Genomic DNA, 234,334 nt, shown 5'->3' on the forward strand with positions numbered 1-234,334 from the left:
TGTTTTGGCAGGTTGTGAACTATGCGGTTCCAATAAACTGTTCCTTTCTTTCCTGCGATCGTGGCTCAAGAGTTGGGAGTTTGCCTTGTAATCGGAAGGTTGCCGGTTCGAGCCCCGGCTCGGACAATCTCTGTCGTTGTGTCCTTGGGCAAGACACTTCACCCGTTGTCTACTGGTGGTGGTCAGAGGGCCCAGTGGCGCCAGTGTCCGGCAGCCTCGCCTCTGTCAGTGCGCCCCAGGGTGGCTGTGGTTACAATGTAGCTTGCCATCACCAGTGTGTGAATGTGTGCGTGAATGGGTGAATGACTGTAAAGCGCTTTGGGGTCCTTAGGGACTAGTAAAGCGCTATATAAATACAGGCCATTTACCATTTCCTGCATACGGTCATATCTTTTACCCTGATTGAACTGATCTTGAATGAGCTTCTGTTCAAAACATAGCAAAGCACAGCTCAGACCTCATTAATTGGTTTTATTTCAGAAAATTCTGAATAATGAAAGTGAGTTTACAGTGTGACAAAAAGAATACATGAATGATCATATGTTCTTCAATTAGAAAAATAAACCAAGGCAGTGTTTTAAACAAAGCACACACTGTATACGAGAAATCCCAAAAATGAATTGCAGCATGTCAACATGTTTAATTTTCCAAAAACTCAAGTGGTGCATAGTCCATGTCTTGTTTTCCAAGTACAGCCTTGAGGAAATCGACAACTTTGAAGAGATTAATGTGAAAGTCTCTGGAATTTGACTTTGATTCTTTAACACCACCGTCCCTGCACACTTGCTGGCTTCCCCAGCTGACCAATGCAACCTGTTAAAAATAAACAATTGGTTATTTGAAACATTCAACAAGAACTTATTTTCGTAGTGGATTTATTTCCCAAGATGATACTTTGTTGTGATGTACAAAACAAAGGACCTGATTTAGATTTCACAGATTTTCCCTCCCTTTTAAGATAGCCTCATGGAGCACTCATACACGGCTTATTGCTTTACTATTTCTGCTTTCTCCCCAACATTCATGGGGTCGTGTACTGCAAATTTGTCTCCCAGAAAGTGTGACCACTCACACACCACACCAAGGAAATCTTTGCTCACTACCTGCTCTTCTTGCTAAAATTGCTGTTTGGATGTCTGTCTGTTCAGAACAGGACTTTGGCACAGAATGTCAGCCAAATTTAAAATGTGTGTTTTTTCTGTTTGTAATGGCTCTGCAGCAGAACCTTTTGAGTGCAGTGGTTGCACCGTGTATATTGCAGCCTACCTGTATTGTGCGATGTTCAAAGTTTTTATACACAGCACCTCCAGAGTCACCTGTACCAATAAATAGAAACACACAGAGATACATACAAAAACAAAACACAAAGTCTGAGTCACTCATCTGCACCACTGTCACTGTGTTGGAGTATATAATTTGATATAAAATTAGGAACTTACCGGTGCATGCAATATGATCTCTGAAAGGTTGTAGACCACCAGTGCATATGAAGTTATCCGTCACAGCGTCTCTCAGTGTATCGGCCGTTATGCCCTCTACACCTACTGCATGTTTGATGCATTCGTATCTCTACATTGGAGAGGTTTTAGGAGAAGAATAAGGAACCCGTGCTTACATACACAATGACACATGGACAACACAGCTCACCATTGTAAAACTTACATTATCACCAAGCTTAGCATGGACATCTTTCTGCTCTACTATAGTGTTCTTTGTCCTTGTCAGGAAATTCAGTCTTTCGAGGTGATTCTTTAACAGAAGTCTCTCTGTAGATGATAGAAAGACAGAAGAATACAGGTGAGCCACTCTGCAACCTGTATTGCCCTTGCAGTGGAGAGGCTTTGGTGATGCCATGCTACCTTTTTTTTTTCTTTCAGTTTTTATCTTTTATTTTAAACAAAGCACACCCTTATTAACAAATTCCTATTCACAGTGTATACCCAACAAAAGACAAGGCTTTCTGATGAAACAGGGGAAAAGCTAAAAGGCAACAAAGAACCATGAGACAGGGAGCCAATGCACACCAGAAACATAACTAGCAATGAGGGGAAAAACCAAAAGCAGCAGCACGAAGAAAAATAATAATGGAAATGTGTAGCAAACATCTGTGTGTGTCAGTGAAAATTTGTGAGTCAGTGAGAAAGTGAGTCCCTAAACACTGGATCACTAAGACTGGACCAGGTTTGCAACCACTTGCAGTCCAGTCCTCCACTTTTCCTGTTAGGGTTTTGCTTATTTCAGCAAGACAATGACAAAACTAATTCTGCAAATATATAAGGACAGTGTGGCTCTGAGCTCAATAGCTCACAGTCTGTTTAGGCAACATCACCCAGCTCTACATAAAATTCTATATCTTTTGTTGTTTTTACAGACCTAGCTCTATGATGGAGCTGTACAGCATACAGGCAAAGTTTTCACACCTTGTGACTGGCAGCTCTGGTCCACCAAATGTAGAGCAGCATTGGTCTCCAGGGTGCAAGGTATGCAAATGGGCCTGAAAAAATGTATTATTTCAAACATTCCAAACATTAAAAAGTGTTTTATCAATAATCAGTAAATCAGTGCAGTACAAACAGAATAATTTGCATAGCCTGTTTCCTTACCTCACATCAGTGGATATGTCAACATATTTTTCCAGCTGGATGAGAGCCACATCATAGTCATAAAACTCGTTAATGCCTTTATCCTTTTGGGCAGTAACATTGTAGAGTGGGTGATAAAATAAAGTTTTCGCTTTTTTAACTGAAAAAAAAAATCACTTGTATTATTGTTAATGTGATCAATCGAAAAGATTAGACATATTTATCTATAGCAAATTTATAAAACAGGCTATCATGCTATGTTTAGATAAAGTTTTAATTACTTTTGTGTTGTCCATCATCAATTTCAACAGTGACTTTTTCAGGCAAAAAACCATACACGCAGTGAGCAGCAGTCAAGATGAACTCAGGGGTCACCAGAGAGCCCATACATTTCTTCGAGTGACCGTCAGCCTTAAATTTGAAATAAAAAACAAAAATATACTTCAGACTGCTGCATGCACTGAAGCAAGACACGCTTAATTTAGATAATTTATCAACTATGTAAAACATCTGGTAGGGAGAACATAGCAACATGGTAGATGATTCTGATGTCTGTTCACCTAAAAATAAAAATTTATTAAATGAATGAGTTTTTGCAGGGGCATAATTTCCACGGGGGTTAGGAGGGTTATAAGCTGTTGATCTTTACTCATTTCAGTTATTACCAGCAGAATAGTTGCATGTTTAATCATCTGGGAATTTACCCAGATTTATTTATTCATTTAGACAGAGATCTTGACCCCCAATGTTCAGCACAAAGTTACGCCCATGAGTTTTTGAATGGTTCACTAGCAAACATGTAAAGATAGAGATTTATACATTCAGTCGCATTACTCTACTGGTTTAAATGAAACAGCGAAACTTTCACCTGAGTAGAAATAAACGCCATCCATGGATACATTTTCCTCTTCTGCTCATTGCGGTGATCCTCATACTCTTTGTGCAGTCCACAGAGACCCTTGACTTCATCTTCATCTGCATGAAAACAATAAATGAATGATAATTAAAAATAGAAAATCCAATGCTGTTCATGTAGATAGCAGAAGAAGGATCCTTTTTTCCCCGTTATGTGTTCATATAATTAAATTTCATTGGCAGCTTTCAGAACAGAAGAGAAGAGGCACTTAGCTCACCATTTAAAATAATCGGTAATCGCTAAGGCAGGAAACAGCTGATCTTTTTGGTACAGGTACAACAATAGAGGACGTGAGGCAGACAGGGACTGTGGCATGCTGCACAGACAGGTTGCATAAGCATACAACATGGATGTAGCCTCCAGATCGGAAAAATGAATTTCAAAGGGCCAATTCAGAAGTGCTTAAAGCCTAAATTCTATCAGAGGGCCACCAGATTGCAGTAGTTGTGGTGCTATAGAAATTTATTGGGAAAAATAAATTTCTAGATCAAACATTCAAATGTTCTTGATCTCTGTAAACACAGACCAAGCCTGGTCAAAAAGATTGGAATATTAAGTCTGTTTTTAAAAAACAAAAAAAAACAACAATGCTTGTATGAAAGGGAATGGGAGAAATTCCCCAAGCTTTGTATTTTTTAATTAGGTTTTTTTTTAATTTAATTTTTACTTTTTGTTTGTAATTCAGTTTAATTTCTAAGTCCTTAACTCCTTAATTTCAGTTTAATTTCTGTTCACGGAGTGGGTTTGCTTTCATTTTAGTTTTTATGTTGTGGAGAGCATATTTCAACTATAATAACTGTGCTTGCATATCTCAGTAAGCCCATTCCTATTGAGTTTATCATCACAGGTCCTCATTTTAAAGTCTTATTGAATACAACATCATGTGTATTTTGTAAAATACAGTGCACAATAACGTCAGGAAGGCAAATAAAACATGGACTTGCATTATGACTGATTATGACTGATGACATTATGACTGAGACGTTGCTGGTCCGTGAGTGTGCAGTATCACAGTAAGATGTTTGTTTTCATGGTTACTATCATTATTTTCTTATTGAAGTTTTTAAAATTTCATTTTTATCTGTTCTGTGAAACACTTTGCAATTTTGTTCAAATCTAAATTGGTTTTATAAATTATTATCATCAGTACTGCTGTTGTTAGTAGTAGTTGGTAGCAGGAGCAGTGAAGACTGAAGTTGAACAGTGAACATTAGGCTGCATTCAGTTTGGATTTCAGAATCTCAAACCCTTTACATTACATTAAACTGCATTACACAGGTCCAGCGGGATACATGATCATATTTCTATCACGGCTACATCACTGGTGTCAGGCTAGATAAAGAGTAATCGTCCTGATCTCAGGTACTTTAGGAAACGAGAGAACCAAGCAGGCCTCCAGTTATGATCATTTGTCTCCCTTGTGTTTATTAGTGCTGGATGATGAATGCTAGAGTGAATGCAAACACACAAATACACACACAGCTGAACTACAAACAGACGGACGTTCATGCTTCACTTCAAACACAACTTACCGATCATTTCATCAAAAGTCTCTTGTAGTTTTTCTAAGTCCTTAACTCTGAAATAATGGTTCCCTCCAGTTCCTGCTGTGAGGGGCATTAGGTCATCATCAAAGATGTCATCTCCAATGGCAAAGATATAAATGTCTGTAGCAGAATGAAGCATAACATGTTTATATTTATATACAATATATACAGAATGCTAATGAGCACGCTATGCATTAAAGCGAGCATCGAACAAGAAACTGTTGTGTATCAATAAAATGTTACTGTAAAGAAGGATCAAGGTTGAATGATGAGACACTGTGTAAAAATAGAAACGTGCACAAATCGGATGGAAAACTCACCAAGATAGTCGTCTCTGGATCCATCTGCCAGGTTCAAATACGCTGAGTTTTTTATTTTTGCTACAGTGGGTGCTGGTGAACCGCCCATGTTATAAGCCCCTGTTGTGAAAAACAATGAGAAAAACCTTTTAAAAACAATGTGGTAACTATTTTTGATTAAGTGAATAAGAACTTTTGTCTTTTGTTCTGTGATTGATGAAACATGTGAGAACATCTTTCCAATGGCAAAACCGATATTTTAAGACATTATAAAAGCCAAAAAACCCATATTGTGATAACATGAAGTTAGACGAGCATTTCTTATTGTTGATGGCAGAGTTAATCAAGAGGCTGGAAATACCATCTGTAAAAACGATGATGACGTGACGATGCTCCTTAAAATTCTCCTCTCCAGCTCGAATCTTTATAAGAGCCATTTTCTCCAAGAATTGCTCGAAAACAAGGTTCAGATTTGTTCCCGTGTTTCTGTCTGTGGGCCAGAAGAAGCACAAAACGCACATTACATAACTTATTATTAGAAACAAACTAACAGAGTACAATAGCAATTCGCGCTTTACTCACCACCAACATCAAATTCTTCTAATTTAGTTTTGACATCTGATAGTTTGGCCTTGCCTTCCATAAAGTCAATAATGTTGACAATTTCATAGAGTTCAGAGGAGAAAAAGGTGATTTCATAGTTTGGGGTCACGCTAAAGGAGGCAATCTGTTGATACATAAAGGAAATCGGTTACATAAAAGGTTGATGATCTCATATGAACTTCTGTCACGCCATTGTGAACACGTGTAAACTTAATGCAACACCTCCTTACATTTGAGATTGCTTATGTTTGTTATTTTGTTTAGTAATTGTTCCATAAATCAGCAGCTAGCGTATCCTGTGCTGAGCATTGACAACCAGCCAAAGGACTCATGCCAAGAAGCATCAGTCACGGTTATGAATTGTAATACATAATGAAATTTACTTCTAATGGGCCGTTGCGGTGGCAGCCAGATTGGATGAGATTTAGTGTGTACGTTATGTGTACATCATGGAAGATGTGCTCCTTAAAGTGTGTCAGAGTAAAAAGCTTCACACTCACGTACCCCTGTGGGTCCACGTGCCACATTCAAAGGCAGAAATAAACCAGTAACACATGAATAATTAAACTACAGCCTGTCATTTTATCAAATATCTGATCGAATGTTCTAAAGACTCAGCGAATATGTTGCCAGCATCCTTCACCAGTAGCTTCACCCCATGCACACCGTTAGACCTCCACACTGAGCCTGCAATTTGCAAAGCAATCCTAATATAACTCTAGTCCAAGCCCAATGTTGCTGACTGTTTGCAAAATCAGCACGCTATAGCACAAAGAGAGTTTTGTAGCAGCATAAAAAACAAAAAGCTTCCAGTAAAATAAGCTTTCATATCATTTTGGAAAACTCTACTTTGACTTTTTTTTCTCTATTTTTGAAAGAAAAGCTGTTTGTTTCTCACCGTTGTGATGAGTTTCACGACAGCGTCTCTGGATTTATTGACATAATCCTCGCTGATGCTGTCAGAAATATCCACACCAATGTAAATGTCGAGTGTGCCATTTTTTGAAATCCTGATTTTTCTCTCCCCCTGTATGTCATCTGAATGACAAAAGATACTGTCAGCTTACACATCACAAGCAACAATCTGAATAAACACTGTTGTTGTTAGATTATTATACAGATAGCAACTCTGTTACACTATATGTTTGCATATCTTTGCATATTTTGTTGGACTGAATTAACAACAAAGAAGCATGCATTATTATGGTATGATTAATTCTCTCATAACACCCCCAGTCATTGCCATAGTAGTAGTTTTATTGATATTTAAATATGCCTAAACAGCAAAACGCACCCATCACTTTATTAGATACACTTGTTCAACTACTCATTAAAGCAAAAATCGAATCTAATGCAGATGTGGTCAAGACGACCCGATGAAGTTCAAACCGAGCATCAGACTGAAGAAAGGTGACTGAGTAGTTCAGAAACTGCTGACCAACCGGGATTTTCTCGCACAACCATTCCTAGGATACGCATAGAAAAAACTACATATCCAGAGGTCAGAGGTCATAGAGGAATGGCCAGACTTCGTTGAGCTGATAGGAAGCCAACAGTAACTCAAATAGCCACTTGTCACAACCAGAGGTGACATAAGTACGCATATTTTATACTTAAGTTGAAGAACAGATATTTGTGTTAAAAATACTCTGGTAAAAGTTGAAGTACTGAATCAACTTCTTTACGCAAGTAAAAGTGAAAAACTAAAGCTTGAATCAGATATGTAAAACATGAGCAGAGAAAAGTAGAATTTTTTTAAAAAGCTCTATTTTTTTGTTACCTGTGTGTTAGAGGCTGACTTTGCCTTCACACCTAAACTGGAAAATTTGTACAGCCAGGGGTGAAAGTGGGATTCAGTGGATTTGGTAACCCTAAGATCGGTTGTATTGACTCAGCATGGGGAAAAAATAAACTCAGCATAATTTTTATTGTGAGTTGTAGATTTTCTTGGTGTACAAGCTGCGATCAGCTGACTTGCTGCTTCTTCTCTGAGGTTTACTGCTCTTGGTGGATTTACAAAACTGAGTTCAATGAGATGTAAGCAGATGTTTCACAAAAATGGCTGATTTCCAATATAAAGTTGATATAAAGGCTGAATTCAGGGAATGAAACTCAGCATCAAATTCGGCTTTGCTACTCTTGATGTAACCTGACTCTGACACTAGTATCTGTGACACCAGGGAGTAAAAGTAAGAAGTTGCCAGAAAAATAAATACTTGAGTAAAGTACAGAAATCTGAAATTCTACTTTAGTACATCTCCCACCTCTGGTTACAACAAAAGTATGTAGGAGAGCATCTCTGAATGCCTGACACATGAAACCAGATGGGCCACACCAGCAGAAGACCACTCTGGCTGTCACTGCTGTCAGGTAAGAGCAGGAGTCCGAGACTACAATTCATACAGGCTAACAAAAAATGGACAACAGAAGATTTGAAAAATGTTGCCCGGTTCGATGAGTCTTGACTTCTGCTGCAACATTCGGGTTGTAGTGCAAAGACATTCATGATGTGTAAAAAAACTCAATGAAAGCATGAGCAATTCACGCTGCTGGTGGTCGTCCAATTAAGTGGGATGGTTTTCTTGACAAATTTTGGGCTAAACAGAACACATTTTAATGCCACTGCCCAAGTATTGTTATTTACCATGTCTGCTGCTTCGCAATCACAGCGTAGCCATCTACTGAGGGCTGCTTCCAGCAGGAAACCCACCATGTCTCAAAGCCCAAATCATCTCAAACTGGTTTCTCAAAGATTTCAGTAAATTAACTCAAATGGTCTCCAGCCACCAGATATCAACCCAACAGAGCACATTTGGGATGTGGCGATGATTTACATCTGAAGCCAACAAATGTGCGTTTTGCTGTCATGTGAATATAGACCAAAATCTCCGCTGAACGTTTTTCAAGATATCCTGTACCTGGGCTCCAACATAGTACTAGCACGATGTAGCTAATATAGTGTCCAGCGAGAGTATATACTTGTTGATCAATAACTTACCAGTGGACTCTAAAGTGGTCAGGCTCTCTTTAATTGAATTGCCAAATGCCTTTGAAACCTCCAGTGGTGTGTCGAAGGTGTGTTTATCTGCAAGGAATACATATGTGATATATAACTATTATACTAAAGAAAGACCTTATAACAAGGTGACTCTCAGGAGTTTCAGGAAACATTTATAGATGAGAAGCTGGTGAGGGATCATATGCTTGTCACTTCACACGTGATTCTTAGATGCTCAGCACACATCTGCAGATCCTATTTGCTTAACCATTGACTAAGTCACAGCAGGACATGATCCCACACTGGCTTCCCACCATTAAGGCCTCCAAAAGGGAAACAGTATATGTCATACAACCAGAACATTTAAAAGAGCAAAGAGTGGCTAAGATGATGGCACAGAGTGTAAACAGTATGTGTTTGTGTCATTCTTACAGTAGCATGCAGGCTCATTGCCAGACCACTGGCCGTTCTCCCGACACACTCGTTCGCTGGAGCCCACCAAAAACAGGTTTCCATTGCAGGTGTATCTCACCGTGTCATCAATTCCAAACATATTCCCCACTCTTGAGGCACCAGGTGGGATACCAGGATTAGCACAATGATCCCCAGCTTTGGTAAGAAATTAAAAAAAAACAAAAAAACCACCCACAAAAGTCATTTAAAAAACCCTAAAATGTGGGTTTCTGTAATAGCTGGAAACAAAGGAAGAGAAGGAGTCTGCAAACACAATGGAAGGCCTGAATGCAAGCATCTACTCAAGAAAAGACCGCCATGAGGTTACAACAAAAAACCTACATTCATCTTACTGTGTGTTTTAATGTAAATTCTTAATGTACAACAGCTGTCAAATCTAAAGGTATAAAATGTCAATTTCAGTCTGTCTAAAAATACATAATACATTTTTTTTTAAAATACAAGAATGAAATCTAGAAAGCTGGAACAGCAATGATCAAGACTCACAGTCACGGCTGCAGATTGGAGTGGAGCCGCTCCACTTCCCATTTTTTAAGCACACGCGTGTGGCTGAGCCTCGCATTGTGTATCCAGAGTAGCACTCATACGTGGTCTCGTTGTCCACATAGTACTTCTCCTGAGGGGGGGAGACATTTCCGTACTCCAGCACATTGGGGTCTGGGCATTCAATCACTGTGAAACAAAACGAAAGGACCCTGAGTTACTATGCTGTTATCAGGCCGTATGAGGCAAGGGAGAAACATCTTTGCCACTCACGCCTGCATCTCTGAGGTGGAAATCTTTTGGGTCGTGGTCTCCAGGAGTCATTAGCCTGACATAAGCGGGTTATTGCTGGGTATGGATAGTAGCCCTCAGGACAGTGGTATACCAACATGCTGCCTCTCTCCAGGTTGTTACTCAGTGTGTAATTCCCTCCTTGCATTTGCAAATTACTCTCAGGGCAATCACATCGAACACCAGCTCCTGAAAAAAAAATGTCCACAGTTCTCAGAGGCAAGAATTTAAGTTTATCACACACTTACATTCGTACCATTACACAATTACTAAAGTAGTGTAAAATTCATGATTTGCCTTTTTTTAAAGTACACAGTATGCAATGGATAAACGTTCTTTTACTAAAATCACCAGGTTAGTGATTAAGGGTTTATACATTGTTTTACTTACCTTTGTGAAGTATTATTTGTATTACAAGAATTTAAATTGTTATGTTTTAATGTGTAAAAATACAAAAAGTCTGATATTTTATATTTAAGACAACATTATTTCTTTGAGCCTGCACTAATTTCCATAAATAGATGATGAACAAAATTTAGTACAGACTTACATTTTCTGAAAAATTCACTATAATGTTCACATTTGATGATGTTGCTAAGTCTCTAAAAACCTGATGGATAGAAGGACGTTTGTCAAATATTCAGAATATATTCAGAATGTACAATATAAAGCGCCTTGAGGCGACTTTTGTTGTGATTTGGCACTATATAAATAAATATAAATAAAATTGAATTGAATTGAAGTTATATATTAGTTAATAAATATTTATTTGAACATTGATCAGTTTTTATACCTATGTTATGAATACTAAACCTTATAAGGTGCATAAACCTAAGTAAACAACAAACGCATTACTAGAAATTCAAAATTGTATATAACTTTTTATCTAAAATAAAAGTATCTTACTCATCCAAAGTGCACATAAAAGCGCTGCAAGCCAACTCCAGTGGATAGAAAATCCCATCTTGAAGCTTAAACTGGGGGACAGTTTAAAAATGAGAGTATATTGCAGAAGTGGTTGATTTATTTCAGAATAGAGAGTGATGTTTAAACTGGGAGTGGACAAAGACCATCCTGGTACTTATTAACTTTATGACCTGTAAAAGAGGATCAATACATGTTTATCACAGAAAACACTCAAACAATTTCCACATTTACATAAATCCTTCTCAACTGCTAACTTATTTAGAATTAAGCAAAGATCTCTTATCTAATTTATCACTTACAGTGTAAGCTGGGACGCTATTTACAGTAGTTATTATTTGGAAACTGCTTTATATTTATTACGTGCTGATGCCAACAACATGAAAAAATTGAGGTCAAAAACAGGGAGCCTTTTGGTTTAATTCTCAATTAAATACATAAATAAATAAAACCACTAGTAGAACATTTACCAAACTGATCAGGTTCATTAGTAAAAAGATTTGCTATACAAAGAGTCTATGCAGCTTTCAGCAATAAGGATGAAGATCACTTCATCACTTTGCGAAAGACTACGTGGAAAACTGACAAATTCAGAGTACACAAGGCACGAGGCCAAGAACTGATCCCGAATGGCCCCAATCTCTGGATCTCCAGCTGGTCCTCCATTAAAGACACACTCGACACTCTACTAGGAATATTTTGCAGTCTTTTTTCTTGATACCTTTTTTTCAGGGAAGACTTTACTCATGTTATGAAAAAGATGCCAAACTATGTGTTATAACGCCTGGTTGGTGCAGTTTGAGGTGACAAACAGAAAGCAGCTGAGCAGCTGTATTAAGCAATTATCTTTCACTTAAAACAAAAGGTGAAGCAAAACGGTACCAAAAGTGCTCATGACTCAGATTTTTTGATTTTTTGATGTACTATTTTCATTTATTCAATTGTTTATATATGAAATAGTTAAATGCATCAACTACAAATGTAGGTTGCATGGTTTGTGTTGTGTGTCCTGACCTCAACTAAGTTTTATTTGGATCCAGGATTTCCCGTTATGTGTACACATGCTGTCACATGTTACACGAAAAACAAAGTCATTGTGAAACCAAGACAAAGTACAAATATTCACTTCATCATTTCCCAAAAGCACCAGGCTTGCTTGTTGACACATTGATTCAAGTATTGATTAAACACTCCATCGTGCCTCGAGCTCTCTCTGCCTTTGAGCTTGTTTTCTGAAAAACAGTTAAGAGATTATGTTTTGAAAATGTGATTTTTTTTGTCTTCTTTTTAATTTACATGCCACACAGACTAACTGGGCAGTTTTACAGTGTGAATACTGGACACATCAGTTCCTTCAGGGAATAAACCCCGTGGCACTATTATTTCCACTTTAGTGCCCTCAATTTGAAAAGCCTTAGTTCTGTGAGGACCTTCTGAAATGACAGTATCTGCAGGAGCTTCCAGCTGAAGCTTCACACTTTCAGACACCTGGAAGTGGTTTAAATAAAAGCTTTGTAACATCCATTAACTAGAAAATGTTTTCTTACATGGGAAGAAAGGCTTTTGAACATTAATTTGCAATAAACTCACAGCTGCATTGCATTTCCCTTATTTTTGACCCACGTGTATTGTAGCATTTTTTGTTACTAAAATTGGATCTTGTGGATTCCACGTGCAGCTAACATGTTATTGTCAATGTCATAATCTATATTTCTTACGTAGTTTTTTACACTGCACAATGAGTTGCATTAGATTATTAACATATAATTACATTAAGTGAGTACACAAATATAGGTAAATATATTGTAGAAGGGAATAGATATTAGGACATCATTTTTAATGTCAGGGTAGTGGTAGAGCTTGGTGTCATTCTTTCTGTGTTGGTGCTGACCTGAGTTAGGGCGACTCTAAATGAGGATGAGTGGGTGGGCGGGTGGGTTTTTGTTTGTTTCTTATGTTATTGTTTGTTTTCTATCTTTTATTACACTTCTTAAAATAGCAAAGTGGCAATGATTACCGTGAAACACCTGCATCAGTAAGTTCAAAGAAAGATTTAAAATGTTTTTCAGCTCATTACAAACCCAATACAAAAAAAATTGCGAAGCTGTCCAAAGCGCTGAAGACAGAATGCAATGACTGGCATATCTCACAAACCCATATCTTATTCACAATAGAAAATGAAAGAAAACATACAACTTGTTTAACTTTATAGGCTCCAAGCCCGTGAGACCCTAATAAGGATAAACAGAAGAGAATGGATGGATGTTTAACCCTTTCACGCCTAGTGTATCGCAAATTATAAGTAGTATAAGGGGGAAAACATCTAAATAACTCTATAAACAAATTTGTCAGCTGGTTCAATGAACTCTCCATTAAAAAAAATAAAAATTAGAATTTTGTGACAATTATTCAGGCTTTAAATAATGTTGAATAATGAATTGTAAATCTGGCATGTTTAATCCGAATAAGACTTGGATAATAATGAACAGTAGGTGGCAGCAATATGCGTCTGACGGGCTAAACTCAAAGAAAAAGAAGAAGAAGAAGAAGAGAGGCGTAGAAGAAGAGAAGGCGGAAATGACGTCCAAGCGGAAGTTATCGCCAATGAGACAACAACGAGCCAAATTTGTGAAAAATCTTCAGAAGTCAGTGCAGCAGGATGAAGATGTGCGTCTGAGCTTTAAGGATAGCTACATGTGGCAGTCGCTGCTGCGTGAAAAGGCTGAGCAGGTAGGTTATTTTCTCATATTTTCGTATTTTAGTTTTCTTAGCGGTTTTCTTTTGAGCATCATGACATTTGACAGCACTCTGTTAAAGGGCTGTCAAAGTTAAGTTTTGTAAGCTGGTAAATGCTTAACAGACACTTGTTAGAAGAAATATGACCAATGTTATGAAAATAATGAATACATAAGTAAATATTAGAAAGCGAAAGTGATGAATGCGTGTGTTTCTGTCTCTAGCATGGCGGTGCCTTTTGTGCAGGACTGGGACGTTGTTCAGACTCTGGGAGAAGGAGCCTACGGAGAGTATGAAAGCTTCCTTATCATTATTTATCATTAGCTTATCGCCTTTAATAGCCGTCCTTTTCCAGCCATCGCACAAGGATTTTTCTTTCCTTGTTTCATGGGATCATGACAGGCATGTATATGAACTAGAAATGTTCATCTTATAATCCAAAAACATCACTCACAGGAGACACCTGACTCCATCCCAGTCACAGTTAGCCTTGAAAAAAGGAAGATGAACTAGGTATCAAAATGTAGGTAAAAATGAGACCTTACACATGCGAAAACATGTTTAATGTAGTGTTATGAGACTTGAAAGTTTAACCATTTTTACAATAACAATTCCATGGTTTTTGCCATGGAATTGTTGGACAAAACAAACAAATCAAACAATCAGGGTAGCAATGACTGCTTCTATCATTCTTAAATTATGGTATTATGCCACCATTAAATGAGGCGTCTAGAGATACCGATGCTCAAAGTTTGTTATAGAAGAAAACTACTGCACAAAAAGAACCTTGTAACTTTAGATTGACTATTTTAGTGGATTTAAAATTATATTAGGTAGCTTTGGTTTGTTTTTTTTGTTCTCTAGAGGTCAAAGTCAAGTTTTCTTATATAGCACGTTCCCAATAGTGCATGCTGCACAAAGTACTTAACAATCTAAAATGCAACTAAAATAAATAAATGAACAACAGTGATGCAGTAAAATATAAAAGGGGGGAAAAATAAATAAAATAAAAACAACTAAAACAGACGGACTTTGACATTTGACCTTCTGATTTAATTGAAAAGTTTTACAAAGTTTAAAGTACTTGAAAATTATATCTAGAAACACTTTAGGAAGACTTTAGGTCTTTGTGCATCCTGTTTCCATTCAGACTTCCTCTCAGTTCTCTTCACCTCCGTGTTCTCTTTTCTCTTTATGATCTAACCGTTTTTTCCTCTTTGTGTTCTTGGTCTCAGAGGATAGTAGGCGGGCCCAGGTACGTACGGACTTAGCAACATCCCCCAAGAACCCGAAAAGGAGAGTCCTGGCCCCTAGCCCTGCCAGTGTAGCAGAAATGATGACGGATGATGATGGCAGCAGCAGCCGTTCTTCTCTGCGTGAGTAGCTTAATGTTGTTCGTGTGTAATTTACGTTGAGTAGGCTAACCACGTTATTACATTAATGGTGAACTAGCAAACACCGTAGTAGTTTGATGGCAGAAACTCCCTTCACCCTGGCCAAAAAGGATAAAATGACCAAAGAAAAAATGGAAAACAGTTAAACATGAGAGGTTTTTGGACAAAGTTTGTGTTTTTTTCATTGATTAAGCACTGCTTCCAGCCAAGAGTAATACCATATATGCCCTATAGCTGAAGAAAAGGCTCACATTGTTATCTTTTTACAAAAAACAGCTAAACATGAAAGGTTTTTGGACCAATTTTGTGTTCTCCATTCTTTAAGCACCGGTTCGAGCACCATTTAAGCACCGGCACCGTTTCAAAAGTACCGGTTTGGCACCGGTATCGGATAAAACCTAAACGATACCCATCCCTAATTATTGCTGTGAACTATTTAACATGTCCTCATTTCTTCTTTCTGTGCACAGTCGCCGTGGCAGAGGTTGGTGCGGAGAATGACCCGTTTTTTCACTACTGTCAGTGCTGATGACTCCTTAACTGCCCTGAAAGACATCTGTGAAGGCCTGGCACTTGGTTTCAAACTCACTAGCACCAAACAGGTATATCTATACTCAAATATACAAGATTTTTACATTTCCTGATAACACAGCCTTCCCTTCTGCATCTCATCATAACACAATTTTATTTTTTATAACACACCTTTTAGTTGACCGTGAGCTAGGGCTGTGCGATATGACCAAAATCTCATATCCCGATATTAAGACATCTATCGTCCGATAACGATATAAATTACAAAAATGTAACATTTCCTGTAAATTCTGTGAATGTCGGGCAGCTCGACTTGCGTGAAGTGTTTCTAGCTGGGCATTTTAACTGATGCATGAAACGATACATTTTTAGATATAAGTTGTAAGGGCCGCCGTTTTCTTTGTAAGTATTTATTACACAGCGTGCTGCGGAGAAAAGCCTGTTCTAACGTTTGAGTCTAAGGTTTATTTTTTAGCACCTGACGGCTCTTTTTTGCTTCTCATCCGTAAATACTCTGCATCTTTCACGTAATTCAGTTTATTTTGAAAAGTCTCAACAGGATCTTGAGCTTTATTGTGAAAGGTTTATGTGGAAAATAAACAAGCGGACACGCCGTGGTTTTACCGTCGTTGTTGCTAACGACAACGCATAAAAACAAGCGCTTGTCCGTCCATAGTGTGGTTATATTAAATATAAGAGAAAGAGAAAACTTTAAGAAATTAATATAGCCATTACTGTGGCCATCAAAATGATGAAAAAATATTGCCGTAAACAGTTTATTTTGCGACACCACGAAACATACGATAGCGTAAAATGAAACGATAGACGTTTTTATATCGTTATCCGATATATATCGTTATATCGAACAGCCCTACCGTGAGCACACTTGACAAATGCAATAATAAGCTCATCTTTAAAAATTCATTTGTTGGATATGAGTCAGAGAGTGCTGCTGGACTTCAGACTGTCTAAGGTAGGTTTTACCATTTTAAAAATGAATTGTATATTATTTCTAACACGACTTATCCCCTGCCTTCTGCACGTTCAGACATCTTAACCACTAAAGCTTGCAGTCCATGCAGTCTTGTGAAAAACGAAATTCAGATTCAGTAGCTACATGACTTTATCAGTGTCTCACATCATTGTGGAGGAATTTTGGCCCACTCTTCTTTACAGTACTGCTTCACTTTATTGAGGTTTGTTTATGCACAGTTCTCTTAAGGTCCCACCACAGCAATTCAGTCACGTTGAGGTCTGGACTTTGAGTGGAGCATTGCAAAACCTCTGTTGTAAATGTGCTGCTGTGCTTGGGATCGTTGTTCTGTTGCATGACCCAGTTTTGGCCAAGCTTAAGCTGTTGGCCAGATGGCCTCAGATCTGTCTCTAGAATACTTTGGTATACACAGAAAATCAGTGACCACAAGGTGCCCGGGTCCTGTGGCTGCAGAACAAGCCTGAATCTTTACAGCGCCACCACTGTGCTTGACATGTGGTCCTGTGTATTATAGTTAAACATAATTACCATTGTCTCATCTGTCCAAAGATTTCTTCCATTAGTCTTGTGGTGTATTTAGATGCAACTTTGAAAACCTAAGCTGTGCTGCCCGTTCTTTTTTTTTTTTATGTTAGGAAAAAGAAGGCAGCCCTTTCAAACAAGCCCTACTTGTAGAGCAGGGCGATATGACCAAAAATATTTATCACGATTGTGAGGGACCAAGCAGCCAAAGCATAGAGGACACAGGCAAAAAAGTATCTTCAAAAAGGGTTTTCTTTATTTTAACCCTCAAAAAATCCAAAATTAACAAAATTCAAAAACATACTTAGCAGGCCCGTAAAAGAGGTCAACTAAATATAACTCTACAAAAAGTATTTTCCAGAAACTCAAACAAAACAAAGTGAGACACAACTTAACTCACAAACTGACCTAATTACAAAGACACATGAGGGTAGCTTTTATAATGATTTGGCCAAACCATTTACACACAATGGGGGGAAAACAAACGCACACTAATATTAACTAAGCACAGAATAACCTGACTAAACCTAAAACACCCCTGTTCCTGGTAAGCCCATGGTTGGTCCTGCTGAGCAGGCATTTTGTCCCCAGAGTCCTCAGCCACGCCTTTTGCCCAGACAGGAAACAGCCACCGCCCAAACCCAGGTAACTCAAAGAGAGAAACATAATTAATATAACAAAACATTTTAGAAAAACCACACAATGTTACTATGTGCACGCCTCATAATACCAGTGTTAGGTTTAACAAAATGATTAATGAATTAACTTAATGAAGAAAAATGAACTGATTTACCCCTGTGTGGCTGATGCCATCACACACCCCCCCTCTTCAGGACTCTCGCTGGTACAGCGAGAGAGGAAGTCGGCGGTAACGTTGTTCTTCCCAGGAATGTGCTTGATGACGAACCGAAAAGGTTGCAGAGCAAGGTACCATCTTGTGATTCTTCCGTTCTTATCTTTCATCTTTTCCATCCACTGAAGTGCACTGTGATCCGTCTCCAGGGTGAATTCTCTTCCAAGAAGGTAGTACCTGAAGGAATCAAGGGCCTCCTTTTCCACTGTTGAATACCGAACCTCTCTTGGGAACAGCTTTCGGCTGATATAAGCAACAGGATGACGTTCTCCTTCCAAACCTTGAAGTAGCACTGCTCCCAGACCCCTATGAGATGCATCAGTTTGAAGGAAAAAGGGCTCATTAAAGTCTGGACTGTACAAAACTGGTTCACTACTCAGTGATTGACTGATGTCCTTGAAAGCTACTATAGCCTCCTCTGTCCAGTTAATCTGATTAGGACACTTGATGCCTATCAAGTCAGTTAGTGGAGCTGCCCTGGTGGAGAATTGTGGTATGAACCGACGTTAAAAGCCTGCCATGCCCAAAAAGGATCTTAGTTGCTTCCTTGTCTGTGGGAGAGGACAAGACTCAATGGCTTGGATCTTACTGACCTGAGGCTTGATCACCCCATTCCCAATCACATGGCCCAGGTATGCAGTCTCAGCAGAGGCAAAACACACTTAGAGGGGTTCACCGTCAACCCAGCAGCACCAAGACGGTCGAAGACAGCATGCAGATGTTCCAAGTGTTCCTCCCATGTGGTGCTGTAGATGACAATATCATCAAGATATGCAGATGCAAAGTCTGAGAGACCACATAGTACCTGATCCATTAACCTCTGAAAGGTTGCTGGAGCCCCATGCAGCCCGAATGGCATCACTGTAAATTGGAAGAGACCCCAAGGTGTTCGAAAGGCAGTCAACTTCTTTGATCGCTCCGTGAGTGGCACCTGCCAATATCCCTTGCACAGGTCAAGTGTGGTCAAGTACTTTTTGCCTTCCCCAGCCGTTCCAGCAAATCATCAATGCGTGGCGTGGGGTATGAGTCAAACAGTGATATTGAGTTTAGGTACCTGAAGTCTATACAGAACCTCATGCTTTCATCCTTCTTTGGCACCAGGACCACCGGATTACACCACTCACTCTTTGATGGCTCGATGATCCCCAAGGACAACATGAGGTCAATTTCCTTCTTCAGGGATGTCAGCAGACGTTCAGGGATCCTGTAGCTCAAACGCTTTACTGAGACACCCTCTTTAATGACAATGTCATGCTCAACAATATCTGTTCGGCCAGGATTCACTTTAAACACTTCAGGGTTGCATGCAGCTCTCACCTGAAGCTGTTTATCATCTGGCAGATGACTAAGGTCGAAATTTACCACATCAGCAGAAGGCAAGTATTGCTCACCAACCTCTTCTTCCTCTGGCACACCCCTTATGAGCATCACTTCTGCTGTCTTTTCAGGGCGCTGCACCCATTCCTTCAAAAGATTTATGTGCAGAACCCTACCGGAGCGTGGCTTCCCAGGGATGAACACTTGGTAAGTAGTGGACCCCAATTTCTTCTGAACCTCAAAGGGCCCTTGCCACTTAGCCAATAGCTTGTTGTTGTCAGTGGGGAGAAGCACCAACACCTTTTGTCCAGGACTAAAAGACCTCTGACGAGCTGCTCGGTCATACCAAAACTTCTGCTTCTGCTGGATTTTGGTCATATTTGACTGAGCAAGCTCACTCATTTTCTGCAGTCGCTCCCTCATCTGTACAACATAGGAAACAATGTTAACAGAGTCTGTCTTTTCCTTGCCTCCCTCCCAGATGTTTCTTAACAGGGCTAGAGGTCCTTGTACCTCATACCCATACAAAAGTTCGAACGGAGAGAAACCAGTGGAGGCTTGTGGCACTTCCCTGTAGGCAAAGAGAAGATAAGGAAGCCACTGATCCCAATCAGCACCATTCTCATCCACCACCTTTCGGAGCATCTGCTTCAGAGTCTGATTGAACCGTTCTGTTAGCCCATCAGTCTGAGGATGGTATGGGGTGGTCCTCAGGCTTCTAATGCCCAGCAGCTTGTACACCTGTTTTAATAAGTTGGACATGAAGTTACTCCCCTGATCAGTCAGTATTTCCTGTGGGAACCCTACTCTTGCGAAGAGCTGTACAAGGCAGATGGCTACTGATTTTGCCTTGATGGATTTCAGTGGGAAGACCTCTGGATATTTAGTTGCATAATCAGTGATTACAAGCATATAGCGATTCCCTGACTTACTCTTCTCAACGGGTCCAACAATATCCATTCCGAGGCGCTCAAATGGGGTACCAATAATAGGCAGTGGTTGGAGTGGAGCTTTGGAAGGAACTTTGGAGGATGTCATTTGGCACTGAGGACAGCTCTTACAAAAGTAGGCTACATCTCTGTGGAGGCCAGGCCAGAAAAAATGTTGTTTAATGCGAGCTGTGGTTTTGTGCTTACCCAGGTGGCCAGCCCAGGGAATAGAGTGTCCCAAATTAAGCACCGTTTCTCTAACTTCTTGGGGAACCACTAGCTTCAGAAGTGAGCCCACCTGATGGTAAAGTATGCCATTTTGCAAGACATAGTCACTTTTGTTAATGTCTACCTCCTCTACTTGGTCCTTGTCTACCGCTCGCTGAAAACAGGAAGCTAAACTAGGATCAGTTTTTTGCAATTCTATTATATTGCCAGGAATTTGAAGTCCCAAAGGCAAGTCTGGGTCAGTATGCACTTCTGGGTGTACTATAGTATGCTGGAACTTCTCCTGTCTCCTCTGTCTGCGACTTTTCCGAGGCTTCCCAGGTGCAGCTTCCCATTCCTCATTAAAAAATGGCAAGGCACTGAAAACTTCCGAGGTTTCATTTGATTTTTGAGCTTGGGCTCTAGTAACAGCCACATTGCATTGATGATTCTGGTCTGACTCCAATAAATCAAAAAGCACTGGAAAATCCCGTCCCAGAATAGCTGAATAAGGCAGGTTATCAACCACCCCAACATTTAAAAGGTAAGTCTGTCCATTCACCTTAATGTACATGTCAGCTGTTGAGTACATCTTCTCATCTCCATGCACACAACAAATGGGGATGGTATCACTAACACGGACAATATTGGGGGGCACAAAATCTCTGTGTATCAGTGTATGAGAACTGCCAGAATCAAGTAAAGTTGTTCCATTAGCTTCAATTTGTATCATTTTAACAGTCTGGTCACACTGGAGCCCATGTTCAACATGTAGACGTGGCATGAAACACATTTGAACCATCTTAGCTGAAGTTTTTGGGCACATTGGCTTTGTGTGGCCCTCTAACCCACAGAGGTAACAAAAGATCTTTTTGAATTTTTAATGGTCTGCCAGCAAACTGGTTCTCACCCACAGGAGTTTTATCAGCTGACACTGGCCTCTGATGGTACATCCGGTCTGATTTTGGGCCCTCCTTTGGCATTTTATTTGCATTACAGGTCCAAGGTTGTCCTTTCCTCCTGGCAGCTACAAACACTTCTGCCAGCTCAGCTGCCTTCGCTGCAGAAGACGGATTGTGCTCTCGAATCCAAACCTGTAGCTCAGGGGACAACATTCTCAAATATTGTTCAAGGATGATTATTTCACCAATTTCTTGGTTCGTTTTACCTTTTGGCTGAATCCATTTCCGTAAAGATCTTTAAGTCGAGCATACAACTCCTTAGGGTTCTCATCAAGCCTGACTTCCAGTGAACGGAATCGCTGCCTGTAGGTCTCAGGGTTAACATCATACTTGGACAAAATTGCAGCTTTCACTTTGTCATAGCTGAGAGAGTCATCAATATCCATATGAATGTATGCCCTCTTGCCTTGCCCGTTAGCAGTGGTATTAAACGAAAAACCCAGTCTGTTTTTTCCCAACGATATGCTAAGGCAATGCGTTCAAATGTGGTCAAAAATGCTCAATATCATCACTATCAGTCAACTTTTCCAGTCTGGGTTCATGCAATGAAAACTGACCTGATAATGACTGACTGGATTCAGCTTGAGCTTGAGGAGAACTAGAAATGTTAGGTAGCTCCCTTGACTCTGATGACTCTGTGGTAGGTAATGGTAGCTCAGGTACTGGTGATGTCCGAGACTGCACCTCTAACTGTAAAAGCTGGAACTGATGTTGCAATGCTTTGAATTTTTGTTCTTGTCGTGCAGTTACCTCTTCCTGCCTTGCTTCCCGAGCCTCCTGTTGACCCATATGAGCTTGCAATATTGACATCAGATCCGACAGAGATGGCTCCCTTTCTTCAACCTCAGTGCTCTCCACCATTTCAGAGACTCCAATTTCCTCCTCAGCATCAGCTTCCTTCTGAACAGTTACTCCTTTCTTCTTTTCCACTTTTCCTCCCGATGCATTTTCCTTTTTTCTGGGGTGAAAAACCTCAAAAATAAAAAAAAAAAACTGTGTCCTCAACTGGCTAATCCCACTGCTGCCACCAATTGTGAGGGACCAAGCAGCCAAAGCATAGAGGACACAGGCAAAAAAGTATCTTCAAAAGGGTTTTCTTTATTTTAACCCTCAAAAATCCAAAATTAACAAAATTCAAAAACATACTTAGCAGGCCCGTAAAGAGGTCAACTAAATATAACTCTACAAAAGTATTTTCCAGAAACTCAAACAAAACAAAGTGAGACACAACTTAACTCACAAACTGACCTAATTACAAAGACACATGAGGGTAGCTTTTATAATGATTTGGCCAAACCATTTACACACAATGGGGGGAAAACAAACGCACACTAATATTAACTAAGCACAGAATAACCTGACTAAACCTAAAACACCCCTGTTCCTGGTAAGCCCATGGTTGGTCCTGCTGAGCAGGCATTTTGTCCCCAGAGTCCTCAGCCACGCCTTTTGCCCAGACAGGAAACAGCCACCGCCCAAACCCAGGTAACTCAAAGAGAGAAACATAATTAATATAACAAAACATTTTAGAAAAACCACACAATGTTACTATGTGCGCGCCTCATAATACCAGTGTTAGGTTTAACAAAATGATTAATGAATTAACTTAATGAAGAAAACTGCAAAGCAAACTAATAAAGCGAAAAATGAACTGATTTACCCCTGTGTGGCTGATGCCATCACAACGATATACATTTGAAAATTTGCGATAACGATATAACTGACGATATAGTTGACACTAGACAAAATACTCCTCAGCTTTATTAGTGCAAAAAACCCCATCAATGTATTTTCACTTAAACAAGCAGCTGTTTTTTATGTGCATTAAAGTTACATAAAAATGTAACAGTGCAAATTCCTTGCTGACCGTTTAACCAAAAGGCATTTCCAGTGGAAATTGGCGACATATCCTCAGCATAACCATGTATAATATCCACAGAACTTAAAAAGAGGTTATACACACACAACACGGTAATATTATGTTGAAGCACAGTAGGTATCACTCTGCGAGGCTCCTGCCTACGATAGCCGTAATGCTCCGATGATCCATCAAGCGGTGCTTGTTCGTAGATTAGCAAAGTCGTACTGAAACATTTGACAGATTTTCGAGTGCCGTGTACCACATAAAATCGTTTCGAGGTCAGTAAATACAACCAGAATTCATACATAAGGCACACGATTATATGATGATGATTATAAGGGGCACTGTCCATTTTTTAGAAAAGTCAAAGGATTGATTTTAAGTATTTTCCAAAATTTTCCTCTCGTTGCCCAAAATTACACCGGTATTACCGTGAACGGTATGATATGGCCCAGCCCTACCTACTTGTTCAGTCTTTTTCAACTAGAACTTTTTCTAAATGATTGTTTAACATTTAGCATGCAACCTGAGTCCTGTAGAGTCTGAGATATAGCTCTTACTTGCAGTAAAGATGCAGTTTGTGTTTTGCAGGACTGCATGGAGTCCTTTTGAAAGCTTTCTATTCCATATGACTTTACAACAAACATTGTGACTTGTGCTTTTGAACTTGGACAATGGAAGACATGAAGATCATTTTCTTTTCCCCAGACTGGTGGAAATTTGGTTTCAGCTGTCTACCCACCACATCACCCCTATCCTGAAGCAGCTTCACTGGCTCCCGGTTAAACTTCGCATTAATTTTAAAATACTTGTTTATACATTTAAGGCTATTCATTCTCTCTCCCCACCATATCGTTCTGGTTTGGTACAGATCTCCATCCCATCCCAGTGCCTCAGATCCTCCTCTTCTCTTTTTCTTTCTGTTCCTTCCTTTTGTCTTATTACCATTGGGAGCAGGGCTTTTAGGCTACGTTCACACTGCAGGCGAAAGTGCATCAAATCCGATTTTTTTGACCCTATGCGACCCATATTCGATCATGGTATGACAGTGTGAACGGGACAAATCCGATCTGGGTCACTTTCGTATGTGGTACTGAATCCAATACATATCCGATGTTTTAGAAAGCGACTGCTGTTTGAACGGTCATGTTGCATTAAATCCGTCTTTTACGTCACTGACACAAGACAGACGCCAATTATCAGCGCCGGAGAAGACATCGCGAATGCTTCCTGGACATCCAGTGTAGATGGTAGTGAAACTGTTGGGAAGACAACGTTGGAGAAATGTGAACATTTTATTTGTAGTATAATCTGCAGGTTCTGACAACTATCCTTTGAAGCACCGCTCCTCTAAAACAGCAATAAGGATAATTATCAGGTTATTTACATTATTATGTAAATAACAAAATAACTTAAAGCAAAAATTGGAAAACGTAAAGTCCGAAGTCTTTATATTAAGGGCCATCAGTCAAACAATGTTGTTCGTGTGACATCTTCTTTTGCGCATGCGGGCCGCTTTTAGCGTTCACACTAGAGCGCGTTTGCTGTCGCATTTTATTTGTAGTGTGAACAAGCAGACCAGAAAATCGGATTTGATCAAAAAATCGGAATTGGGCATTAAGACCTGCCGTGTGAACGTAGCTTAGTCGCTCTGCCCCTCGACTTTGAAATTCCCTACCCTCTAACCTCAGAAACATCACTTCATTCCCTCTTTAAGTCCACCCTCAAAACCCACCTGTACAAGATAACCTACTCTATATAACTTCCCATGCTCTTAAACTTGTATAGTGTCCTTGGGTGATTTGAAAGGCGCTTTTAAATAAAATGTATTCATTATTATTATTATTATTATTATTATTATTATCAGAGCACTTAGACACACTGCTTATATTGTTTGTCTGAGTGGAACTTGTTAGTGTATATTACCCCTAATATTCATCCCTTTGTGTCTGTAAAACAATACTGTTTTTAATGATACCCATAGGTAAACAGACGTGGGCATATAGGGCTTAGATTGTAGCCTATATTCATGTAAAATATCTGTAAAACTTAACTCTGTCTGTATATCTATATAGATGTAGGGATGCAGTCATCCTTCTTGGTCAGTTGGTTTCACTCATGTTTGTTTAAAACATGCTTACTGAAAAGACGAACTGTAGCAGAGAAACCCATTGGTCTGAGTCACCTAATGAACAGGTCTAAGAGTACAATGTCCTCAGTGTATGAGTGCACTTTCATCAAATCAAGACGGTTGTGTGTGTTGTGTGTGTTTCCAGGGTGATGGTTTGGAGTTCAAGCGTCTCTTTGTGAAGATCAAACACAAGCTCGGTGACATAATCAGCACTCAGAAGATTTTGGTCCCCATCTAGTGAGCAGATCTACACACTCTCTACTGTGGACTGTAGAGAGGCAAACCTGTGTATATATTTACTTGTTTTGTTGCTGTTTTTCATGTGTTCTGCTGTTTTGTTTTTTTGCTTTTCTATCATTGTGTTAGAGTTGAGGTGAAGTCTGACTCTTCTTAGTAAATAGGTGTGTGTGTGTGTGTGTGTGTGTGTGTGTGTGTGTGTTAGAGTATGTCTACATTGTCATTTGTGTTTCTGCTATTAAAGACTGATGAGTTCTGATTATGTTTAAACAGTCCAAAGTCTTGAATAAATTATTAAAAGACCAAAGTTGTGCGCTGAGTATTTTGATAAATTCACAGTTGCTTTGCTGTTATCCATGAAAATCAAGTACACAGTACTGGAGTTACACCTCATTGCTTTACACTTTGTTAGGTGCTAGTTTGCTAGTCTTACCTTAAGGCTACCACGGCCTAGAATAACTGAGGATCTACACAGACGTAAGTGTTATTTATTGAAACCTATGCAAACATAAATAGAAATATAGAGTATAAGGCAATGTTTTCGGGCGAGAATGCAACTGTGTAAATTACAAATATCTGCTCAGTTTATCAAGACACAACATATTTTCAAAAGCGTTCTGACGTTTTCGGAGATGTCTGTTGCCCACCAGCTCGATAGCTAGCCGGGGTGCTAGGCTCACTAGAGCCCGTGAGAACACCGGACTACCGGCAAATCATTTTCAAACCCACCGCCGTCTTTCACTACTCAGGTTAAACATGATATACAAGTCACTTAGATAACTTAAAAATGTTATTGTTCGGCTTTTTTCAGTATTTTATTTCTTCCTGAGTAAATCGGTTTGGCTGAGATTAAAGTTCTAGTTTTTATACAGCTGAATAAACGTCAAGCAGACAACTGATTATCAGAACTGTGAGATGCTCCAGAATATACTCCGGTGTCCTGTTATATTTTAGATAGCAAGGCGCAGACAGCTGAGTTTATTAAACTTAACTGAAACAATCTGCAAATTTCATTAAAATTTAATAAACTATAATTTTGTCTTTATTTTTAGTTAGCACATACCTTAAACACTTAAAGCTGTAAGTTAATGATAGTTATATAAGAGCAGATGCATGCTGGTGCAATAAACTGTACGTTTTACGTCCAATGGATGCATGATCTGATTAGCCGACTAATTGCAAAAATAATCGGTCACTGGTCGACTATCAAAATAATCGTTTGTGGCAGCCCTAATTCTAACAAGTCAATATTTGGTATGACCACCTTTATTCTCCAACACAGCCTGAACTCTCAAGGCTTTCGTGTAATTTCGTGTAATTAGTCTTTAGGAATGTTTCTCCAGGCTTCTTGAAGGAAATTCAAACCTCTTCGTTATATGTTGACTGTGTTTTATTCGGATCTCTGTCAACATGATTCCACACTGCTTCAATAATATAAAGATACAGGTCTGGGGAAGCCAATTCGTGACTGATAGTGTTCCACTGTGTGTTTTTTCTGTTTATGTAAGCTTTTATTATACTGGCAGTGTGTTTGGGATCATTGTCCTTCTGAAAAGTTGTTGCCAATGAGATGCTTTATAGATCATGTTGCATGTTGGATCTAAACAGTAGTACTTTGCTCATCATAATTTCATCGGTTTAGAAAAGCTCCGACACCACAGGCTGAAATGCTGCTCAGACCACGACTGAGCTTCCATGGTGTTTTACAGATGGCTGTAGACCCTCACTGTTGTACCTCTCTCCTGACCTCCTCTGTATGTATTGATGACAATTTCAGTAAAACATGACAAATTTGGATTCGTGACTCCATAAGAACTGTTACCACTGATTTTCAGTCCAGTTCTTGTGTATTTTGGCATACCTCAGTCTATTCTCCCAGTTTTCCTTCTTTAAGAATGGCTTTTTGACAGCCACGCTTCAGATGACACATTTCTGATCAAGTCTGATCTCTTGGTCCTGTTTCAGGTCTTTGCTGGATTTGTTCATGGACACGACTTTCAGATACATTTGCTATAAATGGCCTTTAGGCCTGCCACTTCTCTTGTCCATTTTTTCACAGTTTGAAATAAAGAAATTTGAACAAATGTTTTCGTGAAAATCTGATATTAACAAGGTGCCCAAAGACATGATTTCAAACTGACTCTTTGCTGTGTTTGATGTCACATGTGACACAACAGTGAGCTTTCTTATCAGTGTTAAAAACATTTATGTGAAAATGCTCAGGTACAAGGACTGGACTGAAAATGAGTGAAAAAGTAGCCAATGTCCAAAGAAAAACCCATCAGAAAGCCTGAAGATGTATTGCTGTCTCCTTGGAAGCAAAATATGAAGAAATGGGAGATGGCTCAAGACCTTTGCGCTTTTCCAGCTGGATGGGTCGGATATATGACTATGAGCCTGTCGCCTTGACAGTGATGATGACGCTGACTGGCTCATTGTCGTCTCCAGGGGGAGGGGCTTGGCTGGTGGGTGTTAGGGTGGCACTCATAGGTGAAGAAGTGAGGGGTGAAGATGCCCGGGGTAAAGCCATGGCTGGACCTGCAAAACAAAGTTCAGCAGATAAGACAGATGTGCATTACGATTTTTAGTTGGTAGGGTTTTGATAATCGATTTATTAATTAAAATCGATTCTGGCTTGGATAATGTGATATTGATTCATTAAAATCCTGAATCGATTTTTCAATATAAATTTATTTTGCCCAAAACGCCAGCATCTGAGGTTAAACCTCACAAAATTTCAACAACCACCAAACAGCTAAAACAGTAAATGAGAGCAGGAACACGGATTCTGCACAAAGACATAAACACAAAGTGCGGACCTGCCGACGGATCAGAATCAGTGAGATGTCGCCTTTCTCACCAAACGGCAGACGGTCGGGGCTTAAAGCCGACAGCTCGCTGATTCTGATGTTTCGACGGGTCCGCGCTTTATGTTTAAGCCCTTTTTGCGCTGATTCTAAGGCTGTTAGTTTTATCTCTCTCCACACAATATTGACCGAACCAGCAGCAAAAGAAGATCCAAACTACGCTTCACTTAAACATCGTCATGAATTCCCTCTGTCTTTTACTGTTTTGCTTGGACCACAATAAAAACAACGTCATGCGCAGCTCTCTCTCTGTACTTCAAGAACAGTTTCCCCATCTAAAAATCTGTTTTCTGCATTATTCGCTTGCTTGTTACGCACAAGTCTACCGTTGTTTACAGCGCTGTCAGCCGCTGTTTTTTTCTTCTTTTACTTACTTCCGAAAAGAAAACCTAATTTCTGCCGTTCAATACGGAACAAATTTAAACTTTTTAAAATTCTACAAAATGCAAAACGTTTAGCCGTGTCTCTAATAAAACGTCTGTAACTTTAGAGGTAATGTTCATATGTTGATTAATGGTTTTCTTTCGTTTTTGATGTACTGCAGAATTTTCTTTATAAAATCCCAGGCCAGGAAAATCACCTTCATGTTTTTCTGTGTTTTATCTTCAGCTACTTTGACACAAAGGCATCTGGTGTGACGCTTACACCTTTGATAAAGTCTTGCGAGTGTCAGCTTCCTTTTTATAGATACAAAAATATATAAATGTACTGATCTGAATTATAATATTTCTGACTGTCTGAGGCAAAATTTCCCAGATTCAAATCGAATCGATTCGGGACCTTGTGAATCGGAATCAAATCGATTCTAGAAATCAGTGACGATACCCAGCCCTAATTTTTAGGCCTGCTGACGGTTGAAACATCTGCTTAGAGATATTCCGTCACTTCCATGTGGGCCATCAGCAACGTTCTATATGGGTCTATGTGTATTTATAGGTGTATGGTCACTTAGGGTAGCTCATCTTGCCTAGGCTGGATGATCCACCAATCTCCTCTATTCTTCCCTCTGACCTGTTGACCACTTCATCCTCTGGGAAGTTGATGTTTTCCCTTGACTGGCTGTGCTGCCTGGAAGCAGGAAATGATAAAACGCCATGTCTGTAGCAATAACTGCAAACAGGAAATCATTAATTCTTGGTTTTATAGACATATATCTAGATACTCACCTGCCAAATAACAAGTCATGTAGTCCTGGTGGAAAGAAGACAACATTAACATCACAGTGATTTTTAACAGATCAGCAGGATATTGGTACTCATGTGCGGTGGACTCACTAGGGTTGTTGTTGCGGTTGCGGATTATGTACATGAGCAGCAGAACCGTAAGAATGGCTGCAAAGAGCATCCCACCAATAGCTGCTCCAATCACAGCAGGGTACACGTTGTAGCGTGGTTCAGCTGCAACACATCACAGTTACAGATCGCAAAACAGTTCAAATCTGTCAGAACCAGTGTTGGTCAAGTTACTTGAAAAAAGTAATCAGTTACTAATTACTGATTACGTCCCCCCAAAAGTAATCCCATTACTTTACTAATTACTTATTTTCAAAAGTATTAATTACTTAGTTGCTTAGTTACTTTTTAAAAACACGATTTACAACCTGAATAGGTGATAAAGCAATAGATCTTTTAAGCAAAAACTTAATTATATGCAACATTCTCTGACTGGAAGAAATTTGTTTAACATTTAAACATATTTTCTGCACTTTCCAGCATATAAAATAAAATATTTTTTTGTGTTTACACTCACTCTTTCAAATAGATGAAAGTAAAACAGCAGAAAATAAATAAAATCAAAGACTAGCGGTCCTGTTGCTCTATTTTCACCTGTAAAGCAGGAGTGGATTAGGCAGAGGTTTACCCTGGTGCAGGTGTGCCGCAGCGGTCAGTGGAAGAATCCGCGAGTTTCTCTGTGAATTTCCCATTGCAGTCGTAGCGCACTCGGCGCTTGCTTGGAAGTTTACGGGGGTTTTTTCGCTGTAAAAAGAAGTTTTCTTCCCACGCACACCGGACACTAATGTTTTTGTCACTTTTTATGGAATCAAACTCAAAATAAGGTCAGTACTTCCACGCTTTAAACGCTGCACGCTCATACTCTCTCCCGCACTGTCCATTGTTGATCTGAACACAGCTGTTGTCACCAACGTCGCACTCACTTAAGTCACTGTCATGAGACATTCTCACAAAAAATCACGGTTTTAGTAACGCAGTAACGCAGCGTTCCTACGTGAAAGTAACGGTAAGCTAATTACCGTTACTGCAATAGTAATCCCTTACATTACTTGTTACTTGAAAAAAGTAATCAGATTACAGTAACGCGTTACAAGTAACTGCCCATCTGTGGTCAGAACACCACTGCTACATCCAGGAGGTCAAGTGGTTCTCAACCCAGGTCAGTGTATGTCATGACTTGAAAACATCACTTTACTATTATTCTGTAAATAAATGTTGCTTAGGTTCTTCTTTAAAATGAGCTCTGTTGAACTGAACAACGTGGATTCATTCATTTATTCATACAAGGGTTGAAAACCACTGAACCATCCTACCATGTTACAGTTCTAGTCAGATGTTTACATCTACTCATCAGGGGCATGAATCTCATGATAAATTAAGAGTTTTAATGATTTATTTGAACTGTTCTTTTTTTCAGGGTGGAATGATTGTACAGCATACATCTTTAATGACTAAAATAAAACCAAGAATTGGGTGCACAATTTTCTTTTTTTTGTAATCAACAGAGAATAGAAATTAGCCTTTGTTAGCCTGCTTCATCTGCATTTTCAACCATGTAGCTGCTGATTAATGATGAAAATAAAGAATTTGGAGGTAGTCCTCCTTCTTCATTATTCCACCCACTTCATGCACTTTATGTGCCAGTGCCATCGGCAACAACACAGCCCCACAATATGATGCTACCACCACCATGCTTGACGCCTGGCCAAACATACCTCTTAGTCATTGTGGTCAAATAGTTCACTTTAGTGTGGACAGTGATACTGGTGTTCCAGCAGTTTCTAGTTAATGGGAGGCTTGACCCTTGTTGGTTCCTAGGTTGTTCCTAAACATCATAACAAATTTCCTCTGGTCTGAGGGTGACCGTTTGGGTTTTCTTTGCGTCTGTTACCGGCACCAGACCTAGGGGAATCTGGACCGGCAGCAAGCGGCACACAGGTTAGAGAGCACTGCATAGCCAAGTATGAGCAAACTGTGGATTAATAGAGAGGACACCGAAGTTAGTGTCTTGCTCAGGCCGGAGCTGATTTATTTCTGAGCTGTGCATGCGCAGAGCCTATAGCTAGAGTCTCTCTGGTAGTTCCAGAGCAGTGCAAGAGCACCATCCACTGGCATAATGAGATATAACTTTGGTCTGGCAACGCATAACAATGTCAAAATAAGTCACAATAATAAACAAAAAATAAGGGGTTAATTGGTTTTCTTACCAAAATAATCATTTAGCTTTTTCCAACCTGCTACACGTCTTTGGCAAAGTGGAGGCACATCAGAATAACTTGTACTTATGCACTCTTGTTTGAACCAATGATCTTAGAATCTGTTTTAGAAATGGCTCTAAGAGACTTTCCCATCTGCAAATCTCTTCACTGTCCAACCTTCTGCTTCCTGGTTGTCCACCACCCACTCCAACTCCACCTCATTACGCTGTCGACTGGTGTACATCACTCTGACCAGGGTTGGGTGGCATGGGGTTCTCTACAGAGATAACACAAACAGAAATATCCCCATCTGTATGACTTCTGTGTGATGACCACTTGTAACATTTTATATAGCTCATCAACTTTCATGCTGACTGTAACTTTATTGGCAGTAATTGTACAAACATCAGAGGTGTTATAGTGTTCTGATCTTACACTCAGCAAGAAAGTAATTTAGAATTAAATATAGATTGTGTGGATTTAGAGAAAATCCCAAATAAATTCCACTTTTTGCTCCCAGTTACCATGAGATTCATGCCCCCTGTGTGTTTATGTCTCCATAACCGTGTGACATTGCTGTCTTTAGTATTCTTGCATTTAGTATTTGCCTTTATTTTGGATCCTCACCGTCGGACAATCAGCTTGAAGCAGCAGACGCCTGTCACTGTCAGCAGCAGCAGAATGAGGGGAATGGTGGGAATGATGATGTAAACCAAATTCAGAACTAAATAAAAGACAACAAAGATACAGATTTAGTAATTGTCGTGTAGGTCTAAATTTGTCCCATTTTTTCACAAATGATTGAAATGTTTATCATCGTGACCTGTTTGGTTGTGGTTGTGATCATTTGGATTCCACGGCACCACGGGTGAAGGGAAGACATCTGTAATGAAAGCTATCAGTCTCTAAACATTCAAAATGTCAACATCAGCCTAAAAGCCAATACCAAATTTTTTTTACCTGTTTGAGTGGAGTTAGGTGAAGGAGAAGGATCCAGTGGCTCCTCTGGGGAGAAAAAAAATGAATTCAGCAGTAACAACAATTTCAAACAAAAATTAAATGACCTCTGAGTAATACCTGCAGTGTATTTGCAGATGAAGTTGTTCTTGGTTTCACAATTGCTGTCGTTCCACTGGAACATGTAGAGCGCACACCTCATAACCACACGATGGCTCATCCCAGTGCCAGTTCCTATACAGACGCACACAAAGCAACCACTGTCTCAAAGATGCTTTAAAGCCGAGGTAGGCAACATATTTTTGGCATCACTGGAGAAAAAAAAATCTATAATGACTTTTCAGGGTATTGTAAAGTAACGTGAGAGGTAACTAGTGTCCCTTCGACCTCGTTCAGCTCTGCTGGCCCGCTGCTGATTTTTAATAATAAAAGGTAGCATTGACACTAACACATTGTAAGTCTTTGAGCAGATCAGACAAACCTGTCTTCTCACACAGACTGTATAAAGAGATGGACGCAGCCACTCAATCAGCTGATTAGTGAGTCGTGTTAAGAAGCTATGAGTGTTTGCACCACCACAAATTTGGTCATTTAAATTCAAATGTGCAGGGGAGGTGCACACACTTATTCTCTAACTACGCAAACAACAAACGTAGCTTCATGTTTGTCATAACTTCATGTTTTATTTAACACTACCTAAAACTGCCGATTTAGTCATGCATAAAGTATTTTCTGAGGACACAAAGCCAGCTAGAGGCTGTTTTCTCATAGATTTCTACGCAAGTATTAATAAGATGGTTCAACCCCTACAGGCCGTTAAAAAGAATTCAGCTAAAATCTCTACAAGCTACATCCATCTTTTTTCTTTTCTCATCTGGTGGAAATGAACCAGGGGCAGTTTTTTTTTTTTTTACATCACTGCTTTAAAATTCACTTTTCACTCACTGACTCTCCGTTCCCACCTAAATGTGGACTTGCTACCATCCAGCCAGTAATACTGGGAAGAGCAGTCCAAGTTGCTATCCTCGCCTCCATGGTTTCGGCGGAGACCTATCCAGAAGTCTCCATCAGTTGGGCGGAGCTCTGTGATGAGCTGCTCTATGATCTTCTGCTCGGACTCAGACTCCACGCTCAGGAGCTGACCCCCGTCCCGTCTGCAGGCGCGTTCTGCCTCCATGTAGTTCAGCTTACGGCGGAGCTCGGAGAAGTAGGCCAGCTTATAGCATGGCTTCCCTTTTCCTGCCTTGCACACGCGCTGGCCTATAACACACACACACACACACACACACACACACCATTGTTCATGCTGGATATAAACTGAATTGGCTTCACATTTGCATTTACTAAATAGTCTGTATTACACTAACAAATAAATTACTTTGTAATAGTAAATATGGGGAAACTGCAAAAATACACTTAGTTATACATTATTATAAAGTGTTTCAGTTTCAGTAGAAGTACAGTGCTTACCTCTGGCTTCAAATATATCTGCTTCAGGAGCCAAAAGTTCAGCACACAATCAGATATTCAGCACATGAGGAAGCAAAAATAGATCCACACTTAAATCAAGCAGACGTATCTTTGCAGCATTTTTGTGTGTGAGTGCGTCTTACCTGTTATGAGGCTTGTGGCTGTTGATGGATCAAAGCAGAAAAGCAGCAGGTGATAAAGGATTGTCTGCAGGTCCATCTTTGTTGTCTTTTCTCTAACCACAAAATCTTGTATTACAGTTTAGTCTTTTTCATTCTGCTGTCCATTCATGTGCCGGGTCAACAGAGGGGTTCACGTGAAAGCAGATAACGGCCGCCTATACCAAAAGAGGTGAGCTTCAGCTTTAGGTGTATGAAAATGCTATAAAAAGAGGCTAAAATTAAAAAAATAAAGCTTAAGAAGTACGAGAGCGTCTCGGCTCCAGTTCTTTCTGTTGAAAACAGGGCATGCGTGAGACAGGAGGAGGAGGAGGAGCAGGGAGAAGAGGAGGAAGGGCTGCATGTTTGGGAGGGGGCTGTAATCTGTTAAGAGCAGTCTTAATGATTGGGAGAAGAGGCTGCATCGATCGCAAGACATCTAATCATGCAAGTGCTTCTCATCGTAAATGCTGACAAGAGGCAGATTTCACTCCTTCCTTTATTACTTAAGCTTCGGATATTATCATTACAAAAGTGTTACATGAAAATGATCCTCTCTAACTCAATCAGGGATATTTTAAGATATTCTCTCAAGTCCACTTTGCAGCATTCTTGCGGATTGTTTCTCGTTACAAAGCAAGACGGAGCCAAACACAGCAGACACGTACAACCAGCAGGCAAGCCCTACAACACATTTAGGCCTTTATTATTAAAATCTCTTTTATTAGGTCTTGTCTGTGCATTGGTGAGACTGAAGTGTACAGCTCAGGGAATATCAACAACTTCACGACTGTTTTCAAGATTTAACGAGGCATGGTAAGCAAAGTCAACCCCACCCCCCAAATAACCCCTGTAATCATGAAGGAGTGCATCTTTCATGATAATAAAGACCATTTAATGTCTTTAAGTAGTTAACACTTTAACTCCTTTAAAGTCACATGCAACATGCTGTCCAGTGTGAAAACTAGCATCCTGTAACCACCACTGCTGTTATCTGCAACCAAAGTGAGAGACAGAAGCCAACAAGGGGCTGTAGGTGTCTATTACAATCAAGCACTGACTGGGCAGTGACTCGGTTTAATCAGAAAAAGCACTACGGGAGTCAAAGACCTTTGCCTGTCTGCTATTATGGAAGCTTTTCCCTAAAAGAATTTGGGTTATGATTTCAAAATTTTGCCTTAATAATTTGATCTATTGTTTTGGTCATTTTCATGTGTGTCATCTTCACCGTTTTTAAGACATATAACTTTTGGGGGGTCTGTGATATCTTTTCTTCCTCCTCCATCTGTCTTTAATGTTCTTGAATTTAGTGATTAAAAGGCTTCATGCTGCCTCATTATAAGTAGCTTGCTGCCAGAGGCGTAGCTTTGTAAATGTTTTAGTGTTAAAAATATTTTTGTATAACAAAATCGTTGTGTGTTTTGATGATTTCCCTGCTAAAGATAGTGCCGATTATAAACTGCTGAGTTATATGAATTGTTCATGCACTCTTTAGTGGTTAAGAACATTTGTGTAATTAACCGAGGGTCCCCATGTCAAATACTCAGTGCAGCACTCAATTTGAACACTTATATATATTTTACACACTAAGGAACTAAGGGATTGTAGCTTCTTTCAGTGCCAGCTCTCTGTACACACTGTTATGTAGATCTACAACACTATGCGTGCATATTTTCCTTGGTGTACTATGGATATTAGCTCATATCTCACCACTCCTCCCTTTTCAAAGTGGAATAACTTTGCTTTGAAAAAAACAAAACAAGTTCATAATCTTAAACTTCAGATTAGTTTCAATTAGTCCAAAACCAGTGGGTGATGTTACAGTGATTATGTCCATCTTTTGAATACAGGTTGTGGTTTCTAGCCCAAGAATGTTAACGGTGGTAGTTAGTGGCAAAGCAGTTCAGCCACTAACCAGAAGGTCAGTCACTAACCAGAACATCAGTGGTTCGATCCCAGACTGCTCCAAGCTGCATGCCAAATATCCTTGGGCAAGATACTAACCCCATGTTTGCCTACTGGTGGTGGTCAGAGGGCCCGGTGGCGCCAGTGTCCGGCAGCCTCGCCTCTGTCAGTGCGCCCCAGGGCAGCTGTGGCCACAATGTAGCTTGCCATCACCAGTGTGTGAATATGTGTGTGAATGGGTGAATGACTGAATGTAGTGTAAAGCGCTTTGGGGTCCTTAGGGACTGAGTAAAGCGCTATACAAATGCAGGGCATTTACCATTTGTGTGCTAGCTTTGAATAAGGAGCCAGGGCGGGGGCAGCGAGGCCGAATACTGTCCTCATGCATGCTGCGCTATCTAAACACAGCTAATCAGTTTAGTTGTAGACTGATTTCAGTCAGGGGCTCAGCTTTGTTTAAACTGAAGGAGGAGTACGAGACGTTTGCATTACCCTGACGGTCTGAACGATAAAAGAGAAGACAGAGGGGTTATAGGGTCCTCAAGAGGGATTCAATAAGGAATGGGCCTTGGTTTAAATTTCCTTCTTGTTTATAGCATCTGAGACCAGAAGAGGGTTTCATTAAATTAAGCCTCTCTTCCTCAATCTTCCTCTCACATATTCCCTCTTTCTCTGCCTCCACCCTCTCCACCATTTAGTTAAAGGGAAACCAGATGAACGAGGATGGCTCTATCAGCAGAGCTGAGTGTCCATAAAAGAGTTTTGATGAAACTTTTTTAATAGCTGAAGTAATTCTTTTAGTCACTCATTTTGTTAGTCTAGTTTTGGAAATCGGTTTGAGGGAAGGAAAGCGCTACCATTAACCAAACTGTGTGCTAGCCGTGTGATAGATCTCTGTCCATATCTACAAAGAAACAAAAAGCATCCTGCTTATTAAAAAAAGAGCTCTCTCTTATTTTATTACCAAGCAGCATCACTGTGTATATGCTATCCTTCTTATTATTGTGGCTTCATAGACAGAGCGTTACAGTTCAGGCGAGATTTAAAGGCTTGTCTGAAATAATTTTATTATTATGCTAATTTATACAGAGGGCCCTGTGATCTGTATCACACATAATGTTAGAGTTTTGGGGAAATGTTGAGATTTGGAGGTGCAAAAATGTTTTTGCAGATATGTCTGTAAATATAAAGATCAAGCCAATCACTAATAATGCAAGAACTTAAGTGTTTGAAATTAGAAATGAAACCATAAAAAAACATTTCTTCACTTTTCAATGGAGTTACCTTCTACTGCAGTTAGTGTCCATATAAAAACTATCTATACACAGTGACATTACACAGCAGCTCCCATTCCTCATTAATTCCATCCACTCCCCCGGTATCCATACTGCAATGCCCATCTGCTGTATTAGTGAAGATTCTCATATTGACTATTTTGTACACAGGCACCTGTTCATGAACTGTGATTGGATCTGTAACGTTTACAGAAGCTAAAGTCTGTTTGTTAGTTTGTTTTGGCAGGTTGTGAACTATGTGCATCCAATAAACTGTTCATTTCTTTCCTGCATACGGTCATATCTTTTACCCTGACTGAACTGATCTTGAATGAGCTTCTGTTCAAAACATAGCAAAGCACAGCTCAAACCTCATTTATTGGTTTTATTTCAGAAAATTCTGAATAATGAAAGTGAAAACAGACTTTGTGGAAGTCTGTTTTCACTGTGAGTTTACAGTGTGACAAAAAGAATACATGAATGATCATATGTGCTTCAATTAGAAAAATAAACCAAGGCATTGTTTTAAACAGAGCACACATCGTATTAGAGAAATCCCAAAATGAATTGCAGCATGTCAACATGTTTAATTTTCCAAAAACTTAAGTGGTGCATAGTCCATGTTTTGTCTTCCAAGTATACCCTTGAGGAAATCGACAACTTTGAAGAGATTAATGTGAAAGTCTCTGGAATCTGAATTTGATTCTTCAATACCACCGTCTTGCACACTGCACACTTGGTGGCTTCCCCAACTGACCAATGCGATCTGTCAAAAAAAAAATTAAAAAAAATTGGTTATTTGAAATGTTCAACAATAACTTATTTTCTTAGTGGATTTATTCCCCAAGATGATACTTACTTGTGATGTACAAAACAAAGGACCTGATTTAGATTTCACAGATTTCCCCTCCCTTTCAAGATTGCCTTATGGAGCAGTCGTACAAGACTTATCACTTTACTATTTCTGCTTGCTCCCCGACATTCATGGGGTTGTGTACTGCAAATTTGTCTGTCTCCCAGAATGTGCAACCACTCACACACCACACCAAGGAAATCTTTGCTCACTACCTGCTCTTCTTGCTAAAATTGCTGTTTGGATGTCTGTCTGTTCAGAATAGGACTTTGGCACGGAATGTCAGCCAAATTTAAAATGTGTGTTTTTTCTGTAATGGCTCTGCAGCAGAACCTTTTGAGTGCAGTGGTTGCAGCGTGTATATTGCTGCCTACCTGTATTGTGCGATGTTCAAAGTTTTTATACACAGCACCTCCAGAGTCACCTGTACCAATGAACAGAAACACACAGAGATACAGAAAAAAAAAAAAAAAAAAAAAACAGAAAACAAAGTCACTCATCTGCACCACTGTCACTGTGTTGGAGCATAGAATTTGATATCAAAATTAGGAACATACCAGTACATGCAATATGATCTCTGTATGGTTGTAGACCACCAGTGCATATGAAATTATCCGTCACAGCGTCTCTCAGTGTATCAGCCGTTATGCCCTCTACACCTACTGCATTTTTGATGCATTCGTATCTCTACATTGGAGAGGTTTTAGGAGAAGAATAAGGAACCCGTACTTACATACACAGCGACACATGCACAACACAGCTCACCATTGTAAAACTTACATTATCACCAAGCTTAGCATGGACATCTTTCTGCTTTACTACAGTTCTTTTTTCCTTGTCCTTTGTCCTTGTCAGGAAATTCAGGCTTTCGAGGTGACTCTTTAACAGAAGTCTCTCTGTAGATAATAGAGACACAGCAGAATACAGGTGAGCAACTCTGCAACCTGTATTGCCCTTGCAGTGGAGAGGTTTTGGTGATGCAGGGCTCTAGACTAACTTTTTGACATTGGCGCACCGGTACGCCTAACTTTAAAAATTTAGGCATACTGGCACAAAAGTTAGGCGCACTCAAATTTTTCAACCGCATCGCTTAACACCGCAGTTTTACATTTGCACTTTCTTTGGGGGGGGAAGTCCATACAGACAATATTAATTTCTAAATTATTAACGGACACTCTTGTGCTTAAAGTTCTTTGTCAATATTGTAGAAAATGTTAAACTTAATCATCATCTTGGCTCCTCTGACGACCTGTTTGCTGCTGCCTGCTGCTGAAAGGCAGTGGGGAGAGGGGACACTTGTGCAGTGCATTTATTGCAGCATATAATGTGTTTCTGGATACACTATGCTTTTTCCGCATTCAAAGATTGATGGCACCGTGTCAGAGCTGGCTATAAATTTCAGACGGATCAGGCCTTAACTTAACAAAAAAGTTATCAATAGTTATTTTTCATCTTTTCTTATTACCCACAGCTACATCCACTTCTGTCGGGCCTAGGCTGCTCACTAGGGCTGGGTATCATCACTGATTTCTATAATCCATTCAATTCCGATTCTCAAAGTCCTGATTCAATTCAATTTAGCCCCAGACAGTCAGAAATATTATAATTCTGATCATTTATCAGTACTGACACATGTGAGACTTCATGAGAATTGTGAACATCACAGCAGATGCCTTTGTGTCAAAGTAACTGAGAATAAAACACAGAAAAACATGAAGGAGATTTTTCTGGCCTGACTTTTTATAGCAGATAACTTTAAAAATATTCTGCAATATTCTGCAATTTTGCATAATTTTAAGAAGTTTAAATTTCTTCAGTATTGAACAGCAGAAATTAGGCTTTCTTGTCCGAGGTCATTTAAGTGAAAAAAGAAAAAGACAGCGCTGTAAACAACGGTAGACTGGTGGGTAATAAGCGAATGAATAATGCAGAAAACAGATTTGAGACGGGAAACTGTTCTTGAAGTACACACAGAGAGCTGTGTATGAAGTGTAATTTTATCGTGGTGGAAGCAAAACAGCAAAAGTCAGAGGGAATTCATGACGACATTGATCAAATGTGAAGCGCAGTTTGCTGCTGGCTCGGCGAATTTTGGTTGGAGAGCAACAAAACCTGACGTAAACACAGCGCGGATGGTGGGCTCGGTGAGCTCCGACAGCGCATCCGTCTACGGGCCGTCGGGTGAGAAAGCCGAGACAGACAAAGCTGATTCTGATGCGTCGGGTCGCTCTGTGTTAACGTTTTTGTGTGGAATCCGTTAATGAATTGATATCGCCTTATTCAAGCTACTCACCTCTCTCTTCCACCTGCACTTTCAACTGGACCAAGGCCAACCAGAGAGGTCCCGCCCCTGACTATCTCTGATTGGTTTAGTCCACGATAGGGGTGTAATGTGTGGCTGTTGTTGACCACACGGAGAGTTGCGGAGATTTTTTTTTTTTTTTTTTTTTTGTTGTTACCGAACAATATTTTTTTTAGTCGCATCACTGAAAAATTTGCGACCAAATTGGTCGCATTCTAGAGCCCCTGTGATGCCATGCTACCTTTTCTTTCTTTCAGTTACCTTTTTTTTTTTTTTTTTTAAACAAGCACACCCTTATTAACAAATTCTTGTTCATAGTGTCTACCCAACAAAGGACAAAGCTTTCTGATGAAACAGGGGGAAAAGCTAAAAAGCAACAAAGAACCATGAGAAAGGGAGCCAATGCACACCACAAACATAAAAAGCAATGGGAGGAGAGAACAAGACAAGAAGCAGCACAAGGAAAAAGAATAATGGAAATGTGTAGCAAACATCTGTGTCACTGAAAAAAATTGCAAATGAACCTTTGGTGCAAGGGAATGACACAAATCCAGAGACAAACGATCTTCTTATGGCCTCTGACAGTGGACTCATCTCTGTGCTTGTCCTGCTAGACCTTAGTGCTGCGTTTGATACTGTTGATCATAATATCCTATTAGAGCGATTAGAACATGCTGTAGGTATTACAGGTACTGCACTGCAGTGGTTTGTATCATATCTATCTAATAGACTCCAATTTGTACATGTAAATGGAGAGTCCTCTTCACACACTAAGGTCAATTATGGAGTTCCACAGGGTTCAGTGCTAGGACCAATTCTATTTACATTATACATGCTTCCCTTAGGCAGCATCATTAGAAGACATAGCATAAATTTTCACTGCTATGCAGATGACACGCAGCTCTATCTATCCATGAAGCCAGGTATCACAGACCAATTAGTTAAACTGCAGGAATGTCTTAAAGACATAAAGACCTGGATGGCCGCTAACTTTCTGCTTCTTAATTCAGATAAAACTGAGGTTATTGTACTCGGCCCTGAAAATCTTAGAAATATGGTATCTAAGCAGATTCTTACTCTGGATGGCATTACCTTGGCCTCCAGTGATGCTGTGAGGAACCTTGAGTCATTTTTTGACCAGGACATGTCCTTCAACGCACATATTAAACAAATATGTAAGACTGCTTTCTTCCATTTTGCGCAACATCTCTAAAATTAGAAATATCCTGTCTCAGAGTGATGCTGAAAAACTAGTTCATGCATTTATTACTTCCAGGCTGGACTACTGTAATTCTTTATTATCAGGATGTCCTAAAAACTCGCTGAAAAGCCTTCAGCTAATCCAAAATGCTGCAGCAAGAGTACTGACAGGGACTAGAAAGAGAGAGCATATTTCTCCTGTTTTGGCTTCCCTTCATTGGCTTCCTGTTAAATCCAGAATTGAATTCAAAATCCTGCTCCTCACATACAAGGTCTTAAATAATCAGGCCCCATCTTATCTTAATGACCTTGTAGTACCATATCACCCTATTAGAGCACTTCGCTCTTGCACTGCAGGCCTACTTGTTGTTCCTAGAGTATTTAAAAGTAGAATGGGAGGCAGAGCCTTCAGTTTTCAGGCCCCTCTTCTGTGGAACAAACTTCCAGTTTGGATTCGGGAGACAGACACTATCTCTACTTTCAAGATTAGGCTTAAAACTTTCCTTTTGCTAAAGCATATAGTTAGGGCTGGACCAGGTGACCCTGAATCCTCCCTTAGTTATGCTGCAATAGACGAGGCTGCCGGGATTCCCATGATGCATTGAGTTTTTCCCTTCCAGTCACCTTTCTCACTCACTATGTGCTAATAGACCTCTCTGCATCGAATCATATCTGTTATTAATCTCTGTCTCTCTTCCACAGCATGTCTTTCATCCTGTTTTCCTTCTTTCACCCCAACCGGTCGCAGCAGATGGCCGCCCCTCCCTGAGCCTGGTTCTGCCGGAGGTTTCTTCCTGTTAAAAGGGAGTTTTTCCTTCCCACTGTCGCCAAAGTGCTTGCTCATAGGGGGTCATATGATTGTTGGGTTTTTCTCTGTATTTATTATTGTGCTATCTACTGTACAATATAAAGCGCCTTGAGGCGACTTTTGTTGTGATTTGGCGCTATATAAATAAAATTGAATTGAATTGAATTGAAAATTTGCAAAGTCAGTCTCTAAACACTCGGTCACTTTGTCTGCTGCATCCTGCTAGCGGCCAAAACGAACACAAGGAGCAACAACCAGCAAATCATGTAAACTCTGGTCAGGGGATACATAATTTTTTCCTTGTGGGGAAACACAAGAAAAACAGTGGATGGACACTGCAGCACAACCGTGTAATAAACTTGCGAGGAAGAGAGAAATGCAAGAATCTTAGAAGCAACCACTGCCTTTGCAATGGTTACTTCTAAGACTGGACCAGGTCTGCAACCACTTGCAGTCCAGTTATCCACTTTTCCTGTTAGGGTTTTGCTTATTTCAGCAAGACAATGACAAAACTAATTCTGCAAATATATAAGGATAGTGTGGCTCTGAGCTCAATAGCTCACAGTCTGTTTAGTCTTTTTCTCACCCAGCTCTAAATAAAATTCTATATCTTTTGTTGTTCTTACAGACCTAGCTCTATGATAGTGCTATATAGCATAGAGCTAAAGTTATCACACCTTGTGACTGGCAACTCTGGTTCCCCAAACGTAGAGCAGCATTGGTCTCCACGGTGCAAGGTATGCAAATGGGCCTGAAAAAATTAATTATTTCAAACAGGGCATTAAAAAGTGTTTTATCAATAAATCAGTACAGTACAAACAGAATAATTTGCATAGCCTGTTTCCTTACCTCACTTTAGTGGATATGTCAACATAATTCTCCAGTTGGATCAGAGCCACATCATAATCATAAAACTCCTTAATGCCTTTATCCATTTTGGCAGTAACATTGTACTTTGGGTGACAAAATACATCTTTTGCTTTTTTAACTGAAAAAGAAAAGTTGTATTATTATTAATGTCATCAATCAAAAAGATTAGACATATTTATCTATAGCAAATTTATAAAACAGGCTATCATGCTATGTTTAGATAAAGTTTTATTTACATCCATGTTGTCCTTCACCCATTTGAACAGAGACTTTTTCAGGCAAAAAACAATGCACGCAGTGAGCAGCAGTCAAGACAAACTCAGGGGTCACCAGAGAGCCCATACATTTCTTCGAGTGACCGTCAGCCTTAAATTTGAAATAAAAAACAAAAATATACTTCAGACTGCTGCATGCATTTAAGCAAGACACGCTTCATATTTAGATAAATAATTTACTATGTAAAACATCTGGTAGGGAGAACATGTATTTATTCTTATTTTATTTTATTCTAATTGTCCCTCATAACTTTTGCACTGTCCACTTCCTGCTGTGACAAAACAAATTTCCCACGTGTGGGACTAATAAAGGTTATCTTATCTTATCTTATTATCTTAACATAGCTACATGGTAGATGATTCTGATGTCTGGGCACCTAAATATATAAATTAATTAAATGAATGAGTTTTTGGATGGTTCACTAGCAAACATGTAAAGATGGAGATTTATATATTCAGTCACATTACTCTACTGGTTTAAATGAAATAGTGAAACTTTCACCAGAGAAGAAACAAATGCCATCCATGGATACTTTTTCCTCATGAGCTCATAGGTGGAATTCGTATCCTCATACTGGTGAAGTCCACAGAGACCCTTTACTTCATCTTCATCTGCATGAAAACAATAAGTGCATGATAATTAAAAATAGAAAATCCAATGTTGTTTGTATAGACAGCAGAAGAAGAAGAATCCTTTTTTTCTGTTATGTGTTCATACAATGAAATTTTGTTTGGCAGCTTTCTAAGGGCTCAAAATGTGGTCATAAATATTTTGTACTTGTAAATCAGTTTTGTACTTGTAAATCAGGATTTGTATGTGTAAAAAAGATTTGTGTGTGCGTAAAAAAGATTTGTATGTGTAAAAAATATTTGTGTGTGTGTAAAAAAGATTTGGATGTGTAAAAAAGATTTGTGTGTGCATAAAAAAAGTTTTGTATGTGTAAAAAGAATTTGTGTGTGCGTAAAAAAGATTTGTGTGTGGACTTAGACAAAAAAACCCTGCAAGTTACAAGTACGAATTTTGACCCAGTTTTTCTTCCTTTCATCTGATTGGTCAATGTCATGTCAATCACAAATGTAACAATCCAATCAGAGAACAGATGGGTTTGGCTGTCGGAGGGTCACTTTTTTGAACTGCAGGTCCTTGAAGGGTGATACAGTTTGAAGCTGGAGGATCTCTATAAAAATATCCGATAGCAGCTAGGTCCCCTAACTTTCAGCAGCTGTTGAAAGGCTAAAGTTGTGGTATGTCAGTGGTTAGAAATACCATTATTACTTTAGGATTAGTTTAACACAAAGTCAGGGCTGACCCGGGACCATTGCTGTGAGTCACAGTGCGCAGCATAAAAGTCCTTTCACATCGGACGCAGGATGTGCTGCTAATGCTAACTAAAAGCTAAGGATCCAGAGTTTGTTGCGCTGGCTGCTGAGTTCTGTGGGTTTTTGCAGCAGCACTACCTGTACTAGATGCACCTGCTCCTTGTCGTTTCTATCTCTGACTTTATGTCCTTTACAAGAGTTTCTGTTTATTTTGCTAGTTCTTCAAATGTTCAATAAAAACATGTATGCTAATTCATAACAAAGAAAGCTTTGTAGTGAAGACTGTCATTTCCAAAACACTGCCCCCCCCCCCGGTTCGCAGCTTTGTTGAAAAGCCTGTGGAAGTCCCTGTTACAAACACGTAGACCTGTGACACAAAAATCTAAAATCACCAAACTTGGATGACCACAGACTGTTTTCCTTCGTGATGATGAAGGAAAACGCTGGGTTGGCATGTAAAAGGGCATTTATTCCCTTCAAGGACCCGTGCATCGTGTAGTGTACGTGGGGTAACGAGAAGCGATTAACACCTCACGACCAGCTCCTGATCATCAATCGCTTGGTCGGGAGGATTTCAAACCTGTTTGAAATCCTCACGACCGTCGTGAGGGTGTCACCGCAGCTTCTCACACTGCGCACGCGCAAACACAAATGTCAGCGAAAAAGACGGCGCAGCACAGCAGTGCAGCGTGTGATCTGGACACAAGCAATGGAGGCACAACTTGTAGAACTTTGGAAAGCTCACCCGAGCCTTTTCGATGTGGCCTCACAAAATCATCACGACCACAACAACCGTGAAAATAGTTGGATTTACACTGCTGCTCAATCACAGCTGCCTGATCAATGTTTTTCATAAAGTTGATGTTTTTCATAAAGCAGTTTTTCATAAAGCACTTTGCCACAAACTTTGTCCCAAGCCACAATCTCTGTAATACTCAAAAAGGACAAGGATCCTCAAAACTGTGGTTCCTATCGCCCCATTAGTCTACTGAATGTGGATTATAAGATTCTAACAAAAGCTCTTGCACGTCGTATTGAGAAAGTAGTACCTTCTATTATTCATGAAGACCAAACGGGCTTTATAGTAAACCGCCAGTCATATTTCAATATCAGACGGCTGTTAAATATCCTATATTCTGACCATTCGGTTGATCGCCCAGAGGTAATAGTCTCCATAGATGCCGAGAAGGCTTTTGAGTGTGGATTGGCAATATCTGTTCTCCGTTTTGAAAAAATTTGGCTTTGGTTCTAATTTTGTTTCATGGATCAGGACTCTGTATTCAGCGCCCCTGTCTTCAGTCTGCACCAATAACACTATTTCATAATACTTTTCCTTACATAGAGGCACCCGCCAGGGATGCCCCTTAAGCCCCCTGCTATTCAATCTGTCAATAGAGCCGCTGGCGGCAGCATTGAGAGCGGACCCCAGAATAAGGGGGATTACTAGGGGAAACACCATTCATAAGTGCTCCTTGTATGCAGACGATCTCCTTCTGTATATTACAGATCCGGAGGCATCAATTTCTTCAGCTCTGGACCTCATTGGATCCTTTGGCCGCCTGTCTGGTTACAGATTGAACCTGGCTAAAAGCACACTGTTCCCTATTAACGGTCTGGCGAAGGAGGCTGACTATTCAGCCTTTCAGTTTAGACTGGAACACTCCTCATTCACCTATTTGGGTATTCAAATCACAGACACTTATCAGGATCTTTTTAAACAAAATTTTACCCCTTTATTAGAGAAAACAAAATCAGATTTGGCACGCTGGTCGGTATTACCCATCTCTCTTGCTGGGCGTGTCAACGCGATTAAAATGGTGGTCCTGCCTCGATTCATGTACCTCTTTCAGATGATACCCCTTTTTCTTCCTAAAACCTTTTTCACCCAGTTAGACGGACTTATATCATCTTTTATTTGGGACAAAAAAGTTCCAAGAATCAGTAAATCCCTGTTACAGTGTTCTAAGTCAGAAGGTGGCCTGGCCCTACCAGACTTTATGTATTATTATTGGGCGGCCAATATTGTGAAATTATCCACCTGGATGCGGGCTTTTAGGGAGGGCAGAGGGCCGCCTTGGTCCACTATGGAGCTGGACAGTGATCTCACCATATCCCCTGTTGCAATAATGTGTTCAGGTCAGTCGCAATGTTAGTTTTAAAAATCCTGTGGTTAAGAACTCTCTCAATGTCTGGTTTCAGTGTCGACGACATTTTGGGCTGAGGCGGTCACTTGTCTGCTCCCCTATTGCATCAAACCATCTTTTTTTACCAGCTCTGAGCGATGCAGGGTTCAAGATTTGGTACAGCAGAGGAATTATCTGCTTTTCTGATCTGTTTGTTAAAGGGTCATTTTTATCCTTTGAAACATTATCTAAAGATTTTGGAATCCCAAAGACCCACTTCTTTAGATACTTACAGGCTCGTAGCTATGCAGTCAAACACTTCACTTCTTATCCAAGTCTACCTACTGACTGTCCACTTGAGGATTGTTTGCAATTTCGATCTATTGCTAGAGGCCATATCTCTCAAATATATAGCACATTGCAACATATAAAGGCAGACTCTATGTCCAAAGCCAGGAATGCCTGGGAGCTGGACTTAAACCTCCAGATCCCAGATGACCTATGGGATCTTAGTGTTAGCAAGATCCATGAATCCTCAATCTGTATACGGCATTGTATAATACAGCTTAAAATTCTTCACCGGGCGTACCTAACCAAAGCTAAACTAGCTAAAATATATAACACCTCTGATGACAGATGTCCGAGGTGCAAGCAATGACCCGCCGATATTAGCCATATGTTCTGGACCTGCTCTGACTTGAACCGGTTCTGGGAATTAGTTTTTAAAGCTCTTTCATATGTGTGTGGAAAAACAATTGCTCCTAATCCAATGACAGCAGTCTTTGGTGTACTCCCAAACCAACACAGTATAACTTCTTATCAAATGAATGCAGTAGCTTTCTCATCTCTACTGGCACGCAGGCTAATTCTTCTTAAATGGAAGGATTCAGGTCCGCCAGTGTTTATTCAGTGGGTGAGAGAGGTGATGAGGTGCTTGCAGATAGAGCATTTGAGATACAGCTTGAGAGGGTCTCTAAGTAAATACTACAAAACCTGGTCATCCTTTGTTGAATATGTGGAGAAGTTGTCATTTACTGAAGTATGATGTATTACTGCTTTTATCTGTGTTTGGGGGTTGTTTTTTTTTTCTATTTCTTTCTTTAAAGCCACCTACTATCTGTAGCAAGCCAAAAAAGAACTGCGCACAATGCAGCCCCCCCTTTTATTTATGTATTTATTTTATTTTATTTTAGTTTGTTTTGTTTTTTGGTGGGCTTTGTTTTTTTTTTGTTTGTTTGTTTTTTGGGTTTTTTTTGGTTTTTTGCCTTGTTCACATGGTAGTTTTTTTTTTGTTTTTTCTTTGTTTGTGCCCATAGATTATACATTTTTCTGCATCCAACTGGTTTGCCACCGCGTGGCGCAACCGGTTTCACAATGGCAGTGTTTGTAATCGCAGTTCAAGTTATATTTTTCTGTACTTTTGCTGTATTAGAAAATCATAAATAAAGGTGTCAAAAAAAAATAAAGTTGATGGTGGTGGTGTGCGTGTCTGTGTGAGTGAAAGACAGAGAGGGAGAGCGAGCGACAGAATTTCTGTTATAACCTTCATTTTATGAACGCAGTTTGAGCACTCAGGTCGCATCAGAGCATCGGGCCGTATAGTGTGAGACCCTGCATTGTGACCTATGAACTTCTAACCCCTGCGAGTCAATCGTACAGTTTGAGCAGGAGCTGAATCGCGCGACTGAAAAAAATCACACAGTGTGAGCCCGGCATAAGTCCACACATAAATCTTTTTTACGCACACACAAATTCTTTTTACACATACAAACCTTTTTTACGCACACACAAATATTTTTTACACATACAAATCCTGATTTACAAGTACAAAACTGATTTACAAGTACAAAATATTTATGACCACATTTTGAGCCCATAGCTTTCAGCACAGAAGAGACACTTCTGGCACTTAGCTCACCATTTAAAATAATCAGGGAGATGGGGCGGTAATCACTGAGGCAGGAAACAGCTGATCTTTTTGGTACAGGTACAACGATAGAGGACGTGAGGCAGACAGGGACTGTGGCCTGCTGCACAGACAGGTTGCATACAGCATACAACATGGATGTAGCCTCCAGATTGGAAAAATGAATTTCAAAGTGCCAATTCAGAAGTACTTTAAGCCTAAATTCTATCAGAGGGCCACCAGATTGCGGTACTTGTGGTGTTTTTTTCAAGGTTTTTATAATTATTTTCTTATTGAAGTTTTTCAATTTTCATTTTCATTTGTTCTGTGAAACACTTTGCAATTTTACTCAATTCTAAATTGGTTTTATAAATTATTATCATAATTACTGCTGTTGTTAGTAGTAGTTGGTAGCAGTAGCAGTGAAGACTCAGCGCTGAACAGTGAGCATTAGGCTGCATTCAGTTTGGATTTCAGTATCTCAAACCCTTTACATTACATTAAACTGCATTACACAGGTCCAGCAGGATACATGATCATATTTCTATCACGGCTACATCACTGGTGTCAGGCTAGATAAAGAGTAATCGCTCTGATCTCAGGTACTTTAGGAAACGAGAGAACTAAGCAGGCCTCCAGTTATGATCATTTGTCTCCCTTGTGTTTATTAGTGCTGGATGATGAATGCTGGAGTGAATCCAAACACACAAATACACACAGTTCATGCTTCACTTCAAACACAACTTACCGATCATTTTATCAAAAGTCTCTTGTAGTTTTTCTAAGTCCTTAACTCTGAAATAATGTTTCCCTCCAGTTCCTGCTGTGAGGGCCATTAGGTCATCATCAAAGATGTCATCTCCAATGCCAAAGATATAAATGTCTGTAGCAGAATGAAGCATAACATGTTTATATTTATATACAATATATACAGAATGCTAATGAGCACGCTATGCATTGAAGCGAGCATCGAACAAGAAACTGTTGTGTATCAATAAAATGTTACTGTAAAGAAGGATCACGGTTGAACGATTACACTGTATAAAAATAGAAACGTGCACAACCCGGATGGAAAACTCACCAAGATAGTCGTCTCTGGATCCATCTGCTTGGTTCATATACACTTTGTTTTTTATTTGCATTACAGTGGGTGCTGGTGAACCGCCCTCGTTGTAAGCCCCTGTTGTGAAAAACAATGACAAAACCTTTTAAAAACAATGTGATAACTTTTTTTTTTTAGAAATGAATAAAAAAGTTTGTCTTTTGTTCTGTGATTGATGAAATGTGAGAACATCTTTCCAGTGGCAAACCCCCACCCCCCCATATTGTGATAACATGAAGTTAACGAGCATTTCTTATTGTTGACGGCAGAGTTAATCAAGAGGCTGGAAATACCATCTGTAAAAACGATGAGGGCATGACGATGCTCCTTAAAATTCTTTCCAGCTCGAATCTCTATAAGAGACATTTTCTCCAAGAATTTCTTAAAGACAATGTTCAGATTTGTTCCCGTGTTTCTGTCTTTGAGGAAGAAGCACAAAACGCACATTACATAACTTATTGTTAGAAACAAACTAACAGAGTACAACAGCAATAAGCACTTTACTCACCACCAACAGCAAATTCTTCTAATTTAGTTTTGACATCTGGCAGTTTGACCTTGCCGTCCAAAATGTCAAGAATGTTGACAATTTCATAGAGTTCAGAGGAGAAAAAGATGATTTCGTAGTTTGGCGTCACGGTAAAGGAGGAAATCTGTTGATACATAAAGGAAAACGGTTACATAAAAGGTTGATGATCTCATATGAACTTCTGTCACGCCATTGTGAACACGTGTAAACTTAATGCAACACCTCCTTACATTTGAGATTGCTTCTGTTTGTTATTTTGTTTAGTAATTGGTCCATAAATCAGCAGCTAGCGTATCCTGTGCTGAACATTGACAACCAGCCAAAGGACTCATGCCAAGAAGCATCAGTCACGGTTATGAATTGTAATACATAATGAAATTTACTTCTAATTTTCAAGATCAGAGAGGCTAAGGACAATTACAGGAGGAAGCTGGAGTGGAAACTCCAGCAGAACAGCATGAGAGAGGTGTGGAGGGGCATGAAGACCATCACTGGATTCAGGCCAACCAACAGCAGGGGAGCTGAGGGAGGTGAGAATAGAGCTAACGAGTTGAATCTGTTTTTCAATAGATTCGACACCACAGTGTCTGCTCAGACCCCCACAACCCCACCTGTAGTCAGCCTGGAACCCAGAGCCACACCACTGTGCCAGCCTCTCTCTTCCCATAGCACTGTTGCCTCCTGTGAGATTCCTGACACCCCTCCCCCACCCATCACCTTCACTCAATACCAGGTGGAGATTCAAATGAGGAGACTTCACTCAGGTAAGTCTGCTGGACCAGACGGAGTGAGTCCCCGCGTCCTCAAGGTCTGTGCCCCCCAGCTGTGTGGAGTCTTTCATAAACTGTTTATGCTGAGTTTGAGCCTGCAAAGGGTCCCAGTGATGTGGAAGACATCATGCCTCGTCCCTATTCCTAAGACGCCACGTCCCAGTGGCCCCCAGGATTACAGGCCCGTGGCACTGACCTCCCACATCATGAAGACTTTGGAAAGGCTCATCCTGGACCAGCTGCGACCCATTGTCAGACCACATCTGGATCCCCTGCAATTTGCCTATCAGCCTCGTCTCGGAACAGAGGACGCCATCATCTACCTGCTCAATCGTGTCTACACCCATCTGGACCAGCCGGCGAGCACTGTGAGGGTCATGTTTTTTGACTTTTCCAGTGCTTTCAATACCATCAGGCCGACCCTCCTGGGTGATAAGTTAGCAGCGATGCAGGTGGATGCTTCACTGGTGTCCTGGATTGTTGATTACCTGACAGGAAGACCACAATATGTACGTCTCCCACAGTGTGTGTCTGACAAGGTGATCAGCAACACAGGGGCACCACAGGGGACTGTCCTCTCCCCCTTCCTCTTCACCCTCTACACCACAGACTTCAGCCACTGCATAGAGACCTGCCATCTTCAGAAGTTTTCTGATGACTCAGCGGTGGTTGGATGCATCAGCAGGGATGATGAGACAGAGTACCGGTCTGTGGTCGACTCCTTTGTCACGTGGTGTGAGCAGAATCATCTGCAGCTCAACGTGGCAAAGACCAAGGAATTAATAGTGGACTTCAGGAAGACCAGGAAACACTTGACCCCTGTTTCAATCCAGGGGGTCAGTGTTGACATTGTGGAGGACTATAAATACCTTGGAGTCTACATTGACAATAAACTGAACTGGACAAAAAACACCACAGCACTTTACAGAAAGGGCCAGAGTCGTCTCTATTTTTTGAGGCGACTGAGGTCCTTCAACATCTGCCAGAAAATGCTGAGGATTTTCTATGAGTCTGTTGTGGCCAGTGCGATCCTCTATGCTGTTGCATACTGGGGGAGCAGGCTGAGGGTCGCTGATGCCAACAGACTCGATAAACTGATCCGTAAGGCCAGTAATGTTGTGGGGATGGAGCTGGACTCCCTCAAGGTGGTGTCGGAGAGGCGGATGTTGTCCAAAATAAAGACAATGTTGGATAACACCTCCCACCCACTCCATGACATGCTGGTCAGTCACAGGAGCGCGTTCAGTGAGAGACTGAGAGTACCGAAAAGCACCACTGAACGACACAGGAAATCATTCCTGCCTGTGGCCATCTCACTGTACAACGCATCCACTTAACACACACACGTTTCTTTTTTCTTTTTCTTTCTTTTTCTTTTTTAGCTATTTATTAATAAACGACTTATGTATATATATGCCTGTATATATTGTACTATTCTTAGCTAGTGTATTGTCTGTCTTGTTAATGTCTGTTTATTATGGAGCACTGTAACAAAAAAAAATAATTTCCCCTAGGGATCAATAAAGTATTCTGATTCTGATTCTGATTCTGATTCTAATGGGCTGTTGCGGTGGCAGCCAGATTGGATGAGATTTAGTATGTACATTATGTGTACATCATGGAAGATGCACTCCTTAAAGTGTGTCAGAGTAAAAAGCTTCACACCCAAGTACACCTGTGGGTCCACGTGCCACATTTAAAGACAGAAATAAACCAGTAACACATGAATAATTAAACTGCAGCCTGTCATTTTTATCAAATATCTGATTGAATGTTCTAAAGACTCAGCAAATATGTTGCCAGCATCCTTCAACAGCAGCCTGTAGCTTCACCCCATGCACACCGTTAGACCTCCAAACTGAGCCTGCAATTTGCAAAGCAATCCTAATATAACTCCAGTCCAAGCCCAATGTTGCTGACTGTTTGCAAAATCAGCACGCTATAGCACAAAGAGAGTTTTGTAGCAGCATAAAAAACAAAAAGCTTCCAGTAAAATATGCTTTCATATCATTTTGGAAAACTCTACTTTTGACTTTTTTTTCTCTATTTTGAAAGAAAAGCTGTTTGTTTCTCACCGTTGTGATGAGTTTCACGACAGCGTCTCTGGATTTATTGACATAATCCTCGCTGATGCTGTCAGAAATATCCACACCAATGTAAATGTTAAGTGTGCCATTTTTCGAAATCCTGATTTTTCTCCCCTCCTGTGTGTCATCTGAATGACAAAAGATACTGTCAGCTTACACATCACAAACAAAAGTCTGAATAAAGACCGTCATTGTTAAATTATTATACAGATAGCTGTCACGGCCCTGGGTCATGCGACCCAGTATGTTGAGTTTTTTGGTGTTTTGTTATTCTTTTTAGTCTAGTTTTCATTTCAGCTTATTTAGTTTCATTCTGCCATGTTTTGTGTCTAAGTTTTCCTTGGTTGTAAGATTCAAGTCATGGCCGTGTCTTCTTATGTTTCCTGTTTTATTTTGAAAGAGCTTGGTGTGTTGTGTTTATTGTATTTAGTTTCACGTGTCCTGTCATTATGTTAATTGTTGTCAGCCGTGTTTCCCATGTGATGCGACTCCCCTTGATTATTCCTCATGTGTATTTAGTCTGTGTGTTCCCCTCAGTCAGTGTCGGATTGTCTGTTAACCCCACCACAGTTTTCATAGGTTTACTCCGTTGTTTCTCTGTGTTTTCTAGTTTACTCAGTGTTCATAGTTTGTCATAGTTTTTCACTGAGTGTCTCAGCCCTTTTGTAACCCAGTGTTCATAGCCTCCTTAGTTTCCCTAGTTGCTTGTTTTTCTTCTGCATCAGCCAATAAAGGCTCGCTTTATTTTTGAAACTACATTTTGTCTCCACCGTGTCTGCACCTGGGTCTACCTCTTTCCTCGCACCGGCGCACCCCGCCATGACAGATAGCAACTCTGTTACACTATATGTTTGCATATTTTGTTGGACTGAATTAACAATAAAGAAGTATGCATTATTATGCTATGATTAATTCTCTCATAACACCCCCAGTCATTGCGATAGTAGTAGTTTTATTGATATTTAAATATGCCCAAACAGCAAAACGCACCCATCACTTTATTAGATACACTTGTTCAACTACTCATTAAAACAAAAATCGAATCTAATGCAGATGTGGTCAAGACGACCCGATGAAGTTCAAACCGAGCATCAGACTGAAGAAAGGTGACTGAGTAGTTCAGAAACTGCTGACCAACTGGGATTTTCTCGCACAACCATTCCTAGGATGCGCATAGAAAAAACTACATATCCAGAGGTCAGAGGTCATAGAGGAATGGACAGACTTCTTTGAGCTGATAGGAAGCCAACAGTAACTCAAATAACCACTTGTCACAACCAGAGGTGGCATAAGTACGCATATTTTATACTTAAGTTGAAGAACAGATATTTGTGTTAAAAATACTCTGTTAAAGGTTGAAGTACTGAATCAACTTCTTTACGCAAGTAAAAATGAAAAACTAAAGCTTGAATCAGATATGTAAACCACGAGTAGAGAAAAAGTAGATTTTTAAAAAAAAAAAAAAAAGCTCTATTTTTTGTTACCTGTGTGTTAGAGGCTGACTTTGCCTTCACACCTAAACTGGAAAATTTGTACAGGGTGTGGTAACACTAAGATCCGTTGTACTGACTCAGCATGGGGAAAAAATAACCTCAGCATAATTTATATTGTGAGTTGTAGATTTTCTTTGTGTACAAGCTGCGATCAGCTGACTTGTTGCTGTTCCTCTGAGGTTTACTGCTGTTCGTGGATTTACAAAACTGAGTTCAATGAGATGTAAGCAGATGTTTCACAAACATGGCTGAGTTCCAATATAAAGTTGATATAAAGGCCGGATTCAGGCAATGAATCTCAGCATCAAATTCGGCTTTGCTACTCTTGATGTAACCTGACTCTGACACTAGTATCTGTGACACCAGGGAGTAAAAGTAAGAAGTTGCCAGAAAATAAATACTTAAGTAAAGAACAGAAACCTGAAATTCTACTTTAGTACATCTCCCACCTCTGGTTGCAACATAAGTATGCAGGAGAGCATCTCTGAATGCCTGACACATCAAACCTTGAAGCAGATGGGCCGCACCAGCAGAAAACCACTCTGGCTGTCACTGCTGTCAGCTAAGAGCAGCAGTGCGAGACTACAATTCATACAGGCTAACAAAAAATGGACAACAGAAGATTTGAAAAATGTTGCCCGGTTCGATGAGTCTTAACTTCTGCTGCAATATTCGGATTGTAGTGTAAAGACATTCATGATGGGTAAAAAACTCCATGAAAGCATGAGCAATTCACCCTGCTGGTGGTTGTTCAGTGATGTGGGATGGTTTTCTTGACAAATTATGGGCTAAACAGAACACATTTTCATTCCACTGCCTAAGTATTGTTGCTTACCATGTCTGCTGCTTCGCAATCACAGCGTACCCATCTTCTGATGGCTGCTTCCAGCAGGAAACCCACCATGTCTCAAAGCCCAAATCATCTCAAACTGGTTTCTCAAAGATTTCAGTAAATCTATCAACCCAACAGAGCACATTTGGGATGTGGCGATGATTCACATCTGAAGCCAACAAATGTGCGTTTTGCTATCATGTGAATATAGACCAAAATCTCTGCTGAATTCTTTTCAAGATACCCTATACCTGGGCTCCAGAATGGTACTAGCAAGATGTAGCTAATATAGTGTCCAGTGAGAGTATATACTTGTTGATCAATAACTTACCAGTGGATTCTAATATGGTCAGGCTCTCTTTGATTGAACTGCCAAATGCCTTTGAAACCTCCTGTGGTGTGTCGAAGGTGTGTTTATCTGCAAGGAATACATATGTGATATATAATATATAGTATAATATATACTAAAGAAAGACCTTATAACAAGGTGACTCTCAGGAGTTTCAGGAAACATTTATAGATGGGAAGCTGGTGAGGGATCATATCATCACTGGACACGTGATTCTTAGATGCTCAGCACACATCTGCAGATCCTATGTGCCTAACCAGTGACCAAGTCACAACAGGACGGGATCCCACACTGGCTTCCCACCAATAAGGCCTCCTCTCTCCACTCTGTGGCACAGAGTGTAAACTGTATGTGTTTGTGTCATTCTTACAGTAGCATGCAGGCTCATTGCCAGACCACTCGCCGCTCTCCTGACACACTCGTTCGCTGGAGCCCACCAAAAACGTGTCTTCATTGCAGGTGTATCTCACCGTGTCATCAATTTCAAACATAGTCCCCACTCTTGAGGCACCAGGTGGGATACCAGGATTAGCACAATGATCCCCAGCTTTGGTAAGAAAAACAAAACAAAACACAAAGGTCATTAAAAAACCCTAAAATGTGGGTTTCTGTAATAGCTAGAAATAAAGGAAGAGAAGGAGTCTACAAACACAATGGAAGGCCTGAATGCAAGCATCTACTCAAGAAAAGACCACCATGGGGTTACAATAAAAACTTTAGATTCATCATACTGTGTGTTTTAATGTAAATTCTTAATGTACAACAGCTGCCAAATCTAAAGGTATAAAATGTCAATTTCAGTCTGTCTAAAAATACACTGTAATTTTATTTTTTAAAAATACAAGAAATCTAGAAAGCTGGAACAGCAATGATCAAGCTTTGATCACTGCTGTTCGGGACTCACAGTCACGGCTGCAGATTGGAGTGGAGCCGCTCCACTTCCCATTGTTTAAGCACACGCGAGTGGCTGAGCCTCGCATTGTGTATCCAGAGTAGCACTCATACGTGGTCTCGTTGCCCACATAGTACTTCTCCTGAGGGGGGGAGACACTTCCGTTCTCCAGGACATTGGGGTCTGGGCATTCAATCACTGTGAAACAAAACAAAAGGACCCCCAGTTACTATGTTGTTATCAGGCAGTGTGAGGCAAGGGAGAAACATCTTTGCCACTCACGCCTGCATTTCTGAGCTGGAAATCTTTTGGGTTGTGGTCTCCAGGAGTTATTAGCCTGACATAAGCGGGTTATTGCTGGGTATGGATAGTAGCCCTCAGGACAGTGGTATACCAACATGCTGCCTCTCTCCAGGTTGTTACTCAGTGTGTAATTCCCTCCTTGCATTTCCAATTTACTCTCAGGGCAATCACATCGAACACCAGCTCCTGAAAATAAATGTCCACAGTTCTCAGAGGCTACAATTTAAGTTTATCATACACTTACATACGTACCATTACACAATTACTAAAGTAGTGCAAAATTCAAGATTTGACTTTTTAAAAGTACACAGTAAGCAATGCATAAACGTTCTTTTACTAAAATCACCAGGTTAGTGATCCTATCATCACAAAGGGTTTATACATTGTTTTACTTACCATTGCAAAGTATTGTTTGTATTACAAGAATTTAAATTGTTATGTTTTAATGTGTAAAAATGCAAAAAGTCTGATATTTTATATTTAACACAACATTATTTCTTTATTTCCATAAATAGATGATGAACAAAATTTAGAACAGACTTACATTTACTGAAAAAAAAATCTGTAAAATTCACTATAATGTTCACATTCGATAATGTTGCTACTTGGTAATGATTTTATTTTATTTATTTTATTCTTGGCAATATAACTATCTCAAATTAAGAACGTAATATAGTTTTAAGAACATAAAACTATTGTACCTCAAGAAAAATAAGCAGACAGAAAGTCTGCATAGAAGTCTTTAAAACCTGATGGATCGAAGGAGGTTTGTGAAATATTCAGTTATATATTAGTTAATAAATAAATATATTTGAACATTGATCAGCTTTTATATCTATGTTATGAATACTAAACCTTATACAATGCATAAACCTAAATAAACAAACACATTACTGGAAATTCAAAATTGTATATAACTTTTTATCTAAAATAAAAGTATCTTACCCATCCAAAGTGCACATGAAAGCGCTGCAAGCCAACTCCAGTGGATAGAAAATCCCATCTTGTATTTTAAACTGGGGGACAGTTTAAAAATGAGAGTATATTGCAGAAGTGGCTGATTTATTTCAGAATAGAGAGTGATGTTTAAACTGGGAGTGGACAAAGACCATCATGGTACTTATTAACTTACTGACCCGTAAAAGAGGATCAATTCATGTTTATCACAGAAAACACTCAAAGCAATTTCCACATTTACATGAATCCTGCTCAACTGATAACTTATTTAGAATTAAGCAAAGATCTCTTATCTAATATATCACTTACAATGTGAGCCGGGACGCTATTTACAGTAGTTATTATTTGTAAACTTCGCTTTACTTTTATTATGTGCTGATGCCAGCATCTCAATGTAGCGCCCCAGACTGTGTACTCCACTATAGCCGGGTACGCCCCGAGTTCTAGTTACCTTGAACTTACTTAGTTGCCCTCAGTGCAAGCTCCCCTGATTTACACACGTATAACACACAGATACACTTTTACCTTACTCTGAACTATAGATAAGAAACAGTACCAGACACACAATATCTTCTGTTTAAACCAAGCAGGTTTACTGACTGAACTGGTAAACACCCAATGAATCAATAAAGTAAGAAGTCTCTTGCAATGATAAAATATAACAATAATAACAGTTACACAGTTCTTTACCGTAATGGGCCCCACACACACACACACACACTCTCACACCCCAATTTCCCAAGTCCCCTCGGTGCAGGCCTGGATCGATGCTTGTGTGCGTAGGAACCAACGGTCCTAAAAGAAAACAAAATGGTGCTCCTACCTGGAACTCTCAGTCTCTTTCCACAAAGTCACAGCAAGCCGAGAGGCCCGTCCCTTAGTCCCTGCAGCTGCACACTTACTCCTTGCGAGCAGCAAACCTGATCGGTCAGCCTCTCGCTCTGTACAGGTCCGGTGATCGTTAGCGAAGTCCGCCTTTAGGGCTAACTCCGGTTAGCCAAGTTAGCACGCCGCTAACTAGGTGATTCCGAGGCAACAGTGCGAACCAGTCCGGGCCGCACCACCTCACAGTCACGCTCTCTTACTCAGCCGTCGACGTGGGATGATTTATCCTTGTCGTCCATGGGAAAAAAGTCTCTGCAGACGCTAGCCGCATCTCGCGCACGCTTTTCTCTCCTCCCACCTCTCTTGGCTGCTGCCTTCTCCCTCGTTTCTTTTCCTCTCGCGGCCCCTTTCACAATAAAAGCACCTAAACAATAACTAAGTTATGAATAATACAAATGTAGGAAAATGAACAAGATAACTGTTCATATACATATATATATATATATAACTAGAAATAAAACTTAGCCCCATAAAATATACCCGGGCTACATCCTCCCCCTTCTAATCGTCTGGATGTCCTCATCAGACTTCACCCAAGGCTGCTGAAAACAAATAAAACTCCACACATACTGAATGTATAACAGACACTCTTGGAACTTCACCCCTTTTTTTTTCGTTTACACATTCCCCAACTTTATCACAACCCCTCTGTGAACAATAGTAATAGGTTGGTCACTAGCCTTCCCTGGTTCATCGTAGGACAGTCTCAAAACTGGCTTTATTCTTCCCTTCCCAGTCGTTCCTGACCTAAGGCATCTGCTGCCCTCTTCCCCAATACTCCGTCTTCTCCTAGACCTCTTTGAGAGAGTTCTTTCCTTCTCCACCTCGGACTCTGTATCGGTGTCCTTTACATCACCAATGTCATCTGCTTCATCCTGAGACTCATCGGCATTGCCCTCAGATAGAAACATAGCTTGAGCGTCATCCTCCGATGCCAATGGAGAATCGTCACTAAATGACTCCTCCCTCAATACTTTCTCCACACAGTCTCTGTACCAGGCATGCGACCTCTCGTATTCCACATCTGACGATCCAGTCGACTCCCCTATGTCTTGACTCACGTCTCTCCTTTCTACCCTCTCTTTTCCTTTTCCCCTCCTGCGAGTCTGTGGTCTCACTGGCACTTCATCTCTAGCCATGCCTTCTGCCAGTCTCACTTCTGTCCCAATCGGTAACAAATGATCTCGGTGTAGGGTTCTCACACTACCTTGACCCGTTTGTGGCTTCACCCTATACACTGGTAGGTTGGGCAGTTTTCCCACAATCACATGTGGTACCGCGTTCCATTTGCCTTCCAACTTATGTTTCCCCTTCAACCCCAGATTCTTAAGGAGTACCCTGTCTCCGACTTCCAAGGCTTAGAAACTGACTCGTCGATCAAAAGCTCTTTTGTTCCTCTTGTGTACCTTATCTGCAGCCTCATTGGCTAATTGATAAGCTCTCTGCAAATCCTGTTTCAGGTTTGTCACGCACTGTGAATGAGTCTTCTCCTCAGCTCCATCAGGAGATGCTCCAAAACAAATATCCACGGGAAGCCTAGCCTCCCTCCCAAACATCAAGAAATAGGGAGAATACCCTGTGGCATCGCTCTTTGTGCTATTATAGGCATGAACTAAGGACCCTACATGCTGACTCCAAGTTCGCTTCTTCTCATCCCCTAGTGTCGCTAACATTGACAACAAGGTTCGATTGAATCTCTCGGGTTGCGGATCCCCTGGGGTGATAGGGAGTCGTCCGAGACTTCCAGATACCCAACAGCCGCAAGAGCTCACGGATTAATCGGCTCTCAAGTCTCGTCCTTGGTCAGAATGTATTCTGGCAGGCAATCCATAGTGCACAAAATATTTGTCCACCAAAACTTTGGCAACCGTGGTAGCTTTTTGGTTTTTGGTGGGGAAAGCCTGTGCGCATCGGGTAAATGGTCAGTTACCACCAAAACATTACCTATCCCCTTAGAGTCTGGCTCCATAGACAGAAAATCCATGCAAACCAAGTCCATGGGACCCTTGCTGCTGATCTGGTGCAAAAAGGCTGCTCTCTTGTAGGGTGTTTTATGGTGACACATACCCCACAGTTTTTGACATACTGCTCCACGTCATTTGCCATTTTGGCCAATAAAACCTATCTCTCAGAAGGTCAGTGGTTCTTTCTATTCCTAAATGTCCCATATCATCATGAGCAGACCGCAATACCTGTTCTCTGTATTGAGAAGGCAACACAAGCTGGTACAGCTCATCCCGGACTGCTTCGGGTTGTCCTGTAAAGTAACCCATCTCTCATGACAAGTTTGCTGGCCTCCCGCCTCATTAACACAAACTCTGGGTCAGATTGGGTACCTTTTGGCCAAGTACCAGTGTTCAGCGCATCTAGCACTCTGCCTAGGGCATGGTCTGTTCTTTGAGCTTGTCGCAACTCTGGCCTTGACACCTGCCCTACTGCTGGCAGACTTAACTGAGTAGCATACACGGCTGGAACACACTCGGGAGGTGCCCCCAACTGATCGACATATCTTGCATTGCTCTCAGTTGCATCATCAAGGCATATTCTCTTACAAATAGACTTTACGCCACTTTGAGAGATCTGATCCCATTCAGTCTCCTTCAAGTCATCAACCATGTTTCTCGATAGCAAATCAGCATCTATATTAGTCTTGCCAGACCGATACTGAAGATCAAAGTCATAACTAGCTAGAGCTTCAAGCCATCGGTGCCCTGTTGCATTTAGCTTTGCGGTGGTAAGGACATAGGTCAGCGGGTTGTTATCAGTGCGCACTGTAAACTTTGCGCCATACAAATAGTCATGGAATTTGTCCACGACAGCCCACTTCAAGGCCAGGAACTCTAACTGGTGCACTGGGTACCGCTGTTCGGAGCAGCTCAATTTCCGGCTGGCAAAAGCCACGGGCCGCAGCCCCTGGGGGTGCTCTTGGTACAACACGGCCCCAAGACCTTTCAGACTGGCATCCACATGAAGAGTGTATGGCTTGTTTACATCGGCAAAGGCTAGCACAGGGGCAGTGGTCAGACACTGAATGATGTGGTGAAAAGCATCAACACACGACTGATCCCATCTACTCCCAAAGGGCTCTGATTCCTTCAAGTAGGTCTTTCCCTGTCCTGCCTGGCCTTTCTTACTGCGCTGCGTAGGGGCATAGCCTTTGGTGAGTTCGGTGAGTGGCCTTACGATGGAAGCATAGTTAGCTATGAAGCGGCGATAGTAGCCGCAGAACCCCAGGAAAGATCGCAAGGATTTCAAATCTGTGGGCACCGGCCATTTAGTAACCGCTTCTACTTTACTCGGATCAGGGGCAACACCCTCCGCCGACACAATGTGTCCCACGTACTTCACCTTCGGCTGACAGAACTGGCACTTATCCAATGAGAGTTTTAATCCCACTTCTTCCAGTCTGTCTAGCACCTTCAAAAGTCGCTCCTCATGTTCCTCCAGTGACCTGCCAAAGACTATTAGGTCATCGAGGTACACTAGTACCTGCAGGAGGTTCATGTCCCCCACCGCCTTCTCCATCAATCTCTGGAAAGTGGCGGGTGCCCCTGTGATACCTTGGGGCATTCTCTCGAACTGATAGAAACCCAACGGACAGATGAATGCGGTCTTTTCTTTATCCTCCTCCGCCATGGGTATCTGGTAATAGCCACTGCGAAGGTCCAGGACAGAGAACCACTTACTCCCTGACAAACAATCAAGTGCATCATCGATGCGGGGAGTGGTGTACTGATCAGGAATGGTACGGCGGTTTAGTGTCCGATAGTCAATGCACATCCTGATACTGCCATTTTTCTTTCTGGCAATGACAATGGGAGGGGCATAAGGACTGCGAGATTCCTTAATAATGCCAGCTTGTAATAGGTCTTGTATGTGTCTACGCACATCGTCAATGTCAGCTGGTGCAAGACGCCGTGACCGTTCGCGGAAAGGTCTGGAGTCTGACATCCGAATGTGATGCTCTACCCCCTTTGCCAGACCGACATCCCACTCACTGAGGGAAAACACATTAGCCCTCTTGGACAACTTCTGTCGGAGCCGCTCTTTCCATTCATTTGGCAAAGGTGAGTCACCAAAATTTATGAGAAGGGGATCTAGCTCTCTCTGATCTTTCCCCTGTTTTGGACAAACTTCAACTGTTGCAGTTACAGTATCAACAGTCCACAACTGTCCCATAACGGTCCCTTCTGGGAGAACAATATCCCGGGAGGACTGATTCTGCACTGCCACAACAAAATGGTCTACCTCTAAAGCAGAGCTAGGCAACACCATGGGCTGCAGCAGCACGCCAGCTGGCAACGGAATGGTTGGGGATGCTTCCACCATTAATATGCCTTTGGTGAGTGGTTCTTCTAGCTCCACCCGGCATATAGCATGGCAGCATCGCCCTGCCGGTAGTGACAAGGAGCTGGGCCCAACCCACTTCACCCAGCCTACTCCACCCTCATCCTCTACAGGGATCTCCACAGGGGCTGGTGGGGTTAAAACTCCAGCTGTTTGGCTTACAGTCTGCACGCTACTCACCCCTACGGTTTCCTGGCACAAGGTGGCCAATCTCTGAAAAAGGGAGGCATTGGTGCCTATGATCATAGGGGTCTGGTCCGGACCTCTGTAGTCGGGACAGATCAAAGCTAAGACCGAAATGGTCTCGTGACCTCCTTTGACTTGCTCAGGAAATTCCACATCCACAACCACATAGCCGAGATAGGGGTAACTAGAATCGCTCAAACCCCAGATGGCCAAACCTGAAACTGGGTAAATTGGGACACCTGATAAGTGCTCCTTATACCAGTTCTCAAAAATGATGGTTACTCTTGACCCACTGTCTAACAAAGCATTGCACGGTTCACCGTTCACTCTGACTTGCTCTACATTAGATGGACCTATCAAACCTTTAGGGATCCCTCTGTCCTCTAGCATGACTACTTCACTCCTCTTAACTGAACACACAGTATCACCTCCATCAGTGGGTTTGGGATATGACTCCCGTCGTTTGGGCTTTTTCCGTGACTGAATGAACCTCTGGATAACCTTGGCCTGGTTTGCGGCATTTCCACACTTACTAGCAAAATGCCCATTTTCTCCATAGCGGTAACAAAAGTTGCTTTCTTTATCACTGGTGCTATATGTCCGTGCAGAGTTCTGATCAGACCTGGACGGCTCCACTCTCAAAACTGGAGAGGACACAACAGACCTTTGCTCTCTAGCATCCAGCTTCTGCTGCAACCTTTAACCCGTTTTCTCAGCGCCACCACTTCACCATCTGCTGAAGTCTCTACCCCGTCAGTCTTGCTTGTGTGAACAGGCTCGGCAACTTCTCTTGTGGCGGGCATGACTGGTTTACCACAGATGAAACCATAGACTTCAGTTCTCTAATCTCAGTTTTCAGATTCTGAATTTCAATCTGTCTGTTTTCCTGTTCTGATTGTGCTTGGACTTTATGTGCTACCAGATGCAATTTAGCCCGGGAGGCTTCATACTCCTCCTCACTTCTGATCTCACTTAAGAGCTCTACAAAACTGGGTGGGGTTTCTTTCCTGTCTCTTAGCTTGAGTTGCACTAACATCATGTCGGAGTACACGGCACCCCTGAGGAGCTGTTCTACTCTGGCTCTATCAACACGGTGGGCTTCAATACCGCCATGACTCACTACCCTACTCAGCGACTGCTCTAATCGCCTCAGAAAGTCGGATAGTTTTCCTGCGATTGCTGTTGTAGTAACCGAAAAGCAAAGTACAAATCCTCACCCGTCTCAGCACTGCCAAAAGCTTTTGCAACAGCTTCTAGACATTGTTCTGGGCTAATATCAGGGTCAGCTGTCCTCACAGCTTTCACCACAGCTAGTGCTGGACCTTTAAGACTCTCAATAATTCTGCGCCTCTTTTCTTTAGCAGAACTGTCACTCTCCTCCACCATTAGGTGTGCTTGTTCAACCCACTGTTCGAATGTCTCTTCTCCAACCGGGGTTGGTACTGTGCCTGAGAACATTCTGAGTCTCACGATAACTACTGGCTTCACTGGAGGGTCTCTCCATCTTTGCCAACAAATCGCCCACAGCACGGATTATCGACTCCGCAGAGTTACCATTCTCCTGTGCCTCAGCCCCGTGTTTCGATTTACTCTGGGAAAAACCCTCACGAGGCGAAGCTTCAGCTATCACTATGATGGACCAAGGCTCTCCAGCCCCCATAGGATACACTTCAGGTGGGATTCTTGTGGCATCTACTTTCTCTTTGGTTTCACACAGGACAGTTAGCCTATCAAGCGCTTTGTTGTATCTCCGGCCTCTCACCCGGACTCGACCCAAAGCTTTAACACTCTCTAGGGTCTGTTCTATTTGGTCTATCTCCACTCCTTCGGGAGTAAGCACCATCAATGTGTGAGCCTCATCCAAGGTCTCCCCACGACTCCATTCCTGAAGCTCCTCGGCCAACTCAGAGTGCATAGCTTGAACATCCATGACCAAACGATATCAAAGTTACTGCTTTTATCTCAAAATACACGCGTGCTTGGGAACTTCAGACTGAAACAACAAAATATCCCAGCGGTGCCTCCATTTTATGTAGCGCCCCAGACTGTGTACTCCACTATAGCCGGGTACGCCCCGAGTTCTAGTTACCTTGAACTTACTTAGTTGCCCTCAGTGCAAGCTCCCCTGATTTACACACGTATAACACACAGATACACTTTTACCTTACTCTGAACTATAGATAAGAAACAGTACCAGACACACAATATCTTCTGTTTAAACCAAGCAGGTTTACTGACTGAACTGGTAAACACCCAATGAATCAATAAAGTAAGAAGTCTCTTGCAATGATAAAATATAACAATAATAACAGTTACACAGTTCTTTACCGTAATGGGCCCCACACACACACACACACACACACACACACACACACACACACACACACACACACACCCCAATTTCCCAAGTCCCCTCGGTGCAGGCCTGGTGCAGGCCTGGATCGATGCTTGTGTGCGTAGGAACCAACGGTCCTAAAAGAAAACAAAATGGTGCTCCTACCTGGAACTCTCAGTCTCTTTCCACAAAGTCACAGCAAGCCGAGAGGCCCGTCCCTTAGTCCCTGCAGCTGCACACTTACTCCTTGCGAGCAGCAAACCTGATCGGTCAGCCTCTCGCTCTGTACAGGTCCGGTGATCGTTAGCGAAGTCCGCCTTTAGGGCTAACTCCGGTTAGCCAAGTTAGCACGCCGCTAACTAGGTGATTCCGAGGCAACAGTGCGAACCAGTCCGGGCCGCACCACCTCACAGTCACGCTCTCTTACTCAGCCGTCGACGTGGGATGATTTATCCTTGTCGTCCATGGGAAAAAAGTCTCTGCAGACGCTAGCCGCATCTCGCGCACGCTTTTCTCTCCTCCCACCTCTCGTGGCTGCTGCCTTCTCCCTCGTTTCTTTTCCTCTCGCGGCCCCTTTCACAATAAAAGCACCTAAACAATAACTAAGTTATGAATAATACAAATGTAGGAAAATGAACAAGATAACTGTTCATATACATATATATATATATATAACTAGAAATAAAACTTAGCCCCATAAAATATACCCGGGCTACATCAATTAAATACATAAATAAATAAAACCACTAGTAGAAGATTTACCAAACTAATCAGGTTCATTAGTAAAAAGATTTGCCATACAAAGAGTCTGCATCTTTCAGCAATAAAAATGAAGATCACTTCATCACTTTGCGAAAGACTACGTGGAAAACCGACAAATTCAGAGTACACAAGGCACGAGGCCAAGAACCGATCCCGAATGGCCCCAATCTCTGGATCTCCAGCTGGTCCTCCATTAAAGACACACTCGACACTTAACTAGAAATATTTTGGAGTCTTTTTTCTTGATATCTTTTTTTCAGGGAAGACTTTGCTCATGTTATAAAAAAGACGCCAAACTATGTGATGTTGTTGCTAGAACATTATGTTGTGTTATAACACCTGTTTGGTGCAGTGTGAGGTGACAAACAGAAAGCAGCTGAGCAGCTGAACCGCTGTATTAAGTAATTATCTTTCAGTTAAAACAAAAGGTGAAGCACTACGGTAACAAAAGTGCTCTTGTCTCAGATTTTTAGATTTTTTGATGTACTGTTTTTATTTATTCAATTGTTTATATATGAAATAGTTAAATGCATCAACTACAAATGTAGGTTGCATGGTTTGTGTTGTGTGTCCTGACCTCAACTAAGTTTTATTTGGATCCAGGATTTCCCGTTATGTGTACACATGCTGTCACATGTTACACGAAAAACAAAGTCATTGTGAAACCAAGACAAAGTACAAATATTCACTTCATCATTTCCCAAAAGCACCAGGCTTGCTTGTTGACACATTGATTCAAGTATTGATTAAACACTCCATCGTGCCTCGAGCTCTCTCTGCCTTTGAGCTTGTTTTCTGAAAAACAGTTAAGAGATTATGTTTTGAAAATGTGATTTTTTTTGTCTTCTTTTTAATTTACATGCCACACAGACTAACTGGGCAGTTTTACAGTGTGAATACTGGACACATCAGTTCCTCCAGGGAATAAACCCTGTGCCACTATTATTTCCACTTTAGTGCCCTCAATTTGAAAAGCCTTAGTTCTGTGAGGACCTTCTGAAATGACACTATCTGCAGGAGCTTCCAGCTGAAGCTTCACACTTTCAGACACCTAAAAGTGGTTTAAATAAAAGCTTTGTAACATCCATTAACTAGAAAATGTTTTCTTACATGGGAAGAAAGGCTTTTTGAACATTAATTTGCATGAAACTCACAGCTGCATTGCATTTCCCTTATTTTTGACCCACGTGTATTGTAGCATTGTTTGTTACTAAAATTGGATCTTGTGGATTCTACGTGCAGCTAGCATGTTATTGTAAATGTCATAATCTATATTTCTTATGTAGTTTTTTACACTGCACAATGAGTTGCATTAGATTATTAACATATAATTACATTAAGTGAGTGTATAAATATTGGTAAATATATTGTAGAAGGGAATAGATATTAGGACATCATTTTTAATGTCAGGGTAGTGGTAGAGTTTGGTGTCATTCTTTCTGTGTTGGTGCTGACCTGAGTTAGGACGACTCTAAATGAGGATGGGTGGGTGGGCGGGTGGGTTTTTGTTTGTTTCTTATGTTATTGTTTGTTTTCTATCTTTTATTAAACTTTTTAAAATAGCAAAGTGGCAATGATTACCATGAAACACCTGCATCAGTAAGTTCAAAGAAAGATTTAAAATGTTTTTCAGCTCATTACAAAACCAATTCAAAAAGAATTGTGAAGCTGTCCAAAGCGCTGAAGACAGAATGCAATGACTGGCATATCTCACAAACCCATATCTTATTCACAATAGAAAATAAAAGAAAACATACAACTTGTTTAACTTTATAGGCTCCAAGCCCGTGAGACCCTAATAAGAATAAACAGAAGAGAATGGATGGATGTTTAACCCTTTCACGCCTAGTGTATTGTATTTAATACATGCAGTTTTTTGTGAGTTTTTGAGACTTCTACATCATCAGTGTGATTTTTTTTCCCATTTTAAAGCATAAATAAATTTTGCAATACTTTTTTAAGATTGTTTTTTTTTTTTAAGGCCAGATGTAGCAAGTATGATACAAATTATAACTAGTATAAGGGGGAAAATATCTAAAGAACTTTATAAACAAATTTGTCAGCTGGTTCAATGAACTCTCCATTAAAAAAAAAATAGAATTTTGTGACAATTATTCAGGCTTTAAATAATGTTGAATAATGAATTGTAAATCTGCCATGTTTAATCCGAATAAGACTTGGATAATAATGAACAGTAGGTGGCAGCAATATGCGTCTGACCCGCTAAACTCAGAAGAAGAAGAAGAAGAAGAGAGGCGTAGAAGAAGACAAGGAGGAAATGACGTCCGAGCGGAAGTTATCGCCAATGAGACAACAACGCGCCAAATTTGTGAAAAATCTTCAGAAGTCAGTGCAGCAGGATGAAGACGTGCGTCTGAGTTTTAAGGATAGCTACATGTGGCAGTCGCTGCTGTGTGAAAAGGCTGAGCAGGTAGGTTATTTTCTCATATTTTCGTATTTTAGTTTTCTTAGCGGTTTTCTTTTGAGCATCATGACATTTGACAGCACTCTGTCAAAGTGCTGTCAACGTTAACAGTTTTGTAAACTGGTAAATGCTTAACAGACACTTGTTAGAAGAAATATGACCAATGTTATGAAAATAACGAATACATAAGTAAATATTAGAAAGCGAAAGTGATGAATGCGTGTGTTTCTGTCTCTAGCATGGCGGTGCCTTTTGTGCAGGACTGGGACGTTGTTCAGACTCTGGGAGAAGGAGCCTACGGAGAGTATGAAAGCTTCCTTATCATTATTTATCATTAGCTTATCGCCTTTAATAGCCGTCCTTTTCCAGCCATCGCACAAGGATTTTTCTTTCCTTGTTTCATGGGATCATGACATGCATGTGTATGCGCTATAAATGTTCATCTGATACTCCAAAAACATCACTCACAGGAGACACCTGACTCCATCACAGTCACAGTTAGCCTTGAAAAAAAGGAAGATGAACCAGGTATCAAAATGTAGGTAAAAATGAGACCATATATATGCTAAAACATGTTTAATGTAGTGTTATGAGACTTGAAAGTTTAACCATTTTTACAATAACAATTCCATGGTTTTTGCCATGGAATTGTTAGAAAACAAAACAAACAGTCAGTCAGGGTAGCAATGACTGCTTCTATCATTCTTAAATTATGGCATTATGAGGTGTCTAGAGATACCAATGCTCAAAGTGTTGTTATAGAAAAAAACTACTGCACAAAAAGAACCTTTTAACTTTAGATTGACTCTTTAAGTGGGTTTAAAATGATCTTAAATATCTTTGTTTGTTTGTTTGTTTGTTTGTTTTTTCTTGTTTTCTAGAGGTCAAAGTCAAGTTTATTTATATAGCACATTTCCAACAGTGCATGCTGCAGTAAGTGCTTAACAATCCAAAATGCCACTAAAATAAAAAAAAATGCACAACAGTGATGCAGTAAAATATAGAAGGGGAAAAAATATATGAAATAAAAACAACTAAAACAGACAGAATTTAACACCTGACCTTCTGATTTTATTGAAAAGTTTAATAAAGTTTAAAGTACTTGAAAATTATCTCTAGAAACACTTTAGGAAGACTTTAGCTCTTTGTGCATCCTGATGACTTCCACTCAGACTTCCTCTCACTTCTCTTCACCTCCGTGCTCTCTTTTCTCTTTATGATCTAACCGGTTTGTCCTCTTTGTGTTCTTGGTCTCAGAGTGAGGCTGCTGGTGAACAGGCAGACCGAAGAGGCGGTAGCAGTGAAGGTCATCGATACCTCGCAGGCAAAAGAGTGTGCTGAAAATGTCAAGAAGGAGGTCTGCATCCACAAGGTACATCCATCACCTTCACCTGCACAGTTAGTATGAATGAAAGCAGCAGCTCACCAGTGGTGTGTTGTAAAACAAGTCCAGCTGTTCTTAAATCCATATATTAATACAGTAAACAGCTGTATGAAATAAATTGTTAATTAACTGAATCACAGCTTTGTATGATCTCATTTTTCTTTTCCTTGCATCAGTAAAAAACCACAGCCTGTTTATGCCAGTCCCAGACTGGGAGAATTGGATAAAAACTGTTACTGTTGTGAAAACCAACTCTAGCCTCAGCTAATCTGGGGACGTTGGTAGCCCCCAGCTCGAGGGTGTCATTTGTTGGGAAAAGTTGGGTAAAGCTAATGCTATTCCAGGCAAGCTGAAAGCAAATATGCAGATAAGAATACAGATGTACAGATGTGTCTGCTTGTTTTGGCTCACCTAAAATGATGTGACATGATTACAGAAGATCCAACACACACACACACACATACAGACACCGAAGAGGCAAACTGAAAGCAAACATGTCTGAAGTCTTACTTCATACTGGCTAAAATATAAAGAACTGGCATTTGTTATTAATGTTGGTTAGATTCATAAAGATAAACTGGCTGAGACATTAAAAGCGTTAAGCTCTTAGCTAAGTAGAATGATAGCTGAGAGCACTGTTTTGAGGATCTTTGTGTGTGCACTTAACTCATAGATGCTCAAACACACCAACATTGTACGCTTCTTTGGCCATCGGAAGGAAGGACCGACTGTGTACCTCTTCCTGGAGTACTGCACTGGGGGAGAGCTGTTTGACCGAATCGGTGAGCCGCAAACACACATTTGACGAGGAAACTGTCATACAAGAAAAACCTTTTGTTTGCTGATTTATTCTTCCAACTGTAACTTTCCTGACTCAGAAATGATTACCATGAATAAATGAGTTCAACTTAGCTGAAATGCGTCTGGAGTCCAGTAATTATTCATTGCAAATATTTGATTTCAGTCTTACTCTCTTTCTTCTTTTACCCTCTCTTTAGAGCCCGATGTAGGGATGGCTGAAAAGGATGCCCATAAATTTTTCCAGCAGCTAATAGCAGCTGTGGTGAGTGAAGAACATCTTTGTGTTGATGTGACTTCCTCCATATTTTCCTGCTGTTATTCTCTTTTTAAGTTTTTTTTTTTTTAATTTGACCTTTTCTAGGAGTACCTCCATGATTTTGGCATCACACATAGAGACATAAAGCCAGAGAACATTTTGCTGGATGACAAAGGTGAGGAAATGCAATCTTTATCAAAGGTTTCTCTTTTATTTCTTATAACCACCGCCCTCTGGGGTTGATTTTTTGTAATTTTTTTTTTGTATCTTTTTTTACCTTCAGATAACCTGAAGCTGACAGATTTTGGCCTGGCAACCATGTTTCGCTTTAAAGGCCGAGAGCGCCTTCTGAATCGATTGTGTGGGACTCTTCCCTACGTGGCTCCGGAGCTTCTGAGCCAAACAGAGTACAGAGCTCAGCCTGCAGATATCTGGGCTTGTGGCATAGTCCTCACTGCCATGCTGGCTGGTGGTAAGATCCAAAATTTGAAGATCATACACACATCTGTAGTCCAATACCATATGACAGCATTGGCAACGAGAAGTTGACATATCACAAAGCTGTTAGGTCAGCAGAGGCCAGTGTCAAAGCTGCAAGTGGTTGTTGTGCTTTGTGAATTTGCATTTGATTGAATTACTGATTTTACTAAATTAAAATTCATCATTTTTTACTGTCTTGTAACTTGCTGTGATATTTCTGCCTGATGTCGGACAGGACCATCCTCAGTCTTTGTCTCCATCTTCTTTTTTCTTGTCTGAACTTTACAGTCGATCAGATTCAGTTTCCAATCTTTAGAGCCTGACCTGTTTACCTGAATATCATCTTATTTTAAGTCAACAGTGAAGTACAAACAAGCTAGGAGAACACATGGTAATAGAAATAAAAGAAGAAATACTTTATTTATCCCTTATATGGGAAATTCTTTGGTTATAGCAGCTGGAATTTTTATAATAGAAGTATAAACAGTTAGTGTATATATTTAAAAAAGCAAACAAACATTAAAGCGTTGATCCGTTTCGTTTGACAGATTTCCTGACTGTGCCCTTCTGGTGATGTTGAGAGTACGTACAGGTCCACATGGTTCTCACTGTTGTACAGGGTGCCATTTAAGTTCTTTTACTCTGCCCATAAAAATCTAAAAGCTTACTGGATTTAAGTTTGGACTTTTTTTTTTATTTTGTAAGTTCCATCAAAGCTCTGACCCGTCTCTGATTTCACCATGAATGTCAAACTTGTGTAAAGATTAACTTCTATGTTTAACTGCCCCAACCTCCACATTGCAAATCAGCACTGCTACTGAGGTTGGCTACAATCCAGTGATTAACTAGATGCTTCCACTGTAATAGTTTTCTGTGTCAAAGTCTGAAGGCAGCACTCCAGGTCAGAAGTGCGATGGCCATGAGAGTCTTCCTTCTCACCCGTGTTTTGAAACATGGGTGAGAAACATGTTTTGTTTTTTGTTTTTGTTGTTGAACATGACAAACATTGTGGTAAAAATTCAAGTTGCCTTTTAGAACCAATGGAAGAGACTGAGATGCTTGAGTTTTGCACTGTGAGAGGGCACATTACTTTAGCGGTGACATTCAGCAGGAGGGACGTGAAGGGGAAAATGACTAAATTTAACATAAGTATTTCTAAGGAGAAAGCTGTGTACATTGTCTTGAAACTTTGTCATCACATGTCTGTTATCCACTGCTTACTTTTTTTGCCCCATCGCTGCTGAAATCAGTCAGGTTGATGGACGCTGGCAAGTTACAGTTTTATAGATATATTTATATCACATACAGATACAGATATCTGTGTCTATACGCTTAAGAATTGGTTGTAAACTTAACTGAATCACCTTGTGTCTATAATTTGGTTATCTTGAAATACAGTCACATCACTGTAATGGTAAAAGAAAACAACACTACAAGCTTATTTTAGATTGAGGTCTTTTTAAATATTCAGTTTATTTATTGTATATAGTTCTGAAAGATCAGACAGCACGTCTTACATCATTAGAAAAAATGCAAACGCTACTTCCCTGAGGTCGTGCATCATTGAAGGCTGTGCAGTTAATGTGAGGAAACCTTTTTGTTGCTTCCTTGTTAGAGTTGCCGTGGGACCAGCCAACTGAGAGCTGTCAGGAGTACGCAGACTGGCTTCAGAAGAAAACATATCTACCTCCTTGGAAGAAAATACAACCGCTGCCTCTTAGTGAGTCGCAGGCTGTAAGTTTAGTTACTGCATGTTTTACATGTTGTTCTTTAGTTCATGTGTAACTTTTTTTAAATTCAGGTTTGTTATCCAAATTGCTGCTGGCCAGTCCAGATGCACGCATCACCATCACAGACATCCAGAAGGACCGCTGGTTTACTGAAGGCAAGTCCCAGCAACAGGTTTAGTGTAGCTTCAGTGTTCACTGTACTCATACTTGTCTGTCTCTGTAGGAGTGAAGCAGCCAACAAGTTCTCTGCACTCAGGAGGGAACAACAGTCTTCGATCTGATGGGTCACTCATATCTCGGGCCAACAGGTCAGAACTTTGCGCTTTTCTCATTTTAGCTCAGTTTCTTTTTGCGTCTGATAATCTTAAGAATGTCTTTCTCTTTCTGTAGTGATGACAGGATGCAGTTTTCCAGCTCGCAGCCCGACTTTGCAGCCGGTGGCTGGGAAGCCATGTTGTTAATTAGTCAAAATGACGGTCAGGTCAGCTTCTCCCAGCCGACCAAGCCTGAGCACATGTTACTGGGTAGTCAGTTACTAGGTACACCAGGAGCCAGTCAGGTAATTCACATACTCAGTGCTTTCACTACATAAATGTTTATATGTGTATTTATTTTCAATGAAGCACACGAAGACAGAGATTGTTCTTTTTTTTAACCTTTTATCAAAGTTTCTTTTGATTTAAAGGCATCTGAATATCAACAAAACTCTGATGCATTATTGCTGTGAACTATTTAACATGTCCCCATTTCTTCTTTCTGTGCACAGTCGCCGTGGCAGAGGTTAGTGCGGAGAATGACGCGTTTCTTCACTACGGTCAGTGCTGATGACTCCTTAACTGCCCTGAAAGACATCTGTGAAAGCCTGGCACTTGGTTTCAAAGTCACTAGCACCAAACAGGTATATCTATACTCAAATATACAAGATTTTTATATTTCCTGATAACACAGCCTTCCCTTCTGCGTCTCATCATAACACAATTTTATTTTTTATAACACACATTTTAGGTGACCGTGAGCACGCTTGACAAACGCAATAATAAGCTCATCTTTAAAATTCATTTGTTGGATATGAATCAGAGAGTGCTGCTGGACTTCAGACTGTCTAAGGTAGGTTTTACCATTTTAAAAATGAATTGTATATTATTTCTAACACGACTTATCCCCTGCCTTCTGCACGTTCTGACATCTTAACCACTAAAGCTTGCAGTCCATGCAGTCTTGTGAAAAATGAAATTCAGATTCAGTAGCTACAGGACTTTATCAGTGTCTCACATCATTGTGGAGGAATTTTGGCCCACTCTTCTTTACAGTACTGCTTCACTTTATTGAGGTTTGTTTATGCACAGTTCTCTTAAGGTCCCACCACAGCAATTCAGTCACGTTGAGGTCTGGACTTTGAGTGGAGCATTGCAAAACCTCTGTTGTAAATGTGCTGCAGTACTTGGGATCGTTGTCCTGTTGCATGACCCAGTTTTGGCCAAGCTTAAGCTGTTGGCCAGATGAGTCAAACTGAGTCCTGTAGAGTCTGAGATGTAGCTCTTTGGTTTCAGCTGTCTGTATCATAAATAAGGATTTTTCAAACTGGCTGAACCAATAAACTCACTTGAAAACCTCTACATAGATAAGCAGGGCAAATCACTCCTATTTGGCCTTACACAAAAATCCATCATTAAGCTTCAACGTGTCCAGAACTCTGCTGCCCGTATTATTACTAGGACTCCCTCTACCCACCACATCATCCCTATCCTGAAGCAGCTTCACTGGCTCCCGGTTAAACTTCGCATTAATTTTAATATACTCCTTTGTACATTTAAGGCTATTCATTCTCTCTCCCCATCATACCGTTCTGATTTGGTACAGATCCTCCTCTTTTTCTTTCTGTTCCTTCCTTTCATCTTATCACAATAGGGGGCAGGGCTTTTAGTCGCTCTGCTCCTCGACTTTGGAATTCCCTACCCTCTGACCTCAGAAACATCACTTCATTCCCTCTTTTTAAGTCCACCCTCAAAACCCACCTGTTCAAGATAGCCTACTCTATATAACTTCTCCATGCTCTTAAACTTTCTTTTATTATTGTGTTTATTTCCTGTTTTTATGCCTGTCTTATTTGCCTCTGTACAGTGTCCTTGGGTGTTTTGAAAGGCGCTTTTAAATAAAATGTATTTATCATTATTATTATCATTATTATCAGAGCACTTAGACACGCTGTTTATATTGTTGGACCGAGTGGAACTTGTTAGTGTATATTACCTCTAGTATTCATCCAGTTTATTCATTTTCTGGATTGTGTGTCTGTAAAACAATACTGTTTTTAATGATACCCATAGGTAAACAGATGTGGGCATATAGGGCTTAGACTGTAGCCTATATTCATGTAAAATATCTGTAACACTTAACTCTGTCTGTATATCTATATAGATGTAGGAATGCAGTCATCCTTCTTGGTCAGTTGGTTTCACTCATGTTTGTTTAAAACATGCTTACTGAAAAGACGAACTGTAGCAGAGAAACCCATTGGTCTGAGTCACCTAATGAACAGGTCTAAGAGTACAATGTCCTCAGTGTATGAGTGCACTTTCATCAAATCAAGATGGTTGTGTGTGTTGTGTGTGTTTCCAGGGTGATGGTTTGGAGTTCAAGCGTCTCTTTGTGAAGATCAAACACAAGCTCGGTGACATAATCAGCACTCAAAAGATTTTGGTCCCCATCTAGTGAGCAGATCTACACACTCTCTACTGTGGACTGTAGAGAGGCAAACCTGTGTATATATTTACTTGTTTTGTTGCTGTTTTTCATGTATTCTGCTGTTTTGTTTTTTTGCTTTTCTATCATTGTGTTAGAGTTGAGGTGAAGTCTGACTCTTCTTAGTAAATAGGTGTGTGTGTGTGTGTGTGTGTGTGTGTGTGTGTGTGTGTGTGTGTTAGAGTATGTCTACATTGTCATTTGTGTTTCTGCTATTAAAGACTGATGTGTTCTGATTATGTTTAAACAGTCCAAAGTCTTGAATAAATTAAAAGACCAAAGTTGTGCGCTGAGTATTTTGATAAATTCACAGTTGCTTTGCTGTTATCCATGAAAATCAAGTACACAGTACTGGAGTTACACCTCATTGCTTTACACTTTGTTAGGTGCTAGCTTGCTACTCTTACCTTAAGGCTACCACGGCCTAGAATAACTGAGGATCTACACAGACATAAGTGTTATTTATTGAAACCTATGCAAACATAAATCGAAATATCGAGTATAAGCCAATTCTAACAAGTCAATATTTGGTATGACCACCTTTATTCTCCAACACAGCCTGAACTCTCAAGGCTTTCGTGTAATTTCTTTAAGTAGTCTTCAGGAATGGTTCTCCAGGCTTCTTGAAGGGCATTCAAACTTCTTCCTTATATGTTGGCTGCGTTTTATTCGGATCTCTGTCAACATGATCCCACACTGCTTCAATAATATAAAGATACAGGTCTGGGGAAGCCAATTCGTGACTGATAGTGTTCCACTGTGTGTTTTTTCTGTTTATGTAAGCTTTTATTATACTGGCAGTGTGTTTGGGATCATTGTCCTTCTGAAAAGTTGTTGCCAATGAGATGCTTTATAGATCATGTTGCATGTTGGATCTAAACAGTAGTACTTTGCTCATCATAATTTCATCGGTTTAGAAAAGCTCCGACACCACAGGCTGAAATGCTGCTCAGACCACGACTGAGCTTCCATGGTGTTTTACAGATGGCTGTAGACCCTCACTGTTGTACCTCTCTCCTGACCTCCTCTGTATGTATTGATGACAATTTCAGTAAAACATGACAAATTTGGATTCGTGACTCCATAAGAACTGTTACCACACATTTTCAGTCCAGTTCTTGTGTATTTTGGCATACCTCAGTCTATTCTCCCAGTTTTCCTTCTTTAAGAATGGCTTTTTGACAGCCACGCTTCAGATGACACATTTCTGATCAAGTCTGATCTCTTGGTCCTGTTTCAGGTCTTTGCTGGATTTGTTCATGGACATGACTTTCAGATACTGTTCATTTGCTGTAAATAACCTTTAGGCCTGCCACTTCTTTTGTCCATTTTTTTCACAGATTGAAACAAAGAAATATGAACAAATAATGTTTTCATGAAAACCTGATATTAACAGGGTTCCCAAAGACATGATTTCAAACTGACTCTGCTGTGTTTAATGTCACATGTGACACAACAGTGAGCTTTCTTATCAGTGTTAAAAACATTAATGTGAAAATGCTCAGGTACAAGGACTGGACTGAAAATGAGTGAAAAAGAGGCCAATGTCCAAAGAAAAACCCATCAGAAAGCCTGAAGATGTATTGCTGTCTCCTTGGAAGCAAAATATGAAGAAATGGGAGATGGCTCAAGACTTTTGTGCTTTTCCAGCTGGATGGGTCGGATATATGACTATGAGCCTGTTGCCTTGACGGTGATGGTGACGCTGACTGGCTCATTATCGTCTCCAGGGGGAGGGGCTTGGCTGGTGGGTGTTAGGGTGGCACTCATAGGTGAAGAAGTGAGGGGTGAAGATGCCCGGGGTAAAGCCATGACTGGACCTGCAAAACATCAAAGTTCAGCAGATAAGACAGATGTGCATTACGATTTTTAGGCCTGCTGACGGTTGAAACATCTGCTTAGAGATATTTCCGTCACTTCCATGTGGGCCATCAGCAACATCCTATATGGGTCTATATGTGTGTTTATAGGTGTATGGTCACTTAGGGTAGCTCATCTTGCCTAGGCTGGATGATCCACCAATCTCCTCTATTCCTCCCTCTGACCTGCTGACCACTTCATCTTCTGGGAAGTTGATGTTTTCCCTTGACTGGCTGTGCTGCCTGGAAGCAGGAAATGATAAAACGCCATTTCTGTAGCAATAACTGCAAACAGGAAATCATTAATTCTTGGTTTTATAGACATATATCCAGATACTCACCTGCCAAATAACAAGTCATGTAGTCCTGGTGGAAAGAAGACAACATTAACATCACAGTGATTTTAAACAGATCAGCAGGATATTGGTGATCATGTGCGGTGGACTCACGAGGGTTGTTGTTGCGGTTGCGGATTATGTACATGAGCAGCAGAACCGTGAGAATAGCTGCAAAGAGCATCCCACCGATAGCTGCTCCAATCACAGCAGGGTACACGTTGTAGCGTGGTTCAGCTGCAACACATCATAGTTACAGATTGCAAAAAAGTTCAAATCTGTCAGAACACCGCTGCTACATCCAGGAGCTCGAGTGGTTCTCAACCCAGGTCAGTGTATGTCATGATTTGAAAACATTACTTTACTATTATCCTGTAATAATAAATGTTGCTTAGGTTCTTCTTTAAAGGGAGCTCTGTTGAACTGAACAACGTGGATTCATTCATTCATTCATACAAGGGTTGAAAACCACTGAACCATCCTACCATGTTTCAGTTCTAGTCAGATGTTTACATCTACTAATCAGGGGCATGAATCTCATGATAAATTAAGGGTTTTGATGATTTATTTGAACTGTTCTTTTTTTCAGGGTGGAAGGATTGTACAGCATACATCTTTAATGACTAAAAAAAAACAAGGATTGGGTACACAATTTTCTTTTTTTTTTCTGTAATCAACAGAGAATAGAAATTAGCCTGTGTTAGCCTGCTTCATCTGCATTTTCAACGATGTAGCTGCTGATTAATGATGAAAATAAAGAATTTGGAGGTAGTCCTCCTTCTTCATTATTCCACCCACTTTATGCACTTTATGTGCCAGTGCCATCGGCAGCAACACAGCCCCACAATATAATGCTACCACCACCATGCTTGACGCCTGGCACAGTGCTCTTAGCTTTGAAAGTCTCGCCTTTACTCCACCAAACATACCTCTTAGTCATTGTGGTCACTTTAGTGTGGACAGTAATACTGGTGTTCCAGCAGTTTCTAGTTAATGGGAGGCTTGAGCCTTGTTGGTTCCTGGGTTGTTCCTGAACATCATAACCAATTTCCTCTGATCCGAGGGTGACTGTTTGGGTTTTCTTTGCGTATTTGGCAAAGTGGAGGCACATCAGAATAACTTGTACTTATGCACTCTTGTTTGAACCAGTGATCTTAGAATCTGTTTTAGAAATGGCTCTAAGAGACTTTCCGAACTGCAAATCTCTTCACTGAATTTCTTGGACTTTCCTGTTGTTGTGAGTATTGGTCAATCCAGTAAGTGCCCTCAAACAAGTTCCTTTTTATGTTGGCAAAGAGAAAGTACCAGCTGTAGTCACTAATGAGAAGTTAATCCACCTTGGCCCTGTTAAGATAAAAGACCTTGTAGAACCGTCAGCACCACTTGTTAAAAGATCTGAGTGTATGTCTTTATTACATAAAGATGAAATAAAGACATATGCTGCACCAATTTAGACCTCTCTGCATCGAATCATATCTGTTATTAATCTCTGTCTCTCTTCCACAGCATGTCTTTATCCTGTTTTCCTTCTTTCACCCCAACCGGTCGCAGCAGATGGCCGCCCCTCCCTGAGCCTGGTTCTGCCAGAGGTTTCTTCCTGTTAAAAGGGAGTTTTTCCTTCCCACCGGGGCCATATGATTGTTGGGTTTTTCTCTGTATTTATTATTGTGCGATCTACTGTACAATATAAAGCGCCTTGAGGCGACTTTTGTTGTGATTTGGCGCTATATAAATAAAATTGAATTGAATTGAATTGAATTGAATCATACAAACCTATAAAAATAAAAATTCAAAGAAATTGCTGAAAGCCCGAAATTACATTCATGCCAATGATGAGTGTATGAAAATCTGACCATAACTGCACAGGTTTCTCTGCAACCTAAATAAAACAAATGGCTTATTCAGAACAGTTTCCTGCAATAATATAATACAAAGTGGCACATTTATCACACAGGATGAATTCGAGGGAAGATCAGGAGGACAGAAAAGAAGAAAGTAGCAAGGAAGTGAGGAAAAGGTGTGTAAGCATGAGGTATGTGTCATTGTTTGCATGTGTTTTTGTTTGAGTCTTTCACCTGAGTGGATAACAAAAAACAAACAAAAAAAACACCATAGTTAGACACATCAATCATAACACAACATTAAAGATTGTATCTCATAATTAGCAATGGTGCTTGAAAGAATTTTTTATATTCCTGTATAAAAATAACCCAAAGCATCATCTGATTTTAACACGAGTGTAAAAAAAGACAACACAGTTAAGCAAATGACACAAAAATATTATCTACCACCTAGGTAGATCTTTTTTAATAAGTCTTTGTTATCCTCCATCGAAGTGGTTGAACATCAAAGCAAGGTGTGTAATAAAGCCCTCTTTCACATTCATGAGTAAATAAGCAATCATGGTGTGCTTGGCTGTTCAAAAAGAACTCTGTCCACAGCACATAGGAGTCCTGTTGGTGTAATATTTGGCCCACTGTGTCAGAACAAAATAGATGCTTGGTTTAACTGTATTTTAATTGTAAATTGCGTGTTTGGAGAAAAGAGATCACTTCGTTCCCGCCTGTCAGGAGAAAGTTGGGTGTTGCAGCAAGATGAGGATCCTGTTCGATCACAAATTGATTTCATGCTTCTTCTTTTTTTTAACGGGTAAAGACAAAGTCCCAACTTTAAGCCAATTTCTTGTATGCCAGACCGATGTTTAAGCTACAGTTACTTCTGCATAATGTTAGGTCTGTACAGAAAGCAATGTTTCACATACCTTTGTCAGTCACATTTGGATTGGATCGTCTTCCTCAGCAAAGAACTGATCACTAATATGTTTTTTATCATTTGTTTAATTGGGGTATTATCTACTTTTAGAGCTCAAATCTGATCATGTTTTATGTCATGTTAATGGAGAAGTTTGAAACTGAACACACCTTTCAGAACAGTAAAGTTATTATTACATCTATATATGCATCATCTATATTACATATAATTACATATTATATATTACATGTTATATTACATCATCTTTGTGATTTTGCCTCTTTTTATTTAAGCTTAACAAGCCGAAAATGCCCATCTCTTTGCTAAAAGTCTCATATGTCTCACATTTCCTTTACCTGGAGTCTGTGCAGCAGAAGGATGTCCCACAGTGCGGTGGTTCACCGGTATGATGCGAAACTGGTAGGTAACCGTTGGCGTCAGGCTCCCCACTGTATAAATCCTGACAGCTGGATCCTGGAGGATGTTACGGTACCAGACTACGGGACCAACTTTCTCCTCATTCCCACTTCCTTTCCTTTGTGGTCGCTCAGACATCCATCGGTGCTCCAGGAAGAAACCTGTCCAACCTCCTGCTTCCTGGTTCTCCACCACCCACTCCAGCTCCACCTCATTACGCTGTCGACTGGTGTACATCACTCTGACCAGGGTTGCATTGGGTGGCATGGGGTACTCTACAGAGATAACACAAACAGAAATATCCCCATCTGTATGACTTCTGTGTGATGACCACTTGTAACATTTTATATAGCTCATCAATTTTCATGCTGACTGTAACTTTATGGACAGTATATGTACAAACATCTGAGGTGTTATAGTATTCTGATCTTACGCTCAGCAAGAAAGTAATTTAGAATTAAATATAGATTCATAATTCTTACTCTTGATGACTAAAGTGATATTGATTTCGGTTCCTCCCACTGCGTTGGAAGTGGAGCACCTGTACTCGCCGCTGTCTTGAGTTTCATCTGTGTCTCTCACAGTCAGATTGGCCCATGCAGGCGTTCTCAGAAGCATGTACTTTGAGGTGTCTTGGACACCGACACCCTGATTATTAAACCAGGTGATTTCATTGACAGGAAGGTAGTTGGCTCTCAGACTGCAGGTAAGCTGAACGTCGCTCCCCTCGTACACAGACACGACTCTGCGCTGTGTCTGCAGCACTGGTGCCTCTACGTGTGACAATGTACAGATTATTATTTAACAATTTATATCTGCTATTTGTTGTACAGTGAGAATGTGCACTGACCCAGTGTGAGTCTGCAGGTCTTGGTTTCCACCAGAAGCGGGTGTTTAGCGTGGCAGGTGTAAGGTTTCCCACTGCGAGCTGTGCCATAGCGGAGAATCAGGATGTTGGAGGTTTGTTCCCCACCTTTGCTCTGACCTTCGGGGCCCTCCCACCACACCAAGGCTTTCGGGGCCCCTCCCTCCCACGAGCAGGATAGCATCAAGTACTGTTTGTCAATAATCACATAAGCAAAACACAGTGGCTCTGCAGGGGGAATATCTGACGGAGGAGAAGTGAGATATAAACATGTTCAGATACATGATCACAAAACTGTCACTAACTTATCTTTTACTGTTTGTTGACATTGCTGCACTCACATGTGCGTGTGCTGCACTGTGTCGACTGTTTCAGGGCAGCATGGGAGCCCAGGCAAGTGAACAAGCTGTTATTAGAAGTTAGGCCTCCAGAGGGCAGCATGATGGCAGTGCTGGAGGCTGAACTTGTTTGCTGGGCTGTGTTGGACTGATCTTGTATCAGGTCTCCAGTCCAGTGGAGGGAAGGTGAGGGGAATCCACCAGGCCAGGAGCACAGCAGCCTCAGAGAGGTGTGATTCAGAGCCGGCTCCACAGAACAGGACGGGGAGCCATCAGGGGGGTCTGTGGGGGATATGATAGAGGTAACAAGGTAATGATGTGCAGAGTGGAATTAACTGATGTCATCAGGGCCCGAAAACCTTTTTTTTTTTTTTTTTTTCGATTATTGCTACATTGTTCAGGATGTTTGGTTAAAATAACTACACAAAAATTATCGAAGAAGAAATATGTTGTTATGATTTTGCAGTTTTTTTTCTTCTGTTGGTGGTGGAGTTCTTCTGAAAATGTAATCTTAGCAAACAGCAAAAACACAAGACGTGTGCAAAACCAAAAAAGGGAGAGTGAATGACGTGCTTGCCATGATTGTGACATCACAGTGAGATACCTGCCAGAGAGTCCCATCAACTTCCAAGATGGTCCAAACAGGAGAACAGGTCAGCAAGTCTTCCATTATCTGCTGTGTGTGTGTGTGTGTGTGTGTGTGTGTGTGTGTGTGTGTGTGTGTGTGTGTGTGTGTGTGTGTGTGTGTGTGAGTTTGAAGGTGTTTAAGCTTTTGAAATAAGTATATCAGATGAATGTGCTGAATGGAGTCAGAAGACATTCAGAAAAAGAAACTGAAAAAGTGAAATGATCAGGGAGATGTTTCTAGGTCAGAGATCCTGGGTGAAAATCAAAGATGTTTAAGCTGTTGATAGTATTGTACTGAAAATGTCAAATCTGAACAGTTTAATCACATTTGACTCTTTTACACTCTTTGCAGTAACAAGAGAGAACAATAGGCGTTAGGGTAGAGTGCAGGGATTGACAGAGGAGTAAGATGGTTAATAGCATGATCAGAGGTCACACTCACAGTAGACGGTCAGGCTGATGGTTTTTTTGGAGAGGGTGTTAAGGTAGGTATTCTGAGCCAAGCAGGCGTAGTCGCCAGTGTGCATGCGGAGGATCTTGGTGATGGTGTACTGCGGCCCGCTGTAGACCTGCGAGTTGTTGTAGTACCAGACATACTGACTGGCTGGATTGGACTGGGCCTGACACACCAAAGAAACAGTTTCTCTCTCCAGAGCCGAGTAACCCCGCTCTGTTATACTGTACGGAGTCACGTTTATCTGAGGAATGTCCGGGCCAACTGAGGAGAAAAAACATTGCTGTGAAACTTAATGTGATGGACCTTCTGCTTCATTTAAAAAGTGTCCACAAAAGCTGACTCATAACAAAATGTTTCATCAAAGTTAGTTTAGTTTCACAAGATGACATTTTCTCTGAGAGTGACAAACACTGATGATGCAGAGTGTCCCTGTAATTTACTGATTACTCACACAGAAAATGCCAAAGACAAGTTTAAATTAGACAGAAAATATCAAAGTCATACCAGTCATATCATACTGACAAAAATCTCCACATTGATCCAACTTCCTCAACTTACAGATGGTGTCCAGCCACAAGCGGTTGGAGCTTTCACTGTTAACTGCGTTGCTGGCCACACAGCGGTACCAGCCGGTGTGGTTGCGGTTGACGTCGGTCACGTTGATAACACTGCTGTCGCCTTGTGCGATGATCGTGATGTTACCACTGCGGGTTTCATGTTGCCACACGTACTGGATCGGTCCAGTCCCATTTTCCAAATTGCAGCGCATCCACATTGTAGATCCTTCCACTGGAGATACGTCACTCAGCAAGAGGTAAGGCTTAGTGATGGGGACTGCATTAACGGCAAAGAAACACAGTGTTTAGTAACTGGAAAGATCATTTTACAAATAGAACAAAGCTGCAAGTTCCCGCGAGCAGCAACATTGGAGACTGAACATGAGACAAGTGTCAATGCTAGAAAAAAGGGGCCCTACAAAGGCTAGATATAATTTGTTTGCTATGGCTAATTTTTTACTTGTATAAACTGTTTCATGAAGTCTTTTTTTCCTTACATATAACCTTCCTGCTGTATTAAGTTCTATAATATTAGTAGCTTTATTTTATGACAGTATTAAGATTGAAGATTGAAGATTTAACTGTGTCCTGCCTTTACCTATGCTAATTTTGATGACAAAACAGGAGCTCACCACTGTTAGCATTTAGCATGTTCACTGCTGTCATTTTTAAAAATAATAATGCTTCCTTTTCGGTATTTAATCTAACAGCTTTTCCAGAGTCTGTGTTCCAGTTGAAGTGAATGAATTTTTAGCATTAGTTCGTTCCTGTCTGCCATATTGGACTTGATAATGAACTAGTCAAATGTATTTCTTGGCTGGTTGGCGATGTTTCCTGGAGGTTGCTGACTCTCACTTGTTGAATCTGGTTGCCAAGAAAGTGCTACACTAAAACCCTCTGTGTGATTGCATTGGTTGCTATCAGAGTGCCACAGTTGCTTGTAGTTTTTTGTGTTTGTCTGCAAATATCCACTAGCTACAAAAACGGAGAAGGTTTGCGGTCAAAATCAAAGTTGTTCGACAGAGCTACAGCCAACATGTTCAAAGGTGCAACTTTTACTTTGTAGTTAGACAGTCTTCATTTCTAGTTTGTGTCACACTCATCACAGCTTTACTACAGCTCAGAGAATAGCTGGACACCACCCATCACTTTCATTCAAACTATGCCCCATCAAGATGCTAGTGCCCAAAGAAATCACAATCGTTTTGCCAACCGATTGGAAAAAAATGGACTATACATTTTTCACTAGTGACAGATGGTTGCCAGTGGGTCAGCCTGTGAAACTGAGACTTTAGCAATCATTTTCCCAGGAACTGCTGTCAACTTTCAGCAGCCACTCACAATCCGTCAGGGAATCAATATTTTTTTCCTTGCGACCATTAGTTGCCAGTTGGTCAAGGCCTATGTGACTTAGGCCTTCTTCACGTGATCCTGCATTTTAACCTTAATTGTTAAACATTTAAAATGGCCGACAAGATAATGGTGTGGTTAGTGGTCACCTGTCTGCAAAACCTAAATACGGTTTATGGAGGCACTTGCCAAACAAGCTAGTTTGCATAAGCTGGGCCTCAACCCCCTTATCCTAAAAATCCTATTTTGGGGGCTTGAAAAAACAAGCTCACCCTTTGAAAAGGGTGAGAAATAATCTGTAGTGCCTGAATCCATCTTTTGTATGCAGTCTGTGGTCCCTCTATGGCCAACCTTAATACAAAGCTATAATCTCCTGATTATAGGAAATTGTGTTTTAGACTTTTATAATCTAAATCGTCTTTGCCAAATAAAGTAAAGAAGCTTTTTTTTTCTTAAAGTTTTAAAATGCTCTGTTCAAAAGACCAACAAGTACCATAACAGATGAGCTTTGAGGACAATATTTATTCAGCCCAGTGGTTTTTATCTACATAAAATTCTCTGCAGTGAGTGAATTGCAGCTTTTTAAACCACCACAGTGTCCTTTAGCGCATCAGTAATATAACCGTGTCTGCTTTGCTCACAGACAAAGCAACATATGTTGAACAGTAGTGTTTCTGAGATGATAAAGGACAAAAAAAGAGAGAAATATCTACAGATTTTTATTTTCAGTTTTTCTGCAGTGTTCCATCTCTTCCTCTTTCTCTCCAATGCACATGGCGGCAGGGATAGTAATGACTCACTACAGTAATTTGGATACACTGTATAATAATTTAGGATAATACACCCAAGTACACATCAAGTCTACTGTCCTATTTTGGAATATATAATACAAATTTCTCCATGTTGGAGAAATTGGGCAACAAGACTGAATGTCAGTCTCTTGCAGCGCCACTGTTTCAGCTGTGAACTGACTAAAAATTTGTAGCATTCGTGACAGCAGAAAGCCTTACCTCTGACAATGAGATGCACGTAGTAGTAGTAGACTTTGGGCTCGTTGTCTATGTCATAGAAAGCCTGGCAGGTAAATAAGCCTTGTGCAGCCAGAGGCAGCTTCTCAATGCTTATAGCTGCACTGTTTGAGATGACAGTCAGCTGTCCCAGCGTATCAGCCAGCTTCTGAATCCTCGGTCCTCGTCCCACATTATACACCACAGCTTTTATGCCTTCAGTACCAGGCTTGGTGAAGCTCCATATGTACATGTCAGGTACAGAGGGACCACACTCCAGGATCACGGCTTTGCCCACTACCCCATACACACTGGCGTCCTGGTACACCACCTCATACATCTGGGTGTCCTTGTACACAACCTCTCCATTGGGGTTGATCTGCAGGGCTGGAGGAGAGAGAGGATACAAAGATATGCATGCAAATATGGGCGTAAAGGAACAGGAGACGCTGGTGTCGTTTGCCTCGTCGGTGTTCGGTCGCAGGATTGATTACACAGTGAGTCTCAGAGGCAGTGTAACATTGTTACAAGTGATTCCAGGCATTTCTTTATCTTAATTTCCACATTCAGGTTCTAAAACAGCTTTTGTTAGCATAGCCTTTCTGTTTGTTATCTACAGTGCCCTGTGACCCATCATTTAGATCAGTAAGAACCAGATAACTGTAGATGCATCAGTGTATTTGATGCTCACCCCAAATTTGATTGGAGAAATGCCAAATATATGTTCTTGATGAATTTTGAATCTTTATATTGAATATTTTGCATTATTTACACAGTCTACATACTGATATGTGCTTTCAGAAAATGACATGCAACTGTTCAAATCCTACATTTTTGCAACAGCATTCCAGATCATGAAGAATTCACTTCTCTTAATTTGCTCTTTTAAAGGATGTTTAAAAAGTAGGGGTTTAAATGAATCCACAGACACTGGAAAACTCTTACCATTTTCCCCCAAAGTGACCAGACTGGTAGTTAGATATAGAATGGCCAGTCCTAGCAGTGGAGCCACCATGGTATCATGATGATCCCGAGTCCAACAACCTCTTTATCCAAAAAAATGTGGAAAAGATCAAAAGGTGAAGCCTAACTGACCATTATAGCCCTCCTTCAGATGCCTGAGGTTGCGTCTTTCGTACTCTCTGATCTGCAAGTCTTCTTGGAGATTCCAGTGCATTCGACTGAGAGTAGGAAGGGACGGAGGGTCAGTAAACTGATTTAGGCTCAATTATTAATGTGTTTTCCTTTCTCTCTATCCCTCTATCCTCCTTTCTTTCTCCTGCTGGGTTAGAATAACACACTGACACCGAGACCATCTATTATACAAGAAAGACACGTAAGTGGATGGGCTGGCCTTTCACACACACACACACACACACACACCTGCACATTAACTAATGCAGTCACAGTTGCAGCTGAATCTGTCATTTGCGGATTTAACACCACAATCCTCTACACAGGAATTTCATACAAATTTCAGATCTCCAGAATGTCATAAACATATATCTATATCTATATATAAAAATTGTATAAAATTTCTCTCTCTATATATGTAAATGTATAAATATATACAAGACAAAAATAGAGAGGTGGAGAGCTCTGCAAAAACATTTATGCAGCCCGAGTACGATTAAACTGCATTTGTAATGTGCAGTCATCTTGGGTGACTTGTGAGATTAAAGGCTTCAGATTTCAAAGGTTTTATGAGGATCCAAGGAGCAGAGTAAACTCTACCAGTGGGATTAAAATTATTCAGTAAAAGTATTCAGTATTTCACCGTCGTGTTTCCTCACAGCATGCTCTCATTGCATGTCAACATTTAAAAATGTAATCTCCACTTTACAGTGGACTGCAAGAATGCATAGTCTGTCCATCAAACACTTTTATTCAGTAATTTTAACAATTATCAACGTGTTTATATTTATACAAGAGCAGAATAGACTGCTTGGTGGAGCCATGAGTATGTAATGTGAGACGTTTGTCATGAATGAATGCAGGGCGCAGATCAGTTTCCCTCACTTGGCAGACAAACAGAAGGCTGGAATACAGCAGATTACTAAACAGACAGTAAGGTACATACTTTTCCTTATTTAGGGGAAACTAATCAAATGTTAAAATGCAGCTTTATCAGCTTTATCCCAGCATGAGAATTATTGAGGGAAATTAAGGGGTCTATAGTCCCGAGCAATAAATTCCTCAAATATCATTATTATTTGATATTATTATATATAGTTTTGGTGAGAACTGATGAGATTGAATTTTAGCTCTAATACTGACTGACTGGTTGTCGGGCACAGAAATGTGCCGTTCAGAATCATAATTTCTCAAATTAGATGCAGACTTTCACTACATCAATTTGGCTAGGAGCTCTTTTCTATTTGTTGGCTTGTTTTGTTTTTGTATTATATTTAGCATATAGACAAAAAAAAGTTGGGACAGTGTCATGTTTACCACTGTGTAGCATCCCCTCTTCTTCTAACAACAGTCTGTAAACACCTGGGAGCTGAGGAGAGCAGCTGCTGGAGTTTTGTGGATATAGCTGCTTGATGATGCTCCAAATGTTTTCACATCTAGACGTTTCTACTTACAAAGACATGTTGCTGCAGTAGATGCAGTATGTGGTTTGTCATTGTTTTATTGAAATATTCAGGCCTTCCCTGAGAAAGATGTCACCTGGATGGGAACATATGTTGCTCTAAAACCTGTATACACCTCTCAGCATTGATGGCGCTTTTTCAGCAGCCAAATCCGTAGGCACCATCCCATCAGAGACGCAGACTTTTAAGCTGAGTCAATGGTCAGTGACTTTATTGTCCCCAGTGGGAAATTGATTTGCAGCATGTCCACACATCAAACAACAAATACTTTTTTTTAACAAAAAAAAAAAAAGAAGAAGAAAAGAAAAGAAGATAAGCACTGTAAAAAGATGGTTCCTTTTCTCTTTGGTCTAAGAACAAGGTGCCCATGTTTTCCCAAAAAGAATTTCAATTTTGATGCACATACATGTTCATAAACTAATTATACAGTGTCTAATTGGTTGTAATCTTTCTGTTACCTATATATTTCTGGTGGCTTCCAATCAGTTTGCTTTGTCTTTTTTTAGCACTCTAAACACAGAATTCAGCATTTTGAAAGCTGTTACAACTGAAACTAGACACCTACTGTATATTTCACTTTGCTGATTTATGTATAGAGCCGTTCAAGATGTTCTTGCCTCCATGTTGTCCAGCCATTCCCAGTAATGGACACCAGGTGTTAAAAAGATTATTTTTAGATCAATCATTTTACTTTAAGGGAAATCATCGAAATCATCTAAAATTGGCCTAAATTTCAAACTACTGTCAGTGAGTCCAGCACTGGCCACCCTATCCAAATCACCCTAACATCAGTTGATGCAGAAAACATCTACAAGAACTCCAAAGATGAATCACAGTATTTTCAGGTAATTAGAAGCTATTGGTGTAAAAATGCACATGTCCACTGATCTGAATGAGAGATGTGCCTTATAAAGTGACATTTTCTAGTGTCTGAAACTAGGATTTCTTTCACAAATACACATTCACACTTGAATGGACACACTGGGGGAAACTCAAGGATGCTTCAACATGCAGACTGGAGGAGTTGTTTCTAATTCGTCAGTGAACCACACTATGTCCTGAGTGGGGACACTGAATTGGATAAGCAGAAGATGGATGAGTGGATGGATGGATGGAGGGACTCACCCTGTGGTTCACTGGAGTTTTGATCAATTCTGAATATATGAATTTAAAAATATATTTTTTTGCCCCAACTACAGTATTGTTGCTGTCAGTCACATTTCACACCTTGTTTCTTTACTGTGGATTGATTGATTTCACCTTATTAGAAAAAAAAGGATCTGACACTAAATAGTTCATCCTTATGTAAGTATACAGGATATTTCCAGTGTAATATTTTAAGGTAAAAAAACCCCCAAACAAACTATTTCCCTCATCTAACTCTTTCTGTCACACTCTCACACACACAGAAGGTTAACACAAGCTTTCACTAGCTCCATTTTTAGATGAAATGTAGGCCCAGTTACAAATTCAAGCCTCTGACTGTGAATGAAGAAGCTGCAGGGGCTTCTCAAAGCCTGTGGCTAAGATGCTAAAACAAAATATTTCTCCTATTTTATAAATGAAAACTACAGTAGGCTGGTCAGAGTTTTCTGTATAACATTTAATTTACTGTATCGAACATGCTTTAAACGACTGTGAGCTTTGCAGTGAAAAGTCGATGTGGGGAACTCCTAACTTTTACTGTATTTTAAAAGAGCTAAAAAGCAAACTGTCAACAAAAATAGTCACATGTGAATTACAGCTGAAAGAGAGGGGGGTATGACTATGAGCCCGTCGTCTTGACGGTGATGGTGATGCTGACTGGCTCGTTATCGTCTCCAGAGGGAGGGGCTTGGCTGGTGGTGGCGGGGATGGGGGTGGCACTCATGGGTGAGGAGGTGAGGAATGAAGCTCCTCGGGGTAAAGCCGTTGCTGGACCTGGAAAAAGACAAACATCAAAGACAGTTTTTTTCAACAAAGCTCACAATGAGGGAAAAATGAGCACATATCTGTCAAAAAATGAAGTTCACTCCAATTTATCATTTGCATCGTTGCAGATGGATAACTAAGAGTACTGGCGCTGATTATTGCTAAAAACATAAAGTCATAAAACAATCAAATAAACAACAACAACAACAAAACCCATAAAATAGAACCTATTGAATTGGATTTTTTTAAATTGATTAAAAATAGAAAATAATTTAATCTGGACTTGAAACTATGAATCTATAAATGTGTCTATTCAACTTTCCTGGACTGGATGATCCACCAGTTGCTCCCTTTGACCCACCAAACACTTCATCCTCTGGGAGGTTGATGGTTTCCTGCGACTGGCTGTGCTGCCTGCAGTCATCAAAAGATGAAACGCCATTACTAATAGATAATTAGTTACCATCAGAACTGCAAACTGGAAATGTTTCATTACCAGTCACAAGACACTTCATTAGGTACACATGTTCACCTTATTTTTGAAGGGGTCATTACCTGTGCATACACATGTTTTTGCCATACCTGCCAAAGCCCTGCTGCATTTGTGGCTATAAGTGTGAGTTAGAGCTGACCCGCTTAAAGCTTATGTTTTCATTTTAGTAGAAGCAGCTTAGAAACAGTAGGATACAATGTCAAGCTCATGATTAAAGGAGTAGATGTCTAAAAGGGGAAAATATATGAACGTTGCTTCTGTGTCTAAAGGCCTTTACAAACCTAACTAGTAACATTTATGCTAATATTTCCTGTGTTAGTCCAAATAGTTTTTGGACTCGCCTGTCTTACTAAAGTCGTTCACAGCCATTAATTTCACATGATGAATATTCTGCATTTGTTTTTTTGGATCAAGCTGGATTTTTCTAATTTTTCAGTATAGAATAAACAGATCTCACCAGTCAGATTAATGCTTTTGGCAACAAGTGCGCTTTTAAGCTCAAAACTTACTGAACAGACACACAGCTAGACGCTGCTTCGGGTCAATCATCTCTAAAATGATTTCTCTGCCTCCTCAGATGTGGTCCCAACTCTGCCAACTAGAACTCAAACTGCCCCACTGACATCCTGAAATATGTACAAAAGTGTCCATGCTGCAGTTTTAACTCCTGCATCAAACCATGAAATTTTCCCTGCTGCTCCCTTCTCTTGAGAACTGCATGAACCCTGAGTCTCAGTTCCCCTTTCAGAAGCAGCTCATCGTCTCTTGATGTCGACCTCTTTTTTTTCAAAGTGCCTCTTTTTGTTAGACTTATACTTCGTATATATACATTACAAAAACAAGTTCACATGTGAAAAATACTGAATTTTAAGTTGTTTTTTCACATGCTAAAGGCCTTAAATGTGTGTGTTTGAATGTGCAGGAATCTGAGGTGAGTCGTACTATGCAAGTAACTGGGAATAAATGCTAGAATGAACAATCTCAAGTTCAGAGGGTCCATTACCAAGTTTACTTATTTAAAAATAAGTAATACTGTGAATACTATGAGACCTTTAGTAAATAGCCACATGGGACCACCCACCAGTGGGCCTGCCGTTTACAGGAATTGACATCAATTGTCTTGTTGAACTTTATATTGCAAACCCTCAATAGTTGGGAGCAAGAACTTTCTTTTACCAGGAAGAAAGCTTTGACAGAAGCAGGCTTAGGGAAGAGCAGCCATCTGTCTTGAGTGGTTGTAGGGGGGGAGGGGAAAGAGAAAACAAACATTCCTGCTATCCAAGGGCGGCACATAAACACAGCCTGTAGCAGCATAACTAAGAGCTGCTTGAGGATTGCTTTATTTACTGCAATCTTAATCAAAAGGGAGGTAGAGCAGGTGTCTGCCTTCTGATTCTAGAAATTCTTAGAATCAGAAATAAGCCTTGAAACTGAGCTTGAAGCCCTCTATTGGGATGATATAGTACAATAACAGGGCCTGATTATTCAGGCTCATTCTTTCCAGTCCTTGTTATTACTCTTGCTGCAGTGTTTTGAATCAGCTGACAGCTAAAAGTATAAGCAGAAACGACTCAATCATATTTAGAAATGCAGGATGAAGAGCTCCATTCGGGCATCTCTTGACGGTGGCATTTTGTACAGTTTGGAAGAAAATGATGCCACAGAACTAGGAAAAACTGAAGAAATTATATATCTGCTGAGTACAGAATGCCTTGTTTTTCCCCTGGAGGGCTTGGAGCCGGAGACATGATGGGGCAGGTGACCTCTATAAGCTGTAGAAACATCCCCAACCTGAGTCAATTTCTTTTGGATGTTTCTTGCAGTTAGGAATTTTTTTCTTGCCATTGTAGCCAAGTGATTGCTCATAGGGGGTCATTTGATTGTTGGGTTTTCTCTCTATTATTGTAAGTTCTTTACTTTACAAAGTATAAAGCTACTCGAGGCAACTGTTGTTGTTATTTGGTGCTGTATAAATAAAATAAAATTGGACTGAATTGAACTAAAAAGCACTGGATGATGTTTTCAAGACCTTCCTTAACTTGTTACCCATTGAACATCTCTCCAGTACCTTTAATAACAGGTTTTGACAGCTCAGTATTGATCAATAAAGACATGGTTTGATGATCATTAGAATACATTCTGTTTTCCCGCGGTTATCCCTTGTAAGCTGTACAAGCAGAGGTTACCCACACTAACTTGTGAACATGTAGCCATTTTGTTCAGGACTGAAACATAACAGAAACTATTCAGGTCAGAAAATATCACAGAGAATTCAGACGGATTGGAAAGCAAAAGATGGTCCAACCCAATACTACCAGTGTGTACCTAATAAAGTGCCAGGTGAGGGTTGCAACAGATACACATATACTTACAAGCCAAACAGCAAGTCATGGAGTCCTGGGGGAAGATACAGAGTATTAAAGCTACACAATGTTGCTTTATGCACAGGTCAGCAGGATGCTGGTGGTGGTCATGTGTGTGGAGGACTCACGAGGATTGGTGCTGCGGTTACGGAGGATGAACATGAGCAGCAGAGCAGTGAGAACGGCTGCAATGAGCATCCCACCGATAGCTGCTCCAATCACAGCGGGGTACAAATTGTTGCGTGGCTCCACTAAAACATATCAGAGTTAAACATTGCAAAGGAGTTGAGTTCTGTGAAAACACATCTGCAAAGTGATAAGCGTTCACCGTACCATCATCCCATGATAGGAATGACTACTAGGTTCCACGTTAATGTAAACTCTGTTGAATTGAGTATTGTGGGTTAATTTTTCAGATAAATTTTAATACATTTTTATTGAAGCCCCCAAATTTGCTCGGCTCTTTGCCAGAAGTCTCATATGGCTCACATTTCCTGTACCTGGTGTCTTTGCAGCAGAAGGATGTCCCACAGTGCGGTGGTTCACCGGTATGACGCGAAACTGGTAGGTAACTGTTGGCGTCAGGCTCCGCACTGTATAAATCCTGACAGCTGGATCCTGGAGGATGTTACGGTACCAGACTATGGGAGTAACGTTCTCCTCCACCCGCTCACTTGAAGAATCATTCCCACTTCCTTTCCTTCGTGGACGCTCAGACATCCATCGGTGCTCCAAGAAGAAACCTGTCCAACCTCCTGCTTCCTCCTTCTCCACCACCCACTCCAGCTCCACCTCATTACGCTGTTGGCTGGTGTACATCACTCTGACCAGGGTTGCATTGGGTGGCATGGGGTACTCTTATACACACATAAAACAAACATAAATAAATATGACTTCGATATGACATCAATCCAGTTTGTATATCTAATCAATTAAGGTCCTTACTCTTGATGACTAAAGTGATATTGATTTCGGTTCCTCCCACTGCGTTGGAAGTGGAGCACCTGTACTCGCCGCTGTCTTGAGTTTCATCTGTGTCTCTCACAGTCAGATTGGCCCATGCAGGCGTTCTCAGAAGCATGTACTTTGAGGTGTCTTGGACACCGACACCCTGATTATTAAACCAGGTGATTTCATTGACAGGAAGGTAGTTGGCTCTCAGATTGCAGGTAAGCTGAACGTCGCTCCCCTCGTACACAGACACGACTCTGCGCTGTGTCTGCAGCACTGGTGCCTCTACGTGTGACAATGTACAGATTATTATTTAACAATTTACATCTGCTATTTGTTGTACAGTGAGAATGTGCACTGACCCAGTGTGAGTCTGCAGGTCTTGGTTTCCACCAGAAGTGGGTGTTTAGCGTGGCAGGTGTAAGGTTTCCCACTGCGAGCTGTGCCATAGCGGAGGATCAGGATGTTGGAGGTTTGTTCCCCACCTTTGCTCTGACCTTCGGGGCCCTCCCACCACACCAAGGCGTTTGGGGCCCCTCCCTCCCACGAGCAGGATAGCATCAAGTACTGTTTGTCATTAATCACATAAGCAAAACACAGTGGCTCTGCAGGGGGAATATCTGACGGAGGAGAAGTGAGATATAAACATGTTCAGATACATGATCACAAAACTGCCACTAACTTATCTTTTACTGTTTGTTGACATTGCTGCACTCACATGTGCGTGTGCTGCACTGTGTCGACTGTTTCAGGGCAGCATGGGAGCCCACGCAAGTGAACAAGCTGTTATTAGAAGTCAGGCCTCCAGAGGGCAGCATGATGGCAGTGCTGGAGGCTGAACTTGTTTGCTGGGCTGTGTTGGACTGATCTTGTATCAGGTCTCCAGTCCAGTGGAGGGAAGGTGAGGGGAATCCACCAGGCCAGGAGCACAGCAGCCTCAGAGAGGTGTGATTCAGAGCCGGCTCCACAGAACAGGACGGGGAGCCATCAGGGGGGTCTGTGGGGATATGATAGAGGTAACAAGGTAATGATGTGCAAAGTGTGGTGAAATCAAGGCCCAAGAAAGATGTCGTGTATTTACAATGTTGGGCATGAGTAAGTTATAAAATTATATGATTATTTACACATATTTTGGCAAGCTGAGTTCAGGTTCATGAGCAACACCCAGGCCTGATTACTGACAGAACCGGAAGCTGCTTTACTGGAACCTGTCTGACAAATTGAAGTAGGCTAAAAAATCTCAGAAAGCAACACGTCAAAGTTCTAAAGAAACTCAAGAACAGATGAGAAACAAAGTCACTGACATCTATCTGTCTGGAAAGGGTTACAAAGCTACTTCTAAGTCATTCGGATTCCAGCAAGTTATCCACAAATAACAAATAAAAACTTGGAACAGTGATGAAACTTTCCAGATGTAGCAGGCCTACCAAAATTACTCCAGGAGTTCATCAACAACTCATCAAGAAAATCACAAAAGAACCCAGAAAAACATCTATAGAATTCGAGGCTTCACTTTCCTCAGTCAAGGTCAGATTTCCTGATTTAACAACAACAAAGAGACAATATTCAAAAATGGCATCCAATGGAGAGCTCCAAGGAGAAAACCACTCCTGAGGAAAAAAGATCACAAAGGCTTGTCTCACATTTGACCAACACAAAACACGTTAAAATGGGTTAGGAGTCGCCTTGGAGTGGGCTATAGCAATGAAGTGGCCATTATATTTCTCTACCATATTTGTCCAGTAAACATGGAGCATGGTCTGTGTTTGTAGAAACTGAGGTGTGGCACTTCTGCTTCTTGTTATTTCTTATTGACGTCTTTAATTAGTATCAGAGTCAGAGGTCATCCCCAGACTGTGTTCATCCCCACAGCCAAGGATGAATTAAAACAAAGGAACCAATGAGGATTTCTGCATTACAGGAGAGGTTTAATTGAAAGTGAAATGATCATAATGGTTAGAGGTCAGAGGTCACACTCACAGTAGACTGTCAGGCTGATGGTTTTTTTGGTGCGCGTGTTGAGGTAGGTGTTCTGTGCCAAACAGGTGTAGTCGCCAGCATCTGCACGGAGGATCTTGGTGATGGTGAACTTCTGCCCGGTGTAGATCTGCGAGTTGTTGTAGAACCAGACGTACTGACTGGCTGGATTGGACTGGGCCTGACACAGCAAGGAAACAGCCTCCGTCTCCAGAGCTGTGTAGCCCTGCTTTACTGTACGAGGTGGAGTCACATCTATTTGAGGAACATCTGGGCCATCTGATGAGAAAACGTAGCAGCAGTGCATGTAAATGATACAAGAAACAAACAATTTATGCTGAAAGCTACAATTCAAACCAGGGTACAATGAAAAGTTTTATCATGTGATCCATGTAGGATCACACACAAAATTACTGCATCCTGTTGCCATTAGGTCACCAAGTGGCGGTCATTTGTTGTAAAGCAGCTATAATGCCAAAAATTATTCACTCAGTCTGATCAGAAAAGATAAGCGATTGACCAAAATATCATGTTTTTGGTCGTTTTTTCTTTTGTCCAGTGATTTCATAGCTCAGCTTCAATACATACAGATGACGTCCAGCCATACGCGATCTGATGTCTGGCTGTTGATGGTGTTGCTGGCTACACAGCGGTACCAGCCGGTGTGGTTGCGGTTGACGTTGGTGACGTTGATAATGCTGTTGTTGCCCTGTGCAAATGTTGTGATGTCTTCACTGCTGGTTTCACGTTGCCACGCATACCGGATCGGTTCGGTCCCATTTTCCACATTGCAGCGCATCCACATTGAAGATCCTTCCACTGGAGAAGTATCACTCATCAGGAGGTAAGGCTTAGTGACGGGGACTACAATGAAGTTAAATACACAGATGTGTTTGGATGTTAACAGTCAGTAGTAGAACTGAAGGGCAGGAAACAAACACTAAAAAGATGCTCTTATAATTTCATTTCCAGTGTGTGTGAAGTTTTGGCCAACACAGGACACCAAACTGAGAGAGAGCCTCAAAGTTTCTCGAATAGTATAGTTTTAATCTGATGTTAACCCCCGAGTGGGCATGTTAAATACAAAACGACTAATAAATGCTGATGCAGTGATACTGTTTTATGAAGACAAAGGGAAATGTGTATACCATTTGGGAAATTTGTCATTATGCTCACACTTAACCAGTCATGTTTTGCAGAGTTAAAAGCACAAATTATTGTCGCTGAGATTTTTTTTTTTTTTTAATAGATCAAGCAAAGGCAACCCTTAAATGGTCAATTTTAGAGGAATGATGAACCTTAAAAATAAAATAAAAAATACCCCAGCTTATGAACACTGATAAGATCATTTGGAATATATTTGTACTGGTGTATAATTTTGGGTAGTAAGACATCAGATATTGATTTTTTAGCTTGTGGTCAGTTATTGCATGTGTTGTATCAAAGGACCTCAGATGTTGATTTAAAATCATGTTAGTTTACTGAAAGGTAGATAATTTGTTCTCAGGTGGAAAGAACACTCCAAATAATTTCCCATGTATATAAATATGACTCTGCACTGCATCAGCATCGATCAAAAAGAATGACTAAATCTCATCACACCATGAAACTGTGCACTGACCGAGCGTGAGTCTGCAGATCTTGGTTTGGACCAGAAGTGGATGTCTAGCGTGGCAGGTGTAAGGTCTCCCAAAGTGTACAGTGCTATAGTGAAGGGTAAAGTTGTTGGAGGTTTCTTCTCCACCTTTCCTCTGACCTTCGGGGCCCTCCCACCATACCAAAGCTTTCGGGGCCCCTCCCTCCCAGGAGCAGGACAGCGTCAGATACTGTTTGTCATTAGTCACATAAGCAAAGCACAGAGGCTCTGCAGGGGGAATATCTGATGGAGGAGAGGGGAATTATAAACATGCTTAGATACATGATCACAGAACTGTCACTAACTTATCTTTTACTGTTTGTTGACATTGCTGCACTCACATGTGCGTGTGCGGCACTGTGTCGACTGTTTCAGGGCAGGATGGGAGCCCAGGCATGTAAACAAGCTGTTATTAGAAGTTAGGCCTCCAGAGGGCAGCATGATGGCAGTGCTGGATGCTGAACTTGTCTGCTGGGCTGTGTTGGACTGATCTTGTATCAGGTCTCCAGTCCAGTGGAGGGAAGGTGAGGGGAATCCACCAGGCCAGGAGCACAGCAGCCTCAGAGAGGTGTGATTCAGAGCCGGCTCCACAGAACAGGACGGGGAGCCATCAGGGGGGTCTGTGGGGAATATGACACAGAAAAAGGTTATTGTTTGGCAGCGATACTAAAGATGTTAGGTAGAAATTATTATACCAGAATAAAAGAAGTGTTTTCGTCATTCGATATTTCCACTTCCCAAGAGAAATTGTTTGTGTGTCTGTGAGTACATAAGTAAGAAGAACACATGGTAGTGGTACAGGGCCGACAAAGGAGTTGAAATCATGGTCAAGAGGTCAGAGGTCACACTCACAGTAGACTGTCAGGTTGATGGTGTTATTGGAGCTGGTGTTAAGGTAGGTGTTCTGTGCCAAACAGGTGTAGTCGCCAGTGTGCATACGGAGGATCTTGGTGATGGTGAACTTCTGCCCGGTGCAGACTTGGGAACTGTTGTAGAACCAGACGTACTGACTGGCTGGATTGGACTGGGCCTGACACAGCAAGGAAACAGCCTCCGTCTCCAGAGCCGTGTAACCCCGCCTGGTCATAGAGTACGGAGTCACATCTATCTGAGGAATGTCTGGTCCAACTGAGGAGAAAGAATATGAATTCTTTCCCTTAATCAAGAAATAAGGGACACGGGCGTGTTATGTGCAAAACTCATATTAGTCTGATAAGAAATCTTTGTTTTATGCTACAGTAAGAAAACTAACTCTAACTTGATCCAGCCATAACTACAAGCTTTATCAACAAAGAAAGCTTCAAGCTCAATCTTAAAAGTAGAGTAGCTCTCTGTCTCCCAAACCCAAAGAGGGAGCTGCACAGGAGAGCGCCTGATAGCTAAAGGCTCTGCTTCTCAGTGTATTTTAGGAAAATCTAGGAACAACAAGTAAGCCTGCACTCTGAGAGCACTCTCTTTTGGGATAAAATGTTGCTGTTAGGTTTTGAGGATGTTATGTAAATGTGTAATTAAGGGCTATATGTGAGTAGAGGGACTTTTGATTCTGTTCCTGATATTACAGAAAGAAAGAAGAAGACAGTACAGACAATGATGTGGTTTTCTTGGTCCCTGTGCTACTTTCAGGATTCTTGCCAACTGTTATGGTTAACGAGAGCAGACAGCATCAGCAGGCTTCTGCTGTTGGCTTTGGCCTGTTTCAGCAGGATAGAAGCACCCTGCCACAAAGTAAAAATGTTTCAGGAATAGTTTAAGGAGCACCACAGCAAGTCTGAGGTGTTTTCGAGCATCTGTGGGATTTGTCGGCCATATAAGTCAGATCTACGGAGGCCCTATCTTGCAACGTACAGGAATTAAAGGATCTGTTGCTAAAATCTTGGTGCCAGATACCTGCACATTCTCTTTAAATTTAATCAGACGTAAAATATCAACAAAAAAACTGAATCATGCTGGGTCCTAAAAAAATCCAAGTATAGAAAACAAAACATTTCGCTACTTGTGGTCTGTAACAGTTGTGTGCTTTTAATTGCTTGTAGTTTTAAATGTATTTACCTGAAAACTTGTTTTAAAAATGTTTATATATTGAAACTCACACAGAGTGTTCAGCCATAGGCGGTCAGATTTCTCGCTGTTGACAGCGTTGCTGGCAACACAGCGGTACCAGCCGGTGTGGTTGCGGTTGACATTGGTGATGTTGATGATGCTGCTGTTGCCCAGTGTGAAGGTTGTGGCGTTACCATTGTAGGTTTCATAGTGCCAGGTGTACTGAATCGGTTCAGTTCCATTTTCCACACTGCAGCGCATCCACACTGAAGATCCTTCCACTGGAGAAGCATTACTCATCAGGATGTAAGGCTTACTGATAGGCACTGTGTTTAAGACAAAATCATACATGCAGGTCTGTTGAAGAAGAATATTGTCACATTTTTGACTAAAAATATAGATTACATGTTAACCTCTGGTATGTAAGCTTTAGTCAAATCCAGGTTCAAACCTAGAAAGGACCCAAAGGCTTAATAATATTTGTCCCAAAGTTTTTCTCAACCAGTATAATTTTGTTCTTGGTTTGACCAGACAACATCTGTAATGGCCTGCTCATATATTAAAATGCAGATTTAATAGGCGATATAAAGGATGTTTACAGACTGGTAAAAGAAATTCTTTTGGTCTCTATGAATACAGTAGTTTCTCTATTCATAACAGCTGTCCTGTTTTCCTGTCTTCCTCTCTTCACCCCAAACTGTCGAGGCAGATGCCCGACCCTTAGTAACCCTGGTTCTGCTTGAGGCTTCTTCCTGTTAAATGGGAGTTTTCCCTTCCCACTGTCGCCAAAGCGCTCGCTCATAGGGGGTCATATGATTGTTGGAGTTTTCTCTGCTTTCTTTGTATTATTGTAGTGTCTATCTTACAATATAAAGCACTTTCAGGCAACTCTTGTTGTGATATGGTGCTTTATAAATAAAACTAAATTGAATTCATGTGGTTGAGCAAATTCGTATGATGAGCATTTGTTATAATGAAGCATCACTTAGATAAACGTGACATATTTTAACTTATTCTATGTAACACCCTGAATTAGAAAATTGAATTTCAGATAAATTAATAATGACATTTATACTTTTTTTCCTTCCATTAAAAAGCTCTAAAAAGTGTCTGGATTTGTACATAAAGTAGTCACAATTCAAAGGATCCATTAAGCATTTTGTGAAATGTTCATGTACAAATGTTTATGTAGAAATAATAATAATAATAATGTATACTTTATTGATCCCCGTGGGGAAATTCCTCTCTGCATTTAACCCATTCACTCAGTGAAGCAATGATAACATGGTTCTCAGATTGTAAGTAAGCTGAACATCATTTGCACTGACCCAGTGTGAGGCTGCAGGTCTTGGATTGGACCAGAAGTGGGTGCCTGGCATAGCAGGTGTAAGGTTTCCCGCTGTGAGCTGTCCCGTATGGAAGGATCAGGATGTTGGAGTTTTCTTTTCCACCCCTGCTCTGGCCCGCAGGTCCCTCCCACCACACCAAGGCTTTAGGGAACCCTCCTTCCCAGGAGCAGGACAGCATCAAGTACTGTTTGTCATTAGTCACGTCAACAAAACACACTGGCTCTGCAGGGGGAATATCTGATGGAGGAGAAATCAAACGAGTGATGTTGAAAGTGTATAATCTTCACATTTACACTCTCATTTGTTTTACTTTCTGTTGTTCTTTGTTGACATTTCTGCACCCACATGTGCGTGTGCTGCACTGTGTCGACTGTTTCAGGGCAGGATGGGAGCCCACGCACGTAAACAAGCTGTTATTAGAAGTCAGGCCTCCAGAGGGCAGCGAGATTGCAGTGCTGATGAGGATGGTAGTGCTGGAGGCTGAACTTGTTTGCTGGGTTGTGTTGGACTGATTTTGTATCAGGTCTCCAGTCCAGTGGAGTGAAGGTGAGGGGAATCCACCAGGCCAGGAGCACAGCAACCGTAGAGAGGTGTGATTCAGAGCCGGCTCCACAGAACAGGACGGGGAGCCATCAGGGGGGTCTGTGGGGGATAACATATGAAGTTAGAAGTTGGTAAGATATTCATGAACAAGAAAATAAAAGTTGTTTGTAGTGTTTTATTAAAAATGTGAAATTGTGATTTTAATGACATTGTAGTGTTTTATAATCCTGGTGAAATGCAGTACAGCGATGGAACAGCTCAGGTCAGTGCAGCATATGAGGGTTGACAAAGGAGTAAGAAGATTAATAGCATGGTCAAGAGGTCAGAGGTCACACTCACAGTAGACAGTCAGGCTGATGGTGTTATTGGAGCTGGTGTTGAGGTAGGTGTTCTGTGCCAAACAGGTGTAGTCGCCAGTGTGCATACGGAGGATCTTGGTGATGGTGAACTTCTGCGCAGTGTAGACCTGGGAGCTGTTGTAGAACCAGACGTACTGACTGGCTGGATTGGACTGGGCCTGACACAGCAAGGAAACAGCCTCCGTCTCCAGAGCCGAGTAACCCCGCCTGGTCATAGAGTACGGAGTCACGTCTATCTGAGGAATGTCTGGTCCAACTGAGGAGAAAGAATATGAACGCATATCAAGAAATAAGGGACACGGGCGTGTTATGTGCAAAACTCATATTAGTCTGATAAGAAATCTTTGTTTTATGCGACAGAAAGAAAACTAACCCTAACTTCATCCATCACTAACTACAAGCTTTATCAACAAGGAAAGTTTCAAGCCCAAGCCCACATAACACAGGTGTGTTATGTGCAAATTACAGAAAGCCAATAAGAAATCCAGTTTAAAGTAGGACTCTTACTTGGTTTTACATTCGCAGTTGAGACATACAGCAGCTAAATTAACCCTAACTTGAATCGGCTCTAATAAGAACCTAAAATACAAGTGCAGAATCTTTTGTTTTTTTGATTTTTGACAACTCATGATACCTGGATACCTAAAAAAAATATGTGTAATTCCCTAAAAATTCAGATAATTACATCATTTTTGTACTGTGATCAGCATTTTTTGAATTTGGGGATAAAAGCCAAATTCTTAACAGGACATTACATTTTTTTAGTGGAAACAATACAGAAGTAAATGAATTTAATTAAAAAGTTCTCAAAACAGTGAACTACAGTGCATTAAGTTTTTACATAGTGATATTTTCTTTTGATTTTTAAATGAAGAAGTGAAAAACAAATGAAGAAATAGGTTTCCCTGATCTAATTATGCTCACAGAGGATGTCCAGCCATAGACGTTTGGAGCTCTCGCTGTTAACGTTGTTGCTGGCCACACAGCGGTACCAGCCAGTGTGGTTGCGGTTGACATGGGTCATGTTAATTATGCTGTTGTTGCCCATTTCAAAGGTTGTGGCGTTACCGTTGTAGGTTTCATATTGCCACACATACTGGATCGGTTCAGTCCCGTTTTCCACACTGCAGTTCATCCACACTGAAGATCCTTCCACTGGAGGAGCATCACTCATGAGGAGGTAAGGCTTGCTGACAGGCACTGTTTAAGATAAAGTTACACATGTGAAGGTATGTTTACTGTCTTCACTGAAAATGAGTCACAGTGTTCAATAAATAACACAATCTTCAGCTTCAAAGAGGCTTCGATATCAGTTAATCTTCCCAAGGCTCCTCCCCCTCAGTACTGTGGACCTCATTTTTGTTCTTACAGCCTACACCCTCCATTATATACTTTATCACACCATTTTTTATTGTTAATGCACTCTGGCTGTTGTCTTTCTTCTGTCAGTCAGGAATGCTTGATGGCATGTACAAGAGAACGTGTCAGATTCTGACATATTTCAGTGTCTCCATCTGCACCTCACTGCCTGGGACCTGGGCCTGTTTTTGTGTCTTCCGATGTAGTCACAAGGCCAACAGCAGCTCCTTCTCTGTCTGTTTAATCTTTGCTTGTAGTAGTAGAGACCTGAGACAAGTACCACAAACAAGATAACTGCTGCATGCACAAGGAGGAGGATCTGGTCTTTGCCTGCAAAGACAAACAGCCTGGCTCACAGTTATCTACTTGGTAATTTTCTGAGCAACCAAATACATAAGCTCTCCTCTTGTGTCGCTCTAGTGGAAACTACGTTTCCACTGCAAGTCTCTTTGGAAACTTCTTTGAAACACATCTTTCACTACATTGAGCAGCGAAGCGAAGTACTGCCATTGATGGCTAGTAGTTTGAATCAAGAATCACTGATCACAGCAGGTGACACTGATAAGCATCTTGGAATTTATGGCAGGCTGTCTTGACAAACTGAGCTTCAAAACTGTGTGTAGGCTGATATGAAAAAAACTTAAGGGCCCACACCTGTGTGGACATCAAGGTGACACTTTATGCCTTCACTTTCTTGGCTTCCACATTTGGTGTGCTATTTTCTCTTTCGTGACTCTTGGTTAATGCTGTCCTTATATTTACATATTTATAAAATTAAAATTATGTCCATTAACTATTGTTTTTAAAGTTTGGTCAACACATAAGGCACCAAGATGAAAGATGGCCCAAAGGTTTTTAGTTTCTCCAAGATTATTTCGCAACTGCTTCAAATATTAGCTTCTATAACACCGAGGAAGTTTTTCATCTTGTGCAGACTAGCTCTTTTTTGCCATGATCTGAGAGTGTTTAGGAAGAACATTGTTTCTGAGGGGAGTTCTTACCTCGAACAGTCAGATGGACATAGTAGTAGTAGACTTTGGCCTCCTGTGCTATGTCATAGAAGGCCTGGCAGGTGAATAAGCCATGTGCAGCCAGAGGCAGCTTCTCAATCCTCAAAGCTGAGCTGTTTGAGATGACTGTTGGTTGGCCGAGTGTGTCAGCCAACTTCTGGGTCTTTATTCCTTGACCCACATTATACACCACAGCCTTTATTGCTTCAGTGCCGGGTTTGGTGAAGCTCCATATATACATGTCAGGCACAGTGGTACCACACTCCAGGGTCACAGCGTTGTCCACCACCCCATACACACTGGTGTCCCGGTACACGACCTCCCCTTTATGATTGATCTGCACATCTGGAGGAGGCAGAGGATACAATGGCCAATGTGTGTGGGTACAATGTGTGTGGGTCCATTATTTTATGGACCCACACACAAACATGCAAGTGTTTGTGGGTGTCTGTTAAGCAACAGGAGACGGTGGTGTCATATGCTCGTTCAGTGTTCGGTTGCAGGATTGATTACACAGTCAGTTTCAGAGGCTGTGTAATGTTATAAAAAGCAATTCTAATACTTTTTAAAAATGGCAGATTCAGTTTTTCAAACTGAATATTTTCCTTCTTCTTTGTTTTTAATTTCATCTGCAAGGTTCTGTTTATCATCATTTGATCCACGTGAGACAAATACAAACAGATTTATCAGTTTTTCTGTTTAAATAAACAGTACAAAAATCTCAATTTTTTTTTTGTTTTTCAATTTCAATGAATTTTGAAATGTGACACAGAGTGAAAAAAATACCATAGAAATTGTAATAAGCCTTTACTAGTTTGTCTGTTATGCAATAATTCCAACAGAATTGCAGGTACTGAATAAGCCACTTAGATGATGTTATAATAATCAGTGTCTGATGTTATGTAGGCAATAACAATAAAAAGTGTAAAAGAATCCACAGACACCGGAAAACTCTTACCATTTGCCCCCAAAGTGACCAGACTGGTAGTTAGAAACAGAACAGCCAGTCCTAGCAGTGGAGCCACCATGATATCATGATGATCCCGAGTCCGACAACTTCTTTACTCCAAAAAAATGTGTTTGAGATCGAAAGGTGAATATTTCATGGCCCTGAAAATAGCGCGTTATTGCCTGCCCTCAGGTGCCTGAGGTTTTCATCGTTCTGTCTTTCTGATGCACGAGTTTCTCGGGGAATCCAGTTGCAGAGACTGACTTCACAAGACTGAGAGCAGGAAGGGACGGAGGATCGGTAAACTGATTTAGACCGAAGTATTAATGAGTTTTTCCTTTCTCTCTATCCTTCTTTGTTTCTCCTGCTGGTTTAGAATATCAGTTATACCAAAATCATCTATTATGCAAGACATATGCATGAGTGGATGGGTTAGCCTTTCACGCAACTACTCATACAGCCAAGGCTGCACTGGGTGAAGCTGACATTCCTCCACACGTCTTTCACATGTGAAAATCTCACAGAGGTTTTACTGTAATTAAATCCTTTTTTTTTTTCATATTCATAGAGTGCAGTTTTTCTTTTATGTTTTTACATCATCCTCTTCAAGCTGTGACCAAAGTGGGAATGCTGATCAATGTTATCAACAGTCATTTTCATATAGCCTCGCAGAGGATGCACTCAAAACTCAGGGATAAAAAAGGGGGATTAAAAGAGATTAATATCTTCTTATATTTTCTTTGCCTTTTGTTTTTCTTTTAGTGCCAGCTTAAATACAAAAATATCTTACGTAAAAAACAAGAGGTTTTAATGATTTAGTAGGCGTGGATCTCAGCAAAAATATTCATTTATGTAGTCAAAGTAAGATCAAACAATGTTTTTTTTTAATTGTATCTATGTTTTGTTAGGTAAAGAGTGAAATCAAAGGCTTCAGGTTTCTTCATCGGATCATGTGAGGACCAAATGGGAAGCTTAACCTCTACTGATGGGATTAGTGTTGAAATTGATTTAGATATGTGGCATCTTGCAGTCATTCGCCGTGTTTCCTCGTAGCATGGTCCTTATCATTGCACATACCAAGATGTATATTTCCAGTTAATAAAAAACTGATCCTGCATGTATGCACGGTCTCGGGGTCCATTTTTCCTAATCATTCTTTTTAAAGAAAGTTTTTATCTTTATAGAGGAGCAGGAGGGACTTTTAGGTAGCATGTAATGTGAGATGAATGAATGCAAGAGATCAGTTTTAGCTTCAGTTCAGCAAATCCCAACAAGATATTAAGGTTCATAATAAATCAGAAAATGAAATAATAAAAAACCCCAAAAGAAAAGAAAATTAATCATGATTTAGTCAAAGATTTTTCTCTTCAGGCGTATCTCCTACATGTAATTCACTTCAAGTGATTCATACTGCAAAACAATGTTGATTAAATTTTCTTCCTGGAAAGCTGCATTAAATGCATTTCAGTCTGAATCTCTGAGCCTGGTGCAAAATGACACTCGGAGCAGTTTTATTTTATGGAAGTATAACGCATGCATTTATATACTAATTGTCTGAGAGCTTAATAGTAAATCTGATCAGATTTATGCGGAGGAACAAGGCGATCCCTTAGTACAATCAGAAACTGATTACAATATCCAGCAACTTTAAAGCCCAGTGGCAGCAGCAGCAGACTGAAGAGAGTGAGTCAATGCACTCGCTTTCACTATAAAAACTGCACAGTTGAAAGTAGCAGCTGACAAGGAGAGAGAGGAAGCTATGAGACAGACACTGAATCTTAAGCTGAACATCGAGGCTGAAAAGTCCGTGAACTCCCCACGAGAGCTGGATACAGTGGATTTGTAGCAACTAGTTTCGTCAGTGAGCAGGAAATTGTCAGGGATTTCATCAGCAGTTTTTGACACAAAGGGCAGGCAGAGGTCTGGCAGATACTGGCAAATGGTAGTAGTATGTATGTAAGATATTACTGTATTCTGCATTTCTATTTGTGGGCTCAGTGGATGGTGAAGCACAATCCATAACAGATATGTTTTAAACATCCTGGTTGTAAATATAATGGCCATTAAAATCTTCTGGGAAATAACATTAAATCAAAACACACAAATTAAGCATTGACATTTTTTTTAATTAACATGCTTTAGGTAGTCAGTTAGTTAATGATAGTTAATGATATTAGAGATATTAGAGATATAAGTCATTTAAGTGTTCATGTTTTAAGCTGTAACATTGATGTTATTACTAAGCTAATATCCTGTTCCTTTCAGTGCTAAGCCTTGTTGGTCCAAATCCGCATTTTAAATAAACAGGACTTCAGCATTAGTAAGCTAAAGTGTCATTTCTGGTTGTTCTTACAATTAGTGAGGCTGACACTTCTTGATCCTGCTGTTAATCTGCTTCTTTTGCACGTTGAAATAATTAGCTAAATCCCTGAGGGATTTAAATCGCCGAGTAAGTGCATAGTTGTGTACATGGGAGAGTTTGTTTGTGTGTGAGACTATCACACACAAACAAATTCAGTTACCCTTTCAGCATTGACAGGTTTAATTTTAATAACTTGTTATTCAGTCTCAGTAGATAAAAAGTTAATTGGTCACTAATGTTAGAGAGATTTTGTTTTATCCAAAATGAAAGAAAGTCATTGCAGACTTCAGTGTTTGCAACACAATTATTTAAATGGGCTGCCTACTTATAGAAACTTGATTAGGTGGATGTATTCTATTGGTTAACTCAAAGATCTAATCAGCCAATCACATGGCAGCAACTCACTGAATTTGGGCATGTAGACACTGTCGAGATGACCTGCATTACAATGGGGTTGCAAGGTGAATAAAGTGACTTTGAACGTGGCACGGTTATTGGCTAAATATTTTAAGAAACTGTTGATCTTCCCACACAACCATCTTTCTGTTTTCCAGAGAGCAGCTGTTCTCTGAATGAAAATATCTTATTGATGCCAGAGATCAGAGGAGAAAGGCCTGACTGGTTTGAGCTGATAGGAAGGCAACAGTAGCATAAATAACCACTCGTTACAGCCAACGTATGCAGAAGAGCATCTCAGACTCACCAAACTGGACATCTGAAGATCTGAAAAATGTTGCCCGGTCAGAAGAGTCTCAGATGGTACGGTCAGAATTTAGTGTAGATAACGTAAAAGCATGAATCCATCCTAGATTTTATTAATGATTCAGACTGGTGGTGTGATGATGGGGGATTTTACTTTTTGGGCCCTTAAGTGCCAACTAAGCATCATTGAAACACCACAGCCTGTCTTTATAACCACAGTGTACCCATCGTCTTGAGGTTCCTGATTCCAGCAGGATAACACACCATTATTTTTATTATTATCTCAAACATGACAATTAATTAGTTGAAAATAGAGCAGCTTTGGGATGCATTGGAACCAGAGCCTTGGGTCCATCCTGGACCTGCAGCAAATCTGCAGCAACTGTGTGATGCTGCCATGTCGGTATGAACCAAAATCTCTGAGGAGTGTTTCCAGCACCTTGTTGAATCTGTGCCACGAAGATCTCAAACAGATCTGAATGTCAAAAGGGGGTCCAACCATCACAGCCATGCCGCGGTGAGCTTGTTTTACCCAGCTAATAGACTGTTGATGCACGTTTATGTGATCATTTTTATTTAAATGCTACAAATTCAAGTTCATCAAACAACCAGTGTCAATGAATGCTAAAACCCACAGATACCACAAATAAAAACATCAACTTTACAAATGATCACATAATCTCCTCAGTAAATAAAAACATTTTTCTTTACATAGAAAAAAAGGTAGATTATACAAAATACAAGCACAGCAGTAGTATTACATTAAACCAAGAGGTAAAATCAAAAGGTAACATCTGTTGTTCCACAGGATGAAGACAATGGGAATCAAATATCAAGTAGGAAACTGTATTTTCTTTTTTCTTTTTGTTTCCATTTTCTTTTTCCCCTTTTCTTTTCTTTCTTTTTTTTTTTTTTTTTTTTTTTACAAAATGATGCTATAGAGGATAAAGTAAGTAATCAACCACATCAAGAGATAATCCCATCCATTCAGTTTGATATAATCAAATCTAATACAACCATGAAATAGACATTTTTCAAAAGAAATTCAATTCACCTTTAAGGGTCACAGCCTTCCTTTTTTCATTGAACAAATAGAGCACAATAAATCAGGACAAAGAGAGAAAATGTTTCCAAACTGGCCTTAACTCAAAGTCCAACAGCCAAACCTTTATTGTCCTTGTCCTCAGTGGTGCAGAGACACTGCCCGATAGTCCAGTCAGGTTAAATATGTTCGGGTTGTTTTTTCATTCATGTCGTTTCGCTGATGTCGTTTCAGACATACTGCTCTTTGGGAAAAGTGTACGCTGCTACTCCTGGGGGAGGAGAGGACAGACCTGGTACAGAGGGGTATTTAAAGATGGCAGTGGTGTGTGAAGGAGGAGAGAAGGTGTTTCTTGATGCGGCGGTGCTGCTGATGGTCGTTGCAGGGTTTGGAGGAGTAGATTGGTAGGGGTGCTGGGGAAGAAATGTAAGAGGAGGGTTGATTGGAGGGGAGTAGGGCTCTGGGTAATCCTCTTTGTTACAGGCCAGTCTGTAGCTCACATAGTCAGCTGTGCTTGGAAGCTCTTCGTAAAACCGTCCTGAATGCTGTGAAGAAAGGAGGCGTGTTTATTAAAGATCTACAGTATTGTGAGTAAGTCTCGAATCATCTGTGATTTTTTTTTTAAATTTCACTAGGAAGATGGGAAACAGGTGCAAACTTACATGAAAATACATAACGCATATAAGGCGAAAAAAAGAGTTTGTACAATTCTAATAAGATTTACAGTCAGTATTTTGTATGACTGCATTTATTCTTCAACATAGCCTGAACACTCTCAGTCAAGCTTTATTGTAATTTCTTTAATTAGTCTTCAGGAATAATTCTTCAAGCTTCTTGAAGGATATTCAAAGCTCTTCTTTGGATGTTGGCTGGCTTTTCCTCCATTCTCTGTCACGATGACCCCACGCGGCTAATACTGATGTCCAGGGTCTGGGGAGGACAATCCATGACTGATAGTGCTCCGCTGTGTGTTTTTCTATCCACGTATGCTTTGGATAGAATTGGAAGTGTGTTTGTGGTCATTTGCTATGTTCATGTTTTTCTATCTACTATAATCGATGTTCACCACTGGCTGAAATGCAGCCTTGAACCATGACAGAACCTCCACAGTGTTTTACAGATGGCTGAAGACAGTAACTGTGCCTGAACTGATATCTAATGACATTTGTAAATTTGACACTGATTTTCAGGCCAGTTCTTGTGTGATGTGGCATACCTCCACCCTTTTCTCCCTGTTTCCCTTCATTAAGAATAGCTTCTTAACACCCACTCGTCCACTGTGACCAATCCTGATGAGACATCAGTGAACAGCAGACTATTCAGGAGAGGGGTCAGATGCATCTCTCAGCTCCTGTGTCATGTTTTTGCTGGGGTTTTTTTTTTCCTGTTTCTTAAGAAAGTGGCTTCAGATACTGTTTATCTGCTGTAAATAGTTTTCAGGTCTTCTGTTGTCTTCCACTTGTCCAGTTACTCGAAATTTCCTAAGAGCACACTGCACACCAGTAAAAGTTTTTGGCTGAAACCTATTTGGGGATCATCTAGATGCCAAATTACTATTTTGTGCCTGTGTTAAGGTTGACATTCAAATAACTAAATGGGGGGAAAAACAGGCTGCCGGTAATAAAGTGTCTAACAGTACAATTTAAAATTGGTTCTTTCTTTTGAACCAGTGTGTACACTCCACACTGGTTTATCCCTTGAGTTAGGTGATTTTTTTTAAGCTTGAATGACTCAGTCAGTGTTAAGTGGTTTAACAAACAAACTAATAATTTATCTAAAAATGGTCATGAACAGTGGAAAAAGCACTTAATGGCCAAAGAAAAGCTTTAAAAGACCTTCATGAACCTGAAAAAGTATAACTCAAGCCCACGTAAAAAAACCCAAGTCTGTCTTCTTGGAAGCAACACATGAAGAAACGAGGGGTAATTGTAGCCAAGCTCATACAAATCCTGAACTATAGGTACATACTTTACGACATAAAAGTCCTCACTGAAATTTCTGTCCTCTCAGTAGTGGCCCGGAACAATGTTATTTTTATTTTTATTTTATTTTATTAGCCAATAAATTGATCAAATCATTTTACAAAATTTTACAAAATTTTTAAATATATGATATCTAAATTCCACTCAGTGCAAACGTTACCTGAACATCATCTGCTGGTCTTTTTCTTATTGGCTGGGACAATTTTCTCGACGGAGAGTCACTGATCAAGCAGAAAACAAAACAAGTGATGTATTAAAGGCTTTAAACCGTGTTGTGAAAAACAGGCATGTGTGAAGTAAAAAGATGGAGAGCTGTTTACGTACGAGGCGTCGTACTTTCTACTTCTTATTTTAAGCACCAGGACTGTGATAGTAATGCCCAGGAGCACTCCAGCAGCCAATAATAAGGCGATTACGCTGATGACGTCACTCGTTGCGATCTGCGGTAATGGTTTTTCTGCAGACAAAAAACAACAACACACTTTTAAGGAAAAGCTGCAAAAAATGTCCTGCACGGAAAATGTGAGTGTAAAGCAGAACCTTCCTTGTTTCTCAAGGAGTGTTATATATTACTATTATTAATAGTAAAGCATTAGCAATATCAGAAGCAGTAATGTTGAATTTCAGACAAATTCAGGTAATCTTACCTAAAACGCTGACCTCCACAGAGCCTGATCGTGTCCCGATGCTGTTTGTTGCATCGCACACGTAGATTCCCTGCAGGTCATATGTGACCGGCCCTTTAAAGGTAAGGACATTGTCTCGGATCTCAGCGTTGCTCGGGATGGTGCCATTAATCCTGCAAAGTACGCAGTGGTATGAAATCAGAGTTTACAAACCCAGGAGTACACCACAAAACAGAAGCTACAAAAATATATAAAGCCGTTAGGAATAATAGACTCCTGTGTAACTGATAAAGTACGACCACGTATTACAATGTTTCTTAGACACTAAGCAGCAGCTGTTAGGCTTTAACTTTTTAATTATGAAGCAGATACTGATCTCCCAATGTGGAAGCTAAATTATAAAAACACCTTCTGTTCTTATAAGCCTCACTACCACTATTTGCCACTAGATATGAAATCTCCCAGGAAAATGAAGAACTGTTGAATGAAAACAGGTTTCTCCTGGAGCTATCTGGAGCTAAAACGGTGACTAGTAGGACAACAGAGACCATTGTGTAAACTCTCCCCGGAAAAAGAAGAGAGAATGCTTTTATCATAGGAAGCTAAAAGGGAAAGAAATAAAACCAAGAGTGAACCTCACTTCAGGGCTCGCAAGAGTTTAAAAGTGACATTCAGTCTATATTATTTGAACTGGTTCTTTATATAAAAGCCAGCTTACGTCGCTGTGGGACAGGGTTTCTGTGACAACTAAAAATAGAGCTCTTGAATAAGCTGTTAGGTCAGCCATTGCACCCAAGGTGGCATAAAAATGAGTTAAACTGAATTAAATTGACACTATTGTGATTTGGTCAATAGTATAAATGGTTTACATGGTGTTTGTGACCATTAATCAGTCAAATGGCAATTTAATATAATGCATAAGCAGAAGCTGGAATCACACTCAGACACCACGCTGGTGAAGCCAGTGAAAATGGTCTGCTCTCTGCTACATGAGTGCTGAAAGTAAGAAAATAAATGTTAGAGCTATACTCACACTCTCCACTGATACAGAGAGACGGCCGGGTTGGCATCAGCTATGCAGCTCAGCTGAACATTCTCTCGGTTCAGGTACCAGTTTCCATCAAACCCGTCCACTAAAACATCTGGCTCATCTGGTGCACACATGCACAAACATTTAGCTGGCAATACTATCACAACAAAAGCTCTCAGTGCCTGTACTGTCATGCGGTTGTTAGGTTTAAAAGAGGCCTACACTGAATATCGAGGGTGACGCTGTCGGTGTAGACTTCCTCGTTGTAGGTGGTGACGCAGGTGAGCGTCTCTTTGTGTGTTTCTTTGCTGGGCACCAAAATGTAGTCGCTCTGAACCGTGAATGTCCCGTCTGAGTTCCTGTACTCTCGGGTGGTCACTTCTCCTGGTACCCTGGTCTCCCACCTGCTCACATCAGTGAGGACTTAATGGAGATGCACAGATACATGTGTATGCAGTAAATGTAGCCTAAATGTTTATTTTAGTGGACAAAAAGTTTTTAAAAAGAGGAAAGCATGGAGATGAGACAGATTTAGCAGTAACACTCTCATTATCTGAAGATGACAAAGGCAAACCTTTATCAGAGGACAGCACGCTGTGAAAAGGAAAAGTGAATTCCCACACACCTGATTGTACCGGGTGGCTTTCCGTTGGAAGAGACGCAGGTAGCCACTGGAGTTTTTAGGTTGGATGAACGAGCCACCAGTGTTGGTGTGGACAGACTCATCTGAGTTGTTGGGCGAACTGTGAAAATGTAATACAACACAATGTTTGACGGAAGTGCTGACAAGTAAAACTATGGCTTTGACCTTATATAAACTGTATAGACAAAAGTTCCGGGCCACACGTTACATCTACAGGAGCCAGGAAGCTCCCAGCACAGTTTTTGTGCTGATGTTAATGTAAGAGGAGGTTTGGAGCTCTGCAGTTACTGAGTCAGCAACTTGTACGCACTATGGAGCTCAGTACTCAGCGACTTGTGATTCTTTACGTGGTCTGGCTCTTTTTTTCCAGAGTTGCTGTGTTTCCTAAACACCTTAAGAACAACTGATTCTTTCACAAATGTTTGTGGAGGCTGAGTGTATGGATGAAAACACCTGAATTCAACGATTAAGCAAAAGCTTTCGTTCAGGTCTCTCTTGGAAATGAGATTTTAAATCTCAATGAGATTTTTACCTGAATAAATAAAGGACTAATAAATATAGTGTATGAACAGCAGTCACCTGAAAGCTGCTTTACACTGTATATTTAGGAAAGTAACAAAATGAATCAAGAAAACTTCTGTTATATGAATGAAGAAATTAGTGCGACAGTGCATTCTCGACCTTGGAAAAACACAAAACTTGTTACAAATGAATAAAGAACTGCCTAACAAAACAGGATTTTTGTTTTTAAACGGTGCACTGATGATACTTTTTTTTTTTATTTAGGCCAAAAAAAATTCGAAATAGTTGGGTTGTTTCTTGATTTGAATATGATGTCTTCAAATGTCCTGGCATGTCTGACTGTGAGTGTTCAGATGATCAAAAAACTCTGTAATAAGCAGCTTAAAGGACGGTGGGACTGTTGATATTTTTAGGAGACCAATGCACTGGCATTCTAAATATTCAAATAACCAAATCCGTCATCTCTGACATTCATATTGGTTTTCCTGCTGGCAGAGACATGATGACGGCGATTGATGTTGTCTGTTAAAATTAGAGAAACATGAAGAGTAGATGCATTTGAATATGGACCTCACGTTACAGGTTTTTGTTCATGAATCCACAGTTTCTAAAGGCATGAACCTTTTATGCTTATCATAACTCTAACAATTTTACGTCCAGCATCTCCAGTTGAGGATGGAGGAAGGCATACAAATCTCTGCCTTACCATAGACAGTCAGGTTCACTGTGTTCTCTCGGTTTCCTGCTGGGAAGGTGGTGTATTCACAGATGTAGGTGGCCTCATCAGAGAGGCGAAGCGAAGAGAAGGTGACGGTGGTGTCTTCAAGGGTGGGAGTTCGTCGTCTTACTGCTGCGTTCTTGAAGGTAACGCGGTCCCTGTAGGGCGGGGCCACAGACACACCCAGGGACGGATTTGCTATTGCCACGTTCTGCTTTGTGCCGTTCACCAGTTTCTGCCATGTTACCTAAAGAAAGAAGGATGATTCACGATGGAGAAAAGATGCCCGACATGATGGAGAACATCATACTGCTCAAGTTTGGAAGATCTTAGATGAGCCACAGATGTCACACAGCAAATATGATTTGAGGCAACATTGCTATTGTGGGAAATGAGTTTATCCCATTTCAGTCAGGCCCATCATTTTTTAGACAGTGGCACAAGTTTTGTAATTGCATCCCTGTACATCATAATGTATTTAAAATTAAATCAGATAAGATAGATTAAAAAAATCTTTATTTGCCACTTGTACACATACACTGGGTCTGAGTACCTAGAGACATTGAGCAGCGATTACAGTCAAAGCCAAATAAAACAAAGATAAATTAAAGGACAATATTTCAAGTTATTCCAAGTTTAAGGAACAGCAAGTCACTGTAAATTACTATAAGCACTTAAATAACTATAGTATGAAAACATATTGCATGCTATGGAAATATTTATTACACTTGTGTGTATTTTAGTCAGTCCTTATTTTGTTTCTTGCCATCATTCTGACTGTGGCAGGAGAGAAGCTGTAGTGGAAGTGTGCTGTGTCCGCTGTGCTGCGTCTCAGGCTGTGTGCTGATTGTTTTTTTATTGTTATTAAGGATGGTGATGTCTTTGATGATATGATGTGCTCTTATCTTGCAGTGGTTTGTTTCATTGATGAAAGATGAAGCCTTATAATCCCACTGCAGTCTTTAAGACTCTCTGGAGAACCTTCCTCTCAGCTTGGGTGGTGTTTCTATACCAGACAGTAATGCCAGGAGTCAGGATGCTGTCCATCAGTTCTCTGTAAGCTTGAGTGAGGGCATGACTGCTCACTTCTGCCGTCCTGAGCAGCATGATGAAATAATGCTGCTGCTGCTGGAGCTTTTTTGCTGTTGCTGTGATGTTTACAGTCATAGTCAATGTCACATGAAGGCCAAAGAACTTGTGGCCGTCGGCTCTCTTTACCTCAGTCCTATTGATGGCTATAGAAGCGGGGGGTCTTTTCTTAAGTCTGCAATTATTTCATATGTTTTTCTTATGTTGAGGAGGAGGAGGTCATTCTCCTCTCTGTAGGCATTGTTTTTAACCAAGTCCCTATATGCAGACTCATCCCCCACCTTTTATGAGGCCCAGGATGGTGACGTCATTAGCGTACTTGATGATGACAGTGTTTTGAAGAGTTTAGTGCTGAGACAACAGCCCTGTGGTGATCCTGTGCTGAGTGTTAGCTCAGACCATCCTCACCACATGGTCAGTCTGTTAGGAGGTCCAAAATCCAGTTAATAATCTGGATCCAAATAATCAGGATGTGATCAAAACATTAAATAATATTACATTAACTGTTAACTACGCCCATTTTACATAGTGCCCCATTTTTCCAGGAACAAAACCCACTGAACAACTTAGTGATAAGAAGTACTAATAAATTCAGGAGACTAAAGGTCTGGAGTTAATTTCAATATTCTCTCAATATGAGGTCCAAAGAGAAGCTAATGGGGTGAAATTAGGCAGGAAAGACAAAAGACATCCACCAGAGACGGGAGAAACTTAAGGAGTGTCTAAAATCAGCTATTTGAAAGACACTGGCCAATTCAGCAACACCAAACAGGAACACAAGTGACCTAGATGACTGTAGAGTTGTTTTCCTGTTTATTACGAAGCCAAGTAAAGAACAAGCTCAAGGTGGTATGCTTATTCCAGTCAAACTCTATGAACTAGAGACACCTTTCAGGATGTCTGGAACACTCATTGCACAGATTAAACTACGACTGGCTTTAACCAGAGTGATTGGAAAACAAAAGCAGGGAGAAGGAAAGAAAGAGCTCATTATCCGAAGCAAACCAGATTCTCACACACCTGCTAAGTCAGTGTGTGAGGTTGTGGGCAGGTATGGCTGCCAAAAGGATTTATTTATAATATGACTGCTGGCAGAAGTAGCAGGATGAATTTCGAAATGACACTTTCTGATTTAATCGAATGCAGTGCAAAAAAATAATAACCCCAAAATGACTGAGCCAGTTAGTCGACCACGCTCCACTAAGCATGTCTGTCGCTTACTAGCAACAAAACTGAATTTAGAAATACACATAAACAAGCAGCAACCTGATAAAGCATCTCAGAGGAAGAAAATCAGCATTTGGTTTCAGTCATAGGCTGCAAATGATTTGCCTTCATGTGATTACAAAAATCCATGAGCGTAATTATGACAGTTTGATCAGTTAACTTTGAACGTGGGGTTAAAAAAATGTCTGTAATTCTTAACTGCACTTCAAATGCATCTTGACTGATTCATTTGGATGTAACAATAACGGGGAAGAGACGGAAAGTTGTGAAAACTACTTTCCAAATACTTATGGACCAGACTGCATTTAGCAGTGTTTATTTATTTATTTATCTGTTTTATTCAACCAAATCCAGATTTCAAATATAGATTTAGATTGACTTCTTACCACAGGGACAATCCATATGTTGTAGGGATAAAAAGCAGCTTACAAGACTGGCAGTGCTATCTTATTTTTAAATGTTAGTGCATTTCTACTATTTGTGAAAATCACCAGTGAGAAATCCATCTAAAAACCTGTTCTGTGTTGTAATATATACTTATACTATAAACATCATGGTTTCAGTGGCAAAACTGCTGGTTCAGTTCTTCAAATTTGATTCTATGTATTCCTGTTTTTGCTCTCTATGGTGGATTTAATTTGAAAAGCAGAAGAAACAGAAGAAACAGTTTCCTCACGTCCCACCATACTGCTGTCACATGCAGCATGGATTCATGTCCCTACTTGTCTGTCATAAGTTATGAAGTGCATAAAAGAACAAACACAGACATGAAAACAGGGGGTGTATTCAAGAACGATATTTGACAAAAACAATTTTAAAAAACCTCTGAATGTTGTTTCTGAAGTGCTATTCACGATGTTTCTGAGAGGCAACATCAATAAGAAACAAAGACAACTGCTAAGCAGAGAAAAGCGGCAAAAAGAATCCACTGTTGCAGCCGCCATTGAAATTAGTGAAATTAGTGCATGAGGATTTTCAACAAGACCCTTGTGGCTTGTTGATGAATAGAAAACATGTTTTTAAAACATTATAGCTTTTCAACATCGTGTTGCCGTGGTTACCACCTGCGCCTCACAGCCTGATGACTCTGGGATCAAACCTGATGGTCAGTTTGGGGATTTTTTATGAGGGGTGTGCCTGTTTTTCTTTGCTTGCATGGAGGTTCTCAGGTCTCCTCCCAAAGACCCAAGTCATATATTAGCTTAACTGGTGAGTTTAAATTAGCTATAGGTGAGGATGCGAGAGTAAGTGGCTGACGAGGGTGTTACCTTGGTGCTTGCTTAATGTCAGCTGGAATAGACTCCAGCCTCTCATGACCCCGGTTGGATAACCGGTTTAGAAAATAGATGGAGGTTTACTATTATCTATGTCCACCACGCTTGCATGCAAAGGTGAATTACTGCAGGATTTACTGGATTTGTGTCCCATTTACTAAAATGTTTAAGAGGCTGTCTCTAAAAACCTTATTTTAAGAGTTTATCATACCTCAGCTAACTCTACTTTTAGTCTTAGTTTTGGAAATATAGTTGTGGTTTTTTTCATCTCAGTGATAATTATTATTTGTCTATTATATCCATCCATCCATTTATCAATCCATTTTTAGGGTCACCGGGGGGACTGGAGCCAATCCCACCTGTCAAAGTCTTCGATTCAGTTCAATTTTACTTACAGTATATAACACAAAATGAAAATAATAGTAATTTAAAGGTGCTCTATTTGGAAGGTAAAGACCCTCCAATAATAGAAGGAAAACGCCAACAATCAGACGATCAACACTGAGCAAGCATTTAGTGACAGCTGGAAGGAAAAAGTACCTTTTCACCAGAAGAAACCTGCAGCAGAACCAGGCCCACGGAGGGGCAGCCATCTGCCATCCTTGATGGGAGGGTGACAAATGAGGCACCCCCTGGACCGGATATACTGTGTTTTTCTGATTTAGTACAATTTGGACCGTATACACTTGGCATAGTACATTCATTCAGGTGAGCAATTAATACCTGGGAGATTTTGACAGGCGGAGAGCTGTTAATGAACCGGCACAGCAGATCCACCCTTGAGCCAACATACCCCGACTTCCCATCATCCATTTCCACAGTCTGTCCATTTATTCCTGGAGTAGAAGCAGAAGAGGTTAAAGACACACAAACACTCTCATGAACAAACACACAAACACATGCGCTGACAGCGTCAGATTGGTGTGCTTTAAGTTGTTCACACTCAGCAAACATGTTGAGCTCATAAAGTGAGCTGAGCTGTGAGAGGTGATTTCAGCAGCGTGACGGGTCAGCTGAGGTCGAAGGTTGTGGATTAGAGAGAGATAAAAATAAGCGTGATTTGTTACTTTTCCCACTGACTTACTGATCCCCTTCAACAAATCCAACACAGAGCCACACCCACCACACACAAGTACAAGTTAGTTAGTGGAACTAACTAACTAAACAAACCATGATTCTACATTAGACACCGTAGACATAATCTGCACACAGAGGGGCTTCCGTGGTTGAAATAATAAAAAAAAGAAGAAAACAAGTAAGATCACAAGGTGCCATATTTCATTCTGCAGGCCAATATTTTCATGTTATGAATAGAGTCCATTAGACCATAATCCAGTCCATAATTTACTTTTTATCACAGAGAATAAATTAGAGCACGAAATACACTCCAGGCTGACAGCACAGTCCTCGTCACAAAAATTAAATAAAGACAAATGTGCAGTAATTTATAGTCAAAGTGTTTTCTGGCTTAAGTTTATAATGAACACAATAATTTCCTAACTTTATGCAGGTATTGATTAGGACCTGATCCTTGATCTTTTTCCGCAACTAAGTTGTTTTATGGACCCAATCCAGCTCTTATGGCTTTAAATGTTAGCTGGCACAGAAATGGTTAAAACAGGATAGAAATGTTCTTTAGTATTTATTTTTTAATTGTTTCCTGTGCTAAAAAAAACTGCACATAATCACCAATAACATTTAAAAATGTTGCTTTTAAGTTATTTTGTTTTACCATTCTTGAACCACCGGTTTGACCACTGTGAGTGAATACTGACCCACTTCAAAAAAAGATGTTTTTATCAAAATGTAATTGGGGTTTTTTTTTTCATGTGGAAAACAGAATGAATGAACAGCCATCATCATTTTGTCTGTTTGCATATTTCTTCTTAAGTTGTAGTTCTTTGAGCTCTAAAGGTTCCCCGCAGGCATCCAATGAAAAAAGGCTTTCATGCTTTGTTCCTTATATCAGGTTGCACCTGTTTATTCCATATAAAGCGTCACCTGTGTCATCCACTGTATAACACAGCAGGAGTCGCCTAGTGGTAAACTGTTGCCTCACATTAAGAAGGGTCCTGGTTTGAGCCCCGGCTGGGGCTTTCTGTGTGGAGTTTACATGTTTTCCCTGTAACGCAATCTCTCCATGTATTCTGGGTTTAGTAGCAGAACAGTACAAAGACACGCATGTTAGGTTAATTGATTCTAAACTGACCATAGCTGTTAGGTAGATAAAGTGCTTGGAGTGTATACAGTATTGTATGAATATATGGTTATGTCTAAAGCACTTTGAGTAGTATCATTAGAAAAATCATTTGAAATTTAAATAAATGTGAGCACATAACATCACAGTCTAGTGTTTCTCCCTCCATCTTCATCAGTTCCCTGCCTTTGGTTAATTTGGTCTAGTTAGTTTTGGTTTCCTTATTTACTTTGGACGTATTATCAGCTTAGCTTAGCAACTCCTTAAGAATAACCGTTTACACATTCACCTAACAAGTGAAACATCCCCAGGCATGCAAAAATAGGCATGCGGTGTAAAAATCTGCCAAATTAAATATGCAGTGCTACCAGCTGTGGGGTCCACTTTTGAATAAGGGAGCAGCTCAGAATAGGATCTAATAACTTTCGACTTTGCTTGTAAGTTCCCATCATTGTTTTATGGAAGCTTACTTTCTGTTTGCTCTATTCTTGCCAGTCTCAGATTGTGTGCATTTGGATCTATTGAATTAGTATTGAGCTTTAATTTCAACTGTCTGTTTATGATAAAAGAGGTGGCTGTGGATTAGGAAGTAGAGTGGGTTTATGATAAAGATACTAACTGATAGGACTGAACACAGCTTTGTGGTTCTCCCGAGGGCTCGTATAGTGCTCCAGTGATATTTGCTGCGTTACTACTCCTGGAGTGCACTGTCTTGTTACACACTTTATCATTGCTGTGCTAACAATACACAGCTGCATCTCTAATTTAATTCCACAGATCTTGCTGATCTAGACACAGTTCATTACCAACATAAAGTGAACTCCAGAGCATTGTTCAAAACTCAATTGCCTCAATCAGGACTGTTAAGAATCTTTTCAAATCGTATGACCACTCTCTGAACTTTAAGCATCATGGGAAATCACTCACTTAGCACTGAAAATCTCCAGCAAAGCAACATTGCAAGGGCTCAGATTTAAGGCCTAGCACCTAGGTAACCAGAAAACTGATTAGCAAATCTTTTAACCCCTATAATTTGTTGGACATATCATCATGAATATGTATTCAAATGCTTCAACTGAAACTGTTGGGTTTTTGAAAAGCACATGCAAATTTTGACTTTGATACTAAGGACTGATGTTTTTTTTTTTAATGGGATCAGTGGAAAAAGTTGCCTGGTAAAAACCTCACAGGTTTTTTTTTATAGGCTGTTACATTAATGGATGTAAAATAAATAAATAAGAATAAAAAATCTTAAAAGTATCAGAGCTGAACGAAGCTGAGACTTTCTGAAGTAAAGATGGGGAGGCCTCTCTGGGTAAGAGTTTGTATTTTACTGTGCATGAAATCATCAAAAGATCCAGAAAATCCAGAGATGTGTGTACTGGAAATCACTGCTCGAACTCTTAAATGCCTCACAGTTCAAAAGCCAGCAAACGCGATGGTATGGAGGAACATTAGCAAAGCATGGCATGTGTAACTGGCATGTCTGACGTCTTTCTCTGTGACACCATGCTTAATGCCGCCAAACTATATCTGACCACATTGTGCAATATATACAACAGAGTGGTTGCTTGTTGGCTCATTGTCATCCAGTGAAAACATTTGGCACATCATGAATAAGAAAATACAACCAGGGAGACAAACTGAGCAGCTACAATCCCATAGGCACTCACTGGATTTTGCTAGGCACACCTGTTCATCTAACAGATGATTATGCAGTACAAAGGGGAAAATTTAAAATTAAAGAATGGATAGTAGCATCTCTAATACATCTGGTTTCTGGCAAATCAAATGGTACCATTAAGGGCAATAATTCAATAATTCTATTCTATTTATATAATGCTAATTCACAACAACTGTCACCTAGTGGCACACAAAAGCCACTTTATTATGTGCTGCTTGGTAACTCAAATATCTAAACAGCCAATCAAATAGCAGAAGTTAAATACACTGAGGTATGATTAAGACCACCTGAAGTTCAAATCAAGCATCAGAATGGGAATTAAATTTGATTGGTATAAGTATTTCAAAAATTTCCTGGGATTTTCCCACGCCACCACCTCTAAGGCTTACAGAGAATGGTCTAGAAAAGAAAAAATATCTAGTGGGGAAAGGCGTTGTTGATGTCAGAGGTCAGAGGGGTCAGGAGAATAGCCAGACTGACTTGAAGTGATAGAAAGGCAACAGTAACTCAAAAAACCACTTGTTGCAACTAAAGTATGCAGAAGATGTGAAATGCACGAAAATGAGGCCATAATTCTTGCGTGCTCACCAAAACTTGGATAATAAAAGAAAAACGTTGTCTGGTCTCATGAATCCAAATCTCTTCTGTAACATTTGGATATTAGCATCAAAGACTTTGCATAAATGAGCACCAAGTGAGTCATTTAAACACCCCAGCCTGCTTGAGTAATGTTGCTGACCATGTCATCCCTTTATGACCACAGTGTAACCATCTTCCAACACCTTGCTGAATCAGTGCGATCAAGAACTAAGACAGTTGATAAAGCAAAGGTAATTTGCTGTCTAATTTCACTGTCTTATCTTAGCTATTTAATCAGTACCTCATTCAAATGTTCAATTTCAGCCGCTGCCAGACTGAATTGTGATTGTGAGCACAGATTTGTGGGGCACAAAATCACACAGATTTACAGAGAAAAGACATAACATGTCACTGTTGTCATTTTCCTGTCACGTTACAGAAACCAATCATGAAAAAGTGTATAAACTCAGTACTTGAATAGATTTGTTTGGTCTCGTCATATACATCTGCAGAGAATTTAATAGGCTTTTGTGCATTTGCATGCAAACATGCACTCAAGAGCTTGGACAGATCTCTTAGGAGGACCCAGCTGCACAATATGAACAAAATCTTTCCATGGTCAAACACAGCTGTGTGTTTTATGATATTAGCAAGTTTTGTATTAATGCCGGGGTTCACTGTGCTTTGCAAGCTCATTTTCATTAATGCATTGTGTGCTTTTGTGGGGGGTCTGTAGGAGAGGGGAAGGCCAGCAATGTCAGATTAAAGCATTCAGGATATTAAAGTGCCTTTGCATTACAGAATTTATGATCCATTTACTGCTGTACATATAGACAGCTCATCATTATATCCTGCTTTGGTTGAAGTAATGAATAGTTGTTTTCAGAGTCTGCTCTAAACCAACCATTTAGTCAAGACAAGAGTTATGTGGATGTTTTTGCAGTAACTGGAGTCTCACTTTTTTTTAAATAATTAGTAATCTGAAGCATTCTTCTTGTTCTAAATATGGAAATATGTAATATTTCAGCCATCACCTCCTATTCAAATTTAACAAAAGTGTTGCCAGTGAACTCAAGCTATTTCCCCGAAAACATATTGAATCAAGGTAAACACAGCTGGTGGAAGATGAACATCAGAAATAAAGAAGCTGTTTGGTTGCAGAATGAAATATCTGTATCACTATGATACGCTGGCTGTCCGGTTTTTAGGTAAATGAAAAAATTCATTATTAGAGCTGCAGTTTCTTTGATTTACTGTTGACAAGAATTTGATCATGACAACATTAAGAATGTGTCAACGACAGCCCTTCATTTTTATTTTATTTTTTGTGGCCTGACAGCACGACAAGAATAAATACAGGCTATGGAGTACATTTACTTCATGTAATACTGTGATATAGCACCTCAGAAAGGCAACAATGGAGCATTTGTCTTCAACTTCAAGTCAAAGCTTTTTAAAAGTAACAAATAACAGCTTGTCTCAAAAAAATTCCACTAATGGCTAAAAGATTATAAACAAATATGTAAATGGCATTTAAAAGGATCCTAAAGTGACTCACTAATGCCACAGCATTTATCTTTTGGTGTGCTCAATCATATGTTAGCTCTTTAAATTCGCACTTAAAACTTTGACAAAGCCTGCAAAATCATGATGAATGAAATGTGTGGTGACATTTATGTGGGCCAGACAGTTCGGGAAATATACTGTACCATAATTAGCAGAGGGGCTGGGAAGTCAGCTGAATGAGCCAGGCAAACTCTTACACCCTGTTTCCAGTCATTATGGTAAGGTATGCTAAATACATTTAGGACACGGGCCACAAATGTGGCAGCGGAAACACATTTCAAGTGGCTGTGACAAGAATTAGATGATAAAGTTATTCAGGCCAAAGATAACGAGGAGTCTTTGCCTTAACTATACACTGCTTAACACATTTATTAGACCAACTGTCAAACAAACAAACAAACAAATATTTTAGAAATCTGTCACAAACTTGAATTTTAAGAAGGCCAAATTATGAATTAAGCACTTGCTAATACCTTAATAACACTTAATAGTGTGACATTATTATAAAGTGTTACCCAGTAATTATATTTTAGCATTAAAAATATAATTTTGATTAAAGAGGTGGCACATACTGGTAGGTTAACCTGTGGCATATACACTTGTTGGTGCCTGGAAAAAAAAAAAAAAAGCCTGGAATTGTTCCACTTTGTTAATTTAAAAAAAAGATCACTATTTAAGTACCAGATAATCATAAATGGTTGACTGCAGAGGAGTCACATGTTCCAAAAGATTGACATTTTTTTACACCAATTTGTGACAATGATGCAAATTTCTGCTGAACAGGCTGTCACCTTCATTGTAAGGCTCACATATAGTTTCCAGCTACATGCATGAAAATGTCTCCTTTTACAGTAAAGGTTCCTGACCCCACAGATCTGCTTAGCGTACCTATTTTTCCTGCTTCTAACCCCAAAGATGTCAAGCAGTGACTTTTAACTTGCTGCTTATCCCACCGCTTAAGATTTGCTCTTGCAGTTCACTTTACCGGGCAGCAATTTTCTGTCACTGTTAGTCAGATCTGGTTAATATGAGACAGCAGGGCGAGTAATACTGAAAAGTGTAATTGTAACTTCATCCACGGCGTGACACACTTTCACTTATGTGCGATTTTTTTTTAACACACACACACCTCCCATTGAGAGCACCCCCTACTGAGCTCAGCAGCTGAGCTCATTATGGGCTTAAGGTAAGAACCAATAGACCAACTTGACACACACACACGCACGCACGCACACACACACACACACACACACACACACACACACCACATTCATATCTCATTTGCCCTACATCTCTCCCACGTTCCTCTTTCCTATTGCGTCCACTCACATTCTTCCATTGTTTAGAGTATGGGAAATGACCTCACAGCTCCACATGGCAATAATCCATAAACAGCACTGCATGGGCAACAGAAGAGCATGGGAAAAACACAAAACAATAGCAATATTGTTTCACAGTTGAATGTGCAACGTGCAGCCAGAACAGCCAGAGGACCATGCTGGACCTTTCCCTCGCATCCTGAGTGGATATCCCCATCTTTCTGCGCCATTATGTGAGAGGCTAACTGTAACATTTGTGTGACAATTCAAAGTAGAGGTGGCTGCAGGTGTTGTAGAAGGCTTTTAAAAAATAAGGAAGAAAGGCCTCTTAAAATGTGACTGTTTACTCATACTGTCTAATCCTAACTGAAAAGTATACTGTAGTCAACATTTAATACTGCTGAGAATAAAATATGAAAGAGTAAAACACTCACAGATCAACAAGAGAAGACTCTCTGAGTTACATAAAATGAAACAGAAGTCAAATTTAAGACACTACAGACTCACAGAACTAGAGTCAGAACTTATGAGTATTATCACGATCGATTTACTAATCCCCAAATTCATCTCTTAATTAACAGTTCAAGCATGAGTTTTATTATTGTACAAGTTGTCGCTGTAATTACTTTAAGTTCCTATAAAAATGCTGATCTCTGTTTTCTTTAGAGCTGCCTTTTTTTTCCGTTGTTCCCTCGTCGCAAGGGGTCGCCACAACAGGTCGCTCTCCATGTTTGATCTGACAGCGGTTTACACCGGATGTCCTTCCTGACACAACCCCAAAGGGGATTTGTGTCTCTGGCTGGAAGTGACCCACCAACCTTTTGCTTGCTAAGCAAAGGTAAGCACCCAGTAAAATACAGCCCTAAAGAGATTACTAATTATTGAAACTCTAATTAAAACAACTCTGTCTGAAACCATAAAACCAATGATAAACTATGACCTAATGTGACAATACATTAAATTTAAAGTACCTCTGCAGCAACCAGTAGCCATAAATCTGCAGCTATGGTAGCAGTAAATTATTTCACAATTTTGGTCAAGTTAAACATTCAATTGCAGTTAAACAACTTTCTAACTTATGGTTAACTCATGAAATGAACAAAGTTTGGACTGGTTCACAGAGATCACACTCAATACCAAAGAGATAAAGTAACTACAAACATGTGTCTGAGAGTTTAAAAAAAACTCAGACTGATCTCATCACCTGCCGTGGTTCTGTTAATAAAGATTTCTGCAATGAACTGCAGTGTTTTGCTACCCAGAAGAAAAAACTGACCTGATGTGACAGAGGAACAGGACAGATTAGCAGTTTAATCTTTAGGCCATCAAATCTGTGATTGATCGGGGATTATACACTCTATTTGTATCTCTTTTTTATTATTTTATATTCACATTGTAAAATCATTTGAGTGATTAAACTGGCAAAAGAGGAAAACAAAACTATTTCCCTCTCTCTTTTTGGGGGGGCTTGACTGACACACAGTCCATTTTTTATGCGAGAAATTTACTATAAAAAGTTCAAAACTTCAAGTCAATCAGATATTAAAAAACTAATATAGTAAGGCATTTAAAGAGGCCCTCTTTAAAAGGTAGAGTACTCATGCACAAAAACACACAACACTCACACTGAAGCCTGCCTTGTGCATACTACAGGTGGCCTGACAGTGACATATATGATATGATATATGCCACTATGTAAATTCAGACAGCAGCACCAACAAAAAGGTTGCACAGCATCAAACTGACTTGTAGACCTCCATTTACTAAACTGTGTGAGCTCCAGCCCATTTATGTCTAATATGAAATGAAAAAAAAAACTTCTCCTCTTTAATTTCCCCCCAGATCGATTATAAGCTCTCATTGTGTTTGTTTGGAATCTGTGTGCACGTGTGTTTGTGCGCGTGTAATACACACCCACACATGTTTGTGTCTATGCGAGTGTGTAATCCCTGTGGCGGCGCAGGAACGTGGAGAGTACGCTTGGCCGGTGTTCAGCGGGCAGTTCATGAAGGATTATGATGGCTGCTGCATCTGTGTTTGAGACATGAAAGGAGAACACAGAGCCAAGAGGGGGAGGTAGATGCAGAGAAATGAGGAAAATATCTGTGAAGGAAGAGCAAATGTTTGAGAGACAATGGAGGACGGCGGGGGGGGAGCCGTATTATTTGCAGACTCTAATGAGAAAGGGGTACACAGAAGAGAAAGAAAAAAAAACTGGAGGGAACAGACGGGCTGTGTGTTTGTGATGGATTATTTTTGTGGGGTAGCGTCTGTGTGTTCCAGCTGTGGACAGTGGATTATGCTAGAATTCATGAGGATGTCTATTTGTTGGTCTCAGTCAGCCTTTTTTTGTGTCAGTCCGCAGACACGGATTTCAAACTTTTATATTCCAAAAGTGGGGGGACAGTGCAGTGACAGCACTCACATCAGCCTGGTGACACCCTACACCATCTGACAGACCTGCAGAGGTGCTCTGAGTCTGCATGAGCCCAGAGAAAAGACAGATACACTGCAGCAACAGTCAGCCGGCTGGGACTTGGCAGCAATCAACTTGTTACACCCTTCTGCTCCCTGCTCTAATCCACAGCTCTGTCCTTCAGCATGACAATCCTGCACACATGCACCAGCCTCATACTCACTAATAACACATGTATGCACTCAGGCAAACTACTGCTCAGCTCACACAGGAGTCGGAGGGTTTATCACTGAACGAGCGAAAAAAGCAATCACAGCAGATGTCAGAGCAGCTCAGCGTCTGTATGCTGCCACAATAGCTTTTGCCATTACGCAATATGTATACCTCGGTCCCACCCACCCACCCTGTGCTTCAATATTACAAGACCACAACTCTGATGACAGCTGTATGTTTGGCCCTGGCTTAGTGTGATTACACCGCTGCACCTGTTACAGTACAGCAAGAGTTACTCCATTCATCCAAACACATACACACACATTTATACGTGGCACACTTTCTCCGCTGGCACCTGTGTTTTTAGTGTGATTGCAGCAGCGCACCTGCTGACAATGTGTACAACTTCCTGTGGAGTTGATCACTGCTGATTGTAGTTTGACAGATGAAACGGCTTAGACGGGCAGATGAGAGTGGAGTTTCAGGCTGTGAAAGTGTCAATCACAGTGAAAAAAAAAGACCTGGGGTGCAACAAATATGTCTAGATTATTTCTGCCTTTAATGCAACAGGCAAACTCTTTATGATGCTATTATTAATGGTAATGTGTATTAATATATCCACCTGGTGTATAAGCATACAAAATGCACTAATATTTAGCAGAAGTAATAACCATCCACAACCTGGCAACCCAACATAAGAGTACATTAATAAAACAACAGTCAGAGATGTGTTAATTCTCTATGTTATAAGGGTTTATAAATATCATAAAACTCTGAAAATCAGGTTAGTTCACTATCTTTTGGGTTACCCTGTTTATACTAAATGATTTTGTTTGTTTGACTTCATCCCATTCACTGGGGTCGCCACAGAGCGGAGAAATCATGATTTTCACCTGGAGGTGGGCAGATCAATCCAAAAATCGGTAGTATCGATACCAATGCTAGTATTGGTACTGAACTGATATTAGCATGATCAGTTCAATACTTTGTTTCTATGTTCTATTTATTTTTTTTATTTATTTGGAAATAAAAAACATGAAACTATGAAAAATACAGGAACCCTTTTATGTTGACTGTGGTGTACATGAAAACCTGAAAGGTGTGCTTTTATGCTGTTAACTAATTATCGTGGAAAGTAAAAATCACAGTGATTTAGTAGTCATTAAACTGTGTTCAGAATTAGGAAATTGACAATGATTCATCCCTTAAATCATGGCACAGTCCTCTCCCCTACAGGTGCCTCTACAGATTCAAAGTATCGGTTTTGGTATTGGTATCGGATCGACATCAAAATTCGCAATATCACACAGCACTACTTTCACCTGGTTGAGCAAAACCGGGCTCACATTAACATTAATTAATGGGCTTTTGTAAAAGCAGAGTAGCTCACCTGGAATTAAACAAGCTGTTATCAGGAATATCCACACTCCAGCCTTTTCCATGCCCATACCACCCTTGCCAGCGTCTGGCTGTGGCTGTTAAATTCCCTCTGTGAACTTGTTTTACGCCTCTTGCTGTTGCCCAGACAGCAGTAGGTTCGGCTTCAGGAGCGTCTGTCTGAGTCCAGTCATGTATCCGAGCAAACAGCAGCGCACACTTCTGATTCACACACTGTTAGATTGAAAAAAGAAAACGATTTCTCAAACTTGCTCCGCACCTTAGGTCACTTTTCCTTTCTCTGCCCCTCTTCTAATTGAGGCTGTGACTGCGAGCGGAGCTGCAGCGTCTCTGTCCGACCGAGGCTTGGCGGGGATAAAGCAGCTTAACGCGTGGGCAGATTATTTCCAAGAGAGCCTACCCCCAGTCCCGCCTGACAGATATCTGCCACTGTGTGAGGGCTGAGCAGCGCAAACTGTTAGTGTGTGCATCCTATTTTAAATGAGCACTCTCAGTTGACGCAATTAAGCGCTCGGACAGAGGCACAGCTTCAGCAATTGTGGTCCGGGGGGACTTACCCCCGCCAACCCTCCTTTAACGGTGAGCTGAAACCTTATCCATTAATACAGCCACAGTTACATTTGTGGTCTATACTGTATGCTAACTTTTGAATTAAGCAATCAGTTAATAATAATAGAGCCTCGGTGTCGCAGGAAAAAAAATGTTCCAACTGATTTGTGCTGTCTCTTTATTTTACTTTATATTTTCTTGTATGTATATAAATATATGTTTATATTTTAAAGAGGCAGACTTCTTCTAAAATTTTTCTTCTTTTTCACCTATTTTAATCCAGTCCGTGTACTGTAAAATGAATCGTTCAACCATACAAAAGCACCTAACTCAGGGGATGAACCAGCGTTGTGTCCACAGATAATAGACAACTTAGCAAAGAACCAACTTTAAGTCACATCTTCATGCATTTTGTTACTAACTGTCTGTCAAAAACACATCATTTGTTTCTCATTTCTTTAGTCAAATCTACAAAGAAAATGCCAAGATATCACAGTTTAACAGACACAAAATAGTATTTTCACATCAATAAGTTTAGACGAGCTATTAGCCAAAAACTTGGCACATCTCAACATAGTACGCAGCGTGTCCTTACAAATTGGGTCAGAAATGATCTGAACGCAACTGTCAAGAAATCATTCTTAAAGAAGGGAAACAGGGAGAAAAAACAGAGGTGTGCCAAATTACACAAGGACTTAACTGAAAATCAGTAGTAGCAGGTCTTATTTAGTGATTATTCCAAATTTGAAACTCTCAGTTCAAATCATCATCAGTAGTTACTGAGGAGGTCAGGAGGGAGGTACAACAGTGAATGTCTGCAGCCATCTGTAAAGCATAGTGGAGACTCTGTCATTGTTTGAGTCTGGATTACAGCCTGTAGTGTTGGATATCATGCCAAAATTGGTGGAATTATCAATGTAGAAAAGTACTCCTAGATTTTGTGGGATCATCTTGACAGAGAAGAGGACAAAAGGCAGCAAACATCCAAAGAAGAGCTTTGAATGTCCTTCAAGAAACCCAGGGAACTATTCCTGACAACTGCTTAAAGAAACAAGAATATCTCAACTTACCAGAAAGCATGTCTAAGAGCGTTCAGACTATATTTACGCATAAAGGTAGTCACACCAAATACTGACTTTTAAGTTTTTTAGAACTGTGCAATAATAAATAAATGATGGGTGGCTTAAGACTTTTGCACAGCATTATATCAGGCAAGATCAAAATATAAACTGCTTTAAATCCTAGTAATTCACAGCGAGAGTGTGAAAGACTAAATGACTCGATAGTTTCCTGTCATATGTGAATATGCTGAAATATCCATCCCTGCTTTATAGAAACTGACATAAACTAATTTTAACAATTTTTATTTAATGATAACATTAATTGTATGAACGAGTCTTCATCATGGTGAAATGATTACAATGTCCAGGATGACTGCTGCAGAGGATAGTTCCAGGAAGGCACCCAAAATTGAATCTACAACATTACAGCATATAAGGAAGCAAGACTGAGAATGCAATTGAAAATTTAAGGGAAAGAGGCAGCACTGTTCTGTGAGGTCAGTGCTTTTAGCTCAGCTCATGTAAGTGGACTATAGCTATACTAATAATCTGCCAGTGTTATCATCTGAGCAACAAGCAATCTGTCCAGATGTGTTCTTAACATCCTGGGAACTGCACAATCCCATGTGGTCATGAAAACAGGTGAAGAGAATAAAAAAGTATTTTCTTTTTTTTATCTGCAAAATGTTCATATTAGAAGTTTGCATACTTTCTTATGTTTTTACTCTCTAAATATCAGACTTTGGATGATGCAGATGGCTTCCATCCATTCCATTGTCATTTTTACACAGTACTTTTAATATTGTTTTTTATATTAATGTACACAGATGATTAAATGAACATGGGAACCAACATGTAAACGACTGAGGACACCCACACTTAAAGAGACTTGTGTTATGTTTCACATTGTGTATTTGTTCACGTTTTTTGCAACCTTGGGATCATTTTACATCTCTTTAATCTTATTTTTGTACTCTAATATTAGTTTGACATCTTTGTAGTTACTTTTTCACTTGCTTTTGATTGCTTTCCATCGCCGCTCATTTTGCATCACAGTTTTTGTCTCACTTCAGTTATTCTGTATCTGTAACAAATCTTTGTAGCTTTGTGGTCATTTGCACCTAGTTTTTTGTCCCACTTTTATCACTTTTTGTTTCATTTGGATCATTTTTACTCTTGTCTTTGTTGTTTTGTCAGTGTTTTATATGATATTATGTATATGTATATATGTATGTATAATATCGGTTGTTTTACATTTCTTTGAATCAGAATCAGAATACTTTATTGATCCCAATGGGAAATTATTTTTGGTTACAGTGCTCCAGTATAAACAAACAGTAACAAAGACAGACAATACACTAAGTAAGAATAGCACAAAATATACATGCATATATATACATAAAAGTAACTTATTAATAAATAGCTGAAAAAGGAAGAACATGTGCAAAAAGGGTGTAGCTGTTGCAGTAAACAGTGTGTTAAGTGGATGAGTTGTACAGGGAGATGGCCACAGGCAGGAATGATTTCCTGTGTCGTTCAGTGGTGCCTTTGGTACTCTCAGTCTCTCACTGAACGTGCTCCTGTGACTGACCAGCGTGTCATGGAGTGGGTGGGAGTTGTTATCCAACATTGTCTTTATCTTGGACAACATCCGCCTCTCCGAAACCACCTTAAGGGAGTCCAGCTCCATCCTCACAACATTACTGGCCTTACGGATCAGTTTATTAAGTCTGTTAGCATCTGCGACCCTCAGCCTGCTCCCCCAGCATGCAACAGCATAGAGGATCGCACTGGCCACAACAGACTCATAGAAAATCCTGAGCATTTTCTGGCAGATGTTGAAGGACCTCAGTCGCCTTAAAACATAGAGACGACTCTGGCCCTGTGGTGTTTTTAGCCCAGTCCAGTTTATTGTAGCCACTTTGTGGTGATTTCATATCGTGTGCCTGGCAGGGCCCTTCACTAATCAGTCTCTATATCAGTCCATATACAGGAAATCCAGCACAGTCACTTTAGACGCGCTCCATATAAAATCTGCATCAGTCTGTGTAATTCCTTGAATTGGCCTCTGGATGGAGACCCTGAGTCACTGTAACTGGTGCTAGAAATTTCTAGCCTCTGTGTGTGTGTGTGTGTGTGTGTGTGTGTGTGTGTGTGTGTGTGTGTGTGTGTGTGTGTGTGTGTGTGTGTGTTGTCTATACTGCAAAATAATTTGTGTAGTACCTCTGTTCAGTACAGTAAGGTTATAGTCATATTCTTGTTACATAAAACACATAAAAAGAATTACTTCATCATGTTGGAAGTCATTAATATTGCAGAAGAGTAAATCAGACACAGAGTGCAAGATAACAAAATGAAGGACAAATTAGGAGGCGAGGACTCAGAATGCACGAGAAAAGTGAGATGACTGGATGAGGAGAGGAGACACACTGTCCTCACACTGTGCTGGTAAAACCGATGACTGAGTTTTTCCTTTCCATGCACAGACAGCCTGCCCAGCGATGTCCTTCGTCAGGCACTGCAGAGGAGAAAGACGAATCAGCACTCTCTCTTCAACCATCATCCCTCCCACTCTCCCTCCACATTTCTGTGCTGCTCCATCTCTTCTCAGACTTGTGGGGCTTTGTGGTGCAGCACATTGAGGTGACTTCCTGCAGCTCCACAGCCAGACGAGACCACGCAGGAAGACACTGCTGCATCATTCAGCCTTGGCAGGAGGTAAGACCCCAAGAAGATGTTCATCTGCACCTTCAGGGACTATATGTGAGGACTGGGTCACTGGATGGCACTAGATGAGCAAGACTGTGGAAATACCCAGATGATGATAGCAGGCAAAAGCTGCGAGCAGAGATAAACAGGGTTTAACCTTTAAGATTAAAATGATAATGCTTGTGATAATGATAAATATGAAGTGTTTCAATGTAATTGGAAAGGAGTGAGAAACAGTTTAGCTAAACAAACAAGGGAAAACCGGATCGGTGTCATCCTCTTTTTATTCTGCATCATCATTAGATTTTGCCATGGGTGGATGAAGTTGTGGATGTAGGCAGAGGACAGGGCATTTTAACCTTGTTTTGTTTTTGTTCTTTGAATCAAAATCCATACTAGAAATACTGTCATGACCTCACCCAATCTGACCTCATATGTACCCGGAGAGCCCAACCCACAGAGATCATAATACAATTTGATGCGTCACTGCAAGCTTGTTTACAATTTATGTGTTGCTCTTTCTTTCTTTCTTTGTCCTCAGGTTTCCTCTTTTTTTTGTTTAAAGTTGGATGGGACTTTTTCAACATGCTTAAGTCTCTATTTGTATATGGAGTGTTGGGAGGTGAGAAACATTTTTAGGAATTATTACTGTCGAGGAGAAAAAAAAGCACTTGAATGATTAGGTTTGAAACAGCTTCACAAAGTATGTAATTTTGTGTTTTTTGCCCCAGTGATGCTCATTCCAGTAAAATCTCAGCTTATGACCGTGTGCATGGAAGAGGATGAGGAACTGAGAGTAGACTGTCTGATCGAGAACAAGCCTAATATAATCAACACCTATCAGTTCTCGTGGTCTATCGGAGTCAGGCAGGAGATCATTAACACCAATGTGTCCAGTGGGCCAGCAACTCACCGCTCACTACTCATAAACAAAAGCAGAGTGGAGGAGCTGGAGCCCGTCGGCTACAGAATGACGCTGTCAGACTTCAGAGATAAACTCTCAGACAACACCACCTTCCTGTGCAACATATCCGGGCAGGATGCAAACATCAGTGTTCAGAAGGGTAAGTGTACTGGCAAGTGCGCATGTATGGGTGGATCTGAAGCAGTGGGTATGAGGGGAAGACAAATATTAAGAGGTCTGTGTGAACCCACTTTTCTTCTTTGGCAGATAATATTCTCAGCTGCTCAGCTGTAAGCCTGCTTCTGAAGAACTCCTGGTCATGGATGGTCTGCCTGCTGCTTTTCTTCTATCATACACACAGCTAAGAAAGCTATCTTACCGAAAACATACAGGCTACTGCACGAGCACACACATCTAACCACGCCTCTGCTTTTTGTCTACATCCACAAACATCCCTTGCATAAAAAACGCTGTCTCTCTGTCTTATCTTTTCTTCCAAGAAGCACTGAAACAATATTGGAATGTTTCCAGCAATAATGATGACTCAGATATGGTTCAACAGAAATATTTAGTGATTTGCTATTTGTATGCATAAACACAGCTGTACTCTGGGTATGTGGGTAAATATTACTTTGGAAGATGCTGCATTTGTTTCCTGTGTTTTCAATAAAGATACAACTGAAAACCTGATTCTAATTTGCTGTGAATTCAGAGCTCACTGGACTGAGATGGAAAGTTTGAGATGAAAAAAATGGAACATTTGGGGGGTGTTGTTTATAATTACAAAATCAGTCTTGTCTTCATCTTGACACTAAATAATGATTTAAAGGAGTCATGTCTTGGCATGATTTAAAAAGAAAAAAAATGCAGTCTCTTTAAAGTGTCTTTAAAGGCTCCTCAAAGAAAAAGCTAAGGATTCATGAGAAGCTTGTCTTTTTACCAATCTCTTAACACCAGCTGCTAGCCTGAGCTGTTGCTCCAATAGTCAAGACTAAACACACAGAAGTTACATTTGAATTTTATGCTCTACTTTTCTGGAACGCCCTTCCAGGTAATGTGAGCTCTGCTTCATACTGTAGTGATTTAAAATCAACAAAACAGAACCTTTCTGTTTGATCTGTTTTGCCACTGTTATTGTAAGCTGTTACTATTTATTAACTGATACTATTTATTGGTGTTCAGTACTGTGCTTCAACTGCAGTATACATTTGGCGATCCTGTTAATGTTATGTTGGGGTTTTGTTTGTTTGTTTGTTTGTTTGTTTGTTTCTATTTTTTGTGAATTCCCTGAGTCACATTTTATGTAACTTTATGTTTGTAATGCGCTTTTATGAATTAAAGGCCATGACTTCGGATTAACTTTGTCTGACAAAGCTATATAAATCCATGGAGAAATGTGTAAAATCATTATCTTAAAAACATGCGTTTAATGTTTTAGAGTATTGGAAAACGTTTCATTGCTTTCTACACCAAAACAAAACAGATAAAATTGGGCTTTTTTCGACTTCAGACTTCAAAGCTTTGAAGGAGATATAGTGACAGAAAGAGGCCACAAGATGGCGCGATTGTTCAGGTAGTGGATACCATTTGTTGGCTGTTTGGTTTACATCAGGATAGGCAGCTCCAGGCCTCGAGTGCTGGTGTCCTGCAGGTTTTAGATGTGTCCTTGATCCAACACAGCTGATTCAAATGGCTAAATTACCTCTCCAATATGTCTTGAAGTTCTCCAGAGGCCTGGGAATGAACTAATCATCTGACTCAAGCGTGTTGACACCGCTGCCCTAGACGCCCAGGGAATGGTGTAGGCAACTCCAGGCCTCAAGTGCCGGTCCTTGAGGGCTGGAGTTAGACACCCCTGATCTAGGGAAACACACTTCTACTCCCACAATATACCTCCATATAAAGGCCCTGCTCCAGCTCCAAAACAGTTCAATATTCCACTGGGGTACCACTGGGACGGAGTTGACAGGTAGAGTTTATGCATCGGTGTCAGAGGAAAACTACTGAGGACAGATTTGCAGTTTAATATTGAATGTTTTTAATACACACATCAGTTTGTCATTCATTCTATTAAATCACATTTGGTACCATTAGCTCTTTAACTAAAATACAAACAATATTTTATGAATATATCCCTGCATTTCGTGGCAAGGATCTATCCCTTCAGTGAAGTCAACAGAATCCAGACCAGATGAGTGGACCAAAACTCCATCTTCAACCGGGGCTGTAATAGGTCCAAAACTTTGTGCATGGTGTACCCTTTCACTCCTTCCTTCTAACCATTTGTTTCCTGGATTTGTCCCTGCTGCTTTTATCGGATGCAAGCTCCTCTGGAGAAAGAAACAGAATGTATATTATATTCTAATAAACAGTGAATCAGTCTGAAACAAGTTATTACAATCATAAGTGATATCACTGTAAGTTATAATGATCAGTCAAAGCAACATACCTGAAGCTGGTTGCTGATGAGTTTGATTGACACTGATGAGGTCAGTGTCGGCTCCAGTGTGAGCCGTCCTCGTTCTTGGGTAGCATTGAGAAGCTCATCCATTTGTTTGCACAATCACATTGTGCCACAGGTAAAAAGGTCCCTGGTTGCAGGAAATTAAATCAGTGGGTCAGAGGAGGCCAGCCAAGATTCAGTCGCTTAGGATGTTACATGTCGGACACTGGGTTTGGAAGATGGGCTGCAATGCTGAGTGTCCAGCAGCAAAATTCAGCGTTTAAAATGTTTTCTGTCTCTCCCATCTTCCTCTTCATCGTCCTCCTCTTCCCTTGGTCTCCTCCTGGAACCCCCCGGTACTGGGCTGGGGGGCAATAACACAGGGGCAGCCTGTCCACTGTCTGAATCTTCATTGTCACTGTTATCAGGGTCACTTTCATCAGGGTCACTTTCATCAGGGTCACTGTCTTCATTGTCATTTTCAGGGACACTTTCGTTGTCACTGTCAGACCCCTCGTCTTCCCAGAACCATCTAATTTCTTCCACTATCGGATCTACTGCTTGCTGGGCCGGGTTTAATTCAATTTCTCTTGCTGGGAGCCCTGCTATAATATTTTCCCGGGGTCCTTCTTCTTCCTGAGGTGGATTAATTTCAATTCCTCCTGCAAGAACATCAGCCTCTTCTTCATTGTTAGGAAGATCGTCGTCAATTTCATCTTGCGGCAGTTGAAGAATCACTTGATTCAAAACAAGGAGGCTTTCTTCAGTCAAGACCCCACGTGAAAGACCAACCTGCAGCCAGCGGATCATCGGGCGAATTGCATCGATTTCTTCATGCTGCTCCAATAAAAGAAGCAGCTGAGGGATTGGTACCCCTACAACAATAAATAAAGAAATAATTTATTGTTATCATTCATATGATGCCAAAACTGTCCACAAATTCCAATTTGTGCAACTACACAGGGAACATACAAACAGACATATATTAAAATTATTATAGTGTGATTGCTCCTTCAATTTAAAAAAAAGGTTTTAGTTGATGAGCAGCAGCCTATAAATGTCACTATTTCAATGTTTTCCTCAGCCCTCACTGTAGTAATGCATTATTAAACTAATTAATTAGGATTGTTATAATTATATATAATATGTAATGCAAAGTCTAAATAATCCACTTTGCAAAGCAACTCTTTGCAAAGTGGATTAAAAGAGAAATATGTGTATTCCCAGTGAACCAGGAAATACACCGTACCACACGGAGGTTTTCAGGGGTCACAGACCAGACTCTGGGCTTGTGTGACTGAGGCCTTAAAACTTTGGAAATTGTTATGTGTAATAACAAACTGTCAGATAATCCATCTGAAAACTGAAAAGAGAAATCACGCTCTTACTTCGAATGGGGTCGTTATGCTGTCCGTCTCCACTCTCCATTTGATCCATGAAAACAGTCTGGAGGAAACTACAGTTGTCAAACTTTTAAGCTGACTGGTTTAAAACTTTCAGACTGTCCAAAGTCCTTTAAAATTGTTTGAAAACTTTTTAGCAAGCTTTTTAAAAACACGATGTAAATGTAGAGTAAGCCAAGTGAATGCTGCGAGGAACGCTGCGAAGTGTTGACTGATATTTCTCCACCAATTGCATCCAAATATAATGATGCAGAGATGAACGTCATAGGTTTACTTGCTACTTTTGCGTTCTGACTCTCCTGTGACGTCATCGAATGACGCCGCTGAACGTTCTGCAGGTAAACAAAACTGTCAGTGGTGACTACGGAACTTTTACAGGTGAAGCATTTTCCACAAAGCTTTGAAGGAATTACAGTGACAGATAGAGGCCACAAGATGGCGCCATTTTTCAGGTAGTGGATACCATTTGTTGGCTTTTTGGTTTATGTTCACGCCACCCCATGAGTGTTTTGCATAAAGTTTCAAGTATTCCTCGGGTTCGTGATTTTTTCCCTTTCTTGCTGAATTAAAATAAATTAATTCAAGTAAACTAGAGTGAGTCTTCCATCAGTAATTAATTATTAAAAACACTTTTCTACCTGAAGTGTATTTTTGCTGCTTTACATGTTTGCTGAACTGCTTCATGGCTTAAAAACCTTTTGATTAGTTAGACGCAGACTCTGTTGTTCATATAAAATCTATACTTTATATTTTCCATTTGGCTTTCCTGGATTGAAAAGTTTGAAAATAAAAGCATTCAACAGTCTGAGTGTCAAAATGTGCTGTGTAATGTATTTATACATATTTTGATGGTAGGAAAACAGGATAAAATGACTGTGTTTGGGCCTTGAGGTTAAATTTGATCTAAAAATGAACTTGTAGAAGTCGGAAAAGATACAAGCTTGAGTGCAATACTCTGGTAGAGCTTCAGTAAAGGGGGTATTTAGACCCAACATCTTGGATGGTATCTACAGAATATATTTTAGTATATCTTTTGGGAACTTGGTTTTGTCTTGGAATAAGTAGTTGATCATAGATATCAATGACATACAGTTGTTGCAAAATGAAACACTCTCTGAACCTGCAGTTTGGTTCTTCCAAAAATGTAACAAAATAAAACAAGGACACAACCCTATTTAACACAGTGACCAACACAGCACTTGGTCACACACTGGCTGAGTTGCAGTGTGTGGCCAACCTGGTGACCAGCATGAGGTTGAAATGCCAGGCTGTTGTGGCTGCGTATTGTTCTTCCACATGTTAGTGACGCCCCTATTTGTTAAAAGAATAAAATATTAAATTGTGGATGTGGCTTGTTTTTTCAGAATTCAATAAATGACACCCAACAAGTGTCAATAGCAAAATAAACTGTTTGCTATTGGCAAATTTTTCATGGCCGCAACCAATGTTCCCTCTAAGCTGCGCACGCGCGCAATTGCGCTCTGTTGGCACGGTCTCTGCGCAGAGAAAATCTGCGTTGCGCACACAAAAAAATTCTAACCTGAATTGAAATTAAAGTAAATATGTGCCGACACCGGTGTTTTAGCTAGCAAAGCTGGCTGATGTGGAGTTAAGCCACGTTAATGACAACGTGTACAACCATTGGAGATGTGAGCATGACAGACGGAACAATTGACGGAAAAAGTGTGGACTTTATACCAGTTTTTAAATTGTGTTGATAGGCCACGTAAAACCAGAGTTATGATAAAAATATCTGCAATGTTTGGTTTTCTTCCTGAATACTATCGTTGTTTATATTTACTGCGAGAAGAAACGGAAAAAACGGCGTTTTATAAGGAAAACGCTCGAAAGCACTCTCCGCCTGTGAGCAAAAACAAAACCAACCCCCCCACTCTTTCCTATTGGTCGAAAAAAGTACCATGTCGACCAATCAAAAAATGATATGGCAACGTGGCATCTAGTTGTTAAGAAACGGGAGGAAGTTTTAGGAGTGACGGTGGTGTTTTGATATGTGAGAGATTTGAGACGTTTAGCGCAAATCTTGTGTAGTTAGTGTGTAGTGTAGTCAATAGTTTTGTTGATGTGTCAGAACAATGAGGCGACTGCTGAATGTTACAGGTGTTACAGGAGTGATACATCTCCTGTTGTCAGGCCTGCAGGTATCAGGCTGTTGTTCTCCTTTATCTCATAGTGGACAGAAATTAATTTTTGGAGTGGCACAAATAATTTGTGTGGCATCAGATTTGATGCAGAACACCTGATTGTTCTATAAGTATTTTGAAATGTTTGTTTAAAAAACCGCCTTGGCAGCATTTTTAGGTAAACAGCTGCAAAAAAACTTGTTTGCAAAACTCAGTTGCTTTTTTGAAGAAGTAACTATATAATTATTTGCCCAACATTGGTCATTATAGACTGTATTTTGCAGACAGGACTCTCTCACGGACCACAGACTCATAATACAAGTCAGAGTTTGTTTTGTTTTTTTAAAAAGAAAGAAAGAAAGAAAGTTGTGTTTTCAAAATTGGAGTTCAAGTTATTTTTACTTCCAATAGTGTTAATATACTACACAGGTCATGAACAAGATTTTTTTTTTTAAACTTTCATTGTAACTGGTCTAAAGCAGTTAATTAAAAGTAGTCTAACAGAAATGTAAATGCTGTAATTTTATTTTATTTTTTTTATTTTAATTTTAATAAACCATGTAACTTGGATGGATTCAATGCACATGTCTAATGTCGCTCACAGTGATCCAAAGGATCGCTCAGGGAGTTTGTGTGTTCGCTCAGACACATGAAAAATTAGCGGGAACATTGGCCGCAACCCACATACTCAACTCTCGTGCTCAACCCACATTTTCCTTACAAATTTGACACCACCAGTGTTTGGAAAAATGTACTTCTAAAAGTACTTTTATTGCACCGTGTTCATTCACTCATGAGTTGCTGTAACATGAATAAACAGTACCCTTGCACAATGACCAAAACTAACTGTTCTGGATGTGGTGTTTAGAGTTGCCTACCAGCGGGTTGAGGATCGAAGCCAGACGCTTTAAGGTGTTATAGGTGACCGAGTTGATTATACAGACAATTGGTCCTAAAGGTACACCATATAGACTGTCCCTGGGTATAGCCTGTGGTATGAGGTCCGGTCAATAGCATTCGCTTTTTCTAACTGCTTCAGACAATCTATCACCCTCTTCCTGTTACCACTTCCTGGGCTTGTTTCAGGGGCTCATAAGTATTTCTGTCACTGAGCAGTGACAGTCATAAATGGTTAATGACCAAGAAACTACATCACAGCCCACTGTTTGCCAGTGATGCTAGTTTTAGTAATTCTGCAAAGGTACGGTTTTTAAGATTGGGGAAACCTGCAGTCAGTTGAGACTGAAGAAGTCACTTGGATGAGTGATGAAATGTTTCTAACACTGAAAACGTTACATCCAAATGAAGAGAATCCACTTTTTGGGATTCCATTACCTGGATGACTGAGCATGCATCAAGACAAAAGATCAGCAGCTTAGTAACTTAATCTATAATCTATAATGCTGCACTGTGTGTTTATCACTCTCATGACAGAGGTATTTGTAAGAGGTATTGTCTTTTATGTTGAGGCCATGGCATGACTCTGGCATGTTGTTTTTCATGATGAGTGACAGTGTATCTGATGTCCTTGTGTTGGTGTTGCATCTGTATAATAATGCTGGTCCAGGTACTGACCAATCATTTTGTTGTGATGTCATAACGTTGCAATGTCCGCAAATATGTGCTTGTTTATATAAAACTCTCTCCTAGAACAAATGGTCAGTATAAGTGTTTTCTTTATTAACTGATAGAATATAGTAAATACATTTTCAAGTTGGTTTGCTGTTTAGTTTAGCCAGATTAGTTTACTCACATTGGTTTGCCAGTGATAATTGAATTAGCCAACTTCTTGGATGCTCAGACATTATCACAGGTCAGTTGCAATGCTGATTTAAGGATTCAAGGAAGCTTTATTGTCATTTGCATCACATGTTTACATGAGGTGGAACGAAAATTACGTACACACGGCCCCAGAGCGAAAAGAAACAGAATAACGAAGAAACAGAATTTTAAAAACAGATAAAAAAAAAATAACAGAAAACAATAAATAACAATAAAATAACAATAACAAGAAAAAAAACAGAATATAGAAGAAGGATATAGAAGAATATAGAAGAAGGTATAGAAAAGTAGGTATAAATACTTTAGCAGCAAAAGGGCATGATGACCAGCATTGATAATGTGACGGTGTCAGTAAGTGTCAGTAAACCTGGACCAATATTATTTTGATGACGTAGAAATAATGCCAACACATGACTGACAATTTTTTGGTGATAGTTTAACTTCCTCTTACTGATATCAATTAAAACTATTGGTGTTCTCTTATTTCACTCTCACTTTTGCACCTCAGCAAAAAATGTGGTTTATCACAGTTAACCCAATTTCAGTAAATTAATTAATGATTTAACAACAGGGCAATTACTGTTTTACACGGGGACAGGTAAGTTTGAATAGGTTTATTTCCCCCTTCACACAAATACTTTCACAGCACTGCACCTGGAGTGAAATTGGAGTTAACAATGGTAAATTCCTCAAAACCCTTTCATGATTTATTTGTATTAATTTATTTGTATTATTTTATTTGCTAACTATAGTTTACACTTTACAATTTAGGCATGCTTGCTTGCCTGCCTCAATCTCAGCCTACCCCTTGCATCCGCTATCCGAACTGGCATTCTTGAACCTCAGCGCCACCCGTAGTTTCCGACAACATAATGATGGCTGCTTTCACAGGCAGTAAGAACGGACAGGAACTTTCTAAGGCTGAGTACCTAAAACGTTATTTATCAGCCGACGATGATTCCCTGAAATCTAAAGGAAAGGCAAAAAAGAAGCGTCGCAAGGTTCCCGAGAAGGGGTGAGCCGCTGGCGACGTTTTAGTCGATTTTTGCCGCAGATTTAGCTGTATTTGTTAGCCGTTAAGCTAGTTAACGACTCTGTTGTTGTGCAGCGCTGTTTTCCTCACTGCCTAATGTAATAACTTACTCGTGTTTACTTCTTTGATTCAAGACTTAAAATAGTGGACGATGACATAGATTGGAAACAGATGGTCACACAGCAGACGGAGATTGAGGAAGAGGATGAAGAAGAAGCTCCAGTGGTAAGATGACGTTAGCTAGCTACCTGGCTAACCTGTCCATTCATTCAGTTGAAATGATTACGGATTAAACATATGCTATATGCGCTCCTGTATAGGAGGGTTTCTTTTAAACAATAAACATGCGCCTGATGATTTGGGACACTACTTAATGCTGAAATTTAATCTATTGTATTAAATGGGTATGCTTGTAGTTTGGGTCATTTTTGTTATGTCACCAAGTTCTGTTTTAAAACTTAATCTTTTGTTAACTGTTCAGATTGCTGAGGTGATTGATGATCGACCCGAGGAAGTGAAACAGATGGAAGTTTTTAGGACCAGCAACAGATGGAAAGTAATTGGAGGTAAATAAGAAGTCACAGAAGTAGGGGGGATTTGTGCAATATTAAGTTAAGAATGTTGTTTACTATACTTTTACTTCCTCTCCTAAAAGTGGATCAAAATGACGACACAGAGGAAGGAAATGGAAAAGAACATCAAAATACAGAGGCTGGGTCATTAAGCAGAGGTCGACATGACTCACCAGAGTTGTCTTCAAAGAGAAGAGGACGGGATTCTCCTGTCAAAAAGACCCGGCATGACTCTCCAGATGTCTCACCTCCAAGGAGACGTCGGCATGACTCTCCAGACATCTCTCCTCCAAGGAAAAGTCGGAAGGACTCTCCGGATGTCTCTCCTCCAAGGAGACGTCGGCATGACTCTCCAGACATCTCTCCTCCAAGGAAAAGTCGGAAGGACTCTCCGGATGTCTCTCCTCCCAGGAGAAGACGTCACGACTCTCCGGATGTCTCTCCTCCCAGGAGAAGACGTCACAACTCTCCGGATGTCTCTCTTCCCAGGAGAAGACATCATGACTCTCCAGATGTCTCTCTTCCCAGGAGAAGACGTCACGACTCTCCGGATGTCTCTCCTCCCAGGAGAAGACGTCATGACTCCCCAGACTTGTCACCACCGAGACAATGTTCAGAAAAGTCAGAAAAATTGCAAAGTAAAGGTGAGTGATCCAATTAAATTGTAAATTGGAATCTGGTGTGGCATATGAATAAAAGTAAAAAGCAAAGGCCCATTTAACATGAGTTTTGTATGGAAATTTCTTTTTAAGGCATACCTTGATCTAATAATAAATCTTTAATTTTTGTTCAAAAGTCATTACAAAATGAAAATTAACAAATTAACTGTGTCTTTGTCAGATTCAGCCTCCAGCAAAAGCAAGCTCAGCTCATCCTTGTTAAGTAAAAAACGCTCACCGGATCCTCATCGGTCAGCGGTGGCTAAGAAGGGTCAGAATAGACATGATTCTGACTCGGATCCGTCTCCCCCGAGGAAAAGGCCCCTGAAGGGAAATGCCTCTGACTCCGACCAATCTCCTCCAAGAAGGCCCTCAAAAACTAAACGGGGCTCAGACTCTGACCAGTCTCCACCCAGGGTGCGGCCACCGAGTGGAAGGGACTCGGATGGAGATTTGTCACCTCCTCGTAGGCCAGGCCAGTCACAGGTAAGCAGACTGTGTTGGAACAAAGAGTAATGTAAAATCTGATTTCGCTCAAATTTCTTTTCTTTTTTTTCATTGTCTTTTTTTTTAATAACCAGGGCCAAAGGATGCTATCTGGTGGAAAGGCAGGCCTGGTTTCTGTTGACATTTTAAGGAAAGAGCAAGAGGAGAACAGACGCAGAGAAAAACACAATCAGCCACTTGAAGGTTTCCTCAACTATTCTCTCTTAAGATTTTTTTACACCCATTGATGGAAGAGCTTCATACAGCTTTACATCTCATTTCAGCTTATCATTTATATTGTCGTATTTTATTTAGTCCTAAAATTAAATAATGAAGTTTCTACATACTTACCCATTCATCCCCTATGACCAGATGAATCGCGTAATGCTCAGACGATTTTCAGAGACAAAAGTGGCAAAAGGAGGGATCTGGATTCAGAGAGAGATGAACAGAAGAAGAAAGCTGGAGAAAAAGCGGCAAGAGACGAGAAATACGCTCAGTGGGGAAAAGGGTAAATGTGCATGATCATTTCAAATATCACAGTTTATGAGATTGTATCCACATAAAAGATTATAAAAGCATCATGTGGTTCAATGGTTTATGTTAAAATGTATGTATAGGTTGGCACAGAGCCAGATGCATCAGCAGAAACTTGAGGACGCGCTGCACGAAGCCCAGAAGCCACTGGCACGTCACCGTGACGATGAGGATCTTGACCGCATGTTGAGAGAACAAGAAAGAGAAGGCGATCCTATGGCTGCAATGCTCAGGCGTAAAAAGGACCGTGGCACAAAAACACAAGGTGTTTAACATTACATATGTTTTATTTTATTTCACCAGGTCAATCCTTGTAAGAAGTTTTTAAATAACAGCAGTCTTGTTTTTGCTACTGTTTGTATTTTTATTTATTTGTATGTTTTGTTTTGATTTTTTGTAGATAAACCTCAATATAAAGGCCCTGCTCCACCTCCAAACCGGTTCAATATTCCACCGGGGTACCGCTGGGATGGAGTTGACAGGTAGAGTTTGTACATCAGTGACAGAGGAAAACTGTTGAGGACAGATTTGTAGTTTAATATTGAATGTTTTTAATACACACATCACTTTGTCATTTTGCAATTGTGATCATATTTTTCCACTTCTATATTAAATTTGCGCCTAATTGAATGGATTGTCTTTGGCTTTTTAGGTTGTGGTAGCATAATTAATAGGATTATCTTATTTGTGTGTCTTGCAGGTCAAATGGTTTTGAACAGAAACGCTACCAGAGGATGGCAGATAAAAAGGCTGTGCAGGAAGCGGCCTATAAATGGAGCGTGGAGGATATGTAAAGGCTTTCAGAAAATTATGAATCAGGAGCAGAGCTAAAGAGCACACCTGCTCAACCTTTATGTATAATTTCTATGCTGTTAGAACAACAAGACTAGATACATCTACTCGGCAGAAGTTATTTTTTAAATAAACTACATAGAAGAATTTGTTTCACCTTTCCAAACCCTTTTGATACTGTACCATGTGTATCAGATGGAACTGTACAGAAAAATGAAGTGAAGCATGTTCACAATTTTTGTAAGAAGTTATTCACTGTGGAGCAGAAGCTGTTGTGGTTTCAATGTTTTATTAAAGAATGTTTTTGTAATGCATTGTCCCAAGAGTGTTCAGGCACCTGTAACTTGAATAGCATTGACATTCAATCTTTTTAGATAATTGTATACACTTACCACCCATTTTATTAGACAACAGTAACTCAAATAATGTTACAACCAACATATTTTGGTCCTGGACATAGAAAGAGAGATATGTCCCTCATGACTCCAAATGAAACCAAATGCTGAAAGAAAATGAAAAATCATATGATAGAGGACCAATTTGAGTAACATCTGTACATGAAAACATGCATGTTTTCACAGGTGCATTGTATAAAAAAGCAACTTTAAAATCCTGAGTGTCCATGTGAAAGACATGTGAAAAAGGCGGCGTTCAGATAAGTTGTTCCTTTCCATATTCTTAATCAGGGAGCACATACACTGACAGGATGATGTGACTCTCACAGTGAGGGAATCAGGTTGGGCTCTAATGTTTTTTCTAGCAATGTCTGATTCATCTTGTGTCGAATCAACCAACCAGCCAGCTGTAGAGCATCAGAATGTCATTGAATAATTTGATTAGCATGAAAATTATTTAATTCTTACATATATTATAATCTTCAAAGTCACCTGATTTAAAATGACAGTCTAACATCTGTAAAAGTTTTAAGGCACTTTCCACCAGCACCATCGAAAAGAATTATGGAAGAATGATTTGTAGAATCGAGGAATCGGTGTCCTGGTTGCACATGCTAGACCAATGGCTTAATAACACAACAATGCTATTGCCTTTAATCTTTCACTCTCTATGCTATTGATTATGGTGTAATCATATAAAATTATAAAAAAGTGACACAGTATTGTGCAACGAATAAAAAGTTTTATTTATAAACTTTTTATTTTTATAAAAAGCATTATTTATTAATAATATTAGCAATAATAAGCCTTACTTCATATTTGCAAATTTGTCGACTAATGCTATAATTAATCTGCGTTATCTATTTTTGTGCAGTATTTTTTTAAGTTGGTCCAAGTATCTTAGCACCGCGGAACTCTAGTATCCTTAGTCGGGGGAGTGGGGGACTTTAAAATGTGACACACTGGAGCACGTTTCATTACGGAATGTTTTTGTTGATGCACTTGGAAGAGTGGTACTGGTATGGTTTCACGGGTAATTAGCGGCTAATGCAGAGAAATATTAGCCCTGAAAACTGTTTGTAAAACCCGCCAGTCTCCTGTGCCATCGTTCTAGTTAAAAATGGCTGACTGGAGTCCGATAGCGAAGGTGTACGACCCACTGAAAGCTGGTAGCATCGACGGTACGGACGTGGAGCCCCATGATCGAGCGGTCTGGAGGGCCATGGGTGCCCGGTACAAGCCCAACAAAGGCGTCGTTGGAGACCCACTGCTCACGCTTTTTGTCTCCCGCTTGAACCCACAGACAACCGAAGATAAACTGCATAAAGTGTTCTCTAAGTACGGAGACATCCAGCGGCTCCGGCTGGTCCGGGACATCGTCACTGGTTTCTCCAAAGGATATGCCTTCATTGAGTACAAAGAGGAGCGGTCTGTGGTCCGAGCCCGCCGGGACGCCAACAAGCTGGTGGTGGACCAGCATGAAGTGTTCGTGGATTTTGAGCAAGAGAGGACTCTTAAAGGATGGGTCCCGCGGCGGCTCGGCGGCGGGCTTGGAGGGAAAAAGGAATCCGGACAGCTGCGGTTCGGCGGCAGGGACAGGCCTTTCCGTAAACCCATCAATCTCGGGGTAGACCCGGTGCAGGAACGAGGAGGAGGTGGCGGTGTTGGTGGAGGGAGGGAGTGGGACAGACCAGGCGGGAGAAACAGGGAGGACCGGGACCGACATAGAACAGCAGAGTGGGGCAACAGAGGAAGGAGAGATGACCGGGACAGAGGCCGAGAGTGGGATGACCGCAGGCACGGAGACAGGAGCAGGCACCGGGACAGGAGATGAAGCATGTGGCTGCACTTCCGCGGTACTGCAAGACTGACGGATTGTTCAAAGTACAGCTGACCGCTTTCGAAGGAGGACAGTGAATGAGTGTGTGACTGGGATAACTGTTTGTGTTAAAGGTTACTTTTTTTGTATGCTGATATTCTTCAGATTGTACTGTATGGTAATCAGGACTCTGCCTGTGGCTGTCATATTCAGTTCTTCTCAGGGAAGTCTTACTTTGTCATTCCTGCAACCCTGCAGGAATGACAAAGTAGGGTGGTTGTTGTTGTTTTAAAACAACTCTTTATTCCAGCGAAACTTTAAAAAAAAAAAAAATTACAATAGGGATGGTGTCCAGCCAAATGAGGCTTACAGCCCGGATGTCAAACATGAGCACCAGGAGCCAGAATCACTGCTTAAGAGTCCAATTGGATTGCTTTGGGAAATCGAAACTGTATTTTTATACAGTTATCATAAATATTATTACCCCACGTATACAATTCAAATTTTATTTCTTACAACTTAAGCCCTAACAGACTTTTTTCCCATTTATTACAGCATGTAGTTTATCATGTAGATAAACTGAGACAAACAAAACTGCATTTCTTTTTCTGATATTAAGATATTCCAGAGATTAAATGTGTAGTTAAACTTCTTTTCACTGACAGAAAGGGAAGTTTCACTGGTCCAGCCCACTCAAGGTCAAAGGCTATATGTGACTCACAATGTAAAATGAGTTTGACCTGCATTGCAGGTTTTAAAAAAAAGCATAAGTTTAAGAGCACATTGTCAGCCCCATTTTTTTTTAAAATTGTAAATCAGATTATATCATAAGCAATAAAATTCATCATTGTTTTGAAATCTAAGGTGTTAATGTATGTCAAAGTGTTGCAACACGTTTAAGATTTCCCAAGTTGGGTAGTTTTCCAGTGTAGCCTCATGTGACCCCTGTTTTCAGAGCTGATAATGATGTGTTGTGCAAGATTTATACTTGAGGGAAGTATTCAAACACATTTACTCCTTTAGGCATATACATGCAACTCAGGAATTTGAATCAAACGCTTACTCAGCTCTTACTCTTACTCAGCCGTCTGATCCTCGGTCCTGCCCAGTGAGGTCAATCAGCTTTCGGTTATGGGTCACTGGGTGGATTCTTAAACTGTGCACAAGTATTTCTGAAGTCATCAATATGAAAGAGGACTGGAAATGAATCTCTTACTTCATTAAAAGGTATATCCCTGTAAGACTAATGTACCAGAGAAAACAAGAGGTAGAACTGACTTTTATTTCCAAGTATGTTCTGAGTAGTAAGCTGTCAATTATAGTGTTATTTATAAGAAGAGACAGTGAAGTTAGTGCAAACACATATATGTCAAACACACTGAAAACTGAGGCTTTTTTCCACTGGTTTGTGTTTATTACTGTATGATTATTGGGAATACATGCTGGGACAAGACAAATTTCAAGCATTTGTTAAATATGACTTTGACATTTAATATTAATTATGCATGTGTGCAAACATGCAAGATGATTTCCACTACCGCTTAGAAGTCATGCTTGGCTGGTCTTTGCCTTCCACCGTACCCGGCATTCACGATAGGCCAGCCTGGGTAAGTCTCTCTTTGGACCGTGCTGAAGTTGATCCTGTGAATCAGAATAATCAGAGCACGCAGACACAGAGGAGCTGCTCCCTACATGAAGGACACTGTGATGATGATAAACCTGTTCTCACCTGAACGCAGGGTTGATGCCAATGTTGTCAGGCTGCGGGAAAGCAGGTGTCCGCCTCCTGTGGCAGGAGGATGGGGGAGGGAAGTCTTTCTGATACTGAGACTGCATCTGGGCTGTTTCCTGTTCGTTTTTTGCTGCTGCTGACGTGTGATCACGGTTGCCTTCTTGCTCATTCCCTCTCACTTCTCTGTCCTCGCGTCTGTTTCCTCTTCCTGTTTTTCTTGAGGATGCGGGAGGAGAATGGTGAGATTCCTGTTGTGTGTTACGGCCTGCTGAAGGGTAATCAGAACTTTGCTAAAGGCAGAATTTCATCAACAGTAATCACACTTTCCATAAATAAACTTTCTTACTTTCTTAATCATACTACATATATTACACTATTTGCTTTTTTCATTTTAATCTTGAGAGAATGATACTTTATACATCGATGAGATGAAATGGTTCTTAAAATGTCATAAATCTTTGATTTTTTTAAATTTTGACCTGTCAAACTTTGCCATTCTTCTTAGTTTACTGGCAATATTTAACAATATCAATGTATTTAGTGAAATTCAACTTTTTCTTCTTGATAAATAATTCCAAATCTCTATAGTGATATTCTTTTTATACTGCGCATGCACTGACTATCTAACAGCTTCAGGTGAACACAGACCTCAGCTACTCAAGAAAAGATGATTTTCTTGAGATATTATTCCCTGAAATTCGTACTGTTCTTATCAATATAAATCATTTGCTTTGGATAGTGCAGAGCTGTGTGAAAGACACGGGAACACATACAGAAATAATTACTGCTGAGGGCAATCCAATCCTGTGTCTGTGAGTAAGAGTGGCAGGAATTTCACTGCACAGCAGAGAAAACAATGTCACTCCTTCAGGCGTTCTGTATCTATAACAGCATTTTCACATTTAACCTCTTATGGTCTTTCTTCTGTTCTATTTGAAGTATTAATTACTTTATTACTGTTTTTCAGTTTAATGGTAGTGTAGGTTTTTTTAAATCTAAACTTTTATCACAAAATCACTTTTATAATCTCTACCATCTCTGCCTTCTCACTCGTAGCACACTGCCCAAACCATTTCCAAGCACTGAACAGAAAGCCACAGCCTTGCGTGCACTGTGCCATCATAAATGAGTCTTATCTTTATACAGACATGATGAGTTTACTCTCTAGGGTGAGCTAAGTCTGTTGACCTTTGCCTGGATCTTGGTCTGGGATGGGCCTGAAGCAGAAAGCCTCTCGTGATGTGGTCTCCATCTTAGCAGGTGTGTCCGGGTAGAGGAGGAATCCTAAAGAGGGTGAAACGTAGGCTGTTGACTCTTGTTCCCCTTTTTTAACACGCTACTTTAGAGTGATTCCAGTTAGCACAGAACATGTAGCCCAACGCTGTTTCACAGTTGCTGAAATCTTTCCAGTTAGGTTTCTTTTTCACAGCTTGTTTACTTTGCAAACAAATTCTAAAAAATAAGTGTAATGGCAGTGACAATCAATCATTCACACAGACCTGATTTTTGTAACAGCAAAACAAAGTTTTATTTCTGTCTGTTTATTTAGTGATGTGCACCGAGATTAAAGCGAGATCAGAAATAATGACGGTAATTTTGAATGCTTTTGTTATTTCTTGACCAGGACATTGTGTCTATTTCTGTTTTACTCTTTTCAGTGATCCAACTTTCTTTTTTTTTCCTTTGCCACTGAGCATTTCTGAAACCCCAAATCTGACAAAAACACACTAATTTAGATGATTAAAGCTGACACTGGAGGATCTGAGAGCATGAGTAACTTTATCTGTTGCTGGTATGAAGGAGCAGCGGGACTTTACCTGCCACTGTTGGTGGTTCGCCCCTGTAGGGTCTACTGCGCAGAAAGAATTCATGGTGGCGACCTTGTTGCTGCAGGTTGGCATTTTCAAAGAACATTTTGGCTGCTGGTTTCTGGATCACTGGCATCACCCAGTGTTCTAAATCTTTGGTGTATGCTCCTAAAAAAGTTTTAGAAAAGATGCATTAAAAAGTAAGACAAAAAAAACTATCCGAAATTAATTTAAAAAACTACCAAATCCAAGAATAGTAACCATCAAATTTAAAATGGAGAGCATTGTGACTGTAATGCTTACCTTCCTTTTAGAAAACACATAAGCTTTCTGCAGTGTTACCCTCTACTGTCTATATTTCTCTCCACTGTGAGTGTATGTGTGCCCGCTTATACAAAGAGCTTCTTAAAGCTTGTTTACTGCAGTAGTCATGGTGTTCTGTTGTTCACCGGTGGCTGGCAGATAGAGCAGTAACCAGCTGGGACAATAAAGCAGATGAAGTACCAGAATGCTGAAACTTTGGTCTGTGAGTTCAGTCAGACAGGTTTAAAAGGGAATATGCTCCAGAATGAGAATTTTTATTAGTAATATTATTAAAATAAAGGCTGGATGACCTTTTTTAAAATCCTCCACTAAAGCCAACGATCTGTTTTTGAATTTAAAACAAAAGTGATCTGGATTCGCTTCACCTGTCCACCAAGCTTGACTTGGTAGTTTTTGCGTAATCTTGCTGACAGACAGACAGACAGATCACAAAATATCAGCACCCGGAAGCTAGAAGTGCTGAGCTGAGCCTTGTTTCCAAAGTTAATGTGTTTAAATGTCTTGCAAGGGTGGCTGCACAGTACCAAGTGAGATGATGGCAAAATAGATTTGACCACAGTAGTGTTAAGTGACACACCAAGCCAAGAAAGGAATGGAAAAAAGAAGGGGGGGAAGAGAAAATGACAAGTTTCCCATTCAGTAGTTACCCTGGAGCATTTGGCTAATACTCAGCAATGTTCCCTGCGTCTTTGGCAAGAATCCAGCATTACTTTTTTCACATTAGAGGGCTTGTTTGAGCCTGCACTTTTCAGCAGGTAATCTTATATTTATGGAAAAACTCTTAAGTGATGCAATCCATTTTAAGGTGTTCTTTTTTATGGTAAATTCCTCACAAGCTTGCAAATCACTTACTGTAGCCAACTATAATCTGTGGTGTTGGCGGAAGACGTCATTTTAAACCCTATTTGTCTGAGACTTTAACCACTGTGTTGCACATTTTCAGTATGTGAGTGTTATTTTTTTTATCCTTTTTATCGAATTTTTATCGAAGGTGCTTTATACTTTAAAGTAAAAACCCTACAATAACACATAGAAAACCCCAACAATTAGCACTTGGCGACAGTGGGAAGGAAAAACTCTCCTTTAAGAGGAAGAAACCTCCAGCACAACCAAGTTCAGGGAGGGGCAGCCACTTGAACTGACCCTGTGTGTGTGTGTGTGAATGACTGGAGGGAGACAGGACAAAGACAGGCTGTGGGAGATAGACAGAGAGTATTAATATGTAATGATGGAGACTGGTGTACAAATACAAGGAGAGTGAAAAAAGATGAGTGAAGAAGAAACACTCTGTGTATCATGGAAAGCCCCCAGAACCGTAAACCTATTGCAGGGTAACAAAATCTCCCAAATCCAAACTGGGAGCTGGTTCCATAGAAGAGAGGCCTGAAAGCTAAAGGCTCTGCCTCCCATACTTTCAAATACCCAAGGAACCATGAGTAAGCCAGCACTCTGAGACTGAAGTGGTCTATTGGGGTGATATGGCGATATGGAGTGGTTGATTCTCAAGCTTTAACCTACACATTCTGTGTGTGTTTGAGTCAGATATAGCACATTTTTAACCCATTGCTCAGTATGAGTAACATGTCCATGTATTTCTCCCTTATAGTCACTGCACTTTGTTCTACATTTATTTGGTCCTACGTTTATTTGGATCTGGTCACATTAGTTGTCATGCATTGGGGGTACTAAAACAGGACGTGTTCTCCTGGAGTCTACCATTGGGATGTTAGCAGTGGATTGGTTTCTAGGTCGTGTTGGCTGCCTGGGAGCTCCATAAATCACGTGTGCTCTGGATTCTCAGTGGGCTTGTTTTGTTGGGGAAAGTCGCTTAATACCTTGGTTGAGCAGTTTTTGTGGTCTGGTTTTCATCCTCTTGTAGAGGCTGCTGTTACTGGGGAGTGTAATTGCGATGGGATGCATGACTGGTCTGCAACAATGTCCAGGTGGGTTGGTAAGTGTCAAAACACCACCCAGTGCCAGCACCCAAAGTATCCCAGAAGAACACTGCATTGTAACAGGCAATCAGTGTTAGTTACCCTGCAGTTATGTAGTTAATGAGGTGGCTGATCGATGTACAATACATCTCATCGTCTCTAGTTGTCTGTGAGGAAAACGGGGTTTAAAAAAAGAGAAAAAAGGGAAAAAACGGCAGGGTACTTTTTAATCCTTTAACACATCAGCTGACATACTCAGTTCCTTGCAACGCTTTCACTTCATCCGGAATATACTGACAAGTAGCGCTGAAATGAAACATATTTTCAGGACTTTAATTTGAGCTATTGTGTTATTTAAGTATTTATTCATAGGCAAATAATTTATTAAAAAATTAGCTACTTAAATGTGAAACTTAATTTGCTCGAGTATGTTCTATTATTAAAATTATTGTTGTTGTTCCTGCTGGTGTTCATATTGTGAAAAACCTGTGGTCCATGGTGTTATCGGCCCATAGGTATTCTTTGCCAAGTTTTCCACCAATTTCAGCACGCGCCAGCAGGAGTCTCCCGTTCCCATAGTAACAAGACTAGGATCCGTCCGTAGACAAAGTTAGCCAGTCTTTGCCGACTTCTTTCTTTGGTGCGACCAACCATTAAGCCCTGCTAGTTACTCTGCACGGCCGTACGTCCGCTTTGCTTCACCTAATAAGTAAATAAGAAGTCAGCGCGACGCCTTATATGAAAGTAGCGACAATAAGAAGGCTGGAGAGAAGCTGCATGGAGCTCGTTGTATAGCTTAGCCAAACCTTCTCTATCAGAGACTCTGTTGTGTTCTTGTGTCCGGAAGTTCTGCTGGGAAGAAAAGTAAGAAAGGCATGAAAAAGGGGAGCTGGGGGAAACTTCTGAGAAATTTGCTCGGAGCGCACTGAAACACCGTTTGGTGTCTCGCCGAGGGAGCAGAGAAGGCGTCGTGCTGTTGTTCTCTCGTAATTAGCGGCGTGTATTAATCTAGCGATGGGTCTGCCGACGCTGGAGTTCAGTGATTCTTTCCTGGACAGCCCGGATTTCAGAGAGCGGCTGCAGTGCCATGAAATAGAGTTGGAGCGAACCAACAGGTTCATAAAAGACCTCATCAAAGATGGAAACATGCTCATATCTGCCCTTAAAAGTAAGTACGCGCTGATTAATAGCTGATTCTTTGGGGGCGAATTTGCTTTACAGTTTGCAGTGATTTCTGCAACCTGATCCAAAGGGAAATCCTCTTTGTATCAATCCAAACAGAACCACTGCAGGGACTTCAAACTTGAGTGTCTCTTTTTTCATTTGTGTGTGTAGTATGAGCAGTTTGGAAGCTAGTTACAGTGTTATGCACAGTGTAGGTCTGTCATATACACAGCAGCTATTGCACGAGTCTGTTTATCTTTTTCCGTTAATAATATTTGTTCACCTTAATTTGTTTATGTAGGTCACCTTTACAATATTGTAGTCTGCTGTTACATGCAGGTTTTAACTAGCAGAGAGCAGCAAACAGCTGACAACTGCCCTGAGGGCCCAAAACAGCAGGACCACCGCCTAACCTCCACCCACCAAGCTACTATTGGGTGTTACCTGGTTTCGGCTAGATTACTGAAAATATATAAAAAGACCATGTCCACATTAACTATATCAGTGATGTTTTTGATTTTTTTTTCTATAAACAGTGGGTATTTTTTTAAAAGTGGCAGAAGAATGTTTGTTTAGCTTGTTTTGCTTGGGTATTAGTACTAAGCCTAAAGGCACTAAACTCTCAATTTGTTTAAAACAGAGGAAAACTGGAAATATTCACATTTTTGCAGATATGAATCTTATTATTATTACATTTGGGGTTTTTTTCCTAAATACAATTTTTTTAAACGCCAGCCCCAGAATACCTTATATTTATCAAATGGTTGGAAATAACTGGAACATGCAAATGCTATGCAAAGCAAGTCTTAAAGAAGGTTGCTCAGTCTCATGGCATTCACCATCAAATAACCCTACATAGTACAGGTCAGCCCCCAAAGATCGCGTTAATGACTGTGTGTTTATTAATTTTGACACCTTCATTTGATAGTATAAAGGCACGTGGCTGGGTAACTGACTGTGTGCCATATTCTTGTCCTGATGACATCTTTCAAACAGCCTCCTTGTTGTTTGTAGTGCTTGATTAAGGTGGGGGATGGGGTTTTTGGCTCACCTGTTGGCTGAGGTCATCACCTGCCGCTACCTGCTGTATACACACAAGGTCAAAACAAGGTAGAGGTTTGTCAGAAAACCTTACCTACTTCCGAACTGGATGAAGAAGAACATGAAGTCTAAAGAAGTTGAAGCTTCAACTTTATTATTTGATCACCACATTTCAGCTTGCAGCCTTCACCAGGGTGAAGCAATAATACCACAAGTGTTGCTGGAGTTTTAACCTCTGTATACAGAAAGCATGACCAGACTTCAAAAACAGTAAATATAGGACAAGAAGTATGCTTGTGTGGGACAATGTGGGACGTATTACCAATGCTAAGAGTAGAGCAGTGAAAGAGAGATATATTTTATTTGAATGTTTGCCAAATCTCTTGCTAAGTAAATATGTGTACTTTTTTGCATTAGTTGTCTTACTCTCATGCATTCTCTCTCTCTTAAGAAAAAATCCCAGCAGCCTTTAAAACTGTTGTTAACTGTTCAGATGATGATTTCTCTGATAATAATCTAGGTTTTAGTTCATCCATGAACTGGCACATCTCATTTTGAGCTGAAAAAAAAAACCTCTTGAAAATCACCTACCACTAGTTTCACACAGTTATTAAGGGTTTTCGAGTCTTTATTGTAGTTGTATATTTTATTGTGTTTATACTTCACAAAAGTCTCCATTGTTTGTGTTATTGTGGTGATTTGCACATGTTAACTTCAGGAGAACATTGATGAAATGATGTCTTTTGTTGCAGCTTTTAAGTAAAAAGCCAAACTTTGGAAAAAATGTGTGCCTAACAGTGTTGAATTGTAAGATTGAGGAAACACGAGAGGGTCACCTTAAAGACACAAGACTGCTCTGTGACCACACAGATGTGAAATAACCTGAAAACCAGTCAAAAGAAAGTTAATTGTTAATTTGCACCAAACAACACTGTCATCAGAATAAGCACATTTTTCTGCATGAATGCAGTCTAGGACATGAACAGTCCTGGACACCAAATGGAGTGCAGGATGAAGCTGTTGTTTTGTTGTTTTCATACATTCAACCTGAACAACGTTCCTACTGCTGATGTCCTTTGCAGTAATGTCATGTACACTGATAGAAATATAAATGACAGTTTAATGGTTTTATTACCAGTTTGCAATCGAGTGGTATGATTGAGATGTTTTCTCAGCGGCCGCCCTGCACACCAATCTCAGGGTGTGTTAATGACAGAATGCAGCCAAGTGTTTTGTGTGCCTCAGAGAATAAACTGTGGTATTAAACTCTATTATTGGAGTGTTGTTTGGACACGTAAACACACAGGAGATTGTTGCAGGGTGTGGCTCTTCATTTACATCACACTTGAAGAGTCTTGTAGGAAAATATATTAATGGTTTATTACAGGATGGAATAAGTGATTTTTCCCTGCAACCTGTACAACAAAGGGAGCATTTCAGGTGGCCGCTGATGGCAACTTGTGCAAAAAGCTAAACAGACTAAGTTAAAGATGTTACCCGTAATCCAGCTGTTAACCATGCTTTAGTTAACGTAATGAACTTCTACCTGTCTTCCTCAGGTCTTTCTCTTGCTGTACAGCGATTCTCACAGTCTCTGCAGGAGTTTCAGTTTGAATGCATTGGAGATGCAGAGACTGATGATGAGGTCAATATAGGTGAGACAGAAATGCCTCTTTTTACATGAAATTGCAAAATATTTAAGATATGCAAAGCTTTTTACAGCAGCGGGATGTGTTATTTATTTTGCAGCCCAGTCTTTAAAGGAGTTCTCTCAGCTCTTAAGCACCATGGAAGAGGAGAGAAAACGTCTGGTAAGAAAATGTGTGTTTTTGTTTTTGAGTGTAGGTGTATAAAAATACAGACTTGGTAGGAGTTTAATACATTAATAACTAACTGTAGGATGTTTGTTCTTGTAGATATTTATACCTGTCATCTTTCTCTGACTGACTATGCTTATCTCTTAAAACATTTAACCAAACTGCTATCACCAAAGTCTAAACCCACCAAAAACGTGTTCGCACTCTATGTCTCCTGTTGAGCAGCAGAAAGCAGCAAGTGCATCCCATCTTTAAGCACCTGTAATTATTTTTTATAGTAAGAATTTGAAAATACTGTGGCAGAGTGAAAGGGAAAAAATGCCACTTGAATCTGAGGCTTCCTTCAGGTCTGCAGAACTTTATCACGAGAGACCTGAAACTAGCCCGTTTTGGTTTACTCTCAGTTCTCTCACAGTGTCATTTTGGCCTGAGCTGAAACCATCTCACTGTACATTACCTTAGTAACTACTATACACTGACCAAAAAGGGAGTAAATATTAAAAAATAGGATCACCAGGAGGCTAGAAAGCAATTTCAAATGAATGCTAATGATCAACCCAATATGTGATTGTGTATGTGTTTACAACTTTTTCACCAGCACAGGTGGACAAAAAAAACCATGTTTATTCACCATTACTACATTATTATTAAGATTTAAGTCATTAGTTACTATGTACAGGATTTCTGTTTAAAAGCTGAACTCATTCTTAGCCACTGTCACTTCCTCGAGCTTCTACTTCAGTCCAGTTCCCACAAGTCTGATTCACACCTTTTTTTTCAGTGAATACGTTTTACCGACAGCACTTTGTGCACCATGGCAATTTGGGAAATGTCTTTGACTCAGAGACCCTCCATCAGTCAGAGGTCTTTGTTTCAGGGTGACTCGAGTCTGGCACAGTCTGTGTGAAGGCAAACCTGTGCGCATGTGCAATGTATGTGCATAGTATGCAACCTCATGTGTGTGTCTTTGTGGTTGTGAGCACGGTCTGGTTACAGAGGCACCATGTGGAACCTATTCTGCCAATTCCCCTGTGAGCGTGAGCACAGCCGCAGTGCCTGGGAAAGTCCATATAAGGGTCCTGTGTGTGTGTGTTTGACTGCTCATTTCTCTTTGTGAGTGTGTATGTGTGTGCACGCATTTCGACTGTATGCTTTTCCACTTAATGTGGCACTACTCCAACCCTTCTAACAACATCATTATTATCATTAATACATTTAAGGGAAATTCCAGCAAATGAGTTCCTCTGAAATACCTACCCGTCCAACCTGAAAAGACCATTATTGTGACCTGACAATGGACTTCAGTCTCTTAGATTTCACTTTCATCCAGCTGAATGTAATGCAATGAAAAAAAGAACAGAAAAAGAAACCAGATCTCTTTTGGGGTACTAGGGCAGCACGAAAGTCGAAGTGAAAGTGGAGTCATGATGTGGGAGCGGGGGTATATTTATAGTTTGATGCTTAAATCAACTGAGACAGAACAAAGCAAAATTTGACCGACATTTGCAATATATAGACTCCTGACTAAAGAGGGCAGAGACCTAATGTAAACACCAGAGTCCTCAGTTCTGATAACCCCTCTGTACCACAGCCTCTCAGTCACAAGTTTCTCATACATACTGCAGCAACTCAACCAGCAGAAATGTTATTGCAGTTTTACTGTAATTTTTCTGATGAAACAGGCCAGTGTTGGCCAATTTTTTGTGAAATACTTTGCGTCAGAGCTCTTTGGTTTGCAGTATTTCAATGACTACTGGCAAAAAAACAGTTTTATGTCTAGTGTTTTTAAATAGAGTCATGTGCAAAAGTCTTGAGCCACCCCTCATGTCTTTATCTTTTACTAGGACAATAGGAATACATTTTATAAAGCAAAAAAAGGGCATTTCTGACAAACTTTAAAGTCAAAATTGGATATCACCACCGAGCACCTTTATTCTTCAACAAGGCCTGAAATCTCTTTGGCAAGCTTTCTTTCTTCAAGTAGTCTTCAGGAACAATTCTACAGGCCTCTCGAAGGACAATCAGATTTTTTCTTTTTATCCTTTGGATGTTGGCTGCCTTTTGTTCCATTCTAATCTCACACTGTTGTTGTTGATGTTGAAGTCCAGGTTCAACATTATTGTGGGGTGGCCAATCCATGACTAATAGTGTTTCATTGTGTCTTTTCTATCCAGGTATGCAGTGTGTTAGGGATAATTGTCATTTTGCAAATGGTCAGATACAAAGACTGGATAGAAAATGTGTGAAAAAGGAGCCGATGTCAAAAGAAAAGCTTTAAAAGACCTTCAGAAAGTCTGGCTTTGTGGAAGCACAATACAAAGGAATGTGAGATGGCTTGAGACTTTGGCAGAGTACTGTATGTGTAAAGCATGACGAAATCATAACTAAATGTTTGTGCTGGGTGTTACTGTGATGTTTGGACAGCTCTTCAAGGTGATGAAGCTTAAGCTTTGTTTTTTTTGTTATGTCAGCAGCAAGTAAAGTGTAGGCATTAAAAGGTGTTTGATTCTTCGGATCATTTGCTTTGCTCAAATATACATACCTTGCTACCTCTGTTCTGAATAATTTCCATTTAAATAGTTTACAATTGACAACACCAGATAAATAGAGTAAATCTCAACCAGAAACTTCCTTTTATACAACAATTTGGTGAAGATATCAATAGATTGTCTTGTTAGCATATTGATTTGAAATATTTTGAATTAAATTTGCCTGTTTTTAAGGTAAAACTCTCAGAATAATAAAAGCCAAGTTTCTGCTGACCAGTTGACAAAAGCTATTTTGAGTGAGACGCTAAAGTACTCATGGGAGCTGTTGCTTTATTTATGTTGCTTGTTTCGATATTTACTGTTATGACACACTGAGCTGACTGCTGTTTCTTTTTTCCTCTCTTAGATCCAAAATGCTGATGATGTTTTGATCTCACCGCTTGAGAAGTTTCGGAAGGAACAGATTGGAGCTGTAAAGGTATACCTCCTCTTCTTATAGTTGAAGGGTCACTGCTGAGTAGTTTATGAACATGGATGTTGCTTTCATTTGGTATGCAGCACTCTGGGTGGTGATCAGACAGATCGCTCTGCTTCTTTCTGGTCCCGCTCGGGTTGTTAGTCAGCGATCAGAGAATCCAATTTGTCGAGATAAATGATGGATCACAGTCCAGTGTCAGCAACAAGGTCATGGGAACGGACGCTGGGAGGGCAAGAAAAGGGGCACGTCACAGACAGAGGGATGGTTGAACTCAGACAGACAGTGTAAACACAAAATGAGTTTGGTGTCTGGTTTCAGCAGCTGTCTCAAGTTGTATAATCCAGTTTATCTATTTTTTGTTTTCCTCTTTTCTTTCTCAGTAAAAAAATAAGGATGTAGATAGCAGCATCACGTGGTCGATTACTAGTTCTGAAAATGAAATCAAAGCTCATTTCTTTGTATTACTGGAAGTAACTCCTCAGCCTGATATGTTGCAGGTGTTTGCGTGAGAAGTGCCAGTAGTCACTTCTCAGAGAATAGAGATACACGTGTGGCATTGAGAGCTACAGCTGTTTTTGTAAAAGAGATGTTATCTTAACTATTTTTAGTGTGTCTCCAAAAAATGTGCTACTGAAACTCACAGTTCCAGCAGGATAAACCTCAAAACTTTAGTGACTGCCTAACTTTTATCTATCGAATAAAACAAATTACATAAGAAGTTAGGACGATGTGAGAAATGTAAACAAAAAATGGAACGCAGTGATTTGCAGATATCACCAGTTAAAGCTGCTCAACAGCCCTATATTTTTTATTTCATGATGTCCAAATGTTTTCAGCTGTTGAAAGGTCTGGACTGCAAGACTTTTCTACTGTGAAGCCAAATATAATTACAAAGGAATGATTTTTAAAAAAGGAGATGTGGGGGCCCACCCTTTGTGTACGGTTTGTCAGAAAGTCCTTAATCCATAGACAGGTGGAATATGGGACTCCTAGGGTTAACAGCTTGCTCACCAATCTGTGAGGAAGGATGGTGTTAAAGGTAGAGCTAAAGTCAATAAAGAGGAGGCGTGTGTAGCTCCCCTGGTGCTCCAGGTGCGACAGGGTAGCATGGAGAGATGTAGATGATGAGATATTCTAAAGCCTCGATTATACACGGACCACTGGAGACCCAACGACTGAGTAATCATTCCAGTTATACTTTTTTAAAGTGCAGTGCCTAGGCGCATACGTAGTTGGTGCATTGTAATTGAAATTCACAGACACCCAAGAAGATTTGCAGATGTGGAAAGTATAAAAACCCACTTAATTCTTAACAATTTTAAATTGAGGAACTGAACAGACATTCTTTATTTACATTTTACAGCAAAAAGTCCCAAATTACATTTGAAATTACATTTTAAAAAAAACAATATTTTAATTACTTGCAAAAAACTAATTTTGCATTATTTTTATTTCAATTTTGTATGCTCTGTATTAGCTTTGTGCAGTACTTGTGCAGTGCATGTGCTTGCTTTTCATGCAGTGTCAGCGGGGATAGGCTCCAGCATCCTTGTGACGCCAATCTGGATATCCAGCAAACAGTCTAAACCTCAAAATGACCAAGATGATCTTCTTGTTAACTTTATACAATTAGACAATTACAATTAAAACTAATACAATTAAAATAGTAGTTCATGGTTTAAGTAAAACAATAAAATAAAATAAAAAGAATAAAATACTGTAACTTATGCTTGTTTTGTCACTGGCCACAGCACATCTGTTATGTGTTATGTTAAGACTTTCAGCCCTACTAACAGAGATGTAAAAGTCCATGTGTGACACATTTGTGTTACCTAAAATATAAACTGAATGCATTTTATTGGCAGATTTAAATTTAATTATTTATTTATTTAAGTCTGTGGATCTCTCACTCTTTTCAGGAGGAAAAGAAGCAATTTGACAAAGAAACAGAACGGTACTACTCTGTCCTGGAGAAACACCTCAGTCTGTCTTCCAAGAAGAAGGAGTCCCAGCTGCATGAGGTAAACCCCTACATAAGTTGTTACATATAAATAAAGAGTGAACATTAAATACACTAAACACTGTATGGGTGTTTCTGCTGTATCTGTTGCAGGCTGACTCACAGATGAGTAAAGACAGGCAGATTTTTTATGACGCATCTCTCCAGTATGTCTTCAAGATCCAAGAAGTGCAGGAGAGAAAGAAGTTTGAATTTGTAGAGCCGGTGAGTTCACATAACACAAGTGCCATACAAATTTCACTTTTCGTAACACGAAACACGATGAAATCATTATCAGGTATTTGCTTCCTGTGTCGAGTTGCCAGTTCACACTTTACTTTTTGCTCTGATCACCAGAGGGAAAACCTAGTCACCAGTGCGACATCGCAGGAAAATATTAAGTGAAGAGTCTCTTCTGTGCCATAAACATCAAGTTATAAAATTTCAACTTTAAAATAAAAAGAAAGCCATGTTCTGAAAAGTACACATTACACGGAGTGTTTGTCCAGTGATAAACATGTTTTAATGATACATATCAGTAAAGCCCACTTCCTGTTGCTGTAACAGCACTTCCTGCACTGAGATTTTTCTGGCGGGGAGAAAGGGAAACTCTTTGTTGTAAAGTAAACAAGGGCAGCAAACCAAACAACAGACAGAGATAGAGAGGTTTTCTCCAGCTGAGGTTATTTTGGATTGATTGAGCTGATGACTGACAATCATTCTTTTGTAATCCTCTCATTATACTCTTCGCTCCCAAGCCCCCAGCTAACATTTTCCTGTGCCTCTGTTCTCCAGCTTTTAGCCTTCCTTCAGGGGTTGTTTACATTTTACCATGAGGGATACGAGTTGGCCTCTGAGTTTGAACCCTATAAGCAGCAGCTTCAGTTTAATCTGCAAAATGTAAGTGATTGTTGACTCCATATGTTTTGGATAACATCTGGAACCATTAATGCTTACTTGTTTATGGGTTTTTTTGTCTGATTTACCTACATCGTAGGCATCAATTAAAAATATCTTACAGACAAAGTTTAGATCCATCTGGCACTATATTACTATTATGAAAGTGAAAGTGATCTAAATAGGCTCTCTTTAATCAATTATTTCCAGACTGCAAAAAAGTACTGGGCCCCATAAACTTTTTTAGACTTTTAAGTTTCTTTGTAAGGTCTTTTAAATTATATTTACTGTTATACTGTTACTTCTCTATCAGGTGAAACCCTGTGTGTCTTTTTTATTGTTTAAACCTGGATTTTTTTTTAATGCAAATGAAAAATCAGTCCACTGCTTTGAATAATATATAAGAGAAAATGAGCTCAGATTAACAAAGAAACTCTTGTAGTCATGTAGACTAGATGAAGAAACCATTTCCTGACTACATTGTTTAAAGATTTGTATATTTCATGACCATCAAGCAAACCTCGTTCTGTTGTGGTTTCCTGGACAAATTATGCATGTGTTTGTTGTTAAGGCTCGCAATAACTTTGAAAGTACACGTGCCGAGGTTGAGAGATTGATGAAGAGGATCAGATCTGCAGAAGAGGACTTCAAAGCGCCCAGCTGCTTTACCATGGAGGGATATCTGTATATACAGGAGAAACGTGAGACACGCAACACTCATACTTTCTCCTCTCCCTTATTCTTAGAAGATCCCAGACTCACATTCAAACTGAAAACATTCAAGTTCAGCTCCATGAAAATGTGTGTTCTATCTATTATCTAGGTCCACTGGGAAGTGTGTGGACCAGATACTACTGTACTTATGAAAGGAGCTCCAAGATGTTCACCATGAGCAACACAGAGATCAGACCAGCCAGCAGACAGGTGAGGAAACCCACACCGTGTTTTTACACGTTTTAGCCCATTTACTACCAAAAATGGTCATCAGACGCTTCTGCACTGGGCTCACTTTCAAATTTTGAAACTACTTCGGAGTTTTCTGTGATTTCTGACAGCTCAGCTCTGACATATAAGGTTTAGGCATCACAGCTCTTTACTTGAATGTCCACCAGCACTGCTTTGAAAACATCCTTCCTCCTGCACATGCCAAGATAAGATATACTTTATTTATCCCAAAAGTTAGGAAATGCCTTTGTTACAACAGACAAAAATTAAAAATAAACATGTACGTACTAAAATAGCTTAAATAAGATGAATAAATACAGTAAGTCTGCCAAAAAAGGAATGTTAAAAAATTAATGGAGCCAAATAATTAAAACCAAATAAAAAAAGAGAAGGGAACTCAATAATTTGAAATCTATGTAATAAAATTAAAATAATTTGTTACGAAAACATTTACGAAAACATGAAGCTGTGGAAGCTACTTATTTGTAGTATTTTGGCAAAGACTGAAAAGTAGGACTTGCAAAAGCACAAATATGATTCTAAAAGGATTGAGAAGTAATATTTATTAATTATACCAAAAGCTCAGACTTTGTCAGATGCATTATTAGGCTATAATAGCACATAATGAAGCACCTTTCCCTGTTAACAGAACGGCGTGGTGCACAATACACCAGAGATGTTTAGGCTGCGCTCGTGTGTCCGAAGGAAGACCGATTCAATAGACAAACGCTTCTGCTTCGACATCGAGGTGGTGGAGAGGTGAGATGAAAAGAAAACCAAGAGATTATTTGTGAACTGAATAAACAGAGATTTTATCTTAGCTAAAATAACCTCCCTTTCACTGCAGACACGGTGTGATCACCCTGCAGGCGCTCTCAGAGGCCAACAGACGGCTGTGGATGGAGGCAATGGATGGGAAGGAACCTGTATGAAAATATCCACTATTAATAACTTACCAATTGGGGAGGGGGTGGGGGGGTGCAGGGATAGCTCACCCAGATATGTTATTATACCCATATTCTTGCTCTTGCACTAAATAACCTTTTATCCTTCTTTGTTCAGATATACACTCTGCCGTCATTGCTCAGTAAAAAAGAAGAGAGTAAGTGCTGAAAAGCTTTGTATTCAATTCTCTGTTTATTACCATCTTACAGCATGTGTGTCGCAGTGCCTCAGAGATTTACTTGATCTTGTGTTTGTGATTTACAGCATTTCTAAATGAGGCAGGCTTCAAATTTGTTAAGAAGTGTATCGAGCTGGTTGAAGCGAGAGGTATTCCTCATCCTTAAAATGTTCATATGGGAAAAATTGAATTCTTTGGAGAGTTTATTGTGACATATATGTTAAAACCTGCAGGCATTACAACTCTTGGACTTTACAGGACAGGAGGAGTGAATTCTAAGGTTCAGCGGTTGATGACGAGTGTGTTTGGTGAGATACGCCTTGTTATTCTGTGTTAGGGAAGATTTATTCCACTACAAAGATTATCAGGTATATTTAAAAGTCTGTTATTCACAGCTTCTACAGCTGCCTCTGACATGCAGCTGGAGGCAGATGCCTGGGACACCAAGACCATAACTAGTGGCCTCAAGGATTACTTCAGGTAGCAAAAAAATCCTTTTTATTAGTAATGCACCTCATGAATTATGCATTTCTCATTTCTATCATTCTGTGTGTGCAGGTGCCTGGCAGAACCACTGCTGACTTACAGGCTGCATAAAGACTTCATCAGGGCTGCAAGTAAAATCTTACCGCCTCTTTAAATTACAGAGTACAGCCTGACAGGCAATATTTTAGAAGTATTTAGATTGAAACTTTCACTTCACGTATTGTATGTGATGTAAACAGAAGCAAATCACATCCCTCTCTGTGTACCCTGTGCTTGTTTAAAGGGTATGATGAGCTGAACCACAGAGTGAGAGCCATTCATGCTCTTGTACACAAGTTACCAGAAAAAAACAGAACAATGTTGGACCTCTTAACCAACCATCTCCTCAAGTATGCGCATTTTGATTTCATACTGCTTTGTTTGGTACTTTTTCTGTTTGTTTGCCATAAATAAAAAAGCCCACTGTTTGTGTGTCTGTGTGTGTGCAGGGTGTCCTCTCACAGTGACGAAAATATGATGACTGTGTCCAACCTGGGAATGATTTTCGGTCCCACTTTGATGAGGTCCCAGGAGGAGACAGTGGCTGCTATGATGAACATCAAGTTTCAGAACATTGTGGTGGAGATTATTATTGAAAACCATGACAAGGTGCGCTTACAGAGACGTACACCAACGCTTTAATGCACACACACACACAAACACACACACTTAATGTAAGTGTATACTCTGCGCTTAGATCTTTGGTGAGGCCCCAGACCTGTCAGTGCCGTTGCCTCAGGCTCCATCCTCTCGGTCGACTCCCCGCAGGAGCAAGGCCATCTGTCTGTCATCTGGAAAGAGACGAGCCCGCCTTTACCCGCCTGCTCTCTGCCTGGCAGACAATGACAGTGAGTCTCAGTATCTAAACACATGTAGTCAAACATTTTGCTCAAATACAATTGAGAGCAAGTACATTTCCATTTTCTGCTGCTTTGTACCGCTTCATTTACTGTATCTGAAAGCTATAGCTCCTAGTTAATCTTCAGAATGAGAAGATAATAGAAGAATGCATCTCATTGTTAAGGATCCAACCAGCTGTTTGCAGTCTTTGCCAATTATTTTGTTTTTAAAAGACCGTATCTGTGAGTTGACACCCGTTCTCCTAAAAACTGCATCTCATTAAGGCAAAAATATCTCCACAGAATTAAATTTAACCTTTAAAGTCCAAACAATGAAATAATTGCCAAAAAATTGTGCTTTTTTTAAACAAAAAAGGAGTGTTTATTTAAACTTCTGATGAAATAAAAACAAACAGTAAATATTAATTGCATGTATGAGTTTTAGTTTGTGTCATATTTGCAGTTTATTTCTTAAAATGTACAGTGCAATTTATTGCTCTTTTTCAGGGGTGGGGGAGTTAAGATTAAGATTATTATAAGAGTATTATTAGAAAATAGAAATGAAAATAGTCAAAACTGTAGATGAATTCTGGTAATCGTGTTAAGGTGTGAACAGAGTCACAAGGTACATTTTCTTGCTGTATTTGGCTGCTCGTGGTGTTGTCAGCATCGGCTCTAGTAAACTGTAACCACACTTTTTAATGTTTAATCCTCTCTGACATCCACACAGCTGTGAGCGAGAGCTGCACTCTGCCCTCAGACACAGGATCAGAGAGACAGACTGGCAACAGTGACAAAGCGTCATAGAGGAATTTTTTAACACATTATTTAGTGAGCTGGACAACACACATACAGCACAGTGATATAATCTTGTGCATTCCTATTGCTATTGGAGTCTTTATTTAAAATGGTGTTTTCCAGTATTGGCACTTCTGTTTAAATAGAGCATCTCAGTAAAAGAATTTTTTTACCCCTAAAGAAACTTAAAAGAAGCCAAGGAAGTGAAGACAGGAAGTGTATTCTTAAAAGACAGAGAAAGAGACAAAGCAACATTTCCCATATGGAAAAGATATATATAAATCTTATAAAGTTTGTATCTGTCTTGTGTGAAACTTGTATGAAAAGCATACAAGAGTGAAAACAGATATAAGATCCCTTAAAAATTATATAAATGAAACTTGTATGTTTTGGATACTTACTAAAACAATATATCAAAGTAATGAGAAAGTGGCCACTTTCATGAGTAAATCATATAAGCCTTATATGATTCACTATATGAAGTAGGCCACATCTTATGCAAGTCTTTTATAAGTTTTTACTATTTCTTTTCCATATGGGTTACTTTGGGGCCACTGAGTTATTTCAAACTAAGTTCAATGATTTTGTAACATCTGTCACACTTTGCTTTGAAATCTTACCAATAGCGTGTCTGTGATTCAATAGGAAAACACAGCTCATACTTTAATGAGCAGGCTTCAGCTCATTTTCCTAGAGCTGTATTTTTTTTTCATTTTTGTAATTGATGAGTGGGTGATCATCAGTTTCCCCTCACTTTAAATTGTAAACCACTTAATATCTCATTTAAAAAGTGCTATATGAATAACATAAATACACACATTATTAATTTGTGGCTGATGTCGGAAACATTTTGAGCATTCTTACTGGTAAATCTGGTATTAAAGCATGAACCAAGAATTTTTTTTCAAAGAGTCTTAGCTGCATTACTAGAATAAGTCAGTGAGATAGTGAGATAACAGGCTAATGCATTAACATTGGGAAAGTCTTATTTGAAGGGTTTGTTTCCATTTCTCCCTGTAGGTGATACATTTAGTAGCAGCTCCAGCACGACTCCGATGGGAAGCCAGGAGTCTCTGTCCTCACACTCCTCTGAAAAGAACGGATTGTCTCAAACCTCGCCTCCGTCCTCTCCTGCTGCTGAGCCCAGCTCACCCTCGTCAAAACAATCCTCTCCTCCTGCAGCTTCCTCTTGCTCACTGCCACAAAACGGGAAAGGTCAGAAACCCCCGACAGACAGTGCCTCCTCCCCCCACCTCCTGCCTTCTGCATCCTGGACATCCACTCAGCTCACTCCAACTGAGCAGACGTCCTCTGTCTCCTCCTCCACATCTTCTTTACTTTCTGCTGTGGAGAAGTCTATCAAAAGGAACTCAGTTGAGTCCTTGGCTTCAGGGAAAGAGTCAGGATCTCCCTCCAGAGCCTCCACGTCCACCTCCTCCGCCCAGAACTCGTCAGTAGAGCGCGCCTCCTCGCTTAAGGAGGCTGGACCAGTTCAGAGGGTGGCGTCTGTCTCCTCTCTGAAAAGCACCCATTCGGTGGAAGGAAGAAATGCACCCAGTGCCACTGTCACAGACACCAAAGTGTCCGATTCTACCTCTCCTCGGCAGCTTAGAACTGCTTACAGAACTGCCTCCTCCTCATCGTCCTCCTCCTCTTCACTGTTTCCTTACCGGCTTTCCACGTCTTCCTCTCTCACCTCCCTACACATCTCTGAGGGTGCGTAAGTCTGTTCACCTGCTCTTGTCAGCTGAACCTTTTGCAGAAATGCAAAGTCGAAACTGTAGTTTAAACATAAACTATAAATACGTGTCCCTTGTTTGCTTCTGATTTCTTGTGTGGCTTGTCGCAGATTACAAAAGCTGTCACGGATCGGTACAGAGTCTCATGTCGCTGGACCCACAGGAGGCTACGCACATGCGTAAAAGTTCACGCATCCGCTGTGGCTCCGATCTGACCTCGAAACACTCTGTGTCCAGCAATGGTTATCAGAGACCTGGATCACTGTGAGTGCCTGTAAAATGATTTTATATCAAGGTGGTCTAACCGCACAGTTTTACCTTTGAACCAAAATCTCAGGAGAAAATCAGACCGCATGGCTGACTGAAGAAACAGCTGCTTGCTTAAGGATTATTTCAAAGTAACAATCATTGCTGTGGATTGTGCTTGTTGGCTTTAAATTAAAGTTTCTTAGAGTATTTTTTTTCTTGTCTGGGCTGAGGACCAGCCTGAATCATTTATTAAAATTATTAAAATAACAGTTTAGCTGCTTGTTATTAGATGGTGCTCTCAACCCAGACCTGGTCAGTTATTGACCCTCAATTAAAGATGGAAATGATCTCAGGAAATGTTTTTCAAGTTACGTACCGCAGATGATAGTTTTGTGTTTGTGTGTGACAGATTATCAGCGAGATTGCCGCAGCGCGAAAGTTCGATATTCTCCTCAGCATTAGACGTGTGTTCCAATGGAAGGTATGTTAACTTTGAGGTTTCTCTACTTTTTAAGCTGCCACATCTTTGCACACAAAAACTCCCCTTTACTGACTTTGTCTTTAAATTCTTTTTGTTTTCTTAGGGACGCTAAAGCTCTTTACTCCTGTGAAGCAGAACACAGCCATGAACTCAGTTTTCCACAGGGGGCGCTGTTCTCAAATGGTAAGATTAAATCCCCTGAGAGAGCACTGGCTCTGTTTACTACTAGTATAACAATGATATCGGTACCTGGATAACATCTGGCATCTGCTCCACGGGCCAGCTGGTATCGAGATGTTTTTGTGTTTTCTCGAGTGTGCATACACTGTGATATCATTTCATGCAACAAATCAGTTAGGCGAGACTGGGTAAGGCCTAGTTTAAGGTTAATTTATGTGTCTCTCCACCTACACATAGAGAAGGATTATGGGAATCCAACCAACAGGTTGATGGGGCTGTGTTTAGGTCGAATGCTAAGCAGTTAAGTTTGACAGGTAAAAGAAGAGTGGTTGAAAGACTTGCACGTTATTTAAAAAAGCCTGAACAACATTAGCCTCAAGCTTCTTTATACTGCCATCAAATGGCAGCAGGCAGCTTTAAAATGTACAGCTACAAAGCTCTGCATAGCAGCTAGGAACACTGACTTATTACTAAACTTGCCTCTTAAAGGCTCTGCTCCTGTTCCTGTGAGCTAACATCACATCTTCTACCTGTAGCTTCTGTTGGACTTGTTTGTTTGTTCTTGCTCATCTCTACACAGACTGCATCTCAGTATCAGGTGTTCAGGGGTGTTTTAAGCTGTGTTTTGTTCATTCATAAAACTAGATCAGACAATTGACCTACATTACAGAATTGTAGCTCATTGAACGTTAATTACATATCTTTGCTGTTTTGTGAGTATTAAAAAGCATGACTCATTGTTCATTGTTGAAAGGTTCATTAGAAACGTCATGATCTGGACAAAAATTTAACATGAGGGTCACTGGATCTGAGTAAAGTTTGTGCCATCCTAACATAACAGCAGTTCTTCAGCTTGAGTTGTAGGTTGTAGAGAGCAAGGTTATGGGTGTCTGTGTAAGTCATCATATGAAATGTGAGTGGTTTACGAGGGTCTTTGTCTCGACTTGCTGAGTTTAACTGAGTTGTTTGTGTCTGCAGTGTGCCCGTCTGTGGAACCAGGATGGCTTCAGGCAACATACAACGGCAGAACAGGCCTCGTACCTGAAAACTACATCACATACATGTGATGTTCCTGATCATGTCACCACATCACTGAAACATGGATTTTACTTGGACTTTACTGATCTCCAGTGCATAAAGTTCTGCTTTGTGCTGCTGATTAAAGATATAATATATTTATCATGTAACTGTGACTCTTATCACTGACTACTGTGGCAGGATATGAACAATATGTATACTGTTTGTAACCATGTTATGCTTTATTAACCATCTTATCATACAGTAGATGGTAATATTTGACTTGTCTGATCGTTTCTCCTAATCACCGTTATCAGCTCCTTTTTTGAGGATGCCACCTTTAGATTAAATGTGTCAAATAGGTACATGGAAACAGTGTTTTTCTATCAGTTTTGGTAATTTATATGTTTAATTAAAACTATATTAAGATTAGAAATGAAGTGTTCACACCGCTGTGCCTTAAAACTGTATGAACTGCTGGTCTGAATCCTGCCAAAACATCTTTTTTCCTGCTGGCTCTGTCAGTTTGCTGTTTTAATAAATACTTTTGCTAAAAAATCAGGTTGTATCTGTAGATTGAGGTTAGACTTATTATTACAATGCACGTTTCTTATTTTGCATTTTCAGTTTACCGGGTTTAGATTATGTACTACTTTTAATAACTATCGTCTTGATAGCTTTAAGTATATTCTTAATAAATGTGTAGGAAATAAGAAATGTAAATTATATCGACACAAAAGGAAACTTGTGTATCTGCAACACTGTGCAAAAGTCTTGAGCCATCCTTCAGTTCTTTATATTTTACTGGGAAAAATAGGAATAGGTTCGATGAGATGTGTGCAAACTTACATGGAAATATAGAGTCATAGGCAAAAGCAGAGTTTGTACAGTTCTAATTAGTTTGAAAGTTAATATTTGGTACGGCCACCTTTATTCTTCAACATAGCCTGACCTCTTGTAGTCTTCAGGAATAGAAGACTGCTTAAACATCCAAAGGTTGTCTTTGGATGTTGCTGCCCTTTGTTCCATTCTCTGTTAAGATGATCCCACACTGGTTCAATAATGCACCATCACTGATAGTCTTCCATTGTGTGTGTTTTTATTCAAGCATGATTTTTCTGCATTTCTAGTGTGTTTGTCATGTCATTCTAATCTAGTCAGATGCTTTCCAGATGGTACTGCATTGTGGATCAAATGATGATGATGACCTTTCTGTCAGTCAGCACGGTGGCACGGTGGTTAGCACTGTTGCCGCACAGCAAGAAGGTCCTGAGTTCAATTCCACCATCAGGCCGGGGTCTTTCTGTGTGGAGTTTGCATGTTCTCCCCGTGTTTGCGTGGGTTCCCTCCGGGTACTCCGGCTTCCTCCCACCGTCCAAAGACATGCAGCTTGTGGGGATAGGTTAATTGGATAATCCAAATTGTCACTAGGTGTGAATATGTGAGTGTGAATGGTTGTCTGTCCCTGTGTGTTAGCCCTGCGACAGACTGGCGACCTGTCCAGGGTGTACCCCGCCTCTCGCCCTATGACAGCTGGGATAGGCTCCAGCGCCCCCCGCGACCCTGAAAAGGATAAGCGGAACCGAATGGATGGATGGATGGACCTTTCTGTGTTCATGTTTCAGTCAGTGCTGACAAGATCTCGAACACCTATGGCTCAAATACAATCAGAAACAATGACAGAGTATCAACCATGTGCAACAGATGGCTGTAGACACTCACTGTTGTACCCCTCTCCCGATATCCTCAAACATAGAGAATCAAAAACTTCAAATTTGAATTCATCACTTCATAAGACCTGTTCCCGCTGATTTTCCGTTCAGTTCTTGTCCAACTTGGCACACCTCAGCCTTTTCTCCCCCGTTTCCCTTCCTTAAGAATGGCTTCTTGACAGCCACCCTTACACTGAGACCATTTTCTTCTACTTCATTGAACAGTAATAGATTGACTGAAAGGCCAGCTGCATCTCTCAGGTCCTATCAGGTCTTTGCTGATTTTTTTTCATTTGTGCTGTAGATAATTTTATAGATCTGCCACTTCTTCTTTTGACCCTCACCTGTCCAGTTTCCTGCCCATTGGAGATTTTGAGGATATACTGCACACCACGCCACGATATCCCAGTTTTTTTGACCAATATATCTTTTACTAATCACATTGTTGGTACAAAAGTACCATTTCATGCCTGTAAACTGTGTTATCGTTGGCTTTTTTTGTAGATTGGATTAAGGAAAAAAATTGGCTGCTACTAACAAAATGCCTAAATGTACAATTTAAATTGATTCTTTGCTATGTTGAATTAGATTTATAACTCATAGATCAGGGTTGAATGGCATAACAAACAAAAAACATTGCTCTGAAAATGGTCAAGTACAAGGACTGGACTGAAAAATTAGTGAAAACCAGCCAATGTCCAATGAAAAACTTTGAAAGAGCTTCAGAAAGCTGGAGAACTATTGATTAAGACCACCTTAAAAAGGTCTGACCACCCGAAAACAAAATATGAAGAACTGATGGGTAGTGAGTTTTGGACAGTACTCTGTGTGTGTGTGTGTGTGTGTGTGTGCGTGTGCGTGTGCGTGCAGATAAGTATAGAATATTTAAATTGAGTCTGTACTTTACAAAAAAATCACACTGTCGGTCACATACATTTGACCTTTTATATTTAATGTTTATATTCACATACGTGCATTGTCATTTATCGTTAGTAATGTTGTGTCACTATGTATACAGCATCTTTTGACAGTGAATAGGCACTTAATCTTTGCGCTCTTCACTTATGACAGACATTGCTACGATGAAGGCGTGCTGATCTCTCCCAGCCTCTTCAGCAGCCCATCGAGCGTCTCCAGGTTTTGGGCTTTTTCCTCTAGCAGCTCATATCGCAAACTGGAAATGTCCTGCTTGATTTCTTTCAGCTCTCCTGGATTTAAAAAAAATAGATGCAAAGCTATCAAAGAAAATGTTGATGCCAACATGGGAGGACAAATGGTGCTCTTTATTATTTTACCTTCAGTGATGTCATCGCTCTCTCTGTCTGCTTGCGCTTTGATGATGTACCGCTTTATTAGCCGCTTCATGATCTTCTGCAACCAGTAAAGGAAAAGGGGTTTGAATTATGAACAAAATGTTCTGTGCAAAAATAACACATTAAAACAAGTAATAAAATTCTGTTTAAAACATCGTGAAATACACAAACACATACCTGATATCTGGTTCGGCTGGTAGAAGCACCATATGCTGAGTTTTTGCTTACTCCAAGCTGGAATATTGAGCTCAAATTAGCTGAACAGAATTGTGACATTTCTCAGGTTAAACTTGTTGGGACAAAACGAGGGCGTGAGGTGCAGTCTGTGGTGTGGCAGTAATACCACTGGGAGGTGCTAAGGCTCTTCCACTAATGCTGAACTATCATGTTACCTTTCAAGCTGCGAAAGGATAAATATTGGATATATTAGGGAATTAATCGCCATACTGTGTGGTACCTGGTTGAGTTGTGTCTCATTTTTCTCCTTGCTGTGTCCATCAGCTAACTGCAGGAGAAAGGACTTGATGCCTGTGGCCAGTCCGAGCATAGATTTTGGGCTGGGGACTAGGTTGAAGGGCACAGGGAGGGTCCTTCCCTCCTCAAAGTAGGAGAACCAAAGTTTTGCACGAGCAAACTTCCACTCGACGTCAGCATCATCCTAAAAAAAAAATTAAATCATGAGGAAAATGGGGAAATGTATCAGGGAAGGAAATATACATGTTTGACAGGACAGAGGGGGGAAAAGCCTGTGGTGCATTACAACCACCAGTTGGTATGAAGTGTGGACCAGCCACTCCCTTATTCACAAGGGGTCTCCACATATTGACATAGCAGATTCTAACAACAGATGCCCTTCCTCACACAACTCCAAAGGGATTTATGTCTCCTCCCAAAGTTAAAACCAAGGATCTCTTGCTTGTTAAGCAAACATGTAAATTACTATGGAGCCACTTGCCCTCAAAGAAAAGAAAGAAGAAAAACTCAAATCCTAACTCAGGTTAATACTACCTCTGACAGAGTAATAAAATATGTTCAACAGTTTCGTCTTCTACACAATAATCACATTTCCCCATATGGGCTCGCCTTTTTATAAACAATGTGTCAGCAAACATACCCGCATGGACACACAGTCGGTAGGTATGGGTGAAGTGTGGACCCAGTGAGCAGTGAGCAGGGCAAATTCACTATGGGTTACCCACAGAAAACCCTCATGGGTTAGCCCAGGGGGTAAAACTAATGTGGGGCCTAAATGGGCTAACCCATAGATGTTTTAGTGAGGGTTTTCTATGGGTAAGCCCACTATATGAAAATCCTCACAGGAATCCAAAAGGAAAAAATGACTATGGGCCCTACATTAGATGCATCCACTGTGGGGAACCCACAGAATTACTTCTTGGGAGGGCAAAGTGGTAAAACTGCTATAGGCCCCACATGGGCTAGCCTACATGGGGCTCACGTAGGTTTTCTGTGGGCAACCCACACCGGGCTTACAGAAAACTCTTATAGAGACTCCAAGGACAACACTGCTGTCAGCCCTGTGTGGGCTCACCTAATTGGGGCTCACATGGGATAAGTGGGGGTTTACCAAGTCCACACAGCAGGACACTTTACCCACAGGTGGGTCTATAGAGGCATGTTTGCTGGGTAAAGGAAAAGGCCCTAATTTAATTCAGTTGTATTCACTTTCTGTGACACAAATAAATGAAAGTAGTTTGCTTCCCTTTATACCTTATTGTAAATGACATTATTTCTCCTTATGAATGTGTGCTTGGTTGAACGAACCTTGTAGTGAATCTTTGTTAGAGTTAGTGCTATATAAGTACCAGTTCAACATGCGCTACATGTGGGGCTGCTTTTTCAGCCGATGCTTCATATTTTCAAGCATGCATCTGGGGCACAGAATGATTTACCGTCTTAATGACCTACCTCAATCTCCTGGAAGGAACTATTAATCATGGCAATGAGCATGTTGAGCAGCACTATCACCATGGTAACATTGTAAACTCCGTACAGGACGTAACCGGTGTTCTCGATGAATTTGTGTTCGTTGTTGACCACTACGGATCTGACCTCAGACAGTCCAAATATAGCCCAGAACAATGTCTTGAAGCTCTCCTCCAGGCTGGACAGACGCACAGACAAATAAAGGGACAGAGGGAGAAGAGAGGGAAGTTATTTTTGAATTTAAACCAGCTGTACACCATCAACGTCAGAGATACTCTTTTAGTAAATCAACAGAAGGACAAAATATTTTTTGGAGTTAGAATTACAGAATAATTCAGAATAGTGCTGACATTATTGCACAAACATACAAGTTTAGCATGAATTTATTTGAAAATCAACTTCCAGGCACAATGTATCTGATTCTGAGGCAACATGTCATATTTTTATAATACTCTATTATGACTGTGTAAAAGCTTAGCTGTAACTATTTGTGCTAATGGGTCCCAAGATAAATGCAAGATTCTTTTCATTACTGCCACATAATTTTGCTCTTTGTTTTGAAATCCAAGATATTTTAACTTTTTTTGGACTCAAAACTTCTTCAGCTGTGGGGAGATCAAATCCCCCCTGGGTGCACTGATGATAAGTTTTGTCCACACTATAACCACAACCAGTGATAAGGGTCCCAAGGGCTTAGTTTTAAATGGTGACAAGCCACAAAAATGTTGGGGCTTCTTTTAACTGTAATAACCACAGAATGAGTGGGTCTACCAAACAAACAGCTCTCAGATCTTGGATAAGAATAGTTAGAAAGGATCAGGATATAAAATATCTGTGAACCCTTGTGGTGATATCCTTGGTTTGGATTGGTAATCCATTGTTGATCAAGAATTGAATCAAGATTCATGATGAATTCGTCTGTGCAAGTTGATGAAAAAAAGAAATAAATAGATAAACAAATTCAGATGTTCACTGGTATTGACTTACGTTGTGAAGGCATCATTTTGTTTTGCACCCCGGTAGTAAGAGTACAGGTTGAACATGCCGATCATGAACGCCAGAAAGACCAAGATGAAAATGACCATGAACTTAAAAATGTCCTTTACTGTCCTTCCCAAAGAGATTTGCAGGGGACCGAAGCTTTCATTGGCTGGGAGGATATAAGCAATCCGAGAGAAGCTCAGCACCACTGCGACCGCGTACAGGCCCTCTGACACCAACTGGGGATCTGACGGCAACCAGTGGATACGAGCTACAAAAAAGCACAAGCGTAAGTCAGAAAATCACCTTTGATTAAAGCTTGCAATTATTATTTTAAGGCAGACTGAAGAGGATATTTTGATAAATGACCACAATATGGGCACCAAAAATGCTATTTAACAAAGGATGTGTTAGCCACGCTGCTGAATTTCATCTTGTTCTCTTTAAAGAGAAGGAAAAAACAAAAGTTAATTTGCCAATAAACACAGGAAAATCTAGGGCGACAGTGATACTTTTTACTTTTTACATCTAGAGACTGACAGCTACAACAGACACAACAGTAAAGCCATGAACATGTGAAGTGAATCTTTTACTTATAAATCAATCTTCAGCTCTGAAACCTTGGGTTCTGGCATTTCTGCAGATGTTGCTTGCAACCTGCGTAAAAGTTGTTGCTAACCAATCGCATCACCTCATGGCAGTGTCCCCCAGCAGGAAAGAAACATGTGTCTTTTGTTCTGTTTCAATTCAATTTTATGTATATAGTGCCAAATTACAAAAACAGTCACTTCAAGGCACTTCATATTGTAAAGTAAAGGCTCTACTATAACACAGATTTTCCTGTAAAGACTCGCCCCTCACCCCCAATCGGTCATGGCGCATGGCTACCCCTCCCTGCAAGAGGTTTCTTCCTGTTAAAAAGGAGTCTTTACTTCCCACTGTCACAAGTACTTGTTTATAGGGGGTTGTCTGGTTGTTGAGGGTTCTTTTCAAGTGATTTGCTGCTGTATAAATCAAGCACATCATGGTATTTGAATTAGTTCATGTGATGTGTGAAAATGTGAAACTGCTCACCCATAGTGAAGTAGTGTATGTCCGAAGGCAGTTTGACATTAATCAACGTGGTGTAGTTCGCGTACACAGAGGTCTGTGCTAAGTTAGCGTGTCTCAGCGCAGAGAAGCGGCAGCTAAAGGAAGCCAGAAAGATGGCGAGCATCCCAAAATCCAAGAAGTTCCATGGCTCAACCAGGTACTCCCCTGGTCCTTGACTCCAGATCTCCTTTACCTCCGCCCAAATCATACCTGCAGCAGGAGCACAAGAACACAAATTACATGATTCGGTAGATGTTTATTTGTTTTTTTTAATTGTTTGCTTTTTTATTATCTATCATCATCTTATGCTCACCCATGACCCATGAGATGATAAGGATCTCCATCCAAGTGAAGGGTGTTGTAGTCATGCGGTAGAGCAGCAGAGGGTCAGAGCTGCCCGGGAGCTGATGGTGTGTCATGTTTGGCAGCAGGGTGGTGCCTGCAAAGCGGTCAGCAGCATTCAGGATGAGAAGACCCAGGAAAATTGTGAAGGATGAGGCATGAGCCACAAACTTCATGAAGGGGCTACGCATCACTTTTCCCACCTGAGAATGAGAGATGGAATAACGGAAGGGTGAGAGGAAAGCTTGTACTGTGAATGATCTTTATGGATGTAAATATTACATACTCTGCTGCATGGGGCAATCCAGTAAGCCACAGCCAGTCCAGGCAGTCCTATAGCCACCGCCAGCACCACCAGCAGTTTGATCGCAGTGGTTTGTTGTCTCAGGCCAGGCAGGTTCTCATACCAGATACTCAGCAGCTGCTGCTGGCAGTTAGGATGAGCCACAAACTGAAAGGCACAGATGAAAGAAGTAGGACAGAAGAGTTAAGGAGAAGGAAACAGGAAAATAAAGGCTACTGGAAGCTTAAGGTAGAATCCTTAAAGTGTGATTCTATTTTTATTTATTTGAAACCGAGAAAAGCAGCAATCCATTACATCTGAGAGCTGAAACAAGAGCAGATTTGTTTTTGTTTTTATTGATCTGAACAATTAATTGATTTATGAAGAGTAATTTTATGGCATTTTACAAACTGATTAATCATTTAAACAACACAAATTGGCTTCTAAAACGATTACATCAGACAGCTGCAATTAGAAATGAAGACAGATGAGTTCAGACTCAGCTCAACGTGACTAAGTGCTACAAATATCTTTATATTAAAAACACTTGACAACAGCATTTTGATGTTTCACACTATAAATTCCATTTTTCATTTCTATTTTTTTAACTGATCTTAAAATTAGGTATTGTTTCCCAGCATCCATAGCTGTTGTTGTTGTTGTTGTTTTTCTCACTCTTGGATATTTGTCTGATTTTAAAAGTTTGTTACCTTCATGCAGTAATGTTACTGACAGTCCAACTCATATAGGATTTTTGAGACGGACACCATCACTGATATTTGGTGATTTAAAAATCTGATATATTGGCCGATTTTTTTTTTTTCTTTCAGGCACACTAGAAAAAAAAATTCCCAAACATTTGTTATGTGTAGTTACTTTTTACTAAGATAGTATAACAAAGCAGTTTGAAAATAAACTTGTTTTATTGTCACATTACTCGTTTACACTCTGCCCAACTCTGCTCAGATCAGCTGGTCGTTCTGAACACTTTTCCAACACAGGAGCTGCAGAGCGCCTTCTAGTGGAAAAATTATGTAATAACCTTCGCAACACAGTTGAGCGATGTTTCTACGTTCTCTTCTTTAGTTTTCATTTATCAACCTAAAAATGGAAATTATTTGCCAATACTGATAATTGGCTGACAAATAGCTGTTATCGCCCAACATATCAGTTTGGCTCTATGCCGTATGCTCAAGCAGGATCCACAACTGGAACAGATGACAGTTTTAGTGGGATATCAATCTAAATGGGTTATACTGCTCCCATGGCACAGATAAATGTTTGCAATACTTCGTACTTGCTCAGAAAACCCATGTTTCATCCTGCCGCTGTGTCATTGCCTGTTTGAGAACACACTGACCTTTTTGAGCTCGTATTTGATGGCTAATTTGAGCCGTGTGAGGGAGGGGCGACCTGGTACATCATAGCTATCGTCCGAGTCAGTTTCTCCATTCAGTATGGCCTCAACTTCCTCCGTGCTGCGACACAGGTCCAGAAGGCCCACCACGTAGTCCTTGCACTGGCTCGACAGGCGGGAGTAGTCATTCTAGAAACATGACGGAGGAAACGTACATCAGGAGTTAAACATTTGAAATGATTTGGTAAGATGCTAGTAAGATGCAAGTAAATGCAAAAAGGCAGTTTTTAAATGATGTTTTCATTTATTGAGAGCAAAAAGCTATCCACACTTGCCCCTAAACCTAATAACTGTTTGTTCTATTTCTAGCAGCAAAAACAGCAATCATGCATTTCTGAAAGCTGACAGTGAGTCTTTCACAACGCTGTGGAGGATTTTTTCGCCTACTCTTCCTTGCAGCATTGTTTTCATTCAGCCACATTGGAGGGTGTTTGAGCCTGAACAGTCTGTTTACGGTGATGTCAAAGCATCTCAGTCTATTTTAAGACCAGACTTTGACTAGGCCACTCCATGTCATTGCTGCGTAACCTGAGTGCTCTTGAGCTTCAGGGAATGAACGGACATTCTCCTTCAGGATTTCCTGTTAGAGAGCAGAATTCATGAATATATCAAGTCAGCAGCAAGTCATCCGGGTCTTGAAGCAGCAAAGCAGCCTCCGACCATCACACTACATCACCACCACCGTGTTTGACTGTTGTCATGTTCTCGTTATGGAATGCTTTGCTAGTTTTATGCCACATGTAACAGGATACAAAGCTTCTAAAACGTTCAACTTTTGTCTCATCAGCCCACAGAATATTTCCCAAAAGTCTTGGCAATTATGAGACAAGCCTTTGTGTTCTTCCAAGTGTGACAAATATGGAAACGAATAAGAAATCGGGAATGGGGCAAATACTTTTCACAGCATGAACATCAAGAAAAAAATGTGTGAGCTGTATTTGGACATCTCTGCTCAGCCAGCCTGTTGTTTATTTATTATACAGTACCCACAGCATACTTTGGTACTCTGAGCCCAGCAATAATTACAGCTGTTGTTTATGTGTCAAACCAAAAATCTGAAGAGTGACCACGGGATCTAGACCCTCGTCTGTTCTTCTCTTAGGCTCATAAAGTGTTCATGGGTATCTTTTTTTAGGGTATGTGTACAGCAGTGATAACAGACAGTGCACATTACTTCTGCCGGACTTGTGTTTGAATTTTTGTTCTTGTCCTTGTATTTGTACCTTAAATTCTTTCTCAATATTAGCCAGCATGGCCAGTTCATTGCTGAGCTCCAGTGCTGCCAGCACTGGATCCTCATTAGACAAGGAGAGGTAAGCAGGACTGGCGAGTCCTCTGTAGGCATTGATCCTCGATCGGGAGTGGCTGAAGGAGTCAAACTGCTGCTGGTAGTTGCACGAGTCACAGCCACAGAAGTAGTCATGAGGCGGATCGATGCGAGCCCCTTTACTTAGCAGGGTGTAAACAATTTCATATTCCTGACAGTGCGCAGCCAGTATCACTGGAGTCACGTCATGAGAAAACCTGCAGGAATTTACACACACAGAAACATGCAGACAGTACGCAGTATCAGCATTCGCCTGAGCTTGTTTTCTGCAAACGAGGTTTAAGTTTCAACATTTTTATGAATGTTATGAATTTGAACTTTTCTGCAAATTAACTGAAAAAAAGCAAAGAAATAGCAGCAGCTGGAGCAGTCAGTGCATCCAACATAGTTACATTGCGTCACCAAGCACATGAACATTTCCATTTATACCTCACTACCCCCCTAATGTTAGCTTCTTGTTGTTGACTCATATGAGACTATGACAGCTGTGGAACATATTTAACTGCTTTCTTGTTCAGAGATAGATTAGATATAATATCTCCCATCAGCACATATGAAGCTCCTGCCAGAACTATCTTAGCTTAGCACAAAGACTGTAAATAGGAAAATGATTTGCTGCTAAATCCATCTGCCAAGACTTCTAAACTTAGTTTCTTTAATGCAACAAACTTAGTTGCCAGTGAAAAAAAAGCTGCATGCAGCTGCATGATGAAAGCAAAAATGAGCCTTGAAACCAAATATTAAGGAGAGATCTGCATGTCAGGAACTTGTTTTTATAAAACACAAGTTTTGCTATTTTATTTATTGAAGCTTTAATTTGCAAACTTCACACAACAGCTTTATGAAGCAGCAATAGCAAAATAAAGAGCACCCATGTTCATAATTATTACATAAATACACTACCTACACTTCTCTTAACCACACGATAATCAGTTACATTTGTGGCTAATACTGTCTCTTTATCTTACAGCGTCTGCCCATCATAAACTGAGTAGCTGCTCAAGTGTCTGAAAGACAGAATCACACAAACCATTGAGGTGTTTAATACTCAATACATATCTAAAAAAGTCTCATCTGTATGCGTGTTCCAAATGTTTTCCTAAAGTGCAAATGTGCCTAATAAAGTGTCCGCTATTACCTAAAACAAATATACAAATTTAAGTAATGAAACACTTCTTCCTCACACATACCTTGTCCCGTCCTCATCATAAGCATAGAAGTCATCCAACATGTCTGCCTGAACGGGGCTTGCCGATAGACGGCGGGCATCTCTAAATGAAGGGTGGCCCAGCAAAGTCTCTGTGATGCGAACATAACCTTTACCTAAAACAAACACGGAGCAAACTTGTTGGTGGTACAACTTCCATTTACACTGCTGTTGCTAAACTTGCTGAATCTTAAGGATAACTCCAAAATCTTAGCTCACATAGTATTTGGTAGTTTGCTGGAGTTTGTGATCATTATTGCAGTATTTGGGCTGGTTTAAAGTATTTTTAACCATGTAGTGGTTAACCAAGTAGTTGGTAAATTTCCTAATCATTTGTTAGCATGCCATAATGGCTCAAACAGAGTAGCTCAACTTGAAAGAAAATGGTCCTTTGGACTCATATTTTGCTACTATAAAACATAAACTGTGGAGAAATTAAATGTATATTTTCCTTGCGATGCGTGCAGTGCATAATATATTTTGATAAGGACTGCCGTTATCCCACAGGTCACCCTTGGAGAACCCCTGATGTAGGTAGGCTATCTACTCAGGTCGGTCACAGTTTTTGGAATCTAAATTTCCTGTTTGTTTATTTTTTTAAATGATTACTTACTAAAGAAAAAAAACATACATGCTCAGCTTTCCTGAACAATGGAACCAACCTTTAATATTGTCTTTTTTTTAAATGTCAATCTTGTAAATCTTGTAACTGCTAACAGAAGAGGCTAAATGTCTAGTCTTTTGTACTCGTGCTAAATTAGCATGTTAGCAACTTAGCTAGACAGGATTTTGCAAAAGCCAAAGTTTAGTGGTCTTGGGCAGTAGTTCTCCAGGATTTCTTAGGGTCTTACGAAGGTTTTTCTTTAGGCATTGGCTTCTTTTCCCCTCATTTTCAGTCCAGACCTGAGAGATCTCTGAGCCTTCAGCTGATCCATTTACTGTTCACTGAAGCCTCATCAGAAATGGTCTCATTGGAAGGGTGACCATCAAGAAGACCTTCTTAAAGAAGGAAAACAGGGGAAAAGTAAGGTTTGCCAAATTTCCCAATAAGTGGACTGAAAATCTGTGGCAACAGGTCATATTGAGCAATGAATCCAAATATGAACATTTTGGTTCAAATCATCATCATTATGTATGAAGAAGGTCAGCAGAGACGTACAACAGTAAGTACAACTGGTGGAGAGTCTTTAAAGGTTTCAGGCATCATAGACAGTGGTGTTGAGGATCTCGTCAAACCGATGAAATTATGAACACAGTAAAGTAAAGTAAACTCAGATTTTGATCCATCATGCAATACCATCTGAAAAGCATCTGATTGTCAGTGGCTTCATTATTCAGCATGACAGTCATCCCAAACACACTGCCAGTCATACCTTTATAGAAAAACATACACTTGCATACTATCAGTGATGGACTGGCCTGCCCAGAGCTCGGACCTCAGCATTATTGAAGCAGTGTGAGATCTTGACAGAGAACAGAAGGCAGCCAACATCCAAAGTAGAGCTTTGAATTTCCTTCAACAGACCAGAGAATGAAGCTACAAGAGCTGAAACTATGTTGAAGAATAAAGGTGGTGATGCCAAATATTGATTTTAAAGTTTGTTAGAATTGCACTCCTTTTGCTTCATACACTACATTTGATTGTCCTAGCGAAATACTAAGAAATAAGTAAAATGTAAAAACGTAGTCATCAACAATCTCCTCAAACTAAACACAAAGTATTTCACCAGAAATTGTCCAAGTCTGGCCCGTTTGAGCAGAAAAATGCCAATGCAATTTTTGCAGGCGGCTGAGTGGCTGCAGGATGTATGAGAAACTTGACTCAGAGACTGTGGTACAGAGGGGTTAACAGAACTGAGGCACTTAAATTAATCATTATTATTAAGCAATGTCACTAGACCCATAAAGAGACACAGCTATGTAAGGATACAGATTAACAGATAAACTGTTACATAACTGTGGTTCCATCCAGTCAAGCAATGTGTTGTGTCTGACATCTTTGGAACTTTTGAGTGATATAGAGATTTAGCCATATTATGTGTTTTTGGCCATACGCAAATAATCAGGTCTTACTGATGGCTAAAAGGAGAGCGTCGCCCACTCTGGCCAAGTCTGCCCTCCCCAGCAGCAGCTCCGTCACCTCCAGATGTTCGTTGGCCACTGCCAGCTGCAGTGCATTTTGGCCCATGTAGTCAACAGCGTTGACATTCAAGTTGGGTACATGCAGCAGCATACGCCGCACCTCTGGTATGTTCCCGTATTCAGCTGCTTCCAGGAAACGCTGCTCAACCTCTGACAGGCTGACTGAGGGAGCTGAGAACATGTAGGCAGGTCCACGGAGAGCCTGGCGTCGTTTAGCAGCAGTGAGACGAGCCATAAGCTGTCTCTCAGAGTTACTGTGGCTGCCAGAAACATAAAAAACACTCGATGTATGGTCCACACATGAATTTACACACACTGTAGTTAATTTGTGGCATAATAAAAGGTGGCAGCAACTGTCCCTGACTGTTCCTTAGTCTTGATCCTCTCTTTCCACCAGAACGGTGCAGGTGTGCTAGCCACACAATGAGAGAGAGACCCACACACCCGTGAGAGAGCACTGAATCACAGTTAACCTCATTAATATACTTGCCTCCCATAATCTGCAATTAGTAGATTTAAGTTAACTTTTACCTGGAGAACAGATGAAATATTATCAAGTTACAACATTTTCCTGGTTCTGTATTTCTTTCTTAATATTGTTTAAGATGCATTACAACACATTCTGTTCTGCTACATCATATGAGGTTTGTTTATGCCATGATGGCTTACACGGCTTGCACATAAAAACGAAGTATTCAGTGCATCAAAAGGACCAAAAGGATTCCCAAGCAGGCATCAGTATGTGACGAGGGGCATAAGAAGAGGTTGAGAAATCCTGTAGCACTGAGCACTGAGGCTAATGTAAACAATGAGGCTGGAAATGCAAAAAAATGGTTTACATTAATTATATTACTTATAAGTTAAATTACATTTACTAATGGATCATGGGCTCTGAAGTACACTCTCAAATACACTCAAGTACACTCTCCCTCCATCCCAGAGCGCTGACCTAGAGTAAAACCCAAAGAGCACCTGTGGCTGTTTTGCTGGCTAAAACAGGTGGCAAGTTAAAGAATGCAAACTGAAGAACATTGTGCAATATTTAGTGAAAATTACCATCAGGCGTCCAAATACTTTTTATCTTCTCCTTCAAACTTTTTAAAACCTGTGAGTCTTATCCATGATTTTAACAGAAAGATGCAGAGGATGAGCATATATGCCTGCTACACCTCTGGCAGACTTACCCAAGGCATCGTCCGGAGCAACACGTTTCCTCTCCAAAATCATCGTACATGAGCAGGTTATCACGGCTCCTGGCTCTGGGGCTGTCGCTGTAACCTGCAGTCCCGCTGGCACGATGAACTGCAAGCGGTCTGTGGTTCATCCTGGAGGTGATCGACAGCAGAGGCTCTGCTCCCGTTTCATGTGAAAGACTAATCAAGTGCCTATGGCATGTCTCTCTCTCTCCGTCTCTCTGTCGCCCTCCCCCTCTGTTTTTTTCTGTGTTCTTGAGAAAGAATGCATCCTTCTGGGTCCCACTACACTTTTCCTTACGTGACGCATTGAACTTTACAGATGTGGGAGGAAGCTCAGGGTTGCGACTGAACAGGCTCAGAGTTACTACTGATGTAGGGTCATATTTGTCTCGGCTGTTTCACCAATTCCCACCAAGTCCTTCATCTCTTTCTTTGATATTACTCAGTATTAGTTGTGGCAATAAAGGCTGATTTGTTTAAAAAAAAATAATAGGAGTAAAGAAATGAAATTTTCTCATGATATAGTGTCTTACCAATAGTTGTCATTTTTGACTTGCAAGATGCTATTTTAAACTGCATTGTTTAGAGTACGTGTTGAGATTTTTAGTGTGTGTGTACATGCGTGCAGAAGTGACTGATGGCTGATGAACAGCAGATGAGATTCCTCAGGGTTTAAATTCCCTGTAGACTTTGCTTCCTGTGTGCTCCCACTCTCAGCTGATCCTGGTCCAGTGTGGGAAAACTCTGTACCCAATCACATGTGTTCATGTGTTTACAACTGTCCAGCTTTTAGTAGCTCTTTGCAGCAATATTGTGATCATCTTCTGCTTTATTGTCCCATTATTTTTTTATTTTTTTATTTATTTTGTTGCTTCTTATGTCAGCTGAGAGCACTTTTTGTCTGCTTTCAAGCTGAATTTCACATGAAAAACCCCTTTACATTCTGTAAAAAGTCTCAGCGTGAAATCAGCCTGATAAAGCAGGATCTCCAATGCACAATTGTGGCAGCGAGAATTGCCTTTTAAGGGCCTGATTGCTGAAGATTAGCCAGTTTGGATGTGTCGTGGCATAGGGGCGTCACATTTCACTGGGAGAATAGTCGGGGCAATGGGGGTAAAGTCTGACAAATGTCACCATTGTGGGTTTTTGTTAAGATTTGCTCGTCTGAACAGAACAGACCTGAGATCTGGATGTAAACACTGTCAGCCTAAACATACACACTCTTACTGAGGTGCACTGAGTGGACAAGTACCTGGACAGTCCTTTGTGTGTCCTCCTCATGTGTGGGTGTGCGTATTGATTAATTGTGGTGATATGTACGCATACCAGACCACACATAGAGCCGGCGCTCCTTCAGTGCTCCTTCAGTGTTATCACCTGAATCACTGACGCTAAAACACACAAGCACAAACACACACATATCACACACACAGATAAACTTTGGCACCAACAGGACACCGTACATGTAAGCCCCACAATGCTACAGCTGACTGGAATAGAGTTACCGAAGGCGTATACTTTAAAGACGTCTCTTGGAATGATGAAGCCACCTGAGTTCAAGATATTTCTCTCATAGTTCATGTTTTGTTGGGCTGAACTCTGACGAAGGAGGGGAGGAAGAACAAGAAAAACACACACGCACACAAAGGCCCGGACCAAATTGTTTCCTGTGTGGAAGCAGCTGTTCTGCAGCCTGTGCATCTGTTCTTTGTCTAATAAACCAACCTGAACCTGCAGCTCCTTCCCTCACCCAATCCCACCATTTTCTCCCTCTTCTTTACTTCTTCTTTCTTACTTTTTATGTAACAGATAAAACTTAGACACACTCCAGACTCTCATGAGTTTGTTTTTTATTCTGTGTTTTCTTTCTCTAATGTGTGAATAATAAGAAATCAGTATCACGGCTGGTTTATTGGACACCTGCGAGATTAGAATACACCAGTTTCTGTGTTTCTGGCTAAACTAAACAGTCTGAGGTCCTGCCAGCGTGCTCAAGAGGCTGCGGTTTTCATTACAGCTGCAAAGTGTGTCTAGTGCTCATCTGGAGAAACAATAATGATGGCGTCTGATTCTTGGAGCACTCAAAAGTTCTGATGTACATGAAACTTTCCTGATTGAATCATGATTTGGTAAAAGATTTACTGAAACAGGAAGTCTTTAACACCACGACCTTGAGGCAGGTATGAGCTACTGTTGTTCGTTACTCTCTTACAGGATTGCCAAACTTGATTGCTTTTAATCAACTATCATGTGATGCACCTGAAGGGGTGAAACCACGAGGTTTCTGCAGACTGATTCAACACGGTGGTCACATTGAGATGAATCAGGGGGCTGATTCAGTTTCACACTTCAGTGTGAATGTGACCTCGGGGAAGAAGAAGCCCCAGTTTTCAGCTGTAGCCTCGGTAACCTTTTCTCTCTAATCCAGTGATTTGATTGTGGAGCAGGGAGGGCACTCTGGGTGTCCGAAGCAACAGAGGCCCTCTGGCTTGCTAACGTATTTATTTGGGGAGGTCGCATTTAGTTTCTCTTTGATCAAAGACCTTTGCAGGGTTTTTCTTTTTTTCTAATCAGACTACTGACTTTTTAAGTCTCACTAATTGCACAGCAACTGGTTAGATTTATATACAAGGATATTTCATTTTAATTACATCTTGGATTTCATGGTTGTGGAATATTTCTGCTGCTATAGTGACAGAAATAATCTGGGCACATACAAATAATCTGCCTGTGATGTAGGTCTCAATCGGTACACTTTGCTGAGATTCACAGCACCACCTACTGGACTGGATCAGTTTAAGTTCTCTTCCCTTACCTTGGTGTGTATGTTAGCTGAACCAAGATCAGTTGAAACTGACAGGAATGCAGCAGATTTTGCAATTAGTGTAAAAGAAGAAGAAGAGCACCATAAGTAATTGGCTGATTTTATTTTATTTTATGTTGGTCACGGTGAAAATGGGAATCCAGAAGAACTATATTCTGTTTTAATGAAGCTTTCAGTCATGCATTGCAATGATGCATTTCTTCCCATCATCTCTCAATTATTGGTTGCAATCCTCCTGATCTTCATGGTGACAGATTTGATGGTGTAGGGGACTCCGTTGTGTCTCCAGGTGTCCCACACGATGTGCGTCCTCTGCCCCTGGTTTCGCTCTGTGTCTTCGGGAGAGCCGTTGAGATTTGCCAGACCGCACTGATTGAACCACCACCCCGTGTGGTTGTGGTGAATGCTGCAGCTCTCCACCGTGCAATTGCCAATGGAGCAGAAAGGGTTGCAGCCATCGTTGTCGACATCTGAGGCGCTGAACGGTGCCGTGTCTTGGTTCTGTTCCTGGTCGTAGCCTCGAAATGCATCACCTGCACCAGAGCACGCAGAAATCCATGCAGACATGCAGGAGACACAAAATAACCAAGAGAAGCTGTCGCTGTGTGTTTTAATTTGCACTTTAGCAATTTTTAAAAAAATAACATTTGTTTTGTGAAGTTTAACTTATTAAGCCATACCTGCACTACCTGCGTATCTGCCCAGGTGTATGCTGAAGAACTGCGTTTCGCTGTCAAGGCGGAAGTCATCATACGATGCATAAGAGGTGACATCATCATGGGAGACTAGAGCAATGTGAAGCTGGAATCGAGTATCCTTCTGGTTTACTATGTGAAACACCTTCCTCAGGCCCAACCAGTGTTCTCCTAAACACAAGACGAGAGATTTAGTGGTGAAGTGAAAGGTATAGTTCTCAACATGTGTAGATTGATAAAAATGAGACAGTGTGACAACTTTTAGGAAATGCTATGATACCTCACTAGGAGATGGCTAGCTAACCTTAGTATAAATACTGGGAACAGAAGCAAAACGCTAGGCTGCTAACCTGGCGTCCATACACCCATAGTCCTATATATACAGCTGCAGCCTATTAAAACTTATCCTCTTCCTGCTTTGCTAACATTTCCGCTGTGTTAGTTTTTATGCCAGCAAAACTTTATGTGCTGCTCAAGCAAAAACCACTGATAAAAAATGAAAGTTCCTCCTAGACTGCGGTTCCTCCAATGGCTGCTTTAGACTGGATCAACAAGAAAGTCAATTCCATAAGTACAATACTCTGTAACGCACCGCTTTAGGCTGTATTAAGCCTTAAAGTGATGGATAATTATGTTTGTTGTGGCAAATGAATTCATTCACAATGGAAACCCACGAATCCCACAAAGGTCCAGCAGATAGTGAACATTATGTTGGTCAGTGGTTCCCAAAACATTCTTTAACTGATACTATAAAGTATATTTTGAGCATCTAGCTTACCACCATCTAATGTTATTTTTAACAGTTCAACCTCAAAGAGGATCTCTTTGATAATGTACAACCTGCAAGGTGTCCAAAGCCATCGACATAGCCATCCCAGGATCTTTTGAAGTCAGTTAAACCGTCACTCCTCCTCTGCATCACCGTCCATCCGCCTCCCATATAGTCCATCTCACAGAAAACCTGCAGGACAAGCTTTGCTTTGAGTGTCGGCCAAAGAGTGGATAACTCACTGACGGAGTGAATGAATGAATTATATACATGTACCTCAAATGAAGAGTCAGTGTTCTCTGGGTGGACTATGTAAATGCCACTCGGGATCTTGGGGACGACTGACACGAGGTTGTCCTTGATGTCGCTGCAGTCTCGTCCTAATCAATGCAACAAACACTCTGTTTAGTCACCAGGAGAGCAATTTAATCAAATTTATGGTGAAGCAACTTCTCTGATTTATAGCCACTAATGACTTGAAGGAATGTGCACTTCATGTATTAATTAGTCACTGAGCTTAACATAAATTACATCAATTTATTCTCCCCCTTCGCCGAACAATCATTACATATTTGTCAGAGCTGTTTTTCTCTCTGTTTTTCTCTGTCAGAGCTGTTTAGTCACTCAAATGAGGCACAAACTATTGAGTTATGATAGGCTGTACAAGCTAGTGGTGCAGTTTAATGTCTAGTAGAAAATATGTGCCTTCATATTTGCTGATTTTGAAGATTTCTGACGTACTAAAGGTATAAATACCTTCTGTTGTGGCTTCGTGGGTCAGAAAAAAACTTTTACGAACCTCAGATTTTGGAAAAATGCTGTTGTGTTGATTCTATTTAAAACGGTTTCTAAAACTGATGTACTGGTGAATTCATTTTTAAATAATGGACCAAATTATGCACCAGGTTTAAAGATATCCTCAAAGGGAGGCCATAGTGTTTATATCCACATTATCTTTTATTTATAAGCTGTTATAAACACAGATCACATTAAACTCAGCTCTTGGCTCTATATGATGTTTAAAACAGGGTATTAATCATTAATATGGTGATCTCTGGTTTGAACCTACTGTTTAAACCTAGCCTATTAGAAGAAAAACGCAAAGGGGAAGGAGCTTCAGTAGCTTCTTAAATAGCTTAAATAATGATTCACAACTTAAATTACCAAAGGTACAGTACTTTTCATAATTCACCATGTCACTAGTTAGCATTTATGTCTTTCAAGCTCCATAATCACCACAGTATGTGTTTGTGTGTGTGTTACCATGAGATTGTACGGGTTTCATGGAGTACATCTCAGTGTTGCTCCTCTGAACTTCCAAGCTGAGCGTCTGCACTTTGGTCATCAACTCTGTGACCTGGAAATGTGACATCACTGTAAATACATTCAGCCAGTCTGACGATCACAAACACTTTTAACAGATGTAAAGAGATTCCTCGTCACCTGACTGCTTAGGATGTCCAGAGCTCTCTGTTGCGCCTCCTTCACATCCCTCATCAGTTTTCTGTTGCTGCGTCCAAACGCAAGCAAAGACTGCTGCAGCTGACCTGAACACACACACACACACACACACACACACACACACGCACACAAAAGCACACACACTGAACAACACATGAAGGTGATGGAGCTAACAAACACAATGAATCAGAAAAGGCTTTACCACAAATGGATTGTTTCTCATCTCGCAGGAGCTTGACAGTGATGTCACACGGGATGGTGCATGAGTCCTGACCTTTGACTTCACCGAGAGGTCTTTGACCTTTGACAGGAACATCAGAGAAATCTCGATCGACTAATTCTGATTGGTTTATATTACCTCTGTTCTCTTTGTCCTGGAAATCAGGAGAAAAGGACAATGAGAGAGTTCAATCTATAAGTCAGCACTTATATGTGACTAGCCTGGAAAGTATGACTCCTGTGGCGCATTAGAGACTGAATAATGTCAGCGTTGTGTTTGTTTTCTCCCTTTTATATATCACATGGTTTCTTATTTCAAACATACTACAGAAAATGTAGTTTGTAGTCTACTTCCTGACTCAGGGGATGTTCTTCAGTCCCCTGAGTCAGGAAGTAGACACTCTGTTAAAGTGTTTTAACCTGATTAGCTGTTGTGTTTTAACTTCTCCACCACCAACTGAAGGAAAAAAAAGACTTTCATCGTGGGATCAGCAGTGCTGTAGGTCAAATATCGCGCTTGGCTGAGAGTAACTCCAATAAACCAAAAAAAGATTTATAACCGACAGTAAACTACGGCTTTGAGGTACTTTACTTTATTGTTCCACTACAGCATATTTTGGATGGAAATTGTGCACAGTCCTTTGAAAACTTTCTTTTTCACGTGACTGAACTTACTTGGAAAGATTGCTCGGCACTAATAAGGAGTTAAACTCCACCTAAGACAAACTCTGCAAAAGTGCTGTATACACATTATTGCATCAGCAAAATAAATTAAAAAATCTACTTACAATATGTGGGTATATATGCAAAACAGATACTTTTACCCGTATATTTTGTTAAAAATACTTTTTTTCTTTCATTTAAAACACAAACTCATAACATGATCATTTTAAAGATGGTATAACTAATAAAAAAAACAAGAATTCGTGGCTAACCCCTAAACCTCTGTGATTATACGGGCATTTCTTGAAGCACTTTAACACCTTTAAATCAGCTCCCTCACAAGTCATAATTTATAGCTTCCTGCTGTAACTCCTGATAGAGGAGTGATATTGATCAATAAGACAGATGACAAGTTAAAAACATTCATAACATGCATTGCGGTACATACTGCGTAGGAAAGAAGCGAAGGCAAAAGCAGCAGGAGGACAGCTGCTGTCCACATCATCTCAGTCTTTTCTGACTGTGATTATTTCCACCAGGAGCTGAAGGAGCTGAATTCGGTCCGCCAGCAGACACACCTTCATATGTGCTTATTTTTCCACAAATTCTTTCCTTTTCTAACCGTCTTCTCTGCTCATCTACCAAGTATTTCTGCATCTTCCTTTCAGTTTTTAAACTACTTTTTTTTCTCCAAACTTCCTGTCCAACTGCCCTTTCTCCACCTCCATCAGTCACTCCTACTTTCTCTTGTTAAATTCCCATGACAGCATACCCTTTAAAGGAGGAGGTCACATGTTGATAAAACTCTGACAAGTAGCTGAATCTGCTAATTCAGAGCCATTACCTTCCCCCTCAGTGTGTCTATTACCGAGCATTATTGTTTTACAGGTTATATCCTGCCATCAGCATGAGAAACAGATGTGGAAAGGGGAAATGGGCTGCTTGTTTTAATGTAGGAACCCTCTCCCTCTGCTTGTGTCTCTGCGTGGGAGCTACAGCTGAAGGTAGGGAGGAGTGAAGGCAGGGTGTCTTTGCTGCTCATATTTCCCCCCAGTTACCCTGTTTGAAAACAGTCTCCCCCCTCCTTGACAGTCAGACCAATTACTTCAGTTAACTGGGCATTGAAGCAGTAAAGAAAGCGTTCCACTCACACTCCAGTCTGTCACTTCCCTGGAAAACTGTCCCGCAACTGCCAAACTGAAGATTTGCTGCTGTTCTTAACCTGCGTGAGTTTACAGCCATGGTCAGTGACAGGAATGTGAAAAAGCCACATGCTGCAGCCTCTGGGCCCCCACATCTGTCCCACGTTACATGCTCTTGTAAAACAGTCTGTGCAAGTAAATGAGAGCTGAGATAATGAGTATATTTAGACATGACTGTGTGATTAATCAAGCAATTAATCAAACATACAGTACATTAAAATCTGTTTGTGTTAGCAGGGAGGATTGATACTCTCCTATTTCAGCACAGTAAATGTGATGATAGAGCTGGGAGGCAGTTAGCCTAACATAAAAAAGTGAGTACGGCTCTGGCCTGGGTAAAGCCTGAATATTATCCATCCATCCATTCTTTTCTGCACATCCTTATCAGGGTCGCAATTGGGCTGGAGCCCATTCCAGCTCCTGAATATTATAAGTTGGCCAATTCTATCATTTAACAATTCTCTGCTAAGCTGTGGTAAGCCTTGGTGTTCCCCCGGACAAGCTGGAGGAGGTGACCGAGGAGAGGGAGGGGCTGGGCTTCTCTGCGTAGGCTGCCCCCACGACCCGGACCCAGATAAGCGGAACAAGATGGATGGATGGATGGATGGATGGATGGATGGATGGATGGATGGATGGATGGATGGTAAGCTGTGGTGTTTAAGCATGCTCTGTTGGTACTAAGAGGCCCAAAGAAAATATCTCCTAAGCCAGTTACACCACAAGGTCAGATGGATCCAAGCTTTCAGGCTATTTTTTGCCAATTTTTTTAACTGCAAACACCTGAGAGGGGTGAAGGCTGCCTACTGTCAGAGAGTCCACTGGATACCCGCATCCATCCTCTTGGAGGCTACCCACCTCCAACACGTACTGTTCACACTTTCAACCTCAGGCCGGAGGTATAGAAGTGTGAAATGGAAAACCTCCAGACTGAAGAACTCTTTCTTCCCTGCTGCCATTAGACTCTAAAACACTTGACAGGAGTTTATAACCTACTGTATTTCATACATGCTGATTTATAGTTGTGAGGTTTTTTTATTGTCTCTAAATTATCATCTGTTTTACATGTGAATTTATTTCTGTTTGGCATCTATTGTGGACAGCAAAGGAAGAATTTTATATTACAGGAAAATATGTTTTTTTACTGTGCTTATGACAATAAAACATACTTGGAATGTCACAGCAGAAATCAAGACTCATCAGAGCAGCCATTGTTTTCCCATTCTTCTACTGTCCAGTTTTGGTAAGCAAATTGTAGCCTCAGTTTCTGTTTTTGCTGACAGGAGTGGCTCTGGTGTGGTCTTCTCCTGCTGTCACCCATGTCCTTGAAGATTCAAAAGTGTTGTACATTCAGAGATGCTCTTCTGCATACATTGGTTGTAATGGTTTTCTGAGTTTCTGTTGCCTTCCCATCAGCTCAACACAGTCGGGCCATCCTCCTCTGACTTCTGACATCGACAAGACAATTTCACTCAGAGAAATAGAAAAATATTTTTCTATTTTTCAGACCTTACAGATGGTCGTGTGGGAAATTTTCAGTTGATCAGCAGTTTCTGAAGTACTCGGACCATCACCGACAACAACCATGCCACATTTAAAATCACTTAAATAATTTTTCTTCCTCACAATGAAACTCAGTTTGAACTTCTTCAAGTGGTCTTGACAGCATCTAAATACCTAAATGCACTGAGCTGATCGTAAATACACCAACTTTCTTCGTTTGTGTGGAAAGATGAAGCATGAAAAGATACTCCGTTAATTTATTAATGGCTTTATGACCTGAAACTGTTGTTTAAAAGGCTAATTACTGTCTGCATCACATGTAACAAAGCAAGGCTCCTCTAAAACTTATACCAGCCAAAACGTAAACGTGCACTGTGTGGCTTTACTGGTTTGTGTGGCCAGGCTGACTGATTATCTGGCTTGTTGCCTTTGAAAGGCCAACCAGCTGTTAGCTGTAGCCTGATGTTTATCCGGCATGAGATGTATGAGAATAATAATTGTGTTTAACAAGCTCCAGAGGGAAATAGCTACCCTGGCTGTGTCTGTAACAAAATCCACCTAAAACCCACTGTCAACACGTTATATGTCCTTTGTTCCAGCGCATGACTTCCCATAAAACGCAGCTGTTTAACATTCTGGAGGTGAACCAGCGACAAAATGCGTTTCCCAGAATATTCCCTAAATAATCAAAAATAAACCAACATTGCTTTCCTTTCATACACATATTTTTTTTTCTTTTTCTGTTTTTATTCTGGTTTCAATCTTAACCATTTTTAACGTTTTTGAATACTCTCCATAGCCCAGTCCTGTCTTTCCAAACCAGTATGTGTCTCTGAGAGCAATTCTTTATTTACCCGCTTTGTTTGTGGTGTGAATAGGAACCTGATAAGTTGCCTGTGCGTGACCGCTGTAGTCATGCCCACTGATTTGGCAGAGAAACGCTGCTGATTAAAAACCGCATGTGGAGATGATTTGATCTGAGACAGCAATCAAAAGACTGGAGAAACGATCCTCATCTCCTCGAATCTTCGCTCCTCCTTCTTTTGTACATTGTGTTTAGTAATGAGAGACGTGAAACCCAACGCACTGCACGTTTCAGGTGTCAAGGTGAGACACTGCCATCTAATGCGTAGTGCTGTGTATTACATCGCATTTATGGTAAGGTCCACTGTTCTGAGTGTTTTTAAGCATCCTGCTTTGAAACTTCAGACACATAAAACAATCGAAAACATCTTAATGTTGTATGAAATTTTTTTTTTTTAAAAATCAGACACTGGACTGAAAACAATCCTGTAACTTTATTCTCGTTTAGAACAGTTCATGAATTTGATTTTATAAAAATGCAATATGATTTTAAACTGAACAAATAGTAAATTAAAAAAAAAAAACAGTGATGTCCACTAAGCCTGACATTTAGAAACATTTAAAAACAGTCTGTGCAGTGCTGTGAAAAGTAAGTACACCATCTTTAGCAGCAATACCTTGAGATAATTGCTTTCTGTGACAGTTTCTCACATTGTTTGGGGGGAATTTTCACCCATTCTTTGCTTCTGTTCATTGAGGTTTGCAGATATTTGCATATGCACAGCTGTCTTAAAGTCCTACCACAGCATTTTAATGAAAATGAGGTCTGGACTTTGCAGCAGCACTTTGATTATTTTCTTTTTCAGCCATTTGCTGCTGTACTTTGGATTATTGTCCTGTTTTCTGACCTAATTTTAGCTGTCAAACAGATGGCTTCACGTGATCTATAGAGGAGCTCATGATTGACTCAATGAGGTGTCCAGGTGCTCTGGCATCACCCTTCCACCACAGTGCTTGACCTTTAATATGAAGTGTTTGTGCTAATGTGCAAATATCTCCATTTTAGGCTAATTTGTCCAAAGGACGTCTTGTTGTTTGCTCAGATCCAGCTTTGTAAAACCTAAGCTGTGCTACCATACTCTTTTAAACAGAAGACGATTTTTCCTCGCAAACCCTCGAAAAAGTCATCCTTGTTCAGCCTTTTTTCAGTCATATCTTCATGAACTTTAACATTTAACCTACTAACTGAGGTCTGTAGAGTGTGAGATTTAGCTCTAGGGTTTTTTACCGTTTCTCTGAGCATTGCACGGTCTGACCTTGGTGTGAATTTGCTGGGGCGTCCACTCCTGGGAAGATAGCAGCGTAGTGTTAAAACACACCTGAATGCTCCAGACCAGCAAACTGTCAAAAACTTCTGCGTTTTTAGAGTTGCCCGCACTTACTGGTTATCAGTTAATCAAGTGCATTTAATTAGCAGTGCCTGGCTAATACTTACACTTTTATTTCACATGAAAGCAGTGCAGGTTACTCAGTTTTGACTGCAAAGTGGGACTCGCAGATATTTGAGCCTGTGAGTGTCTGTGAGAGGGCAGAGAGTCTGAAAAGTGTCTGCTGACCTTTTCTTCACCTTCAGCTTATGCAACTCGCTCATGTATACAGACAGGAGGCCATCACAGCACTTCAGTGTTCACAGTGGTAAACGTATGTGTTACACCGTGCTGCTATCTTTGTACTTCACTGGTAAAATAATGGGCCTCAAATTGTATACACTTCTCTAAAGTAATGACTAAACAGTGGGAAAACGCATAATATATAAGCCAAACCATATATTTTGATAATATATAACTTTACGCAGCCTAATAACTCCATCAGTGTTTTAATCAGACTGGACTGAAGGTAAACAAACTGGTTTCTAAAAGCTGATCAATACAGAAAATACCTAAAACTGACTGTAAAACATTATGAAGTAAATAAAATGTGCTTACAAAAAAAAAAAAAATCAGAATGGAAAAATACGTTTTTATTGGTTTTAACTTTTTTTAAAAAGCTCAATCAGGTAATTGGCCTACATTTTTCACGAGGCATGAGTTCAAACTAACTTTTTCACTATTTTAAAATTAAAAAGTCAAGCAGTTATTCAGATCAATAAGTCGTCATCAAAGTTTATTAGGTAATTATATAAGACTCGGGCGGCCCCCGCGTGAGCTGCTGCCTTTGGTGGATTATACTGAACTGATTTAGTGGATGCACTGCAGTCCAGACAGACATTTTTCTTGAATTCAATCTGTTGGCCAGCTGAGCTCCGAGCTCACTATAGCGCGTGTTTTCCACTAGAGGCAGGCGCTGTGTCCTGCGTGCCTGCACGGGACAAACAGGCTCCGGCTGGCTTGGCCTCATCAGGGGCGGATGTTTTCTCAGTACAACTTCCCAATTTCCCCACCCAACCCCCAAACCAAACGAGACCCAGGCCCAGAGTCAAGAAGTGATCCCCCACCCACCTAACCCCTGCAAGTATATTATTGCGCTTGTCTCTTCCCCCACCTCCCTCCTTATCCACATTTGGCGCTGTGCTACTTTCATCAGCTGCACTGGAAAACCGCACAAACTGGAATCCAAAATCTAGGCAGAAAGTAGAATGACGCTCATTTCCGTCCATTGTAAGGGCTGAAAGTGACTCACATGATCCAAGTGGAGGTGTTAAAAAAAAACTCAAAGTCGTTTTCAGTTCCTTCTTATTGATAGTTCACACGTCTGTCCTAGGAGTGAAGTATTTCCCCTGCAACTGCGGCAGCTTTAAAGCCTGCAACCCCGCCCCTTCGCACTATCACGGGAATCTAGACTGAAAGCTGGATGTGAAAAAAAAGTTTGGAGGTCTCGCAGAAACCACTCTTCTCCTACCAGCTTCCATTTATGCGTTTATTCTTTTACTTTGGGAGGTTTTCGGCTGAGACTTTGCGTCAGACCTGGGTGTCCTCCTGACTGTTTTTCCCGGCTGAGATTTCTCCGACTTATTTTTTTCCTCTGCAGGAATACAGAGAGAGGGGGGGAAACGGTCTGGCTGCTTAAAGGTATGTGGGAGGCATGTTGTCCACCGCTGAGACTGAGTTTGCTCTGAGATCCGTGCTTTAAAATGCGCTCTTTCGACTTCTTTACAGAATGATTGGTAATCTGTTCACATCTGATTGACTTCCGAGACATTAGAGATTGGAAAAGACTCACAACGACGCAAAAGTTCAAATGGGGTGGTGTTGGTGGTTATTGGGGAGGGGGGGGTTTGGTGGGCAAAAAGTGTAAACAAATCCGATCATAACTCCAGCACTTTGACGGATTTAGTCTCAGCGAGCCCGGTGGGGGTTTTTCTCTCCTTGTTTGTTTACGTTATTTCACTTTTTCGACAGATTTGTTTCGACAGCAAACTTTTGGCGACATGGACGCGCACCGTGGCGCGCCTCCGGCCGGGCAGCAGATCGTGCACGTCCGCGGGGACTCGCAGACGGAGCTGGAGGCCCTCTTCACGGCGGTGATGAACCCCAACGCGGCCAAACAGCCTTCATCTCTCCCCATGAGGATGAGAAAGCTGCCGGACTCCTTCTTCAGACAGCCGGATCCCCGGGGCCACTCCAGACAAGTACTAAAAACAGCCGCTGTTCTCTCACCATGCGGGCTTACAGAGCAGACTCTGCATTACACTCTTACACTCATGGCAAATCACAGCTGTGCAGTGACCACAGTGATGCAAAGCGATCCAAAAAACCTGCAGTCCGACAGAGCGGGGACACGACTTGTTCTGTATGAGCAGGCAGGAGGGGGGTGAATACTTTAGAAACACACGGAGCTGATGCATTACATTCTGATCCTTTAGGTTATTTTTGATTAATGGTTTCATCTATAAGACGCCACAGTGGGGAAAATTCTCTGGTTTCACTGGAAAGACTAAAGGTTAGATGTACAGCTGAGTAAGGTTAATTGAAATATATATATGCATACTGTTTTTACATGCAAAACAAATATTAGAAATAAAAAAAAGTAAAAATGGAGCGGTTTTGTGGGTAAGTAACAGCTTCACATGTACGTTTTATAAGACCTGGGGAATCTTGTTGCTTTCCTTCCTGCTTCCACATGGGTGGTAAATGGTTGCAGCTCTGGGTTTAAAGGGAAGCTGTTTACTTTAACAGAATTTATTGTGCAAAAACACCAAACACTTCCTGCTGCTTCCATCTTCCTGCTGCTTTCATCTGTTTATCTAAGTGTCAAAACGAGACGTCTTAGAAATGTCAGCCAGCTATCGCAGACTGCCGCTTCGTAATACAAGCGTAAAATATTGCTCTTGAAAAAAAGAAGGGTTCAAAACAGTGTCTGTCCTGACTGACTGTCTTACTGAGGTTATTGGATTGTTTTCCATTTTTCTCATCGCTGAATGCCTTCTGGGTTCAGTATTTTGTGTTGAGACTCTAAGAAGATGATATGAGTTGACTGATGATTGTATGATTCCTACTCTTACAGAGATAGTTTTAACCTGTTGTGTTAGCTGTCTTATATTTGTAGTCCTTCTGGCCACAGTAAACCGTTCAGCTGTGTTGCAAAATGATGCACGGCTCCCTATGTCTGACAGGCTTGACATTTTCAGGTTTATGCAAAAGTGGCTGCTTTTTTAGATTGTAAGTTACACTGCAAAATTATCAAAGGTAGGAATTTACCAACTTTTAATGTATAAGTTAACGAGGATTTCACTTTAACACTGTATGCATAAAACCTTAAATGACTGTATCTAAAGATTCACCTTGTTTTTGTATATTTAAGGTGTTCAGATATGTTCTTAACTCTACTATGTTAGTTAGCTGGAGGTGGCAGGAGCGAAGATGCTAATATTTTCTTTGGGAGTGACCAGGATGGAGAAGATTAGAAATGAGTGGAGAAATGGAGACAAAGTTAGAGAGGCAAGGCTGAGATGTTGGAGATGGAGCTGCCAGGCAGGAGGAAAAGAGGAAGTTTGTAGATGCATTGAAGGAGGAGATGCAGAGGGCTGGTGTGACAGAGGAACAGGGTGAGATGGAGCAGCTTTAAGAAGATTGTTATATGTTATAAAGGTATTGGTGAGATTCACAGAAGCCGCAGGGAGAAACATTTGGATTTTCTTGTGACTACAAAGCACCTGTGTTTCACAGATGTCTTTATCATTTAAAATTGCATAACACTGATTTATTTCACAATCATCAGTCATACCTCCTTAAACGGTTTCTTATATTTGTAGATGTGACTCTAATATGAGAGTTCTTGCAGTGTGTCAGACTTGATCAGCAGTAACTTCTGGACAACTGTGTGGAAAGTAAAACTAATAATGTGCACAGCACTGCTTAGCACTTGAGTTTGAACATGACCGGTTTAAATCTTCTTCCTCTTAGTGCTCACTCTGGTTTCCTTCCAGATCTTGTTGTCCATCCGGTCGGTTTATGTTTGTGATTGCCGTTTGTGGTTTCGTGACAGAGTTGTTAACCCTGCTTGTTTCTCGTCAGGCCAGTTCAGATGGAGGTGTGTGCGGCTCCCAGGCTCCTCATCACGTCCGCGCCCATTCCTCCCCTGCTTCCCTTCCTGTCAACTCCCTCTCCACTCAAGCAGCAGATGTAGCAGCAACACCAATCATACCCGATGACATGCCACTCCCCCGAGGTTGGGAAATGGCCAAAACGCCGACTGGCCAGCGTTACTTCCTCAAGTAAGGTTAACCTCCAGTTTATCTGTGTTCCATCTCTCATGCTCTGCAGGTTATTAGAAAGGTTCCTGTGTAGGAGGAGCCCCGTTCGTCTTGTTCAGGTCCTCTCTGTTGTGCATTGGCACTCATCCTGTGTTGCAACAAGTGGTTTTCACAATTTTCCAAATCTCAAGGTGGCATCTTATAAGAGTTTGATCACACTGATTGTTCAAGTGATTAATTTACAGTCAGATTTGCTGCACTTTTGCTTGACAGCTGCCTGTAAAAATATGATTAAAATCATCAATAGTAGTTCAGGTTACGTGGATCATCAAACTGACCAATTTCACCGCTAATTATATTTGCACCACGAAACGTTTCTTTAGATTTTTCACTAGATTTTTTTCCTGCAACAGAAAGCAGTGCAAACAATCTGATAAAAAGTGATGGGAAACAGTGAGGAGAGGCATGCAGGAGTGCTGATGTAACCAAGGCCTGAAACAAATTAGCTGCATGCAGCCAGAAAATGTTCCGACTAGTTTTGCAACCAGTGCGGTTGTAACTTCACAGGAGCACATGGCCTGGCAGCTGACACTCCTGACAAAGGTCATTGTAGTTTGCAGCAGCACGAATGTTGTCATTTGTCTGTGTGAATGTGATTGTGCGAGTGTGTGAGCGTCTGGTCGTACAGGTAAAGCAGGTCCAGGACTCCTTATCCAGCAGGTTACAGTAGTTTAACAGTCACAGATACGTTTAGACTTGTTGTGTTTTTTCAGTCACCTGGATAAGACAACCACTTGGCATGACCCTCGCCTGGCACAGCTTCAGTCAGCTGCGGCTCAGCATCCCATCTCTGGCCCTCCGGTCCATGCCCACTCCCTCAGCAACCCAGCACCTACAACGCAACCACAAAACATCAATCCAGAGAAAGGTATCACTCTGCTAGCTCCTACAAACCTCAGCTCGCCGTCCAGTTTCTTTGAAAAGCACAGACCTGCTTCTGATAATAACTCCACCTCCGGTGGATCAGGTCTTTGCTGGGTGGGATTTCTTTATCCTTTCGGTGGCTCTGGTGATTTTGGTGGGAGAAAAATCACAGAGATGGGACTCTTGGATTTCATCCGAGCGAAATCAGGAGTTTTCCTTACTTAGATGCAGGTTTTCCAGTTAATTGGACCATCTTATCTTTAAATAAATTAAAATCTAAAGGTCAGTTCACCCAAATTGCAATTATTTATATATTTTCTTTTGCTTTTTTTGACGGGGCAAATGACAGACTGACTGTAAATGTGCGTGGAGACAGCATGGGGGACTGCATGAAACAAAGTACACGGCCAGACTTTAACCAGGCTGTGTTTTGATGCAGCTGCACAATAAGAGATTTCTGTGTACATTCTTACATTTATGTGTCAGAAAATGATAAAAAAATCAACCGGTCTTAAAATTAGTTAAATACAACGTCAGATGAACAACAACAACAACACATGACATATTACATCATGTCACTGTTTTAAAAAAAAAAAAAAAAAAAAAAAACGTCAAATGCAGAAGTAGTGTGTGGGGGAAAAAGCTAAGTAGTCCCTGACTGTTTCCTTAGGAAATTCCAGGTGAAGTAATAGCAAATGCACTTGATTAATTGATCAACACCATGTTTGAGCACCTATGACTGAGTGTTTATTTAACAAAGACAACCACAATGATCTTAGAGAAGCCGCGGTTTCTGGCCATCGATCTGGAACGGATTATAAGGTTATATAAGGTCTTCATTGTACAGTGAGAATTATTCACACGTGGAAAATATTCAAGACAGTTGCCAGTCTTCTCAGGAGTGGATGTCCCAACAATGGTCAGATTACGCAACGCTCAGAGAAACCGCAACAAAAAGAGCTGCGTATCAGACTTGGCAGGCTTCAGTTGGTTGTTAAATGTTAAAGGTCATGGCATTACAGTTAGAAAAAGACTGAACAGGTAAGGCTTGTTTGGAAAGGTTGCCAGGAGAAAGCCTGCATGGCTCGGCTTTGCCAAGGTGGATCTGGACAAACCAAAAGACTTCTGGAACAATGTCCTTTGGACAGGCGAGACCAAAGTAGAGATGTTTGTCCATGATGCACAATCACGTTTCATAAAAGCCAAACACATCAGCACAAACGCCTCACATTAACCGTCAAGTACGGCGGTGGAGGTGTGATGATTTGGGCTCATTTTACAGCCACAGAACTACTAACTCCTCTGTATATCAGCCTATTCTAGACTCGAATGTGTTACTTCAGCATTGTGTCAGTGGGTCAGACTTCCTCCACAGTGACCACTGGTAAACTCAACAGTAAAATGTTCTTGCTGCTAAAGGTTATTCTTCAATCGGCTGAATCATACGTAGATGCTCACACACTGCTTCTGCATTTGCTTTTGTTTTTATTAGATAAATAATTTTTGTGAAATAAATATGTCATGTTGTTGTTTATCTGAAGTTGAAGTTAAATAATTTAAGAAACCACTAAGGATTTTATTATCATGTCCTGATACGTGAAACCTAAAATTGTGGGGGATGTACTTTCTTTGTACTATGATTTTTTTTTTTCTTTTAAACTTTCAAAACAAAAGTTTAACTTTAAATTTATTTTTGCTTATTTAATTTTCTGAATGTAACTTTACCGTGCGACAGCCTGCTGCGTTCAGTGAGAAAGACCTTAAAATCAAAAATTAAAGTCCTCCAGATGCTCCTCTCCAAAAGACAGACGTGATTATTGAAGCGACATCAGCATTGATTCAATAATCACCAGTGTAGATGAGTAGTGATTGTTAAAGCAGATTAGAATAACATAATCTGCCTTAAAATTGGTTGAATTATGTCAGCTTGTTTCTCCTTTCGATCATGAAGTTAAAAATTGTATAAGAAACTGTTCATATACAGTAATTGGTCAGAATCCCTTTTGTTCCTGTTTAAAAACCTGCTATGTGGTCTCTAGAATTTCCAATGGTGATGGTGCTTTTGTAAAGAGGACTTCTATATTTTTCTGTTGTAATTTGGGTGAACTAAAGCATTTTTTAAAGAAAAAAAAAAAGAAAATTGTGCAGTCCTTTTCTGTCTCTCCACCCCGGGACAGTGGAGAGTAGTGACCTCCCCAATGTCTTAAACGCACTGCATTCAGCGAGGATTCACACAGATTAGAGTATTTTTCCTTCACAGGAAACACTGTAAGTATTTACCCTCTAACCTTCACTTCTATCCATAAAATCTTTACAAACTAGAGACAACACAGAAATTAAAGGACGTGGGCCAGATTCTACTCTTTTTTTTTTTTTTTTTTTTTTTTCTCAGTACTCCATGCTCTCCATCTACCATTTGCCTTCTCACTGTGTACTTTCACTGCTGTTCAGGTCCACTGCCTGAAGGCTGGGAGCAGGCTGTGACTGCAGATGGAGAGATGTACTACATCGATCACATAAATAAGACCACCACATGGGTCGACCCGCGTCTAGGTAGCACACTATCAAATTTGTGTCTCCTAAATTGACAATTCTTGTTTGTCAATGAGAACTATTTTGTTCCAATGTCCACCATCACAAGTTGCTTTGTGGCAGCCATAAAAAAATTTTAAAAAGAAAGATCGCAAAGTTTTGAAAAGTTTTCCTCATAACTGTAAATGCTAAAATGTTGTGAAAAATATACAGGTAATTCTCAAAAAGCATCTCTTCCTGTCGTTTTCTGTGTTACAGCTCAGAAGATGAACCCCAGCATCCTCGGCATGGCAATGCAGCAAAGTCAGGAAAAGGACAGGCTCAGATGCAAGCAAGGCATCCCTCAGCAAATCCCACCACAGGTCAGGGGTCAAACTGCGCCCAAACTCTTGCGCTTCATTTTAAATTGCACAGTTGTGTCCATAAGCTGCTGCATAGATAACCTTTTTTAGCTTACCTAGTGGTCCTATGCTGTATATCAAACAGGAAATTAGACCATAATGAAGTTTTAGTTTTTTGCAGTGTTCCGTTTGAGTGTAACACAAATTCATGCAAGTAGGTGTGTGCGTCTTGCATTTCAGGATGTAGGAGGAAGGAGCCAGATGCCCGGCGGGATGGACCACGACAGGAGCGCACAGACACTCATCCCGTCTCTGGATGTCAGGATCAGAGCATCAAACCACGAACCTACACTTAATGGGTGAGTGGTGATCATTGAAGTCATGGGTGTTGACTCATAAGAAATTTAGAAGTGTTTACCCCCAGCAAAAAAAATCATTAACTTGATCTTCACAGCATAACAAAAGCCTTTTAAATGTCAGGGAAATCAGTCTGTCCAGTGAAACGTAAACCATCGAAATTCCATGTCCACTAAGTGGGAAGCCAACAAAAAGCCCCCCCCCTTAAAAAAAACAAAAAAAACGGGTGGTTTATCCCTACTGACTGAGTTTTCTGTAGTTTTTTTTGGGTGGTGTTGTTGTTTCTGATGGTACTGTGAGATGGTAGAGCTCCAGTCAGGTTTCACCGGAGTACGTCACACCACAAGAACCGCCTCAGAGTGTGGAAAAGATATGAAGAGATACAAGAAGAGCTGGACAGTGCCCTAGAAGGTCTTCAACCCAACAGCAGCACCGGTACGAGGAGGAGCGCTCCCAAAGCCCTACAGAATGACCTCTAGCTGGGTGACCTCGGGGCCCAACATCCTTTAGTGGGCCCTGTGCTCACAGCTTAACATTGCAGCCAATCCAGGATTGGCAATCACTAATCCCAGATGATATATTGCATTATAACTGTCATTTACCAAGGTGTCACACATGCTCAACATGAACCTGCTCTCATCTATGAAGAAAACAGGCGCCAGTGGTGGACCTGCCAGTCTGGTAAATGCCCTCTTCAACTCTGTGTGTGTGAGGCTTGTTTCCTGGTAGCTCCACCAAACTCTTGAGACTGTACTAGGAGACATAGCAGACCTTCTTGCAACTCCACATATGGATATCCCATGCTGAATGAGCCAACAAGGACACTAACAAAAACCATCAGAAACCAAGAAAAATCCATCAGAAGGGGCAACGAGAGAGCGAAGATCTGTGGTCACCGCCTGTAAACAAATACTACATAAATTAATATTTCTAGAAGGCAGTGCCAGTTCAGTCACCAGAAAAAGATGTTGTATCTGTAATCTCTTTAAAGTCTGTGAGCCAAGATGCTAAAACAAGGTAACTGTGGTTTGCATGTTTCTTTGTGCAGCGCTCACTCTCGCAATGAGAGCACTGACAGCGGTCTGAGCGTCAGCAGCCTACCCCGCACGACGGACCACATGCTGAGCTCTGTGGAGCACATGGACACTGGTAATGTACCTAAACACACAACATCCATGACACAAAAACACAGACTTGGGTTTCTGTGGTGGGGAAATGAGGCTTTTGATTAATCATCCGTCCACACTCTAGCTAAACCAAATTAATGATTAACATAGTGTAAAGATCTTATCCTGCCATCCTTTGTTTTTAGTTGGGGTTATTTTGTGAGAGTAAATGTGTCACAACTTAAGCCACTGACAGTGAAACTGAAATTCAGTGCAGTTTGAAATCTTTTGAACCTTTTGTTGATTTAAAGCAACATTTTCCTAATTCGTTCAGGTGACTCGGAGCCCCCCTCGATGGCCTTGCAGGACTCGATGCCCGTGCTCCCGATGTCTGAGGGCGAGGAGCTGATGCCCTGTATCCCAGAGGGTCTGAGTTCAGACCTGCTGATGGACATGGAGACCGTTCTCTCCGGCTCGCACATGGACAGAGACAGCCTGCTCACCTGGCTATAGACACGACCAGCCACTGGTCCAAATGTAATTTGGCATCAAATTTCCATAACGTGACTGAGAATTCTGGTGGATTTTTGGCTCCAAAGGTGGTACAGAACAACATTACAGAGAGAATATGCTACCGTTGTGTGATGGATAACCTAACACTACTCACATCCTGAGGAAGAAGGTGGTAAGCTGCTGGTATTTTACTCTTTTTGGCCCTGGTTTTAAAGAGAAGCACGACAGAACATCCATGTTTTCATTTTTCTAATAACACTCCTTTCTTTTTAGTCTGTACTTGGTAGCTGGTTTGTAACAAACTTTTAAAGTGCCCCTGTTTATACTCATTTACAGGCTCAGAATATTATTTTAAATGTTTACTAGAAAAATCTATAAATGATTTTTTTAATGCTGTTTTTCTCAAACTGTACATTTAAAAATGCCTTGTTATTTACACTCCTGTCTCTTTAAGATGGTCACTAAAAGGCTGCTCTGTTTGGTTGGTTGAAATGACAAAAGCAAGGAAACACTGAGGTTATGAAGTTAACAGGTATTTTAACAGTCTAAGAGGCGTTGGGTGGAAGCAGAAAAGCATTATTCACATTAGGATTAAATTCAATAGTTTATTATTTTCTCTCACAGAGAGCATTTTGCATGTAATTAAGGCTAAAATCACAGCACTCCTATAGTTTTTAACTTATGTTAATGATGTTTCTGTCGAATAACTCTAACGTTAGGTACATTTAAAATTACCAACTCTGTTGGTGATATAATGGTGGCCTGCATCTGGATTTAACTAGTTCCTCATGTTTGCTTTTGGGCTCTGTAAAACTGCCAAGTGGGTAATATGTGTTACATAGTGAGTTAGATGAGTAACGGAGGAAAAGCCTGAACTGCTTAGAAAGCCCCTCAAACTGTTAAGCAATATTATGAAGTCCAGTACATGGTGTGGCATGCAAAAATTAATTTTAAAAAACTTTAACCACAAGGTGGCAGCATTTTACAACAAAATTTTACAGTAGTTGTCCACACAACAAAATGGAAGTTTTTCTGCCACTTGAAAGAAAGAAAGAAAGAAAGAAAGAAAGAATTTGCAGATCTAAGTTGAAATTTATCTCAAAATTTACATTTTTAAATTGTCTTAAAGTTCCAAGTTAAGTTAAAATTTTGAGATACTTCCTAAAAATTTTAATTATGTTTAATCATCAACTACAAAAAACTGTGCCATTAACAAGCCTTCATACACCCAGAAATACATTCTTTTATGTGCTTTTTAAAATATTTTGTGTTACTGTCCAGACATATGAACTTTAATGTTTCTTTTTTTTAAAATTAGACTTTACCCAAATTATTAGGCTCAATATGATAGCAGCATGAATTCTGTACACAAGACACACTAACACTAACTTATATCATGTTTGAACATCTCATGCTGAACTCAGCAGATTAGCTCACACAGATTAGAGACTACACTGACACAGTGCACCATCTTGTGGTTCAAAGTGGTATTACACAAGAGTACAGGCCAGCCCTATTTACTCTACAGCTGATATCATGTTTGCAACACACAGACATCATTGCTACAATAAGATCCTTTTAACATTCACAAAAATAACAACAGCATATTAGGGGTACTTTAAAAAACAGAGTGAATTCACAAAAAGAGCATTTTAAAAGAATACAAGTGGTACAGAAGCGATGCGACGCTTGGTTACACACACACACACACACACACACACACACACACATTTAGTGGGTTACTATGTCAAAACAGCCTCTAAATTCAGGTTTTTAAATGTACATGAGTGCTAAAAACAACAACAAAACATTCCTAGCAAGGGTCAGAATTAAGCAATCAAACTCAATAACTAACACTAGGTGGGTTATACCTGACTAAAGACCCCTGCTGAAAAGCTACCACTGTTCTGGTTTAGGGACTTGATGCACTCATTTGGTGTGACTCTATAGAATTTGGCATGAATGACGATGCTAAAAGGAGTCTCATTTACTTCCAAACCTTAAAAACAGTCGTTTGAAATCCTCACAAGCAGAAGTATTAAAACTTTGTCTAAAGACCTGACAATTCAAAGCCTGCCATTAAATAAAAATCATAAAAAGAGCTACAGAGTGATGCCACCATACAAAGGAGTCTTAGTTTGAAGACTAAAACTAGAATATAGTCTGCTTTCAGGAGTCCTCCTCACACAGAGAGGAACTGTTACAGAGAACATCTTCAGTGAATGATCTCATGATCAGTGTAACGCAATGTCTCACAATACAGGATTTTCCCCCGACAAATGGTAATCCTGACTCATCTGGTGATTTGATGAACTTTATTAACTAATTAGCCCATCTCTGTTCTAAAAAGAAACTCTGATGTAAAATCTCTGCATATACAGTTACTAACATACAGGTTTTACTTGTTTTGTTGCCATGTTAGGTTGCATTTTATTCCCGTGATTTTGTGCACACAGAACTGGATTGAAACTTCACAAGTATGTGCTAGAGGTTTGTTATACTGGATTGCGTAGCGTGTGGCTGCTTTGTCCACTCCTTTTCTTTGTGGGGGGTTTTTTTGGTAACATAAATTAAATCATCTGCCAGCATTCCTCCAGCTTTGATAATTAAACTGGTTTATTCCCTTTTTTGGTTTGAGGCAATACTAATAATTCTCCTTGTATAACATCAAAGCACCACCTCCACATGGAAAAACATGCAAGCCAAGTTCGAACTTCTCAACTGCAAATCAGCTACAGTTTTTATCATTGTTGCTTATTTTTCAGATGGACTTTTCTACTATTTCAGGCATCCAGTGTTACCCAAATTGCAAATGCATCAAAATTAAACTGGAGGATGTCAAAAGGCTATTTGTGCTTTTCTCATATTCAATGAAATGATAAGTCATGTGTCTGATTTACATTATATTCTTTTCAGAATATCTTGTAGAAGATGCAGTCTTTGATTTGGGCTTGTTGTTTATTAACCGGTAAAATTTAATTTGAACTAATAATCATTACAGCTAACTGCAACAACTAACCTGTTTCACAGTCTACAGCTACTTGATGTAGATAAGTGTGTTTTACAGGAAAGAAACATCATGCCAGCAGTTTTGCATGGATAGAAATGCATTAGATGCCTGGAATAGTAGGAAAAATACAATATTATCATAAAGAAATAATCTTTTTTTTAGTGGTAATAAGATATTGATTTGCTGCCACACTGTAGAGTTATAATTGTTTGTGGCTCAAGCGAAAAGTGTCGTGCTTCAGCATAAATCAAAGATCCTGTTGTGACTTCTCCAAAAAGAAAAATACTAAATGCGGATGCTGTGTTCGTAGTATATATTTTACTCTAACTGAAAATGCTATCTGAAGTTGCAATGCAGGAGGCAAGCATCAGCAGGGGAGCAGTTTAATTCTCCCTTATTAGTAAAGCTATGTAAGAAGTGTATAATCTGTTTTTGTTTTTTTTTATCTGCTCTGTTGTTTCTGCAGTGTGTGTTTATATATTTTATCTAAAGTTGAAGCTTTTAATTGTTGGTGAAAGCATTTCTTCTAACCAGCATTGTTAAATATATCTATTAGTATACATTATAGAGTAAAAAGGTATAATTAACCCTCCCCCACAGTCAATGTTTTGTGATATTTCCTAAATTTAAGTACCAAACTTACTGAGTGGCTTACTGCTCATACACATAGTGCAACACACTACCTAGCCTAATATTTATCTGAGGATGCATGACACTTGCTATGTATGTTACATATAATGACTTTTGTTATCCTATTTACAGAAAGTTCGAAAGCGATCAGACTTATTTTATACCTTTTTATGCATGCGATTTATATAAATGTTCTTTGTAATCATTTTAAAGGAGTTTCTGTTTAACAAACTTTTACGTACCCCTAAATAAAAACATTGTTTCTTGTGATGTGCTGAGTTTGTATTGTACTTTTTTTTTTGTTTGTTTGTTTGTTTCTTTTGCTTTGCCTCGTCTACAAAACCGCTTGACAATTCATGATAACAAACAAAATACTCTCCCTTACAGTTCTGAGGTTTTTACGTATTAAAAAACAATAAATTTACCAGGTCCTTAGCAGGTGTTTAAAATTAAACACAACCTCAAAGGAGCAGTAATAAATGATATATTCCATTTATTTCATTAACAAAAAATGAGCCAAAATGCAGAAGTAGTCCTGAAAAACCTTTTGCTTCCTTAGGAATTAAGAGGGTATGAAATTCACTGGATTAACTGATCATCAGCAGGTGTGGGCACCTTTGTTTCTTGTTTTCAGTAGCACCCAATTCCTATGATTGTCCCAGAGCACATTTTGAACAACACCATGGGCATTTCAGATTTCACGCAGGTGGCTAGTTGTTACACTCTGGAAATGAAGTGAAAGTGAGTGTTATTAACCCTCTGGGGTTGTATAAGCGGTTATAAATCATTTTGTAATGACAGTATGAAAGAGAGAAAAAAAAAAAAGAAAAGAAAAAAAAACCCTCTTTCCTATTGGTGGAAAAATGTACCATGTCGACCAATTTAACAAAATAAAAGGCAACATGTGGGATTTGGTTGTTTAGGAAGAGGGGAAAGGTTTGGGAGTGACGGCAGCAACACAGAGAGACAACACAGTGAAAGATTTGTGACGTTTAGCATGGAGTGTATAGTTAGTGTGTTGTGTTGTCTTGTGTAGTTAGTGTATTCGTGGTTTCGTTTTGTGTGTCAGTAAGACACTAATAAATGTCAAAAAGGCAGATTGCAATGTAAACACTGTCTCCAGGTGGAAAACAGGAGGAGTGATATGCTGTCAGACCTGCAGGTTTTAGGTCTGTGGTGTTCTCCTCTGTCTTGTGGCAGACAAACATGTTTTTTTTTCACTGGCAAAAATAATTTGTGGGGCATCTTATTGTGACACCTGTTTGTTCTCTCATTTTAGTTATACTAGTATTTTTAAATGGTTGTACAAAAAAAAAAAAAAAAAAAAAAAAAAAAAAAAACGGCAGATGGCTGCATTTTTAGATAAATAATTGTATATAACTTTGTTTACAAAATGTGTGCATAAGTTTTCATAATTTACCATTTATCATTGCATTTCAAGTTATGAAAATAATTAGTGTGAATGCTTGTAAAAGCATTCACAGTATTGTTCTTCTAATCTTTATTATTATTATTATTAGTGTGAATGCTTGTAAAAGCATTCACAGTATTGTTCTTCTAATCTTTATTATTATTATTATTATATTTTATTATATATATATATTCCGTGACGTTTTTTGTAGTCTATCTCCTTCAAAACCGTTCAACTTAGAAAAACCATTCAAACACCGTTAGATTCCACTTCTTTAGGACATGACTGCTTCTATTTTTCTCATTTATAACATTTATATTTTTAATTTTATTCAACTTTTTCAACAAAATTTCCCATGTATTTCAATGGGGAGACCCTTCAAATCCTCATTCAACTCACTCCTCTTTAAACTGTATCTACTTCAACATACGTTGACATAGAGCCACCATTCAAACTTTAAAACGAAGACAAGACATTCAACTATTCAACTTGTATTTATCTTTTCAATATCTGTTATACTTTTCTTCAGTTCCAGTTTAAGTTTCATGATGTTTTTCAGCCGTTTCAGAGTTTATAATGGGTGTGTATGGGACGGAATGTTGGGGCTAGAGTGAGAAAGCTGAACTGCTAGAGTGAGAGGAGCGAAAAAATTAATCTTAAAATCTTTTTAAAACTGCTGCTGTGTCCACAGCGTTTGATCTACAGGTATGATTTTACCCTCAAAACGTAGCCATCGCTGTCCTCTTTCATCCAATGTGTTTACTATTGTACTAGGTGTTATGGTTCTTTCATAAATGTCACCAAAGCACAGCCTCCTCCTCCAACTCCTCCATAGACTCCAATGTTAAAGTGGCTCAGAAAGTTCCTTTGAAAATCAGAAGAGCAGGCTGTCTTTACACTGTCACCACATCCATATAATAAACTCCACAGGCATGAAAACTGAGAATTAGGTAGACTAGACATTGCTGCCGCTCACGGTGAAAGAATTTTGTCAATACGACATGTACTTTTCATTTGGGAAGGATTTGTTTCGCCTGACTTTTCTGTTCATTTTAAGCAGCAAAAGTGAGGTGCATGTCTGTGTGTGTGTGTATGGAGCCCTGGCTCAGTCACTATAGCAACCAGGCTCACACCTGCCTGCCTAACGAGCTCTCTCTCACTCTGCCAAGATTCATCTTGAACACTTCTCTTTCAACAGCTGCTGTGTCCACAGTGTTTGCTCTACAGCCATCATTTTACCCTCAAAACGAAGCCATCGTTCTTCTCTTTCCAACAGCGTGTCTTTCAAAGCTCAGATATGTAAAGTTTTTAAACTGTGTGGATCCAAGTGGAGGGATCACATTTTAGTCATTCAGTGATTCAAAGAATATGAACTTTTAATATTCATTCAGATGTTTTCTGACTCTAAATAGTCTTTTGTCATTTCTTATGTTTTTCTAATTTACATTTAAAACATTTTCAGCTCTTTTCCAACTTCTTCTCTGTGGTTGTCAGCTTTTAGCAGTTCAGCTTTTTTGTTTTCAGGTACAAATTTCTGTATTTTTCATCTCATTCAACATTTTTAACTTAAAATTCAGCAATTAATTCATTTCAGTGCATACATTCAGATTCAAGCATTCACACTGCAGTTTCTTCAGAAAATGCATTTTCTAGTTAGTGTGAATGCTTGTAAAAGCATTCACAGTATTGTTCTTCTAATCTTTATTATTATTATATTTTATTTATATATTCCGACGTTTTTTGTACTGTATCTCCTTCAAAACCGTTCAACTTAGAAAAACCATTCAAACATCGTTAGATTCCACTTCTTTTGGACATGACTGCTTCTATTTTTCTCATTTATAACATTTATATTTTTAATTTTATTCAACTTTTTTCAACAAAAATTTCCCATGTATTTCAATGGGGAGACCCTTCAAATCCTCATTCAACTTACTCATTTTCAAACTGTATCTACTTCCACATACGTTGACATAGAGCCACCATTCAAACTTTAAAACGAAGACAAGACATTCAACTATTCAACTTGTATTTATCTTTTCAATATCTGTTATACTTTTTCTTCAGTTCCAGTTTAAGTTTCATGATGTTTTTCAGCCGTTTCAGAGTTTATAATGGGTGTGTATGGGACGGAATGTTGGGGCTAGAGTGAGACAGCTCAACTGCTAGAGTGAGAGGAGCAAAAAAATTAATCTTAAAATATTTTTTAAAACTGCTGCTGTGTCCGCAGCGTTTGCTCTACAGGTCTGATTTTACCCTCAAAACGTAGCCATCGCTGTCCTCTTTCATCCAATGTGTTTACTATTGTCCTAGGTGTTATGGTTCTTTCATAAATGTCACCAAAGCACAGACTCCTCCTCCAAGTCCTCCATAGACTCCAATGTTAAAATGGCTCAGAAAGTTCCTTTGAAAATCAGAAGAGCAGGCTGTCTTTACACTGTCACCACGTCCATATAATAAACTCCACAAGCATGAAAACTGAGAATTAGGTAGACTAGACATTGCTGTCGCTCACGGTGAAAGAATTTTGTCAATACGACATGTACTTTTCATTTGGGAAGGATTTGTTTGGGGCTGACTTTTCTGTTCATTTTAAGCAGCAAAAGTGAGGTGCATGTCTGTGTGCGTGTGTATGGAGCCCTGGCTCAGTCACTATAGCAACCAGGCTCATACCTGCCTGCCTAACGAGCTCTCTCTCACTCTGCCAAGATTCATCTTGAACACTTCTCTTTCAACTGCTCCTGTGTCCACAGTGTTTGCTCTACAGCCATCATTTTACCCTCAAAACGAAGCCATCGTTCTTCTCTTTCCAACAGCGTGTCTTTCAAAGCTCAGAAATGTAAACCTTTTAAACTGTGTGGATCCAAGTGGAGGGATCATATTTTAGTCATTCAGTGATTCAAAGAATATGAACTTTTAATATTCATTCAGATGTTTTCTGACTCTAAATAGTCTTTTCTCATTACTCAGGTTTTTCTAATTTACATTTAAAACATTTTCAGCTATTTTCCAACTTCTTCTCTGTGCTTGTCAGCTTTTAGCAGTTCAGCACTTTTGTTTTCAGGTGCAAATTTCTGTATTTTTCATCTCATTCAAAATTTTTAACTAAAAATTCAGCAATTAATTCATTTCAGTGCATACATTGAGATTCAAGCATTCACACTGCAGTTTCTTCAGAAAATGCACTTTCTAGTTATTAGTGTGAATGCTTGTAAAAGCATTCACAGTATTGTTCTTCTAATCTTTATTATTAGTGTGAATGCTTGTAAAAGCATTCACAGTATTGTTCTTCTAATCTTTATTATTATTATTATTTCCTATTCCGTACGTTTTTCGCCGACTATCTCCTTCAAAACCGTTCAACTTAGAAAAACCATTCAAACACCGTTAGATTCCTCTTCTTTTGGAATGGTGTGCTTCTATTTTTCTCATTTATAACATTTATATTTTTAATTTTATTCAACTTTTTCAACAAAAATTTCCCATGTATTTCAATGGGGATACCCTTCAAATCCTCATTCAACTTACTCATTTTCAAACTGTATCTACTTCAACATACGTTGACATAGAGCCACCATTCAAACTTTAAAACGAAGACAAGACATTCAACTATTCAACTTGTATTTATCTTTTCAATATCTGTTATACTTTTCTTCAGTTCCAGTTTAAGTTTCATGATGTTTTTTCAGCCGTTTCAGAGTTTATAATGGGTGTGTATGGGACGGAATGTTGGGGCTAGAGTGAGACAGCTGAACTGCTAGAGTGAGAGGAGCAAAAAATTAATCTGAAAAATCTTTTTAAAACTGCTGCTGTGTCCACGGTGTTTGGTCTACAGGTATGATTTTACCCTCAAAACGTAGCCATCGCTGTCCTCTTTCATCCAATGTGTTTACTATTGTACTAGGTGTTATGGTTCTTTCATAAATGTCACAAATGCACAGCCTCCTCCTCCAACTCCTCCATAGACTCTAATGTTAAAATGGCTCAGAAGGTTCGTTTGAAAACCAGAAGTACAGGCTGTCTTTACACTGTCACCACGTCCATATAATAAACTCCACAAGCATGAAAACTGAGAATTAGGTAGACTGGACATTGCTGTCGCTCACGGTGAAAGAATTTTGTCAATACGACCTGTACTTTTCATTTGGGAGCGATTTGTTTCGACCTGACTTTTCTGTTCATTTTAAGCAGCAAAAGTGAGGGTGCATGTCTGCGTGTGTATGGGGCCATTGGGTGCAGTCACTATAGCAACCAGGCTCACACCTGCCTGCCTGCCTAACGAGCTCTCTCTCTCACTCTGCCAAGATTCATCTTAAACACTTCTCTTTCAACTGCTGCTGTGTCCACAGTGTTTGCTCTACAGCCATCATTTTACCCTCAAAACGAAGCCATCGTTGTTCTCTTTCCAACAGCATGTCTTTCAAAGCTCAGAGATGTAAACCTTTAAAAGTGTGTGGATCCAAGTGGAGGGATTACACTTTAGTCATTCAGTGATTCAAAGAATATGAACTTTTAATATTCATTCAGATGTTTTCTGACTCTAAATTTTCTTTTCTCATTTCTTAGGTTTTTCTAATTTACATTTAAAACATTTTCAGCTCTTTTCCAACTTCTTCTCTGTGCTTGTCAGCTTTTAGCAGTTCACCTTTTGTGTTTTCAGGTGAAAATTTCTGTATTTTTCATATCATTCAACATTTTTAACTTAAAATTCAGCAATTAATTCATGTCAGTGCATACATTCAGAGTCAAGCATTCACACTGCAGTTTCTTCAGAAAATGCACTTTCTAGTTATTATTATTATTATATTTTATTATATATTCCGTACGTTTTTTGTACTGTATCTCCTTCAAAACCGTTCAACTTAGAAAAACCATTCAAACACCGTTAGATTCCTCTTCTTTTGGACATGACTGCTTCTATTTTTCTCATTTTTAACATTTATATTTTTAATTTTATTCAACTTTTTTCAACAAAAATTTCCCATGTATTTCAATGGGGAGACCCTTCAAATCCTCATTCAACTTACTCATTTTCAAACTGTATCTACTTCAACATAGGTTGACATAGAGCCACCATTCAAACTTTAAAACGAAGCCAAGACATTCAACTATTCAACTTGTATTTATCTTTTCAATATCTGTTATACTTTTTCTTCAGTTCCAGTTTAAGTTTCATGATGTTTTTTCAGCCGTTTCAGAGTTTATAATGGGTGTGTATGGGACGGAATGTTGGGGCTAGAGTGAGAAGGCTCAACTGCTAGAGTGAGAGGAGCAAAAAATTAATCTGAAAATATTTTTTAAAACTGCTGCTGTGTCCACGGTGTTTGGTCTACAGGTATGATTTTACCCTCAAAACGTAGCCATCGCTGTCCTCTTTCATCCAATGTGTTTACTATTGTACTAGGTGTTATGGTTCTTTCATAAATGTCACCAAAGCACAGCCTCCTCCTCCAACTCCTCCATAGACTCTAATGTTAAAATGGCTCAGAAGGTTCGTTTGAAAATCAGAAGAGCATGGTGTTTTACACTGTCACCACGTCCATATAATAAACTCCACAGGCATGAAAACTGAGAATTAGGTAGACTGGACATTGCTGCGCTCACGGTGAAGGAATTTCGTCAATAGGACCTGTACTTTTCATTTGGGAGCGATTTGTTTTGGCCTGACTTTTCTGTTCATTTTAAGCAGCAAAAGTGAGGTGCATGTCTGTGTGCGTGTGTATGGAGCCCCTGGCTCAGTCACTATAGCAACCAGGCTCACACCTGCCTGCCTAACGAGCTCTCTCTCACTCTGCCAAGATTCATCTTGAACACTTCTCTTTCAACAGCTGCTGTGTCCACAGTATTTGCCCTACAGCCATCATTTTACCCTCAAAATGAAGCCATCGTTCTTCTCTTTCCAACAGCGTGTCTTTCAAAGCTCAGAGATGTAAACCTTTAAAACTGTGTGTGGATCCAAGTGGAGTGATCATATTTTAGTCATTCAGTGATTCAAAGAATATGAACTTTTAATATTCATTCAGATGTTTTCTGACTCTAAATAGTCTTTTCTCATTACTTAGGTTTTTCTAATTTACATTTAAAACATTTTCAGCTCTTTTCCAACTTCTTCTGTGTGGATTTCAGCTTTTAGCAGTTCAGCACTTTTGTTTTCAGGTGAAAATTTCTGTATTTTTCATCTCATTCAACATTTTTAACTTAAAATTCAGCAATTAATTCTTTTCAGTGCATATATTCAGATTCAAGCATTCACACTGCAGTTTCTTCAGAAAATGCACTTTCTAGTTATATTTTATTATATATTCGCGACGTTTTTTTGTACTGTATCTCCTTCAAAACCGTTCAACTTAGAAAACCATTCAAACACCGTTAGATTCCTCTTCTTTTGGACATGACTGCTTCTATTTTTCTCATTTTTAACATTTATATTTTTAATTTTATTCAACTTTTCAACAAAAATTTCCCATGTATTTCAATGGGGAGACCCTTCAAATCCTCATTCAACTTACTCATTTTCAAACTGTATCTACTTCAACATAGGTTGACATAGAGCCACCATTCAAACTTTAAAACGAAGCCAAGACATTCAACTATTCAACTTGTATTTATCTTTTCAATATCTGTTATACTTTTTCTTCAGTTCCAGTTTAAGTTTCATGATGTTTTTTCAGCCGTTTCAGAGTTTATAATGGGTGTGTATGGGACGGAATGTTGGGGCTAGAGTGAGAAGGCTCAACTGCTAGAGTGAGAGGAGCAAAAAAATTAATCTGAAAATATTTTTTAAAACTGCTGCTGTGTCCACGGTGTTTGGTCTACAGGTATGATTTTACCCTCAAAACGTAGCCATCGCTGTCCTCTTTCATCCAATGTGTTTACTATTGTCCTAGGTGTTATGGTTCTTTCATAAATGTCACCAAAGCACAGCCTCCTCCCTCCAACTCCTCCATAGACTCTAATGTTAAAATGGCTCAGAAGGTTCGTTTGAAAATCAGAAGAGCATGGTGTTTTTACACTGTCACCACGTCCATATAATAAACTCCACAGGCATGAAAACTGAGAATTAGGTAGACTGGACATTGCTGCCGCTCACGGTGAAGGAATTTCGTCAATAGGACCTGTACTTTTCATTTGGGAGCGATTTGTTTCGGCCTGACTTTTCTGTTCATTTTAAGCAGCAAAAGTGAGGTGCATGTCTGTGTGCGTGCCATTGGGTGCAGTCACTATAGCAACCAGGCTCACACCTGCCTGCTTAACGAGCTCTCTCTCACTCTGCCAAGGTTAAACCTAAAAATGTCTGCTGCATCTAAGCAGTTGTAGTAAGATTAACTTTTTCAATAGGTACAATAAGACAGTTTTGACAGGGGTCAGTAGTTAGTATATGCCAACTAAGTAGAGCATTGTGATTGGCACATAGGTTTTTCAGATCTGGGCAGTTGGAGTCAGTTGATGACTTTAAAATCATCCTTTCTGACTGGATAATTAAAGCTTACAGCATCTACCTGTCTGTAGTTGATTTTCCCACATTTTAACTAACGTTTAACTAATCTAATCTCCTTTATTGTCTGTGTTTATAGTCTGTATAGTTTATCTCCCCACTAACAAACTTAAAGTAGTCTTAAAATAAAACCCACAAAACAGTTCAAAATGAAATACTTTTTATTTGCTCATGTAATGCCAGTTGCCATATTTTTCTGTATGTCACTCATTCGCTTATACAAAAAGTACCAATTTGTACACTAGTCTAGTGGATTTTTTCCCTCTATCTCTCTATGTCTCTTACACACAGAGACTAACACAGACATGTATATGCTCATTATTGCTGTTCAAACTGATGTTCAAATTTCCAAGCACCACCTGAACGCCTCATTTATTTTTAACCCATCACTGGACCAACTGTCATCATTCCGCTTTGCTCTCTGTTGTGGTAAGTACAGTACACTCAGTACTGCACTGTTTTATTTTTATGATGATAAAAATACATGTTTGACATTTAAACTCACATATCAAGTCCAACAGAGTTCAAAGAATAAAAAAGAAAGAAAAAGAATAACCTTCGCTATCATTTATATTTGTTTATGACGTTTTGCTGTTAGCAGCAGTGCTAACGCTAGCTTCAATGCTAATGCTAGCAACGATGCTAATGCTAGCAACAATGCTAACGCTAGCTATAGTGCTAACACTAGCACTAGCAGTTGTTAACTGACAAAAAGAATATTCCTGTGATATTCCTGTGATATTTCTTGGCGGTCAGTGAGACAAAAGTAACAAATGAGCTTTATTATTGCCATTGTGGCTCAGTTTTAACAGTAAGAGTGCTAGCGCTAGCAGCATTGCTAATGCTAGCTGCAATGCTAACGCTAGCTGCAGTGCTAACACTAACTGAAGTGCTAATGCTAGCGGAATGCTAGCGCTAGCAGCAATGCTAAGGCTAGTAACAGTCGAACAGTAGCCTTACATAAGTGGAAATACTTCAGGTAATTAGTTTGAATTATAAAATGGTTGCTGTGTCTGTTGGTGTGCTATATTATTCCATAACCTGCTGACTATAAGTTCAGTGTATCATGTCATGTGGGCTTTGTATTTCTGTTAGTCTAATAATACTGTACAGACAACTAACATTATTTCTCGTCTTACACTTTCAGGAACTTGACTGACATCTGTGCTTTGCCTGGTAGGTGTGCACATACTGTAAGAGAAGTATACCAAAATAAAAAAATAATCTGACTTTTATAAGCTGTAAAGTGATGGGTTCAATCTTTCATTCAAACTAGACCTTTTAAACACAATTTTATAATAAATACACATAAGTGCAGCTTAACAATTGGGCTAAAATATTTTTTTCAGACATTTTGTGTAGTCACACTACATGTGATTAGTTAATGATTCACTCAATCATATTTGTATTAAAAATATTATTGCTGAATTTAAATAAATATTCTTTTAAAAAGTGCCCAATTATGCAACTTTTTGCACATGGCAGCCAACAACAGTTTAGCTTCAATATTTGTTTTGTCCTTTTTCAGTAGTCACAATTAGTTCATACAATTACCATGTGATATAATTTTAATAAAATTATTATTTTTTTCTTCTTTTTGTTCACAGTGTGCAGAAGAACAAGGACCAGATCTCCAGTCTTCTCTGTCACATCCCAACCCCCATCCCTCTATCCTCTGTCCTGCTCCACCTGTTGTCTCTGCCTTCTTTCCATCTGTATTTCACCCTGTGGTTTGTGAGAAATTTTGCCAAACCAAGAATCTTATTATGGTTTGATTTCAAAACCGTGTCTCTCCTGCTCTGTCTGTTCTCTCTGCTAAATTTTCTCTCTACCTGTTTTTTCACTCTTTGGCTTGCTGCTGAGAAATGCACAAGCCAATAAAGCAATAAAGAGTGCATATTTTGCCTCAACCTTTGAACAAACTGAACAAACAAAGAAAACTCTACGGTTTGATTTCAAAACCGTGTCTTTCCTGCTCTCTCTGTTCTCTCTGCTAAATTTTCTCTCTACCTGTTTTTTCACTCTTTGGCTTGCTGCTGAGAAATGCACAAGCCAATAAAGCAATAAAGAGTGCATATTTTGCCTCAACCTTTGAACAAACTGAACAAAGAAAACTCTGCGGTTTGATTTCCAAGCCGTGTCTCTCCTGCTCTGCCTGTTCTCTCTGCTAAATTTTCTCTCTACCTGTTTTTCACTCTTGGCTTGCTGCTGAAAATGCCAAGCCATTAAAGCAATAAAGAGTGCATATTGCCTCTACCTGAGAACAAACTGAACAAATAAAGAAAACTCTAATTCACGGTTTGATTGTCATTTCCCAGCCGTGTCTCTCCTGCTCTGTCTATTCTCTCTTCTAAATTTTCTCTCTACCTGTTTTTCATTCTGGGCTTGCTGCTAAGTTGTGCCAAGCCAATAAAGAGAGTACATAATATTCTCTCGACTGACAAACTGTCAAACAAACAAAGACATTGTTTCTGAGAAATAAAAACTGAAATATAAAGACAAAGAAAACATCTCCTGCTGTGTGCCACTCTTGTTTTTTGAATACATTTTCTAAAGACTAACAGAAACACTTAAAGGTGTGTAAAATGCCAAAAAAGCAGAAAAAGTCACAAGCTGCAAAACAACGCTGGAAGAAGTTCCATGAGTTTCACAAAGTACCAACATGTGAACAAACTGAGTGTGATTCTCCTCAGAGCTCTGCAGAAGACCGTGTGTCTGCAAAGACCAATGCTGATGGTGTCAAACAGGCAGGTCGACATGTTCCTGCACATGTAAAACAGGTATCCTATGCAGATGCTGTAAAGACTGGATTGCAGCATGCATTTAATGAACATCAGGTAAACCATAGAGACCAACCTGAGGTGTCAAGTGCCCCGCAGGTGGGTTATGCTGATATTGTGAAAAGAGGCCATCACAGTGATGTGGCAGGGCCATCTCATGCAGAAAGAGTGAACCTTGAAAACCAGCCCTCTGTAACACATGTCTGTGCATCTCACAGTCAGGCTCATCCCAAATATGGAGACTCCAGAAACAGTCAGTGCACATGTAACTCACTCACATTTCTTGCTTTCCTTCATGAGAATGAAAACATAACTACAGCTGACCTTAATCTGGTCTTGGATAAAGGTGATGTGATGTACAAAGAGGCCAAGAAAAGATTCCCCAAGAGTATTCATTTGGCAACCGATGAGCTGCCAGACAAAGTTGATGCTCGCAGGTCTATGTATCATGTCGACATGACACAGCCTTCCCGGTATGGGACATTTGAAGAACCTCCAGAGGAGGCAGTAGATACCTTTCTCAGCTTAGAAGCAGGACTGAGCTGCCTGTTGTCAGATGTGCAGTATGCCTTACTGATTATGAGTGGATTGTGTATCGCAGTGTTCAGATCCACATCAGGCAAATATGGTTTCTTTGATCCACACTCCAGAACAGCCAGTGGTCTTCCTCTACCACTACAGTCACGTAATCGTGGTACAGCTGTGATGCTGAAATTTACACTCCTCAGTGACATGATTAAGAGGCTCCAGGATTCTTATGAAGGGATGGAGATATCACCCTCTTGTACCTATGAACTGAAGCCTGTGCAGTTCTACAGTATGAGCACAGTCAACCTGAGTGATACTATCACAGACACAGTCTGCAGATCAACAGCTGCCACTGCTGTGGCACCTACTCACTCTGATACAACTGTTGATGAAGCAAACTCCTCTACTCCAAGGAGAAACACAACCACTGGTCTGACTGAGAACATCTTTTGTCAAATGTCCATTTGTACGCCACTGGTGAAACAAAAAGAAGTCCACATGACTAATTTCACATCATATGAAGATCAGAATGAACCTCCTAATATACCAACTGAAGAACTATGCAGTGAATTAAATTTCTTTCCATCAAATGATGCTTTTTCATGTCAATCAAATGCTGCAATAACAAATGTTGCTGCCTGTGATCTTTCTGATATAGTTTTACAAAAACTGAAAAAGGTTAATAAACAACAAAGGCACAAAATGAAAAGAAGATTAATGGCATCAGAGAAACCCAGAAATCAGAGAAAAGAAAACCAAAAAGGAAAGAACGACAAAAATATGCTTCAAATAAAGATTACAAAGAAAAGAAAAATCTTGCACAAGCGAGGCATATAAAAACAATCCTGAAGTCAGACAGAAACATCAACAGTATATTAAAAGACGTTATTTTGAGAATGATGAATTCAGACAGAAACAACAGCAATATATTACAAGATGTTACTGTGAAAATGATGAATTCAGAAACAAACAAAAACAATATGATAAAAGACGTTTTTCTGAGAATGCTACAGTTAGAAAGAAACAACAACAATATATTAAAAGACGCTACTGTGAGAACGATGAATTCAGAAAGAAACAACAACAATATATTAAAAGGCGCTACTGTGAGAACGATGAATTCAGAAAGAAACAACAACAATATATTAAAAGGCGCTACTGTGAGAACAATGAATTTAGAAAGAAACAACAACAATATATTAAAAGGCGCTACTGTGAGAACAATGAATTTAGAAAGAAACAACAACAATATATTAAAAGACGCTACTGTGACAATGCTGAATTTAGACAAAAGCAAAAAAGCTATATCACTAAAAGGTATCAAGAGAGCCCAGAATTCAGAGAGAGACAGAGATCTCGAGTGACTCAGCGTTATGCACGTGACAACGCATTCAGAGTAAGACACAGACAACTAATGAAACAACTAATGCGAGACAGGTATCAAAGTAATCTTGCATTCAGGATTATGCACAATATGAGATGTGCCATGAAAATAAAAAGGAAATACAGATGGGTGAACATACAAACCCAAGAGAGAGCGACAACAGTGTGATCAACGAGGCCATATCTGTGTTCAAATCACAAATCAAAGCTGGACCATCTTACCCATGTACTGTCTGTTTCAAGGCTTCATTTCCAAACCAAGTGCGACCCTGCACAAGGTCAAATTATGTGAAAAATCCACATGTGGTTGCAACATGTTTGACAGGAAGGTTTGTTCATCTTTGTGATGAAAACTGCAGAAATGAGCAGTGCAATGTGCCTGATGAGAGAAAGAGAGAGTGGATTTGTCACACCTGCCACAGTCATCTTAAAATGGATCCATGCCAGTACTTGCTGTTGCCAATAAACTGGATCTTGCTGATATTCCACCTGAACTGTCTGATCTCAACATACTGGAGAGACATCTCATAGCCAAGTGCATACCATTTGCCAAGATTATTCCTCTTCCCAAAGGCAGACAAAGAGCAATTAGAGGAAATGTGGTCTGTGTCCCATCAGAGGTACAGGAAACTGTTGAAGCATTGCCTCGATTAAGAATTAATTCTCAAGTCATGAGAGTTAAACTGAAGAGACGCTTGTCTTATAAAGGTCATCAGCTGTTTCAGACTGTAAGCTGGTCTAAACTTGTGCAAGCACTGCATAAACTCAAGCAGATTCATCCACAGTATAAGGATGTGAGCATCAGAGATGATGCTGAGCTGTGTGATCCAACACTTCCTGATGAAGATGAGGAGGACGATGATGATGATGATGAAAACATGAATGAGGACGATTACGATGAGGCTGATTTAATGGAAATTGACAGCTGTGAGAAAAATGCACTGAGTGAAGCACAAAATAAAAATGAACAGAATATCGACATGTTACCCTGTGATGGTGAACAACCATGTGAACAGATGAGAGATGATTCAGAGCAAGCAGATGGACTGACTAATGGTGGTTTTGCACTCGAGTCCTGTTTGCAGCCCCTGATGTGGCTGAGGAGATATTATGTTTCAGTGAAGGAATCTACTCTGTTGCTCCTGCAGAGAGAAACAATCCAATAAGTTTTTCAAAACACCTAAACTGGAGGCCATGGCCTTCCCTGTGCAGTTTCCTACAGGCCAAAACACACTTGATGAAAGAAGGCTGATCAAAGTATCCCCAGTGGGTATTTCAAATCAAGACTTTTCTGCATTGATGACCGTTTTGCCAAAGACACAAACTATTTGTTCTTTGCACAGTTTGTGACTGAAATACACTTGGCTACTTCCAGCATGACGATACAGTTAAGGAAGGCAAAGCCTTTGACCAGAGATGGGAGAAAAAATAACCTCAGGCATGTTACAAGATAAACATGAGGTGGAGAAACTGGTGAGAAATAAAGACGCAGTGAGATTCATGCAGCCTCTGAGAGGAACCCCAGCCTATTGGGAGAAAACAACAAGAGATCTTTTGCCATGATCAGACAGTTGGGAACTCCCACGTTCTTTTTGCACATTCTCAGCTGCTGAAATGCGCTGGCCTGAAGTGATTGAAGCAATAACAAGGCAGCAAGGTGAACAAGTGAGTTTTGAAGGACTTGACTGGTCAGCAAAGTGTGACATCCTGAGAAGCAATCCTGTCACAACAATGCGCATGTTTGACAAGAGAGTTGAAGCATTATTCAGAGATTTACTCTTATCTCCTGCAGAGCCACTTGGCAAAGTCATTGACTACTTTTACAGAGTGGAGTTTCAGCACAGAGGAAGCCCACACATACACTGCCTCCTGTGGGTAGAAGGTGCTCCTGTGTTTGAGGATGATGATGATCAAACTGTTGTTGATTTTATAAACAAATACATCACAGCTCAGCTGCCTGATCCACATAAACAACCTGAACTGTACAAGAAAGTAACAGAAGTGCAAAACACAGTAAGAACCACACAAAGACGTGCTTTAGGAGTTTAAGCTCTGGGTGCCGTTTTGGTTTTCCCAAACCACCCTGCAATGAGACGATGATCACAAGACCCAGTGAGGATGATGAACTGGAGGTAGAAACTGCAAAGAACAAGCTCAGACCACTGAACCAGCTGCTGAATGAGCCTGAAACTGCTTCCATGAGTTTAGAGCAGCTCTTGGCAAGATGCAAGTTGACACATGCAGAATATGAGAGATACCTGAATAAAATGAACACAAGGAGTACGATCATACTAAAGCGTGATCCAAAAGACTCTTGGATAAACAGCTATAATCCACATCTGCTTGAAGCCTGGAACAGTAATATCGACATAAGCTTTGTTTTAGATGCTTTCGGGCGCTGCAAATTATTTAATGAAATATATATCAAAAAAAGAGGGCGGGCTTTCTGAGTACCTGAAAACTGTCATTGAGAACTCCCATAAAGACAGTGTAAATGAGTGTGATGAAATGAGAGCCGTCATGCAGGCATATTCAAAGAAGCGAGAGATCAGTGCCCAGGAGTGTGTTGCTCGTGCATGTGGTCTTCACATGAAGCAATGTTCACGTGCTGTAATATTCATTCCAACTGATGATAATCCTGTGAAAATGAGTCGCCCCTGTCAGTTCTGGACAACACAACACCTGAGTCTTCCAATGTTTGGATGACATCTTTGAATGACAAATACAAAGCCAGACCTGAAACACCAGAGTATGAGGAGTGATGCATGGCAGACTTTGCTGCTACTTGCAGGATTGTCTATGGCCAACAGACAAAAGGTAAAGATGTTTTGCCCCTTCTCAATGAGATGGGATTTGTGCAAAGGCGCAAAAACGATAAGCCTGCTATCATCAGATTTCACCGATGCTCACAAGAAAAAATCCAGAGCAATATTATGGAAGACTGCTTAAACTGTACCTTCCTCATCGTTCAGACAACGAACTGAAAACGCCATCGTTGCCAACCTATCAGGCTTTCTATGGTGCTGGCTGTGTACACCTACCAGGTACTGACCGTCTTGAGTACGTGCAACACATTGTCAAAAGAAACAGAGAAAATATGAGAAAAACAGTGAGGAGATCGAGCGCTGTTGAGGAATATGAGCAGAACAGAGGTGTGATTGACGAATGGTGTAATCTGGCACCTGAATCAGATCTTGTAAGGTTGCCACTTGTTGAACAAGAAAGAGAGCGAGACAATGAAAATGAACAGGAAGATGCCCGACTACAGCCGTCAGGCTGATGCTTCAACAGAAGTCAGAGCCATCAGGGAACCCCTGCTATTGATCCCACATTGTTACGTCAGATGTTTCAGAATCTGAATAAGAAGCAAGCCTGCATATTTTATGCAGTTAGAGACTGGTGCATTAAAAGGGTCTGTTCTCTAAATCCAGAGCAGTTTTTCTTTTATATTAATGGTGGTGCTGGAACAGGAAAATCACATCTTATCAAATGCATCTACTCAGAAGCATCTAAGATACTGAGCAAAGTGCCCAGATATGCAGACGACGTTGACATATCAAAACCCACTGTCCTGTTAACTGCTTTCACTGGGACTGCAGCATTTAACATTTCTGGAACAACACTGCATTCTCTTCTCAAGCTCCCTAGAAGCTTAAAACCTCCCATTCAGGGACTTGGCAATCAGCTGGATGAAGTCAGATCAGAACTTTTGAATGCTGAAATAATCGTCATTGACGAAGTGTCTATGGTGTCAAGACATCTCTTTGCATATGTAGATGCAAGACTCAAACAGATCAAAGGGACTCGGAGACCCTTTGGAGGCATGTCAGTCATTGCTGTTGGAGACTTCTATCAGCTACCCCCAGTGCGACAGTCAAAACCTCTCTGTGTGCACGACCCGTCCGAGATCGACCTGTGGCGGGAGCATTTTCAGATGATCACTCTGACTGAGATTATGCGTCAGAAAGATGATGTTGTCTTTGCTGAGATGCTGAACAGAATCCGTGTGAAAGGAAAGTTGGATGTGCTTTGCGAAGCAGATAGAAATTTGTTGTCACAGGCCATAACTGAACCAGCCCTTTGTCCGACTGATGCGTTGCACATTTTGCAACTAATAAAGAAGTGGATGCGCACAACTCTGCAACACTGGCTCTGCTCCATACTCATATCATTGACATCCATGCAGATGATTATAGAAAAGATCCTAGAACTGGCAGAATGGCACTACAAGACAGACCATTGAAAGGAGGTAAAAACGAGTTACCAGATACACTGAAAGTTGCAGAAGGAGCTCGTGTCATGCTCACCAGAAACATTGACATACAAAATGGTTTGGTTAATGGAGCTTTTGGAAAACTACTTAGAGTAGTTTACTCTGAAAATGACCAACACATCATCAAGCTTGGACTTAAAATGGATAATGAGACATCTGGAAAGAATAACCGAACACCAGCAGGCGACATGGTGTACATTGAGAGAGCAGAAGAGAATCTAAAGCAGAAAGGAGTGGTACGAAGACAGTTCCCAGTGAAGCTGGCCTTTGCATGTACAATACATAAGGTACAGGGAATGACAACCACATCAGCTGTTGTCTCTCTTAAGAGCATTTTTGAGCCCGGCATGGCCTACGTAGCTGTCAGTAGAGTGGCGTCTCTCAGTGGACTGTATCTTCTTGATATGGAGGAGAAAAAATATTCACCAATCCAGAAATCACTGCAGCGCTTGAGAACATGAGACAAGCCAACCTTGATGACATGATGCCTCTTCTACACGTGATACAAACACTGAGCAGGTCAGAGGTTTTCACCATTGTTCATCATAATACAGAGGGACTGCCAGCTCACATTAATGACATCAAGAATCACCATGAATTGTGTCTAGCAGATGTTTTGTGCCTAACAGAAACACACCTGCGGGGCTCTTTTGTCGCAGAGAGTCTCCACTTGGAAAATTACAATTTGTTCAAACGCAACAGACACCTGTCCTACACAAACTTTCCCCAGATGGCAAACAGAAGTGGTGGTGGAGTTGCTGTTTATGTGAAAAGTGACTTTCAAGTGCATGAAAACAGTACATCCATAATGTAACTGACCTTGAATTTCTGGCTTTAAAGGTTGAAGCACCAGTCAGTGCTCTGATTGCAGTTGTGTACAGACCTCCAGACTACACTCTGAGGCCATTCCTGAAAAACCTGGTAAGCCTATTAGACTCATTAGAGATCATGGACTGTCATCCCATCATAGTGTGTGGTGATTTTAATGAGAATGTTTTATCCAGTGCAAACAAACCAATCCTGGAGCTGTTTGAATCTAGGGGATACGCACAGGTCATCACTGCCCCTACCACAGAGAAGAACACACTGCTTGACCTAATTTTCATTTCTCAGCCAGAGCGATGTCTCCATTCTGGAGTCATGAAGACCTACCATAGTTACCATGACCCTGTATACTGTGTATTGTCCTGTGATGATTCATGAACTATATCTTTGAATACAGTAAGTAATTTCTATATTTTTGAATGACTTAAGAAAGTAGAGCGATATTTAAAAGTTGACTTAAGAAAAAATGCCCTGCATTGCAGTATAATGTTTGAATTTTTTTACATAAAATACAATTACATGAATTAAGTAATGATATCAGTAAAATATGACAATTATATTTATTACAGAAAATCTAAAAATCAGTAATCTATGAATGTCAGAAAAATCAAATATAGCAGTTTAAAACGAACCGTGCAGGCATATCCTCTCTTCAGCCAGGCTTCAAAATCCTGCCAGGCTGCCCCAGTCTCACTGTGGCTGGGAGGGAGGGAGGGTGGACCAGAGGATTGC

The 234,334-nt window shown here is 40.2% G+C and overlaps 16 protein-coding genes across 26 annotated transcripts; 7 read left to right on the forward strand and 9 right to left on the reverse strand.

Moving 5' to 3' along the window:
- Positions 1-451: 451 nt before the first annotated feature.
- LOC116336174 (complement factor B-like) lies at positions 452-11,239 on the reverse strand. Its single transcript, XM_039618212.1, has 18 exons — positions 11,100-11,239; positions 10,176-10,382; positions 9,906-10,091; positions 9,378-9,554; positions 8,946-9,032; positions 6,846-6,985; positions 5,927-6,071; positions 5,706-5,834; positions 5,366-5,464; positions 5,031-5,165; positions 3,451-3,557; positions 2,864-2,993; positions 2,604-2,742; positions 2,421-2,494; positions 1,663-1,766; positions 1,440-1,569; positions 1,267-1,316; positions 452-813 (listed from the first exon to the last, which is right to left on the reverse strand). The coding sequence occupies exons 1-18, from the start codon at positions 11,155-11,157 to the stop codon at positions 640-642; spliced, it is 2,271 nt and encodes a 756-aa protein (XP_039474146.1). The 5' UTR covers positions 11,158-11,239; the 3' UTR covers positions 452-639.
- A 3,931-nt stretch (positions 11,240-15,170) lies between these two features.
- On the forward strand, positions 15,171-26,098 carry LOC120442241 (serine/threonine-protein kinase Chk1-like). Its single transcript, XM_039618215.1, has 3 exons — positions 15,171-15,229; positions 15,718-15,849; positions 25,700-26,098. Exons 1-3 carry the CDS (start codon positions 15,197-15,199, stop codon positions 25,790-25,792), a joined length of 258 nt encoding a protein of 85 aa, XP_039474149.1. The 5' UTR covers positions 15,171-15,196; the 3' UTR covers positions 25,793-26,098.
- Positions 26,099-31,368: 5,270 nt separating this feature from the next.
- On the reverse strand, positions 31,369-34,675 carry LOC116317346 (layilin-like). Its single transcript, XM_039618214.1, has 8 exons — positions 34,659-34,675; positions 34,516-34,536; positions 34,008-34,305; positions 33,166-33,279; positions 33,049-33,093; positions 32,912-32,971; positions 32,716-32,812; positions 31,369-32,365 (listed from the first exon to the last, which is right to left on the reverse strand). Exons 3-8 carry the CDS (start codon positions 34,078-34,080, stop codon positions 32,332-32,334), a joined length of 423 nt encoding a protein of 140 aa, XP_039474148.1. The 5' UTR covers positions 34,081-34,305; positions 34,516-34,536; positions 34,659-34,675; the 3' UTR covers positions 31,369-32,331.
- Positions 34,676-38,210: 3,535 nt separating this feature from the next.
- On the reverse strand, positions 38,211-59,263 carry LOC116317731 (complement factor B-like). 2 transcript variants are annotated; one of them, XM_039618210.1, is made up of 18 exons: positions 58,812-59,263; positions 57,846-58,052; positions 57,576-57,761; positions 57,042-57,218; positions 56,654-56,740; positions 53,986-54,125; positions 51,120-51,264; positions 50,905-51,030; positions 50,591-50,689; positions 50,258-50,392; positions 44,663-44,772; positions 44,122-44,251; positions 43,865-44,003; positions 43,693-43,766; positions 39,486-39,601; positions 39,263-39,392; positions 39,080-39,129; positions 38,212-38,618 (listed from the first exon to the last, which is right to left on the reverse strand). In XM_039618210.1, the coding sequence occupies exons 1-18, from the start codon at positions 58,867-58,869 to the stop codon at positions 38,439-38,441; spliced, it is 2,289 nt and encodes a 762-aa protein (XP_039474144.1). In that variant the 5' UTR covers positions 58,870-59,263; the 3' UTR covers positions 38,212-38,438. The 2 variants fall into 2 exon arrangements, with proteins under 2 accessions (XP_039474145.1, XP_039474144.1); XM_039618211.1 differs by lacking the exon at positions 39,263-39,392 and having other exon boundaries at positions 38,211-38,618.
- Positions 59,264-69,617: 10,354 nt separating this feature from the next.
- Positions 69,618-77,437, forward strand: chek1 (checkpoint kinase 1). The gene is made up of 14 exons (XM_039618213.1): positions 69,618-69,769; positions 70,002-70,067; positions 71,021-71,135; positions 71,821-71,929; positions 72,146-72,210; positions 72,310-72,379; positions 72,488-72,676; positions 74,300-74,404; positions 74,486-74,569; positions 74,638-74,722; positions 74,805-74,973; positions 75,181-75,312; positions 75,420-75,521; positions 77,034-77,437. Exons 2-14 carry the CDS (start codon positions 70,003-70,005, stop codon positions 77,124-77,126), a joined length of 1,383 nt encoding a protein of 460 aa, XP_039474147.1. The 5' UTR covers positions 69,618-69,769; position 70,002; the 3' UTR covers positions 77,127-77,437.
- A 215-nt stretch (positions 77,438-77,652) lies between these two features.
- Positions 77,653-107,335, reverse strand: LOC116313089. The gene is made up of 32 exons (XM_039618754.1): positions 107,266-107,335; positions 106,299-106,652; positions 104,863-105,138; positions 103,919-104,194; positions 103,382-103,678; positions 103,016-103,273; positions 101,738-102,013; positions 100,500-100,775; positions 99,989-100,267; positions 99,768-99,890; positions 98,600-98,875; positions 98,015-98,290; positions 96,753-97,031; positions 96,397-96,654; positions 96,029-96,319; positions 95,584-95,940; positions 95,212-95,334; positions 95,093-95,117; positions 92,556-92,641; positions 92,083-92,236; positions 88,815-88,900; positions 87,723-88,106; positions 85,364-85,639; positions 84,791-85,066; positions 83,725-84,003; positions 83,369-83,626; positions 83,001-83,291; positions 82,458-82,793; positions 79,465-79,587; positions 79,357-79,381; positions 79,158-79,258; positions 77,653-78,976 (listed from the first exon to the last, which is right to left on the reverse strand). Exons 1-32 carry the CDS (start codon positions 107,333-107,335, stop codon positions 78,828-78,830), a joined length of 7,194 nt encoding a protein of 2,397 aa, XP_039474688.1. The 3' UTR covers positions 77,653-78,827.
- Positions 107,336-110,877: 3,542 nt separating this feature from the next.
- Positions 110,878-131,975, reverse strand: LOC116313087 (nectin-1-like). Its single transcript, XM_031730657.2, has 10 exons — positions 131,838-131,975; positions 121,197-121,309; positions 116,872-117,130; positions 115,626-115,743; positions 115,223-115,404; positions 115,004-115,121; positions 113,992-114,143; positions 113,669-113,801; positions 113,505-113,565; positions 110,878-111,907 (listed from the first exon to the last, which is right to left on the reverse strand). The coding sequence occupies exons 1-10, from the start codon at positions 131,893-131,895 to the stop codon at positions 111,593-111,595; spliced, it is 1,509 nt and encodes a 502-aa protein (XP_031586517.2). The 5' UTR covers positions 131,896-131,975; the 3' UTR covers positions 110,878-111,592.
- A 342-nt stretch (positions 131,976-132,317) lies between these two features.
- LOC116313092 (thy-1 membrane glycoprotein) lies at positions 132,318-138,427 on the forward strand. 2 transcript variants are annotated; one of them, XM_039617917.1, is made up of 5 exons: positions 132,318-132,424; positions 135,942-136,173; positions 136,706-136,786; positions 136,896-137,228; positions 137,336-138,427. In XM_039617917.1, the coding sequence occupies exons 3-5, from the start codon at positions 136,750-136,752 to the stop codon at positions 137,431-137,433; spliced, it is 468 nt and encodes a 155-aa protein (XP_039473851.1). In that variant the 5' UTR covers positions 132,318-132,424; positions 135,942-136,173; positions 136,706-136,749; the 3' UTR covers positions 137,434-138,427. The 2 variants fall into 2 exon arrangements, with proteins under 2 accessions (XP_039473851.1, XP_031586521.2); XM_031730661.2 differs by having other exon boundaries at positions 132,328-132,424; positions 135,946-136,173.
- Positions 138,428-139,170: 743 nt separating this feature from the next.
- Positions 139,171-141,108, reverse strand: LOC120442392 (ribosomal L1 domain-containing protein CG13096-like). The gene is made up of 3 exons (XM_039618917.1): positions 140,900-141,108; positions 139,518-140,386; positions 139,171-139,398 (listed from the first exon to the last, which is right to left on the reverse strand). The coding sequence occupies exons 1-2, from the start codon at positions 140,946-140,948 to the stop codon at positions 139,785-139,787; spliced, it is 651 nt and encodes a 216-aa protein (XP_039474851.1). The 5' UTR covers positions 140,949-141,108; the 3' UTR covers positions 139,171-139,398; positions 139,518-139,784.
- Positions 141,109-145,689: 4,581 nt separating this feature from the next.
- On the forward strand, positions 145,690-149,226 carry bud13 (BUD13 homolog). The gene is made up of 10 exons (XM_031731354.2): positions 145,690-145,852; positions 146,005-146,095; positions 146,352-146,436; positions 146,526-147,086; positions 147,283-147,587; positions 147,683-147,791; positions 147,960-148,098; positions 148,208-148,389; positions 148,525-148,606; positions 148,825-149,226. Exons 1-10 carry the CDS (start codon positions 145,710-145,712, stop codon positions 148,916-148,918), a joined length of 1,791 nt encoding a protein of 596 aa, XP_031587214.2. The 5' UTR covers positions 145,690-145,709; the 3' UTR covers positions 148,919-149,226.
- A 1,002-nt stretch (positions 149,227-150,228) lies between these two features.
- snrnp35 (small nuclear ribonucleoprotein 35 (U11/U12)) lies at positions 150,229-151,988 on the forward strand. The gene has a single exon (XM_031731373.2). The coding sequence runs from the start codon at positions 150,432-150,434 to the stop codon at positions 151,143-151,145; it is 714 nt and encodes a 237-aa protein (XP_031587233.1). The 5' UTR covers positions 150,229-150,431; the 3' UTR covers positions 151,146-151,988.
- Positions 151,889-159,270, reverse strand: si:dkeyp-69c1.9. 6 transcript variants are annotated; one of them, XM_039618339.1, is made up of 7 exons: positions 157,415-157,462; positions 157,184-157,234; positions 157,031-157,095; positions 154,680-154,838; positions 154,051-154,146; positions 152,860-153,130; positions 151,889-152,771 (listed from the first exon to the last, which is right to left on the reverse strand). In XM_039618339.1, the coding sequence occupies exons 4-7, from the start codon at positions 154,804-154,806 to the stop codon at positions 152,672-152,674; spliced, it is 594 nt and encodes a 197-aa protein (XP_039474273.1). In that variant the 5' UTR covers positions 154,807-154,838; positions 157,031-157,095; positions 157,184-157,234; positions 157,415-157,462; the 3' UTR covers positions 151,889-152,671. The 6 variants fall into 6 exon arrangements, with proteins under 6 accessions (XP_039474273.1, XP_039474274.1, XP_039474272.1 ...); XM_039618340.1 differs by lacking the exon at positions 157,184-157,234 and having other exon boundaries at positions 157,415-157,528; XM_039618338.1 differs by having other exon boundaries at positions 157,031-157,234; positions 157,415-157,497.
- Positions 157,544-175,270, forward strand: arhgap42a (Rho GTPase activating protein 42a). The gene is made up of 24 exons (XM_031731355.2): positions 157,544-158,096; positions 160,693-160,788; positions 160,883-160,944; positions 163,846-163,917; positions 165,837-165,938; positions 166,031-166,141; positions 166,712-166,816; positions 167,385-167,514; positions 167,637-167,737; positions 168,408-168,517; positions 168,606-168,684; positions 168,821-168,860; positions 168,968-169,030; positions 169,115-169,189; positions 169,277-169,361; positions 169,440-169,498; positions 169,651-169,756; positions 169,856-170,015; positions 170,104-170,254; positions 172,064-172,759; positions 172,893-173,046; positions 173,441-173,512; positions 173,616-173,695; positions 174,671-175,270. Exons 1-24 carry the CDS (start codon positions 157,943-157,945, stop codon positions 174,757-174,759), a joined length of 2,952 nt encoding a protein of 983 aa, XP_031587215.2. The 5' UTR covers positions 157,544-157,942; the 3' UTR covers positions 174,760-175,270.
- Positions 175,271-177,356: 2,086 nt separating this feature from the next.
- trpc6a (transient receptor potential cation channel, subfamily C, member 6a) lies at positions 177,357-189,879 on the reverse strand. Of its 2 annotated transcripts, XM_031731356.2 has the most exons (14): positions 189,654-189,879; positions 188,401-188,729; positions 186,311-186,443; positions 185,017-185,317; positions 183,737-183,922; positions 182,380-182,544; positions 182,065-182,296; positions 181,734-181,961; positions 180,666-180,930; positions 179,661-179,856; positions 178,192-178,392; positions 177,912-177,968; positions 177,717-177,792; positions 177,357-177,629 (listed from the first exon to the last, which is right to left on the reverse strand). In XM_031731356.2, exons 1-14 carry the CDS (start codon positions 189,791-189,793, stop codon positions 177,499-177,501), a joined length of 2,640 nt encoding a protein of 879 aa, XP_031587216.2. In that variant the 5' UTR covers positions 189,794-189,879; the 3' UTR covers positions 177,357-177,498. The 2 variants fall into 2 exon arrangements, with proteins under 2 accessions (XP_031587216.2, XP_039474268.1); XM_039618334.1 differs by lacking the exon at positions 188,401-188,729 and having other exon boundaries at positions 189,654-189,827.
- A 2,707-nt stretch (positions 189,880-192,586) lies between these two features.
- Positions 192,587-197,186, reverse strand: angptl5 (angiopoietin-like 5). Of its 2 annotated transcripts, none has more exons than XM_039618637.1 (8): positions 196,745-197,186; positions 195,617-195,788; positions 195,397-195,500; positions 195,217-195,310; positions 194,230-194,333; positions 194,025-194,145; positions 193,179-193,355; positions 192,587-193,022 (listed from the first exon to the last, which is right to left on the reverse strand). In XM_039618637.1, the coding sequence occupies exons 1-8, from the start codon at positions 196,799-196,801 to the stop codon at positions 192,703-192,705; spliced, it is 1,149 nt and encodes a 382-aa protein (XP_039474571.1). In that variant the 5' UTR covers positions 196,802-197,186; the 3' UTR covers positions 192,587-192,702. The 2 variants fall into 2 exon arrangements, with proteins under 2 accessions (XP_039474571.1, XP_039474570.1); XM_039618636.1 differs by having other exon boundaries at positions 193,170-193,355; positions 196,745-197,180.
- A 5,114-nt stretch (positions 197,187-202,300) lies between these two features.
- On the forward strand, positions 202,301-215,177 carry LOC116313605 (transcriptional coactivator YAP1-like). 2 transcript variants are annotated; one of them, XM_031731357.2, is made up of 9 exons: positions 202,301-202,870; positions 203,201-203,430; positions 205,316-205,515; positions 206,268-206,422; positions 208,870-208,971; positions 209,209-209,312; positions 209,532-209,650; positions 210,697-210,797; positions 211,089-215,177. In XM_031731357.2, the coding sequence occupies exons 2-9, from the start codon at positions 203,230-203,232 to the stop codon at positions 211,265-211,267; spliced, it is 1,161 nt and encodes a 386-aa protein (XP_031587217.1). In that variant the 5' UTR covers positions 202,301-202,870; positions 203,201-203,229; the 3' UTR covers positions 211,268-215,177. The 2 variants fall into 2 exon arrangements, with proteins under 2 accessions (XP_031587217.1, XP_031587218.1); XM_031731358.2 differs by lacking the exon at positions 208,870-208,971 and having other exon boundaries at positions 202,305-202,870.
- The last annotated feature ends 19,157 nt before the right edge of the window (positions 215,178-234,334 follow it).

Source organism: Oreochromis aureus, linkage group 10, assembly GCF_013358895.1.
Source record: "Oreochromis aureus strain Israel breed Guangdong linkage group 10, ZZ_aureus, whole genome shotgun sequence".
In the NCBI taxonomy this organism is placed as follows: Eukaryota; Metazoa; Chordata; class Actinopteri; order Cichliformes; family Cichlidae; genus Oreochromis; species Oreochromis aureus.

Excerpts from the sequence above, each read along its gene's own strand:
- snrnp35 (XM_031731373.2), top strand. The coding sequence starts at position 150,432 with ATGGCTGACTGGAGTCCGATAGCGAAGGTGTACGACCCACTGAAAGCT.
- LOC116317731 (XM_039618210.1), bottom strand. The coding sequence starts at position 58,869 with ATGGGATTTTCTATCCACTGGAGTTGGCTTGCAGCGCTTTCATGTGCA. Across the intron at positions 51,031-51,119 it reads AGAAGAATTTGCTGTTGGTG|ACAGAAACACGGGAACAAAT; the intron begins GTGAGTAAAGTG and ends TCTTCCTCAAAG. Across the intron at positions 39,602-43,692 it reads CCAGAGTTGCCAGTCACAAG|AGAGACTTCTGTTAAAGAGT; the intron begins GTGTGATAACTT and ends TATTATCTACAG.
- LOC116313089 (XM_039618754.1), bottom strand. The coding sequence starts at position 107,335 with ATGGTGGCTCCACTGCTAGGACTGGCTGTTCTGTTTCTAACTACCAGT. Across the intron at positions 103,679-103,918 it reads CATCAGCCTGACTGTCTACT|ACCCCCCTGATGGCTCCCCG; the intron begins GTGAGTGTGACC and ends TATCCCCCACAG. Across the intron at positions 92,642-95,092 it reads CATGACTTGCTGTTTGGCTT|GCAGCACAGCCAGTCGCAGG; the intron begins GTAAGTATATGT and ends TGATGACTGCAG.
- LOC116313605 (XM_031731357.2), top strand. The coding sequence starts at position 203,230 with ATGGACGCGCACCGTGGCGCGCCTCCGGCCGGGCAGCAGATCGTGCAC. Across the intron at positions 205,516-206,267 it reads GGCCAGCGTTACTTCCTCAA|TCACCTGGATAAGACAACCA; the intron begins GTAAGGTTAACC and ends GTGTTTTTTCAG. Across the intron at positions 209,651-210,696 it reads CACGAACCTACACTTAATGG|CGCTCACTCTCGCAATGAGA; the intron begins GTGAGTGGTGAT and ends TTCTTTGTGCAG.
- si:dkeyp-69c1.9 (XM_039618335.1), bottom strand. The coding sequence starts at position 157,505 with ATGGGAACGGGAGACTCCTGCTGGCGCGTGCTGAAATTGGTGGAAAAC. Across the intron at positions 153,071-154,050 it reads AGACCAAGATCCAGGCAAAG|GAAGAGGAAACAGACGCGAG; the intron begins GTCAACAGACTT and ends CAAGAAAAACAG. Across the intron at positions 152,772-152,859 it reads GGCATCAACCCTGCGTTCAG|GATCAACTTCAGCACGGTCC; the intron begins GTGAGAACAGGT and ends TCTGATTCACAG.
- chek1 (XM_039618213.1), top strand. The coding sequence starts at position 70,003 with ATGGCGGTGCCTTTTGTGCAGGACTGGGACGTTGTTCAGACTCTGGGA. Across the intron at positions 71,930-72,145 it reads AGAGCTGTTTGACCGAATCG|AGCCCGATGTAGGGATGGCT; the intron begins GTGAGCCGCAAA and ends CCCTCTCTTTAG. Across the intron at positions 75,522-77,033 it reads TGGACTTCAGACTGTCTAAG|GGTGATGGTTTGGAGTTCAA; the intron begins GTAGGTTTTACC and ends GTGTGTTTCCAG.
- angptl5 (XM_039618636.1), bottom strand. The coding sequence starts at position 196,801 with ATGATGTGGACAGCAGCTGTCCTCCTGCTGCTTTTGCCTTCGCTTCTT. Across the intron at positions 194,334-195,216 it reads GAAACCCGTACAATCTCATG|GACGAGACTGCAGCGACATC; the intron begins GTAACACACACA and ends TGCATTGATTAG. Across the intron at positions 193,023-193,169 it reads CAGATACGCAGGTAGTGCAG|GTGATGCATTTCGAGGCTAC; the intron begins GTATGGCTTAAT and ends GCTCTGGTGCAG.
- LOC116313087 (XM_031730657.2), bottom strand. The coding sequence starts at position 131,895 with ATGGGCATGGAAAAGGCTGGAGTGTGGATATTCCTGATAACAGCTTGT. Across the intron at positions 115,122-115,222 it reads CGTCACCCTCGATATTCAGT|ATGAGCCAGATGTTTTAGTG; the intron begins GTAGGCCTCTTT and ends TGTGTGCACCAG. Across the intron at positions 113,566-113,668 it reads AGTAGAAAGTACGACGCCTC|TGACTCTCCGTCGAGAAAAT; the intron begins GTACGTAAACAG and ends CTGCTTGATCAG.
- arhgap42a (XM_031731355.2), top strand. The coding sequence starts at position 157,943 with ATGGGTCTGCCGACGCTGGAGTTCAGTGATTCTTTCCTGGACAGCCCG. Across the intron at positions 160,945-163,845 it reads AAGAGGAGAGAAAACGTCTG|ATCCAAAATGCTGATGATGT; the intron begins GTAAGAAAATGT and ends TTCCTCTCTTAG. Across the intron at positions 173,696-174,670 it reads GGGGGCGCTGTTCTCAAATG|TGTGCCCGTCTGTGGAACCA; the intron begins GTAAGATTAAAT and ends TTGTGTCTGCAG.
- LOC116336174 (XM_039618212.1), bottom strand. The coding sequence starts at position 11,157 with ATGGGATTTTCTATCCACTGGAGTTGGCTTGCAGCGCTTTTATGTGCA. Across the intron at positions 9,555-9,905 it reads TCCAATCTGCAGCCGTGACT|CTGGGGATCATTGTGCTAAT; the intron begins GTGAGTCTTGAT and ends TTCTTACCAAAG. Across the intron at positions 9,033-9,377 it reads CAATGAGCCTGCATGCTACT|ATAAACACACCTTCGACACA; the intron begins GTAAGAATGACA and ends TATTCCTTGCAG.
- LOC120442241 (XM_039618215.1), top strand. The coding sequence starts at position 15,197 with ATGATGATGGCAGCAGCAGCCGTTCTTCTCTGC. Across the intron at positions 15,230-15,717 it reads CAGCAGCCGTTCTTCTCTGC|TCGCCGTGGCAGAGGTTGGT; the intron begins GTGAGTAGCTTA and ends TTCTGTGCACAG. Across the intron at positions 15,850-25,699 it reads AACTCACTAGCACCAAACAG|GGTGATGGTTTGGAGTTCAA; the intron begins GTATATCTATAC and ends GTGTGTTTCCAG.
- LOC116317346 (XM_039618214.1), bottom strand. The coding sequence starts at position 34,080 with ATGGAGGCGAGGATAGCAACTTGGACTGCTCTTCCCAGTATTACTGGC. Across the intron at positions 32,972-33,048 it reads ACCTAACTCCACTCAAACAG|ATGTCTTCCCTTCACCCGTG; the intron begins GTAAAAAAAATT and ends CTTTCATTACAG. Across the intron at positions 32,366-32,715 it reads TTCAAGCTGATTGTCCGACG|AGAACCCCATGCCACCCAAC; the intron begins GTGAGGATCCAA and ends TTATCTCTGTAG.
- trpc6a (XM_031731356.2), bottom strand. The coding sequence starts at position 189,793 with ATGAACCACAGACCGCTTGCAGTTCATCGTGCCAGCGGGACTGCAGGT. Across the intron at positions 186,444-188,400 it reads CGCTCTCCTTTTAGCCATCA|GTAAAGGTTATGTTCGCATC; the intron begins GTAAGACCTGAT and ends TGTTTGTTTTAG. Across the intron at positions 177,793-177,911 it reads CCAGCCGAACCAGATATCAG|AAGATCATGAAGCGGCTAAT; the intron begins GTATGTGTTTGT and ends TACTGGTTGCAG.
- LOC116313092 (XM_039617917.1), top strand. The coding sequence starts at position 136,750 with ATGCTTAAGTCTCTATTTGTATATGGAGTGTTGGGAG. Across the intron at positions 136,787-136,895 it reads TGTATATGGAGTGTTGGGAG|TGATGCTCATTCCAGTAAAA; the intron begins GTGAGAAACATT and ends TTTTTGCCCCAG. Across the intron at positions 137,229-137,335 it reads AAACATCAGTGTTCAGAAGG|ATAATATTCTCAGCTGCTCA; the intron begins GTAAGTGTACTG and ends CTTCTTTGGCAG.
- LOC120442392 (XM_039618917.1), bottom strand. The coding sequence starts at position 140,948 with ATGGATCAAATGGAGAGTGGAGACGGACAGCATAACGACCCCATTCGA. Across the intron at positions 140,387-140,899 it reads GCATAACGACCCCATTCGAA|GGGTACCAATCCCTCAGCTG; the intron begins GTAAGAGCGTGA and ends TTATTGTTGTAG.
- bud13 (XM_031731354.2), top strand. The coding sequence starts at position 145,710 with ATGATGGCTGCTTTCACAGGCAGTAAGAACGGACAGGAACTTTCTAAG. Across the intron at positions 147,792-147,959 it reads ACACAATCAGCCACTTGAAG|ATGAATCGCGTAATGCTCAG; the intron begins GTTTCCTCAACT and ends CCCTATGACCAG. Across the intron at positions 148,390-148,524 it reads CCGTGGCACAAAAACACAAG|ATAAACCTCAATATAAAGGC; the intron begins GTGTTTAACATT and ends GATTTTTTGTAG.